Source organism: Rissa tridactyla, chromosome 9, assembly GCF_028500815.1.
Source record: "Rissa tridactyla isolate bRisTri1 chromosome 9, bRisTri1.patW.cur.20221130, whole genome shotgun sequence".
In the NCBI taxonomy this organism is placed as follows: Eukaryota; Metazoa; Chordata; class Aves; order Charadriiformes; family Laridae; genus Rissa; species Rissa tridactyla.
Window position 1 is genome coordinate 1,062,546 of NC_071474.1, and position 259,588 is coordinate 1,322,133.

The 259,588-nt window shown below is 47.4% G+C and overlaps 7 protein-coding genes, 1 long non-coding RNA gene and 1 other non-coding gene across 27 annotated transcripts; 6 read left to right on the top strand and 3 right to left on the bottom strand.

The window, feature by feature from the left end:
• Positions 1-4,430: 4,430 nt before the first annotated feature.
• GOLM2 (golgi membrane protein 2) lies at positions 4,431-28,641 on the top strand. 4 transcript variants are annotated; one of them, XM_054214952.1, is made up of 10 exons: positions 4,431-5,024; positions 11,510-11,564; positions 12,598-12,700; positions 13,807-13,897; positions 14,819-14,963; positions 15,829-15,909; positions 16,258-16,356; positions 17,754-17,927; positions 22,539-22,706; positions 26,920-28,641. In XM_054214952.1, exons 1-10 carry the CDS (start codon positions 4,698-4,700, stop codon positions 26,991-26,993), a joined length of 1,317 nt encoding a protein of 438 aa, XP_054070927.1. In that variant the 5' UTR covers positions 4,431-4,697; the 3' UTR covers positions 26,994-28,641. The 4 variants fall into 4 exon arrangements, with proteins under 4 accessions (XP_054070927.1, XP_054070929.1, XP_054070930.1 ...); XM_054214954.1 differs by lacking the exon at positions 22,539-22,706 and having other exon boundaries at positions 4,432-5,024; positions 26,880-28,641; XM_054214955.1 differs by lacking the exon at positions 22,539-22,706 and having other exon boundaries at positions 4,432-5,024; positions 26,883-28,641.
• Positions 28,642-35,964: 7,323 nt separating this feature from the next.
• On the bottom strand, positions 35,965-41,182 carry LOC128915100 (uncharacterized). 6 transcript variants are annotated; one of them, XR_008468527.1, is made up of 3 exons: positions 40,899-41,131; positions 39,995-40,105; positions 35,965-39,040 (listed from the first exon to the last, which is right to left on the bottom strand). It is a non-coding gene; the product is annotated as an uncharacterized LOC128915100 (long non-coding RNA). The 6 variants fall into 6 exon arrangements; XR_008468528.1 differs by having other exon boundaries at positions 35,965-38,324; positions 38,931-40,105; positions 40,899-41,128; XR_008468524.1 differs by having other exon boundaries at positions 35,965-39,016; positions 40,899-41,119.
• CTDSPL2 (CTD small phosphatase like 2) lies at positions 41,139-88,221 on the top strand. The gene is made up of 13 exons (XM_054214951.1): positions 41,139-41,428; positions 62,107-62,315; positions 66,242-66,380; positions 68,554-68,703; positions 69,178-69,393; positions 70,269-70,347; positions 70,618-70,729; positions 71,619-71,705; positions 78,432-78,494; positions 78,590-78,669; positions 80,855-80,981; positions 81,851-81,946; positions 82,482-88,221. The coding sequence occupies exons 2-13, from the start codon at positions 62,130-62,132 to the stop codon at positions 82,545-82,547; spliced, it is 1,401 nt and encodes a 466-aa protein (XP_054070926.1). The 5' UTR covers positions 41,139-41,428; positions 62,107-62,129; the 3' UTR covers positions 82,548-88,221.
• A 2,556-nt stretch (positions 88,222-90,777) lies between these two features.
• Positions 90,778-101,893, top strand: EIF3J (eukaryotic translation initiation factor 3 subunit J). Of its 2 annotated transcripts, none has more exons than XM_054215546.1 (8): positions 90,778-90,909; positions 90,993-91,093; positions 96,207-96,264; positions 96,516-96,607; positions 97,072-97,186; positions 98,207-98,365; positions 99,355-99,428; positions 100,817-101,893. In XM_054215546.1, the coding sequence occupies exons 1-8, from the start codon at positions 90,882-90,884 to the stop codon at positions 100,946-100,948; spliced, it is 759 nt and encodes a 252-aa protein (XP_054071521.1). In that variant the 5' UTR covers positions 90,778-90,881; the 3' UTR covers positions 100,949-101,893. The 2 variants fall into 2 exon arrangements, with proteins under 2 accessions (XP_054071521.1, XP_054071522.1); XM_054215547.1 differs by having other exon boundaries at positions 90,799-90,909; positions 100,820-101,893.
• A 1,610-nt stretch (positions 101,894-103,503) lies between these two features.
• On the bottom strand, positions 103,504-137,162 carry SPG11 (SPG11 vesicle trafficking associated, spatacsin). 5 transcript variants are annotated; one of them, XM_054215541.1, is made up of 40 exons: positions 136,872-137,160; positions 135,690-135,871; positions 134,709-134,936; positions 133,711-133,909; positions 132,981-133,118; positions 132,181-132,644; positions 131,778-131,923; positions 131,148-131,280; positions 130,619-130,774; positions 129,117-129,295; positions 128,773-128,949; positions 128,211-128,282; positions 127,664-127,791; positions 126,810-126,988; positions 126,120-126,327; positions 125,435-125,638; positions 124,427-124,533; positions 123,494-123,639; positions 122,483-122,644; positions 121,680-121,746; positions 121,057-121,222; positions 119,678-119,883; positions 118,769-118,877; positions 118,141-118,300; positions 116,975-117,232; positions 116,551-116,751; positions 116,127-116,234; positions 114,843-115,005; positions 114,224-114,438; positions 113,141-113,885; positions 112,138-112,280; positions 110,511-110,709; positions 109,286-109,423; positions 107,897-108,030; positions 107,164-107,271; positions 106,398-106,566; positions 105,556-105,644; positions 104,911-105,066; positions 104,215-104,366; positions 103,504-103,915 (listed from the first exon to the last, which is right to left on the bottom strand). In XM_054215541.1, the coding sequence occupies exons 1-40, from the start codon at positions 137,081-137,083 to the stop codon at positions 103,735-103,737; spliced, it is 7,287 nt and encodes a 2,428-aa protein (XP_054071516.1). In that variant the 5' UTR covers positions 137,084-137,160; the 3' UTR covers positions 103,504-103,734. The 5 variants fall into 5 exon arrangements, with proteins under 5 accessions (XP_054071516.1, XP_054071517.1, XP_054071520.1 ...); XM_054215542.1 differs by having other exon boundaries at positions 135,690-135,950; positions 136,872-136,957; XM_054215545.1 differs by lacking the exons at positions 132,981-133,118; positions 133,711-133,909; positions 134,709-134,936; positions 135,690-135,871; positions 136,872-137,160 and having other exon boundaries at positions 131,148-131,276; positions 132,181-132,332.
• Positions 137,163-137,265: 103 nt separating this feature from the next.
• Positions 137,266-145,395, top strand: CIAO2A (cytosolic iron-sulfur assembly component 2A). Of its 2 annotated transcripts, XM_054215548.1 has the most exons (5): positions 137,266-137,697; positions 140,936-141,100; positions 142,808-142,857; positions 144,060-144,105; positions 144,924-145,395. In XM_054215548.1, exons 1-5 carry the CDS (start codon positions 137,571-137,573, stop codon positions 145,019-145,021), a joined length of 486 nt encoding a protein of 161 aa, XP_054071523.1. In that variant the 5' UTR covers positions 137,266-137,570; the 3' UTR covers positions 145,022-145,395. The 2 variants fall into 2 exon arrangements, with proteins under 2 accessions (XP_054071523.1, XP_054071524.1); XM_054215549.1 differs by lacking the exon at positions 142,808-142,857.
• Positions 145,396-160,022: 14,627 nt separating this feature from the next.
• Positions 160,023-211,053, bottom strand: ADAMTS7 (ADAM metallopeptidase with thrombospondin type 1 motif 7). Of its 2 annotated transcripts, XM_054214795.1 has the most exons (24): positions 210,931-211,053; positions 209,826-210,178; positions 205,362-205,533; positions 202,486-202,682; positions 201,226-201,309; positions 200,460-200,584; positions 199,271-199,420; positions 198,403-198,546; positions 194,286-194,430; positions 193,737-193,829; positions 192,706-192,851; positions 190,110-190,279; positions 189,736-189,869; positions 187,626-187,746; positions 186,843-187,087; positions 183,317-183,458; positions 181,234-181,360; positions 180,458-180,671; positions 175,539-177,329; positions 173,795-173,947; positions 172,961-173,134; positions 172,236-172,382; positions 171,856-172,015; positions 160,023-161,878 (listed from the first exon to the last, which is right to left on the bottom strand). In XM_054214795.1, exons 1-24 carry the CDS (start codon positions 211,028-211,030, stop codon positions 161,706-161,708), a joined length of 5,460 nt encoding a protein of 1,819 aa, XP_054070770.1. In that variant the 5' UTR covers positions 211,031-211,053; the 3' UTR covers positions 160,023-161,705. The 2 variants fall into 2 exon arrangements, with proteins under 2 accessions (XP_054070770.1, XP_054070769.1); XM_054214794.1 differs by lacking the exon at positions 210,931-211,053 and having other exon boundaries at positions 209,826-210,503.
• Positions 211,054-211,837: 784 nt separating this feature from the next.
• Positions 211,838-211,910, top strand: TRNAK-CUU (transfer RNA lysine (anticodon CUU)). Its single transcript has one exon. It is a non-coding gene; the product is annotated as a tRNA-Lys (tRNA).
• Positions 211,911-212,146: 236 nt separating this feature from the next.
• On the top strand, positions 212,147-238,325 carry MORF4L1 (mortality factor 4 like 1). 4 transcript variants are annotated; one of them, XM_054214310.1, is made up of 13 exons: positions 212,147-212,273; positions 217,081-217,127; positions 220,296-220,363; positions 222,693-222,779; positions 223,177-223,257; positions 225,899-225,961; positions 231,309-231,334; positions 231,950-232,038; positions 232,352-232,453; positions 234,024-234,112; positions 235,397-235,569; positions 235,899-235,983; positions 237,604-238,325. In XM_054214310.1, the coding sequence occupies exons 1-13, from the start codon at positions 212,234-212,236 to the stop codon at positions 237,686-237,688; spliced, it is 1,035 nt and encodes a 344-aa protein (XP_054070285.1). In that variant the 5' UTR covers positions 212,147-212,233; the 3' UTR covers positions 237,689-238,325. The 4 variants fall into 4 exon arrangements, with proteins under 4 accessions (XP_054070285.1, XP_054070286.1, XP_054070283.1 ...); XM_054214311.1 differs by lacking the exon at positions 225,899-225,961; XM_054214308.1 differs by lacking the exons at positions 212,147-212,273; positions 217,081-217,127 and adding an exon at positions 219,915-219,937.
• The last annotated feature ends 21,263 nt before the right edge of the window (positions 238,326-259,588 follow it).

The following is a 259,588-nucleotide window of genomic DNA, read 5'->3' on the forward strand; positions in this document are numbered from 1 at the left end:
CACCTTCCAGAATGACTGTAATTTTATATTATCAAATCTCTCTGCACTTTTATAACACCCTAGTAATGCTAACAGAAAATTAATTCAATTAATTCATTTTTCTTCCCCGTGACTTACAAAAAAATCCATAAATACTGTCTGCATTACTTTTTCTTGATCATCTTAATGAATATGCTGTAAGAATTTGCTATTTTATTGCTATTCATTTGTTAATAACACTTGTGTGTATTAATATTATCAGTGGCAGACAAGAGGTCTACAGAAGCTCAGCAAATGGCAACCCCTCTCTGCAGAGACTCCGGGTAAGTTCTGAATCTTCAGTGAACACACCTTCCCTCTGCAGTTCCTCTCTGCCCTCCAGGCTTCACAGCCTGGCAAGGAAAAGCTGTTCCAAACTGGTATTTTTTGATTGCTGCAGCATTTACCAAGAGCCCCGCTTGCCACTGCAGGAGTACCATCAAGGACAGTGTGTTTCCGCACCTCGTTACACGATCTGTCGGTTATCGCCAATGTTCTTTATGCTTCACTGTTTTTTCCAGACTCTACACTCCCCAGAACACCTCATTTATCCCCAAGAGGACCATGTCCCAGGGGTGGTTTTGCATCGCTTTATGCTTTGGCTCTCAGTCCCCAGAAATACGTTCCTGTAGGAAAGGCCACATGGTGTCACAGGGAAGGTCCATCCCTGGAAACGCTTAGGAGCAAAGTACACAGTGACCCTTTGCCTCCTGTGCCCTCTACGTGGTTTAGGTTAGGAACACAGCTTGAATCTCCACCCTGTGTTTAGCAGTCCTTGAGGAACTGCTCCTCTGCTGATTTACGTAACAGCTTTTAAAATTCATTTGTATTTGTGACCTCCACAACTCAGCAGTGGTGATGCACAATTAAATTGTGCAGTGTGTGGAAAAAGTATGTCCTTCTCTTTAATCCTGCTGCCTAGTAATTCCAGCCAGCGCCTGTTAGTTGTACTGGCAAAAGAAACACTAAATAATCTTTGCTATTCATCTTCTCCGTACCATTCATCATTTTAAATATCATTATCACAGTCCTTCTCCCTGTCCTCCTTTCCAAACTCCCTTGCTATCTCCTTGAACAAAAGCCATTCAACACCTTTGATCACCTCTCATTTCGTAACCTTTTTATAACCTTGCGATTGGAACCATCATGTTCATGATGCAGAAGAGCAGTGAAAATTCGCACGCTGACAGTGTCTTCCATTTTATTCTTAATTTATATCTTGCCAGTTCCCGGCATTTACTTCACCTTCCCTGCCCGTTTTTTTAAACACCCATGAGGATAAAGGAGACGTTACCAGAGAGCGCCAAGAGCCCACCGCGTGTGTGGCGCTGCAATCATTTTCTTTCTCCTGTATGCATTATTTGACATTTATCAAAATTGAATTCCTCTGCTGTTCTATTTACTCAGTTACGTAGTGTCATGAAATTCATTAACCCTTTCTCGTCAGCTTCACTTTTGATTATCATGAAAAATGACATATAGCTCCCCAAATTACATTGCCTTGCTATCAATTATTTTCCTCAGCTCACTTATGAATATGTGGAAAAAGACGGGTCACAAACTGTCACTAGCAAACAAGTTACTTACTCCATTCTTCCTAGATTTTACCTAACTGCTAATCCATTATCAAGCTTCTCCTCTTGCTTTATAGCTTAATAGTTCGAGAACCTTTGGCAAGGGACCTCAAGAAAACTTCCTTAAAAATTCAAGTGCATTGTGACGATCATATCAACCACAAGCATTTGCTTTTTGACTCCTTCAGAAATCTCCAGGAAGATGTGGAGAACTGACCTTCCCCCAGAAGAGCTGCGCTGGCTCTCCCCAAACACACCATCTGGTGACTGACTCTTTCCCGTACCCGTAGCTTGGACCAACCTGCCTGGGCAGGCTTCTCTTCTGTAGTTCTTCGGGTCACTGCTGGAGAGCAGTTAAACCAGCGTCCCGGCCACCCAGACGGAACAACTGCTAGCAGCTAAGTAGTGTCGTGTCCGAGTTCCTTTAAAATCCTCTGTTCTGGTCCCGAATATCTCGTCAGTCACTTCAAAGCTTTAACTCCACTGACATTTCCTCTGACACACACCCACCCCAAGAAAAGGCTCTGCTCTGAGGAGAATCCTTGGCAGTGAATGGAAATGCAGTGTCTTTTCAGCTACAGCCTTGTTTCTCCTTGATCGCTTCTTTTTACAGTTTTGTCAAAGCTGGTAAAATGGCGAGTGGTCAGGTATCAATTTTACTGAAGGTGGATGTTTTTGTATGCCTTCAGCAAGCTTCTCTCTGAGGTCGTTCTGGTTGCCACACAGTAGTTCTACATTTAACTTGACAGATGATTGCCTTTTCTATTTTCTTTGTTCAGACACAACTTCTGTTTCTGAGGAAGATGGCTTTTAACGTTCAATAGCCTCTCCAGCTCTGTTAAACTGCACTGTTATTCCTGAGATCTTCCACAGTGTTTTGGTAAGTGACCTGCCCCTGGGCCAAGTTTCTAATACTCCGTCTTGAAGCCATCTCCGCATTACAACACCTTAAACACTTTTCTTTTGACAAACCTCCTTGTTTTGCATAGCTCCCCATTCCAAAGTTAAACATTACTATTGCATATTTTGATTTTTTTTTATTTCTACAAGGATGCTAGATCTGAATACCTTATCGCTACTCTTACAGAGCAGCTCTTCAATAGAAAGATCTGGAGCATGTAAGGTTTTGATACAATCCTGAACCAATTTTCTTTTTTGTGTCCTTCAGTTTGTCCAAGATAAGTAGAGCGTTTTGTGCTTGCACTGTGTTTCACGATGACAACTGTGCAGTGTGCACCACACAATGGCCCACAGCGATAAGGTCAAGAGCCAAAGAAGCCAAGACAAACTGTTCTGAAGGACTAGCCAAAATCCTGGTCAGAGGTTGAGCTGAAGATGCCAAGAGATAGGTTATTCCAACACACAATTTAAGATTACAGTCAGAAGCTCAGGAAGAGGGAGCAGGAACACAGCCTTTCCAACCAGGAAAAGAATAGACCAGGACTGGATCATGGGGCTTTGAACATGGCTGAAATTAAATGGCAAATTAATTGGAAAAAGAAAACTGCCTGGTATTGCCTCATCTTGCAGATATGCAAAGGCAACCACAAAAAATGCGCAGGGCCCAGTTCTTACCCTGGCTCATGCAGTCCCGGTTGGGACGGAGATTGTTTGCTGCCAGCTACGGAGCCGGGAGCTCGCACAAACCCCACCTGAACCACCTCCAACAGGAGAGGGGGAAATATCTCTGAGCACTACGTGAAGAGAGATTTCTGAGCAGAATTTTACAGGTTGGGAAGAAATCAACGTGTGTGAAATCCAGGTATAGTTCTGAGCTCAAATTTGTTATGTTTATATTGTATTTACATTATTTAGACAAACATTTCCTTTCTCAAGGTGTTCAGGTTTGCACCGTGTATCCAAACAGAACAAGCTTAACAGAGCGGACTCAAAACCCTGTAACTGTCTAGCTTCACAATGAAGTAAAATTTGCAAGACTAGATTTATAATGTGAATCTACACCGCCATCTGCAGAAAGCAGATTGGCAAATTAATTGGCTACCAGTATAGCGGCAATTGAAAGTGCCAAAATGCAAATATTGGGATGCAAGTACGGTATACAATCAGGTGGAAAAGGGATATATATGACACCATTATCACAGCTGGCAGATTGTGCACAATGTATGCTGTACATCAGGAAAGGAACACAGTTTATTCCTTAATTGTTGTTCTTTTCCCTCCTTTTATGAGGAAAACTGATCCCTGTTTCTCCCACATCCGCTCAGCACCGTTTTGCAACTTGAAGCTATGGTGATTGGATCATGGATGAGCATTAAAACCACATACAAAGTGCATGAGCACGGCCGGGGCCTGCTGCTGCGATGCGCCCCATGTCCCGAGCCCGGCCACCAGCTGTTTCAGAGCAGTTCTATCCCGCTCTCCCCCTGGGAGGCCGATGTGCCACAGCGGCAAGAGATTAATGGTTTGTGAGGCAACCTGATGAAGAATCAATGCTTTATCCGAGTACTTCTTATTAAACAAAGCACTGCTCTCCTCACACAATTTCGAAGGTATGCTGTGTTTCCTCAGGAAACACCTTTCAGGAGAAGCACCAAGTGTGCTACTCCACCTCTCCCCCCCAACCACCCGTTATTTCGGACCAGCCCGTCCCCTTGATGTCCCGGTGCCGCCGGGGGGGCGGGTGCGTGTGCCTGTGTGTGCTACCGGCGGTGCAAACCCGCCCTCCCCGGTCCCCGACCCGCCCGGGCCGCCCTTCTCCCCACCCCCGGCAGAAAATGGCGCCGCGCGGGCGGCGGGGGGCTGCGCTCTCGCGAGAGGCGGCGGCGGAAGGGGCGGGGCGCGGCGGCCGGGCTCGCTGCCGGCCGGCGAGGTGGGCGGCGCGGCCTGTCCCTCCCCGCGGGGCGGCCACGGCAGCGCGGCCAGAGCCCGGCCCCCGCCCGGCCTCCCCTCGCCCCGCTCCTGCCCGGGCAGCCCGCTCTCCATTGCTCTCCCTCAGGGTCCGCCGCTGCCGGGGATGCGCCCGGCCCCCCGGGGCAACCAGGCGCCCTGAGCAGTCTTCCTGGCCTCCCCCCCCCGCCACCTCCCCGTCCCTGCTTCTCCCCTCTCAGGCGCGGGCGGAGGCGGTGAGCGGGTGAAGCCTCCCCCATGGTGGGCTTCGGGGCCAACCGGAGGGGCGGCCGTCTGCCTTCCCTCGTCTTCGTGGCGCTGCTGGTGGTGATCGCCATCCTCGCCTTCAACTGCTGGAACGCCTCGTCCCGCCAGGCCCTGCTGCAGGAGGAGCTGGCCGAGCTGCAGAGCCAGGCCAAGCGCACCGAGGTGGCCCGGGGGCGCCTGGAGAAGAGGAACTCGGACCTGATGGGCAAGGTGGACTCCCACAAGAAGCAGCTGGAGCAGAAGGAGGCCGACTACAGCCAGCTGAGCAGCCAGCTGCAGGCCCGGGACGGCCAGGTGAAGAAGTGCGAGGACAGCAAGGTAAAGCGGAGGGGGCGGCCGGGCCCGGGCTCGGCGGGGGGATCCCCCGGCGCCCTGCGGGGTGCCTCTGCCCGGGGAACAGCGATTGCTCTGGCCCGGTGGTGGCCGGTGGCCCCGCAGCGTCCGCAGCCCGGCCTGGGGGTGAAATAAGCCCCGGAGGCACCGGTGCCTGGAGCTTTGGCCGCTGTGGAGACATTGCAGCGCGCCCGGGTTTCCGCACGCACCCCAGAAAAGAGCTGCAAGCGTCCAGCAAAGGCAGTGTCTGCGCTCACAAGGAAAACGCTGAGAGCTCGCTGTTTTGCAGATGTCTACTTTAAATTTTTATACTTTTTTTTTGAGCTTTTTTCCTCTGCTGAGCTTATTTGATCTTTTGTGATCAGTCAGAAAGCTATAGGCAGCCCTAAAACCACAGTTTGCTTGTCCTCAAGGGAAACGAACCAAGTATAGCATTGCAGTGTAGCACCCCTGAGCTTGTCTCTCAAAATGCCCTGCACGTCAGGGGCTGGTTCATATGCTGCCAGTATATACCTGAAAAAAAATTAAATTCTTGCTGCTGACGTAACGTGTCATTTTCATTAGCTACAATGCTAATCCAAAATTCAGCTTGCCCTTTCATGCGGAGGTGGCCTGGGGATTTCTTTTGTTGTGGAAGGGAAAATGAGTGAATGCATCAACTTTCACTGTTCCACTTTCATCATCATCACAGGCAACTCTTCACAAAGGAGTTAAGCAGACAAGTTCTTTTACTTAGTCATGTATGGAAGCGTGTACTCTATTTGCATGCAGTTCGTAATTCTGCTAATTGAACACTTTATCACAGTAGGATTTATGGAAATATCACAGTTAGGCTTATTACTGGCTGTGTTTGTTTTTCTGGCCCTTTCATATCACTTACTTGATGAGCAGAATAAGGAAATGCATTTAATTGTCACAGCAAAACTGAATACATGCATGTCTCATTACAGAATTACAGCTTTCTTCAAATTGACTTAGTGTTAAAGTTATGTTTTATTTCCTACCGAATCATTAAAATTAAGCCATTTGTGTGTTCAGCAAACTTGATTTTTTTCATTTCTTAGTTTTTTCTGAGATTGGGATAAAAAGCCTGATTAGATATGCAGTGGTGAGTACTGGTGCTCTCCGTTGGAAATAAATGCAACTAACACCGTTATACTATAAATCTCCTTTGATTTACAAATAAGTACTCTATTCTGATATCAGAATATCAAAAGTCTGATGAGTAAGAGAAGCTGAACTCAAACCAGTTAGGCTTTAACAAAGATGTAAAAGAAAAGTTGTAGTTTTCTAAACTGTTGGGATTTTTGGTTTGGCTTTTTTCTTGTTTTGTGTTTTGTTTTTTTTTTAATTGAAGAGGGCAGATAGGTTTACTTGTTCTTTGCCCTCCTCAATAATAGCAAGCATCCAAAGACGGTAGTAGCTTGAAAACACAGGAGGTGGTCAGTCATGGCACCGCATGTGAACGCCCTTTCACAGCCAGACTGGACAAATTAATGGAGGAAGTCTGCTGAAGGTAGATAAATACACTGAAACAGCCTCCGAGCTGCAGACTGCTGGAGAAGTGGTTAAGGATATTCAAGTGGAGTAATATAGGTGGGTATTTGTAGTATGGCTGTTCTTTAGGTAGGTGAAGTTGATTTTGTGTTCCTGTTATTTAGCCTGTGTTCATAGGGCAATGAACTTGTTTCATGCATGCCTGCAACTCACTGCCAGGTGTAAAACTCCACTGTTCAGGTAAGCTATCAGTTACTGGGTTGCATGGCAAGGCTTGCGTTTAATACAAGAAATTTGTATATATTTTTTTAAATCTGTGAGTCTTTACTGTAGGACACCAGGAGAGAAAATGCAAGTGCTAAGTCAGGGTGTCTCGCAGGGGTTACTGGAAGCCAGAGCCCGCTTTGGGGCACAGGATAGAAACCGAGGTCTGCCTGCTGACGGCTTCGCTGCTCTGCGTACTCTGGCTGGGCTCTGGACACGCTGGCAGCCTGACGTCTCACAGGGCAGAGCAGGGGGGGAGCAAGGGAAATGTGATGAGTAAACCTCACAAATTAATCTTATCGTTAATTGTATGCATACTGCAGTATATGCTCTGTGTCTTCGTTCTTTGTTCCAGAAGCTGCCATTTAAGGTCATGCAAGCTAGTAGCTTTTGGAATATCCTCCCTTCTCAACTTGTGCTGAAAATGTTCAGTGTGCCTTAACAGGCAAGAATAGCAGTATGCTTTATCAATAACCACTCACTGTCCCTTTCTCTTTTTCCTCCCGTGTGAGCTACTGTCATGTTCTCAGTGGCAACAATCCTATTTTTTTTCTTAAAAAAAAAAAAAAAAAACAAACCCTTTAAGCGACTATACTTTAGAGAGTAGAGAATAAAGCTCTGTTTTAAAGAATAAAGGTCTGTTAAAAAAAAAGTAGTAGGCATAAAGTGTCTGCTCAAAAAAGGCTTGACTGAATTTTTTTTCCTCTCAACAAACTGTTTTTTACCTATGATCTTACTCCATTTGTGAAATGTAGGAGCTATAATAAAACACCAACACAGGTAATTCCCAGGGTATCGAGTGATCACAACAGATCTAGACTTGTGTCATAGAAAACTTATTTGAAAGATGCTACTCTGGTGGTTATCATGGTGTCAGTTCTGCTTTATGCTCCTTTGTCTTCATAAGAGAGTCTTTGCCTTGTGGTTATGTAAATCAAGTGTGCGTTCCCCCAGTGTTGAGGTGACTTGAATTTCCACAGGCAACTTCCTCCTGGCTCAGCGATATCTGTAGTGGAGCCCAGACCCTTGTCTCTGCCCTCCCTCCCCTGCGTGCGTACGAGCCAGCCACACTGCACCACAATATTCTGTGCTCTGAGGAGCAAGTGGAGTCGTGTGACCTGGTGTCTTGCATTTAAAAAAAAAAAAAAAAAAAAAAAAAGGAAAACAACAAACCCCCCCCCCGCCCCGGTGAGTTCTTGGGAATTATTCTCTTCTCCTCTCAGCCTCTGCTCATCTTGATGAGCTCATGATGGTCTGCTGGGCCTTGGAACAAACCAGAGGAGTTCTCCTGGGGCTCCTTCTGGGAGGTTGACAGGGGTGGCGGTTGCCCCAGCATTTGGGGGGGGGTCATGTGTGCAGACTTAGCTTTAGTTTCCTGAGCATTTCATGCTGGTTTGCAGCATGCTGTGAGGATACTTTTTTTTTTTTCTATAACTTTACACATCCCTTTGCAATAAACACAATAAAATGATTGAATGGCAGGCATTTGTGGTGGAGAGCTTCCAAGTGGCAACCATCCAGCGTGTAGGGGCTGGTAGCTCTGTGTTTGCTGTTGCAGCTCTCGGAGCATGCCTTTCTCATTCCAGAGCCATTGCTGTCAGTGCCAGGTATGTAATACTGCCTTGCCCCTTAGCTGGTGCCTAGAAATGGTGCTTCACAGGATGACACTGTTTAGTAACCATCCCTGGGAGCAGCCAGTTATGTTCTTCATTGCCAAAACTCCTTGACAGCTCTCAGTTTGCAAAGCTAAGCTGTGACTTTACAGCAGTGATGTTGAGAGCATCTTCTGATCTTGCTGTATGTTCCTGATGATCACATTGTCATCTCCGATGCTGTGCTCACTGCTTGATGATAGCACTGCCTATTCTGAAAAAGGCAGTCGACAGCAGTATAAAGATCATGGAATCGTGGCATATAGACCCCTGTCCAAACAGACTTGGAAAGACTTCCCTGTGCTCTTCCAGCACATGCCCTGGCAATGTGCTGGGAGTGCCCGGGCTGGGGAAGCGGCACAGAGGAGTACGGACCCTCGTTTGAGCTGATTCCACAGGCAGTTCAGAGGGTGTTCTTGTGTGATAAATGAGTCACAGGGAAATACGGGTGGATGTTTACAGTTTACCACTTATTTCAATGGAAAGCAATACCACCTGTGTGCTGCCCTGCCACAGAGCCAGCTAAGCTCCAGCCTTTGTAACTTTTTTCCTTCAGTGCCTTTCAATATAAGACCTTTAACAATTCAGCCAGCGCTGCAAGGTTGCCTTGCATGTACATAGCTCCAGCATGCACAGGACTTTTGATGTTTTTTTCCTGTGCACAGCTCATTGGGTTACAGATGATTTGTTTTATACATCCCAACTGCTTTGGAAAGGATCTGAAAAGCCGCTGAGAAATATGAACAGTACAAATAAGTCTAGACTCAAGGAGGACACAGCTCAGAAAGAACTGGACTTGTGCCATGGTTTGTGGAGTGTGTTTTTTTGCATGTGTAGGTGGAACAGATACCATGAATCATAAAAAAGCTTCTTCCCTTTCTATCCTTCAGATAAGGGACATTTGCTGTCAGCTGAGCTGTTTTGGATGTAAATTCTGTCACTTTTCTCTGAAACTCAAAATTGCCAAAATGAAAGATTGTGTTATAAAACTGATGCTATCTTCAACTCAAACTCCTGTTGACAGGCAGCCCTCCCCCAGCCTGTTGCAAGTCAAATGTGTTCTAGGATGAGCAGAAGCAAGCCAGTAGGAAGGCTTCAGTCTGAATTCTGATAGCTGAAGGTTTGAAAACAAGCCGCTACTTCCCAGGATCTCCTTTGGTTGTAGACTTACTGGGTTCTGAGAAAGAACTGCGTTACAGTGGAGGATGGGGAAAATTTGGTGATTATTGCCAGTGGCTTTGTAAAATAGGGAGAGATACTTTTTCATTAACACTCAACAAATCACTCTATTTGTCTCTTCCCCTGTCCCGGTGTCTGTTGGACGCAGAGCTGGCGGGCTGGGTGCCTGGTGGAGTAGACAGTCTCAGTGGTGACTTTCCTGTTGCGCTTCTGTGCAGGGGTTGCTTGCGCTTTTGAAATAAAGCAGGGGAAGCCCAACCGGGGCTTTCCTTTGACTGAGTATTGTTCGTTGTGCACCCTGTAACCAGAGTGTCTCGGTGGGCAGAGCACGTGTACAAGGGCTTCACAAACGCGTGGCTCAACCACGCTCCTGAAGAGTCCCTGTTGGGTGTTTTCCCTTTGTATCCTATTCTAGAGCAGTATGGTCAGCGTTCTCAGGTTACCAAAAGATTGCATCATCTGCCACTCTGGCTTCTTTTTTGGGGGGGAGAGCCTTGTGAAGTGGCTGGGTGGGCCTCTCCAGGCTCCAGAAGCCCTCTTGGCCAGTGTCCCCGGCCGGGGCCAGGGTTTGCTGCCAGCGCTGCCCGTGTGCGTCGCTGCTCGGGGTGAGCCAGGATGCTGCAGTCTGGCACAGACCACGCTCTCCATGAGCACTCTCCTTCCGAAGGAGCGCCTGTTATGTGAGCGGAGCTGTTGGATGCGTGCCCCCGTGTACACGCTGTTCTGCAGAAAATCACGATTTCAGCAGTTCTTGCATGGCCGTACTTGCTAAAGTTAGAAATGCCTGTCTCAACCCATACGGGACACATTGAGTCAGACAGTCCAGAGGCTGAGTGCCTCTTAAAAACAAACATGATATGAAACATTTCTAAAGAAATTAACAATTTGATAAAAGGGAAGGTAGAGGTGGGTGGAGGAAGTCTTAAAATAAGGGCACATGTCTTTTTTGTTTGTTTTGACAGGAAATGTAGGTAAGTGACTCAGACAGGGAGGTTCAGAATGCGTGTGGGAATTGAAGCAGCCCGTGTGCCCCACGGCAGCGTCGCTGTGCTGGTACTTCAGCCTGGGATTCCCACAGGCAATGCTGACCTTGTAAGCCAGGAATGGCAACCCTCCCAGCACCCTTTCTAGAGTTTACATCGATCATGAACTTACAAGAAAAATAACTACAGCATCAGCGTTGCCTGGTGACAGTTGTGGATTTTTTCACCCTTTCTCAGTATCCTCTACATGTGCCTCTTTCTCTTCATTTCTGCTGGTTTTTGTCTTGGTGTATGTCTTTACGTAAGAACAAGACAAAGCCTCTTTCCTTAATGACTTTGTGTACATGCATTTCTTTTTGATTGTAACTGCTATTTTTTTCCTTACTAAAAATACCAAATTAAAAGCTGTTGTGGAAGCCTACTGGTGTCAGATTCTCTCTTAAAAATAAAATGTGTATTATGAATATTAGGTAATATCACATTAAAAAATTACTTTAAATATACGTTAGGTAAAAATTGTTTTAGCTGATGATGCTGTGTGATTATTTTAATGCACTTATGCTTCAGCATTGGAAATTCCCTGTCTCCTGCAGTATCAGAATGCAGAGCGTTTATTTTAGTCCTGACAGAATCTACTTTTTTTGATAGAAATATGTTCTGGAAATTAATTTAAGTCCTTGTTAGCAAAACCTAAAGATAGTGTTTAGATTGGTGATATCACACAGGTAACTAAATACACATTTCCTCTATTTACAGGAACTTTGTATGCGTCATTCTGATAATCCTTTACATACTTTGTCTTTACAATGAAAACAAACGCACCTGTGTCTTCACAGTCTGACCCCTCTCTCACCTGCTGATTGTCTGTATTTACGCAGCCATTTCTTCCTTTCAGATTAAGCTGCAGAACAATATATCCTATCAAATGGCAGACATACATCGTTTAAAGGGTAAGGAATTTATGGCCAAAAGGTGATCTGGCAGACTGTGAGTTGTGTGGTTTTTACCTGCCTAAGTACTGTGGAATACATTTTAAATGAAAGATCAAGTGATGCTGGAACGTGGCATAACGTGAAATTTCATTATATTTGTTTATTACCTAGTCTGGTTAAGAGTAGGGTTGGCTCTCGTCGGCTTTGCTCTGCTGACTGCAGAAAGAACACGTATTCTGGCACTGCTTACTTCCAAGATACTAGAAACGTTTGCATGACCAAATGCACAATTTCGTATAGTTTGGATCAGCAATGTTGTGATACTTAGGCTGGGTTAGAAGAGGTCCAGAAAACAGCTTTTAAGGCTGATATATACAGACACGATTGCAATCTTACTCTGTGGGTTTCAGAGTGACCTGGAACAGCTAATGCCGAAATTTGAACATGCCTGCAGACAACATATTTGGCATTTCTGCCTATATCTGTCTAGCTGCAATTTAAAATAGTAGAAGCTTAACAGTAATTTGTAGCCTGAGGAGCAGGGAGAACAACTTCTAGAAAAATTACTTGTGAAGATAGGAATATGTATTGGTTTTATAGGAATATGTATTGGTTTTATGGATAGTGTGAAGGTACCTTCTTTTGTACATTTATTACAGAACAAGAATATTTGACCATTGAGCCTACAGTCACCTAGTAGTACTTTTATGTTACTCAGAATAACAGAATCTTTCATGAAATTGAGGAGGTTTCCAACAGATAGGTGAAATAGCACTGTGTAAGTCTTCTGAATGAAAAGGTAAAGACAAATTTAGGGGGGTTGGCACAGTATCAGAAGAATTGTTCTAAAATTCGTAGTGACATCTGGCATACGTGAGTAAATTGGCATCTTTTTCAAGTTAGTTTAAGAATCTTTAAAGTATATCTAGAAGAAATAATGTAAAACTTGAGCAAATTTTTAACTTACGTAGCAATATTGCAAGTTGTATCTGCCGTGGGGCATTTTTTCTTGTATTTCTATATTCATGTTGATTTTTGCTTTTTGGTCTAGAGCAACTAGCAGAACTACGTCAGGAATTCATTCGCCAGGAAGATCAGCTTCACGAGTACAAGAAGAACAATACTTACCTTACACGGAGATTGGAATATGATAGGTATGTCTTCAGCAGTGTTAGTAACTGTAGGCTTCTGTGTGTGTGATGGAAGTCTGGATTTATTAAAAAGTGCAAACAAATCCTGTTCCTGCTAATCCTCAAACGGGAGTGTGCTCGCTTGGTGATGCAACTCTGGCTTAGCTAGTTGTTTGATTTTAAAATTCTGTTTTTTTGTGATGTTCTGCTCCTCTCCCAAAACAGAAATATGATCTAAGAAAAATCTGACTTACTGGAATTGTTCAGCATGGGACAATTTTAAGCCAATGCACTTTTTATAATGTGGAGATCTTGGTTAACAAATACTTGGAAGAGTTTAATCAACACAGTTCTGTAAGCCGCCAGGCTTGTTAATTGCTGTCTTTCTATAAATGTAATTTTATTTTTATCAACTGAGGTTGAAAGCATTGTCTATACTGAAATTTTAAGTTGACCTCAGCCTTTTCAGTTTATGATGGAGAAACAGAGAGAACAACTACTTCTGAAGCTATGAGGGAGGTTAACACTTTGAGAAAATGTTTCAAACTTTCACATACAAAACAATCTCCTTTGCTCTGTGTGCTATGTTGAGTACTTTCGGGTTTGTAGGAGGCTGGAATTTTGTGGAATTGGGTTGATCTCGCTGTGACTTGTCAGAGAAGTTGGGACACTGAGCGGTGTCATTCGCATCTTGTTATTTGAGTTGGTAGCAGTAACTGATAGTAGTAGTTGTGCATCTTCTGCGTTGACAGCCGTGGGAGATATATTGCTTCCCTAGTGGAATTAATATATGCTGTTAGGTTAACTGTTAACTGTGACAGGTTAACTGTGAAGCTTGATTTTTCGGTTGCTTTCCAGGTTTTGCAGGAAATATGTTCAAGGCCATTCTGTTTATGTTACTGTTTTTCTGCTCTGTCCCTATTTTTTCCAGTTCTGCTTTCTTTCTGTATTCAGTCCATTTCCACTCCATACACATTCCAGGACAAGGCTTTTTGGACAGACTATTCTAGTTATATCTCAGGTTTGGCTTTTTGTGCCACTTCATTTTTTATTTTTTTTTACCCTTATTTTATTTATGGGAGAGCGGATACAACAAATTAAATGTAACTAACAACGTGTTTCTAATCAAGTCTGCAGTGTGGGCAACAGATCAAGGAAATGAGACTGCAACATGAAGAAAACATGAAGAAATTAATGGACCAAATTATGCGGGAACAAAAGGTAACGCACAGCTAAGTTTCTTTGTTGAATTAGAAGAGCGTGAAGTCTGCTGTTTGTTTGACTCAGCATTTGAGATGTATGGAGGCCCTGGACATTTCTTCCCTAACTTTTTGTTAAATACCGTCCTGAGCAGCCCTAAGTGAGTATTAGTATAAGAACAGCTGGCTGTTTTGCTCCATCAGCGAGCTGAGCCTTGAAGAACAGGCTGAATTCTTTGCTCTGCTACAGCCTTCCTGCATGACATCACTGCGAGGGATTTCAGTTTCTTCTCTGTAAAATGGATATTACTTTATAGCTCTCCAGCGGACGATCTGTGTTCTTACAACCTTATATAGGTTATTGCAAAGGGGAACCTGATCTCTATTGAGGCCTCGAGGTGCTAATGTGATGCAAATAACAATGGCATTGGAATGGTATCAAGGGTGTAATTATGTGGCGCAAGCTGCCAGTAGAATATGGGCCTCTTTCCTACAAACAGATGAAATAACCCGCACTTCTTAAAATTTCATTTCCTTACTTCGTCTGTTTACAAACATTTCAAAAGGCAAACTTGAAGTAGATTTCAATCAGATCTTTCTTAAAATCTGGAATTGTTTCAAAGTCTGTGACCTGAGGTTTAAGGCCAATGATACCTTAACCTATTTGCGTTACACTTAAGAGTTAGATATGCCAATATAAATGTCATGCAGCCATGCTGTATTTTACATTTTCTGTTCAGTTTTGTGTCCATATTCTCATCTCCTACCCTCAGGATTCAGGTTTGTATATAGAGGACTTCTGCTGTTGTTTGCTTTGGTGATCATCTAATTCATAAATGCGATTTTGCTTACGCAAAGTAAGCAAATTTTAATTTGAGGGGGTTTGTTTTGTAATTTTCAGGGATGTGCTTAATATTGGTTCCTTATGAATTTGTTCTAACAGGCCACACAAAAAATTCAGTCCAGTAAAGACACCGAAGTAAGTCCCAATAATGATGACCAGGCAATATCTAAGACTGCTCCAGAGGCAGAAGATAAAAACACAGTAAAGAATGAGCAGCCTTCAGACCATGTTGTAAATGGGAAAGGTATTTCCTTTTTTTTTGTCATTCCTGATGGATAGTGGGCCACTTGTGTTGTATCCTTTGCCATCAACATAGAATTGTGCCTTTCTGTGAAGTAGAGCAATGAATTATTTGGCTCAGATAACTTGATTAACTGCATGTGATTGTAGTAAGTTAGAGTTTATAGGTATCCAGAGACTGGCACGTCAATTCTCTGGGTCCTGTTACGAACGTAGTTTCTTGCACGGTTTTGGGTTCATGTTGGTTCATTTGGCATCTCCTTCCTCATGTGGGCAGTTGTGAACTGGGGCTGCCTCTCCGCTCCCGCTAAGGAGCATTGGGATGAGCTGGGGAAGGGTGTGCTGTTGGAGAGCTGGGATCCGCGCAGAGGAGGTGGCTGGCGGTGAGGAGAAGTCTCCACTTGGGGAAGTTGGCAGGAACAGCAGGGACCTTCGGCTATCAGGAGCTGTACAGGAGGCTCTCAGCGAGTAACTACTGCAGTTGTTTCCTCCTTGTAGGCCTCTCCGAAAAGCACATGGGTTCCCTTCGTTGCTACTTCTTGAGCTGCTGAACCAGCACCTTCTTGTACGAGTTCAGTGTCTGTTCCGGCCGGCCCTTGCAGCAGGCTCCGCTTACGCGGCTACCAAGGGCAGCGTGTCTGTTTCCCCTCCTTTTCTGAAGATTGCACGGACCTTGGGAGCGCTGCTCCAAAGCAGTCTTCAGTGGCTTTGACAGAACAACATAGGAGTGCTGTAGTTGCGTTACCAATATGGGACGTGTTCTGTGGATAAAGGACTTTTCTTCTGGTCTTAGAGCCTTCCACAAGAGGGAAAGTCACTGTTCAAACTTCAAGGTTAATAAGGCAGAGTGTCCTATTCGTGTTTTACAGAGAAAATCAAACCAGGAGGAGATGCAGGCATGCCTGAAATAGAAGATAATGATCCTGCTAAAGCTGAAGATACTCCCACCGGTTAGGAGAAATATTTTAATACTTCCACATTTGGGTTCTTGGTGTATATATTCTGTTTGAATACCATGTGTTTCATAGTGAATGCAAAGTTTTAAAATCTCTCTATGATAATAAAATTCAAGTGGGGTGAAAATCTGATAATTTTTACTGTGCTTTAGAGGTTTATTTTCCAAACTGAATGCTTCTCATATTATCATTTATCCCAGAAATCTTGTATTTTATATTTTCATCTATGGTTTGAACACAAGAAAACAACAAGAAAAAGTTTACAGGATTGTTAGAGGAAGACCTGGTATATACTGTCTGTTCGTTTCATGTTAATGCTTTTATCCGTGTATTTTATTTTAGCTTTAAAGAAGCCACTTATTTCAGCTCCTAAAAGCGAAGTTCATCAGCCTGTTATAAATCTTCCAACTGAACAGCCCCACGCCCCAAATCTGGCACCAGGTAAATTCTTATTAGCATGTGACAAGTCAACATTTTGTAGGAAACTTACCATTCAGTATCTGCTGCCATATCAGGAATGATAGAGGTACGTGGCCAGCCCTTGTTCGGGTTTGATGTGGGCACAAAAGAAAAACAAGGATCAATTTCTGCAGGATCCAAAATTGAGTGTATTCTTAGTCCGGCCTCCTGAGGCACTGGGGTTGCTGGTTGTGCGAGCTCTTTTTGTGTCCATGTCCCGTCCTTCCTCCAGTAATTTCTGAGCCTTTTGACCAACTTCAGCCAAATTTGAGAGTTAGACGTTTCAAAGGTAAGTGCTTCAAGATTTCTCCACTGGCAGAGGAGAGTAATTGAAATTAATACTCTTACTTAGGGATACTAATTAGGTGGGGCTGCAACATACCATCAAGAGCTGGCTGTTGGTCTGTCGGTAGCCAGTTAGAGATTAAACGTCGGTACTATCACTTGCTCAGTGTCCTCCTGTTTCTGTGACCAGCTCACTGGAGGGTGATGTGAGGGAGGTTTAGGACATGTGAGAAGTAACAGTACTGCAGTGAAAGGGTTTAGAAGAATTGCAATTAGAAAGGACGGAAATCCATAGAAAATACACTTAATTTTAATCCTGGCAGATCAAGTCACTTTGCTTTAATGTGAAAGAGAATGTTAGGTTATAGCTGCACTGTGAATGTCATATTCAGATACTGACCGGCTAAAAATCATCAAATATAATGTACTTGATATATTTGTGACGTGACCAAACAGCTTGAAGCTTTTTGTTATGTCCATTATTGGTTCTTCTGAAAAAAGGCAACAGAAGTATTTCTTAATTTCTTTCCTTTTGCAGTGGTTCTGTAAGCAGATTAGAATACCAAAATTAGTGAGTTCAAAGTCTGTATACGCATTTCCAAATGTCAAGTCTTTTAAATAGTTTGGGTTGTTTTGTTCTTCTGAGGTAGTCCTTCATTTTGACTCTTATTAATGAGAAAACATGAAAAATAGTGAGTGAAATGCTTGCTTCATCAAATTTAGAGTTTATCAGCAGAAGTTGATGTGAATTTCAAGGGGACCAGGGTTTTCTCTATTCCTCAATTATGTAGTCCTGTGATTCTGCTTATTATTTTTAGCATAACTTCTGTGACCTACTGCAACCTTCTCCTCAGATCACAGCTCTTGAAACAATGCTGCTTAATAGATTTGAAAAGCAGAATCAGCAGGAGGAAAAAAAAATACATAAACGCATTATTGTTTTAGGCTTCATCAAGCACTTAAGTACATATACAAATGCAGCTGAGAAGGTAACAAGTTAGGATTAATTACGTATTAAAATGTGATGAATTAACTTTTGTGGTAGCCTTCTTCTGGAACTATGGAAAAACCAAACGCGCTTCCTCATTCTCTAGGTTTGCACAGTGACAATGATGGAAATGCCGACATTGCAAAGCAGATACCTCCAAATTCTCTCCAGCACTTAAATTTTGAAGAAAATATGGAAAATCAAAACGAACACAAAATTGAAACGGACCATATAAAAATTCCAAAGAGCAGAGTTAGTGACTTGCAGAAGATGAAGCAAAGTAAGTTGGCCAGTAGCGTGTACTTCGGTATATTAAGATAATCACTTTATTTTCTATCTGTAGTAGTGCCTCTTTGGAAAATAGGAACCATTTCAGCAGGTGGCCTTCTGCAGAGGGAGCCTGAAAAGAAATGTTCTATGTTACTGTGTAAAAGATATGCCTTAATGTCGCACCTTTCATATATATATTCAGCCATTTTAAAAAGTCATTTGCTTATAGGAATTTAAAATGTGTAGTAATTTCCAAAAGCGTTTAAATAGATTAAGTGAAGACTTCTGATACAAGCATGACACTGAGTGACTTATATTCACACTGTATTACTTGACTTAGATACGACGGTTTGGACAATACTGTAAGAATTCAGCCTGTACGTAGGGGGTCTTTGTGGTGGTATATGTGTTTTGGCCAGAAGTTTTTTCTTCTGCATGAGGAAGTTTTCCAGAACCCTTCTCTGCCATGTCTGCTGGAGGAAGAAGCCTTCAGATGGCAGCAAACCATGGATTTGTGTCGTCTGTGGGTAATACTGCTGAGGCTCAGTGGGCAGACAGCAGGAAAGAACTCCAAATCCACACACATCAGTCTGCGAACTGGGGGGTTGGAAGTGCCTCTACCTCATGGCTGATTCCGTAACGGTGGGAGAGTGTCATCCCTACAGCATTTCATTTAGCGTCTTCCTATAGGATCGTTATGTGCAAACAAGTTTGTTATGGTATCAGTGGAGATACCATAGGTATCTCCTAGGCATACCTTACGTATACCTTAACCCTGTTATTTTTAGAGAACTAATTCCAATTTTTTGGTATTTGGGTGGGGAATGGGCAGTAAAAACAGGAATGTGACTTTGTCGTAGGCAAATTAATAGAGACCTGTCAGGAATAACTTGCTATTTGGTGGGTGCACAACTTTAAGAAAAGAATATTCAGAGCATGGGTATCACTACAGTTTTATTTGAAAAGCCTCTGTGAGGTTTACAAAGATGCAGCCTTTGCCTGGCACCGATTGGCATTTTGAGTGCTGGATGATAAACACCGTCTGAGATGTGGCTTTGGCAAGACAAATGTTTGTAAATGTAAAAGTAGTCTGCAGTTAAGAATGGAGAATGACATGCCCAGAGTAAGTGGCAAATAGCAAGTGAGCAGTTCAGTCAAAACCGATGTGGTCAACAGTGGGTATCAGTCACTAATAAATGTTTGAAGTGAGGTTTTTCTTCTGGGATGTGTTAACAGGAATGTCAAATAAGGTAATAAGACGGAGTAACTAACTCTGTTTTACCTAGTGGTTGCGAGGCCGTCCTCTGGCTTCAAATGGCAAAGAAAGATGATGGGAAGCTGGAAGGAATTTAGAGGAGAGAAGGAAAAAAAAAAAAAGGTTTTTGCATAAGGGGGAAAAAAAGCTCTAAAAAGACCCGGGTTGAAGAGGTAGGGAGCAGAGATCGATTCACTGTTGTTTTTTAGAAACAGATCCTCAGGGAAGGCTTCAGTTATTTTAATATCACTCATGAATCTCTCTGATGAAGTGGGGATAGGTGTATCAGAATTGGCATGTGGCCTCTGCAAGCTTTTCTTCTACTCGGTGTATCCTGAGATGTGCAAGATGATTTAGTTTATCAAAGGAGCTTCTTGAAGATCCTGCCCTTGTCTGGCTGAGCAGCTACAGCTGAAGTGACAGAGCTTCGTGTTTCACTTGTTGGGGTTTTGCATGGATTGTCTGTCTTCCCTGGTGATGGATGAAATGATGAGGGGGCCCAGCGTTGTAGACACAAGCAGTGAATGAAACGTCTCCGTTGTAGGCTGTGAAGGGCTACCTGAGAGTCAGCAATCGTCGCTGACTAGTCTTTTCCTTTTCTCTTTGCACCTTCGTATCTGGAATAACTTACATTGTACACTGTAATGATGCAGTGAGGGAGAGACTGTATCACGTATGGAAATAGCTAATCCAGGTTTGTAGAAGATTTGTTTCCTGATGGATCGGCAGTGGGTGCTCTGAAAGGTCCATTGGTGATAAATTCATCCCTCTGGTGTAGGGGAGCCCAGCTGCGGTGCACAGCTCTCCCTGCAAGTGCCTGGCTGGGGTTTGGGTACCGAGCGCTTCAAAACGCGCTGTGCATCTGCCCATGGGACGAGCCCAGTAACCAGCGTTGGTCAGGGCATCCGGCATATCTGTCTGGTTCCAGAATCGGGGAACTTCTTCCCAGAAGATATTTTCCGTCTTTATTTTGAAAGCGCTGGTAGAGGTACAGAGCTGGGCACATCACAGCTGTTATGTTTCAGAAGCAGCAGAACCTGAAAGCGACTCCAGCAGCATCACTGTTCGTGCTCTCTCCTGGAACAGAGCCGGGTGCAGCCACCTCCAGCCCACGCTGCCGTGTCCAGCTGTGCTGTAAGCGGGTCCTTGGTGAGCAGCGCGTGGACAGCCGCTCTGAGGAACGTGTTTAAGGATCCAGCTCTGAGTAATACCCCGTGTGGCTATTCAGAATTCATCTCGGGAAATGTTACCTGCAGATTTTAGCATCGGCGATGTCCGTATGGGGCATCCCGTGCTGTCACTAACCCCTTGTGCTTCAGGACGACATACCCCCCTGTGCCTGAAATAGCGAGTTGGCGTAATGCTGGCGTTACGCACGCTGACTCGTGTCGTGGCTGGGGTGATCTGAGAGATCCACAACGTGTCAGGATTCCAGATCCTGTCTGGCTGTTTCAGAAAGCGATGGCTGTGTTGCTGGCTCCAGCTACCAGCGACTCTTGTTCCGGTGTAGCCTGAAGTCTCGCTATGCCAGACCATTATGTGTGCCTTTGCTAGAGTATGGGTGTTCTCCCGCTGTTGTGCGGGAAGTCATCTGCTGCCTGCATCCCTTGTACGCCTGGTGCTGGAGCCGCTGCCGACCCCCGGGCCCAAACCGACTGCTGGTGCGGTGTGTGCGCTCAGCCTTTCCTCCCGCGGTTCGAAGTAGCTTGAGCTAAAAGACCGAACGCTTAAAGCGGAGCGAAGCACCGTAGTGAAGGAGTAGCTGTGTCCCGAAGCTGTGCTGGGATCCTCGCCAGGGCCGGCCCGTGCGCCGGGCTGCGCGTGAGCTCGGCTGACAGGCAGGTAGGGCTCGCCGTGCTTCCTAGCGTCTCTTTTCTAATACTGTAACCTTTCCTTCTGTCAGTTTAAATTTATTCAGTACTTGTTTGTCACGCTATTTCTGGCATATATACAGGCTGGTTTTTTTGTAAGTTAGGTGCATTCAATTGTCTTTCCCTAGCTTGTTTTATATTTAACATGTGCGAATCGTACCGTTCTGTCTGCTTTTTATATATAATGCAGTGTGCAGAAATACAAACAGTAATAGCAGGGATTACTCAACTAGAGATGAATAGAGAATGAATAATATATTAGACTTCTGATTTCTAAACAGATCATAGTTTCTTCTTGCTTATTTTATGAAATTAACTGAAACTTCTGTTTCTGTACATTTGAGCTGCACGAGATGTGATTCTTCTGCTTTTCTTCCCCACCCAGATGGGCACTATGTTATTGTTTCTGTCCTCACTTTTATATACCGCCACATGTGACGAGTTTTCATTGTTTTAAGAAATAATTTCATTTTTACATCTGTCCTCTGTCAGCCCAACCTCCTTTTTAATCCTAATGTTGAAATCACATTCTTCAGTTTTATTTCTCTGTTTAATGGCTTCCACTGCGAATCCCTTACCATCTGCCTTGGCAGAGTTTTTTTCTGAGTCCGTTTCCAGTCTGTAAGGATTGTATCGCACTTTAATCCTATTTTTTCCGTTTATACATAATCCCTCCAGATCTGTATCCTCTGCAGACTCAGTGTGGTGTTCTTTAAGCGATGGGCGAGCAGACTGTGCTGTGTTGGACTTGAACACGTCTCCCTGTATCCCATTAAACACCAGCTCCCAACTTGACATCACACCATTAATCTTTCACTGTGTGCTTGGTTGACTGTCTGGTCATTTCCGAGTTCCAGCTAATTCTCCTTTTTTTTTGTGCATTGTTTCAGTATCAGTATCTGGAACTATTTTTAATTCTTTGCTGGGAGACAGAAATTCTGAGTTCAGAACATTTTGAAAACTGTTAAAGCTTAATAGGAAACCAGAGTGCAAAGCCAAATTAATTAGGTAGTTAAAAAAATCAGTTCAGAGATGCAAGGCAGATCTTTGCTGGATTTTTACCCTTGACAGAATGGTACGCGCTCTGCAGACATTACCGTCTATGAAGTCAGCAATATATTGCTCTGTCGTGCGTAGAAAAATGCCAGTCCTCAGAAAAAAGTCTAGATAGAAAAACTTCCTCTGTATGCTCTTCAGCATTTTAAAAAACTTTAATTAGTGTTTGTAGGTAACCAAAGTTGGAGCTTTTTGTTTGGGTGCTTACTCTAGCTCTTTTCTCCAAAGAGTGAAGCTTACAACGATCCGATTTCACAGGACCCAAGTGCTGAGCGGCCGCGTGCATCCCTTCGGCACGGAGGTGTTCCCCCCTCGCCCCTTCCTCCTCCCGCTGAGCCTGCCCCAGAACCCCCACTGTCCGACCTGCGCCTGCTTTCGGTTAGAATCTTCCTGTTTCTTTCCTCTCTGCTTCTGACTTAATCCTTTGCCTACTTCACAGGCCGATTCTTTGATGAGAATGAGTCCCCTGTTGATCCGCAGCAGGGTTCTAAACTGGCAGATTATAATGGGGATGATGGTAACGTGGGTGAGTATGAGGCAGACAAACAGGCCGAGCTGGCTTACAATGAGGAAGAGGATGGTGATGGTGGAGAAGAAGACGTCCAAGGTGAGCTTGGGCCTTATCTCCATCCCATTGTAATAAAATCCACGCTGAGTTTTCTTGTTGAATTTGTGTAAAGCCTTGCTATTTTTAGCTGATCAAAAATTTCCAATATAGACTAAATAAGCTTTAGGCAATCTTTAAAATTCGGCTTTCCCTCCCTGTGAAAGCAATGTTACAGCAGTTCGCAGGGAGAGGGTGTTGATACCTCCTTTCAGTCGTGTGTACGGTTTCTGCTAGGAAAATCGAGACACTTCAAATTTCGGAAATGGTTTTGTCTGAACCCCCCAACCTGGTATCTGGCGAGTTGGGATGCAGTCTTTGCCATCACGGAAGCAGTTTTCAAATACAGAACCGTCGGTTTTTGACTACTGCTTTTGTCCCAGCTTGACAAAACCGTGGTGGTACGCAGCGAGGTCTCAGCAATTCTAAGCGTGATTTTCGTGCGTTGTACACAGATTCAACAGGCTTCTGGTTTTCCTTGCTAACCAAACTCCAACGCTCACGACTCTGGCGCTGCCCTAATCCCCGTGTGTGCATGTTCCCTCCTCGTTCTGCATGTGCTCCGTGCGTCACCCTCCCAGCGCGTACCTGCCCTCTGTCTGCCCTGTGTTCTCCCATCCTCCATCTACTTGTTTGGGAATATTTTGTGGAAGGCTTGCATGTCTCTAGGGTGAAAATGTTTATGTAAACATATACGGTATTGCCAATTAAGGAAAGTGCAAAATAAAAAGGGGAAAAAAACCAAACCCCAAATACCATGATTTAAGTTCTACAGGCACCCAGATTTTGATTTTTAGCTGGTAGTTTTTCAGACCTGTCTCTAACTGGTATCCAAGCATAATTAATGGGAAAAGCTGATAAAAAATCAGCTGATTTCTGTGGGCATGCATCTAACTGTGCAATGTGAGCATTTTTTGGCTGGGCTGGTAGTTTGAAACTCATGAACAAGCAAAAGAAAAGTATGGATCGGAACCCCGGGCAATTAATTTACTGATAAAAATGAAAACGCCGTTGCTGCTCCTGAAGATGTGGCCTGTTTTGTTACACGCGCTCAAACTAGCGGCGGATTTCAGTCACCCCGGATCGCTAATGCCTGTTCTTCTGGATGGGTTGTTAGTGGGTTGTAATTACTTGTACAAGCCAACTTCCAAGGGCCGGTACAAGAGTGCGCACAGCTGCTGCTCTCCGTGCTGCGCGGGGGAGCCGCTGCTGATGACGGAGGTGTAATGCAAAGGAGAGCCGGGATGTCCCGTAGGTGTCTGTGTCCAGGCTCTGCTCTGCAAATCCAAGCAGTTTGTGGGTCGTGTTTTTCATGGTTTTTCAGGTTCAGTTCCTCATCGTTAAGTGGTGGGTGATGCCCAGCTCCTCACCCCTGCAGTTCCTTAACTGGGTGGACTTCAGAATACAGTTCTTGAGGTTTTAACCGAGGCCACGTAACTGTTACTGACTCTGTGCTGACTTCTGCCGATTGCCTCGCCGGCCTCTGGGCTCCTCTCTCCCCACAGACCCCCGGGAGGTGGAGGGGGTGGACGGGGCTGCCCAGGCCGTGCGGGACACGACGGTGTTCCCACTGCTGGCAGCCCTCGCTGTAGCTCCGGGCTCCGTGCCGCTTGGCTTACCGGCACAAATACGTTGCTGTGGTGGCCTTTACGGGGACACTAATGGCTTTAGGTAGCAAGAGTTAGTATCGCGTATGCTGTAAAGTGTTACCAGTAACATGAAGAGCATTCCTGTGTGTGCTTACGGAAGGGCAGGCACCATATGGGAGTAAGTGGTGGGAAAATTAAAAACCATAGTGTTGGTGCTTATGTAGCTACGCGAGGGGTGTTGGGCAAAACAGGAGCTGTAACTGAAAGTGGCCGCATAAAACTGTTCCCCATTTAGACGTGGTACCTTGTCCCTTCACCGCTTGGGTGGCTTCACAGTTGGACTTGGCAAAAATGTTTTTTCTGACCAACCCCTCCGTATATCTGTGTAGGCGTAATGGATTTAATACCTGGTACTAAATATTGAAGAGGGACTTCTGGAAGCCTTGTAAAGAAGAATAGCCGGAGCAGCATTGTGTTACTACCTCAAACTTAATTTTCGAAGCCCTTCGTTGTCTGCTAATAACCCGTTGACATGACTCGCAATACAAGTGCGAGCGCATGGCAAGGGGTACTGCCAGAGGCAGCATTTGAGAAAAAGCGTCTGCTTTAGTCTTTAGACGAATTTGTTTGCAGGGTAGGAGAGGGTAGGACTGTGGGGGTTTGGAGGGAGGGTGGTTGTAATTGTTTAGGCAGGGAAAAAAATGAATTTCTGTCTAAAAACTATTAGAAAAACATCACATGGTTTTGTGTCAGGCTAGAACAAAGCATGTGGCATGTGCAAACAAAGCAGTTTAATTAAACATGTTTTTCTGTTGCCACTAGAAATGTGTGGGCCTCAGATTGGAATTATCAGAGGCAAATACACAACGGTGGGAGATGGGCTGAGGCGAGCGGCAGGATCCAGCCTGGCCTTCCTTCTCGCAGGCCACCTGCTCGGAAGGCAAGGTGATACGTGAAACTTGTTGGCTTCTGCTGCAGCAAACCTGGTTTGTGATGGCTGGAGGATCACAGAGCGCAAGCGATAGCCACGTGCTGCATTAGTAGTTTCTTAGACCAAAGGCGCGTGTCATGCAGATGGCCGTCAGCCTCCCGCTGCTGGGAGCAGGGTGCCATCGGGCACCCCCTCGCTCCGGGGGGGACAACTCTTGTAACGGTGGGGCAGAGCTTCAGACCGCTTAGCATCTGCTCGCAGACTTAGTGAACTTCAGCTTTGCTTTCCATTCCTGTGAACAAGCGTCTTCCCTGAACATAAAACGACGTGGCTTTGAAATGCAGGAGAAGCTTTTTAACTGAAACAAAGTGAAGTTTTAGGGTTTTTCACTTATTGCGGGAAGGCGGCTGGGGGCCCACACAGGAGAGATCTGCATGATGGCAGGTAGAATGCACAATATTATAATGCATTTTAAAACATCACTTGAAAAAAATGTGCGTTTTCTTGATGGATTTCTTCTGTGTGTGCTACAGGAAATGGTTATACTGAGGATGCGCAAGTTTGGGGTGGCTTTTTTTTAATACCATGATTTTTCATGAGGCTCAGAAACCAAACGCCAGGGAGCAGCAGTCAAGCAGCAGGACAGAGTAGAGCGGTGGGGAGAGACAGTCATTCTGGGTCTGAAGGACGAGATGAGACATCTCCGCGCTTCCAGCCACGGCCCGAGCTGTGGATGTGTTGTAAGGATGAGCCCAGCGCAGCCGGGACGGCCGAGGCCCCTGGACGGCCGCTTACGGAGCATCGTCCCTGCCCGGCTCCGCTCCCGCCGCGCGTTCCGCAGCATGGCGACGGCTGGGCTGTTCGTCGCGTGGGAGCCTGGCTGGACGGGGCTGCTCCAGTTGTTTCAGAGCAGCGGTGACAAATATTGTGTTGATTCTCCGGCGGTGCTGAGAGAATGTTGATTTCCGTTGACAAGAGGCTGGAAAAGGCTGAGAGCTGCCTTTTACTTGTCTAAGTCTCTCTTCAAATTTTACCCTTGAGTCTGAGACACCAGATAGCAGTATGTGAAAATGCTGGCAGCAAAGTCAACTCCAGCCTTAGTAAAAATCCCCTCACTGAAAATGCGGGGTGCCAGCTGGGTGCGGAGGTACCGTCTGTCCGCTCGGAGCAGCGGGTGGTATCGCCTCCGTGCGGAGGGGCTCACGCCGACTTCTCTGCTCCACCCGGGAGGTGCCCACCTTCCCGTAAAACCTCACAATGTATCGGCTCTAGAACGGGTTAAGAAACGGCAATGTACCTTGCCAGAGTAGGTGACTCCGTAGTTGGGGTGTAGTGGGAGAGTTTGAAACCTTTGAAGGAACATTCTCCAATTACAGTAGTAAGTTTAACTAGTTCCGCAGTCTTTTAAATCAATAAACCTCTGGAACACGGTTGCGATAAAGCCACGGATATTGAATAGTGCGAAGCCCCAGTCCCTCAGGAGGGACGACTCCCCGAGCGCTGACAGCTGGGCTTGCGATTGCAGGCCCAGGGGGGTTCTCCCTCTTTTCCCGGTGCCTCCGTTCCCATCCCGGACGCGGCCGATCCGGTGGGGATGTCTGCGTGGGCTGAGAAAACATGTTGAAATATACATTTTTTTTTTTTTTTTTTTTTCAGCAGTATCACATCAGATTTGATCTGAATGTTTCAATTGCAGATGATGAAGAAAGAGACCTACAGAACGACCTGGTTGATTACGGCAAGCCACGCTTCAGCGACGGGGTCCTGTAAGGCTGGAGTCGGCAGGAGCTGGGGATGGGGAGAGATCGCAACTGAGGAACTTGAAGTGCTGCAAACCTGAACCATTTTTACTTGTTACTTTAAAGGAAGCCGATAATTAAAAGTGATGCGTAAGCTCAAAGTCAGCCAAGTACCAGAAGGAACCAGTTCTGTACATATGTACATAGTTGTACTATTGCAAATTGTATTAAAACTACATTTTTGTTGTTACATTGAGCCAACTACTTAGACTGTACCTTATCTGTAATAATCTTTACATTTAAAACCGATATATAAATACGGGCTGAATTGTTTCTGCAATTTAGAAAACTTTGTAAACTGGAGAACTTGTACAGTTTGTATCTCATGTAACAAATACACTGTGGAGACAATGTACAGCCAAAGGACTCCTTTTCTACAGCGACACCTGTGCGAGCAGCGATCCTCCCGCGTACCTCGCGAGCGCTGTGGGTTTGTGTCTTGCAGGTGAGCTTTCAGTGGGGAATGAGAACTGAATGTTTAAAAAAGTGCTCCTCCCTTAACGTAGGCGAGGGAAGGCTGCGAGAGTCTTCGGAAGCAAGTACCGTTTTAACTCTCCTATGCCGTGACCAAATCTCGTCGCTAGAGCTGGAAATCGGTGGAATTAGAATTTTAATAATTCGATACGTCCTGAAGTTGTGTAACTAATAGCTTATTTTAAAAGGTAATATAAATAGTTCAGCGCAGCTTGTAGGAAATCTCTGTGTATGTGCTAAAGAGAGCGAGTGTGTTAATGCGGAACAGACCAACCTCCATCAGCTCTGAGGGGACCGTGGCGCGAGGGTCGGCGCTGCCCCTCGGGGGACGCGGTGGGGGCACCCCTTACTGTCCCGAGACCATCCATCCCGTCTTGCAGACGCTCAAGTTAATTTACGGTTTAATTCTTTGATAGAGATCTCTAACCATCTGCCACGTTCCATGTTTTGATTTTCTATATGGAAGGTTTGTAAGTTAGATACTTTTTGTATTCTATGTTTAAGCACTTTCTGAATTTTATGGAAATGATTCTGTTGATCTGCAGTAGTGGAAATTAAGGTTATTAACCCAGCCTGCTTCTCCAAAAGGGCTACTGTGAAAAGAAATTATAGGGCCTATGACGTGGGTGATTGTACTTTATCTCTGCGCGCAGGTTCCCACTTGACGTAACGGTTAAGGTTTGCCTGATGCCAGTCCTGGGAAACCTCTTCAGTAATTTCAACGGTCATACAAATCGGGGGGGGTTGGCTACAGGGATCTTCTACCAATCAGTCTTAAATATAAAAGAAATAAAAATTTCAGATGCTGGCAACGTATCTCAAGTGTTCTTTTGTTGAAGGCTTGAGCTCTGCATTCTGTGCTCCGGGAGGCAGGTGGGGGAATAGCCCTTTGCGTGGTGGGATCTCCTTTCAGTTGAAAATAAAATGCTGAACCTGCCGAGAATTAGATGCCGTACTAATACCACGGCATAAGTATAAACTTGTACCAGGATTCTAAGGCTAGCAGTCTTCAGTAAATACTGTATTTAAGAACCACAATTTTTTGTTTGTCTTAAAATGTAATTTCACCCTGAATTAGGTGTTAACTTGATTCTTCTAATGAAAGCAACGTTTATGGGTTCTAATAAATTAAGTTGTTTAAAGTATGTGAAGCTTCTCATTGTTTTTTTTTTTCTTTTGACTTTTTAAAATTGATTAACGAGGGGCTTCCCAGGAGCGGAGGTATTTTGCCGTAGGAGCGACGGCCACAGCTGTTTGATGAAGGCCAGCCCTGGGCAGTGACAGAGACGAGGACCCTGCTCCGTGTCCTACAGCTCGGTGCTGTCACCAGCGCCTGCGCCCAAAAGTCTCCTCCAGCGCCCAGACCCGCGCGCTCGGGGGAACCAGCACAGCAGCGCAGGCACCGGCTGCGTGGGGGGCAGGGAGGGACACCCCGGCGGTGCTGCGAGTCTCCCCGCAGCCCGGCGCTGCCGGAGAAACCTCCGGTGCTTTGCCCAGTCCTCCCTGCGCGGCACCTGCTGGCCCCGCTGCTTCCCACCCCTCGGAGCCGGAGACGTTTGGCCACGCACGCGCGTCACCGAGAAGGGGCGCGAGGCGAAGCGTGTGACAAACGCGCTGCCCTTTGCTAAACGCCCGCGTCCCCGCTCTCGCGCACGAGGCCGTGACTTCTGTTAGGAAAGGAGGGAACCTGCCTCGGGGTGGGGAACCCACCAAGGCGCCGGTGCCCATCTTCACCCCAGCTCAGTTTTCCGTAGGTCCTGGGACCGTACCCTGCCTCAGCCTGGCCTTTCCCTGCTTCCCAGTAACGTGACGGGGAGATACATAAATTTGATTTTAGCTTCTTGTCTTCTGTAATATTAAACCATTTCATGTTATTTCTTTGAATCTACCAGTGTGGTGCTTTGGAAAACAACACACCAAAAAAACCCCCTTCTCTAGCAAAAGCAGAACGTCCCGTTAGTGCTCAGGGACCGTTTCAGTGTTCTCCGTGGAGAGGGTCAGTGACGGGAAGGATTCCTCAATGCGCTTCCGTTCATTCCGGTTTGTGTATGATACAGAATGGTGTTACCCGCCATTTCTAGACAAAATCATCGGATAACTGATGTTGGGCAGTAGGTGAATTTTATGATAGTCTTGCTATAACTATTTTATGCATAATCAGTTTCTTATTACGTCTAACTCTTCTTGCTTTCTTGTACGCCACAGGCTGTCTCTTACTTCATGTTTAGAAGGGTCCCGTGTTAAGATTCTTTAGGTCTAACGACAAGAAACATTAACACAACATTCATGCTGGCACCACCCTTTAACTGCGATAGTGGCCACCTCCCCTGGGCCGTGAATCGCTCTGGAAGTGGCCACTTTGCCGTCACCTGGCGGGGGTTTGAGCGAGGCCGAGTCGATGAGCCGGCACCAACCGCGCGTCTGCAACAAACATCCCGGCAGGCGGCTTCGGCCATCGCTGAAAGGTGACAAAGCCCTCTGCGTCTCCCGGTCCCAGGAAACATCCCCAGCTCTGCACCCACCTTCCGTACGGCTTCAAATTGGTCCGGCAAGATGAGAAAAATGACTGGTTTTCATCCTATTTGAAGGAGATGGTAAAATGGCAAGATAGCAGCCCAGATGGACGTTAGCTCTCAACCGGTACACTTACTTCTTGTGTTTTCTGTTTATTCCTTGAGAAATTGATACAGTTTTATGGCTTATTTCATACTCGGCCAAGGGGGAAATGCAGAGTCGTGAAGGAGAGACATGAGCAGGTGACTTGGAAGAAAATTCCCTCTCGGGTCTGGTTGTGTCTCCTCGGCAGAAGGAGCAGCGCTGCCGCCGCACCCGCAGACTCAGCGAAGCTTTGACACAAGGGAAACGCTCCCGGTGCCCGTTTGCTGGGTGAGAAGTGCCGGGAGACTCGGCAGACTGCCGGCATGAACCGCAGACTCGGTTTGCCGCTGTATTTTGGGAAAATATTTGGCTTAAGTATGGCCCATATAGAAACACAGTTTGATCTAAGTGGGTATCCTTTTAAGGAATCTAATTTAGGTCACTAAGCGCTTTACCCTTCGTTATTTAGTGACCCAATGTTTAAAGAATTTTATTTCTAAGGGGAACTATTCTGTCAAACAAATTCCACTTTAGTGAAGAAAAAGAAAAAAAAAAGCCTGCGTTCTTTTGGGAAACTGCCAATGTTTGTAAAGCAGCGTTCCTCGCTCGTTGGTAGGTGGCTTTGTCACCGCTCCTTCCTGAGCCATCTCCATCTCCCCGCTCGCACCCGTGCGGCTCCTGCTGCTCCCTCCCCCCAACAGTCAGTCCCGGGCCACCTTCTCCCCCCGGCCTGCGCTTCTGCCTCCCCACCCTCCTCCTCCTCGCACAACACCAGTCTCTTTGGGACCGCGCTCACGGTGGGTTCCCCCGGCGCAGCCCTGCCCACAGCACAACGCCGCGGCCCCGCTGGTGACGCCTTCTCCTGCCTCCTCCAGCGCTCCACGGCTCCACGGCTGTAGAACCTCCTCCGCTCCGGGTCGCATCCCAGCAGCCCTCCGCCAGCCGGGAACGTGGCTCCAGAGCACGCGGGAAACTTGATCGGCAGCGAAGAAAGGCCTCAGCTGGAAAATACACGTCTGAATAATCAAACTGAAGACGCAAGACAACAAATGGCATTTTTCAGGAATTCCTGGAGCTCCTTGTCCTCCACGTCACGCGAGGTTTGCTGTGTGTACAATATCCTGGGAAGCACCAAGCCCCGCTAGCCCCATCCTATGTTTTAATGCTGCAGCGATGCTGACCTGGGGCAACTCCTTCAGCTGGAAGTAGGCTACCCCTAAAGCAAACGTCCCCAAAGGCAAACTCGCCCAAAAAACGGGGCTTGCTTCATTTTCACACTCTGCTAAAGATTGCAACCTCACAAATTATCAGTTCAGTGTTTCATAAGCCTCTTCATGTATTTATTTCTCAGGTGCAGTTTGCCAACCAGCTGCGATCCGCAGCTCTCACCCAATACATAGTTCACCTCTTTCCAGGAAGGTGGAGGCCTAAAGACGGGATAAAGCCGCGCTCACCTTCAAGTACGTAGAAGAGCGTGTGCTGAGCAAAACGCCGTAAATGCACGTCTTTCTAATAAAGTTCCATCAAACACTAGCTCAGTTTTTAAAAGCATTAATTTAAAATATTAATCACTGACCTGCCGATTCGCGTGACCGTACCCAATCCGTCCCAAAGGCAGGCTGCGTTCAGCACCACTAGCAGTGTTTGTGAGTAAAACCAAGAATGACTAACCTATCTGGATTTTGGTTTTTAAAATGCAATTTTGAAATCCCTATGCCATTTCTGCTGAGCCAATACCCGTTTCCATGGAAATCGCAGCACACAGACCGTTGCCACATTTCAGAGCGAGCGAGCCACTTCAACATCTGCGTCCCCGAAACCCCCAGCTAGACTTTGAAACGAAACCGGCTCTCACGTTTGGTGGAACTGGTTTACAGGAAAAATCAAACAGAGCATCTTTACACGACAGCCCAGCCCAGCCCTTTCTAAACAGTCTGTCCCCATCGCTAAAGCGGCACGCGGCTCACGGGATTCTTGCTTTAAGGCTCGTGTTATAAATAATCTACATGGCAACGCACGCAAGGAGTAGCCTCTTAGTAAAAGCAGCCAACGGGGCCGACAAACCTTCTCATCAGTTCTCGTACAGGCTTTTAAGCGCTTCTCTTCACCTGCCAGTTCTGCATTGCCAAGTTGTCCCCGGTAAGAAAACTGGTAAGTGTGGTAAAGACGAGCACCTGCTTCTCCCCAGCGCCCAACTTGCACCACGGCGGTGTGAAAAAGCGGGTATTGAAAACAGAATTCAGGGCAGATTTACTTATCAGCAATTGCTTCAGGCAGCCACGCTGCCCTTCTAGAGCCCACGTTGGCTGAATTCTAATACAATTCTTTAAACTGGGAGAAAAAAAAAAAAGAGGGGGGGAAAAAAAAAGCATCAGCTGATAAAAGGGGTAGAGCATACTTTGACTGTGCCAGAAAGCTAATTTCTAGACTGATTTCTGGTTAGTTCAATCTTTTCCCTACCCTTCCTTTTTAAGCCCATACAGAACAGCAGCTCCACCCCACCGCCGCCCGGCGAACACACACCGAACAGGGTTAAACGCATTTATTGAAAAACGGGCTCCCTGCTGACTTGAGATTAGGGGGGAAAAGAAAAAGCACTGTTCACAAGCAACGTGAAAAATCCATTTACGCTCTCATGTTTCCCCCCAGTCTATACCTGAGCAACCTGCATCGACCCGTGAGACACCAGTGGGCAAGGGCTCTCTCCTTCTCAGAGACACCGCGTACTTCCAAAAGCGCACACGTTTACTTTTTACAAGGTCAAAGAAAATAGCACATTTGGAGTAAAAAGGACCTTTGCTGATAAACCTCAATTTCTCCTTCTGCCCCTGCCCCTTAAATGACCTTTTCCCCTGCTGGAGCGCGCCGTGGCTAACAGCGTGGCTAACAGCGTGGCTAACAGCGTGGCTAACGACGCCCAAGTCGCCCGGCGGCCGGGGCCAGAACTCCCAGCAGCGCAATGAAGGGCTCCCTCCCCCCCGGGCTCAGCCAGTACAAGTGGCTTCAACCACGCTGGGAACCTCCGGGAGAAAAATTAAAATAGCTTTTAAAAAAGTAAAGCGTGACACTCTGCTCTGGCAAAAGGTGCAGAAATCGGTGTTTTATGAACACACGAACCGCACACGATACAGCATTTCGGCGTTACGAACCGTGGCTGTTGACATTATTCGAAGAGAAAGGTGATCCACTCCTTGCTTTGTAAGCCGGGCACTCTTCCCTCTTCCCTTCCCGCACGTTGGCTGGGTACATAGCTCCGTAGGCAGGAAGAGAGGGACTATTCCCAAGCACACAGAATTCCATCTGCGCATCATCTTCACAGAAAACTTAGAAAATTGGACAGAGAATGAATGGTCTTGGGCTGTGCGTAACGGACGTCTTTTCAAATGTTAAAAATCCTCCCACTTAGAGTGTGATTAAGCGCACAGGAAGGACACTTGCATCAAGAGACTCACTTTTTGATAGTCTAAAAAAATACTTTTAAAACATAAGGAACACCCTAACGTGCTAAATTTTCCTGTTGTATTTATGCTTTGGAAGTAAGTGCCACAACGTCGGAACCACTGGCAGGGCCAGCAGTGACTACACGCAGCCCGAATTATCCAAGTCATTTTGCAATACATCATAATATTGCAAAAATTCTACTAGGGGGTCAAAGCCTTTACCCCCCATTTCATTCCCCACACTTAATTTTTCAATCTCCTAATCAAAATGACACCGAAAGTTGTAATAAACTGGAGACCTAGTTATGTGGAGAACAGAAGGCAGAGACACGCAGCGACTCCGGGAGCAGCACTAAGCTGATTTCTGGTACACAGGCTTCGGATCACGCTGCTCGCCTCTAGGCACTTAGCAAGGGTAAGCTGTGAAGCGTCTAATTGTTCTGGGCTTCTTATTAGGGTTCGTGGAAAGGACGAGGCTGCTCCAAACGGAGACCGAGCACTCTCCTGCTTCCCATGGAATACGTGAGCGAGGGCTCCCGATCCCGCCATCGAGGCAAAGTGCCTGCAGAGAGGGGGGATGACTCCCGAGAAGGGAGCGGTTGAACCCACTCGCATCTTGCTTTAGCGGGACCCTTCTGTTGGGACCAGTTACGATATCCTTAGCAAGGGCACCCGTCAAACCAATTTCCATCGAAGAACGGCGTATAGCCTTCACCAAGAGAGGCCCCGGTGAGCAGCGTAAGCACCGACTGCACCTCCACGCTGGCTGACGCTGCTCTGCTGCCAGCCGAGAACTTTTAGGGTGGGTGAAACGAGTGTTCAGAAACGCCCGCAGTGATTCCGTTATCTGCCTCCAAAACTCACTAGAACCGTGCAAGCTGCGTGGGTTCAATGAAGTAAACACCGGTACACATGGGACTGGGTGTGAGGGTACAACGACCCAACGGCAGGCATCGGGATGTCTTCACCCTTTAGGGACAAGAGGCAAACCCCAGATTTTGGCATCCAGTAGAATAACGGGGTAATTATAACACAGGCTGCGGCAGCAGGGCTACTGGTAGAATTGCTTTGAATGTATGGTGAATTATCTGCATCCATTTAGACACGGTGATCTCTACCAATTTTTTAATTAAAGAGTAACAACACTTTACAGCTTCATAGTACAGTACAGATATAAACTAATTAACATATAACAACTGTGTGAGGAACTTTAGGAAAATACCGAATGCCTCAAACACCGAGAGCTGATACCATATCAAAGACCAAGAAAATTCTTGAAACTGCCCCATTTCCTAAAGATTTCCGGGGCAAGATTACAAGAGAAAACCCCTATACACTTTGCATAAATAACCAAACTTTAAAAACCCTAATTATAAAAGGCCATACTTTAAAAGCACTCACAAGTCCACGTAAATGAATGCTGTGATGCCAAAAATATTTTGCCCAAGGTTAAACCGAGAAAATACATATTCCTAAGTCATTTCTGATCAGCAAGTGATTGCAGTACTTTGTTTTTATGCCCAGCCCTGCAGAGCAATCTCAATCCTACTCGAAGAGCCATTAGCATACAAATGGGGTACGAACTTTCAAAGCTTATGCAACAGTTACTCCATTACAGACAGCTCAAATCAATTTTAGGTTGTTAAAATCAGAGAATAAATCTTTGTTTCAGTTTAAAATACGAGTATTCCCTTATACCTCAGAGACATACATGAAATCTGAAGCTGGTAAAAATTCAGCTTGTTGTGTGTGTGGGGGGGAAACAACCAGAATTCACTTGATGTTCTCTCTGCCACTGCTATTTTCCTCCCTCCCCTCCTCCTTACTTCAGTGTCCCTTTCCCTCTCTCCCCCCCAAAAAAAGGATGGAGAAAAGGAGACAAAGTTTTCCTCTTAAGACAATTTGATTGAGTCTTCAAACCTACTAACTGTGAAATTAGAGAGGTGTTTATCCTGCTTACTGGGAAAAACCTCAGCACAGGCATGACTGCATAAATTCCAAGTACCTCTGTAACGAACCGAAGGAAAACAATTAAGAGCAAGCCGAAGACTTGCTGCCAAGACTGAAGGATGATTTCAACAAGCATGAGAAATTCAGGCACCTACAACTAACAGTCAAAGAAATAACTCGATCTATTTTAGTGAGTCCCAACTGTCCAATTTTGTAGGTTTTCAGTAAACAGGCTTTGCCAGAGCTTTCTCAAAGTTACATGGATCTCACAAAAGACTCACTGATGAACCTATTTTAGTTTAAACATTAGGAAAACCAAACAAACTGATGGGTACTATCTCACCGAAAGGTAAAAAATGGCTCTATATGAAACAAATTTGAAATAACAGCATTTTTCAGAATTGTAATGTCCGCAAAGAATATTCTGCTTAAAATACTTTGAAGACTAAAGTGACAAGATGAAAACAGATACTAAATATCTAATGGTGTATGTATTTTATTAAATGTTATCATTTTACATTTTCATACAAACAAAATCATGAACAGTGAAAAATCCAAAGCCTGCAGAACAAAAGATCTCTTGTAAGCAAGTATTTTGCAATAGAACATTAAACGTTTTCAGCGAATCCCAGCATGATTTGCCTGGGAAATACCCAAGGTTGACTAGACTTCACACACGTCGTCAGGCGCTTCTGCTTCAGTTTAACATTAATACACGCAGTAGACCCTCTGCATAAACGCTTTTCAAAAATGCAGTTGTAAAACACCACACCAAAATCTCTCCTCCCCCCAGCTCAATACATGACCTGCCAGAGGCCAAACCAATACCAAAAGAGGAAGAGGAGTCGGGTCTCTTATCTGTCACTTCACGATACATCCACTAACCGGGCACTTTTCTGCACACACAGCCCTTTACCGCTCACTTCGAGCTCTCCTGGATTTGCCTGAACAGATCTACGTATGGTGTGTACTTGTGGTATGTGGAGAACTCCCCTCCACAAGTTCACTCTTTCCCAAATATCTTACAGCAACTCAAGAAATTACGTACTCGCACATACCACAACAAAGCATCAAAAAAAAGTGATTTCTTCAGCTTCCGTATGCCGCAAGAGAAGCCCAAATCTTATTTGTACTCATGACATTTTAGTACCCTAAAACGGTGTTTCTCAGGTAGCAACAATAACATTGTTAGTACAAACAGTCCCTTATTACGCTTGCTTAAAACACGGTGAGCATTATCAACATTAGCTGCATATCCCCAAAACAGTCAATCAACAGCACCGATTAACAGCTGTCAGAATGTTCTTACATGTTCCCAAGGCAAAGAAATATATGTAATGGAGTGTATAAAAGGTTTTGTTCTCTATAAATATATTTAATACCACTATTTTGTTTGCATATTGGAGAAAAGCTGGATCGAAACATGCTATTTTACTTGAAGCAAGGTTTTTGAGGTCCTAAGTTCTTAGCAGAATCCATTTTACTGTTCAACACCAGCCTCTGAGGAAATTCTGTATCTGACAACTTTCTGTTTTATCGGTATTACGGAGAATTTCAGCACGCCATAAATCTAGCTGTCAATTGCAATCCTTACTCCAGGATACATACAGAACTTCAGGTAATCCAGGAGCCAAGTATGTTAACTTTAAGTTAAACTTTAAGTAACATGGGACCCTTTTTTGAGGAGAAAGACCAGAATATTCAGTAGGATCAAAACTCTTGCTGCAATACACTAGAAAATGTGAGATTGCGGGCTTTGTACCACTGTGGAGGAACAGCTCCGTGTTCTGCATTAGCTAGAGCTTTCTAGCTGACTCTAGGACCCAGATGACTGTATCTCTCCAATACAGCACTGGTCTAAATAAAACAGAAAACAAACAAAAAACCGGGGGCATACATACCTATTTACTAGAATGCAGTGGAATTTGCAAGCCAACCAGAAACAGGGTTATGATATTTATGCAAGAACTTCCTGCCAATATAGAAACCACAATACTCTAATTCCTCAGTTCCTCAGCCCATATCAAACTCTTCCCATGTAGCCACAACGGGACTGCCAGCACGGATACCCTACAGTTTAACTTCCTAAAACTGGGCTTGACTACTTGTGGATGTGTATTTCTGTCCCTAGAGGATTGTTTTATGACAAGCTTCAGTGATGCACTGTGCTAGATCAAACACACATAAAGGTTCATTTAACTTTGCGCTCGCCTTTGTTTCTGTAGGGGGATACGGTACCATATGAATTCTGGTTCCTGTCAGCTGAAGTGTCAGCAGCGAGAACAGCAAGTCTATAGCTGTTCCTGGACAGACAGATTGGATCACAGACGTCTAGGCACGACGGAGCAAGCACAGCCTGCTAGCCGCTTCTCATTTCAGTCAAGTGCATCGGTCTGTTTACCTATTAAACAAAACTTATTCCCTTCAGATAAGCAAAAGAAACAACAATTACTGGAAATAAACCCAAACAAGAATAGTTTTGCTTATACAACTGTCTCTCAGTCATGTCACAGTTGTTTTCACTTTGGCAAAATAAACCAGACCGAACTGCTGCGCTCAGAGTACCAACTGGTATCTGCAAGAAGGATGCTGAAATATTAGAGGGAAGTTAAAGGAAGACCCTCCCCCAAAAATTAGCCAGGGAATTAAACTCTTTCCCCCGAAAAAGCAAAGCCCGCAGGGCAACACTTAGGATTTTAGCGCTTATGAAACAGAATTCTGGGGGATGATCTGATCCCTACACGTGGGTCCTGACACATGAAAGAGGAACTCCAGCAGTGCATGACTGTTGAATCTTGCTGAGAGGCGTAAGATGCAATAGCAGGAAGTTAAAGTCAAACCTGAAATGAAATACAAAAAACCCTAACTGCAGATATCTGAAACAGCTTACCAAGAGAAACCGGTGGACTCACAATACTTAATCTCTACAACAAACAGGGAAGTCACTCCAAAGCCTGTCATTTTAAATGAGCATATAAATACAAAGCTAATGGATAGGCAAGACTTAGAAAGAAAAAAAATTGCGAAGAAATCATAAAATACGAAGAACGGCCTTTCTAATGAACATTCAGAGTACAACATTTCAAGAATGTGTAATATTCTGGCAACTATACATTTTTTGCTTCAGTTTCTCTGTAAAGTGAAGAAAACAGGCACCTTGAAAATCTCAGTCTGACAGAGTGCCTGAAATCCACTGTCAGGGGGAAAACCCACGGCTGCCAATACAGGAGCCTCTTCTTTGAACGGAATACACGTTCAAAGCTTCTAATGCTTATGTGTACACAGGCAGACATGGCATTATTTAGCGGTTTTACATTTTACACACAGAGCTAATGCTCTTTTCATGGTATACGTTATAATGTGGGGAACAGGTTACAGCAGGTGGACCTTTGAACTTTTGCCTTCACAGCAATGTCAATTAGCAATATGATTTCACATATTCCCACCTGACATGCGGCAAAGTTCACAATGCTGCTGCTCCAATACCCTGACACAGCTCAGGATCAGGTGACTCCAGGACACCACAAAACCACTGTGGAAGACACATTTTAATATTCTGTAACACAGAAAAGTACAATTCTCACTCCCATAAAGATTAGTTTGAACCCTGAGTCATATGCTTTAATCTCTCTTCTAAATGTTTTTTGGCTTTCATTACAAAGGCACTAGACCATTTTGGTATTCACATAAATATCTGCTTGCTTTGAATCTTGCTGAATGATTTCCGCTGGCAGCTAGTTTCATTCTAATTACATGGTTTGAAAAAGTATTTCCACCTACCATTTTTCAAAACTCCCACTTTCTGCATATCAGTGAATGTCCTTTTGGGCTTGCACTATGAGACATCACAAAGTTATCCTGCCATACGAGTTCCTCTTAATGGACTGACAAACAATCTTAATTAAGTTTTAACATGTCCAAGCTATCCCTTTTCACTGCTGATCATACGAAAAATATTCAAGTACTATGGTTAATGAGTGTGTTTAGAAATACTTTAATGTTCTAAAGTAATACGGCTCCCTGTTCTGAATGAGGACTGTCTTTTCACGACCACTTTCCTTAAGAAATTATGGCAAAATTAGCTTTATAATGTCTTCTGCTAAAGAATATGGGAGTCCTGCGATAGAATTCTAAAACAAATCTCGGCTTCACAGCAGCAGATGTGGTTCGGTTTAACAAGCTAATAAATATTTTAAGTGACTAGAGAGCTGGGACTTTTATAATATGATCCAGGTTTAAAAGCTAAGAAGGGAGTCAACAGGTACTAGAAAGAGAAAACACACAATACCTGTGTGGGTTTCTGGCTACTGCTAAATTAGAGAATGTGGATACAAGCCATTTTTGTAACAACATTCCATTTTCGGCAATTCCTTGGGAAGTTATCCTAATGTAACACATTAACCTGCCAACTGAAGACTTCCGTTTAAAAAGATCGGTGAATAAAAGTGATCACCAAGGGGAAAAATAAATAGATATACAAGTTCAGTAGGATGCAAATGACAAATCTAACCTTGCTACGTGCTCTTAGGCTTTACTGCGCGAGATGGTCAAGCTGCTTCATTAAGTCATTCAAACACTACAGCATGCAGCATCCTCAACATTTCACACCAAAAGAGACTGCCTAAAAAAAAAAAACCAAAATAAAAAAGAGAAAGTGGAAATAAAACTTCACACTATACTCCACAGGCGTCTTAAAACAGCAGCTCAAATCACAGAACTAGCGCTGCCCTACGCTCTGGAGCAGAAGGCAAGGCTACCCAAGCCGAGCAATCCGAAACCCAGCGGGCAGGGCCGGCGAGCGGGCACCGGGACGGCCGCCATGGCGCTCCCTCCTGTAAAAGGCCAGACCGGACAGCCGGGGGGACGCTCTGAGGCTGCCCGAGGGGCAGGAGAACCGCCGGGCAGGGGAGTGGGCGGCCGGAGCGGCGGGGACCGGGGGCGGCCTCCCCCGCCGGAGCACCCCCGAGGCGCAGCAACGGGGCCGAGCCCTACCGCCGCCCGGGGGCCCCGCCGGCTGCAGCGGCGGCCACGGCGAACCCTCCCCGGGGAGCGCAGAAAAGCGCTACTCCCGCCCCGCCCGCCCTCCGCCGGGAGACGCTCCCTCCCAGCGGCAGCGGCTTCGCCGAGCTGCGCCCGGCCCCGGCGGGCGAGGTCTTCCCCGGCGCGCCCGCCTCCTCCGGAGGGGGAAGAACGGAGCCGGACGGCGGGCGGGCGCCCGCTCACCCCCGCGCCGCTGCCGGCGGGGCCCCGGGGGCCGCCGCCACCCGGCCGGGCAGCGAGCGCTCCTCGATCGGGGCCGCCGGCGGCGGCTCCTCCCCCACCCGCTCGCCTCACGGTGCCTCACCTCAGAGCGCGGCGGGACCCCGCACCGCTCGCGCCCCGCACGTCTCCTCACAGCTCCCCCCCCGCCTCACCTCAGGGCGCGGCGGGCCGGCGGTAGGCTCGGCCCGGCGCCAAGAAAGCGAGGCGGCCGCTGCCTCCTCCGCCGGAGGCACCCTCGGCTCCGGCGCCTCAGGCGCAGCCCCCCGCCCCTGGCGGCGGCTCCCGGCACGAGGGAAGGGGCAGCCAGGCTCCCCCCCTTTCCCGCACCCGCTCTGCGCCGCCGCCGCTCTCCGCCGGGCTCGCCGCCTCGGGGCGCCGCTCCCCGCGCCAGGCCCCGGCTTCCCTCCTTCCCGGCCTGCCCCGGCGCCGCCGTCCCCGGGCCCCCCTCCCCCGGCCGGGCTGCGCCTGCGCGGCGGCCCCTCTCCCATCCGGGTCCCTCCGTGCGGTGTAGCAGGTCGGTAGGCGGGAAATGGCGACTGGCTGCTGAGCGGCTGCGGAGCGCGGAGCCCCCGGCGGCGGTGTAAACACAGCGGCGCCCGCCCGGCCCGGCCTGGCCCGGCCTGGCCGGCCGCCGGGGACCCGGACACCGGGGGCCCGCCTCCCCGGCACCCCGCACCCGCAGGTAACTGACGCGGCGGCTCCGCCAGCGCGGGGTCCCAGCCCGGGATCAGGTGGGAAGGCGCGGGGTGGCCGCTCCGGAGTGACCGGTGGGAGCCTCCCCTCAGGCCCTGCCCCGCGGCGGGCCCCTGCGCCCCCGCGTCCCCGCCCGCCCGCCGGGCTCCGCGCCCCTCTTGCCTTGCGGAGACACCCCGTCCCTCCCGCTCACCTCCCCTCGCCGGCCGCGGAGGCCAGCCAGCCCCGGCCGCGCTGGAGCGGGGGGCGCAGCCCTCCCGGGCCGGCCCCCTGCCCCCAGCGGAGCGGGCGGCGCGGCTGTCACCCCCGCGCTGACACCCCCCGCCTCCCCCTCTAGGCCGAGGCCTGCGGTGAGTCTCCTCCGCCCGCCGCCGCCCCCCGTCCCGTCCCGCGCCCCGGGAGGCGGTGGGCGCCGCGAGGGCTGCGCCGTGCGGCGGGGGCGCGTCCCGGGCCGGGCCGGCTCAGGGGGCGTAGCTCGGCGGGCGGCATCCCAGCCCCTGCCGCACACGGGCGGGCCATGCCCGCCGCTGGCTCCCGCGGGGCGAGCGCAGGACGCGCCTGTTGCTGGCTGCTGTTGTCGCCGCGCCGGGGAGCAGCGCTGGACGTGCCTGTCACCGGCTTCGGGGCGGGGGGTCGGGGGGGGTCTGCCGCCCCGCTGCCTCCCCGGTGGATGCCGGGCACCGGCGCCACGCCGTAGGCTGCCCGGGCAGGGATCCCGGGCGGCGAGAGGCTGCCGCGAAGGATGTCGGCGCGGCTGGGCAGGGGGGAATGACACCAACTTTGTCCGCTGTCACTTGTGGCGGCAGCAGCGGGGGGGGGGAAGGCGGCCGTGAGGCACCGGGCAGTGGCATGCGGGACCCCCGCCATCCCAACCCGTTATTGGCATTCCCTGTCCATATCGGGAACGCGGTGTAAGATATTAGCATGTTGCATACCACATTGATTATCTGCTTGCGTCTGTGTTACTAAAGAGTACTGTACAAGCCTGTTGCTCAATTTTATGGTACTTAGGAGCACAGGAGAGGACAGGTCTTACTGTTTCTTTGTGACTGTTTTGGTGAGCTCTAGCCAGGATATGCCTAAGATATTTCTTCCTCCGCGATGATTGTAGTACTTGTTCTGATCCCAAGCCTATTGTTTCTGGTAGGGGTTTTTCATAGTCTTCCAGTTGCTCGTGGTGGGCTTTTAAAAGTAATTTCGAGATTGTAGTTATTGACTTTGCCTTTCTTGATAAGTTTCCACTGTTACAATACAGTAGTCCATGAAGAGGATCTCTAGGTATAACTATTACTCTGTTGCCTTGGGCAAGTCACAACCTCTTTTGCCATTTCTCCCATCAGTAAAACGGGGATAATAATACCTCAGAGAGTTGTTACAAGAAGCAGTTAATGTTTGTAGAGGGCTTAAAAGACCTAAGTGTTATTAATTAAGCCCCATGACACATTAAGGTAAGAGTTAGCGAACCAGGTTTACACATGGATGAACTGAGGCAGGAAGAGATTATGATTTAGCTGGAGTAACATATTGGATCTGTGACAATAGCAGAAAACAAGTTGTAACTACTTCACGCTGTAGGCACAAGCGAACAGTTCTGTATAACAGATATGCTTCCAAGATTATTTGCCCCTCCCTCACCCCCCCCTTCTGATTTCAAGCTTTTCTACTTTAGGAGGTTTTGCCTGTGTGACTTCCAGTTGACTAGGTAGCTCCAAGGACACTTGTGGCTTGCCCACTTAAAAGTGTTTCGGCAGTTTTCATAACGAGATATATGTTCTAGGATGCAAGCCAAATCCCGACTTAAATTCCATAAAACATTCTCCACTTTTCCCCTGAAAACATTGTGTGGAACTTAGTTAAGACTTGATCCCATTCCAGTCAGTGGAATATGCACTAAAGCTGACATTCCTGTTTCATCTAAGAAAGTTCTTTCATTACAGAAAAAATTCTCTTGTCAGTCTGTCCCAGAGATTTAATGGTACAGTTAGATCATTTTTCTAAAGATGTAAACATTCCACATATGCTGGAGCTGTACATGCATTTTCATAATTTAAAGGTAATTTTCCATCTTCAGACTTCCACTGCAAGTGTGGATAACTTCCTTCTACCGTGTTGATTTCCCAGCACACTGACGTGACACTATTGCAGGCTGAATAGCATTAAGCAGTTAAAAAAAAAAAGTCTACTGAATTCAAAAGGAAGCTTAGTCTTCATCTTACAAAGTTTTTCCATACTGTATTGGTTTTTATTTTCTTTGATCACTTGTAATGCTGCTGAGGTTGACACCAACAAAAATAGTGTTTGCAGAAGACTTTAAGAATCACGTTTTTCTCTTCTGACAGTTTTCTACACAAATATTTCATTCCCACAGAAGAAACTTTTTCGTAGGTGTAAGTGGAGTAATAACTTGGAGTACGTGCACATTTTTCTAAGAACTGATACTGAAAGTCAAACTGAACTATTTTGGCAAGAGCTTGCAAGAAAAGCTCGAGCAGGGGGGGCTGGAGAAGATGACCTCCAGAGTTCCCTTCCAACCTCAACCATTCTGCGAGTCTGTAAAAGCAGGATGCGTCAAGTAGGACTGGAATTTGGCAGAAATTTAAAATTAATGTGCATTTCTAGACTTATGTGTACTCTGACAGGAGCTTGAGACTTCTTGCCCTTTTGAAGGAGTAACTGGAAGTTCCAGAACATCATCATGATAATTTCAAGATCACAGCTGAAGTCAGTGTGATTGTATAACTCTGAAATTGCCTTTTCCACTTTATGGATGTGCGGCTTTCCCCTGTTCAAACCCTGCGCAAGTTCTTCCCTATCCATGTGTTTTCAGCCTGGTCTCCCCAGGGGAACCAGTTGCTGTGGATCATGGTTTTTGGACTTTGATAATGTCAGCATAGGACTATTAGGATTATCGCAGATTTCAAAGTCTGTTGTCACCCCCCACCACACTCCCGTGTGCCTGCATCCTCGTTCCGTACTGTCTCAAGAGCATTGCTCTCAGACAGGTGCCTTTCTGATGCATTACTGTGAATAGATCAGGTACGATGGTTCTTACTAGCCCAGAAAGTAGAGGACTAAGTCTGAATGGAATTCTTTCATTTGCTGGCAGCTTATATTACCACTAAAGCGTTGGCACCAATCTCTTGTAAATTTTAAATGGGAGATTGTTTTTCATCTGTTGTATATGAAAAGTTCATTTGATGTTTATACATCCCATTTAAGTCTTCAAAAAATGCAAATATGCACCGTAAGTGCATAGTTGATTAATCAAATTCATAATGGATTACAATTTTTAGGGGGCAGACTATTTAAATTGAATTGCGCTGCTCTGATCCTGGAAGGGATCAGTAAGCCCCTTACAAGCTTGTTTAAAAAGAGGAGCTGTCTCCGGCGGGGATCCTGATGGTGTCAGGCCCTGTAGAGTGCGTTAAACACGGGCTCATTTGCTGAAGTGCGGGGTGAGTTGTGGTGCAGTGTCTCTCTTCTGATTGCTTGGAGGAGAAACTCACATACACAGAGATACTTGAAAGCCAGCATAACATGTTGTTTACATGTTGAGTTGCCTAGATGGCCATTATTTAGTGTTTTAGAAAAATAAATATTTTTGCATTCACAGGTGAAGACATTTTCAATAGCACTTGAAAAATTAAGTGTGAAATCATCCGCATTTAAAGCAATCAGTTTCAGCGGCTGGATAGTAGCTTCCCAGTTGGCAGTCTTAACTTTTTCTAAATAGATTACTTCCCAATCAGATCAGTTTCAGTAATTACTTTGATTAAGGTCCTCTTAACTACAGAAAATAAGAAGTTCCTTCATCGTACCCCATGATCCAAAGAAAACACTTGTCAGGACAGTCTGGTGTAATAAAATAATGAGTTGACTATCAGCCTGAAGTGTAGTTTCACCTTTGCCAACACTGTCAGATGTCTGGTCTGACATACGGGCTTTGCTGCCTCAGTTTCCCTATCTGATGGGTTAGTATTTATGGTAGTACCAAGATCTGGGGACAAGCCAATCGGAAAGAAACGTGCAGCCACTGGTGGACAGGATTAACTTACCAGCCACATTGATCTCTGCTGCATTGTGACATAAAAAATACTGCTCCCCGTGGGGAAAGTTTTATGAGAGTCCAGCCCCGTCCATCAGATTTCTATGCATCTAGCTAAAAATAACCCTAAAGCCAACATTTAGGAAGCTGCCTATCTGTTGCATTAGGTCTAACGAGGATCTGCTGGCCACTAAGTGATGTGGATGTCAGAGTTGCATATGAAAGAGATGATGGAAATTGAATTTACCCCTAACAGTCCTAACTCCTGTCTGAGTTCAGAATTTCTTTTTGTTGGGTGAGGAATCTAGTTAGAAGGCATAAAACACTTCTAGTTTTGAATTCATAATATTTATTGTAGCAGTGTAACTTTAAGTATAACATTATCATGGAAATAAGTTTAACTAAAAGGAGTTGTTAACTCCACAGCATCTGAAAAATAACCTATGCATACTTACTTAAGGTAGCACAAAGCTAAAAAAAAATATATCCTTCTACTCATTGCCAATATACCAAGTGTAAGTAGGAGAAAAAAGATTTGAGACTCTAAAACATTTGAATTAGAATTTACCTATAAATAAATTACTTTATTTTATATATATATATGTAAACACACACAGTGGCAAGACAGCAGGAGTGTCATTATCAGGAGAGCCAGGCTAGAAAGGTGATACTGTAGGGCATGTTAGCATCCTTGAAGCCTCATATGAAAGAAAAGGAACCCGTCCTTATTTAGGCTATGTTTAGGAATAGCTAATTTAAGTTAATAAATTAATAGGAACTCAGATCAAATCAGAGCAGTTGTTCTAAGCAATTTAGCTTTAGCTGCACTGATTCAGTCTAAATCATGACTTAGTTTACTTTAGGCCATTCTAAAACATGATTGCTTTGATTCACCCTATATTTTAGGAGGTGCTAATTAGAGGCAGGTAGGTAATTCAATCTAAGGATTAGACTATACCACAAGGACTTTATGGCACAGCAATACCAGCCTAGTTTAGTGGTAAAACCCCTACACAAAGGGGTTCCTTTTGCCAGCATGAGTTGCATTTGCGCTTACGAGGCTTGTTACCCTAGCTGTATTTAACTAGGGAAAAAGGGTATTTCCCCCTCCCTTTCACATTTCTAACTGGTAGTTAGAATACTGGTAGGTAACCAGTATCGTACTGGTAAAGCTTCTGGTTTGGGTATAGTCTAACATACATTTCTGTAGTCAAGATAGAGCTTCAAGTGCAGTCGGTATCTTCTACAGGGGTTGAAGGTGCTGGAGCAAAGAGTCTAATACAGGTATATTTATTTCTTACCCCCGTGGTGGGATTTTGCTTCATCCATTGTAGCTTCCTCTAGGCTCAGTCTTCTGTAGTTTACATCTCATAGCTGGTGGTTTTGAAGCGTTCACTATTTCAGGAAGGAGCAGGCTGACTTGAGGTAACAGCTGGGTGCTACGGTCTCCTTTGGCCCTGCTTCATTTTCCAGTGCCCTCTTCACATGAGATAGCACTGCCTGAGTTGCTTCTCTCTTCTCCCTTTCCTAGGAGCTTGTCTCATTTTGCCATCCTAGGAGAGCTCATTTAGGTGCAGCAGGCTTCTTTTTATATGAAATGATGCCTTTGGGCTGTCGTGTGATGCCTGGTCACCTGGTTCAGATCCACCACCTGGGAGGGAGATAAACCCTGTAGGTGAGGGCTGAGCTCGTTACCTTTGCAAACGTGGCTACCTGTGACACTGTCTGTTCCGCGGCTGTGGGGTGTACCCCTGTGCAGGGCTGGGAAATGACGAAGGATGACTGTCAGAAGTTAAGAAATAAATAAATAAAGAGGAGAAGAGAAAGCTAGTTATTAGTAGCAACGTGGGCAACAGTTGTGTTGTTTCTGTGTTTGCCAAAGCAAAGCATAGCATGAACTGAAGTTTTAAGGTTTGTTTTCAGAGAGGGGGAAAAAGTATGCAAGCAGTAAAGGAAGTAATTTATAAATAGCAGAAATATCTGTGAGAACGTTAAAGGTACTTATGGGCTTTGTGCTTACTAGACTTAAATATAGTATGTTTGATTGAATTACCTTGTTCAATTTATTTGACACCTTAAACTCTTGTCAAGACCAAGCACTTGTAATTAAATCATTTTAAATATGCTCGGAAAAGCTTGTTTATTTTGCTTATCAAGACAGAACTGATGAATATTAAAGAAAGAAAGTTAGTAGAATCTTGATACTTCTATTTTATGTTCTTAAACATAACATTTTCTTCTTCTGGGAGAAACTTTTGAAGACGTGAATGTAGCTAAAGGGATATTCTTAAACAATTGTAATTACTGGATTTAGAGTGCCTTAGTTTTGAGTTGCTTAGGGATGAGAAAGCTTACTACCACTCTTAAGAGAAAGTCTTTGAGAGCTCGGTTGGAAAAATGGACTGTACAGATACAGTTTTAGGTGCAGACGTCTTCTGCTTAATTACCCTGTTGAACTTATTTGAAGATAATTCTCTTTTGATAGTAGACTGGTTTATTATATACCTGGAAAATGTTTGATAATGTTCAGTCTCAAAGATTAATAGTTAATATAAAAATGTCCTGAGTCAATTAACATAATAGGGTTCCAAACCATAAAATAGTTTAAGATTAGAACATAAACGTTTGTCATCAGTGGTCCATGCCTTCAAAATTAAAAAGTTACTTCAAGAAGATTGCTCTTTCCTCTTTCTCCGCTTTGTGTATTTTCTGTTCCCTTTTAGTTTAGGTGCTGTAAGGTTAGAGCAGTATGTGTAGCTGTTAATGTGCCATTTACTTTGTTGCTGGGAATATGAAAGGCTCTGTGCCCGCATTTTCAGATAGCTGGTATTTTGTCAGAATTACAGTTTACGGGGTAAAGGCCTTTGTTGTTGTTGTCTGACGGTTTACTTTTATTTTTAAACTAAAGTAACTACGCCGATAAATCCACTACTGTTATATCAGCTTCCTGGCAGCGTTGTCAGCCTTGGTTGGTATGGTCAAATAGTGTGGTGCAGTAAGGGCAGAATGAGTCCGTCGGTGTTGAGGGCTTTCTGGAGGTTTTAGCTCAGTCTGGTCTCGTGTCCTTTGGTGGTTGGAGTGTATCTTCCAGTGTAGTTTCAGTCGGAGGGCTCCAGTGGGTGTCCTCTGAGGCTGCTTTATGTCAACTGAAGGACTATAAACGGGATGATGAGATGATCTGTTTCAAAAGCTCACGCTAGATACAAACTTAAAAACTGATGCAGATTTATGTTACACAACGTCTTGCCTTATGGGAAGGCAGAAGATGCCATGCCACTTCTGAAGTTTTTGTTTGTGTTAAGCTCCTTGTGAAAGGAGTGAGAAGCACACAGTAGTTGACAGAAGGAGGGACGAATCTGATGTGAAAAAGCTGTAAAAGAGGGTTAAGAGCTTTCAGTCAGCCATCAGAGGTTATCAGCAAATGAGGCGAAACCTGTGCAGAGCGTTCGAATGCCTGAAGGGATGCCTTTTCGCCTGTTAGGTGAGTTCCATGGCTTAGCTCTGCTCTTTTCCCTGTGGCTAGATGGACACTCCTCATCTGCTTCTGCACAACATCTACCGAATTAATTCGGTTTGCAATTGATGGGTGTTTAAACTAACTTGGCTGGACTTTGTTTATCCTCTGTGTTCAAAGAGAGTTTACAAAACTAATTTCTGTTTTATAACATATATGATACTGAAAGGATGAAGAGAGAATGATTTAATTTTTTTTCCCCCTTTAATGTGTGGATTTTAAAATATTACTCTGTAGGAGTTTTGATCCACTGTGATGCTCAGGGACAAAAGACATTAACCATGTACATGAATGGTGAGCTTAGCATTTTTCTTCAAACTCTGACTTATTTTATTGTCATGTTGTGAGTGTCATAAATGCAGATTCTTCTTAACAAGATAATCATGAGCACAAACTAAAATAATCCAGTTAATACGTCGTTTCTTGAACAGCAGAATTGATAAGGGGTGTTTTTTCAGACTTGTATTCTTTTGTGCCTTCCAGTCCTCGCATCTCCCGTAGCACCTCCAGACTCTCCATTCACAGTATTTCAAGTATCCCCACCTCCTCTTAGCTCTCCTCCTGTCGTGGGAAGAGCCAGCGCTGGGTTTGCTGGCTGAGCTGGCAGGGACACGCGTGGCTCTGCATTGACTACCCCAGCTCTGCTGCGGAGGTGGCCTTTTTTCTGGGGTGGACATGAGAGGAGACAAGGTGGAGCGTGTCTGTACCTAGTGAGGGTGGATGTGGGGTGAGGACTGGGCCGTCTTTAGCTTATTGGGAATACTAAAAGTGTATACTTTTGTGTGCTACTGTCTTACCTACCTAGCTTTTGATTTTCAGAAAACTCGTAGGAACTTTGTATGTTTGAAATTCCTCTCCCTCTGTGAAATTGGGTTGATATTGGTCAGTGGGTTCCACATTTACCAGAAATGCACTGACAAGACACACAGACAGTTATGGACAGTGCAATTGCATAAGCTTTATTTTCTCTAGAAACCAGGCTGTTAAAAAATCAACTGTAATAGAAAAAGCTTATCGATGTTTATGCTAAAGAATACAGCCCTTCAAAGAGTACAATAAGCAAATGAAGCCCATGACATAAAATACTGTTGCTTTAAAAATTTGTGACCGGATGGTCTTTGTTAACATAACAAAGGAAAATTTTAAACCCAAATAGTTTCACTGATCACATCAACAAAAAGAAGCCAGCCTCACAGCTGATACTGAACTCACAGCTGAGGCTGTGGTTCCACAGCAGCTCGGAAGAGTCTCCCCACTGCTCTGGTCCCACCCAGCCAGTAAATGAAAGGGGCCAGGGTGTGTTCCCTGGCCTCCAGCGCAAGTGGTGTGACCCTGGGTGCATCCTCCCAGCCACACGCTCTTGCTCCAGAGCAGGGTGACCTCTGCTGCCCTCCTGCACAGGAGCAGCCCTCTCCCGTGTACTGCTTTGGGCTCCGGAGCACCATCCAGGAGAACGCAGTGCCATGGCCAGCCTCACTGGCTGTGCCAGAGCGTGCTGCCAGCCGAGCAGTTGTGTTTGGTTAGGTAGTTATACCGGGACAATCGTGGAACAGTGCTTGTACCCCGTGCCCTGGGCTTGCTGCTTTACTCCTATGGCTGTCCTTTCCCCTGCCAGGAGTTGTATGTTTTTATTCCACCCCTTGTTCCTGTGATTCTGTGTTGAAACATTTCAGTTTACTAAGCTGGCCTAAAAATATGGCTAGCTGGAGGGTTAGCTGAGTGCCAGAGCCGCCTCGGGGAGCAGTTAGATGGGCTGAGGCTGTTACGGAGCAAACTCCTATCAGCGCGGTTGAGAGTGAGCTGTGCCCGAGAAGGGGAGTCTGGAACTCCCTGCGCCAGCTGCTCGGCAAAAACTAACGTCTTGCAACTACACGCTGAAAGGCAGAAATGACATAGTTGGTAGAGGAATGAAGAGCTCCTCAAATGCATTTTGCTGTTGGAGAAAACATCCCTGAACTATAGCCTGGCGTATGCGTGTAGCTGGTCATAATGCACGATGAAATAGTACCTGCCGAGCTGGAAGGGATGTAGAGGAAGGGGGTATGGAAATTAGAAAACATTCCTTCTATTTTCATTAAAACATTTATAAATACCAAGAATACTGTTCCATGGTTTTGCTAAATTGTTTCTTCAGTGCTTCAGTGTTGTGTGCATTGTCACGTATACACTATGGCACAAAGGTAACAACTTTCTTCCAAGTATTTGTTTGGTATTTAAGTTAAACTAGGTCTCTGCAGTATCTGGAAAATTCTCCCAAATTATGATGTGACCGCTTTGTAATGTAATAAATCAACCACTGTCAAGACGACTTGCATTGCTTTGGAACATGGCATGGACCTTTCTTATTCTGTGGGATTCCTGATGGAAGGGCTTTCCCCAGGTTTGCTTCTCATCCTGGGGAATGATTTGGAGAAAAATCCAACAACCATGTAAGGTCACAGGTGATATCAGCACTTTTTGTTTTTACAGTTTTCACTGTTTTGCAGTCTATAGATACAGACTTATGGGATGAGTGTGGAGATGAGTGGACTTTAGCCGGCTCTGTTCCAGTCGGATTTACTAGCGTAGCATAGGAATCCATACCCTGCGATACAGATGTGCAGCCTTCCTTTTTTCTGACTCAGAAAGTCTCTTGGGTTGCCAGGCATGCTAAAATGCTGGCTGATATTGTGTGTTTTTTCTTAAGAATGTCAACCTGTACCATACAGCATCAGTAATGCTGGCATTAATAGTTCTATAGCTCCTTCCTTTTTCTCAAATGTAAGTTTTCCAAAGTCAGGCGCTAGCCAAACACTGTCTTCTCACTCCACAGAGCAATTCCCTGCTTGTTTACAGAGCCATATCTGCTACTTTACGGCCATAAAGTAATTATTTCATTACATCTCACGCATTTTGAAGTGGCAGAGATATGTTGGATCAAACTGGAGGCAATTAGTTTGTGAAATAAAAAAGTGAAATTCAGAGTAGAATCAAGGAACGATGGAAATGTTATAGTGTGTGTAGTGTGTATGCAGATCGGTTTTGACTTACAAAATTTTTGCTGGCAACTTGTGCTTATTATACTTTATGTTGTTGGAATATTGACCAGGAACTTCCTATCACTTGCCACTGAATAGCCAGTGAGGTTTGTTTTTTCATGAGGATTTTTCACCCAAAATAAAGTGGGGTAAAAAAATTAATGAAAGAAAATAAAATGTGTAAGTTAGCCTTGTTGTGATGGGATCGGACAGGTCCCTGAAACTCATTTCAGTTGAGTTTTTGAAACTGAATGAGGTTCAAGTGCGTAGCGTCTTAATGTTATGTTCTAAGGTTATGTGTAAAAACATAATACCATTCAGAAATTAGTAAAGCTGCTAAAACTTTAGCACTTATTTCCATACCAGTTTTAATTTGGGTACATGCATGAGCCAGCAAATTAATCTCAGAGATGGCAGTTTATAACAATGAAGTTTTCTGTGGAAGAAATAGGCCAGAATGGGCTATGAAAAAGTCAGGTTTAAACCAGCATGTATATGTAATGGAAAATGTTTAGTTTAAAATTTGTATGGACAGTGACTGATAAAAATCTTGACTGTGATGGCATTTTCCCCATTTTTAACAATAGAGTTGGCTGTTTTTTTATTTTTAAATCAGGAGAGCCAGGTGGGAGAAGAGCGTAATAGCAGCCCCTTACAAGGTAGAGAGGGGACAGTTTGAACTATTTTAGAAGTTTTGAAGCTGTAGAGTGCACCAAGGAAAAATGTTTTCTGGGGCAATAAGAATCATATTATCATTTAAAGAGTTTTTGTACTACAATAAAAATAGTCTGCTATTTTTAAGGCCGAAGGAGCAGCCAAAAACCTTGTCTAGCCTTTTAAAAGATAGGAACCTGACAAAGTCCTGTGGAATATGCGATTGTGGTTCTGATCCCTCAGCAAGAGTAAGGTGAAGTAGAGCGAGATGAGGTGTTCTGGTGAAGTTAGGCAAAATGCAGCTCTCGGGTCTGTGTAGACCTTGCAAAAATGACTGGCTTCTCATAACAAACACAGGAGTTACTCCATGGCTTTTGTAGTCCAACAGAGACTTACTTGGGCTTATTAATCTTGATTTTTTTTTGGTTGTTTTTTTTGGGGGGGGGAGCGGGGGCGGGTAGGGGTGTTTGGGTTGTTGTGGGGTTTTTTGGTTTTTTTTGTTTTTTTTTAATTAAAAAGGTACCTAAAATGAATGGGATGAATGATTAAAAGAAGTAACTAATTAGGATTTTTTCGTGGTTGGACAACATCCTGGAAGGTCTGTTCAGGAAGTGTTTAGCAACCTGTCTATACCACGGGTTGTAACAAGAGGGAGATGACTTCCAAAAATAGGCTCGCTGTGTGCCCAGCAGCATGGATTAAATGTCCAGAGAGCCTAATATGTCTGAAGACAGCTGGGCTGTTCCAGAACCTCAACAGGAACTGCACTGGTTCTAGTGGAATTTGTTACCCGCTCCTCTAAAACTCCAGCATTGCAAACTTTTATTTCAAAACATCTCAGCTATTGGTGACCTCTGCAGTATCTGAAGATGACTAATGTAAATTCTTCTCTTGGCAGCATCACCGGTTGTAAATAGTATCTTTCTTCAGCAGCAGATTTTCAGGTTCTGTTCTGAGATTAAGTCTTCTACGGTTAACCCAGCCCTCCATTTTTCTTCGTTGGTTAGCAGTCTGACCCAAACTGAAAAGACTGCATTAATTACAAGCGTGTACCCTCAGTCGCAAAGAGAAAAATATCTTGGCCAGGAGGGAATAAACTTTCGGTTCCAAATGCACATAGTATAATCAAAACAAAGCCTTGCTAGCAAAGCAATGGCAAAACAATGGTGCCTGAAAATATGATTGCTAGAGCAGAAAAATAAAGTAACAGAAAATCTATTTTCTGTTAAGGCCAATTATAAAAAGCTGGTTTCATTCTTTGTCAAAATCTTTCTTAGAATATGTCTCTTTTAGGGGAGATGCTTAAGCTTTGGGAGCGTAGAACTACGTCTGTGAGCCCAAGGCAGTCATACGGAGGAATCTTTGTTAAAACAAGGGGACCGAAGCCCAGGGTTTTCAAGCATGATTTTATTTTAGATTGAAATGACTTGGTAACCTGAAAGATAGGGAGGAGAGTAAAAGGTGCTTTCAATGAAACAAGGAAAATTTAGAGGTGCCATTTGCATTGTGTCTTTGGTAGTTATAATTGCTAGCTATTGTTTTGATTAAACTTGTGGTTTCTTTATACATTTATCCAGATTTCATAACCAAGCACCAACATTTGAGTAGTACATATTGTGCGTTTTGCTATTTTTATAGAACATTGTCTTTTTATTTTGCTTTTACCTACACTATACAAGCACTACTTCCAAACTTCTTTGAATCATGGTTTCCTAGTTAATAGTTGTCTCTCTAGAAGCCGTGGCAGAAAAACACACTCGAAGATTTGAGAAGAGAGTATGTTGCAAAATATGAGCTACATCAGCTGGAATAACATGAAATTGCAGTAATTTTCTAGGGAAGGAGAGTAAGTTGGTTAAAGAAAGTCCAGGAGTCTTTGAGGGGGAAAAGTCTCAGCATCTTTGAACTAACAAAAAGCATTTCCTTGAAGTTTGTAAAGTGCTTTGGGGCCTGTCTGGATGGAAGACTTTATCTACATAAAGTCATTTTCCTCGACTTTGTTGTGAGTTCAGACATGTATATCATTTCACTGGGGCTATCGTTTGTCCCGTATTTCTCTCTCCCCATCAGGCGTTGGCTTGTCAGCTGTTTGCCCGTTCCCCATGGGGACTCAGGCTTCTCTGTACGCTAGAGTAAGATCTTACGTTTCTTGAGAGCATCACTAGTACCATGTGAGTGGACTTCAGCCAGCTCAGTGGACACGGCTTCTCCTTGGGATGTTTCTTCATACTTGAAATCTGGGTTACGTCACAGTAGTGAAATGTGCTGACAAAATATGACTGGTATTATTTGTTTAAAAGGAAATGGAAGAAAACATTTGTTCTTGGTTCCTCTTTCTGTGGATCTGCCCGCTGTGCTCCAGCTTGTATGTCCAGAAATATTTGAACGAAATGAAGAGGTTTTCTCAGCGGTGAGGTCTGCGTTGTCTGAGCTGGTTGATGGTGGCACCCTGACCCCACCACTGGTACCTCACAAGTTCAAACCCCTGCATCAGTTATCACAGCTGTTAAATTTGGTGACAGTTTACAGCTTTGCGTGCATTGATCACGTACCCGTCTGTATCTACAGCATAAACAGCATGCATTGACGCTTTTGCTCAAAATCTAAAAAAAAAAATTGCTGCCTTCTTGACTTGTGTAAAAAGTGTTTCAAGAAAAGCTGTGGAAGTAATGCAGGAAGGATATTGTGGTTGTTAAGATCAGATACATTCCACAAAATTTTTCAGTACACTTTGTTTTGCAGTGTGAATTTTTCATGCTCGCTGGTCATCGACTCCATGATAGCAAAAACTAACGGATGGGCACGGTTCCTCTGAGAGAAGGGAGTGCTTTTTGTCTGGCTTTGGCCCTTTGGAAGGGAGATGTACTGGGGCAGCAGAAAAAAATACTCTGTCAACATAGGCTGTGTGCACAATAGGAGGTTGAGATAATCTATAGTAGCAGAAGCTCTGTTGCGTAAAAGATGTTGGGGATCCCAACATAGCTGACACAAGTTTCATCCTTTCCTCTAATCTTTCTATCTCGCCTCTTAGGAGAAGCTGCCGGTCCCTCCCAGCGCCAGGGAGGGCAGCGGGGCGGGCTCGCACGCCCTCCAGCGCTGCGCATCCGTCCCCCTTCTGTGCTCCTGGGCAGAGCACCGTACCCTGTGGGATCCGTAGGATTTATAGCATCTCTCTGATCTGCCTGGCGTTAGGTTGGAATGCTGGAGAAATTGATCAGATAGAAAAACAAACAAACAAACAAAAATTAAAAAAAAATAAAACTCACCTATCGTGTTCCTGTCGCTCACGGAGTTACGCTCCTGAAGTGTGTTCACTTGTCTTAATCCTCTGGAGCTCTGCGGTGTTCAGGCTTGGAATATATAGATTTCAGTGGTGGCAATTCAGTGTTATTACAGAGTGCCAAATTAAATGTAGAAATCGTTCAACGCTATAATTTTAAATTTTCTTGTCAGTTATCTCTTCCTATTGTTCGTCACTCTTGTTCTTTTACCATCTTAAAACTTTTTCCTGAATCAAAAAGCCTTAAACCCTGCAATTATATGTGCCTCACCTAATTTTACTTTTAATAGTTTTGGGAAAAATAGATAAAACAGTGGTACCGTATGTGGTGGGAAAATAAATCACCCCTGACTGGAGATTTCATGGAGGTATGTTCTTATTTAGAAATATGAGTCACTCGCAGGAATTTCTTTCCTGTAGGTACACGGTACCTGCGCCATGGAATAACAACAGTATTTACAGGGTAGTGAGCATGACAACTTAGGGGGGTGGGTCTCGGGAAAACGGGGAATTTATTGCAGCTGTAGCTTTTTCAGCTGCTGCTTTTTAATAGCTCCTTTATTTCTTATCTTCCTGTCTCACAAATTGTTTAATGAGAATTCCATTTAGTCCCTCTTTGCCATGTATTTCTCTTTTGAAGAATGAGTGTTTTCTTTTTTTTTGCCTTTCCCCCTGCTTTCTGGGTTTATTGTTGATGCAGAAGGAATTCAAGAAAGAAGACTCTTTTGAGGGTTTGAAATGTGACATGTATATAGTGCAGAAACGTGGCTCGAGTCTTTAAACGTTCAGTATATTTGTTATGAATGTATTCAGTTGACTTTGGGTTCATGACGTTGCGGTGATGCTTCAGAATCAACCTTTCACGATGTGAAGGAATGCCGCTGTTGCACAGAGAGAGGATTTTGAGCAGCAAGCTCCTGACAGAATCTGCTGGAAGGAGAATCGAGGCGCAGAAGTTGCTCAGGGTTGTTCCGTGCGATCCCACGTGCAGCGACTGTCCGGCCGCTGGCTCCCAGGCAGCAGCATCAGTCCGTCCCCTCGGAACGGGGCTGACCGGGAGACTCGGTTACACAGTCGCTTAGTCGGGCTCCTCGCCCAACAGCACGTGTGGTGAAATCCCAGTTGTCCGCGTTTGAGGAAGGAAATTCACGTACATGTTTGGACTTGATTATTTTGACTGAGAGTGTGTGTTAAGTCTTGTAGTCTGGCTGATGCTTGTTTCGGAAAAGAAATACAAATATAATTCAAGTATAAGCTGTCCACTGCCAAATGTATCAAGCGTTAGGAAAGCAAACTTCTGTCATTGAGAGGATTGTAGGTAACCGTTGCTAAGTCCATTAAAGATATTTATAACCCGAGGCTTGATACCCAGGATGTGAAATGAGCCAAGGAACTCTCTGGCAATAGTGTACAGATGAGTTGAATGGTTCCTTGCTGGATAAATACGTACTCACCACTGACGAACATTAAATTGGTTCGTCTTTTGTCTGCCTGATATTTGTTTCAGTTCTAGAAAAATCAGGCAACTTGTAGTATAGCAAATTTTAAGTAATATTTTCATTCTCAAATTGGAGTTTCACTAGTGTCAGTCTTCTTTCAAATGTTTTACAGTTTTGTCTAATTCCTTTTTACACATGTTTGTTTTTAGTGTAGTCTTGTTTAATTCCTACCCAGGACATGACAGTCGTCTTAGATTTCTCACCAGAATACTTTAAAAGACTGCTGTTTTACAGAATCACATTGCAGGATGTTTCCCAGTTTTTCAAAATATATAAGTAACACTTTAATGAATGTGGTTTACATCTTTGAATATACCAAATGCCGTTATATTTTACTGTTCATTTGCTTAATTCCTAATTCCCTGTGGTAAATGGTTATCTATGGTCAACCAAAAGCTTGTATTAGTTCAGTGTAACTCTCTTCTTACCTTCCAGAGTTTTTTGAACTGGGTAAATGAGAATTAAGACTCTGATTTGTGTATATGTTTATATACTCAACACACATATTTTAGAGAGTCCTGACTATTTCAGTTCTGTGCAATACACCCTTTCCAGAGAGTTCATAGCACAGGTGACTGAAAATTAGTTTCTGTAGTTGGCTTAACTTGAGAGCACGGTTTTGAGGGGCACAAAAGCGTTACAGTACAGAAAAGGCTTAAGAGCAGCAGTGCTGGGGCCTGAGCTTTGGTGTTCAGGTTGGAGTATCCTCCTCTTGTGCTCTGCAGAGGGACCTGGACAGGCTGGATGGATGGGCCGAGGGCAATGGAGAGAGGTTCACCAAGGCCAAGTGCCCGGCTCCTGCACTTGGGTCACACCAACCCCATGAGCGCTCAGGGTGGGGGCAGAGCGGCTGGAGAGCTGCCTGGTGGAAGAGGGCCTGGGGGTGCTGGTCGACAGCCGGCTGAAGCAGTGTGCCCAGGTGGCCAAGAAGGCCAACAGCATCCTGGCCTGTGTCAGCAATAGTGTGGCCAGCAGGACCAGGGCAGTGACTGTCCCCCCATACTCGGCACTGGTGAGGCCCCACCTCGAGGGCTGTGTCCAGTTTTGGGCCCCTCACCACAAGGAAGACACTGAGGTGCTGGAGCGTGTCTGGAGAAGGGCGACGGAGCTGGTGAGGGTTCTGGAGCACAAGTCCTGTGAGGAGCGGCTGAGGGAGCTGGGGGTGTTCAGCCTGGAGAAAAGGGGGCTGAGGGGAGACCTTCTCGCTCTCTACAGCTCCCTGAAAGGAGGGGGTAGCCAGGGGGGGTCGGGCTCTTTTCCCAGGGAACAGGCGATGGGACAAGGGGAAACGGCCTCAAGTTGTGCCAGGGGAGGTTTAGGATGGATATTAGGAAAAATTTTTTCACCAAAAGGGTTGTCAAGTATTGGAACAGGCTGCCCGGGGAAGTGGTGGAGTCGCCATCCTGGAGGGGTTTAAAAGAAGCGTAGATGTGGTACCCACCTGTTTGCCCCAAGACATCAGGGCCACTTCGAAGCCTGCACTCTGTCGCAGTGAGTACTCTGGGAATGGAGCCACGAGTGACTCCCCGCTTCTCTCCATCCATCTCGGGACCTCTGTCCTGTTCAGCTCTCCAGAATACCCCGGCTCAGGAGGCTGTGGGATGTCTACCTGTGTCACTCGAGTGAGTGCTGTGTTCTCTCTCTGCAGCGCCTGCTCTGTTGCATTACTTGGATGCCCATTGATGCCGTTTATAAACTGAGTGAACTGGCACAAAACCGCTGGTTGGCTCGGTTTGCCAGCCTGGTCTCTGAGGAGGAGACAAACTCTGAAATGAGTGTGGGAAGGAAATGAGGAGGGAGCAGGAGCAAGCCGCTGGTTCCCTCATGCCATCGTACCACGTCTTAAAGTACCTTTGAGAAGTTTGCTCTGGTGATTGCATGTTCTCGTACCTTCTCTCCTATATCCTGATTTTATTCCCCTTCTCCCACTTCTCAACTTCTCAGCATAAATGTGGTTCCTGTCCCCGAGGGACCATGGTGGGAATAGGCTGCCTCATTGCTCAGCTCCTGTGCTGGGCTTCCCGGCAGGAAGGATTGGAAACAAAAATCCACTCAACCCGTGGAATTCGGAAAGGAATGGCCGGGCATCCCTGGTGGGACAGGGCTGGGGTGTGGGAGGTGTGGGGGAGCCTGGCATGCCCATTGGAAACCAGCTGACGCTGGGCTGGTTGAAGTGTTTATGACTCTGCCGTCTGCGCTCCGCTGCTCGCTTCTCTGCCCTAGAGATCGCTGGCTGCGAGCTAACGTGTGTCTCCGTGCAGTACACAGATTGAGGGATTTCAGAGAGTTATAATTCAACCAAATTAATTCCTAAACAGGTTGATAATATTGCTAATAGAATTCCCTTTTCAAAGCATGGAGGGACTAGAGCTCCTTGGAGAGTTTTAAGAATATTTTTAGCATGGCAAAACAGTGTTGTTTTCTCTAACTTCATTCCAACAAATTGCTAACTATTTAACTTGAAACATTGATATATTCAAAGTATTTGGTTTAAAAGTTTTATGGCCGTTTTCTGTCTCAGGCTGTATTTCCTCCTGGGGTTGTGAATGAGTTCATCTCCCACATGCAGGAACACTGAGGAACCTTAAATGTAATTGTTCTTTTTTCAGCCGCCTAGGATAATATGATTTTGGTAAGTCATACTAACTCAAAGTACAGGATTTAATCCACACAACGCTGATAAAAAAATAATGCGTTCCTCAATATTTCTGAAGTGAAAGTACATTATATGTTTTAAGGTATCTTGATAATTTCTTCGATTTTGTAATGAGGTCCTCCTGATTCGTACAGCAGTACAATAGGAGCGTACGTCTATTGTTGTGGATCCTTCTCACCATAAGTCATACCCAAAAAATTAATCTGGCAGCAGTTTGTAAGAAAGAAAAGTTGAGATGCAAGTTCCGATAAGAGGCATATTTATTTTACATCTTTGTAAAAGAATGTTATTTTTATCTTTTTATTTTTCTAGTGGCAAGGAGTAGGAACAGAAAATTGGATTAAAATCTTTGGGGATTCTTTTCATTATTTCTCTGCATTGCTTTTTTCCACATGCAGTGGATTCTTTTAAATGAAATGCAGATTTTATTGCAAATATTAATAACGAAGGGGTACTCATATGGACTTCAAGTTTTTATGCTTCTGTTACTAGAGGGCGCAAGATTATAAGGAACCAGTTTTTATAAATTTAGCCTATGGTTTCTGTTGATTTTCCTTAAACCTGAAATATCAGCCCACTTTTGCTGTAGTTGCTTCAGTCATGTAAGAATCTTGACTTGTCCTTTTCCTGTCTGTAAACAGTTGTATTAACTGCTGATGGAAAACGCTGGACGTGTTCGTATGAAAAATGAAAGTCCATCTTTGCTGGCAGTTAAAACAAGTATTATGTGTAACTAAAGTATTTCACTCTTCACAGTACCAGTTGTGTACTTTTTTGCTAAGTCTTCTAAAAATCATGTCCGTAGTTATGTTTTTCATTCTTCTTTCATTTGAGATAGAGATTTACCTGATGGCCAACAAATTCAGCGGTGTACAGTTTTTGGACTGTTTTTTAAAAATATGGTCACAGTATTTCTATGTTTGTGAATTATATCTGTGCCACTGTTGTCTTTTCCTAAACAAGATAGCTGTTGTGACATTACTTATATTTTAAACATTATAGATTATTTATTCTGTCTATTCAGCAATAAGATCGATGCCAGATGCACTTCAGAAAGGCAGATACTGGTTCCTATAGTGATAAGCCTATGCTTTTCTTTTTAAAAAAAATTGCTTTTTGTCATGACTTCAGCTAGGGGATGCGTATTTCTCTCTTACTAGTATTTCTGCGCGTTAAAACTCAGATGGATTTCTTGCTGCTTCTTTTCTCTGCTCCTGATCCGGTATGTGCGTGATTTTAGGCAGATGAGTAGTCCCGTTCAAATTAACCCAAGTATGAGCTTCAGTTAACTGAAGAAGGCACGTCCCTCAGAAAAGCGGTTATATCTATGCACAAATTCGACTATAGCAGCAGTCCAGTTGAGGGTTGGAGATAAATGGGACAGATTCTCTGGGATGGCCTTTCACTCTGCTGTAATAACTGTTGCCCTTGTATGAGTCTTCCTGTGTCTAATCTTATTCCCAGATAGAGTTGTGTTGAAGATCAGTCGTAGGTTCCTTTGTTGGACTGCTGCATCCTCACCCATATTGAATGCATAGTCCCGTTTGTGATTTCTTCTTCTGTGGACACTTGACACAAATTTAGATTTATGCCTTATCTCAAATTTAAGGTAGAGACTTAAAATGAAGTATTGTGAGGAACACAGAGCTGGGAAGGACTGCCTGGGTCACTGAGTCTAGTCATTTGATGCTGAAGACACCAGGCACCACACAACCCTTTTCATCTTGAAAGCAGGTAGATTTTTTTGTTCCTACTACTCCGATTGGAGGTTACGCAGAAACCGCATGGATCTAATGGTTAGATGTATCCGTGGCCAGGTTATATTCATTTGTTCTTCTGCCAATGTTATGCTTTAACTTAAATAGCTCTTCTCTTTGATTTAAATGAAGCCATACATATGGATGTAAAAGCTCAGTGCATCAGAACACTGTCAGTGTTACAGAAGTTTTTGAATTCGTGATTTCTTCAATGACTAAGCGTTCTTGCTTCTTTCCCGTTACAGCTTTACATGTGTAACACCTGAAAATGAGGCTGAGAACGCGGAAAGCTTCTCAGCAATCGAATCAAATCCACACACAACGTGCTTTGAGGGCGAAGAGGAAACACTCGGAGGTGGAGGAGAGCTTACCTGGTGGTGGAGGGAAACCCCAGAAAAATGAAACCGGCTTGTTGTCTTCAATCAAAAAGTTTATTAAAGGAAGCACACCCAAGGTACGCCAGCAGTGGGTTTCTTCTTTTGTTTTTTAGTTAGGTCATACTCAGTTAAATTTGATTTAAAACATTTCTGTTAAGAATAAATAAATGTGATGTGCTGGAAGCAAAACATTCTTGTAAAGAATGGGAAGGCGCAAAGTACTTGTGATAGATGTGTCAGGTAACAGAGATTTTAAAAAAGAAAAAAAAAAGAGAAAAAAAAAAAGAAGAAAGTCAACCTTCCAGCCCTACAGGAGTCAATTGTAGGTGTACTTAAGACAATCCAATAAATCACAAGATTTATTACCTAGGTATTTCTTTGTGAAAATATTGGCTAATAAATTCAGCGGATTTTAAATTTCTGGTTTAAGGATTCTCTGAATTTGGGAATTACCAGTACTGGCAACTAAGAAAAGCAAGGCTGTAAGCATAAACTTGCTTAATATTTTTAGCATTTTTAATGAAAATTATTTAGGAGTCCATCAGTCAATAAAGGTCTGACCCCATGAGTTCAACTATCGTGAAATTGCTAGGATTGCTGTGTGTTACTGCAGTGAAGGCTGCCCCCGCTCAGTGGATCCAGGTCAGATGTTGTCAGGGCAAAACCACTAAATCTTATCAGTCTTGATCCTGACAGAAATATGCATTTTACTAATCTTCACATGTTAAAACCTGTTGCATGTATGTTTTGAGGGTGCATTTTATATATTTTTTATATATATATTACTTTGATAGGCTCAATCTAAGCTTGCAATTGCTTCAAAAACCTGTGGGTTTTTTTCTGTAAAGAGAGGCCAGTTAAAAAAAACAACTTCATTCACTCCCAGCAGTCCAGATATTGACATTATGGAGCTGTAAATTTTAAAGAAGAGTAGCCAAGAAGTCAGAACTAAATTAAAACATATCCCAAATTAACTATATGACAAATAAAAATATGATATGAATTCAGAAGTATTTTCTGGTTTTTGAACTAAGTGTTGAAATGATAATTTTCTAACAAGATGAAGTTAAAATAATTTTAATTAAAGTAACAGTATATTCTTAAATTGTCAAAAATATAGTGAAATTTAGTATTTCGTGGCATGTGTTAATTACCTATCATAGAAGCATTGAGGTGCCAGCAAAGAAATACTTCAGTTAAAAATACGTGGTTAAATCTGCTTAGGTTTTGTTTTTCATTTAAGTGGGACAATGAATGTATTTTACATTCAGCATCTCTATCGTAGCACAGTAGTGCAACATTTTGGCTGCAAAACCACTGCAAGAATACGCTGAAATCCAAGCAAAACATTTTACATTGGAATTTTAAGATAAGGGAAATATGTCTGGTTTTCTTTGTCTCTGTAAGGTTTTGGTAACTTTCTCTCTTCCCCTCTTCTTTTCCTCTCCCAACTCTTTGAATTACACATCATTCTTTTTTTTTTCTTGACAGTTTTTTTTAATATAAAATGTCCACATTTTTCTCTGTTTTCCTTTCATGTCCCCTCCTGTGCCTGTAGCAGGACTTGGAGTGGTTCCAGTGGCATTAGCATGGCACGATACTGATACTGCTGGGCTACCTTCCAAAGCGCTAATGACTTAACAAAGTAGTCTTGTGGTTGCCACGGAAACGTTATAACTCTTTGAGATAGTGTATGTGTACAACTTGCATAGTAGTTCGTTCGTGGGTACGCTAAAATCTAAATCCCCACTGAGGTTATATGGATTTATGGCAGTAGATGTCTCCACAACAAGTATATCTTGACAATTTCGATTATAGTCATAGGTCATTTATCCGATACGGTCAAGATGCTGTGTTAGAAATGTTCCTTAAACAAACAAAACCTGCACAGTCGTGATAGCTCTTTCGTTAGAGAAACCAGAGACTAAAATGCGGCTGGTGGTAGGTCTGATCTCGAGGTCTTCTGCGAACTCAGGGTCCCCGTGCAAGTCAGCAGCAGTATGGAGTGTGCAACAGCATTTGTCACTTACAAACTGGCGAATCTGGTATACCAGAGCAGCTGATAGACGTATGCCTACAGGAAATACTGTCAAAATTGTTAAATGTTAACATCAGAAATATTGTAGAACTTGCTGTTGCAAGTTCCTCTAAACTTGTTCGATTTTGGGGGTTCTGGCACTGTCATAAATTGCGTTGTCTTCGAACGTGTTGTCATTACTTCCAGTCTCGGTTTAGGCCATTCCCGAATACAGATGTGGTTTCTGAAAACAACCTAAAAGCAAACAAAATGTTTATGTTGGTGTGGCATTGCCATGTTCCCTACGGCACATTTATTGGTTAGAATAGGTTATATTGGATTGAATAGAATCATAGAATTCAAATAGTTCATTATATAAATACATATAAAAGGTATATTTAATTCTATCTGTGCACTAAAATTTTCAGTGTATAAAACAAATAGCACAATAACTTTATATGTGATTTCACCTTTGAATTCTGTTAACTGGTACAATACAGGCACAGCAGCGTGAGCTTTCCCACCACATCATGGTAGCTCCTCTCCTGGAGGATGAAAGGGGCCTCCAGATCTAGTGAATTCTTTATGCCTCTGCTGATACCATCAGCCAGATTCCCTCTTGCCACTGTAATTTTTGTAATGTTTCTACACTTGTTTTCCGTAAAGCAGAATGAGAGCACAACTCATTTTACGAAGGCCAGTAGATAGCTTTTAGAAGTTAATGAATTTCTCCCATTTTCCCCCTGGTGTTGAACATTTGAACAAATGACCTAGAAGATGAGACACCTTCTGTTCTTTTATCAGCTCAGCGAGCCATCCGTTTTCTCTCGTTACATGGATTTATGGTATATACGGTGCTATTAATTCTAAGTGGCAGTAAGTTGATTGTTCTCACCGAGGTTGTTGGTCAAGGCTATTGCCAGTAGGAAGCTTTGGGGATCAGTGGTTCACTTGTCTTCTGATAAGGATGTCAGTACATTTCCATGTTTGTTAGTATTTTTTAGCTACTGTACTGTTAGTATGGGCTTCAGATGACTTTTTCTAGAACATCTATTTACTTTTTTTTTGGAGCACGCAAACTGTTTTTCTCCTTTCTTTTTAAAGATGTGAAACTGCTGCTCCAGAAAGGTAATATTGTAATTCTAAAATTGAAATTTTAATTAACTTTGATGTGGTCTGTAGCCTTGCTATTTATTTTGATATTAAATTCAATTTATTTTGCATTGTCTCACACCTTACGTTTTAGCGTACTTTATATGGTCATGCTTTAGATTTCAGATTGCCATTTTATTAAGTTGTAGTAGGTGCTTTGGGGAAAAAGGTGAAGAAACCTGTCTTAAATGTTTCCTACATATATACTCATGCACAGAAAATATGCAAAATGTTTGGTTCTATATCATTCGTCTAAGTGCCATAGGGGAGAGCAGGCATTTACCTAAAGGTAAGAAGACTGGGGTTGCAGTCCTTGCTTACAGCATTTTAACAGCCAAGTTTTGCCATGTGCTGCCTAATACGGACTGAATAGCAGCAAGTTCCATACAGTTTAGCAAACCACTTCACGTAGAGAGCGTGCTGGAGAATTTCACGTTGGATATTGTTGTGTAGTTTGCTTCCTGTATATTTAACAGGCAAAGAAATCCAGTTTCGCATCATTTTAGTTGCCTTGTCTCTACGTTTCACCAACTCCGTAGCAATTAAGTACTTATAAATTGGCTATCCAGTGAAATAGTACTTAAAGACTGTTTTTCTACTACAGAAGTTCCAAATACAGTTTTCTTTCCCAGTACTTTGCTATTTACCTTGAGTTGTGTCAGTTTAAATGAGTTTAAAATTCCAGCAGGGCAGATACATGTTGCCTGTTCTGCCTCTGGAACAATAGATGGATCTTTTGTGAAACTTTCCCTAAGAGCTAACGTTTTCTGGTGTATTCAGTGGGGAAAAGAGGCACTATTCAGTATGTTTCTTTTTCCCCTTTTCTGTTTTAAGGAAGAAAGAGAAAATCCTGCAAAAAGAAGTAGAATTGAACGGGATATTGATAACAACTTGATTACATCCACACCTCAAACAGGAGAAAAGCCTAATAAACAGATCTCTCGAGTACGACGGAAAAGTCAAATGAATGGAGGTTTGTAAACACTCTAATCTTACATTGCTGCGGTTGAATGGTGATTCCGTAGTCTTACAGCTGTTAACTAATATAGGACATCTCGTCAGTGGCGGAGGTTATTAAGGGTGTTGTGATTGACTTCAGTGAGGGCAAAGCTGAGCTCATAGTAGCAAAATAAGATTTCTAAGACTGTAAGCAACAGTTCCAGCATTACTTCTCGGACACATCCGTTGTATCTTTGTAAGAACAACTTGGATATGTAATCATGACCAGCTATTTTGGAACTAATTTAACTTTTTTTTTTAAGTATTATTCTAAAAAGCCAATGATAATTTTTTGATTTAGATCTTCTACTGTTTTCTCACAAAAAAAGTGAAATATGACTTCCCAACTCGTGACCTTTGTGGAAGTAACCAGGTGTCCTTAGACATCGAAAGCATTTGTCAAACACAGACAGGTTTCTGTCACAGAATCATAGGAAAATGTGGATTGTGAGGGACCTCTGAAGGTGATCTGGGCCAGTCCCCCTGCTGCCCTCACAGCGATGTGGATCCAGCTTGGAGGGAGATCTGGCTTTGGAGTCAGAGCCTCGTCCAGTCAAGTTTTGTGTGTCTCTAAGGATGGAGATTCCACAACCCTTTCCTGGTGTTTGACCACCTCCCCGTGGAAATTGTTTCTTTTTGAATAGCTCTAATACATTATAAAATGGTCAATGCCATTTAAAGTATCGGCTGTGGTTCCAAATCTGATTTTAAAAAAACATTTTTTAGACTTCTTTTCTAAGGAAACAAGACTTAATGTGATTGTACTGCCTGTCAGTGTTCCTTCGCTCTCCATTCCCCCAAGAACTTTGGAATCCACTGTCTGGTTTCTGCCAGGTTTGTCAGCAAGGCAGAGCTCTCAAAGATTTCAGAGTCCAACAAGGTTTGCAAAATCGGTAGCGAAGTAGAGGATAGAGCTCCAAATGGGTGACTTCAGCGATGGAAAGGTTACAGTGTGAGAGACTTACCTGTTTGGTTGTTGTCAGGTGTCTGTATAACAGCATGGTTTTAGAAGAAACCCCTTTTTCCAGTATTTGCTACTGTTAATTAGGGATTTTTGCATCCTGGAGAGAGAATGGAGATGCACCCACTTATAGTGTGATGCAGACAATGCTCAAAGATGAAACTATTGGCTTAGGTCAAGTGTTGTGAGCTGCGCACACAGAGCGCACTGAACCCATGTCGCTGTTACAGTGGCGGGAAGTTCTTGGGTAAGAGTCTCCGTATTGCGAAGGCAGGGAGCTGCAGCTGGCACGGCCCTCTTAGATGGAAGCGCTAGGAAGTGTGAAGTCCGTGTGCCGCTCCATCAGGCTCAGCTGACAAAAGGGTTCTCAGCTCGTGTGCACAAAATATATTTGCTACTTCCATATGGACAGGCGTCTCAAAGACTTGTTCCTGTGAAGTAAATAACTTCTCTTTCAGTTCAGTCTCCGAGCTGTGTCTTGGATCGCAGCCATGAGATGGCAATTTTTAGTTCTAGGATGTACTTTACTGTAAATGCACATTTATAGAGAACCTTAATTGTTATGTGTTATGTTTGCCATGTGAAGATTTATTTAATTCTGTGTCCTTGATTACCTGTGGTAACAAGTACAAATTATTTTACTTCATAATTGTATTTATGCATCTGTGTGTGCATGTGTATATATGTGGAGAATAAGAAACTGTGGGCTTGATGGTGTGAAGTTTGGACATTCAGCCAGTGGAGTTCCGCTGCCTCTTTCTCTTGTTTCCATCTAGTGGAGTCCCACTGATACTGACAGCTGCTTGTTGGGAAAGGTGCGCGGCGCCTTCCAGTCTGTCTTCCATCGTCAAGCCCATTCAAAGGATTTAAACTTCTACTATTTGTTAAACTATAGCATACTTTTAGAAAAAATGAGTGCTTCCTAATCTGAAGTGTTAAACTTAAGATGGTGTTGAAAATTGGCGTTTCGTTTTTATGTTGATAGAAAATTGCTAGCGCGTTCTTTTTTTCTTTTTTTTTCTTTTTTTTTTTTTTTTAATTAAGTACGTAGGCTAATTTTTTTGTTGACCCAATTGAACCGTGAGCAAGAGGGATCTTTCCTATAGTGAAAATGGTAACAATAAAAGAGAGGATGTAACTGGAAAACAGAGGCATGGCATCATACTTCATAACTTTTCTTTTACAGAAGCTGGAAGTTATGAAATGACAAACCAACATGTAAAGCAAAATGGAAAATTAGAAGATAATCCTACCACTGGCAGTCCCCCACGAACTACGTTACTGGGAACCATATTTTCTCCTGTTTTCAATTTTTTTTCACCAGCAAATAAAAATGGTGAGTATTATTTAAAAAGCCAGTAGTGTTAAAGCTCAGAATGATGGGTTTCTTTTAAGAAAAAGCTGTTTCAAGTGGCAGTCCGCTTTTCATTCTGATTTACAGACCAAGAGGTACTACTACCAGATAAAAGGCTTCCTTAATTCTTAGAAGGGTTGATCATTAATAAAAGAAGCAATAAGTTTATAGGCATTAGAGCTTTTATTTCGTAGGTGTAAGTATTTAGCGACGTACCTTTTATTTAAAAAAACAAACAAAAAAACCAAAACAAAACCTGATACTAATTTCCTTGTCCCAAACGTAAAGGCATTTGTCATGGTCTTCATTTTGGTTCTTATTTTTGTGACATGAATCAACTGCAGCCACCTTCAGTTATTCTGAAACTTCTGTGTGTGCGGATAATAACGATGAGTATTCTGATAGGTAACTCGGGTTAAAGATACTGACCATGAGTGTACCGACATCTTCATTCAGGAACATCAGGATCCGATTCTCCAGGACAAGCTGTTGAAGCTGAAGAAATAGTCAAACAGCTTGACATGGAGCAGGTGGATGAGATCACGACAAGTACTGCGACGTCAACCAATGGCGCAGCTTACACCAGCCAGGCCGGGCAGGTCCGATCTGCCATCAACAACGGGTTAGAAGAAGTGGAGGAAACAAATGACCGCGACCTGCCGCCACTCACAGGTAAGAAATGTATGTTTGCCTTGGGCTCAAGTATTGAAGCTGTATGTAATTTGCACTCTTAGGGAAATCCTAGCACCTGCGTTTTGTATAAATGAATATTCCACATTTGCTTAGGGCATGCAGACAGTATTAATATTGGGGTTTATATTTAATAGACAAACCTCTTTTATGCACTAAAGACACAGTTTTGGCAATCTCATCTATTCCCGGTATAACTCAGTTGACCTCGTAACATTTCTTCAATGAAAACAAAGATTCCAGAAGAAAGGCATTTTTATTAATATCGAACCTTTCCCGCCCCCACTACCCTCCATTAAAAATGCACACCCTAGACTTGCCTATCACCAAAGAGAAATTTGCAACATTTGGGTATCTTATATTAGAACAACATGGTGAGGTGAATGAGAAACATGTAGATCCTATATTAAATTTCCACGTTTTTTTTTTTTCAAAAGACTCACCATACATCTTCATTTTGACAAAAATTATATCCATAAAATTCAGCTTCTCCTCTCTGTGGATGGGCAGCATCACGCTGTTAGCAGTTACCCACATCCTCCCCGGACCCTCAGAGCGTTGGTGGATAGGTAGCGGTGTGGGCTCTGAGGCCTGCTGTGGAGGAGGCAGGTTTGACCTCTGGCGGAGGGGCTGGTGGTGCCCAGGTGCTTCCTGCGGGGCTGCGCGGGCGCTTTCAGGTGAACATGGAGATGGAGAGCATGGGGCTGAAGGCAGATTTTTTTTTTTTTTCCCCACTGTTGTTTGAAGCACTCGTGTATAAAGTGCAAATTTTCCCTTTTCAAAACTGCACTAATAAGACTAGCTCTTGTGGTTTTTTTGTTTTATTTTTTGTTTTGGTCATTTTCATTGAATTTTAGCACCAGTATCTCCAGACAGTGGCTACTCATCAGCTCACGCGGAAGCCACCTATGAAGAAGACTGGGAAGTCTTTGATCCGTAAGTGCTAATGTTTGTACTGAAAATATTAAATCGATCATTTTGGGTATTGGATGAAAACATTTTTTGAGTTGGAACATTTTTATATTATGATAATGAATTCCAAAAGCTCTTAAATTAAAAAATAAGTATATCGACGTGGGATTTTTTTCAATTTAAAATACTTATTTCTCGTGCAGCCTTAAATATTTGAAATGTTAACTAGGGCTACAACATTACCAGTTAAATAGTGTGTGTACGTTTCTACACCTCAATCTGTATTCTTTTCAGATATTATTTCATCAAGCATGTTCCGCCACTAACAGAAGAACAACTTAACAGGAAGCCAGCTCTTCCACTGAAAACAAGAAGCACACCAGAATTCTCATTAGTTCTAGACTTGGTAAATATCTTTATAAACACATACCAAAAGCAGGGGGTATGTAGTGTTTCATTTATTTTGTTTGTTGCTGAAATTAGCAATGCTTGCTTTAAACAAAAAGCCCTTGTTGAATGTTACACAGTTTTCATAGTATTTTTAGTTAAAGATAGTCTGCGTTTAAGAAGGAGCATTAATAGCGACAGGAATAGAATGCTTGCTGTATTTGTTGAATACTTAACATCCTGTTAAAAAAAAAAGCATTACAATTTCTGTCATCTCAAACAAAGAATTATCTGTTCCCATAAAGCTTCCCTGTATCCAGTGTGGAAAAAAATGAGATGTAACGAATAGGAAAATTCAGCTTTGTATGGCTTGTGTCAAGATTGATCAAGAATGAATCTTTTAATTCTTAGAACATTCTTATTCTTAGAGGGCACAAATCCACTTTCTTAAATATTCACAGAAAATAAATTTGTCTTTTATAATAACTTCTTTTAGTCTCTGTTTTAAAAGTTGTTTCAGACCCTGTTAATGATGTCAGGAACATGATTTTATCATGAACAGTATCAGTTGGCGTGTCCTCTAGCGGTCGTATGAATGGATAGATTATTCAAATGGCCAGATGCAGATTTGAACTGAATGACAGAATAGCCTACAAAATTAAAATATCTTCCTATAATTATGCCCCTAGCACACAATTCTAAGTGAAATTTTTCAAACACTGCAAGAATAATGAAATGTATAATTCATTCTTAGAATTCTTCAGTCTTGACAGCACTTACACAAAAATAAATTTTCAACACTAAATAAACCTACCTTAAAATGAGCATAAAAATCTAGAAAATTACTTCTATTTTTAGCATTCTTTTCACAATCTTTTCTTTCTCTTACACCATTTTTCTTTTGCTAGGATGAAACATTAGTGCACTGTAGTCTAAATGAATTAGAAGATGCTGCACTCACTTTTCCAGTTCTTTTTCAAGATGTCATTTACCAGGTAATTAGTGTGCATAGAAAAATATATAACTCTTTATTATGTTTAACAGACGAGTTCTTGCTGTGTGTATTTGTTATCATCGTGTTTAAAGAGAGATAAGTAACTGTCTGGCATTGAACAACTGTTTGGGTTATAAACTGCAGGTGTCGGGGTTTGCGGGGTGGCTTGTGCTGCATCAGAAATCCTGCGGAGCGCTGATTATTGCCGCCACGCGCTGGTAACGTCGGTCACTGGTTCCAGTCGTAAACGTTCATTGCCGAGAGAGCGCCACTGGTCTGCGCAGCGTTGGCCCAGCCGCAGCCTTTCTCCTTGCCGGCAGGCGGAGGCAGGAACACTGACTCTGCAGCCAGCGGCCTCTCCCGGGAGCAGCTTCCCAGGGGCTCTGAACTTCCTTCCCTGGCAGGGCAAGCCCGTCCACACTGCTCCATCCTTTCTTTCTGTAGAGAAGGCATCTTCGGAACCTGACACGAACTAGCTTCTGTCCGCTCGTTGGTCTCGCTGTAGGCTTTGCCAGTGCCAATTCCACCTCTTTTTCCCCAGAGGGAGTCTGCTGGGTCCTTGGAGTGATTTGTGGTTGCCTTGTGGAGACTGGTAGGGTTTTGTTCTGCTTTAGGAGGTGGTGTTAGTTGTGTGGTTTACATTGACGTACCATAGAGGAAGCACGGGAAGGAGGAACTCTCTTCCAGCAACTGCCAAAGATGCTGCACTGACCCAGGCTGTTGTTCTCAGGTCCTTTTGTGTGGTGTACCTGGGAGTAGCAACAGCTTCCCCACCATGTAGTTCGCACGATACGGGACCCCACTCTAGTATCTTTGGAGAATGAGCCAGTCATCAGACACCTTAAAAGGACGCTTGTCCAGGTATTTTTCCTGATTTTAAAAATGTTTTTCTTCGCAGTTTCATATTAAAACCCTTTGAATCTGAGAAGCTGAAATAATTTTTAGACATGGGTTTATCTTATCTCTTATTTGGTGATGGCCACGCACAGTTTCCTCCGGGCTGAACTTGGAACGAGCCTTAGAATTAGTTCTTTGGAGGTTCTTGACACTGCTAACAGAATCAGGAAGACTAAAGCTTCGCTTTTTTCCCTTCCTCCTCTTAAGAGATCTCAGTATGATTTGACTGTTTTCTGCCTGGAACTGTGGTCCTTCCAATCATTGTTTATGCTGATGAGATCTAACCGGGATTTTGCCTTTAGGAAATTGAAGTCAATGGAAGGAGTGACTTACAGTACTTCTAAAGCTTTATTTAAGGGCATTGTACACAGGGCTGTGTGGCCCTCGATACAGAACAGTTACTGTGAGGGTCCTGGAGACGTTTTCTCTTGGCGCTCTCTAGAGTCTGGCCTGTATTTGCCAAGGAGCAACAGCTTCTTGCAGCCTTCAGAAAGTCGGCCACTGTCTTTGAGCACGCTCTCTTGGTCACTATATTCTGTTTTGCTGATTTTTATATCGCACTAGACACTGACAAAACGGTCACCTCTTACTAAGTAACAGGCAATAAGCAAGACAGATATTTTAGGCATACAATTAAGTTCATGTTTAACTAGGGTATAATATACAAAAGGACAATCTTCTCCTATGATAAAAGTTGAAAAGAAGTTGGTTGGTATTTCATACCCTTCTTCGTGTTTTTAGTCAATGATTAACTATTTATGAGCATTTAAAATGTTTTTTTTTGCTTATCAATTTGACCATCGCCTCTGGAATAGTCCTGTATTAATTGCGCATCTCTGTATTTCCTGTTGAAAGTCATTTCAGCTGGCAGCAGAGAAGCTGTCTGAGCAAAGTAGAAGTCAGCAAGTTACTATATATAAAGTATTGTATAATATAACCCACTGAAAACAATGCTAGATGAGAAAGAGACATTTCTGAAGATGTTTTCCATTAGTATCTAAATATGTAGCACTTTCCTGTAGGTTTTCCAGAAATATGAGAAAATTACCTATTAATTATTTCTTAAAGAGTAGAACCTAGCTCAGTACTCATTTTCCTGCTGAACATCTTACCGTTCTCACATTAAGTCTGACTAATTCTGCAAATGTGAGCTGGGTTCGTAGCATTTCAGTTTTCTTGCCCATCCAAAGGCGTGAAGCCAGCGCTCGTGCAGGAACAGTGTGATGATAAACCAGGCACTTGGCGAAAAGATGCTCCAGAAGTGGCCGTTGTAGGACACTACAACAGGAAGAATCAGATTGACTTGGCTTCTAGAAGGTCTGTCGTAAAATACAGCTGAACTCCATTGGCCTGTGGGTCAAGCACAAGTTTCACGGCCAGGAACTCAGCTCTGTTGTTGCTTGTTTCGGTGAGAGTAAGCGATGGTCTGCTTTTAAAGAAAGGTTTCTAAGAATGGGGGCTTGTTTGCTAAGGAAGCAGGTTACTTGGAAGTTACTTCTCACAACTTACCCGGAGTTATGCAGAAGAGAAGAACTAACTAATGTCTCAGGATAGAGCAGTGTTCTGCAAACTTAAAAATTACCGTGCGATTCCAGCACTGACATACAGGTTTTTTTAAACCTTTGGATGACTCACTTACCGATTTCTGTTCAAAAAAAAATTAAAAAAAAATTAAAAAATCTGTGAAATGGGTACAGCTGGCTTACTTACGTCAGGCTTTTGAAACAGTGAATCTGTCTGTGTTTTCTTGGTTGAAAAAAATCTTTAAATTATGCCACTGTTTAAGTTTTGGGCTTAGTAAAAATACAGTCTTTGCAAAACTGAAGTTTTCTTAAATTCTGTATCTGTTAAGCGCTATCTTACATCTCACTGGAAAACAGAAATAAACGTTCAGCTCTTCAACGGTATACTTTAGACTTTGTACTCTTTGTGTTACTTTACGTAATAAGATAAGCAGCTTATTTTAGGAAGAAATTTATCTTTTTTTTTTTTTGGTAAAGAGATTTTGTTTCTGTTGCTGGCTTCAAGTCCCAGACATGAGATCACCTCACCCTCTCTTCCACTCAAAGGGCACCTTCTGTGCATTAGCCAAAAGGCAGATGTTTTCACTCAGTTCTTGAGATGAAATGCGTCTTTACGGATTTATCACAGAATAATTCCCTTTGATCTTTGTGATCCTTGAAAGATGTTCTGGAGCTCCGTAGGTCAGTTGTAGGTTATTGAATATAGTGTTACACGTATTCCATCTTGCTGTCGCCAGCAAGGACTTAGATGCTTTACTTTGTTACTGCGGTGGAACGTGGCAAACAATGCTTGTGAGTTCTGCGTCTCCCTTCTAATGAACTCCGCTCTGTCTCGGAAATAACAGAAGAGCCATCAAGCTTTGGATCTGAAAGCCAGGAAGCGTTAGTGGATCTTGGGCAACATCCACAAAGAAGTCTCCTTTTAGGTTGGGAGGGCTTAATTTTAATTGAGTAGAACCTCTAGAATTGCACTTCTGTCCCTTGAAGAGCCATGGCCGGCTATGCTTCCAGCAGTTCGGTCTTGGTAGGAGATGATCTTCGTCTTTGGTCACTTAAGGCACAGTACAGTCAGCAATGAGTCGGGCTTGTTCACCTGGCAAGTCCAGCCTGCTGCCAGGCCTGGAGCGAGACCCAGCTCCGGGCATCGCGTGTGTCTTGTCTCGGGGAGGGCTGGGAGCAGCCAGGTCAGCCGGGGCTGGTGCCTGTTGCGCCCTGGGTCGCGTCGGGTCCGTGGGTGCAGCCGGGCTGGACGGGGTCTGGCCATGCCGCAGAGCACCTACCATGGGTGTGTGGTGGGGACCTGCAGCTTCACGTGAGCAACTGAGCTAACCTTGCTCTGGTTTTCACCTTGTCAAATGATGGTAAAATCATCAGGCGCGGAGATATGTTACAGGTACACTGAAATCCACTGCTGTAATTTCAGGGCTTTTGACAAGTGGAACACATGTCTCTTGTTGGGGCTTTTCAGTGCATGAAAGGAATCATGCTTCCTTCCAATTCCACCTTTGAAGAACTAAAGTCCTGGATATCTTGAACAAGGAAGACGTTGAATGACAATTTTGATTTTGCACATTCAGATTTTTGTTGCCATTGAAATAACAGGATCTGATGATTGTTTTGGGGAGGGGCGAAAAACAACAAACAAAAAAAAAACCCACCAAAAAACTTTGAGTGGCCTTTTCATATACGTTACGCATTTATGAGTATAAGTCACTGTGAAGTAGATGATATCGTATGTCTCTGTTGACAAACTTTCAGTCATTAAATTGGTGAAAATTATTATTAGACTTCTATCTATATTTTCAAAAATTATCTTTCATGTTAGATGTACTCACTGGAGTGATGGATGCGTTTTGTTCTGATTTGGTTACTTAATTGCTCTCCTTTGGTTACCCGGAGTTGTGGGTCGGCTTGTCCTAGCTGGGCGTAACGATGTGGTTGCCTTATGTTGTGCCAGTGTCACAAACCAGCACAGACCAGTGAATCTGCCATCAGTGTCGTCGTTAAATTGTCTATCTGTGTGTGTAACCTGTGATTAGACATGCATATTCTACAAAGAAATTATTTTCCCTGGAGTTCTTGTTTGCATTCACGTGTGAACTCCCTAGAGAACGACGGATATTAGGGTAGATGCAGCCTTATAACTGCCTGGCAGCCATCTCTGAGAGAACACCTTGCAGAGATGCCGCAGTTGTCCACGGGCTAAACAAACTGAGCAATAAACCACAAGGAGTGTGCACACCTGAGGAACCCAAGCAGCCCTAATGGTTCTCTGATCTACTGGAATGGTTTTTAAAATTCTTTTAACTGGCCATTGTGACCAATATAATTCAATCCAGACTTAAGGGGAACAACGAATTACATAGAAGATGGTTTTATTTATATTATGCCGACAGATACCTTGGTTTACTGCTTGGGTTGCCAGGAGAGTTTGTAGAAGAGGCGTTGAAGAGACCGTTTCTGAAATGACATCTGTGTTTCTTCCGTAGCGCAGAATAGGCTCGTTAATTTGAAATCAAGCTCTTGAAGAAACCTTAGAGCCAAATACCATCCTCTGCCCACCGTTATTTGCAACTGTTCTCTCGTGTGCAGTGAAAACATTAGTATCTTTTCTGTGACTGACTTATTGGTTTTGAAAAGAAAGATTTAGGTTGCAATAAAGTAAATACTTAGGAAGAATGACATGAACAGAATAATCCTTTTGCAAAGAGAAACTTACCTGCCCTTAAACTCTGGGTTACAACCTGGGAGGCTGCTGGCTGCGTTCCGTGCGTGCTGGGTACAGAGCAGACCTTCCGAAGGAGCCTTTTGCACAGACGTTACAGTCACAGACAGTTTGAGTGTTAGTAGCGTCTGGTCAGCTGCAGGCTCCGAGTTCATTCATTGCGTTGGTTCCTGTGGTAAGGGAAACACCTCGTCTAGTCTTCAAGAAAAGCTTCACTGCCTTGTTACGGCAAGAAGAGGTGTCACATTCACAAAGGTTTGAGTGCCGTCGGGAGACGTGGTGTGAAGACACGCTTGTCGACTCTCTATTTAGAAAGTTGTCTTTGCAGTAGTTGTCTTGGCTCAATGCAGCCCAGAAGCCTGTCAGGCACAGGCCGGGGCTCTCCGAACCGCTCTGGGCAGCCGACTGGAGAGAGATGGTTTTACTGCCTCCAAAAGTGGTTTTCTTCCCCTCTGGTCACTTGGTTGTGCCCACACCTATATTTGATATAATTCAATTCAAGTAATACACATCCTTGGTAAAGATTTACTGTGATTAGAAGGTACGTTGAAGCCTTTTCCTAACTGTCTGTTAAAAAGTTGATAAAGCTGAAATTACCTTGGTTGAAATTTAAAGAAGTTCAGTACAATCCTGTCTCTCTCTGGATATTTTGGTAACTCTTTCCTCAAAACTGTAATTCTCTATGTGGACAATCTCTGAACCAAAAAGAGAGGTAAGCAGCACAAAAGGCTGGCGTTTCCACCCTTTGGCATCAGTGTCGGCGCTGTTGGTTTAGGTGAAGCCCACATCTGTGCCGGAGCTCACCCCAGGCCATCGAATAGCAATTTCAAATAGAAATGTGAATGTTGTGCCCCAGGAACAGCCCAGTGCTTGGTAGGCGCCCTCACGCCTGCCCTGCTGCTGGGCCATTGCCCCGAGCGTGATGTCTGTAGGTGCCGCCACATGAGCCCACGTCTGGTGCGTTGGGTTAAATCAGGGATGCAGAACTCTCCCAACGTGGTATCTCGTCTCCTGACTCTGCAGTGTTCTACAGGGAATAATTTATGTATGTGTGCAGTTCTGTGCTGGTGGAATTTGAATTTATGGAAATTTGGAAACAGCTGAAGCCTTTTTTTTTTTTTTTTTTTAATCACTTCTGACACCCCCATATTCAATGTGTAATTCTTAGTGGAAAAAGGTTATTAAGAAGATTATTCAGTTTATGTGCTGGCACACATTATCTAGTAATTGAACTAGTGCTGCCCAGCTGGTGAAAGCTGATTCAAAATGTTTAGTCAAAGCAACCAGACTTATTTTTTTCTTTAGCAATTGGCCAACTTTTATATTTTAATTGAAATTGTTTCTAACTCCATCAAATTTTCCAGGAAAACTGTTAAGCCTAATGTTACCATCTTTCGCTTCTAGCTGCTTAGGCTGCAAGCTAATTTAATATTGTTTTAATTGAGTTGTTATTCTGTAGGAAGTTAGTATTTGCTGTTTACTTTGTCCGTAATGCTCATTGTGACCTAATCTTTACAAACTGGTACTTAGTAGCGCAACCGAAGTATTTTGAATCTCTAACAAAAGTCCATCTCTGCCGCAGGTTTATGTCCGGTTAAGACCATTCTTCCGAGAATTCCTGGAACGTATGTCTCAGATTTATGAGGTAAAAACAATTAGACGCTACCTTTGCATTTCATTGTTAAATTGTATTCACATACTTATATCTAAAGTAATTACTTTTTCCCCTTTAATCCACAGATCATTCTTTTTACTGCTTCTAAGAAGGTGTATGCAGACAAGTTATTGAACATACTAGACCCTAAAAAGCAACTGGTCAGGTAAAAATAGAGAATTGTGACCACACCTGTTGCAACAAACTAACTGCTGTTTCTTGACAGATGTGATGAAGAGAGTGATTATGACGTGTTCGTTACTGCAGAGCGTCTCGCTGAACTGATTCTTTGTGGTTTTGTCTGGTCTGAGAGTGAGAGAAAAATGAACTGAAGTGGTTGAGTTGCTGCCTTGGTGATAAGATGAACCCAGGCAGCTTCACACTGCCTTCCGTGGCCAGAAACCGCACCCCGCCGGTCTCTGGGGCACGTCGGGCTTGTGCAGGGAAATGACCTCCTGGGCATCAAAAATGTGATGGAGCTGCTTTGGGATACATGTTACAAATAAAGAACACGAGCCAAGATGACTTCTAAACTATTCAGACTTGATTTATTACCTAAATACTGAGCTGTGCTTGGAAGTGAATGGCATTTCTCAAGAACAGTTCCTTAAGGCATAGAGAAATTCTGCCGGATGAGATGCTTTCTGTGACGCCCATGCAGAAAGTGGAGCGTTACATGAGAAAGTTGAAACCCAAGAGGGGTCTTCCCAGGGATTCACCCCGCACAGGGCGTCCCAAGTCAGGGAAGGAAACAACTGGGCTTGAGTAGAGCCTGGACTGTGTAAATTCTGTACCTGGGACATCATTGGCAAAGCAGTTCTCTGCATCACTTTATTGTAATATTCTTCAGTGAAAACTCGATTTTTCTTTACACGCGTAATAAAATTACCATTTGGCCTGAGACAGTGGTTGCATCCATTGTTTTCACTTGGAAGTTCAGGCACATCATAACTCATTTTCCTTAGGAGCGTGAAGATAAACTGCTCACGAGTTTTCATCCAGGAACAGTCATCTCATTGTTTGTTTTTGTGTGGCGCACACGAGAGAATCCTAGCTTGGTTTTGGCAAACTTGCTTGCCACTGCGTTTTGAACCGGCAAACAAAACCAGACCTTCAGATCCCTTCAGTCCCTGGAATCCCAGAGCCACACGGGAGGCAGGACGGAGGAAGGTGTTTGCACTTGCAGAAAATGAGCCCAAGTGTGCGTCCCTAGCGTTAAATACCTTTCTCCAAGAACCTAACACGTATGATTAAGAACTGCAATTTTAACTGTGTTAGGAACAGGAAAAAGATAATAAAATACAGAGCCAAACAGTACCCTAAGAATTTGCAGAAAGATTCATGTGATGCGTGAATTGGTTGTGATTCATGTGGCACCGAGGAGCTGACATCAAGGCATGATGAGTTTTGACATTAGCCTAAAGGTAGACTTGTCAGGCACTCCACACGTGTGACTCAGGGTCTATATATAAATGCATTTGCTGCCGAGGCATCGGCTTATTTTCCTCCATAGCAACATTAGGAACTCAACCCCTTTATGAAATTAAGCACACTATGTACGGCTTCTAAAAACTTCATTTAAAAGTATAAGTAGCCGTAAAGAAACTGCATTGTAATATGACACTGTCAAACTCAAAACCTGTCTAGTTTACAGGCTATTTTTAAATTATAATTACATTGATTTCCATGAAATTTCAGTTCTATTCCTGGTGTTTTTTTAATCTGAGTCCTTTTAGTCTATCCATCCATTTACTATGTATTTCTTCTGTAATAAATTAAAAGGCAGTAGGCTAATTGGAAAGGAAGAAGTTGGTGGAATGTTTTGGCCTCCAGGCTTTTTTCAAGCTCTAATAACTGAAATAGGTTAATTGCGAACAGAGGTAACGTAAAAAAGAAAACACAGTTTCTGTTGTAGCACGCAGTGGCGCAGGGAGGCCGTCTGCTGGAGCAGCTGGAACGAAATCAAGGGATAATAAACCCCTCTAAACTGGCTCCTGCGCAGAACTAAGCTCCGATCCTGGGGCCGCGCAAAATCACGGGAGCGTTCAGGGTCCCGTTGCCAACCCGGCTGCAGAAAGGTCGGAAAGCAGCAGCCTGTGGACAAATAGTTGTTATGTCTGAGCTGAGCTTTTCTGGTTAAATACAACCAACCTCCTGCAGAACTGGATTAACTGGTGATTTTACCAGTAAAAAGCTCACAAGAGAATAGAAAAAAGGGAACAATACTTTAAAAGCAGCTAAATAGATCAGAAAGGAAAAAACTGTGTAACATTTGGCAAAGTTAACTCTTCCTCTGTGCAATGTAGATGATGTCGTTTGTCTCATTAATTAGTATTTTATTTTAATCACAGGCATCGACTTTTCCGTGAGCATTGTGTTTGTGTACAAGGAAACTACATAAAGGATTTAAACATTCTTGGTAGAGATCTTTCAAAAACGATCATAATTGACAATTCACCGCAAGCCTTTGCTTATCAGGTAAGAATGCTGCCGTCAGCAAACGTCCCCGCTACAGCAACAAACTTTCTGAAGGAAGACAGTGAAACATGACTCTTTGATTTAACGTGCTAAGTTTTGCGCTTAAATTTGTATTTAAGTTTAGAAAGCAAACTCACTCGGGTTGGCTTGCTTTTCTCTTCTTTTTGCGAAGAGCTGATCAAGTGCGATCTGAGTGACTCCTGCTCTGAAGAGACTCTGGAACCAGCCGCTCCCCTTTCGCGTGCAGCTGTTCTAACGCGCCCTCCAGTCTCTGCCTCCGTTGCTCGGACTCTATTGTGGATTTTGGTTCTTAACACTAGTGAGATGCTTAAGAACGAATCGCTGGTTGACGTGCCACGCAGCTGTGAAAATCGCTTATGCTTAAACATCAGAAAGTCACATGCTGTGATTTAGCTTTTCCCAGAAGTACGGCCTGTAACTGCTCCGGTTAGGCCCATTACGCAGATAGGGAAGTGCCCAGTGTGATCTCGGCGTCTCACCTCCAGTAAAGAAGCAGAAAACCAAAATCCTGTTTGACTTGGGCTCATTCGCACAGGCTGCGACAGCCAGTACGCAGCCAGCATCCATGTGGGTTCCAACATAAAATTGTCTCAAAATACCAACGCTTTTCACTTCAGCGGAACTTCTAGAGCTCGTTCTGTTTCAGCTTTGATGTGGAAATTTTTGTTGTGATGTATGTAAAGGAAGGAGATATTTTGGAAATGAATTTTAATGCAAACTTTAGAGGGAAAATAATAAACTCTAGCTTGGAAACCTTTTTCCCCAAAATGCTATTTCACAAGTCATGTTTTTAGATAAACTGAGCATAAATCATGTGTTAATGATTTTATTTTTTTTTTTAACTTTAGCTTTCAAATGGAATCCCTATAGAAAGCTGGTTCATGGATAAAAATGACAACGAACTCCTAAAATTGATTCCATTTCTGGAGAAACTCGTAGAGCTGGTAAGTGTTTCCTTCGTTGGCTCTTCCCCGCCTCCTGCCTGAAAATGTTAGTTACCTCTTTTAAGTATTTTCACCTATTTTAAGATTTTTTTGAGTCACTGAGATTTAGACTGCTGAAAGTCATGTATGTCTCTTTTTGAAAAGGATACTCCGGGCAGTAATTCAAGTATGCATAAGGACTTACTTACATAGGAAAAGACGGGACCTCATTATTTCTAACTGTGCCTTTAGTCAAGAAATGGAGAATTGTAACATCAGTTACAATGAAATTGAGAATCTGTAGGCAATTAGGTTAAATAATGCCTATTGTTGGCTGTGATGTGTGCCTTTATTCTTAAAACGCAAATAAAGTACTCCTAAATTGTTGTGAACGTTACGTAGTTATTTCTGTAAGTCTTTTATAATTACATTCATTCATGGCTTGTACTCTGTTATATTAAAATAGCGCTGTTAGAGAATTGACCCTGTTAAAATCTGGTTTATAGAAGCGTTTGTTCTCCTAAAACCCGCACCTTTTTTTCTTTCCCCCCTGCAGAACGAAGATGTCCGACCTCACATCAGAGACAGATTTCGCTTGCATGACTTGCTACCCCCAGATTAAAGCCTTTTGCCTCATTACTGAAGGGGGAGAAAATGCAGGACCCTTTTGGACTAAAACAAAACATTGCCATTACTGTTGAAATTTTGCATTTTTGTACCCCGTCTTGCTTTTCTTATCTTTGGTGCCCAACAATAATCAAGGGTTACAGAAAGAGACTTTCTATATCTGAGCTTGACCACACTCAGTACAATACAGTACCGCGCAGTAGGTAGGCTAGAACAGAAAAGTCTTTAGAACTAGTGCAACTCCAATGAAATTTTTTTATGTACAGGACATCTGCAGTTTATAAAGAATTCTGTTTCTGCCACCAGCAGTTTGACCTGTAGAAACACAGGATTTTATGATATAACAGAGATCGAAAATGGACTCTGATTTTCTCTCTGTTCGGTGCTCTAAGTGGGTTTGTAGCCACTTTTCTGTTACTTTTAAGATTCTCATTTCAACAGGAATGGCCAGTAAAAGTTGTTTTATTTTTCCTGTTAAGGTTTATAACCTTTTTACATTTTTGACCTGTATTAGATTAGAATTTCATTATGCATTCCTTTTAGTTGAGGCGCTTCATAGTTTTTTCTGGAAATAGCCAAATTTTCTTAGTTTTTTATTAAACAGTTGAATGGCCGTTTTCCTGCTTCGTCTGCCTGCATACTGTATATTTGTTTAAAAATATTCTCTAGTTTTAGTCCACGTAAGTTTCATTTAGAAAGAAAACCCCTGCATTTATATTTTCTTTCTGTAATATTCTACTGTAGTTGAAATCTTTTCAAAAATCAAGAGACTGGCTAGATAAGAAGAATAGAAGAATTACTAATATTCAGAATATTTTAAACCATTGTGATGGCATGTGCTCTGGACAGACAGTATCTTGCAGTGGCACAAACGGATGGACAAGGAATACCTCAGACCATGCTGTGCGTGCAGATCTCGAAAGGAGAACTAGTTGGGTCACCCGGTAGGTTTGGCGCGATTCAGTTACTGCTGCCTTCTGTTTCCTGCACGATTGAAGGGTTCTGCACAGCGGCTCAGTATTTTAAGGTGTTTGGCATGGGCTGACGGTACCTCTGTGACACTCGGCGTTACAATCAGTTTCCCATCTGGGTGACAGCGCAGGTACCTGGCGGTAACTGTGCACCCTCCTGTGGTACGTACACTCCGCCGCCGCCGGCCTGCTATCATACTGGTTTTCTATGGAAATAGTCTCTCAGCCTGGGGTCTCTAATGCAGCTACTACAAGAGGCTGATATTTTTATAATGGGGTGTAATCTCCTTTTCAGGAGGCTTTTTATGGAAGGTATAATTTGTAAAAGTTAGGATGCTTTGCCTCTCGACTGCATTAACGCGCCATAGGCTCAGACTGTTTTTGTGTAAAAGATGTCACAGAACGGCACTTTTTCTAAAGAGAAGTTTGATATTTTGTATGCTTGTTAAGAAAGTACAGTATTGGAAATTAAAGGTGGACAACTGATAATTGAGAAGTATGTCAATTAATTTTTTATGTATATTACCTGTTTACTTGTACAATTTTATTGTACAAATTACATGCAGCTTCATTTTCAAATGAGTCCTTAAAATAAGGAAAATCTTTTTAGGAAAACATTTAATTTTTGTATTTTTGATTTTAAAAGGCATGAGTTATGTCAACTTTTTCCAGTGTATTAATGAAGATTTTAACTTTTCATCAGGTTGAGTGTTTTCTTACTATATTATCTGTTGTGTATGTAGTTAGCACATTGTGTCACTGAACTGTTTAAAAAACTTAGCATGTAGAGCAAGCCTGTTTTGTGGAAAATCCTTATTCATTAAAAAAAAAAATCATCATGGCAGATTTTCTGCAAAAAAGTGAAAACATTTGCAATTCAGAATACTGATTTTTTTTGTATTTAAAGAAAGGTATTTTGCTTGCAGGAAAGAAATACTACAGATTCATTTTAATGAGAATCTTTTAAATGTATTTATCTTTAGGGCATCTGGGCATCTTTACGCTGTTTGTCTTATGTCTTTATTGAAATAAAATGTACATAACATTACCTTTATATATGCTTTTGCGCAGACGTGTGAACCCTGTAACCATCCCCGTTCCTTCCTGTTTTTACGTCGATAAGATGGTTCTGGAAATATTTATAGATTTTGAAAATGGTCAGCTTGTATTTGAATTGCTACATGGTTTGCCAACTATTTTTCAGTTGTTCGTTAAGATGTAAATCTAAATCTGAGACTTTTAATTACTTTGACAGTGAATCCTTGGTTAACGTGGAATTCTTCCAAATTTCTCCAAGTAATTGACGTAACGGAACTGCTTTAAAATTCACCGGTCTACCCGAATGAAAGGATTTTTGTTAAGTAGTTCATCGCTTTTCTCCGACTGTAAAAAGAGATGATCATCTGTTCAAATAATGTCCTTAAACACGTGGGTCCTATCTTTGGCTAAAACCATTCTAAAAGTGCTTTCTTTAGTTAAGGAAACCAAAGCATACATTGCACTTTACAGCTGTATCTGTGTTGTGATGATCAGATCAGTGAGGGAAATCAAAATGTAAATTGAGGGATTTAGTTCTACATAGATGCACAGCAGAAATAACAGAGACTGCTTAGTAAACATATTAAATATTAATATTTTAATGTGCTGCAAGTCTGGTATTTATCATTCTGAACTTTCTTTGCAGAACGAGTCTACCTTCTTCAAAATGTAAGTTCCTAAAAATGTCAAACAGTTCTGGCATCAACAGTCTTTGCATGAAGCAAAGCTACAATCCATCAGGTTTTATTTTCGTCTTATTAGTCCCCAGGTGAGACTTAAGTGTTCCTCTGACATGAGTCCGGATCAAATTGTGCACACCAAAATTGACACCGATAACCGGGGGAGTCTCAACTATGTGCATTACTCGAGTCTTGAATGTAGAGTTGTGCAACTTAAGCAGTTAATCTTGTAGCTGTATCATTTATTCCAATTTTATGTATTTTTTTAGAAAACAACATCCTATTTCCACAGTTCTTAATGATTTCATTTGTGGTCCTTCGCTTGATTGTGGTAATCATGTGTTAATTTCACATGTCCATATGTATTCTGTTCTAGGTCTGAGCATTCTTGGTTCCGAGAGCAAGATAACGTCTTTCTTAATTATTTTGGCAATACGTGTTCAATCTTTTCTTTTTTTCTCCTTGAATTGCTATATAGCTAGAATAGCTTGGTATTATCGGCTTCCTTTCCACCTTTGATTCATTTCACTTTCCATTTTTTTCATTACTTTTGAAATGTATCAGAAAGCCTGAATGTTTCAAGACCTGATTAAAAATCTCCCAAACCAAGAGTGGTATCAACCAAAGGCACGCTGAGGAGACATATCTGCTTTAAACAACGCACGTAGCTGCGTTACCAGAGATCAGGAGGTATGTGAGAGCTGTGCGGAGGGGGAACAGGTCGCAGCGCTGGCGGCAGCAGGGCCGGGTCAGTTGTGGGGACAGTCTGCTCTCGCTCGCTGCGAGGAGCCCAGTGTCCGTTGGTAGCACAGCAGCCCCCCTCCCAGGCGCGGCGCTTCCCCACACCTGAGCTGGAGGGCAGTTGTACTGGTTGGGTTGGCGCAGCTGGAAAAGCATCGAGCCCCCGTGGGGAGAGGGACCAGGAGGGAGTGGATGAGGAGAAGGTGGAGTGGGCGGAAATCTCGTCAACCCCTCTGCCTCCAGCAGAGCAGTAATGTGGGCCCGCTCTGAAACCGCCATGAACGGCAGAGCTTGTTTGTTCAGGAGGGAAAGCTGTCCAGAAACACAAAAATATTGTGACTCTACTGAGCGAATACCCATATTCCTTTATTTTTCCTTCTGGCTCCGGCTTCCTTACAGCATCACATTGCAAAGCGTACCCTTTATTCTTTGTCTAAACCCACTTGAATCAACCACGTATCGTCAGTATATTAAAGTAGAAGATAAGATTCATAACTTCACAATTTATAGGAAAAGGAAGGCGAGCCCCTGCCCGTGATACGATGCCTGTATGGCAGGGAATTGTGGCTACTGAACCAGTCGAGTGACCCTTGCTGTCCTCTTGCTTCGGAGTGAGTAGCGCTGAGTACACCTAAGTGGGGAATTAGAAAAGTTAACTGTGCCTTTTTCCCTCCCCTCGGTGTGCTGTGCTCCCGTTAGCTTCCACTTGAAGGACGTGGAGAGCACACCTTTGCAAAGCTGAAGTTTCAATGTAAAACGAATGTTTGCATAGTTGAAATGAATCTAGTACAGATAGCTAAATTATAACTTAATAGAACTCAAGAAGTCAAGGCCAGAAAGTAAACATTCACAACCTAATGTCACTTTTAAAAATGGACAATACCTACTGGTATGATACAGCTCAGTTGGACAAGTTTGTTCTGGCAGGTGCCAAGAGAAACTAATCATTCTTCTATTAAAATAATGTCTTCCGCTGTAAGTAGAGTGTTAAGCTAAACAGGCAGTGGTTTTGTGGTGAAAGGACTTCTGTGGATGCATGTGGCAAAGACAACAGATGGTACCTCTGATCTGCAGTCATGCCACTTCCATGGTTCGTGCCATACACTTGTTTAAACTCATTGTCAAAGACCGATACAAAGAAGAAATAAAGCAATGGCAGTCCCCAGGCACCGCGGGGAGCGTGAGCCGCAGTGCACAGCCCGCTGTTACGGGCCTCGCCTCCCGAGAGCGAGGTAAATGTCTTTGGTTTTAGGCGGCCAGCGCCTCTGTCTGGCACCAGTAATCCACCCAAGGCGCGTCCTCACAGTCTTCAGGCAAAAAGATTGGCTTGAGGATTGGAGTTAAAAGGGAGTTTAAAATCCATTCTGTGAATAGTATGAAGTTGAAATGTGCCGACTGACAGGGAAACCTGGGACGGCAGCAGCGTTCCCAGCAGCCCGGGCTGATGGAATGCTGGCAGCCTCTCTCCTCCTTCTCCTTCCCTCCCAGGGTCACATTTGTCACCCGCTGCCTTCTGCTAGTGCTGGTGCTCGTGCAGCCGCCTGGTGAGGCTGCGCCGGGAGCTGATCAGCCAAAATCTAACCTGATAGAATACAGGGAGAGGTTGTGGCAACGAGGGCTCCAGGCCTTACAGCAGGTAGAGCTCCAGGGAGCGGCAGCTGAGTGAAGGTTCGCGCGAAGACAGTTTTTCTGGAAAAAATAACAGTTGCGTTAGACTGGTTCGGGTGGAGAACAGTGTCGCCGTGTGTCTTGACGACGCTAAAGGACTGCTCTCAAAGATTCGATTACACCAAACCCACGTCATTTCAGATTTGCGTCTTGGGTTCTTGATACTTAAATCAAATCCCAAACAAGTTAAATGGCTGAGGAGAAGTAGCATAGGGGCATCATTTTCTTAGCTAGTGGTCATAATTTTGTAAAAAAATAAAAAATAAATTAAAAAAAAAATCCAAAACATTGGCAGCAAGCGTTTTTGTTTGGAAGCAAGCAAGGATGGTCTGCTAAAGATTAACTTGTATAGATTTTGTGAAGCACATCACTATTTTGGTTGTCTTGACTGTGTAATGTAATATTGTTTTGCTTTATTTTTTTGATACTTGCAAAGATGTCATTGTACTGATAGGCTGAATCTTGTAAAATACAATTGGAAGAGAACTCACGTTCTACAAATTTGTGTTTCTTCTGCAATCATTTCTAGTATATAGAATCATAAAGATTTATATTAAATATTTATGCTCTGGCTACTGTTTTCATGATTTTTAGCTGCTGTCCTCCTCCATTGAAGCCTGTTTGCTGTAAAGCAGGACATTCCTCACATCACTTTTCAGCCTTTAAAATGGAAGGAAAAGAAGTGTTGGGTATGTGTTTTAAAAGCTAAGGATACTGGAGGCCAAACAAGAAAAAAAAAATAGATGTGGTTTATGTACTAAAATTGTCACGGCACATTCTTTTAAGATGGTCTTGCTTAGAGTCTGATTTTCAACGTGATACGTATTCCAGTGGATATCTTTTGTAAAATGACCACAAGGCCCGATCTGTCTCATTTTTATTTGTTTCTCCTCCTAAGCAGAAACCTTTAGATTTCTCCAAACCGAGAAGGGGGTGGTTTCTCAGAAGGCAGGAGTTCCTCTGACTCAGAGCTGTGCTGAGCAGCATTTTTTTTCTTTGTGCCTTAATTTCCGCATCTATACAATGGGAAAAATACTTTGCTGTTTTAATCCAAATGTTTAAATTACTCTAAATATGTTGTGTAAATACATAATATTTTTACAATTAACGTGTTCCCAGTCATTGCAGAATTCTTGGCAGTTCCATAATTATCCTCACTGCATACTGAGCTTACAAAACTCTATAGACTTGGTGAGGATATAACTTAGGACATGATCTACAGTTATGTCTCCATTGTTATTTATATTGCCTGGTAAATGGGTAACAACAAAAAAAGGATGGCAGATTTGGAAGTAATATTTTTTTTTTGTATCGTGTATCATTCCTCTTATTATATGGAAGACACGTGTTCTTCTAAAAGTATTATCTTCAGAGACAATAGATCCTCCTCTTCCACTTTAATTGCTCAGATTCTCACAGAAATCACAGAGTTGGGAGGTGGCAGTGAAGTACACTGGATGAAGTGAATGTTTCCAGCTTTTATGGGTTTGATGTTATTTGACAAGGTGGAAAGAAACATACCACCCACAAGCTGGGCTGGAGGAGGCTCAGGGGGCCTGGTCTGTAGCCCCCAGGCACATCATGGCTTTGGGGTTTAATCCTGAGATAAAGGTGTCCTCTGCTTCTAACCTGCTCCATCAGCAGCATCCAAACACTGCGGAGCATCAAACGTCACCAGGTCTGTGACAGAGGTCTGCTCCCTCTGACTACCCAGAGCTCTGGAGTCACCGCGGTCTCTCTCCCCAGGTCTGGGCAGAGCCATCTAAAGGGATGAGACAGGCCTGAGGGTTTCAAAGTAAAACGTTCCGTGGGCTCGGTGGGAGGAGGTTGGAAAAGAGTGAGGACTTGCAGTTGGGGTTGTGTCCTGGGTCTGCAGCCTTTCCGTCCCCAGAGTCTGTCTTCACTCTGATGATCCAGTGTTGTATTTGGGGACACTTCATTCTCGTGGGCGATCCTTACACTCCTGCTGCATTTGGTTAAAGTCCGCTACTGCGTTTGTAGTGAAGGACTCGCCCATGCTCCTCTGGTGGTCACAAGGCCGCGATCTCTCAGGGATCTGAGCTAAAAATCACACCCTAAACAGCCTCATGGGAGTAAACTGTGAAAGTGCATTCTGGCTGCCAGACTGTCGCAAGTAACGCTGAAACCATTTGCCCATGATTCCTCCTGGATTTCATTTCCTGAAAACTAGGAAATGACTAAGTCGTAACCTACCTTTACTATAATCTTATCCTATTATTTAGGGGACTAGGAGACACTTTATTGCAACATTCAGAAATCAGACTTCAACTATTTTCTTTTTTTCTTTTTCTTTCTTTCTTTCTTTTTCTTTTCTTTCTTTTCTTTCTTTCCTTTCTTTCTTTTTCTTTTCTTTCTTTTCTTTCTTTCCTTTCTTTCTTTTTCTTTTTCCTTCTCCCACTCAGGCATATAATCAATTCCATTACATTACCCGTGTAGCGCATTTCCAGCAGGACTGCCAGCTGACACCCCAGGCTCTTCATACAATAGCGGTGTGAGAAGTGTTTAAAAATCGCCGGCTTCCGTGTACAGAGCAGTTGCGCGGGTATGAAATGTGACTGCTTTAACCTTGCCTGTGAAGTAGTAGCATGGGCCCAGTATGGAAACGGTTATAGTCATGTAAAAATTCTCAGAGTAACACAGCTTTTTGCTTCCCTCTTCTTCAGAGGGCAATGTACCAGCACGCCGGCTCCAGTAACACCTGTCGTTCAAAACACGGCCTGCTTTATTGCCCTTGCGTGGACACACTCAACCGCAGGGCAGAAACCAACCTGGATCTCTGAGCGGGTGCCGTCAGACCCGTCCCCGCCGGTGGGAGCTCAGAACTCGGCCTATCTGTCCTGCCGGGCGGCGGGGCGGGGCGGCTCCCCTCAGGCCGCAGCTGCCGCTCCCCGATAGCGCCGCAGAGCCGGCGGGGAAGGGGCCCTTCCCTCGGGAGAGCACCGCGCCCGAGGGCCCCCGACCGGGCGTGGGGAGCGTGCGGGCGGCGAGGGGCGGCCGCGTCCCCCCATCCGCCCGCCATGGCGCCCTCACGGCCCGGCCCGCCCCGCGCTGGGCGGGGCTCGGGGGGGAGTGCGCGCGGGCGGGGCGCGGGGCGCGGCTCCGGCAGTCCGCCGCCGTCCCGGCGTGCCCCGCGCGCGGCGCTGGCTGGGGCCGCTCTGGCGCGGCCGCCTCACCGTGCCTGCTGCGAGCGCCGGCGGCTCGGCGGGGAAGATGGCGGCGGAGGCGGCGGATTCCTGGGGTAGGTGGCGGTCGCCGCGCCCCGCCGGCGCCCCCCGCCCGCCGTCGGCCGCTCTCCTTCACCCGCTCTCCTCTCCCCCACAGACGCCGACAGCTTCGAGGTGGTGGAGCCGGTGGCGAAGCGGCTGGTGCCGGGAGTGGCTGGGGACCGCTGGGCCGGCGAGGATGAGGAGGACGATGTGAAGGTGCGGCCGGGCGGGCCTTCGCCGGGCCCTCGCGGCGTGGGGTGGCCCCGCGGTCGGCCTCGCCGGCTGGCCGCGGCGCGGGGGCGGCGGGGAGCGGGCCGGGCCCGCCTCAGGCCGCTGCCATATGGTGCCGCGTGTGCGGGGGACGCGGGCCCGCGGCGGCGCGGCCCGGCCCGGGGCAGGGGCGGCCCGGGCGGCGGGTGAGGAAACCTCCCGCCGGGTGGGTCGGACTCGTCGGGCCGGCTGGATTCACGCGTCTCCGGCGGTGAGGCGCTGGCCCGGGGCGGGGTGGAGCGGCGGGGCGGCCCGGGCCTGTGCGGAGAGGACTCTCGGGTGTTGGTGCCCTGAAAGGGCAGCGGTGGGTTGCGGATGACAAGTCAAAATGCCAAGTGGAAAACGAGTCCCCGTGTCCCTCAGTCCCCGCTCGGAGCGGGCGTTTCTGCCTGCCCTTCGTTCCCTGCCTGGGTCTTCCAGGGGAGAAGAGGCGGACGCTTTTCAGGCCTCAGGAGGTGTCTCCTGTTCTCTGGGAGATCATCCACCTGCTGCTTCCCAGCTGTTTCTGGGCAGCTTTCTGTGACTGGCTAGTTTCTCCTTGCTTTTTGTAGCCCTTCAGATTCGTAGTTTTCAGTATGGTGTGCTGGGTGAGACACGTGTATGGCGTGAGGGTTGGATTTAATGAAAGCAGTGCTGTATTTTTGCTTCTGCTATCGACCAGAAACTTCTGTGTCGTGGCAGCGTGTCTTTTCCAGCCCTTTTTCCTACTTCTTCACACACACACCCTCCCCCCGCCCCGGCCCCACTGCCACAGTTGGAAAGTACAGCGGTCTTACTGCGCAGTTTCAGATTTGGTAGGGCCCATGTCACTTAAAATAAGTTTACTTAAGGCACTATTTGAAACAGATTTTTACTGTGTTTCAAAGAGTGATGGCTGCATAGAATCAGTATTAAAATGTGCAGGTGTTCATTTCTGATGCTTATGAAAGCAGACCTTCCCTTAAAAGCTTGTTTTCTCCTCCTTACTTCCAGCTGCCGCTTAGCAAGCCGGGGGGCTGGATGGTGGATGCTGCAGAACCCTCGGTTTGCTCCACATTCACACAGACAGTAGGCAAAACGATACTAGGGAACATCCAGGGAACGTGCTTGATGAAGCTTGTAAGGAATGGAAATAGGTCAGCCGAAAAAGACCTTTATGTTTCAAATCGAGGTGCTGAGGTACTGTAATAGACAATCTCCCGAGGTGACTTGGTCACTATAGCATGGTCACAAGTGCGAAGCTTTCTGAAGTGGAGTATTGCTGTTACTGGGAGAGGACTCTTGTTGGGTTTGTTATTTAGGCCCTTGGCTCTGTTACCAGAATCTCTGAAAACCCTCAACACAGTTGTCCTTGCAGCTTAGGGTGGGTATTCTTTTTATAAATAGTACAAAAAAAGTAGTTCATCTTCTCTTACAAAAATTTATTTACTTTTTTTTTGTAAGATATAGACTGTCCATTTTCTTTCTTTAATTTAATAACACCCGCACCCTATGGTTATCATAGGTGTCACATTACAGCAGGCAAAATAAGTAAAGGTATCTCTGTATACAGTAACTACAGTCATTTGTAAAGAGTGTGGTTAGAATGTAACACTATATATGTAGTTTATATACGTATATGCGTATATATACACATATCTTGGACTCAGTTGTCTCTGAGGCTTTGCTTTTCCTCCTTTCTTTGAAAGTGAGAAACTTTTCTTGCTATGATAGAATGTGTGCAGTAGAACCAGAGTCTAAAGTTTTTTCTCTTGAAGATGCCTGTGCTTTCTGTGGCTGTTTTAGTTAAGGAACACTTTTCCCACCTGTAGTGAGAATGCAACTGTTTAACTCTTTCTGAGGGATTATGGTTTTAATACTGGAGCTGCATCTAGAGAGAAGGACCGGTCCAGCAAAGAAAGCTGTTTTGCTTTACTTTGATTTGCTTTCCCTGTATAAACACCAAACAGATCACAGAACTGGGCTTGGGAGGTGGCTGAGTCGGCTCTAGGTACCTTGTTTGCAAGGGTCCACCTTGGGGAAGTACCCGCATAAGAAAAAATTTTAGACGTGGTCTAAAATAGAACAAAGTGTTTTCTGACCGTGAGTTTGTCTTCAGGCTGGTATTTCACACCTTGGAATGTGTTTTATGTATTCAGCTTCTGTATTTTATTTTGGAAGGCTTTTTTAATAATGAACTTAAAATAACTGTTCAGGAAACTTTGACTTCCCCAGATTTAAAATTAGCATCTTCATCAGTAACAAAACTACTCTCTGGGGTTACCCAGACCACACGTTTCCCAGAAGACAGGCGTCTTGCCAAGGAATTTTCATCTATTTACTCTTGGGCAATTCTGTGCTTAACAAAGCCAAAACTGGGAAATGTGTGTGTTATCATCCAGGCGACAGCCTTTGTCATGGTACAGTCGTTTCTCTTTGAAGGAGAGCATTCGGGTTTAGCTGGGAATCTGAATGCTGGAGTGCCTGTCACTTTCCAATCACGTCTTCTGGTTTTGGGGGGAATAATGTGTATTATCATATATTTAAGGTACTTCTGATGGGGCGTATGAAATTGTAAGAGAGCTGCTCTTATCAAGGGTTTATTTTTGTGAAATGGAAGATGTTTTCAATAGCCTTGTTCTAGATAAGTGTGGGTAAATGACTATTGTTGAAATACTTCAAAGTTTTAAGCTACTTTAGTGGATGTATTTTGGAGTAAAGATGTACTCCTTGAATTACTTAGTATCAGTGCAGATGCAACACCAAAGCGATTCTCTTTCCCTCCAAGAGAGTTCACTCGAATCTGTAAAACATGGGAACAGGTGTATATTTGGATGCTCCTTCAACCCCAGTAAAAAAACCAACCAAACAAACAAAAACCAACAAAAAAACCACACAAAAAACCCATATTAATCATGTTCTATTGCTGTTTAAAAAAAAAATCTTGGAGAAGAGTGAGGCAGCGTTCCGCGCAGCTGGGAGACCGGCATAGCTTGGCATGCCAGGTTGAGGAGTGACTCCTCAGGCGGTGATGTCTTGGGGGTCGCCCCACCAGGAGCGTTCCTCCGAGGACGCTGAGCTGGTGTCGCCTGTCCCCGGTTCCAGCAGCGCTGTTCTGCTGGTGGGGCTGTAGGCAGGATCCTGGCAGTCAACGATCCCTTTGGTTAAAGCCGAGATCTTAAATTCCACCTAACAGCTCAGGGGAGGTTGGGCCGGGCTGTCACACCGTGCTCCCAAGGGTCTGCTATTTCCACGTTGCTGCATCATCCCAGCTTTGCAAGCTGGAACTGTCACCGTGCCTGCCCCCGAGCGGGGACGTGGTCTGCTGCGGGGAAGGAGTGTGTCTGTCATGGCGTGAAAGTCCTTGCCCACGCACCCTCTGTGACGTCTCCCAAACACGCAGTGGTTTCCTTTAATCCCTTGAGTACCTTTACACCATGGACAGGCTGCCCTTCCTCTGGGGTTTTGCGCCATAAAATACTGATTTTAAAATCTGTCTGTGAAGGACAGGGCAAGGGATAAGGCAGAAAGCTGTAATGAAAAGAGCTATTTAAGAAGTGGGTGTAACAAACTCTTAATTAGATATGAGCTAAAATAACGCTGCTCCAAATTCAAGTCAGCTTCTTGGAACGTGGAAGAGAAGCTGAATCCCTTACAAGTGCCAATTAACTTGAGTGAGCTGGTAGATGAACTCGGGTGTCTTCCTTGCTTGGATCAGCACATTGCAGTGAAATACCGAGTTCTTCTGCCAGTGTCTTTTATTTTGCCATGCCAGTAGCAACTCTTAGAAATTAATGGATAGCTTGCATGACCGGCTGCGTTACTGCTGTGAGGTGGAAATCACAAAAATCAGGATTTATGGTTTTTAAGTTTACCTACATGATGTACTGACAGTACGTGTGATTTTTGTGTAAACTAGGTCTCATCTTAAAAAACGTAGTCTCTTAAGCTTGCAAGCTGCGTTGAATCAGGTAACTAAAATTAGATTCCTGTGAGATTTCTTGGCTTTAACTTCTGGTGTGTACATCATGTGGTACTCGGCATGTAACTTCAGATCAATTTTAGAGCATTGATTTCCACGCGGAGGCCATCCGCTTGAATTCAGAGTGGCATTAGGACAAGAATATATAGTCCTGTAACGGTTACCCAGGTAACTGTCAGGAAGAAACTGTGGAATCCCTGCTGGCATGGCAAGGTCTGCAGGTGACATCCGCAGGTCAGCGCTGTAGAAAATGATGCTTCCTCAGTACTTGGTTGAACCATACGTAGTATTTTGAACCACGGATCATCCGCCTGGGTACAGGACCACCAGGAATCTTGAACATGCTGAAGGTGAATGCTGGAGACAGAGTTACTGCAAACACTGCAGCTCAGACTGTTGAAAATACACTGGAGAACGTGACGGCTGTTGAAGAACATTCAAGTGATTTGTTTGTGGGAAGAGTCTTTTGATAGCTCCTTTGCTTATTTAAAAAGCAGTAGTCGTTGGTCAAAACCTGGTCCAAAACAGGATCTTGTGGCACTTAAAAGTTGCTATTCGTGCCTAAAGCTGGCCCCTCTGTGTTCTCTGTCTGCTTACTGCCACTTTCCCTGCTCCTGCAGCCAGCCTCGTCTGCTGCGCAGTGTCGGCAGCAGGTCCGGGTGGGTTCCCCCTGTGTGTTGCGGTTCCAGGGACAGCCCCTGGAATGCTTTTCCCGGCTCAGGGGAAAGGGGCACGCTGGTGTCGCTCAGCGGCGGGGAGAACGGGTCTTTCGGTGATGATGACAGCGTGTTCTGGTTTAAAATGGTTTCTGCCGATTCATTGATTTGACTGTTGATGATTTTGTTTTTGTAACTGTATTGACATGAGCTTTCTGATTCCTTGAATAAAAGCTGCCTCTTTCATGGCAAGGACCAGCTTGAAATGTCTTGGTCAACTCCCAAAAGCCGTGCCCTTGTACAGCTCCCACGACTTCCTCCCCACTTCCTCACGCCAACACGTCCGGTCAATGGATGTGTGAGCTTTTAAAGAGGTCGTATGTAAGCTCCTGGTCTGTGTATTTGTTACCTAAACAAGTTGAAAGTATCTGTAAAAGAATCCTAATGAAAACGTATTTTGTAGGATAACTGGGATGATGAGGAGGAAGAGGAGGAAGTAAAGGAGACAGAGGTAAAACAAGGTAAGTCTTAAAAGTAATATGGGACTCTGTGTGCAGCGTCAGAACAGACACTGGTTTTGTCTCCAGCGTATCTAAAGAATCAAACCCACTTTCCAAATAGGGTTTGTTTTTGACAAAGCATGTCCGGTAACTCTCCCGGTGTTCAGGTGCCAGTAATTGAGTCTGTGACTTGCTCTTTGATTGGTGTTTCTAGAGTTGCGGAAAAATAATCAGTAGACCTCTTGAGGGCTGTATTGTTCAATGTTTTACAGAACCAAAAGTTTCAGAAAAGAAGAAAATAGCAGAAAAAATAAAAGAAAAAGAAAAGCTACAGAAGAAAAAGCAAGAGGAGCTTAAAAAAAGGGTAATTCCTTTTTTTCTTCTGGGTCTCATAAAAGTCAGAGGGCAGGTTTGATTTTTTTCTTTTTTTTTTTTTTTTTTTTTTGAGGTCGAACAAGGCCTGTAAAGTTCTTGACTATTCTGAACATCTGGGGGATGTTAGCTTTAATTTCTCCGTAATTCAAGCAGGTCATTGAAGCAATGCTTATCGCTGTTTCTTTTGTACGCACCGCATGATAAAACATGCAGTTGTGAAACTTAGAACTGAGGTGTTTCTTCCTACTTCTTGTAAAATGAACGATTTATTAAACAAGGTGGCGTTGTTACACGGTATTGGGGTGGTTTTCAGGTTTGTACATGCTTGAGGTGTATTGACTTCGGGCAGAAGTAAGTTATTCAAGTGGCACTGGAAAAACCATGATTTCTTGAACTACCTCTGCTGGAGGGTAAGAAATGTAACGTTCTCCCTATATACGTTTTTCAATGCAGTTAGAGGCACCAGAGGAACATAGAGAACTTACACCAGAAGAACAGTTAGCAGACAAACTACGACTAAAGAAGTTACAAGAGGAGTCAGATCTTGAGTTAGCAAAAGAAACATTTGGTAAGTGTGCTGTGCCCGAGCCACGCCAGTCACCGCAGCTGTAGCATCGCAGAAGCGCTGCATCCTCTGAATGCAACGGTGGCGGGTGGGGATACCCTGCGGGAAGAGGCCGGCGGGATTTGACTGTCGGAGCACACGCAGGTTGTGTTCCTGAGAATAAAGAGGGGTTTAAATTCAAACCACTGGAGGCGTGTCCTGGTACTAAGGACTAATTGCAAGAACCACAAAAACCTCTTTAGAATAGAAGGTGTTTTTTCTTAATGTGTCTTGGTAGGATTTGTACAGAAAAGATGGATGACTAAATTTTCCAACATATTGGTACTTCTGGTGAAAAGATGACTGTGTGTAAGAAGAAAAAAAAAAAGTGCTGTCTCAGTGTTCTGAGGTGCTTTACAACCTGGGTTTAATGAGGCTTTGGACAAGTGTGGCAGAGCATAACTCGTGCCTGCTTTACTTCGGGCAGTTTAGTAATAAGCTGGATGTTGAGAAATCCAGTTCAGTGGCATGAGCCTGTTTCCTGGTGCAGACGAAGCAGACTTAAAGCACATCATTCTGGTTTTGTGCTTTGACAGAACTAGTGATGAAGATACTGATTCATAGCAGCATTCTTCAAACATGAAAGCCTGTTTCCGTGATTATAGTGAATTATACAGCTTATTACGCCGTGACAATTCTGCTCTGTGAGTCTTCCGAAAGAGTACAGTGCCTTGGGGGTGCAGGGAATACAGTCGCACAGAACCAGCTACATTTTGCACTTAGGAGTTCAAGACAGGAATTCCCCGTTGAAGGGGAAAGGGGCTTCGTGTAGCACACGTTGCTCCAGAGAATAGGAAAAGCTGGTTCAAATGACTAAGCTCCGCACAGGTCAGTAACTCAGGCTGTGGCTTTTGTGTGGCAGAAGCCAGCGGGGAGCGTGAATCTTGGCGTCGGTGGAGGTGAAGGACTGGACTTGTTTCTCTGGGGACATCTCTTCTGGATCACAGATGATTTTTTCTATAATACCTCTGTCTTCCCGTGCAGGTGTAAATAACACTTATGGAATAGATGCCATGAATCCCTCTTCAAAAGATGACTTTACGGAATTTGGCAAACTACTAAAAGAGAAAATTACACAGTATGAAAAATCATTACATTATGCCAGTTTTTTGGAAGCACTAGTTCGAGACGTATGTATTTCATGTAAGTGAAGTGAAAGACATCCTAAAATACACTGCTACCGCAATTGCAATGGAGTTGAAGTTGAAAACACGCTGTTACAGTAAATGTTACATCAAGATTGATCTATGTAGTTTCTATTCAGTGAAGTACTAATCTGTTTTACTGACTAGCATCCGATTCCATTTCCACAAGCTTTATTACACCTTGTGTGCTTGTACAAGAGCTACTCTTTCTGCACGTCAAAGCAGTCATTTTTAAAAGTATGAATTTTTATGCCGATCTAAATCTTGCTTGTTTTTCTTGAAGCTATTTCCAAAATAATAGGAATCTCTGAGCCAGGTAACTTGTAGCTCATTTGGAAAGATACTGTTATAAAATTGAGTTCATGTAATTTGGGGACTGCAAAAGAAATTGTTCTGGAATTCAACGTGTAACTACACAGGAGAAAACTATCTTGAACTCCTTTTTTCCACTGCCCTGGTTGGCTGAAGTACTTGGTGAATTCGTTGCTCGAGATCTTTTCCTGTACCGTACACCTTGTCCTGCAGTGAAGGGGTAACTTGACACTAGTGCTGTATAAATACAGCCTTCACTGGCGGAGCGGAGCTGGGAACTTCCATTCCAAAAGGATTCCAGATCTTCTGAAGCGAAGGACTCGCAACTTCTTGCACCATTTAATGTTAACAATAATTTCTTGTTAATCCACTGCTCCTTTTGATATGTTTTACTGTATCCGTGTTTTACTGTTCAAATGCCTCCTCGTTAAGACTTTGTGTTCACTAACTCTTAATTTACAAGTTTTACCTTCTACGCCATCCAAGCTGCTTACTAGAGACCATCGGAAATTGTAATTGTGATTATAAGGACCAGAATTACCCACTCTGTATTTTGCCCGTACTTATTACTAATGCTTATTTCTAGTTTTTAGAGAATTTGATGTTAGATTATTTAACTGCCTTCTAAGAACAATATTGCTGAGGAATCTTTTTTTTTTTCTTCCCCTGGTGCAGTGGAAATTGACGATTTGAAAAAGATCACAAATACTTTGACAGTACTATGCAGTGAAAAACAAAAACAAGAAAAGGTAAGATTTCTGCGTGTTTCTGTGGCTAAAGGTGCTCATCTGGAAAACGGGGACAGGCCTGGCACGGAGGTAGCAGCAGGAGATGAAGCGGTAACCTTGGGTGCTGGTTTAGAGTTCACTCCTCGCTGCGGGAGGTAATGGGGAGCTGATCGACTAGAGATCCCAGGGAGACCCTGTTCCCTGCGCGCTCGCCGTGCTCGCCTTCCCCTGGATGCTGTCCTGGAGGCAAAACGGCTTTCGCCGCTATCCCGAAGGCAGAAGCAGCCTCCTGTAGAGCTAAATGTCAGTGAAACCCATCTATGGAGTAACTCAGATCCGTGCCAAAGTTTGGGCTTTTGAATAGCAGATAACTAGGATTTTTATGCTGTTGTGCAAATTCAAGGAGAAATAACTGCATAGACAAGGAAAAGTTAAGTTTTAAAAAGCGATGTAATAGCTTAACTGATGCTTATGTGATGCAAAACATTACATTTTATAGCATACAGCTGTGCTGAAACTCGGGGGGGTGGAGTTCAGTGATTCACTGAATTCTTAGATCAAAATTAAGCAGAAAATACGACTAGCAGTGCAACTTTTGCTATGTTTTAAATCAAATTGGAGGCTTGGTAGGAAACAAACAGCCGAGCATCGTCCGTGTGGGATGGGAAACCTCCGGGACACAGACGGTTCCCGTGGCAGGGGTGGCTCTGTGATGCCAGCCCCGACTCGCCAGCGTGGGCGACGCACTTGATTGCAACCCAAAGTTTATGTCCAGCCTTAGCGCGTTAAGTCTGGAGCTGGCAAACGTGCTAAACTTTAATATGAACTGCACTTTGGAGAGAAGCCTGTGACTTACTGAACCAAACAAGTTTGAAAAGAAAAAAATACGTATACTTCCTATTTTTATACTCTTCCCTCCCGGCTTTTCATGTACATTAGTTTGGTCAGCCCCAGGAAGCTGCAGCTACACCAGTCCAGTAAGGAAGAGCTTTACCGTGAAATGGTCTGTAACGTTTGTTTAGGATGGCCATTTTTTTGCAAGGAAGATATTCAGCTTCTGTGGTGCTAAAAGCCACACTGAATTCCTCAATTAAATTGGGAATTCCACAAACTAAACACCAGACTCTGCGTTTACTTAGTTCTACTTGTTTGGAGTCAAGGTAGAACAGGATGACGGACAAACCCGGGTATACGTGATGCAGGGAGCTGTGGGACACCTGGGACCGTCCCGGCTCCCCCCGCAGGAGATGGTGTGGGATGAAACGCAGGGGAGAAATGTCGGGCGACTGAGCACTCGCCGCACGGGCACGCGAATGCTCACACCTCAGGACTTGTGGCATTACTCTAATTACAATAATGACAAATTACTGTGGATTTTAAAGTAAACAAACATGCTCTTCCTATTTAAGCAGAATAAAGCCAAAAAGAAGAAAAAAGGTGTTGTGCCTGGAGGTGGTTTAAAGGCTACTATGAAAGATGACCTGGCTGATTACGGAGGATATGACGGCGAATACGTACAAGACTTTGAAGACTTCATGTGACATTTATCTCCCCTTCTCTTGTCTTTCTGTTGCCCATAATCCCTTAAACATGTAGCACAACTTTTCTTCCTTTAAATTCTGCCAAATGCTACAATCAAAATTGCAGTATCTCTGTGCTGGTGGTTTAGCTCTTGACGGGTCCGTGCCGAAGCTCTGAGCTTCCCGTTCCGTGGTCAGGGGTTAGAGTGAAGACATTTAAAAGCTATGTAAATTGCAGTTAAAAACCCCCAAATTCTGATAATGGTAACTGTTGCTATTTAATTTTACAGTAACAGCCACGAAATTGGAGATGAATTCCAACAAGGCAAAGTATTATTACCAGCACAGTCGGGTGACATGGCCTTAAGTGTACCCCCGGGAATGACTCGTTTGAACACAAGCAGTTTGCAGCAAGGGCATGGTGTGCACTTAGTATTACAATTGCTTTGTCTTAAGTTAGAGCTTGAGGTTTTCAGCATATTGTGAAGGGGAACTGCGGACTTCAGAGGGAGGGTCCTGCGCCTGGGAACGCAGCGCTTCAGGGACCCCCGGCTTCAGGGCTTGACATGGAACAGAACAAGCGTGGGTCAGAACAAGCAGAGTTGCTTATTTGAAAAAAAAACAAACCGACCAACACCAACAAACAAACGACTTGTTCTTGAGTATGAAGTTTAGTTTCCATTCATCTAAATTTCTACTAATGCAGCTGTATGGGTTGGGTATTCTTTAGCAGTTAATTGCCTGGTTTAAGTGTAAAAAAACAAGACTTCCTTTTGGTCTCTCCTGGGTTGTGGTAGATCTTTCACAACTCAGCCATTTTCTTTCATTTAAAAAAAAAAAAAAAACAACTTGCTTAGCAAACTGCAACAGTTACTACAGTTGGGCAAATTGTTATGTTAACAATTATGACATCTGCAATGTTTTATAAAGCAACTAATTTAATAAAAATCACTATTGAGGACTTCACGACAGCTGTCTTTGGACCGGTTCTTTCAGCTCTTAGAACAGCGGTACCCGAGCGGTAGAGCTGCACAGCAGGCGCGTGCCGGGCGCGTGGCGCTGGGGCCAGTCTTCGCTGCGGCTTCCAGTTTAACCGGTGTTAGAGGGGCAAGTTTTCATTCTTGTAAAATGGCTGTTTCTTATGGTAACACTCTTAGAGATGCTGACGGTGAACAAAGTATTTCCAGGACTGCCATAATCCAAGCATTTCCGTGATGAACTTAATCTCTTCTGCTGCTGGAGCTGCTGAGCTCAGGGGCTCGTCCTCCCCTCGGGACTGTTTTAGGGTGGGCTGTACCGGGGCAGCTCTTTCATTCCACGGGGCAGCTGCACTTACCACTTCTGCTTTAGTCAGGTGTTTGTTCCCAAAAGGCATGGAATAAGTGTGCGCTTCCACAAGGCAGGATCTTCCACATGTGGTCCCAAATTTTTGAAGGAGGAGGGCCGGTAATTCTCAGGAGGACAGCGCGAGGGGCTCCTTCCATGCTAGGAATGGTAAAGTTCAAGCTAAAAGCTCGCTAGCCGTTATCGAACTTAAGGTCAGCTCAGCCTAATTTGGTCTTCTGGGACTCATTAGAACTGGAATATTAAATCGGGTTCTGCTCAGGCATAATCCTCCCTACATAAAATGTTTTATTTAGCAAAGGAGCTGCTGTGTGTGGTGTGTATACCTGTGTACGCCTGTTAGCGCTGCCAGTGCAGACTCGAGCTAAAGCCTGTGCAAGTAAATATTTGTTACGCGCAGCAGTTGTTAGCGTGAGAAACGGTCAGCAACCAGATAGCTACAAATCCAAGTCAGCATCTCCTTGCTAATTAACTGGGTTGCTATGGCAATTGTATTTTTGCTAGGATAACGTTTAGAGATAGTACGATATCATTGCTTAATTTTACTTCAATGCTGTCTCTATGCTGCTGTCAGCCCGCCCTGCCCAGCCCCCCGCCCCTTGGGTAATGTCTCTGGATTAGCTGGGAGCTCCCCCGGCTGCATTTCTTTTGGGGAGCGAACAGAGTCCAAGCTGAACCGGGGTTTCTGCCTGAAGCAGTGTCCAAGTCTCCTCCCCCTCCCCGGTTAAGTCACACCTGATCTCGTGAGCTTGCCAAACCAGCCAAGCGGCAGAACACCTTGCTCGCTCGCTCCTGACAGGGTGTCGATACCGACTGTCTGCCCTGTAAGCCTGTCCAAGCGTGGAAAGGAGTTAAAATGTAATGACTGTTAAGAATATATTTGTGCTTGATTACTCCTTTTACTCCACGACAGTCGCAAATTAAAGATCGGCTGTTTGGAGTTGCACAAGACTAGTTCACTTTATCCGCGAGCTAGAAAACCCAACCAGGCTGCTCAGGCTGGAGTCAAACGCTGCCTTATCCTCGTGTGCATCTAAAACGTTCAAAGGCGCTCCCTAGTTCTGCTGATTTCGTTGGCAATGTACTGGACATTCTCCACCTTCTGTTTCAGCCTTTTGTGGGTTTAGACACAATTCCTGTGGCGATCCATCATCCACCCCCTCCTTTAAAGGACAGCCGGGTCCCCGTGGTTCATCATCAGCCGTGCCGGTCTATTTCTGCTTAGTCACGTATTTTGTAAACAGTAAGATTTATTATACAAAACACAATTTTAGGTTAACACAATCGCAGCATTTTAAATATTTACAACCACCACCAGTTTTCTGGAGTAACTTTCACATAGCAGCGTATCATCGTAAGCAGGTAATTGATAAAAGCTCTGTTAACGAATGAGTACGAACCATGCAGGGGGCTGCGGCACTGGTACTTGTCAGAGCCAGTTTCTGCTTCGCGGAGGCTGGAGTCTAGCTTGATAACATATCATTAAGGCAACAGCCAGTCTGTGCATCCTTCAGAAGCGTGTTTACCACGTCGTAGAACTTGTTGTCGTAAGCCAGTCTGTAGTACGTGTAGATATCTTCACAGTAAGCAAGCAATTTCTTCAGATTTTTCAGCGCGGCATCAGTGGGTGGGTGTTGTTTGACTCTGAAAAGAATTGTACGTTCAATTGGAACAGAAAGGTTCACAGACAACAACTACAAGACTGTCTTGCTGTAGAACTGCATTTCTTAAAAAGGTTGTGTTCAAAATGTACATTTGATTCTCTTGGTTGTATATTTTGCCCTGATTCTTTTTAAAAAAGATTTGATCTGAGCAGTCCCTGATACACTTTATCACATAAAAGGTTTTAACAGTACTAAGACTCGCATGCCATTAAACACGCAGCTGCTCCTCTAAGTAGTCCGTGGAAAAGAAAGTTCCAGTTTGACCACAGAACTACTTACTTCTTGGCAATCTCCTCAAATATGCTGGGCTTCAGTGGCCTTTGTTGTTTAAATTCTTCTAAGTAAGTGAAGTCTCCCTTAGTGATCACTTGTTGGTACAGAACTTCAGCCCAGTCTGGAACAAACTCGTACGCCTCGGCCACGATGGCCGCCTGCAGGGGAAGAGATGCTGGAATTACGGAGCAGGAAGAGCTTATTCTTGCACAGAAACATCCCTGTACTTAGAATACTTAAAGCATCGTAGGTCTTCCGTTTGGCCCATCTCTTGATGCTGCTCTTGAGAGCAGCTGTACTACAGAGAAATACGAGGGTGACAAACCAGTTCTCCTCAGCCCCTAAACAAGATGTCAGAGAGGGGTTGGATGGTTCTCGTTAAAAAAGCCCTTTTCTGTCTCATTTCCGAATGTATAAAATGACGGATGCCAACGTAGATTAGATTTCAGGGCTCTCACGAATAGTCACAGCAGCACGGGAGGCGCTGGACAGCCAAGGTCCGGGCTGCAGGATGGAAGCAAGGGCCGCTGACAGCGCCCACCCACAGCAGGAGCTGCGGCAGTATGATGGGCTAATGGTCACGGGACTCGGCGGCCACCTTGAAGAGCTGAGCATTACGCTCCCAGGAGCAGAGGGCTTCGGAACCTGCTGATTCAAACAATAATTTTCAGAAAACGGAGCGGCTGAGGAAGCCAAGCTCACCTGATAGAATCGAGGCAAGGACAGGACGGAGTCCATGAGGTTCTGTCTGCTCAGGTTGATCAGCCTCGTGCTCTGCCCAGTGTTGAGAAAATGCAGCTGGAGGGTTATCAGCTTCGTTAGCCGGCTGCAGCGCAAGGACTGCCGGACACAGGCGTCCTGTTTGATAAATCAGAGACAAATGCAAACCTCTGAAGCGTGTTTCTGGAGGAAAGTGAGAAACATTCCTGAGAGCAACAATGAGTTCAGAGCCGTCTAGCACTTCATCTCTCAGGTCCCTGCAGTTTTATCACTGATCGCATTCCATTAGTTTTAACTGAAGCTTCACTCACCACAAACACTTTCACCATAATCACACCAGTTTCAAAACACTTTATATCATTCTGTTCTTGCTAGTTAAGCCCATGGGCTCTCCTCTACAACTGGGGAACCTAATTGTGACCCTCGGTGTTAAAGCCTGAGCAGGGAACCGCGTGTGGCTCCTGGCACAGCCGCGTTACTGGGACTGCTGGGATGCTGCTGAGCTGACAGAGCAAGAGATTCCTTTGCGCCTGGGACGGGATTCTGCGCATCCTCCCTAGAGCAGCTTGCTTCGTCCTCAGTGCTCCCAGTGCTGTACACAACTCAGACGATTCCCTCTCATTTTACCTTAGAATAGCTTTCTGCTGCATCAATGAAGAGAGTCAGAGCTTTCATCAGCAGTTTCTTTAAATTTGCAACATCCTGAAGAGACTCCTCTGAAATGGGGAAAAAAATGAATAACCAACTATTCTAAAGGTGACAAAGTAAGTTACAAAAACTCCTCCTGGTACCAAGTCTGTCCCTAGTGTTGTTTCAGAAAGCAATAAAAGCCTAAAAAAATATTTCATATTAAGAAAGCAGGAGGGAATGGCGACGTCTGTTCAGTGAAGGGACCAAAGCGATTGCTGAACCTAGTCAAGTGGCTGAAGAACCGAAAAGAGACCCAAACCCTACATTTGGGGTAGACAGAAGCACTGACTATTACCAGACAAATTCAGAAACCCCCTTGGCATCGCTTCCGCTGTAGCTGTCGGTATGGCGCTGGCTGACTGCTCTGCAGTGAGGTCTCTGCTCCACAGCGTTCCCCCAGCGCTACAGACCTCGCGAAGCTGAGGTGGTAACAACTCACCTCGCACAAAGATAAAAACCCCAACGCTTTATAGATACACTTTATACAAAAAAACAGTGTCACATCCTATAAAATGAGGAAAACGTGCAAGTGTCCTTTCCTCCTCCCAGGCATGGTACCGCAGGAGCATTACGTTACGGTAACAGCCAAAAATCCCAACCCTTGAGAAGGCCAGAGCAGCCAGATGAACTGCGAAGGACGAGACTCCCCCAGGCTGGCAAACGGGCCCCTCCCTCCAGACAGCGAAGTCTGATGGACGTCACCAGCACAGGCAACCAGAGCCCCAGTTCCCATCACGCCTCCCTTCTTAAACAACCCTGGTTTTGCCCTTTCCACTCACCCCAGGGCCGAGATTCGATGAGTTTAAGCTGTATGCAAGCAGCAGCCTCGTGATTCTCTCCGATCTCCCGGCACATGCTGAAGCACAGGGCTATCATGTTGTGCTTTTCGCTGTCCCCGGGGCGACAGCGCTTGATGTAATCCAGCAGAGCTGTCTTCAGTGTCCCGCTCTGGCCAGGTGAAGCAATATCAGATTAAGATTTGAAGACCTTTCGTTTTTATTCACGTTTTAGTACCCACAAGCAAATCTGTTCTGGTACAATTTTCCAAAAAGTGATCGTTACGCTCTCTGAGGTTCCTCCATAGTGTTTTAAAACGTAATGGCAACGGCTTAACTACGTTATGTCAGGTAAGAAAATCCAGCACCTATGCATTCATTTCTTTACAGGCAAATGGCAAAACTGACACTTGTTTATGACTTTATTTATGTTCCAAGAAAGCTATAAAGATTGATGATTTTTAAAAACCCATGAAACTTTAACTGGAAGTAAAACCAAAGCAGGACATGAAAACTCTTAAGTGACATTTCCAAGCTTGACATTTCAACGCTGCTCTTGTTGCAGCACTGAACTCATTAGAAAAAAACCTATTAAACTAAACCAAAATAAAACACAGAATTAATTGATTACTATGAAAATCGACTAACCCTTCCTAGGCCCCAGTAATTAAAATCCCCAGATCATTCCACCTCGTTGGGTAACTATCGGTTTCTGACATAGCCACAAAGTTCTCTGAAAGTTTTCTCCCCTTTATCCCCTTCCACCTACTGGGTCTAATTTCTTTCTCATGAGCACTTCAAAGTAGTGTTTCTCGTGCAGCAGTTCAAATATGTAGGTCATTTCATTGTATCTGCCAATTCCAGTGAGGAGACGAACCTGTGGAAATAACAGCGTAAGTGAGAAGCTCAAAGTGGCGCCGGAAAAGCCTCTCTGGAGCCGTCAGCGCGTGGGGGAGACGGCGGTGCGCGGGCAGAGCGCTGGGCCAGCAGGTGCAGTTCCACGGATCCTCCCTTACAGCCACCAAGGTTTTATTTTTAAAGCAACCTACTGCATCTTTTTTACTGTGAGGTGAAAGGAATTTGACCAAATAAAAATATGCAGTGAACCTTTTGACAATGGCACCATTATACTGGGCACGTCTCAGACCCCAGGAGTCCTTTCAAGGCAGGACTCAGAGCTGCAGGACAGCCCCCAGTACAAACCGTCGCATCCCACCAACACCTCAAGGGCCTTGATATTCCCGTTCTGATTTACCACCCTGCTGCCACCTCACCATTCCACTGTCTCCACCTCCTCCTTCCACTGTCTCCGCGCACTTCAGACCAAACGCTCCCTTTTAGCTTCTGGGGACAGGCAGGACGAGCCCAGCCGAGCAGAGGTGACAGACCGTATCCCGTTCCACCACCCGCCTTCCCCCGCGCACTGCTCACGAGCAAAGCTGCTTGCTAAGGTGTACACGGAAACCGTCCCATAGCACCTGCCAGACACCCGAGACACGTACCACCAGTCCGTACTCCTCGTGCGGCGCCAAGTGCTCGTCTGTGAGAAGTCGCGCTGCTTGGAGGACTCGAGTGATTCCCTCCATGTGGCAAGTCAAACTAAAGCAATTATGGGCCAAAATCAGCAATTCTGTAACTGAAGAGGAGCAGAACTGAGGTATTTCAGTTAATAAGCTGAGGAAGTTCATCATTACGCTTCTCTCTGCAGAGGATCCACAGCCTTCCCAGTTACAAACAGCAGAACTGGATTAGAAAGTCGAGCTATTACGGTTCTGTCCTGTGCAATTTTAAGAAGTAACAGTTTCTGTAACAGTACGCATTCAGTGTGGCGTCTCACTCTGTGGCAAAGTCTGGGCGTTTTGGATCATTTCCTGAAACGTTATTTTATTCCACACACAAAACTTCCAACCTCCTCCACCAAAAGCTGACCGACAAACATCCAATAATAAATACACCAGCTGCCCGCTGTCACCAACCGGCGCTGCACTGGCAAAAGGAAGGCCACAAGTTTTGCATCTGGGTTTGAAAAATCATTCCTAAATTGCACACACTAAATAAATGAGCTAAACCAGCACACCCTGGCACGTTCCGCTTCCTGTGCAAGGCCTGGTCTAAGAGTGCAAAGCAACCACGGCGCCGCGCGGTCCCAGACCTTACTCTCGGCACCACGCCGGTCACTTCAGGAGAGCAGCAGTGTTAGACGAACCGCTGCACAGCACATTGAAAAACGCAGACTTTGAAAACAACACAGTTAACGTCATAAACCTATACGATGTATTTTGAAACAAACCAATTATACCTCTACCTGTAGAAAGGTACTCAAGCGGAGACTCCATTCAGAGACATCCTCCAGCACAATTTGGTAATTCCCAACATTGTTTCCTCAGAGTCTTTTCCTTAACTCGTCAGCCATGCAGGAAAATACTAATACTCACACCCATATACTACTTAACCAGAAAAAATAAGGGGTAAGTTAAGATCTGACAACAGGACAGAGATATTAACTATTTTCAATTAGTTATTTTCTCACAAAGGTTTTCCAGATTTCCAGTATTACAGCTGGGTTCTAACGGAACAGTTTCAACATTAACTTCAGCCACGCTTTCGCTTCCACGGAACGCGTTCTAGAAGATGCTGACTCACTGACTGCATTGCCCAGCTGTTAGCACAAAAAATCTGTATTTTGCTTGGAAAGTAAACTGATGCAACCCTTCAGCAGCACGCTTAGGCACTGTGCGTATGCTCCGATCTATTAAGTTAGTACCGAATTTGAGATCCGTAACAGATGCTTCCATCAGCATTGCTTTTACTCTGTGATGTGATTTTAAACCACAGAACGCCACGTTTAGTAATGCATCGGTTACATCAAGTATTATTTGCCATTTACTTACTGCACGACAGTTCCCCGCGTGGTACAGAGGAAATCTTGTCCAGTAACTTCATGCCAACCAGCGTATGATCCTGGCACAGCTTAGCGAGCTGCAGGAATGCCTGACTCTCGGCTGCAGGATTCAAAACCTGTTTCTGTCCTGTATCCAAAGAGAGAGAGCGTTATAAGTGCTAACCGTTCAGGAGAGATTAGCTACGTTAATGGAAAAAAAACCCAAAGCAACCAATATAACTTCATCCAGACTGACCTGGGACTTGGAACTGCAGCTCCAAACACACTTTTGATCTTACTGCTTGAATTTAAGACTCAGATACTACTTCTTTGCCAGATCAATCCAATGAAATCCTACTGAACAACCGCATTGCTACTGCAACACCACCTGTAATTTCACAAATCCAGCAGGCTGCTGCTGCTGCTGAAAAAAAGAGCCTTTTCCTCTTCCTCACACAACACAATTCTAACCCGTCCCTTGCAGTGGCTCAGATTCATACTCTTCCGTGGACCAGTTCAACTCATGCACTCGACAGAAAACTCTTCTTTTCTGGATGTGGTTTCTGCTAAGTTAGTAAGTTGACTCTTCTGAAGGAACCAAATCCTCGGAGCCAACCAAGGGAAGGGGAACACGGGGAGCAGCAGGCGCGAGGGGTTGCAGAGTGGAAGACAGCAGGAGCAGAGGAGAGCACACCTGGACTCAGGAATCTCCATCTGATGGCTCATGGTTTCTCATGGAACTTTGTTGTTAATGTTGTGGCAAAGCAGAAGCTACTTAAATAGAAAAGTCCCCCAGATAAAATTCCTGCTGTTTTGAGGAACATCCCTCATCTCACAAAGTCAAAAAAAAAGGGAAAATTTTTTGGCCACGCTTTTTTCACAAAGAAAACAAGCATGAATCTTTCCAAGTCAGATGATGTGGGGCTGCAAAGGTCATGAGTAAAAAACCCAAACAACCCCATTTTTTAAAACCATTAAATTTACATCTATAAAAAATAAAATCTTAAATGCTGCAACACCACACTGGACTCAAAAATAACTAAAAATAAACGTTTGTATAAAACCTGTTTAAAGAAGGTGTACCAGGTTTACAAACATTACACAAGAGCTGCCCAAACGTTACTGACCATAACGAGCACTCAAGTATCTGGAGAGCAAGGACAGTTTTTCAGATACACAAATATCACACTTAGAAACCAAAAATGCTAAGATACAAGATCAAGCCTCCTCACTACCTTTCCCTTCCGAAGACGCCAACAGTTCCTGCATGATTTCTTCAGCCACCAGCTCTGCCACGGTTTCAGGCCGGAGCCCCTGCGTGGTGATGAAAGCCTGCGCCTTCCTGCCTCTGTCCGGCTGGCGGGAGGACAGGATTGCCCGAAGCACTTTCTCAGGGTCCTGGGCTGACATTTCACTGTAGGAGCAGTTCAGTTCCTAAGAAACACACACGTACACTTAGAAGATTCTACACAGCAAAAATTCCAGAACGTACACTGACCTGCGGTACTGCTTCCTAACGACGAGCTGATGTCAGAGGGGAGTGCTGGAGAAGCAGACAGAGCTCCGTTTCAAAAAACGCAAACATAGTCTGTCCTTGTATCAGTTAACGGTGCCTTATCCGTTTACCTTCAGTATGAACGTCCTCCCAATCAGGCTGGCATTTGAGTACTTTGTATTTGAAGTTGAATACTCACAGAGCTGTTGCCATGGACAGAGATACTTTCCTGAACCAAATATAAACCTTAACACTTAAAATAACTGGAAGAAAGACCTCCCAAAACAAAGAACTGTGTTTTACTGCGTAAGTTTTACTTAGGGGTTTCCTTTTCCTCTTCTCTATATACCACAAACTCTCTGTGACAAACATATCCTGGTTTTTACATATGCTACAGTTGGAAGAGGAGTTGGTGAGGCTCTGTAAATGCTCTGCTGCAACCTATTCCCAATTTATAACTTTACAAATTAATTGAAAAATATACCTCATAAACACAATGATCAAAAGTATGGACACGCGGCTTCAGGCAAGTAGTATATGGATGGTCTAAAAGGGAACAAGCCGGTCATACGACTACTTCTCAGTAGCTCAAACCTAAAGCACTCACTCCGAATATTCAAAGCATGAAAGATTCTGTAGGAAAATCTAAGAGCCTCTGTGATAAAGCCGGTACTAATATTTTCAGCACACAAGCTGTTGTTTTTATTCAGGAAAAAAAAGAATGCTACATTCCAAAAATAAGGACCAAATACCATGGGAAGGGTTCTGTACCCTGAAAGGAGCGTTCAGCCGCACCCTCTGGAGAAGAAGCAGAGGTGGGCTGTCAGGAAGGTCAGGGAGCAGAGAGGCAGCAGTCGCCTACGTCTCCTGTCACCGTCTGGGTCAAACCACTTGGAACTTATTGGCCACCCCCCTGAGCAGCCCCGGGGTAAAGAGCTGCCTCTGTGCGAGCCTGCAGAGCACTTCTGTGCGAAAACTTCTGAGGCAGCTGCTATCTCTTTGTCTGCTTCTGCGTCGGTGTTGATTATGAAGGCATCCCACAACAAAGGCCTAAAGCAAAGTGCTAGATGAACAACATATGCTCGAAAGATTATAAAAAAAGCACATCAAAGAGACACAGGCTGAAATCTGGCCTAGTGGAGTCAGAGGTAGGGGCCCGGGGAGTCTGGGAGTTGAGTTCATCTCAACACTTCATGCCTAGGAAGCATCTGGCCGTTTTTCCACACAAAGGCTCGGTAATTTCACCCTCCGAAGCTTGTTTCAGGCACCTGATGAGGACTTTCACCACTCGTATCCTTCTGTCCATAAACTTCTACAGCACCACTTGATACAAACCACTTGTTTCTTTAATGTTACCAGGCACATACCTTCGAAAGTTCGTATAAGCAGAGAACCTGTCTGCAGTAGTTCCTCCCATGGACACACTCGTCTATGAGAACCTTCAGACTGGTAACAACCTGATCATCTGGAGATGGAGCCCCAATGTGTGTCCAGTCTTCTAAGCTTGATGCTGGAAACAAAAATACTATAAATCTCTTTCTCATAAAGACAAATAACACCAATAGATCTTATACTTGGAGCAAGACTCCAGAAATCTGTAGCAAATACATAATACTTTCTCAGTCTTTGAAAACGGAACTCTTGGTACCTGTGAGTTTTTTGTTTGGTTTTTTTTTTTTAAGTTTTAGGATACAAATTATATGACATAATACAAATGAGCCAAAATATCCACGATAACACCTCAGATGTAAAATTCCTAAGCATAAGAGAGCATAAAGGTTTCTTTCAGTCTTTCTGGTGGCTTAGGCTTCATTTCCTCTTTTCTATTCCTATTAAGCTTTATAAATATTAGTATTAGAAAGTAATGTTCCAGCTGACAGCTTTCTCATTCAGGGTCCATAAATATGCACAGAGTACTTTATATATAAACATTACCAGCCTTAGCCTTGCTATCAATAAGAAACACTAACCCCTTTATAATGCACGAAGAATTCAGAGAAATATATTAATTAAAGCATTTCCATGTTTCAGCTCTATAAACTCACTCAAGATTTACTACAGTGTCTACTTCAAGAGCAGGAACACAGATGAAATTCAGTGCTACTTTACTGGAACAGAACCGTGAACTATAAAAAACGAACAGTTAAGAGACTATAGAAACTGTACACAGAAACACCCCGCCTGAAGCACATAAGCAACGTATATTACAAGGCCTCAAATTCCTTTCACTAGAGGATTTATGAACGCAGGAGATAACCCACTGTCATGAAGCCCTTATTTCCTCCAGAAATACTGGGGGCAATTAAGACTGTAAAGAGGAAGAACCCAGCAGAAGCCCAGCACTGGTACTAACTGGTTGGCGTTACTTACCGCTCGGGACTCTGCCTTGCTGAGATGCACTGCTTTCAGATGGCTTCTCTCTTCCTACAAGAAGAGTCTGAATATCTGTGTGTAATTTCTCTAGATCAGTCTCCCCCGAAGCCAGAGCTCTGCAATGTAATACCAGTGAAACGTCTCTGTTGTAGAACTGGAAATACTGACAAACACGGCTGGCTTCGTGCACGCTTCCTTCATCGAGAAGGCATCCGATCAGAAACTTGAGTGATCCCTCCTCCTCGTTAGTCAAGGTCTGTTGAGGCTCTCTGAATGCAAGACCCTCTAGTTTTAAGTACTTTGGTGTGTTCAGAGCAGGCAGCTTCGAAAAAGAAAACTCCTTAGCTAAGTTATCAAAGGTAAAATCCCTGTTCCCTACAACATGGGAGGAAAATCTCGATTTGCCTGACCCCTCGTCTGTGGATAGCGCTTGTTGTGCGATGCGACAAATCCAGATCTGCTTCTCTATTTCTTCTAATCTGTGCAGTGACGAGGAGTCATTCTTGGCCAGCCAATGGCCAGCTAGGGTAAGCAACAGGTGTCTCTCCATAATGCTAGTTATCTTCTCCTGAGCTGAAGACTCAAATACTGCGTTTGCCTGATTGAAAAAAAAATCAGATGCAGCTTTGCTGGAGATTGAATTTTTCATGAAGTTGTCATTACATTTTTTCCAGAATTCAACTCTTGTCTGGTTTTGATGCCACTGTCCGATGTCTCTTAAATGATGTAGATCTCTTAGAACCTGCAAAATTCACAGAGGTCTTAAACAACTTTCTTTCCAAAAAAAGAAAAATCACGCTGAACGGCCAGAATACTGAAAAACTGAATTAGATTAAATGTCCCATCAATTTTTCTCACCGAATAAAACTGATTGTACAGCAAGTAAAAATAGTAAGAGAATAATGAAAGCTACACTGTCCTTTTCAGCATAGCACTTATAGTCAACCTGTTTGGTGTACTTGCATTAAAATAAAAAGTGATTTGAAGAAAAAATTGTGTTTCAGGAAGACTAAGAAGTAACACTCTCAATACTGACAGTAAGAGGAGTATTAAGAGGTGGGTATCATTATTTAACTGTACCTCTTGGATTACAACGTTGTCCACGGGCAATTCAGCCAGCGCTGCTACCTCCCGAGCCAGCGAGAACATCCCTTTCTCTTGTAGCTGCTCCAGAACTGACCTGCACTCACTCTGCAACGTCTCCATACTGTAACTGGTTAGGACGGAGCGATTAATCGATATGGAGGAATCCTTCAGGCTCTCACTGAGCGCACAGAGCTTCTTCACGTAAGGACCTGTTTTACAAAAATATAAACAATTAAAGGCAGCTGGTTTTTAAACCTGAGGAAATTCTGCTGCTTCTTTCAGCATGCAACCCTGCCAGAGGAGCACAGATTTTACACTCTAAAACTTTCATGGGACTGAAAATAAGCTCTAAATCCGTAACTAAAATACTTCCGTAGATAATCTGTGCACTCCTCAACAACACTTGCACGTAATCATTCCCCCAGACAACTTACACACACAATTACATTTTCACGACTGCAATTCACCGTAAGGACCAACTCTGCTTATATAAATTCTTATACAAAAATAAAACAGGATGACTACACTTAAACATTTTCAGTCACTCCAACAACATCATATGTGGTCTTTAGATTAAAGCAGTAAATCATCTGAGAGAAGAAGCTGTATTTACCATCGAGCAGAAGATTATCTGCTGCAGCAAACAGCTGTAAGAGCTTTCCTAATTCATACTCCGTTCTACATTGCTGCATCATCAACTCAAGGAGAAACAACGCTTGTGATTCCAACCACTGCACAGGTAATTCTGAAGCTGCTGGTTCATCTTCAGTTTTAAGCTGTGTAGAGAAAGATTTTTAAATGTTGGGTTCTGGGGTTTTTTTTGCAAATATATTCTGCATTTTGGTGGGAATCACACTGGAAATGGAAGGTGTACCAGGTGTACCTCCTTCTTTCAGAAACAATTAACTGCCCTTCCCAAGGGGCACTGAGCCATCTCTGATGGACGTTTGACTTCAGCCTCAAAGTAGTAGATTTTATAACAGGGTGACCTTTCTCTTGCTAATCATGGAAGATATAAGAGATGCAAGAATGATCAGAAATGGATAGATAAAATAAATTGCTAGATTGATAGCTCTTGTTATAGCGCCGTATACTTTATAAGCATATCCACTATGTGAGTGGCACGTAGGAAAGGAAACTGATCTAGCCTGGGCTTCAGTTGCAGGAAGGAAAACCGCTAATGACATGGAATGTTAGCCACCAAGATATTCAGGGAACTAGAAAACTGGGATGGAAAGGAAAGAACTGAAATAATTTGTGAAAATATCTGTATGTGACAAAGAAAGAACAATGCGTGAAAACACTTTGGTCCTCTTAAAATCACCCGCTGAATTAGTTTTTTACTGTGAGGGTGTAATGCAGTTCACCGAGTCATTTTCAAAGAAAAGTCTGCACAATTTCTAACAACTACCAAAACTAAAGTGATATCACAAACTGCTTCAGAAACTTTGAAACATATTCAGAAAGTTTGTCTTTCTTAAATAGATATTCCGTGTAAGTTTATCATCTCAGTATTGACTTTCCCTGGTCAATACAGAATAGAAAACATCCCACACTTACTCACCACAAATAATTCAATTTACCAACAGTGGTCCTACCCGAGTCAACGCCAACCTTCAAACAGTAAACTGCTCACACAAGGAGGGTGACATCGCATTTCAATCTGCCCATATCAACTTAAAACAATGCATTGTGAGTTTTGAATTGTCAAAAACATTTTCCCATCAACTGGCAGCATTAAAAAGAATCTGCTGAAACCTAGTGCTTCAGAAACCAGCTCCTAGCTCATTCTAAGCATACCCTTTTCATTATTTTCATATATGACATTAGATGCCCATCACATTCTAATGAGGCAAGGCCTAGGCAAGGACATTTAGAGAAAATTAAATTTGCTTACTTTTGTGAGACTTTCCTGAAACTTGTCCAGTTTGATTTTAGCTTCAGTGTATTTTTTACAGTTCATACATAGTTCGTACATCTCCAGCATATACAGTAAAGGGGAATCCTTTAAGACACAAAAATAGGTTATAATTCTTTCCTAAAAGTACCTCAATAAATGTAGAATTTGTCTTCCTCAGTACTAGAGCAATAAAGTTCTCACTTCTTAAAACTGCACGCAAGGCTGAGATACGATCTGCAAATTTGCAATAGTTGGAAGAACTTCATTCAAAGATTTTCTCACCTGATTGGGATTTTCAGTGGATTACACCCAAGCTATCTGGGCCACAAATCGCACGACAGAAGGGGAATCTATAGGCCATCTCCTCTCCAAGACGATTTGAGAAACACTCAAGTATACCACTGAAGAGACATTATCTTACCTTTAAAAAGAGCTGGAAGCCATTTAGAAGCGTTTTACTTTTTTGCTCTCTTAAAAAGACTTTCCAGATAACTGATAGGTCATGAAGATCCCATTCGTGATTTTCTGCTGAGCTTTGAATGTGGTTTGTTGCTTCAGCTCTGGTGGCATCATCCACAGTAGTAATTATCCAAACGCAGAGACAATGAATAACGTTTGCATCCTGTCAAATGACAAAAAGGATGGCTTTTTCATAACTGGAGATAAACATCACCTCATGATACATCACTCGGTCAAACGCGTCGTACTATTCACAATCACTCAAACACTGTGAAAAAAACTTGACGAATGCAAGTTACATATCTAGCATTTAACATAATTGCGCACAACCATCATTTTTTTATTACTTCTTCCTCTAAAAGATAACTAACTTCATCAGTACTCACTTGGAAACACGCTGCTAAAACGCTCAGAATGGGAGCGTGCTCTCTCAGTCCTTCAGTCAAAAGGTAACGTGAAGGGTCGGGGCTCCCCTGGCACTGCAAAAGGATTTGAAAGAGACTGTCGGCGTATCTGCTCTTGGAGGCCCCGGCAGCACTGCTTCCAGCACTCCCTGTCTCAGGACACAATAACGGCAACTTCTCCAACGCCAATAGCAAGTGATCTTGTAAAACGGGAGTGAAATCTTGAAGGACAGAAATGACCTAAGAAAACAGAACCAAAAGCAACTGTACAGAGAGAGATCCAAAGAGAACAAGGGGGAAGGAGGACTGAAGCATTACATACACAGAAAAGACAAATAAAACATTCTTCAAATTTGATTTTTTAGAACAGTTCTTGAGACTTAGAGAGGAAAAAGTGTTCTGTAGGTGTGACTTATTCTAAGAAAATACTGAAGCTCACCTTCTTCCCGAAAGCTAAAGTGCCTCTGAGAGACACTCATTTTTGGCGTATCTCTCATACTGCTAACAGCACATCATGAAAAGCGCCTGGTTAGTTGCTATTGTGTAATTACATCCATTTCTTTTCAAGACAACAACAAAGAGATCCAAGTTAAAATCCTAGGCCTGCTAAGTATCATCTTACCTGGAATTTTCTTGGCAAATACTTTTGTGTCCAATTCACTTCAAAGAGACACTCAAATCACTCCTCTCTGAAAATCGTGTTCTCCACTACTGATTAATAACATCACATAAGATCTTTCAAACAGGAAATTTTCTTCCTAATCTTCTCCTTTAATAGCTAGCTTTCATGCTTTTAGAAGCATATTATTATATTTGCTGAACAGTCAGCTCCCTCTGGAGTCAATTTCCTTTGTCTTGTGTTAGCTTTTCACATCCCAAGAGGGAGAGAAAAGTTGAGAAGTTGGGCAACCCGGCTGTAAGAGAAGGGCTATCATCATCACAGGATGTCGCGCATCCTGGGACAACTTCTAACTTCTTTGAAACTGATGGGGCTTCAATTTTACATTGTCTCCACAATGTGATATTCTCTTTATTTGCTTGTTGGAAGAATCTACTTTTTATTCCTTCATTTTTTTTTTTAACATCACAGACAAAGAACATTCTTGATAAACTCTATCTTCATTTAAAATCATACAAGGATATCTCACCTCATGCGGCTGGTAGCTGTACAGCTGGGTTTGGATGATGAACTGCAGCCAGTCGTTGGATTTGGCGCATTCCTTTAGGTAAGACGTACTCAGACCGATGTTATGCAGTTTACAGAACTGCATTACCAAAGACCACTGCCTTCTAGAGTCACTAGACGTCCTGCACGGAATTTAAACAGCTTCAGCTGTCATAAACTGATAATTATACCGCATGTTAACAATGTATAAACTCATCGTGTAGCTGAGAGCGCATGGCAAAGCCGGCACTTCCATTGACTTCACTGCAGATGAGGTCACGTTCCATGGTGGGAGCTGCCACACTACACCCCGTGGACATTCCCACCCATTGTCCTGGTCTTGACAATGCAGGCTTTGAGAGGAGGTCAACAACCTTCACTCCTGAGCGTGCTGCAAGAGCTCTGAGAACAGCGAGTCTAACGTGCTGACTGCACTTCCTTATCCTTGCCAACAGACATCCGTTATCTCTACCATCTGAAATACCAAGACTATCTTCTAAATTCAAATATTGTTGTTCAGTTTACCACAATAAGACACACACATCTCTTTTATAAATTCAGTGCTCGATCTCAATTTGCCAGCGTAATCCTTTAAACCCCATTTTACTCACTTCTTTATTCCTTGATACTCAACTGCATCCCAAAAGGCTTCTTCTAAGGAGATAAGAACTGCTGCTGCTGCTGCTTTTTCACCATCAGCCAATTTCGTTAACTTTTCAACTGTTCAAAAGAACGTAATACTATTTCTGAGATGCTATTTGGGATTAGAGTAATGGTAATATTTTCAAAAGTACCAGAATCAATAAGCGGAACAAATCTTATTAATGCAAATGTTTCAATAACTATGCCAAGTCTGGCACCAACGTGGTTACACGATTTTTGAAAAAAGAATTTCAACTTTTAAATCACATAACTTTTTTTTTTTTTTTAAATAAGTGCTACCTATAGTTTTAAATAACATATATGTTTTTAGAACGATCAGGAAAATATAAATGCATGCCAGCAGTTTCCCAGTTGGGACAGACAGACACCTGTGGACCTATAGTTTGAAATTCAACTTTATTATTCCTAGGATAAGTTTAATTTCCTTACAGCTTTAAACATCTGGTTTCACTGCAGCTGTAAGACAGTTTTCAAGTATGAAAGACAAAAGAGATTTATTTGGTAATGTCCCTTTGTTTAATCCTCTAGTTATATTAATACAACATTAGGCTGAACTTTACTAAATATTACACAGAGCCTTAAGCAGCTGTTCGACAGTGTCTGTCTGACAGTCCCGCAATCCTGGCTGCATGTCATATCACAGGCTTCCTGCCGTATTTGGTATGCCAGGTTCAAAGTGCACCTTCAAATTAGTAAGAAGCAGGAAAAAAAGAAGAGCAAAATTCTTAGCTCTTCAAAGGACAGGATGCTCTTACTGCACTCCTGAGAAGTCGGGCGCCATCTTTCAATCCATCTCTGCTTCTCTTCCCGATAAACACATAGTACCCTATTTTAAAACAAACAAAGCACGCCCTTACCCAAAGATTCTTTGATTTGATTGTGCTGAGATTCTTCATTTCTAGTTCTGTAACTGAAAATTATGTTTGCAACTTTAATATCGACTCTGAGTTTGAGGCTGTCGAGACCAAGCAATTCCAGAAAACACACACAGGCTGCTCCTACTGAAGGCGCGCTGAAGGAGGAAAGAGCTAAAACATAGGCTTCCTTCCCTGCTTGCTGAATCCTGAAACAAAAAGGACACCAGTTAGCACATATGATTTTTAACTAATTTTCAAACATAAATATTCGCCACGTAAACAAGTACCTACAAGGTTTACTACACTCACAGACTTCAACATGGAGGATGTTTACAAAACAGAAGTTTCGTATTTATAAAAAACCCTAGGTATGAGAATAAAGCCTTACACATCATAAGCACAGAGTCTGCAATTTAATAAACTTTAACAAAAACTAAAGCCAATGCACTTGGTATTACAATTAATAAAAACCAGCTGTCAGCACTTTCAGTGCGAGAAGTCCCATGGCAGAGCTCACAATCGCAGCTCTGCAGCGTCAAGAACCTGAAATGGATTTACAGCTTGCGCTAAGCAAAAAAGCTCCCCTGAAGGGTTCTACAGGGGCTGGGGCACTGCTTAGCTGAAATTTTTCCAGAGCAGTAACTAAAAGAATTGTGCATGTCTGATTGTCTTTTAAACTATTAAGTATCTCAGTCTAGATTAAGGTATGTTTTCCTTTTTGCCCAAATCTTAGCTGTTTACACAAGAGAAACTTATTTGTATCGAAATGAGGAAAAGAAACATACAGTGACTAATAAACAAACAGGACATTCAGGAAACAAACAGTGATTCGTTCTGATGTAACTCCTACTAGTTTAGAATATACTTAATAGTAAGTTTAATATATTCAAGGAAGATGTGTAATTTGACTGTATCCCTTTGAACACATGATTCTGAAGCTTCAGCCAGAAAATTTAATTCCTTCCATCTCCAGTATGTTATTTGTCTTATTAATTTAACTAAAGAAGTCTCATTCTTAGGAAATGTCAAAGAAAAGGGGCATCTTTTGTCTAAAAAGTGATCTGGAGGCTCAGGTCCCTGGAAGAAAAGCCTACCTATGTTTGATATGACTGGAGTATTTTCCATTCCTTGCTTTTATACTGTAGATTTTATTTAGGTAATTCAAAATAAAACTCACCTTCTTTTAGGTGACATTTGATTTCTATCCTACTCCATGCTAGACTATTGAACAGACTCCTAGGACAGCTAAAACGTCAAGCGATGCAACAACGCACACCACTTGTTTGCTGTTGGGGAGGATTAATGTTACTCCATGTGCTAGATTATAAAGATTGTAACTTCAAAAGAACTATTTGACCGTCATTTTTGAGAAGACTTACAACTGTCTGGGGGATTTGCTCTTTACTAACTGCTGGACCAAAAATGTACCAAAAGCAAATGACGGACGTCCATGGTGCAAATAGTACAAAAAATCCAGTCGTTCCATTATAGCGTATTTGTTCACCAGTTCAGGGGATGAAAAATGAGGAAAATCAGTTGATGCATCTAGAAGGAATATCATCGTTATTATGAGCTGATAAACAGTTGAATTAAACATAGAAAATGGCTTTTGGCCTCCAAACATGAGATGACAACCAAATACCTCTCCTCTTGTTCTAATTCAAATCTCAGCATACCCAAACCCCGCTGCAATCGCAATTCTCATTTTAAAACTCTACAACTCTAGATCACTTCTTAGGCTCTCAACTTCTTTTTAAAAGAAAATACTGCTTTTCTATCTCATAATACATTCAGAAAAAATTCTGTCTGTGAAGAACCTAGTGGAAAAAGGTAACCTATCTACGATTTTAATTTCCAAACAAAATTTTAGTAAATTACACTGGATTTTTTTGTAAAAGAAATGCCCTTTGGAATAAGTTTATCTGCCAAATCATTCCACTGGAAGGTATTTTATCCTAGGTGCTCAGGCTAACAAAGCATATAAAACTTGAAAGTAACATACCTGATACAGCAAGAGTATTTGTTGACTGCCAGCCAAATAATTTAGTGGGATCAAAGGGCACTAATGACTGAAAGATTAGAAACAAAATATATTGAGAAGTCTTAAGCTTTTGACATCAGACCAAACTGGAGAATGTTTTAGGGAGCTGCAGTGGCAGAGAACCAGGCCTGGCCTGTGCTGCTATCGAGCAGTGACGTATCTTGTGCAGCTCTCGCAAAGATGCAAACGGATCCACTCCGTAGGACCAGAACACAAACAAGTGCAAGGAAAGAAAGGCTTAGACTTTGGTCTAAGGAAATAGGGAAAGAACATAATTAAGTATTTTGCTAAACTGTGATCCTAGTAAAGTGAACACTTCCCTAATAATGAATAATTCATAGCCATTTCTTCCAACTTTCAGTTTATTTCACACCACAGATCTGAAGTAAAAGGCATTTGCCCAGAAATGGGTCATGACATTCCATGAGACGCTATCCTTTAATTCTCAATTTCAATTTCCCTTAGACAATTCTAAACAACCTGCCCACTGAACGCTACACGAATGTCACTTCTCTGACATCCCAGGACTGCTGAAGTTAAACACTGCAGATGCCTTTACGGGTCTGGGGGAGCTGGGGGGAAGCCAGACTCACAGACACCATTTCAAAAAACTGTTCAGAATGAAGCTATAAACTGTAGCTCCAAATTAAAGATTCCAAGGAAACAACATATGGTCCCCACCCTCCAGGCTTTAGCTGCTAACAAGCTTCTCTCAGTTTACTTTTGTTCTGCCAAAAAGCACCACCGAGAAGCATTCTGTGTACCTGAACAAGATGGTAGAGAGAGATGTCAGGTGGCAAGATTCCATGAGAGGTACACGGGGGAAAGAGAGCGGCTCTGAGTTTGGGGTAAGGAGTCAATGCCATTTTTAAGAGCTGTGGATCGACTTTCTTTAGAGGTTTTTCAGTATCTTCATTCCGAAAAACCTACATTGCAAGGAAGCAAAAATATTTCATTAGGAAGAAGAAACCGCATTAAGGTAATAACAGAACAATCTTTGAATCCATTAAACAAACATATGCTGACATATGGCGACAACACAGGAAGTATCATTTTTTTCCTGGAAAATCCTTTTAAGTTATAATAGACAGTACCTGGTATTTTAGATTACTGTGCTATGTCTCAAAAAGTTATCTGTATTAATCAATTCTGTTCCGACATGTGGTTCACCGAGCATTTTCTTTTAAAAGTATAAACGTTTACAATGTGCTTTTTGATCTCTAGAGCACAATGCAACCGATTAACAATGTAACCACTAAGCTGAAGTTTTTGATCTGTGCCTAGATTTTCAGCCTTTAAAAATAAAAATATGGAAGCCGAATAACCCCAATTCAGCTCCAAGCAGAAGAGCAGTCAGTTACCCGTTGCTTCATTTATTTATAAACTACAAATGACCACAAAAGGGGACAGTCGTCTAACAAATACAGCAACACCATTTCAAAGGTTTATTGAAAATATTTTTGCAAACTAAAACTATTCGAGGAACACAAGTGCCTATAAACTCTCTCAGCTGTAACTTGTTACGAAGGAATTAAATACTCCAACTCACAGCCACTGTGCCTTGCTATTTGTAAACCATGTAACCTCAAACCACTCCACTCGCTTCATCTGGGCAACTAACATTGAAACACGCAACGCCAAAGACAGATTTTTATATGAAAATAAATTATATGATGGCGTTAATGTATTTATTTTAATTAGTGTACTCCTTTGAGTTTTCAACACCATGCGAGAACTTCTGCAAAAGCTTATCGACCCTTTGCTGCCCACCGTACCTGATCAATACCTCCAGGGGCGTACATCGTAGTAGCAAGTGCTAACAGCGTACGTCCTTCCAGGAGCATGCTGCTCACGCTGGCTTGGTTACTGGGAATCAAGATCTGAGCATTTGCTAGGCTAGCTTGAAAAATCGCCTTTGGATCTGAAAAGAAAAAAGTAAGACTTAATTTCATGCAAACACTATTAAATTGTTACATCGTGTATTAAAACAGTCCCATGACTATGAAAAAAGCTGGAGTTTCTAGTTTTTGTTGTTAATAGTGATTTTTCTCAATTTACTTATAAATACAGATAAGCTGTTCTAAATTTTACTGAGCTTTCCCAATTTCAAATCAGTTTTACCTACACAGATGGATTTGGATTGAGTCCCACAGTTTAGCATTGTATTGATTCAATTCTTTATCCTATACTGATCACGTTTTCTGAAAATCCTCCACTTGGGCTTACTTTTATCATTTGTTAACATGTAACTCTACAGAAGATGAAATGTTTTTTCAAAAAAGTGAAATGAGTTCAGGGCACAAATTCTACTCATTTTGAATGACAATAACAAAAAAAAAAGCAAAATACATGATCTAAGGGGCAGAAAAGTCAAATGCACCACGAGAACTAGACGAAGCTTTAACAGTATACGCATTTTCTTACGAATTCTCCTTCTGCTCAACCTGTGGGGAATATAATCAAATTGGAGGCAATGTTGATCATACACAAAATAATTCTCACGTATCTACAGCCTCCAAATCTTTATGTACAGTTTAAGTAGGAGTTATAATTTGCATTTTAGAGATGAGGAACTGATACACACGTAAACGATTTGCCATGGTCAAAGACGAGTTTGCAGCAGAGCAGACAATTAAACCCCACTGTGCCAAACACTCAGCCGGCAGCGCAAACATCAGGCCCCCGCTGGAGTGCGGCCGGACTCCTACCTCGTGGATTACTGGCAACCCCTCGACACTGCACAAGGAATTCAAACCAGGGATGCGCTTCATGCAGTTCCTTGTTATCCAAAATAGGGCAATTCGCAGGAGTTAAACTGGAAATAAGAGGAGTAGCAGCACAGTGGAAGTACAGTATTTATAACCATCCTCTGCCCCAGCATAGCACTGCACTATTAAGAGCATCTGACTTGGTGTTACAGTGACTTATTTCATCCATCCTTATGAAAGTGTCCAATCACATCCCCCTCCTCTCCAAGACGTACAGTGTCAGCTGATGCGGCATCTCTGACAGTTCCCTTCTTTGAGATCCTCTTTCCGTGCTTGCTTCCGTAAATCAAAGTAACGGTTTCCAGACCTGACAACCCCAAACACTTTCCAAAGAAGGGATTTGATTCACAAATACCACTCTGTATAGTCTAAATATTTTATGCAAACTAAAATTGATTATGCAAACAAAACAAAACGTCTTGTTGGCTTTTCTCTGGTCCACTTTTACCTTCTTAATAATTACACTACGAAACTGGAGTTACAGCTAAAAAATTTCAATTGCAAAGTATTCATTAAGTGGGAAGTATTCATACAGTTCCAATACCTAATATTTCTTTCTCCTTCAAATCCCAACTAATCCTAATTTAGACGGAAACTAGCAATTTCTTTACTTGTGAATGCATCAAGAATGAACTCGTGTTCAAGTGAGAGTTTCTGAACAATGAGTTGGTTTGACTCATTTAAGATTGTATTGGTTATAGCATTATGCTATTACGACGATAATAATCTCCTTTAATGACACACAAATTAACCTCGACAAGACAACCTGAATAAAGCTTCAAAATACAGCATGAAACCTAACACACCGCCCAAGGGTTTTTCATTAAATGACACTGTTGTAACCCAAGTAGTCTCTCTCACCAAACAGCAAGGGCCGAGGAAAACTCTATTAAAATTGTTTCATTATTTAAATCTGCATGAGATTTGAGGGATGAAAAGCGCTCATACCTGTAATAGTCTAAGTAAGTGTATAACAGATACTGTAAATTGTGTTCCAAACAGTGAAGGACGAAACGAGCGTGGAAGTCCAGACCACTTGTAGCGTTGTATTTTGGAACAGGGTGAGGATTTTGCAGTACTCCCCCAAGGTAAGACAGTCTTTGGAGCAGAAGTTCAAAATCTTCCAACTCAGAACAGACAAAAATTCCATTTCTATCAGAAAAGAGAAAAAGCATATGCACCAATTCAGTTCAAAATTATAAAGCAGACCTTTCCTTCTAGGGGATTACTTCACTACCGAGGCAAAACACAACATGCCAAAATATCTTTGATAGTGCCCAAACAATATCGTAGTTACTACAATTCACTGCAGAGAAGTGAAATGCTCTGTTTTTAGAGTTTTCTCCCTTGCCTTAAAATGGGCATCAGGAATAGAATCACTGTGAAAGGTTGAAGAGCTGATAGAGGATTTCTGTTGCTCTCATGTTTCTTACTGTTTTCAGGTAACGCAAAGTGCAAGTACAAGACTAAAATTAAATTTATTAATGGATTTGTGCTGTTTCGAAAAAGGACACTAAATACGATATAAAAATTCATATGTATCAAATATTTTATTAACTTGTACCTCTACAGCTATCTGATTTTGGCTTCCCGTAAGATAGAAAAGTTAGCATAATGCATTAAGGGCACATACCTAGCCAGCTTGGTCAAGATATCACTTCTCATGTAGCTACTGCATAACATGTGCCGGTCAATAATGTCTGGGGTAAGAGGGGGCCAGTGAGCTTCTCCGCACAAGGGCTGGTTGGGCTCCGACTCTTCAATCCATGAACAAATATTAGGCCAATCATGCTGGGCTGTCAAGTGCATCCAAAGCACCTCAGGATTACACGTCTTGAGTTCTGTGTTTCAGAAAGGCAAAGAGATGAAACCGCCACAAACAAACACTACATAAGAAATACTGACATTTCTTTATACATGTACGTATTTTTAAGGAACAGTTGCAAATACGATGCTGAGATGAAGTATACTGCGACAAGCTTGTCACAGCTTTATGCTGGAAAAGCTAAATGTAACACTACGGTGTAATAAGCTTTACAGAACGTAGCAGAGCATGACATCTACAAGTGGCCGTGCATTAGACAAGTCCCTTTCAGCAAGTTCCAAATTTTTCTCTACAGGAGGAACACAGATCCCTGCCAGAACGCAACAGGATGAAAACACACGGTTTACCCATTTTCACTGACAAAAAATAAGTGACCTACTGTGGTAGCACACAACTTTAGTGATACCAATGCCACTCCTACACGCTTGCAATACACTATGTCAAAGACGGATTTTTAATTCCCAATTTCTTTTAAGTCCTTAGTACCAGAATACTTGCCTTGGTGTGGTTTTCTGGGGAGAAGAATCATTTCCTGAATAAGCTCATCCCACCACTGAGCCCAGTTAAACATCACTCTGACTCTCCTGTTGTGAACCCGATGTCTGTCACAATTCAACAACGAGTCCAGAACAGCTGTACGTCTGGAAAAATCTTGTTCCTTTCTCCAGTTCTTGAAACTGCAATGAAATATGGCATTAGGACGTTTTCTAGTCCTGTTTTAGAAAACAGTCTACAACCTAACAAATGGGAGATGATGCAAGGGTCAACAAATTTTGCGAGGCCATTTTGAAGAGAGTTCTGGAAGTGGTGGCGGGACTTACTTCAGCTAAAAGCTCGAGAGCGCATATGAGAACAATGAGCAAAGAATTACTTCATTTTCCCAAAACTGGCATACCAAACGATAAGTATCGTAACATTTTAAAAATTATTTAACTGTAAAATGATTCTTCTAGGTTATTTTAGTTTGCTATATTATGGATATCATATATCAAAAATAGAGCAAACATTCCATCTGAACATGTTTCATTTGATTAATAATTCTTATAATATCATTTGTTATTAAAAATACTTCATTTATGGTGATGATGACATGAACAGAAGACCTCTGTTACACTGATGATATACGTCGTGACTTAGTCTGGAAGACCACGACAGCAACTGTTACATTAATGAGAAAAGCAATCGTTCCCACACTGACCTTTATTTCTGCAAATGAAGACCAGTGAGAAATTAATGAAATTACAGAAGACCGTATTTGTTAGTGCAGTAAATCATACAGAATGTAGAAGCCAGCATATTTTAAATCCTATTAATGTTATTAATTAATAATTAAAACTGATAACCCACATTACCTGGAAAGAGATTGAATCTCTTTATTTTCTTGGAAGGATTCCGAGTAAAAGCTTTCAACCTGATGCACAAAGTCTATCATTTTCTTCTCTTTTTCAGAAAAATAATTTTCTTCTCGTAAAACTTTCACCTTTAATTCAAATTAAAGTATTACCTCCAATTACAATTTTTATCTACTTATAATATATTCAAGTTGTAAACGATCCTGCAAGTGTAAAGAGTTAACTAACTGTAGGAAAAAGTGCTGGAAGCGTTGAGGTCAATACATCCAAATTACAAGAAGTTCATACTGCGTGCAAGCAGATGAGAACTAGATCAGAGCCAGGACAAAGAAATGACATTTTAACCATTTTTTACTGCAAATACAAAAGAACACGGGAACGTCAATGGCATGTCTCAGCGACTACACTGCAAGGATGCAGGGACAAAACCTGTTTGTTCCCATCCTGAAAGTGTGTTCAATACAAGGCTTTCTCTCAGCATAAATACGCATCAGACTTCGGACCTGAGAACATCAGCTAGAACAAAAAAAGCCTTTTCTACACTTACCAACAAATCTCGTACATGTTTATCAACTGTGTAGAAACATATCTTATGCAATTCCTCCTTCACATCAAAGCCCTAACAAAAAAGAAGACACTCGTTGTATGCAAACTGTACAAATGCGTTGTATGCAAACTGTACACTGACAGAATAAATGCGCCTGCTTTCTTTCCAAAGCACACAACCTTTTACAAATGTGCTTCTGATAGCCGTTTCACCAGTTACTAAAGATGTCACAATAACCCAGTGACCTGCGTGATGTCTCCAGCATGGCTGGATACAAAATGTGTACCCTTTAATACCTGACTTGCCAGAATCACCTTTACACTTTGCTGATCGTGACATCAGCCAACACGCACTCAGAAATAGGCTCCCTCAGCGTTCTGAAGGCGTTAGTGATCAAAGCAGTTCCTTAAAACAAGTTCATTTGCACTGTAACACATGTATGTGGTAGAATCAAAACATCCATAACACACCTAAACGCTCTCCGTACTCTTAGCGTTCATTTATTTCATTAGTCACAAAGAAGTGTTAAGAACTATCAGCATGCTTATTGAACCCCTCTCACCATATTTCTTAAAAGTTCGGAGGCCTCTTTGGTATTATCCTTCAGAAGACGGTCATAGACCAGATTCAAACCTATCTGAATAAATACTTGAAGACTCTGAGCAGGATGCTGATGCATTCGGAAGAAGGTCTGGGCCTCTGGCATTTTGTTGCTTAAGATGGCCTCAGCGATGACTTCCTAAAAGGGGGACAAATGGAACAAATCGATCTCACTAATGCTCAGTGTTATTATCTTTATAATCCCTATACTGATTTTTTCCCCAACAGTTTAAGGACATTTCCATATTAATAATTTCCTTAAATGTATTTAATAAGAACAGTAAAAAATGGATGACTCATTTTTACCTCTGGTGTCAGTTTTTCCCACATGTGGCTTTCTTCTAATGCAGGCAGATCTTCATCAAGATCACTTTCTGTGTGTTCCGTACTTATTTGCGGTTGAGGATATTTTCTCAGAAATTTTCTAAGTTTAATAATGTAATCAGTTAAAATATCTGCACCCTTCTGCAGGAATTCATCAGGTTCTGCCAAGAGCACGCAAGAGATCAGTTAAACAGAACTGAACAATACAGCCTTTTTAATGCTTAGCAATGCTGAATGCGTTCTCCTGGCTAACGAACAGAACACAGCTCAGAGGAAAGCGCACATCAGCTCTGCACTGCAATTTGACCTGCACAGGTGTGATGCTGGCCATCGCTATCAGCACACTCTCAGGATAGAGTCACAATCCCACCAGTGCTCCAGAGAGGTCCCCCTGTCCCCACTGACGTGTCTTCCCCTTCGGGGACAAGCAAATGAGAACTGACGTTCTTTATTAATCCAACCAATTATTAGTCAGACAAAGTCCCGTTCAAAATGCAGGGACTTTTAAACATAACATTCATGTAGTAAGAAAAAGGACTCCTAAAAATCACGTAGGAAAAAAAAAATGATTAAGAATAACAGGTAATGGTCTGCATCTTTTACTATGGGAAGAAATCGGTTCTGCTTTAACGTGTATGACCTGTTGGTCCACAAACTCAAAAGCACCACCCAGACAGCAATTCCGACCCAAGCAGCATGACAGCACACTGTGTGTTGGGACGTGTCACTCCACTGCCCATAGCTTTCTCTAGCAGAACAACTGTCCTCTGGAATTCTGTCATTTTAACACTTCACGATTATACCAGCTGTTACTCTGGTTTTGAACCTTTTAGGCTGTAGTTCAAAGAGCAACAGAGCAACAGTGCCAGCGTAAGCAGTCGTGCACTGCCACATCCAATCTGTAATCCCCATCAGACGCTGCTTCTTGCTTCCGTGACACCCCACGGGTTATACCGGGATGTGTGACTGCGTTGCCACATGGTAAATCAGACTGGGAAGTGCTCCAGAGAAAAAATAACCTGGTACGCTATTTTTTCAGCTGTATCAGTTTCTTAAACTAGTCTATTCCATTCCATTCCACAGCCACATAAATATTTGTGCCAGAATATTTCAAGTGGCAGCACTGAGAAAAGAACGAGCAGCTGAGGGCTAAACCCAAGCCATTTAACTGCACTACCACCAGGTATCCAGCAACAGCCTGGAAGTCCCGTTCTGCCACTCTTACGCGTCCCCCAGTGATCCTGTTCACAGTATCCTGTCTGATTGGAGAGCCTGATTTTATCTGCTTGGGCTAACACAGATACTGTATTCAGATGAATTTCTCATGTTTCCCCTTAACATCTTTCATTCACTTCGCTCGAGCACTTATTTTTTTGTTCATTCTAGACAAATTTAGGCTTTTCATTAAAAAAATTACTTTTTCTTACCTATCTAAACAATGACACACTACATTACTACATATGATTCAAAATGAGCGATCTTACCCTCTGTGTGCACAAAGATTTCTTCAAGTTGCCTGCTGAGGAAAGTCAACGTGAGGTTTAGCAGCTGCTCAGAAAAGTGTTTACTCTGAGGCTCCATATCATTTTCTCTGATTGCTGAGCAAAGCAAGTTTAGAGCTGGCCTCAGCTCTTCCAAATCTGCAATATTTACACGAAAAGTTAAAACATCTGCACGCTACCATATGACTGATCACATAAATTTAAAATTTAAGTTAAAAGTCACAGAGGTATGCTACAAATATCTTCTAAAATGTGTCTAACAATATATGCAACATGATTTGCCTTCACATCAAAATGCTTATAATACATATTCCAATATCAGAACATGACAAAAACCCCCACACATTATGCACCATTTCTCTCTTATTTTCCAGAAGTAGGGAAGCTGTAATATAGCATCATCCAAACGTACAAGAGAACAGGCGATTCAATCTGCTTTTACAAACACACGGCCATGAACAGAAAGGCAATTAAATTTAAACCTCTGTGTAGCTGAAAGTATATTACTTACTTTTCAGGTAAGACTGGGATGCACTATCAGTAGACTGTTCAGGTCCAGAGCAGGGTGCAGACAGATTGAAAAGACCTTCTTTGCTTTTTAAAAATAAGTCTACTGTGTCTAGCTGACGATTTTCCAAACCTGCCTAGACAAACATGCAGTAGAACAATTAATTATGCATGTACTCTAAAAATATATATTCCACATTTGCTGCTAGTATTTTTACTTCATACTCAGTGACAAAACATACATGCAGAAAAAAAGAAGAAATTTAAACTTAGCGTGCAAGCCCTGTGGCCTGAAATAATAAGGTGACTTGTTCGGTTCCTGCCATGCTCCTTTAACAGGCAAAAATGCTTTTGGGTCCAATTAAGAGGGAGTTTTCAGCACTGCTTAGTTTAAATTTTTTATTTTTTTTAATGTGAGTTAACTTAGTTGCTTTATTTCTTCTTTTGGGTTACTCATCTGGGTTAGTCAGGTTTTTTATTGTTTATTTAATAACTAAACCATTACTTTTTGCCCCTAGGTTACTGAGGCATACTCTTAATTGTGTCTAAAAACACCATTAACATTGCTGAACTGTATTCATTACTTTAAAGAACTGTTTTTGTTACCTGTAAGACATGAAACAGATTTCTTTACCTCTAGCGCGTGTATCGGAATTGAACACCGTTCCCATCTGTTCAGATGACAAACAGAATCTACAACTCCAGCGCTGCCATAGATCATCAATCGATTCAAAAACTCTTCTTGAGTTAAACCAAATAGAACTAAGGAGAGACCATGCTCTAAATAAAAGAATTAAACCATAATTAAAAATATATAATCAAGCTGTGACACAGCAACATTTCTATCTATTGCCTCTCTTCCAAAATAATGACGCAAAGCTGTAGTGGCTCCATTTGGATTTCACCTCGGCAAGAACGCATTAGAAATTAGCCATCAGCAGCCAGGCAGCCAGGAAAGAAGAGCACTACCGGAAAAAAAATATAATGCTTTTATCAGAAGCCTACATCAGCACCATTATACAAATAAGCCCCCTCACCTGTCAGAAGAAGACATAATGGCACCCCTTCACTGCAATCCACATAAGCACTATTTTTGCCAAAGTGGTAATACGTCACATCTTGCGACTCAAAATCCCAGAGAGCAAGCGTCAATCCTTTGTCATTTGTCAGTACTACAAACAGGGCTTTAACTCCGGTTACCAATTTACATTCCAGTTTCAGCACGTCTTGTGGTGCTTCTACAGGAATTTGTTTCCATTTCTGTCTTGCATCACTGAGGTTTGTACCATTGCTTCGTACTGGTTTGGAAGGGGCCCACGTAACAGCCCGTGGAAGAAAAGCCACCATCTTCTCAGAATTTTCATAGATTTCGGGATCGTGATCTTCAAGATGGGTAAAAAACTGATACCAAGGCAAATTCAAGTCATTCACCGAATCTGGAGAACCTGGTCGTCTTCTCCTCACTGCATCACACAGTGAGGACAGGTGTGCCTTCCAGGACCTGGGGTGAAGAATGAAGCTGCCTGTAATACCAGGAATTATGCCAAGAACAACGCAGATGAATCAATTTTTAAAGTTTCCTCAGTCAAATATATGCATTTTGCATTTTAAAATTACTAAACAATAATTACGCTTTGGAAGCTGTTTGATGACATACGTAAAGTTGTCTCGGCCCATTTCCTAACATCATCCCAACATTCAAAAGATTTAAAGCAGAATGAGCTGATTTTACTTGCCATAACTAAAATTTAAAAAAAATAAAAATCAGTAGTTTATTAATCAATGATGTAAAGGAGGCAAAACCCAGCCTGTTTTAGAAAGTAATTTCACTATGTACCTGTCTGTGCGGAAAGGCAAAGACAAAAGCTCCATGCTGTAGTCAGAACAAGCAAGGTCGTCCTCATCCACTCCTTCGGGAGGCTTCACTGGAAGGTTTTCAGAATCTCTCTTACAGAGCAAATGCCCAGGGAACTGTCTGTAAAGAAATAAATATTAAATGTCACCTCCCTCATAAATGATTTAAGATTTTTTTTCCTTTCATGTTTAACTCCTCCAGGAATGAAGTTTGAGAAAATGGGAGCTACCAGAGAAGCATTTTTCTCTCAGATAAGTAACATCCAGAAAAATGTATCCAGGTAAGCCATCGACACCTGGTGCTATTTCCTTTGAGGTGGACAACACCTCTAAATTACAACATAGTCCTAATTTAGCAAGCAAAATCAGTTAAACTGTATCACAATAGTTTAACACTCCCATACTCTACAGTATTTCCAAAAGGTGCTACCGACCACCGCTGGCACTAATTGACAGCACGTACCTTAATCTTCCTAGAGAAAAACAGAAAGTCCAATACAAAGTTTTTCTATTTGTTAAACTGACAGAGCATAAATTGGAGGAAATAATAATGGGCAATCTTTAAACAAATATGAAATTTCCGCTCTACCACAGAGCCAGAACACAAATTAAAAAGCTGACGGCATCTCAACTATTATAGGACCAAGATTAGGCACTTTTAAATGTTAATTGTACACAAAGACTTTCATTTTGGAGTTCTGCTGCAAACATACCTGAAGTACTTGTTGAGATCCACAGAGATAGCATCGTTGGAAGAACTGACGATCACAGCAACACTGAGGTCATGCGACACTTTCAACGCAGTGAGCGGCGATGCGATGGCTGGGCTCCTGTCCTCATCCTGCACGTCTCCCTGGCAGAGCGCTACGTTGACCTTTGCTAGATTTGCACCATCAAAAGAGTCAAATACATCTTTAAACAGTGTCAAAGAAAACACCAGGCCTCAGATTGTCCAACAAACAAGGAAACACGTAGAAGGGGAAGGTGGTGAATTTCTGTTAACTTTGTGGTCCAAGCCAACCTCTGCACAACAAAACATTTAGAATTGTTTGTTTTACAATAGCATTTTAAGTTCAGCTAGGATCTAGCAGTGCATTGTGCTAGGTGCTGTACAAACACACAACTTGTGCCATCTCAAAAGAGTTAACTTGTACTTAGAAGTGAACTGGGACAAATATATATTGACAGCTATATAATTAGGAGGAAAATGTAACCTGATCTTATTGCATTTTTTTACATATGTGTCAGAAAAAATTGACGAAGACTAGGTTTACGTTGAGCACCTTGTGGGACAGCCTGCCAGGTTTGAGCTCCTGTTCTTTAGAACACAGAAGATGGCGATCTGGTTTCCAAGCTGTGATTCCCTGCAGATCTGTAGACAATTTCTAAAGGACCTAATTAAGAAAGGCTAGTGACAGCAGACGTAAGCCTGTACAGAGATCCACATATCAAAAACACTGAAAAGCACCACTCCAGTGTGAGACAGATTTCCAGTGGCATGTTCAGAAACTGCATTTGATACACGACTACAGCATTTTTACTACATTAACTAGCACTTTGCTACACAACCCCCTTTATTGAAAGTGTCTTCAAAACAGACACCTGAATTTCTTTCAAGACATTTCTGCTTAAAACCCTGACTGAAAAGTAAACCAACTTTCTTTTTAACGGACCATCTCCACTGCCAGCTAGTCTCTACTGCAAAGGATACAAATCCAGCCAGAACTATCCAGCAGAAACAGGACGCCCCTGCAGAAGTGTGTATCTGTTATTCTTTCCAGAACTTGTGGAGACAGATCAAGGGTAAAGCAGTCACACGTCTCCAAGGGGGAGTCTTTTCCAGGAAAGGTAAGTCGCACCACAATAAACTTATTGAGCAGAAGTATACATTTGCTGTTTTCAAAAGACAGTATCCTCAAAGAGAAAACTGAAGATGGACCTGTAAATTTAAAGAAATTTTAGGATTATAGCAATCTGGATCTTTTGATTTGTAAAAATATCTCCAGAAAAATCACAGCTCAAATTCATTGCCTACCATCTTAATAAAAGTTGGGATTGGTTTTAAATCTCACTTTCTGCGTCAGAAGCACTAGTTTTAGAACAGTTTCCTAAAACAATGCAGGCCTTTCAAGTGGACAATGCTATGAAGAACACAAAAACTCATCACAAAATAATATTTCAGTCAGCACTGAAAACTACAATCTTTGGAAATAAAGATACTTTAGCAAGGGAGACTGTTTAAAAACATGTAAAACATCAAAGGTCTAGGTCCTGCAAAGACTCTGCATTCTAACTGCATGCTGTGTTTGCTAATCATGGAACTCAAACACACAATTAGTCCTCGTAGGATTAGTGAGAAGCCCTATCTCTGTTTTCTCCCCATCAGCTCCAATTAAAGGGAAATTTTGAGATAGCAGGGTTGCATTAATATGTTTTATTAGAGTTTATTTTTAACTTTGTGTCATCCAAACACCTTACTCTACAACAGTTTAACTCCCTCTAACAATGTCATCTTTGAATACAGAAATGTCTCTTTTATTTTGCAAGTTCATTAATACTGCTGCTGATCACCTTAAATCACCGTGAAAGTATCTGACGCTTCCCTAGCGTTCAGTCAATTTGTTTCACCAGCTGAAGCAGAATTAGACCTATAATAATTTCAAATATGGAATACACATTGAAATTTACTCACTAATGTTTTTAGCTTCAAGGAGCTTTTTAAGTGTATCTTCCTTACAACTGTGCAGGGAAATTGGGTTGTATTTTCCATCTTCTACAGTGAATTCATAGACAAAGAGTTCATGACTTTTACTAAGAGCCAGTATTTTTGTCTTGTCTGCTTGTAGATCATCTTCTGTATTCTCCCACATGAAGCTGAAGATACAACATTCAGTATGTTTATTGACCTTAGTCTCTTTCCACATGGCATACGCTGAACAGTTCTGGAAGTGTGCTAATGATGGACAGTATAATTTTCATCTTTTGCTGTAAAGATGCTGCCACCGCCCCCTCCCTCCCAATACCAGAACATATTTCATCCCTAGCAGAGGCTGCAACGCAAGACAGCGCTTGAGGAATCCCTGCGTCTCTTCCTCTCAAGAACACAGTGTTTTTCTATTCTTGGGTGTTTCCTTTAATCATCTGTAACACATGCCATGAGTGCTGCTCTGCTTCAAGACTTCTAGGAGGAGGAACACCAGCACTGCCAGCTAGGGAGAAGCAGAGCATATTGCCCATTTCCATATGTTTTGCCTCTCTGTTGCTCGGGCTGAGAAACTCTTCAGGTGTCTGCCCCCACACCCGCTCTCTATGGAGGGGAGCAGGCAGAGACGAAACAGCGAGAAGGCAACTTAGGATGGTGCAGAGTGAAACACGAGACTAGAGCACCGTAACAGTGCTGGTACTGCTTGACACTGCAGATGTTGGGAACTGCAATGTGACACTGGTTTTGACTCAGCATTAAAAGCTACTAAAGTGAAGTAAAATCATCTTGTGATCGCTGAATGTCACAAGAGCTTGCCCCTGACCAGCAGACAAGGAAGTCAAGCAGTCAGGGCACTATGAAATTTTAAGCCAGCAACTCAACAAAACCAGATGAATTTTCTTCTTCTTGTTTTTTGATCTACTGCAATGAATGCACCCACAACTAAACAAATGAGTAGATATAAATCAACATCCCCTCCAGCAACGGGATTTTAAGTGAAGAGCATCCCATTTCGAGGCAGAGTTGAGTTTTAAAGTCCCCCCTGTCTCCTGCAGCTTTCAGGGCCCTCAGCCCCCGGGGCCCGCCCGGCGCCTCTCACCAGAGCACAACGACGCCGGGGGGGGGCCCCCTCCCGGCCCCCCGTTCCCCTGCTCGCCCCCTGCCACTTACTCAGCCCAGTCTCCCGGGAGGACGCTGCCCCGGGCCCGGCCGCCTCCGCCCGGCACAAGAGACTCCAGGTAGATCCCACCAGGGACCAGGAGGCTGCCCAGAGCGTCTTGGCCCCTGCTCAGCCGGACCCGGGCCGCGTCCCGCAGGGAGCCCTGCGTCTGCCCCCAGAGGGGCGCCAGCAGTACGCGCAGCTCCCGCTTCGCCCCCTCCATCCTCCTCAGGGAGAGCCGCCACCCGCACCCCGGCCCGCCGCCATCTTGGACGGGGGGCCAGCCCTTCCTTCCGGTCAGCTGACAGCGCTGACCAGTCCCGCGACGCGACTACAACTCCCAGCAGGCACCGCGGGCCGGCAAGGCGAGCTGTGAGTTGTAGTCTCCGTCAGACCAAGGTAGGCCTCCGGGGGGCCTTTATGCCGACAGCGCTGCTCGGGGTGGCTGAGCCCCCGTGGGCTACCGGGCTACATGCGGTGGCTCATCCACCCCGAGCAGCGCGGTGAAACTCCTGCGAATCCGCGCGGCCGCACGGGTTAAACACGTCCCGCGGGACTCAACGGCCCGTCCCCGCCTCTGGGCGCGACTTCGACAGCTTTGACCCCGCCCCCTCCCCGCCCTGGCCGCGCCCCCGAGGAAGTTCCCCCTGGCGGCGGCGGACGGTGGCCGGGAGGGTCCGTTTCGCGCTCTCCCATGGCGGAGCGGGAGGATGTCGCTTGTGTTGGGGCTGCTGTCGCACACGCTGAGCAGGGTGCTGTGGTACTCCGGGCTGCGTAGGGGCTGCCATGCTCCCCGGAGCCAGGCCATGGAGCAGGACAAGGCGCTCGAGGTTTACGGTGACTGTCGTGGGGCTGGTGGAGGGTTCAAGGGTCGCCTCTCTCGGGGAGGCCTGGCGTGAGGGGCTGTGGGGCGTGAGGGGACTGCGAGGGGCGGTGGGGCGAGGTTGTGAGGGGACGGGGGTCTGTGAGAGGCCGGGGGTCCTTGACGGGCCGTGGGGCGGGAGTCTGTGAGGGGCCGTAGGTCTGTGAGGGTCCCAGGGGTCGTTGATGCTGTGCCCTTGGTGGGGGTGAGGTGGGGGAGGCCAAGGCCTGCCCAGCCCTTGTGGGGGGCCGAGAGCCGTGTCCTGGGGTTGAGCGTGTGGGGAGTGCTCCTGCGGGGCCCCGGGGGGGACTGGAGTGAAGGTGGTTGCTCTTGGTGTGGGGCAGGAAGGGGGTATATTTGGTATATTTGATTTACTTGAGAATTGGAATCGCTGTTAGGGAGGCGGGGCGTGGACGGGTCACCCTCGGGGTGCCGGAGAAGTGTCCAGGTAAGGGTGAGGCCTTGGGGGCTCTCTGGCTTTCCCCAGCCACACCGCTGGCCTCAGGCGGTGTCTGGATGCTTCGACCTTGGGATGGAGCATGTGCCTTGGTCACTGTTAGGATCCTGAGTGAGGAGTGCGCGGAGACAACTGTCTTAATGCACCGCATGACTGGTGGGTGATGCTGTGGCTTCCCAGCTCCCAGGCGTGTGGGAACGGGCTGCGCTGCTGCTGGGCTCGCTCAGCCCCTGCGCTGGGGGCAGTTACCTTAATGTTTCATCACCTTAGACAGAAGAGGAGCCACACACACCTGGAAAGGCAAGTCATTCCAGAAAGGTCAGCCAGATAGTCCAGCAGAATGGAGATTTCTGTTACTGAATGACTGGGGTTTTTGTAAAATATGGAGAGATTTCACCTCTGGAAATGCTGCATGTAGGATATTAGAGGATTCCAAAAACTTTGTCAGGCCTCAAGGCACTGTTATTTTGTAGGTAGTTCAGAGTAGGGTGAAGATTTTGTGTAGCACCGTACACAGTTTTATCTAAGAAGATGTCCTGGTTTGAGGTAAAAGAAGAAACAATGTCAAACAAACTAAATTTTAAAACTTGAGTGATTTTTAAATATAGGTACTTTAAAACATCAGTGGTTCTAAGTAATAACGAAGTGGTCCTGTTGATTTCAGTTCATCCATAGGGTTATGCTTGTGCATGATCTTTGCAGAACTAAAGCATCTGTCTATGTAAACCTTAGATTTAAAAGACCAGAGACATCCATGAAGTACTACTGAACTAAATCAACTTTAGTGTTCCTGCTTGGTGAACTAATCGATTTCTTCTTTATGTGGGCCTTTTCACATAGAAAGAGGATAAAGTTTAAAAATAGAGGAAGAAATATATCAGAAATTACAAGGAAATGTGTATGTGAAGGTACTTCTGTTGTATGTATATATGAAGTAATTTCAGTTGGACTAGGTGGTTGTTGCAGGTCCCTTCAGCTGAACTATTCTGTTCTTATGGATGAAACGCCAAAGTCATTTCAGTGAGAATACTCCTGCTTAAAATCAAGTGGAATTAGATGTTGCAGGATCAAAACCTTTTTATTTAAGTAGTCTTCCTGTTTTGATCTCAATGAAAACAGAAAGTTTGTTTGGCTAGACTTCTGTAGTTGTCTAAGGCTGTAAGAAAAAAGTGATACTAGAGACAGAACAATGGAAAAAAGGTGAAACTACTTTTTAGCAGTCTGACAAATGAGACTTTTAGTCTGTTCGCTGGAAGACATTCTAATAAAGCTAGACATTTTGTTTGCTTGTTACCATCATGGTCCTTAAGGTAATTGAGCAGACAGTTATCAGTTCTTTGGGAACACAGAACAAAGCCTTGTGGCATCTACTGTGTCTTCTAGGCTTGTAATTCAGCAGCATCACATCCTTATGATGTAGTTAGAGAAAGAGAGGCTAGGAGCTTCAGGATGATTCAAGCAACTGCCTGCTTCCCTGGAAATTAGGGAACAGGGCTCAGTTCTCTCATTCATTCCAAATTTTCTTTTCTGGTATGAGTGATGACAACTTACTTTGGACAGCAAGTGTTTCCCAGCCCTGCTGAAAGGATTACCAAGGTTTTGAGAGCAATATGAGTAGCCCTTGCAGGAAGATAAGAGGCTCTGAGAAGGTGAGGTGAGCACCAGGAGTGAAAGCTTGTACAACTGTACAGATATAAGTCTTTTCCTCCCTCCCAGGTCAGAGACTTTAGGGTATGCCTGCACGGATGGAGTCCAGACAGACATGAACTACCGTTCCTGCCTGCTGGCTGCCTGCTTCCTTCCTGCCTGGAAATAATATAGCAATATTAGTGCCATGTTGTGCTGCGCCTGCGATCCCTGCTGAGAGGCTGAGCCTGGCAGCTTCATGGCAGGAATGTGCTGAGAGCAGCTTTGCAGCTCCCAAGTGAAGAGCTGGGAGGGTCTGTCTGTACCTGAAGATAGACTGAAGTAATTTGCAGTCCTGGAGGCCGGTGTCACATTGGCTTTTGCAATACAGTTAGCGATTGTAGCAGAGCTGTTGGTAGGGCTATGCTAAAAAGAAAATCACTAGTTAGCTAAAGATATCTTCCCTTTCTTTTTTGTCACCTGTTTTTTAAACTGATCTTAACCTGTATCCCTGTAGTTAACTTTTTTTATACCAGAAATGTTCGTACCTGAACTTCCAAGGGGGAAACAACGCCGTACAAGGCAGAAGTGAGCGCGAGGTGACAGCTGGGAACTTCCTCAGTTTGGATTTCACTGTCAAAATCGGTGTCTCTTCGAGTTATGCCATGTACATGGCACAGATATGAATAGCCTAGAGATCTCATTGCCTTCTGTGCTACGTTGCTCAGCAAACACATGGAAATACAGAGACTTCTTTTTTCAGGCCTTTAGGAAATTTACTGAATTCATATACTCTCTTGTGCGTTATTTTTCAGTGTCCTATAATCAAAAATCGTAGCTTTTGAATATTACTTTAAAACCTTTTCTCTATGGAAAAGCAACAATAAATGTAATTCTATTTCATTGTATGATGAAACCTCCTTAAGCTATTCCAGAACACATTGCTTCTACAAAGGTAATACTGCTTTTCATTTTCTGTATGGGTATATTAAACTTAGTTGATCTTTACAGCTCTGTCTTTTCTGAAGAGAAGCAAAACAAACAATGCTGGGAAGATGGTTTCTAATAAAAGTACCTTTTATTAAATTCAGGAAAGCTACTTTATTGATAGCACTTGTCTTCTACTTTAGATATAATCCGTACTATCCGGGACCCGGAGAAACCTAATACTTTAGAAGAACTGGAAGTGGTAACGGAAAGCTGTGTTGAAGTGCAAGAGATAGGTGAAGATGAATATCTGGTTATCATCAGGTTTACACCAACAGTACCTCATTGCTCTTTGGCTACTCTCATTGGTAAGATTTCTGTTTCATTAAATCCGTAACAATGAACGTAAAGTTAATTAGGTTGTCTGAATAAGCTCAGTCTTTGTTAAAATTCAGTATTGCTTTGCTGGTAGTTTGACCAGGAATTTCATCTTGAGAACCCTACTAGCAATGCAAACAAACAAAAACATCCAACTGTTTTTATCAAGTTAGGGAAACTCTTCAAAGAGAAGCTCTCAAAAATCTGCTGGGAAGTGGTACAAAATTCCTTCTTTATGTTCTCCAAATTATTTTAGTAATGTTAAATTGAAAATTTGTCAGCTCTTAAATTTAAAAAAGTGTTAAAACTTTATGATTATTTCCCATATCTTTCCCTTACCTTATGGGCTGTTCTCCATTCCCGCACATGTACAAAAAACCCCACGTGCAATCCAAGAATACAAAAAAAAAGTTCCAGACTGTTAGGAGTTTGAAAGCAACTAAGTTGAATTAGAATCTACACTGGCTTATTTTGCTTTTCTTCTGCTTTATTATTTATGGCGAGATCACATATGAAAAATCATGTCTGAGATTTCTGAAATGTTTTGTGTAAGCGTACCAAGGTTAGCAACTCTTTTCATTATATATCGATACTAAGATTTCTCAGTCTGTTTCAAAGATGTAAGGGAAAATAGGTATTTAGTGAAGAAGTACGTGTATTTATGCCCAAATAAATCTCTGCAGCTTTATGTAGAAAGTGAAGTATAGATAGTAAAACATTAGCATGCCAAACAGTAATAATTTATTTATAGTTTGACCCTGTTAGGAATGTCAGTGGGTTAAGGCTCAGACCTGAGGATCAATGATATACATGTCAAATCTTGAACTTCGTGCTAATCGTGTTTTCAGAACTTAAATGTCAGACAGGTCTTTGATGTCTGTTTGATTGTGCAGTCCTTATCGGTATTATGTGACCTCTGAAGCACAGTTCCTCGTGCTGTTACAGGAAGGGGTTATGGTAACTGGTTTAAATAGTTGGGTAGTATATGTAAGAATGTAGGCAGTAAACAGGGTTTTTTTTCCCAAACTTCCTTATCTGTACAGAGTTCTCTAAGCTGGTAGTTCTTTTGGGGAATATTTTCTATTGCTGTTGCCCCTGGCTCAGCCTGAGGACAAACTGGGGCTGCGGGATGGCTTTGTGTAGCTCATGGCAAAGGTGGGCCTTGTGGGGAAGCTGTAATGGATGAGTGGTGGGGGTGTCCCCAAACTTGGGTCTGGTTCCCAAAGGCGAACCACAGCACTCCTGCTCAGTCCGTACCTTAGACAGTAAAAAGTGAAGTTAAGAGCTTCAGTTGCCCCCAAGTCATTGCAGGCTTGTGGTCTTCAAGCAATTTATGTTGAATTTTTTTTAACAAATGTACGGATGCAGCCACAATGACAGCCGGGAAGCTGTATCAGAATTATAGAGGAAAGCTGGAAATGGAGGAATTAGGCTGTATTTAGTGTTTCTAGGAGGTGTTTAGAGACCAGAGACCTCCTAAACTTGTAAGGCAGGTATGAGCTTAACTGAGAAGCTACATCCAAAGAGTCAAACCACAAGTTATTTAGTCTCCTCTGTGGCGTGTGCTGCTCAGAATACAAAAGGAGAAGGTTTTCCATTATACTGGTGTTTGTTGATTGTTAAATATGGATTTTCTGAAAATGTACCCCAAACCTTGAATTTTACAAGAAAATCTCTTATCTTTTTTGTTTGAACAGGCCTTTGTTTAAGAATAAAACTTCAGAGATGTTTGCCTTTTAGACATAAGGTAAAGTGTCTGCTCTGGAACTTGCTTTAAACTGCATGAATATATGCCAGGGTCTCTTTATAAGAGCGTATGCTGCAGGATCAAGTAATGTGCAAGCTGTGATTAAGGATGGGGTCTTTTTAAAGCTTGTCACTTGCCTGTGGAGGGAGTGAATGTTGCAGTACAGTGTAGCACCTGAAGGGATCTGTGAATAACTGGAGTGTAAGAAACTAAATAGGAAACGGGGGGTTAATATATCCTTAAAGGAAGCCGTTTGGGTCTTAGCAGGAACTAAGAGTGGACCCTTAATGACAAACATAGTCTTTATAGACCTTTAGAAACCTGCCTGAAATAATTTAAAGTATATATTCATTAGCTTAGGATTTCTGGTATTGATTTTTTGTTGTGTTGTTTTTACAGTTGTTAGCTTCATCTTTCCAATTAAACAGTGTAAAGTGAGACTTGCATTTCTAGAAAATTAGGTAGACAGAGATTTGTTATGCTGGACACGTGGTAACGAATGGGTTCAGCTTCAGGGAGAGAAGATGAAAGGCGTAGGATTTGTTTACTTGGTTTTCCTTCGGTACATCAGTTTTATGAGATCTCCTTGCAGTTTAGCGTGTGAGTGGGTTTTGTTGTTTTCCAGGCCTGTTAAATGCAGCAAGGTCATTTAGGCCTGATTCTAGTCTTTTAATCTGTTCCTATGCAGGAAATAGATACTGCATTACACTACCATTTTCAAACAGAATATTTGTGTTTCTCATCATTGAGCAAAACTGATTAGGAATCTCTTCCCAAGGATGTGTTTTTTCAAGAGTGCTCAGCTTGTGAAAGTGACACGTGCAATTCTGGTGGCTTTTAAACAAATTGTTCCTCATTTGTGGCCTGCAGAGAACTTGTTGGGAAAGTAGTGCCAGTTCTCCACTCTTTTTCCAGTAGCCTAACTGCAATGACTTTTTCACCAGAGCAGTTGATCTGACTGAGGAATGAGTGCCTCCACAATTTTGAAGACCGATTATTGGAGCCTCTCTGAATTGGGGGAGGAGATGGTCTTGCGGTTGTGTTGCAGTGACGTCTAAGATCAGCTCTTTTCATTGTCTGTGAACATTTTTAAAAGTATGAATTACATGCATTGTATGTGTATTGTACAATTTTTGTTCTTCCGGTAATGTGTACATTTAAGTGTTAAGGTATGCATCTAACATTATCCATCTCTCCTCTAGCTGGAAATCTACATATCTGAAGGTACACATTCCACTGAAGAAGACAGTAAGTAGAGCTTATGAACGAGTGAGTGCGGCTTTAGCCTGTGTGTTTGTGTTCTTTTGAGATGTCCTTTTCGGAAATGAATACACTGTTAAAGCTTTAAAATGAACCTCGTAGTTGGGGCTGTTTGAAGAGCTGTATTGGTACTGTGAACGTGTGCTGCTTCTTGTTGGGTTGGTCTTTTTTTAAACAAACCAACCCCACAGCTCTTGTGGGTGTTGAGTTGGGTTTATAACAAAAGACGTTGCTACTGTGTTGCTGGATAACTTAACACGAAGAACTTCCCGACTGGCTGATCTCGCTATCTTAACATCATCATTACAAAAACATAAGTTTCTCAGTCAATGTTTAAAATAAAAGTTTCAGGACATCGAAGTTCTTTCAAAGGTATAGCCAATCACTGTCTTAAACAGCTGTTAAAGCCTTTGTCCTCGGCTTTTTTGTCCTTAAGCATTAGATATCTTTGTATGGGGAAAATCATTTTTTTTGATGAAATGACTAGAAATTGAACCTGGAGAACTAGGACTACTAATTTGTCACGAATTTCACATTTGATTTTGAGACACGTGATTAGAGCACCTTACATTCTTTTCCTAAGCTAGAAAAGTAACAAAAATGCTTGATTTCTGATTAAAAAAAGCTGGCATGATGTCCTGTTACTCTACAGCAGCATTTTCTCAGTCTTTGAGCTGGCCGTTCACTAGCTTTGGAAAATCATCACCGCAGTATGATAGCGAGCATTTGTCACGTTGCTGATGCAGTAGGTGTAACGTACCACTGGAAACTGCTGCTGACGTTACCTTTCGTGTCATGTTTTGCAGTCAACAAACAAATCAATGACAAAGAGAGAGTAGCAGCTGCGATGGAGAATCCAAACTTGCGGGAAATCGTGGAGCAGTGCGTTACAGAGCCTGACTAGTAGCTATAATACCCACAGAGTATTTGATACATTTCTTAAACTATTTTTGTTTAAAAGAAAAAAGAAAATAATAATAATCAAGGCCTTGAGTTTAATACTTGAGTTCTTTTTATCTTCCACATGTTTTTTAAGAGAAATTGTTTATAAGATAGATTTAAATTATGATGAATTAGTCTCTAAAATAACGTGAAGTGTATAGTGTTAAGAGTTTGTAATTTCTGGTGTCCAGAGAAATATTTTATGATTAAAACCAAAACAACCCATATGTATTGCCTTCTGATAGACATTGTGATATAAATTCAGTTTTGCAAGTTAAATTTCTACATTCTTTCAATCACTGCACTGTAAAAATAAAACAGATTCTTATACTGAAATGCTGCTTTCTGAGTTCAGAAATTTTCATTGTTTTTTCTTCCTTTTAAGCTTAGGTTTAGATTTCTGTTAGAGAAGGACACATTTAATTCAACTTCGTTGTTGATAAACACATTAAAGCTGAAATAAATTCAGAAAAAGAATTAGGAGCAAAGAGACTGGACTAGAACAAGGTATATTCTTACTGGGACACTATTCCTGCTAAATGTTTGCTTTTTTTCTCTGTAAGTATGTGTTTCTGATTCTGCAGGTTTTCCTTTATAATTATCCTGGGGTGAAATTTTCCTATGGACAAGACCTTGCCAGTTTGATGCTGCGTTTTGTTGGGGCTCACCTGCAGCGTGGAGGGTGAGAGGCTCCCGCAGCCCTTCATCACTGTGGTTCCCGCTGTCCTGTCTCTGTTGCTGCTCCCTCACCCAGAGAATCCTGTCTGGGGTGTCCGTGACGTTGCCAGCTCCACACGTGTGCTCGCTGGAGAGGTTCCCTAGGCTTCCTTTCCATTGCAGCTGGGGATTTGACTGTGGATTTACCTTTCCCTGAAGAACTAGGCAGATATTTCTGTCTCAGCTGGCCTTCTCCCAGGGAGGGCCCCAGTGGTTAATGTACGTGGGGGGGAGAGGCTGCTGCCACCCCTCATGTCCCATGGCACCTGACACACCGTTTGTGTTATCTGGTCAATGCCTAGTTATCCCCTGCAGTGGCTCAGGAGAGACTGAGGGAGCCGTTCCTCTGTGAAATAGTGATTGCTCTAGTGGGCTTGTGTTTGGTTAAACGGGGAGAAATCCTTGGAGTTCAGTGCAAACATCTGTTGAGATTTCAGGGATTTGTAACCATTTTAATAATAAGCCACGTAAAGCTTTCCTGAAGGCATGCAACGGTTGAGCGGACTGCGGCTAGGCCTTGTGTTATAAACAGCGGGGGAAATCTTTCCCTTTGTAAAACAGTGTACTGACACTTGTCACAGCTGTGCCAACAAGAGCTCGTCATCTCCCTGCTTCCAATGCCAAAGTTATCTTTAAAAAAAAAAAAAAAGGGGGGGGGGAAAGAACAATCCCCTTTTCCCATAAGTTACTGCACATCTGCAGAACTGTCAGTTCTAGTGCCTGTGTGGAAAACTACTTTCTTAACTCCAGTTACTCAGCTTCAATTAAATTTTACTTAAATTTCCAAAGGCTTTCTGCCCTCCAAGCTCACCCTGAATTTAGCTTGAAGGAAGAACGTATGTCCTTAAGCAGCACTTTCTACAGATGCTTCTAAAGTGTAATTAGATGTGAGCTTGCATGTGGGACACTGCTGTGTCACTACCTCAGGTGTTCAGCAGAACGTGAAGGGAATTAGCTGTTTGATGTTTGCATGGGAAACTAAAAACTTGGTACCGTTTCCAAAATAAGTAAAGAACCCATGGACCAGGTTTATTTTTAAATCCTCCTTTGGGCAAAACCTAAATTCTCTGTGTTTAGACTCCTGCTGGAACGGTCTATCATGGAGTATCCTGAAAGATGCATTTTGCAAGGTTTTCGGTTGGGTTTCTGTTGGTTGGTTGGGAGGTTTTTTTCAGCTGGGAAAAATCATTAATTGGTAACTACTTCTGTAAAATATTTTATTTTCTATGAAAAGCAGGTGGAGATATTTTCCCGTGGTAAGGTTCCCAGTTTTGCTGTGCTGTGCCATTAAAACAGAAGTATGGAACAAGAGCAATGTTTTTATTCCCCACTGATTACTCTTTAATAAGCTGCTTAGATGGTAGCCACTGCAAATTGTAGCTCAGTCAATGCGATTAGCAGTTCAGTTCAATAGAAAGGATTTGTTCGGTGTAGTTACTTGTCGTCATCAGCCTAGCACTTCAAGCACAACTCTTCCTCTGAAAATTTTTGAATTGCTAAACCACGACGTGGCGCTGGTGCTGTTCCTTGCAACTTCTGCTTTTCTTTCTTGCCCTGTCAGCCTTGCTGTCGATCCAAAACGGCTTCAAGGCAATGTCTGCAAGTCTGCACAGACTCAGTTTAAGAGAGAATAATACTTCATATAGAAGAGTCTCTATTCCCGTTTTAAAATGAAATCTAAACTGACTTTGCTTCTGTTAAGTAGAAGCAATCTGTCATATTATTTTTTTCCTTTTCAAAAGGAGAGAAACAAGCAAAGGATTCTTTAACTGTTCATGTTTTCTGGGGAGAAGGAAATGGGCAGAGCTAGAAATGGTTTGGAAGTGTTCTCCCACGAGGGGGAGCGTTTAGAAAAGATCGCGGAAGGCTTAGGTTGGAAGCGACCTTCGAAGATCCAGCCCCCTGCCATGGGCAGGGACGTGCCATGGCCTTGAGCCCCTCCAGGGATGGGGCAGCCACAGCTTCTCTGGGCAACCTGGGCCAGGGGCTCACCACCCTCACAGCCAAGAATTTCTTCCTTGTAGCTAACCTAAATCTCCCCTCTTTTAGTTTAAAACTGTTACCCTGGTCCTGAAGAGATTCTGGTAAAAAAATCTCTCTCTGTCTTTCTTATAAGCCCCCTTTACGTATGGAAAGGTCTCCCTGGAGCATTCTCCTCTTCAGGCTGAGCAACTCCAACTCCCAGCCTTTCTCCAGAGGTGTTCAGCCCTCAGATCCTGTTTATGGCCTCCTGTACTCGTGTTCCTCCTTCTTTTAATTTTCCTTTTTCTGTTCCTTAAAATCAAATCTTTTTGCCTGGAAGGGGAGCCAGGCACAGGCAGCCCCAGGGCTGTCTCCCAGCTCCTGCCCCGCTGCCGGCGCGGGGGACGGCTGAGAGTACGCGGGCTCCTGCAAGGGTGAGGGTGACCACAGCTCAAGGTTGGTATTATTTGCTGTTCGTCTTTGCTTTTTGTGGGTTGTTTAATAATGGTCCAAGATGTAAATATGTGGGGGCAAAGATAACTTTCTGTATCAGAATTCCAGGTTATACTGGTTTAAAGCTGCCGTTGGAGACTGGGGAGTTGTCCCTCAGAGCTGTCCCTCTCTGTCTGCCAATTCCACGTTTTACTTTTATTTTGCCTTTAAGCAGAAACTTTCTCAGAAAACTTTCATCCCTTGAGAAAGCGTGTTTGTTACCACCAGACGTCCCAAAATAGCACTTACATGCCTTTTTTCCCCGTGTCTCCTGCCATACCAAAACTCCCAGGTTTGACCTTTCACGCCGGTATCTGGGGTGGAGATGGGAGAGGTCGGGTCTCACGTGCCAGACTCGAGCAGAGAAGGAAAACCCTAAGCCCTCTTCTGCGGTTGTAGCAAGAGATGTATTCAAGGGTACTAAGTTTGAAGACAGATCTGGACCTGTATCACCCAAATTTTGGGGCGATTCTGCCTGGTTCAGCGTGCTGCAGGTGTCAGTTGCACTCAGAAATACATTTTAAGTATAAAAGCGAAACGCCTCTGATGTTAGGAGCTGTTTGGATGTGAGAGTCTCCTCTTTGGGTGGCTTTGAGGAAATCTCTGGCAAAGCCACTTGCGTCAAAGTGCTGGTGGTTGATGACAAATTTTGAGTAGTTACTCTAAGCAAGCCTTTTTTTATCTTTCTGATATTTTAAAGCATTATTTAAAAATGTTACTGGGCCAAGGAATGTAAATGTAACTGTTTGCTTCGGTTGGTATTTATTAGATGAGAACGTTTCTTGTCCTGGGTGGATTTTCATGAAAATACTTCCCTAAGCATCGTATGAAGATGGCATTTAAAATTAACTGAGAAATCAAATGATGTCCTGCTGTAGCAGGCCTGTAAACCGAATGGATTTTATTTTCCACCTGATAATTTTTTTTTTTTTTAAAGCAAGAAAGTTAATATTTTTGTAGCGCAATACAGCGTTTTCATGACATTTCCATGAGCTGTGGCAGTTTCTGACGGCTCTACTCCCACACAGAAAGCACGAAGAGAAAAATAAAGAGAAATCTTGTTTTGATTCAATGTTCCTTATGTCAGGCAAGGGTGTGCTCACGCCTTTGCTGTGTAAGGAGAGACGCTGCTGGGTGGGATTCGCAGAAGGAAGGGAACAGGCAACACTTTTCAGCTGCTTTACACCGGAATGAACGTAGAATCTGGGGCTGTCCGCTTCCCCTGAGCCCCTGGAAAATAGTTGCAGGAGGGAAATAGCTCTAATGTAATGGTTTTACCCAGTCCCGTAAGCACCTAAATGATCCAGGCAAGGGAAATGGAGTCTCGGAGTCGGATGGAGAGCCAGGAAGGCATCGCTTGGCGTCGGAGGCCGTCATGGTTAGGTTCTGGGAAGGGATTGATGGCAGCCCTGAAAGCTGCAACTGCTTTTCCTGCTCCCTACTCAATTTTGCCATGGTCCAGAGGCAGCTGTGTGCCAGATCAGTTTCCATTTGAACAGTACGTCCCACAGGACGCCGCTGCGGAGCCAGGGTTCAAGGGGAGAAGGCCCGTGTGCGGGAGGGAGGGCTCTGCCCGTGCCCGTGCCGTTTGCTCGTGGAACGGCTGGTGCCCGTTGTGTGCTTAACGCCCACCGACCTCGAGCAAAGGCCCCCGCGGAATTCAGCAGGCTCCGGGAGGTAATTTCTGCTCAAATTACACTAGCTCTCTTCCAATTCAAATGTAAGTGTATCCTTCAAAACACCATGGGAAAGACCCGAAATACCCTGGGAAAAGGAAAAGGCTTTTCTGGGGAAGGAAAATGGCGATGGTTCGGTTTATTTCTCTAGAAATTTAATCCCAAGAGGGTTATCTTATTCCATTTCCTGATCCAGTATGAAAATGCTCCAAGTCGTGCTTTCTCAACCCGTTTCAAATCACCTTTAATCGAAATAAACAGCTTCTGGATTGGAATAAGAGAAGCGGAGTGAGATCTGCGCACAAAAGGCCGAGGGCAGCAGGTGACTTTGCTGTTCTCCGTCTCTCTGAAGGCACTTGGAACCCCTCGGTAGCCCCCAGCCCCCACGCTGCTGGGGCCAGAGGTGGCTGAAATAGTTTTAAACGCCAATATGGGACTTCAAAGCGTTATTTCTCCAGCAGCAGTGCTGGTTTCAGCTGCTTCGGACATCCTCGAAGTCTTAGAGCTTCCTGGAGGGATGGATTTGGTTTCCAAGAGTTTCGCATAAAAGCGGGAACCAGCTTGTGCTTCAGTCCCAGTCGCTAACTTCTGCTTGGGCGCGGCCACGGACGGAGCTTGTGAGCCCTTTTTTTTTAAAAACAGCTTTACTTCTGCGGGAGGACAGGACTCCGGCCCGGAGGAGTCGTCAGCTCCGAGCGCCAGTGGGTTTTGAAGCGTTATACCCGGGAGTTTGTTGGTGTTAGTGACACCCAGCTGAAGTGCAAAGCGGGACCCCTGCACCTTGTTTCGCTTCCTGAGAGGCCTGGGTCTATTTCGAATTACTAAAATGGGTTTTTCCGGGTTATGTTTTGCTCGATAGATGATCAAAAGATGCAGTTTTCTCGAAATACCCTATAGCTGAGGTCTAACCAGGCCAGCAAATGGAGCTGTGGCAAAACATCGTTTCAATGATAGAATGTAATTTTTGGGAACAGCTTTGCTGTGTGCCCACGGGGTCTCACCGCTCGCCAGCACAGACTGGTGTCACTGAGAGTGCTCGTGTCGCCGTCAGGGAGGTACCGGGGACAGGCCGAATGAAGGGACGTGGGCAAGAGCTTCTGGTGCTGCAGAAGGTGGAGCAGTGAGTTGTTCTAACCAAGGCTTTAGCGAACATTTGATTAAGTCATGAATTTGCAGTGGCCCAAAATGAGAAACCCCCGTACAGAGAGAATGGGAGAGGATGCGGGCAGGGGTTGCCCCTGTGCCTATCAGACCTGGAAGGACTCTATCCGTGTCAGAAAAAAGCAATTCAGGAAAAGCAAACTTGGTTTTTTAACTTAGAACTAGATTTAAGGCACCTCCTTCCACTTCTGTCTCTCACGGGATTAAAACCCCATCCCTGCATGGGGTGTATGCGACTGCCCAGGCAGCGCGTCGGGGTTCCTGCGGTGTGTGGGGAGGGTAAGCGTGCATCGCGGCGGCGGCACGGCGGGGCACGCGTCCTGCTTTGGGACTTTACCGTTTTGAAGAGGTTACTGCAGGCAGATAAATCCCCCGCGGGGATGTGTTCAATGAACCTGCGAGGGCGAGCTCACATTATCTGTCAGCTGTGCTCCTGGAACTTGTGGTTTCTTGCTTTCCAGCGAGGGGGCTGATGTTTTCTTTTCAGAATGAAGATATCTGCTGGGAGCAATGAGGTTTTGTGAAATACTGTGACCGTGAGATACGCAGCTCCTCGCCTGGGACGGGCTGCCCGGTGACGCGCTGGGTGCCTGCTGCCTGTGCGCCGCCGCGGGGTCGGCAGGATTTGGGGGTTCAGCTCTTCCTCTGAGATGCCTGCTTAAAACCCCCAGACCATAAAGACAGCTTCTATTCTAGATTAGATTTAAAAAAAAAAACAATATGGAAAGCAAACTCCTTTGCAAAATAAAACAAAGTTCATCGTTCTTTGCTGAAATAGCCCGTTTCTGCCTTTTACATCTTGCAGCAGCTCCAGAGCTGCTGCACTTTTCAGCAATTCCCTGTTAAATTGGGGTTGGGAGCTTGTTCGTCCCCATTGCTGCTGCCCTGCAGACCGGGGCGGGCAGAGGCTTTGCTGTGCTCCCACCACAGGGTCTCGGGGTCACCGCCGCGGTGAAGCCATTACTGTGTGGTGGCAGAGAAACAGGCAGCGAGCAGGGCCCGGCGGCTGCGGCTGAGTGGAGGAACGGGAGAAGGAGGGTTGTATCGGGCGGGATTTTAGGTGCCTGAGGACCATACGATGTTTCTCCAAACCTGGGAAGACAGGCACGTGTCACCTGCCCTCACTTGCTATCACCAACTAATAAAATTGTCCCTTCATATTATTAATATTTCACATTTACAATAAGGAGAAAGAACTGCAGAGGGCACCAGCAAGCCACAGGGCGATGTTACAACCCGTAACTGTCTGCTGGGTGAGGAGCATCCCTGCCCTGGGCTCCCGCTGCTCCTCTCGCTCTGATGCTCTCCCCAGTCCCCAGCCGGGCTGTCCTGCTCCCGGGCAGCGCTCGGGCACCAGCCTGGTGCCTCGTGTCCTTGGAGAGCCATCTGCCACCGGGCTGGTGCCTTGTGTCCTTGGAAAGCTGCCCGGGTGTTTGCTGGAGGAGCCATGGACGAGCTGGGAAGCGGAGGAGCCAAGGGTGGCCGAGGTCTGGTCTGAGCTGCCATGGTTTCCGTAGGGTTTTGGCCCTCCCCACCGGCGCCGTGACAGAGAAGCCATGCGTCCTGGCAGGAGTGCAGGCACCCGGGGTAAAACCTCTGCCAGAGGCTCAGAGGGAATCCAGGGGATGTCTGCAGGGGTGTGAAAGGAAGGAGGGAGCGCAGCAGCCCCCACACCAGGCGAGGAGCCGTGGGGGTCTCAGCCGGGACAGATGCTCACACGGCCCCTTTGTCCCCGTCAGCTCACCCTGCCCGGCAGCGCGGGAGCATCCCCAGCCCAGGGATGGCTCCTGCCCCGTGGGAGCCTCAAACCACCACGTAGGCACAGATGCCGGCCATTCCGCATCTCCAGTTCCTCTAGAAAGAGCCAAAAGTCATCCCTTCGCCCCTCTGATAGGCTCCCGTTGCATGCAAAGGGATTTACAGCAGCTTCTGTTGTTCCAGGCAGGACATAACGGATCTGAAATCGTGTTCCCCATGCCGGATCACCGGGCTGGAAGCCCTTGCAAGCGAGGTGTGAGCTGAGGCGAAGGGAGCGTTTGCCTCCCCTCTCGCTGCTCGCACCCGGGAGGTCTCGCCCCTGCCCTGATGGCAGCAGGGCTGCAGAAACGCATCGTGGGGCTCGCCTGCAAACGTTAAATGGGGGTGTAAGGGTTAGTCACTACAGAGCAGTTGCATATAGAGATAGATCTGGTTTTAGCATATAGATATTTCTAAATATTTACATCCAGATCAGCAACTGAGGGTCCCAGGGAGGCGAGTGGAGGCTGCCTTAGCTCTGACTTGGGCCGTGCAGGTCCTCCCTATCTCTCTTCACCCTTCGACACATGCGTGAGACAGCTTTCCCTAATTTCTTCACAAAAGTGATCACTCTGGGTGAGCAGAGCATGCCATGCCAGGCCTTGGTACCGGCTGTGTGGACGAGGAATGAGCTCGTTTCTCTCCCTTTGCCTTCCTCCCCCCGTTCTCTGCTGCTTTGCTTTCCGCTGGGGATGTCCCCCTGCCCACGGGCAGCCCCGCGGTGGCCATCACCTGCTGGAGCACTTGGTGGTGCTACCGGGGCTCGGCACCCCATGGCGGTCGGCCGACGGCTGTTCTCCTGGCTGAGCTCAGCACCCTGAGCAGCTGACAGCCATCGGCCGCCATATAAAAGCCAAAAAAAAAGATAAAACAGCTAAATTCTTCAAATCCTTCTCTTGCCATCTTGCCTTAGCTTTTCTGACCCTTGAGGCTGTGCTTGTGAAACCTCGCTCTGTAGCACAAGGCCTAGTGGTTTTAAGAATTTAAGGACAAGAGAAACTAAAAACATCTCTTATTCGTAGCTGAAGAGGCATGGATGGGTGTTGTGAGCTATTCCTGGTCTGTCCGGACTTCGCTGGCTCCTGACGAAGGGCTGATGACCCCTCTGGCTCTTTGGGGATTAAAATACTCCAGCTGAGGTCATCTGGTCAGGACAGAAGCACTTGGGTAAGATTTGAGAGCTGCAAAACACAGGTGCTCTGACAGGGTGACCCAAATGCTTCTTGAGATGCGGAAGCGTTTTAAGTGTTATTGTTAATAAGAGACACAAACAACCTCCTCCATAAGATGCCTGCTGCTTCCCAATTAACGAGCGCTCAGTTCCTTCCTGTCTCCAGCTCTGGAAATGTCTGGAGGTGACCAGGGGAGGCACAAGGTCCGATTTCTAATCTGAAGCAAAAAGCCTCTGGCTCCTCTGAGAGAGGCATTCAGGAGATTCCCCATGAATAAATAGAAGCAACAGCAGAACATGAGCTACAGGTTGCTGCCCTAACACCTTCCTTGCGCGGGTTGTCCGTCAATGCTGCAATCAGGAGGGGTCTCAAAGTGTTTGTGAGCACCATCCTGCTGCTGATTGCCAGGACGCTGCTGCCGGTCACCCATCTCCAGATCACCCATCTCCAGATCACCCATCTCCCGGTCGCCCAGCCAAGGTGGCTCTTTAAAATACTCCCATTCCTTACTTTTCCCTGGAAAAAGGAACCCTGCAGGACAGCCCTGCCCAGCCCCTGGGCAATCCCAGCCGGGCGGTGGCTGTGGGGCTGGGGAGTGCCCAGCGCTTCTTCCCATCATCAGCAACGCCGATGCCACCGTTGGGCGCCTGCCGTGTCCCTGCAGCCTCTCCCCGCCACCCAGGCTGAAGCCACCAGGCTTGTTGGTGTGTCCCCAGAGCTTTGGTTTCAGCAGGTCCACGTCTTTGGTTTTCCAGGTCTTCCCTGGCTTGGGGAAGCCTCCCGGCGGAGCTGGCTGAGCTCCGCACGAGTTTCCGCCGATGAACAACTGCGAGCTGCAGTTCAGTTCAACCAAGCTGTGCTGACGGACAAGACCTCGGGCTCGGCTTCCTTCAGAAGGCCTCATTATTTCATTTGCATCTGATAGCTCTGCTTGGCGCTTGCCTTTCCAAATCTCCCCTGTCCCACACGGGGACAAGCCTTGCCCAAAGAGCCCAAAACACAGGGGCAGGTAACGAGGCAGACTTCGCAGCTGCAGGGCAGGGTCTCGGCTCTGAGCACCCTCCTTTCGCCTTCCCCTGGTTTAACACCACCGGCCCCGGTCTCCTTTTATAGTCACAAGCCTTCTTCACAAATTTCCCGCTGGAGCCTAGCCCAGTTCTTTCCCACATTCTTCGTTGCCCACTAAAAGGGAGCTCTCACGTCTTGCAAAACTTTTTCCTAAATCACGCCTGACGTCTGTCTCCAGAAACTGGGCTGGATCCAGCTCCCCTGACGGACACGGTGCGGAGATGGCCAATTTAATCCTACCACCGACAAGGTGGGGGTGAGAAAAGGCTACTCAGAAGCCACTGGGTGGAGGTGGGAGAAGAGGTGGGGACCCTGAGCACGGCCAGCCTCGACGGTGTCTTCTTGTCAAGGGTTTGCATGGCTGACCTGCAGCACAATCGGAGGTTTATAAATAAAAGCACAAACTGAAAGTCTGCAGAGAAACAGAAAATATTTCGGGGAGGTTTCATATTTACAATTGGTCCTGAAAAAAACTAGGCAAAGTCCTTTGGAAGTTCAGTTTCAGGGCCGTCAGGAGGGAGCCGCAGCTGCAGGCCGGAATCCAGCAAAATCTGGGAGGAAAGGTCCTCCATTGAAGTCAGTGTTTCTGCAATGAAAACAGACAACTGACCAGGTTTAAATATTACTCTGAAGGAGCAAGCGGCCTGGCCAAGGGGGTTCGTTCACCCTTCATTTGCACCAAACTTAAATTGTCTTCTGGTTTGGCCCGAGCCACCCGTATCGTCCCCGTGCATCCCTGGGCTCAAACAGCCGCCGGCGACCAAACCACACCTGAGCAGAGCATCTGGAACCCGCACTTGAGGGTCGATTGGCTCCAGAATCAGACTATTTTTTAAATTAACTTCATCATCAGTTTCTCGAGAATGAAGCCTGTGCAACGCGAGGGCTTTCCCTTGTTCCAAATCCGCCTTCTGTGGATTTATCATCTGTTCGTCCGAAAAACGGCAAGTGAAGCCTGTGAGCAATTCTTTCCCTGTTCGGTAATTACCAGCTGGCGATCACAATAGATTTCAGGAAACTTAGCTGAAATCCTTTTTTAAAAACATATTGTTTGTTCTGTTTCCTCTGTGGAAAATAAAGGAAAAAACTCCTCAGGAGCATCTGTCAGAGCTTGGTGCTGGGCGTACAGGGTCAGGGTCACGAGGAGCCCTGGGGGCGCGGGAAAAGCCGCGGGCGAAGGGGGCTGGGATGGCCCACCTCTGCGTTTACTTACTAAACAACTCAGCCCGGCTTCCGAGGCAGCCTGGGCATTGGATCGCTTTGGGAGCAGGTGGAAAGGATAAATCTGCAATCCAGAAGCTGAGTGCAACCTCCTAGGAAACTTTGGAAACGGGGTTTCTAGTGATTGTGAAGCTTTATTTGCCTAAATTTCCGGTTTTAACTTTCTATATTTGGGTTGTGTTGGGTTTTATCTTTTTAGACTTTTCCCGTTATTCAGAATTTTGTCTTCCCTTTCCCCTCAGCTCTTCCCTCCTTCATGAGCTGCTGAAACGCCTGGGGTTGGGGATCTAAAGTGGCAGAGAAGTGGCTGCCCCGGGACCAAGAGCAGCCTGGAGAGCCCTGCCAGGGATGCTCTCAGTTTTCCTCGGGCACTGCCAGGGCCCCTGAGTTCAGGACCCCCTGCAGCACCTGCACCCGGGATTTGCTCATCCCACGGGAACCATTTTAAGACAGAACTTCCCAACTTTTGTCCAAAGAGCCATGGCTGCTGGGGGGGGAGCAGGATCCCTCCCGGTTCCTCCTACCTCTCCTTTCCGAAGTCCCTGGGGATGAAGCCATTTGAATGGGAGGGACAGGTTTTTTCCAACTCCAGCGCAGCGGAACCAAAGATTTGGCTCCCGGGAAAAGGGCATTTAGAGTCTTTTCCCAGCTCAGCGGTACGGAGGGGAGCGAAGGCAGAGGCCAGAGGCGTTCGCGTGCAAAGGCCAAGCAGGGAGGTGCAGGACAGCAGTAAATTATCCGCCTGCTGCTGCTGGTTGAGCCACTTATTGGCCTTGAAAATGCTCTTAAACATAAAAATAGATTCTACGTCTGCCTTTTATCAAATAAAAGGAACTATTCCTACTGACAAATCAGCTCGTTGCAGCCTGGGGCTAGAAAGCAGGGGACAAAGGGCAGCTCTGTGCTGCAGATCGTATCGCGTGGTGTTGCCCAAAGCAGTTAGTTTCCTCCTCCATCCTCAACATCCCGGTGATTTCCGCTCTTTTTCGGCTGCAGCCCCTGGTCCCCCCGCTCCAGCGCTGCGGCAAGTGGAGCCCAGGGACCCTTCGGCTGCTCAAGCCGACTCCCTACACCACACAGGTGCTTTCCCAATTCCCCGTCCTAGCAGCAGGGTCTTGCTGAATATATACCTGTATATGTGTGTATCTGTGGATCCGTACAGGTGTACGTGCAGGGACAGGGGCCAGCAGGTCTCAGTCAGCCTGAGCCGCCTGCAGAGGAAGGCACAGCGTATGCCACGCACGCAAAAAAGCCTTCCATGACAAAAGAATTTAAGAACAGCTCATTTGAAAGAGGAGACGCAGCCCCAGTATCGGTTGCTGTTGTAATTAAGCTTGCCTAGATTTGTATAAATGTGTGTTCCTGCCTTAAAAACCAGCCCACAGCTCCCATTAGCCCAGTGCAGGTGTCCAGCCGCTGCTGGGAGGCGACCAGGCTGCAAGGACGAAATTCCCTGTAGCCTCCGACGGCTTAGCGGGGAAACCAAATGTTTTTCAAACAGGCCAAGTAAAACCGAGCGGCCAAAGGTCAGAGGGACTTCGACCCCCCCATTGCTACGGCTCACAATGAGCGGGAATCCCCCCCTTTACTGTGCGCCAAATGAAGCATGTGAGTTCTGCAGCGTCAGTCTCCAACGGGGTCTTTCTGAAGTAATGAACCAAAAGTACCTTAGAATGACAAAGTGAACGCGTCCTGGTCACCAGCATCCTGTACCTCCAATGAAACGCATGACGGAGGGCTTTTCTCCCGTCGGCGCTGGGCACAGCCAGGGCTCTTCGGGAGGCTCCGCCGGGGTCTCCGGTCAAACACACGCGTGTTCTTGGTGCGTCACCGGAGGGACCCAGCGGCGGTGGTGGGATTCCTTCCGTTCTGCCGGGGCCTGGCTGAAGGACAGTGGCCGTGGAGCTCGGGGACCTCTGCGGTGGGGGGCTGACGTATTCCTGCGTTTCTCTTTCATACTCTTAATTGACCTAGCAAAAAGGAAAAATTTGATTTCCTGGCACAACATCCTTGGATACCCCAGGGAAAAGCATCTATTTCAAACATCTTTTGATTTGTAATTACTTTCCTGCTTTCCTCTGCACACTGCTGCAGCAGTTATTTCTCAAGTAACATCCTTCTTGTGTTGACACATTAATAAAAGCCTCTTTAAAAGAAGAAAAAAAAGGCTTTTCTGGTTAGTTCCTTGGTTACAAGGAGCAAGTAGAACCCAGGGACGCTACCAAAGCTGAGCTCTGCTCCCGGGAAGGGTCCGGTGCTGCTGCTGGGGGAGCTCTGCCCGCGTGTGCTCCTGCGGCCCCGTGGCTTACAGCCCACCCTGCCGCTAGCCATGGCAGAGCCAGCAACGGCAGGAGCAGAGTCAGAACCGCCCCAGTTCCCCAGAGGTTTTCATTTACCGTTGCAGTCCATGTTCCACGCTGCAGGTGTCTCATTGAAAGAAAATATTGCAGGTATTTACGCAAGGTGTGTGTGATTTTTACTCATAACGCTCTTGACGTGCTTGTAGGAGGCTCGGCTTGTTACGTGGCTAAAAATTAGATGGAATGCCCACACTGCGAGGCAAACTTCTCCAGCCTCAGTGCCCGCCAGGAATCTCCGCCGTTCGGGAGCCGTCAGGCTCAGGGGCTGGCCAGGCTCTTGGTTTACATTAATTCCTGCTGCTCCCGGTCCGAGCGCTTGGGAACCGGCTCTGCTCAGCCCTTCCCAAAGGACACGCCGTCCCCATCGCTGTGTTGTGACAGCTGAGAGTCGTCGCAGGGCCGGGGCGCCCGCCTCTGCTCTGCAAACGCCGAGGCCTCAGACACGTCGGCGTTGGCCCTTCTTGAAACAGCAAGGATTTGGGGTTGAAACAGAAAGGTTTTCCCTGGCTGCTGTGGGGGCCTGGCTTTTCCCTGGCTGCCACGGGGGCCCAGCCTGGCCGGGGCTGTGGGGACACAGAGGCGCTGGTGGGCACCGTGCTCTGGCCGTGGATCCCCTCCCGCGCCGCGGCCGTGCAGGCTGGGGATGCTCGGGGACCGCCTCCACTCGCGGGTGCACGAAACACTGCCGGGCTAACAAGAAAACCCACTTGCCAAGCGGCACACGGCGCACAGAGCTCTCGCAGAAGCTCAGTGCCTTTGATTTAGGGCCGGTTTCATCAGCATATTCCCAAAGGGTTAGGTCTGGCCAGGCTGACGCATTTACGAAACGGCAGCTGCCGTTACGGTCTTCCCCTCGGCTGCAATCGCCTCCCTGGCATTCCCAACACCATCGCTCCGACGGTGCGATGGGTTTGGCTGGGTCTCCCGTAGGAGGGACTATCCTGTGCCCTCGTCCCAGCCGTGGATGTGACCCTGCACACGGACGGTGCCGCAGGAGAGGCTCGCCGGGCCGGCTCAGCACTGAAATGGATTGATTTGCCAGCCCGGAGTAGGCATCACCACCACGCAGGGGCTGAAGCCTTTCGACATGTGAGGCCGCAGCGGGCTGCCAGCACTTACCCATCCACCCAACTCACCTTCCAGTCACGCAGATCCCAGTTGCAAACGGCAGCCTTAAATGATTTTCAGATGCAACCTGATTGCCCCTTCCTGCTGCGGCTCTGAGAGCAATCACAGCCCGCTGCTGCCAGTACCTAAATCGGCTCCACTTAACTGCATTTTCAGTGAAAAATCCCTCAAAATTCCCCAGGGGGAAGAGAAAATATGAAACCCTACCATTTCCTTCAGTAACTGTTTAATTTAACATACTCGTGAGCTATAGCCACTAAACCCCAACACATTTAGTTGCTATCCCTTAGCAAAACCTGGGAGCGTGACGGAAGCATGGGACAGATGGTGCCGGTGGGAAGGAAAACAGGACTGAACACGGGCTCTTGGAACAGAAAAAATTTACACCACGTTGGAAAGGAATAAAACACAAATGGTGAAGTCATGGCTTGTGTTTTACATACAGATTACAGACAGGAATTTCCCCTGTTGTGGGACTGAACGCTGTTCCCGACAGCCCGGGTGCGGAGGGGACCCACCCTGGGCTGTGCGACCCCGCCGCACGCATGGCGCGGGGCTCGCGCCCTTCTCCGCCCGGTGCCGGGAGGATTGCCTTCATGGTCTCCCAGATTTGGGGCGTCCTCCATAGCCTGAAGAGTACTACGGAAAGGAGTTCCTACCTAAATGCTCCCGACCGTCCTCCGGGGACCAGGCTAACAGAAATCCTCCCTCAGCCAGGGAGGGATTAACACCCAGCACCGCCGGGCCGGGCGGTGAGGGCTGTGCTGGCCCAGTGCCGCTCCTCGTACAATATTGGATATTCTACTTAAAAGAATCAGCTAACTTTAACAGAGGTGAATCTAGATAAGCAGGAAAAAAGGTTTTTAGCTTGTAAGAACCCAGAAAAACACCTTAACCAACCATTAAACTGCTACGCCGTAACTGCACGCAGAAAGGCAGGCGTGTAAGTACTCTGCTGCTCGGGAGGAAGGACGGAGGGACGGGGACGCACTGCCCGCCACGGGGCCAGAGCTGTCCCTCTCCTTCACAAATACACGCAAGGGAATGCCCTCTTGGACTCCAACGCGTCACTTCGCTCCTGCCTTGGTGTCCCTGAGCATCCCCTCGGCTCCAGAGCGATACGGGCAACGGCTTCGGCAGAGAGAGCCAGCAGCGGGGAGACGGGGGTACGGAGCCTTCGCACCCCCTGCGAGCCCTGGAGTCGGGGGGGTACCTGAAGCTGATACTGTGTTCCTCTGCCCTGTCTCCATTTTTAAATTACGGCTATTTAGGTTCAGTGTGTAAACATTTTAATGAAAATTACAGAAATGGGTTGCCAGCTTCAAGTCCCTTAAGGAAAAAAAAAAACCCACCTAACCCAAATGGTCGGCTGGACTGGTGAAATGCTAGATGCTCACTTCATACATATAAAAATAATAATAAAAGTCAAGAGTTTCGTGCTGGCCTGCCAACACCATCAAGAGGCTGAAAATGTCAAATGATAGCACCATAAGCATTTCTGAGGGGTATCCCCCAAATTATTGCTGCTTTTGGTTTCCCTTCCCCAAAATGTTTCCCCGCCGGTCGCCCAGTGGCAGCATGACCCCGACAGAGGGTCCCAGCTGCCCCGGCATCTCCCGCGGGACCAGCGGGACCTGCACCCCCAGCCCACGCCAGACCTTATTTTACAGACCGATGGTTTGAGCACCGTTATAGTGTAGCACAAATAAAAGAAATCAAGCTTTCCCCGTGTTTTGAAAGAGCACCACGTGGCTCACGGGCACCGTCCGGCACCACCATGGGATGAGGCAGAGCCGCAAGTCCTGGCTGTGACCCAGCTGCCGCCGCTGCCGCCACGCTGCTCCGGGAGCTGCCGGGAGTCCTGGCGCTTCTCGCCCTCGGGGACGGTCCTGTCACCTCCTGGAGGCCCGCTCGTCCCCGCGGTCCCGGTCGGGCGCCGTGCGGTGTCCGTGCTGGCGGCAGCTTCGGCAGCACTGGAGGAGGACCGTTGGGAGGTGGCACCTTCCCAGGACCCGCAGGGTCTGGCAGAAGCCGAAGGTCAAGCGGTCGCGCTCGCAGACGAAGCCTGGAGGGAGGCGAGAGGGCAGGGACGGCGTTAGTGCCGGCGCCGTTATCAGGCGCTTGATGCAAAAATTGGCATGTGGTTGGCAGAGACAAAGACAGACCTCAGCAAACGCAGAGCCCTCCCTCACCTGGCTACCGAGCACCCTCGTTATTTCTAATTGCCAGCAGAAATAAAGCTCTGTGCTTGTTTACAGTTCTGCAGCATCTTCCCAGGGCAGGGAAACCACATGGGGGAGCGGGGCTGAGCCCGGGGTCACTCCCCGGCGAGGAGGGTCCGGGCTGGAGGCCTGGGAGAGGCGACAAACCTTCCCGCAATGACGTCTCCTCCCCGTCCCCAGACCTTCCCGCAACGCCAGCAGCCGGCGGCAGAAAGGCCATAACTCATTTTTCTTCGCATTGTGTTTAGATTATTTTGAGAACCCGCATCATCTGGTTTGCTTCCTGCAGGTGTCTCGCAAACCTCAAAACAACACTGACGCTGCTTCGAGGATGGGCTTTGTTTTGGGAACCGCTGCTCCAGCGCCAGCACCTGGCCCCGCTGGGGGGGGCAGTGCCCGGGCCGGTGCGGCAGTGGCCGTGGTGGCCATGGATCACAGCCTGGCCACCCTGGCTGAGTCCCTCTCAAGCTGAGCAAACTGTTTGCAGAAACTGTTTCCTCTCTGCAAACAGTCTGGAAATCACAAATCCCTCTCCAGGGCCGGGAGCGCCACGTCGGGGCGTTCAGTCCAGCGCTTGGGTTCACGGCGCGGGGAGATGCGAGCACCGCCCCATGGAGACCTTGCCCTTGGGGTGCCATAGGCTGGTAATGTCCCACCACCCCGAAACGCCCTCACACCTGCCACCCCACGCAAACCATGGTGCAGCGCATCCCGCGGGACGGCGCGGGCCATGGGCAGGAGGGGACAGCCCTCCCCTGCGCGTCGGCAGCGCCTGCAGAACCAGCCCCCGCAGCTCCCAGCTCTGTCGCCAGCCAGACCAGACTCAAACAGGCTGCAGCTCGGCTTGCTTACAGCGGCAGAGACCCATCACCAAATATGCAGTGTTTATAAGCATATATAGTTGGTTTGCTTACATTTTTGATTTCCTCCTTTTCTACTTTATGTCAAAACACATGTGTGCCTCACTGAGCCTCCAGCATCTCCCCCAGCTGTGTAAGACTCATTTAAATTACATCAGCTGTGTCTAATTTTGCCTCCTATACAAGTGATTAAAATAAATGACAGCTCTTCTCTGAAAAAGGGTAGTCAATGCTCCCTGGGGCGGATGCACAGGGCTGGCAGCCCCTGGTCTCCGGCACTGACCGTGCCTGGGCACCCTCCGCCCGGACCACACCAAGCAGGCACAGGAACGGAGCAAGAAAATGGGGCTTTTCTCTTTCTCAGGACACGTTTCTGCTGGGGAAACACCGGGACCGAGCCCCGGCTGCTTGCTGACCATTGCCCCTCGCCATCTCCCCTCTGCGAACAAAAGGCTTTGCTGAGGGAAAGGCTGCTGCCCCCATTCCCACGGGGATGAGCCGACCCGCAGCGGTTACTGCGAAGACGCAGCAGATGCAGAGCAGGGACTTTTCCCCCCGTTTGGGATTTCAATCACAGCCCTCACCCCCCGCCAGCCCATCAGTGAGGAGGTCACAATACTGGTCTAAAATTAATTTTCTATTTCAGTAGAGGTATTTCCTCTCTTCCTCTTGAGCAACAGCTATTTCTGCCTGGCAATAGTGTCTCTGTGCCCTGAAGAAAGCGTTTAACACAGAAGCTGCTGGTGCTGACGGCTCCAGCGGCTGCCGATGGACCGGGATCAAGCGCCAGATCCCAGCCCCACATCGCACTCCCAGGCTGGGGGTTTGGTCCAGCCCCCCGGGTGCTGGGGGGAAACGTGGGTTTTTCCTGCTGGTTGAGCAGAGCGGATGAGGAATTGGTGTGAAGCCCAGAGAGGGACGGGACGGGAGCAGTGCCCGTCCCAAACCTGCCGTGAGAGCAGCCACGCCACACGACAGCATCAGAGCCGGTCCGGAAAAGGGAACAGCTTACTCGTGTGATGCTCCATCAGGGTCTCAGGGACGGTATTCCCTGGGAGCATCCCTGCGGCTCTGCACGGCATCCCCCGAGCCCCCAGAACCCTTTCACATCGGGACATTCGAGCACATGAATACACGTATTCCCGCTTGCACGTGCTCCAGGACAGGGGTGTCTCAAGCAGGGATCCCAAAACACCTCTGGGGTGTCTGATGAGAGAGAAAAGTCTGAGGGCACGTCAGCCTGGAGAACCCCCCGTCCTGCCCCCAACGGCTGGCGTCGGTGACGGCAATACTGGGATGCACTGGCCGAGCTGGGCCTTAAACCGCAGCGGTGCCAGCGCCGGCTGAGCGCACCGACCCCAGCCATCGCTCCCCCCCAGCAGGACTCCGCAATCATTTACTCCTCACCGGGGCATGGCCGCTGGGTAACCCCCACCTGCCTGACCCGTGCTTCCCGCGGGATTTATAAACTTGTGGTAGTTCGGGTTGCTGGTTTTGGAAGCGACACTGAGTAGGAGATGGGGAACGCAGCGACGGCTCCCAACAGGCAGGGAGAGGGGCTGGTGTGCTCCGGGGGGTTAATTATTCACTGTGTTGCATGGAGGAAGTGTAACTGCAGTAAAAACTCCACGGTGTTTAGGAGAACTCAGTTAAAAATACTGCAGGGATGGATGGGAATGTCACTGGCGCTTCGGAGGGTCAGTCCCGGGCGATGCTCCTGCGGGATGCCGTGCTGGGGCAGAACCCCACCGAGCGCTCAGTATTTTTAGCCCACTGCGGCTGTGCCTTGCTGGGCTCGTCTCCGTTCACGAGCCCTCTGCTTATCGCAGCCGTCTTCCTAGAAAGCTATTTATGGATCGCAACCAAGCTGCCTCCTGCCTTCCCTTGAAAGAGCTGTAAAGGCCACGGGGCCGGAGCCTCTCCCTGGCCGGTCGCTTTCCAGGAGCAGAGGTGATGGTTTAGCTCTTCTCTGATCCCTTTCCAACGGGTCGGCACCCTGGGAGCTCGCACGGAAATCCCTGTACCTGCAGGACGCAGAGCTGCACACAGGCATAAATAAGCCCGTGGGTCTCCTGCCAGGAGTTATTTCTCTTTGTGCGCCAGGTTATCTGCAAAGGTATGAGCCGACCGCGGAATGGCAGCCGGGACGGGCTCAGCGGAGGGCGGAGAAGAGGCACCACCCTTGGCTGGAGGCATCGCTGCAGCCACGCTGCTGACCTTCCGCCAGACCCCGCCGCAGGACTCCGGGTTTCCAAAGCATTTTAATAACATGAAGTCAATGGGAGTTGGTGAGCGCTCATCATTTTTCCAGATCGGGCCACGCTTCGGTCTGATGTATCCTCTCAGCGTGGATGCGTGCGGGGTCACGCTCAGGTCTGAAAATCTTGGCGGAGCTCGTGATTCCTCCCTGGAATTTGGTCTTGGGCAAGGGAAACTGTAATAAGCACTTAATTTTTCAGCTCTTCAGAGAGGGTCCCTACAGAATTGACCCAATTTTCATTTAATGCTTTTACTGTTATTTTTTTCTATTAACAATTTTTTTTTATATAATCCTAACACTTCATTTGAACACACGCTCCAGTGTCCAAGATTATGCCAAATTTTAGACTAAAGAAATAGCTCAAAGCAGGGCTTTTAAAATCCAGGCTAAGTCAGCACATTAAAAACTGAACACCCCCACTTTTTTGTTTGTTTTTTTTTTAAGTTGGCATGGAAGTCGCTTTAAATTTCATTTAAGCTTCTGCCATACAGACCTAAGCGTTTACTTTTATGCTTGGGAAAAATAAACTTCCTGGAACAGGTTTTGTAAAAACAAGGAAAGGTTGAGCTTAGAGCTGAGCTAGCAAAAGCAGAGAATGAAGCGGCTGACCTCTGGCCTTCGGGATGCTCTCAGAGCCGGTGCCGAATTTAGCAAGTATTATCCCAGGCTCCTGCTCCGGGCCCCGCGGTGCGCTCCCCTGGGAATGAGCACTGCCGAAAGCGGCACGTTTCACGGCAGGCGGCACCAGAGCCGCGGTCGCTGGTCAGCACGTGTGCCATGTGCCGCGCTGCCAGGCACCGACATGGCCGCAGCCTGGAAAACTGGGAGAAAAGCACAAAAACCCCACCAGTTTTCAGGGGTCAGCCCTGCTGCTCCCGGCACGTCTCGCTCAGCTCCCATCGACACCCCCGGAGCATCCAGCCTGGGAATTACAGAGCAGAGGGAGGAAAATGCCGGTGCCTTCTAAGGGGTTCAGAGGGATTATCCATTTTTTAGAGTCTCTGGATCCCACAGAGAGAAATTCTAATTTCCGAAGAGCTGTGGCAGAGCCAGGACTTTCCCTGCGCTCTGCGTTGTCTTCCCCTTCCTTCTCATGAGTGCAGGGAGGGGGGGAAAAATGCTTTGCCGAAATGAGTCGCTGAACGTGACCCCTGGCTTCCTCTCCAAAATGCAAAACCGCTTTAAACACGCCATGTCCAGAGCTTCCCACAGCCAGCCCTGCAAGGAGCAGGGGGCTTGAGCAGACAAGCCGTGTCACATCTACACAGCCTTTGCTGCTTCTGCCTTTTTTTTATCACACAGACCAGGCCGGGAAACGGGGCTTGGCAGCAGCGCTGAGCCCTCCTCTATTCCAAGACCGAGCGAAACCGAATCCAGGCAGGACCCCCGGCGCGTGACTGCCAGTGTTCCCGCGTGGCTAAGCGCGGTCATTCCTTCGGCCATGGGTAAAGCACCCTGTCTTCATTTCTGTCCTTGTTTTCCCCGTTTTTAGCACTTCAAGGCCAATATCCTCTCTGCTGAAGGTCTTTCTTCTGCACGGAAAAATATGCCTTTGATGTATTCCAGAGAGTTTTCAGAAAAGTTAAGTGAGGGTTAATGTCTTGTTGTTGGGATTAGGCTTTGCCTCCTCCCTGCCAGGCTGTTACCGCAGGGGTTGGTAGGAGGCTCCTGGCAGAGGAGCCCGGGCTGCGGCCGCCGGGTCCCTCGGGTGCCTGCCCCCAGGGCAGACGAGAAGCAGATTCTTGTACCCTCCTAATTGTTGCGCTGGACACTCAGGTCCATTGAGATTTACACTTTCTAAAACTTAAATCTACTCAGCAGTTGCCAAGAAGGAGGGAGGAGAAGCATCTCCCACCGCCGGAGGAGCAGCATCTCCCACCGCTGCTGGTCAAACCAAGGTCATTTACATAAAAAGCACTTGTGCAGCACTGCAATACGGAAACCCTACCGTTCCTGCTGGGGTGAGGAAACCTGCCTTTCCTGCTCCATCTGCCCGAGGTTTGTTATGTTTTTCCCTCCCATTGGCCAGGTTTTCCCCGGAGCCATGCCGTGCCGTGCCAACCCACCGTGCAGACACGGCATGGGTGGGCCGGGTTGTGTCGGCGTCGGGGCGCGTCGCAGGGACCTGCACAGCACCGTTACTGCTCGGACCCGGCATCGGCATCGACCCGCTCGGTAGGAAGGGTTGATATGGGGACGCCTGAACAGCCTCTGCCAGCCCATGTCACTGAGAGCCTGTTTCTCCGTAAGGCTAAAATGTGTAACGTTCATTTCTCCTACATTTAATAAAAACGGAGAACCCTTTCCCAAGCACCCATTTTTCATTGACGGCTGTTGTTAATTAGCAGTAAACAAAGGGCAATTAATGACTCGCTCAGCGCCACCTCCCTGTCTTGCTACTTGGATACGGACTTATATGCTCAAATGACAGAGAAAATTGGAATCTGCTGCAATCATTTCTAGCACATATCCCTTGCGGACAAATTCAGCTACATGCAGAACCGTGAATAATTTCATTTCCCTACTCAAAGCAAGGAGGAATATAACATTTAATTGCCAATTAATCTTGCGGCAACTAGAAATACAATCAGGCCCTGGGTAACGAGCCCGGAGCAGCGCAAACGGAGGGCGCCGGGCGTCTGGGATTCGCCCCAGCACGTCCCTGGAGCAGGGGGGGACTTGGCCCCTCGGTCCCCCCAGAGGCATCGCCCTCTCCCAGCCCCACCAAACACGCTCCCCCGTGCTGGCTGCCCCCGGGACACGAGGCTGAACTCCATCCTGCTCCATCCCTTCCCGCTGGCTGGAAACCTTTGTCTCGTTCCCAAAGAAACCGTATCCAGGGCCAGCTTATACATATTTGTTCTTGGGCCAGCTGAACGCTTTACCTTAATTCCTTTCCCTCGCCGGTATTTAAAGCCTGAGATGCTTGTGGGGAAGAGTCGTGTTTGCTGAAGTGCCCTGGCTGGAGCGAAGGAGCAGACCCCTCACCTGCTCGACACCTGCTTGGTGTCAATGTGGGGAACTTGCAGGCTCGCCCAGTATCGGATCCAGAGAAACAGGCGTGAGGCAAATTATTAATTTTGTGACATTTACCACGACGAGGACCCTGTGGGCTGCAAGCGCTCGGTCCTGAGCAGGGTTGTTCCACCCGTCACTGATGAGGTCTGGCCAAAAGCCACTGTGCAGGCACAGCCGCGGCATTCGCAGCAGCGGGGCGGCCTTCGCTCAGTTCACCCCTTAGCATCCTCCTCCGGTACAAAGCAATCGCTGCTGTTGTGTTTTAAAACGGTTGGACAGACCGGCGCCGGTCTCTCTGAGCCCTCACGTGGGACCTGCTGCTCCGCTCTTTTCCAAGGTGGCCATTAAACACAGAAATAAACACGCTGTGAGGCGTTTTTTCCAGCTTTCTGAGTTACAAGAAATGATCCGGTAACAGGAGTGGCTGATGTGGGTGTGAGCGCTCGCGCTCGGAGCTAGGCACAGGTGGGAATCAGAGGACAACAGGCTTTCCCGAGCCAGAGGCTGCTCTTATCTCGCCGGCAGCTCTGCCCGAGGTCCAGAAACCTGTTGCTGCTCCTGTTGCCCAGGCTGTGCTGCCAGGAGGAGACCGATGTCCTCCTCGTCCCCTGGGAGCTAGCAAGGACCTGCAGGGCTTTCCCGGCTGCCTCTAGGGTGGGCGAGAGCAGTGGCTCTCAGCCCCCATCCACATTTTCCTGCACCGGAGCCACATTTGAGTTCCTTGTTTTAGCGTGGAATAAGATGAATGTCCCCAGCCTTGCTGGGGCATCACACGGAGGCATCTGGGTACCCGATGGGCTCCGATGCTCCCCGAGAGCCATCTAAGGACACGGCCAGCCTTATCTTCTCTGCTCACAGCTGGATGCAGCTGGAAAACGACAGGCACATTTAAAAAGAACCTCTGTGTAATCATCAATTAATTTATAACTTGGCAACAGAACAGGATTCTGGTTCTAATTAATTCCGACCTCCTTTAATTGAAGAGAGCTGATTGCCGGTGAGATGTTTGTTTATGTTTGATCTGTTCCATCTCTGTTAAAAATTCATCTGATAATGGTTTTAACATTTAAACTCTACTGGGGTTATTCGTGTTTTTGTGTCCAGCGAGAACAGGATTGCTCCCAAAGACAAATACACAATTTTGCTGGTATCCGAGCACTTCACGTTAGAGGAGATAGAGGCTCCTTGTGCCTCTAACATAAACACATGAATCACTCCAGCCTGCATTAATCTTGTGGAGTAACGATCCTTTAAAACACAGGAAAGGGCTGGAGTTTACGTTCATGCCTTTTCTGGGAGCCTCTGCCTGTGGATTTACACATCTGTGATTTCCTGCCATGTGAAAGTTTTGTTCCTCCTCGTGGTTTGGCAGGAAATGTTTGTATTTCCAAGAGGCGTTTCCTGCTCTGGGCTACAGCCAGAGCATTTATGTCATTTTTAATCCAGGATTTTAACAATTCTTTGTGCGCTTCCTACACATCTAAGTGGTTATTCTGGTACAACCTTGGCCACGCCGTGCGGCTCCATGGCTCCCATCACCAAGCCCGGCACAGAAATTTTCCCTTGACAAAAAATAGCCGGAACCGCACATCAGCTCTTGAACAAGCCTGACTAATTATTTCCTAAATGTTGAACTGCCCAGCAGACTTACAAATGCAGGAGTGTCGTGCAGCTGCCGAAAAGGAGGGATTTAATGGCTAAAAGCATCCCAACGGCCAGCGGTCTCAGCCTCCAAATCCCAGTTAATCAAAGCCAACGCTTCTGTCCTCTCCGGAATAGGTTTTAGGAGGAATATGGCTGGATATAGGACAAACACAAATAGCTGAAAGGATGAGAACGGCTGCAGAGGGGGACCTGGCGTGGAGGTGTGGGGCAGCCCACGGGGCCGGTTCCTGCGCCCTGCGCACCGGCCGCCCGCTGCCCTCCCGGCCCTGCTCCGGCTCCCAGCCCGCTCCTTCCCCAGTAAACCTCCTGAGGCTCTAACGTTTCTTTCTGGGCAGACAAGCAGACAAAAAGCTTTTTTTTTTTTTTCCCCAGACACATTAAAAAGATAAGGTCGATCAATGATTAACATGCTAATGTCAAGGACATCTAATCCCCTCATTATAATTGCTTTTCCTTTTAAGTGCTGTTAGCCCTCGCAGCCCACAGGTTTCTGGCTTACAGGGAACGGCCCGGCGCCGTGGGGCGTATTTCTCCAAGTGACGATGAGAGGAGAAGCCAGGCGAGCACCCGCGGCACGGCAGAGCACCGCGGCTGCAGCCGGAGCGGGGAAACGCAGCTGGCAGACAGTCTGCAGGGGTTGGCTTGAAATGGGACTGACTCACTGGAGCATTTGCTCGGACATACCCAAAGACGCTGGAGAACCGGTCTTTTATCTGACTTTCTCATGGTGCGCCCTGGCTTGTTTCAGAAGGTTTGTGTTCCAGGACTTTATCGCTAAACAGCTTTCTGGCAGTCAGAGAGTTTAATCGCTTGATATTTCCTTCTGGCTTCCTTTTTCTGAGCGACACGTTGGTTCTGACCCAGGTCCCCGTGCCCCACGGCACCCCCAGCACTCAGGCAGGTGCCGGTGGTCCCTTTGCTGGGCGACGCTGCCGCCTCTGACAAGCGCATGCCAGCTCATATTCGTGCCAGTAAAAACCCACCCTCCACCCCTCGAGAGCTGAATGCTCCGGATATTTATAGATGGTTATAACATTCCCACTTAATTATCGATTAGCCAAGCTAGCCTTACACAACTCTTGTATAAAACACTTCCAACCCCATCGCTCCCCTTACTGCAGCCAGCACCAGCTCCCAGTTCGGCAGCACCACCAGCACCACGCGCCCATCGCCCTTCCCCGCGCCCGGACCCCCGGCTGCCCCCGGCACCAGCCCATCTGACCCTGGGCACTGCTGCGCCGGTGCCGGCTGCGCGGCTCTCCCTGGGGTCCCTTCCCGGGAGCAGGACGGCGTCACGCCGCCAGGCAGCGGGGACAGCACAGGGCACCCCCTGCCCCGGGAAGATTAATCGAGTGTAGCTTGTCTTTCAGCACGGGCAGTTATTGCTGGCGCCCTCCTCCAGACTGTCCGGGGGGACCGAGAAGTGAAAGGTGGGGAGAAGAAAAATAAAGAATGAGTCTGAACTTGGCTAGAAAAAACATCTCCAGTTACCAGACCCAGAAATGGGTCGTTTCCTTACACGGCCTTTACTTTGTTTCACGGTGCGGCTTCCAAGAGACCGAGCAGAGCACCCAGCCGGCGCACAGCCCACCCAGTGCCCACCATTGAAACCTCCCTAGCACACAGCACGCCAAGTGACACTGTGCTGTCCCTCGTCACGTTGCTGCACGACCCACAGTGACCATAAAACTGTGCACACCTGAGTTTCTAACCTGGTGTCGCTGTATCAGCCCTCACTGGTGCTGTATGGTGGAAAAGTGTCTCCAACCATGGCAGAGGATGGTGACGGAGGACGATGCATCGCTCCTCCATGTAACTGATGATGGAGGAGCCGCTCGCTCCCCAGGTAATATTCCTTAACTGAGCGCCTGGGTGATTTTCACACCAATTTCCACAATTATTGCCATGTCTTCAAAACGCAGCATTTATCCCAAACACTGCACACAGGCTCTCGGGGAGCAAAACCACACTAAAGAGAAAACGTTCAGCTTCCAGGACGGGCAGGACGGTCACTTACCTGGCTCGGAGCTCTCACAGTCCTGCGGGTTGCACTTCTGGGTGCTCTCGGGCCAGGGCTCGTGGTCGCAGAGGCTGCTGTCCTCCTCGGCCAGCCCCGTCTTGGTGTTGATGCACTTGACCTGGCGCCGCTGGATGCCCCCGCCGCAGGGAGCCGTGCACTGGGGGAGCGGGGCAGCCCCGTCAGCCCGGGGGGGATGGGGGACCCGTCCCCACGCCCCACACTGCCGCCCCCCAGCCCCGTGCTACACCGGCAGCACCAGCACCCGGGAGGTTTTTACCGCAGTAGCCCCCAGTCTGGTTTTGAGGGTTGGGTTTTCCCCCCATTCCTTGCATTTCGTGCACAAGCCCCGTCGGGAGGAGCGGCGCGCCCCCGCTCACCTCTCCCCAGGAGCCCACCACCCAGGTGGTGCAGGGGTGGGTGTTGCAGGGCCGGGTGGTGTTGGGCCGTAACGTCTCCTCGCAGCGGCCCAGCTCCGGGCATGTCACCAACCGCTCCTGCTCCCCGCCGCCGCACGACTCCGAGCACTGTCGGGACACGAGCCATGGAGAGGGGAAGCCAGCAGTGCAAGGGAAAGGCAGACATACTCCATACATTGGTGTCTTAAGGAAATATGCTGCAACCCCACCCTGCCCAAGCAAAACCTGCTTCCCAGGTGGAGCGCTTGCTTCTACCCCTGCTATTAGCGGGTGGTTTCCTTCTTGGTGCCCGGAACTGGCTGGAAGGCTCCCAGAGGCAGGAGGATCCAGCAGACCTGCTGCAAGCATCCGCTTAAATTCTGCAGGCATGCAGAAATCCGCTTAAATTCTGCCAGCAAAGCCCGCTGCCTCCCTGCCGGCTGTGAGCTGGGGGGTTCCAGTGAAGCACATCGCTGCGGGCAGCTCAGCATCCCCGGCCACGCGCTTGCCCAGCTACTGAGCATTTGCTCTGGGCAAGCGAACGCCCAGCGTTGGCCGAACGTGCTCCCAGGGAGACAGAGGAAAGGGAGCTGCGGGTGCGAGACACCCCGACGCAGGCATGCCTGCTGCGCGTGCCCCAGCAGGAGCGAAGCGCCGCTGCGATGCTCGGGGGTCCAGCGCTGCCCCCCCGCCCCGGCAGCCCCTACCTCTCTCCAGGAGGACGTGTACCAGTGCAGGCACGGCGTGCTCTGGCAGGGCAGCTGCGCTGGCGGTTTGTAGAGGACAGCCTGGCAGTGGAAGGGCCGTAGGAGCCTCTGGTCTCTGGTGTCGATACAATGCACGTCCCGAACCTTCATCCCCCCGCCGCAGCTCCTGGAGCACTGGAAAGGACAGGAGCATCACGCCAGGGAAGGGCGGCAGGGGCTGGGGAAGGGCGAATCGCCCTGGCCGAGGGAGCTGACACCAGATTCATGCTCTGCCTTGGGTTGGACTGAGTGGATACTCAACCTCTTTCCACCTCTTTCTCTAGTCCAAGCTAGAGAAAAGTCCGTGCAGCTCTGAATCTCTCACTACCGTCCCGCTGAAAGCAATCGACTTCCAGTTGTAACCACAACAAAGTCTTTCCTTACGACTGAAGACCCTCCACCTGCACAGCCAAGGAACGGCGCCCACCCAGAGCAAGGAGGGCTGTTCCCCGCCACTGAACCCACTGGATTGACCCAACGCAGCTGCAAACACCGCCTGCTGGCGCAGGTGGGCAAAAATGCTTTCCAGAGACTTTCAAACTGCTCTTCATTCAGCTTTCGCAAATCCCTGGCTTTTTAACTAGCCCAAGAGCAGGAAAAATGGAAAGATTGTTGTGGGAGGGAGCAGTTTAAACCCGGTGGCAAATACAAGTCTTTACCCTCTGCCTCCACGATCCATGGGGCAACAGCACGCCCCGAGAGCAGGTACCGCTCCAGCCGCAGGGCAGGCACCACCCGCCTTCAGTTTTCTGTGGATTTTTCAGGACCCTCCGTACCTGCTGCACGCCTGTTTACCTTACTCCAGTTCCCCACGCGCCACGACGAACACGGTCTCAGGGAACACCTCCGAGCAGGGACGGGTTTGTTGGCTGCGGCGCAGCTGTCGTCGCTGCCGGTGCTGCAGCGCACGGTCCTCCAGATCGCGCCCACGCCGCAGGTGGCCGAGCACTGCAACACAGGAGGCAGCCGCTGCTCCTCTCTGCTCCCCCCGGCCCCAGCGGGGCTCTGCCACCATGCCCCGACGCCCCGTGGCTGGCTCTGGCCAAGGACGGAGCCCAGTGGCCCAGCAGAAAGGTCTCCGTGAACTCGGCTCATCGCCCCCTCCATGGGCATCGGGAGAGGCACCAGTAAAAGTGGGGCGTGCGGAAGAGCTGCGGGACAATGCGGAGAGAGGAGCCTTCCCGGAGGCTGTGCCCGGCACTGCCTGGCAGGGGACCCGGCCCCGGGGAGAACCCTCATAGCCAGAGGCTCCTCTCTAACCAGCCCCACACCACGCAGCCCTTGGTTTGGGGGAAAACCCTCCTCCGTAACCCACTTCGGTCGTTTCTGGTCTGTCTGGGACTGTCCTTTCTCTCCCTGTGCAGCTTTTGGCTTCCAGGAGGACAATAGCCATCACCCCACACCAGCATCCCAGCCACGGCTTTAGCTTTTTTGTTGCTAGGTCTCTATTAATTAGCACTAACGGCTTCAGCCATTTGACTGCTGTCTCATAAAGCTCTGTTTCATGCTCTTCTTTCACAAGCGCTGCCTGTCCCTTGCTCCCTCAGCGTTAAGAGCTCCCATAAAGATTTCTCTCCACCTGGAAGGCAGCGCCTCCACCTCTCGCTGTCCAGACTGATCTGATTTATTTTGGAGCAGCCTTTCCATCTTAAAAGCCTTTGCAGGGCTTTCAAAACACACCCATGTACCTCCCTGTGTGGCAAAGCTCCCTCCAACGCCCCGGCTCAAGCAATGTTCAATGCCCGTTTATAAAACCCACATCTGGGACTGTATTTTTGCTGATATTAAGTGTTGTCCTGACCGTCACCAGGTCCTTTGTGCAGCCTTCTTAAAAAACTCCCCCAGCGCTCCGTCTCTGGTGCTCCACGACACCAAAAGGCTTGTTATTTTTGTGCTTTCTGATAAAAGCCCATTACCGTGAATTGCTGCAGCCATTTGTCTGTCACTGCAAATGCTGAGCAGGGAGCAGCCCGGGGCGAGCGAGGCAGTTAAGACGATAGCTGATAACTGCTGATAATGCCCCCCGCACTGCGCTCGGCACAGCCCCTTTCCTTTTGGTAACGCGCAGCCTTGGTGCGCCTCACACTCGACATTTAAATTTGTGTCTTTTCATGGCATATTTTAAGATACTCTCTTCTATATGATGGGAGCTTGCTCTGGTGGCAGGGGCTCTCCCTGGGCGCTCAGCCCCAGGGCGGGGGCTCTGTGCTTGCCCGCCGTGTACTGCCACCACTGCCCCGGGTCCCTCCCTGCCGAGCCGGGGACGTTGTGTGCGGGGAGCCAGCCCCCGGCGCAAGGAGGTGAGCCAGGGCAGCGCGCGGGGTGATTGCAAACGGGCCGGACTGGGCTGAGACGGGCACCGCAGAGCACGAGGAGCTGCCACCATGGAGCGGGACAGGACGGAGCAGCAGCCGGAGTGTGTGTGAGCCATGCACGTTTTTTGCACGCAAAGAGCAATGCTCCACAGACCAGCCAGGAGAGGGACAGGTCTCACCTCCGTACTGGCCACGTCATGCTTTTAATGGGAGTCAACACATACCTCGCTCCAGTTCCCGACCTCCCAGCTGGGCATCGCAGTGGCTGCCGTGGTGGTTGATGGTGGAGGCAAAGCCTCCTCTTCCTCCCTCTCCTCCTTCTCCCAGAGCAGCGGCGGGGCGGGGGTGGGCTGGGATAACTCGTGCTCCCCATCGCTGAAAGCAAACGTCCCTGGGGCTGCCCATGGCCAGCTCTCCCCTGGCTTGGCGCTGCTGACCGGGGCCCGGTGGGAGGTCTGTTGGGCACGGGACGATGCCGGCTCCGGGTGGTGGGACACCCCCACAGTCCACCATGCCGGGGGGAACTCGGATGGCGATGCTCCCACTGGATGCACAGGAGGGCTGTGAGCCGGGGCTGTGGGCATGGCTGGTGCCAGGGCATCTTGCTGGGTGAGGCCACTGGAGGTGAGCTGGGTGGCTGGCCCAGGCATGGCGGGGGACAAGGACGGTGCTGCTGGAAAGGCTGTAGTGGCCACCAAGGGGGCCGAGGTCAGGGCTGTGGGGGTGTGGAGCTCTGGCTGGTGCCCTGCCTGCCCCCCGGGGCCCTCGACAGCACCCGTGGGATACGGACTCACAGCGGCATGTGTGCTGCCAGGACTCCATCCCATCTCCCACCACGCTCCCTGCGGCGTGGGGAAGGAAAGATCTGCCCTCTCTGTCCCACGGGCTTGCTCGTCGGCCACCGGCGCTGCATGTGTGCCCGCTGTCCCCTCTGGCATTTCTGCCCACCCTTCCTGCTCCTTGGCCTTGGGGGCAGCGCCGTTAGCATCGCCGGTGATGACAAGACCCATTTCCCTTGAATCTTCACGGCCTCTCCCTGCAGAGCCCGTCACGTCGTGCTCCTCACTGCTGGCATTGTCCAGCCCCTCTGCGCTCGCTCGCCCCTCGCCGCTGCTCCCCGGCTCTCCTGGACTGTTGGATGGCTGCGGTGGGAAGGGATCGGCTGGGTAAGGAGCCCGGGGAGCGAGGCCATGGGCTGGAGCATCCTGCGCAGGACCGGTCCTCGTCGGCATGGCTCCCCAGGGTTCGTCTGGGGGCGGGTGGTTGTGGCTGTTTTCAGAGTCCTGACTCGTGGTGCTCTGGGTGGGCGGGTGGTTCTCGGAGCGGGGCACAAGCATTGCATCCTCCTCCTCACCCATGAAGTCAAGGATGGCATATTTGGGAGCTGCTGTCCCCAAATCCTCAGGGACCACGCTCAGGAGGTCATTCATGGCTAAACCTCCAGGCTCCATCTCTCCTTCGCCGTGCACAGGAGCAGAAGTGTTTGCTTCACTGGTCACCAGATGGTCCTCACCTGCTGCTCCTGCTGGCTTGACAGTGTGCAGGACCTCAGCGGGCATCTCATGGGTCCCCTCCACATCGTTGGTGCTCAGCTCTGGCTTAGGCTCCTCGCCTTTCGTCTCCTTCTCTGTGAAGGGATAGTAAGACAGATCCTCATGGAAGTTGATAAAATTATAATCGTAGTAAAAATCATCAACAAAGACATTTCCCTTCCTGGCTGAGAAGTCCTCCTCAGTGATGATATTGACATCATTGGACTCCGGAATATTTGGAATTAAGGGGTTAAATTTAGCAATGTGGTTGCTGGGAATGTAATGGATTTCATTAAATATCTCTCTGCTGGAAGACCCACTGCCAGACCAGTCCATGTTGGCGTTGTCTAATTTCTTCTGGCACTGTGGCAAGGAGCAAATAGTTTCCGAGCTGGGTCTTTCTGCAGGGTCACAGGCGGCTCCAGTGCTGTTGCTGCAGTAAACAGGGCGCCTCTGTGTCCCGTTGCCACACGTCGTGGAGCACTGGGAAAGGAGGAGAGACACAAACATGAGGGACAGGAGCGTGGGCGATGCAGGGTGCAGCAGGAGGAACGGGAAAGAGGCCGGCAACGGTGCCACAACTCATTCCTCTCACCGGTGGTCCCCACTGAGATACCGAAGCGGGTGCTCGACTGTCCCACACGCCGCGATGCTTTGGGCACAGGGAGAAGAGGCTCCACATTGCTCTGACACGCTCCCACCACCCACCTGGGGGTCTGCTGTGCCAGGCCCAGCTGGGCCGTGGGGTCCCCTGTACCAGGAGCCAGGAGCAGCGGGTACCGCTCACGCTAGTGAGCAGTGTTATTACCGGCCAAACCTACCCCCGGGGCTGTCTCCCCGTTAGAGACCGTCCCAGCCCAGGGCTGGTATTGCAGCGTACTCTGCTCAGGGTGATCCTTGACCTGCACTCCAGCCAGAAACAATATTCCCAGGAGATGGACATTGCGAAGCCCATTGGGTAAGATGATCTAATAGGTCTTTTCTATGACCTATCGCCATGAATTGCATCTCTTCTTCTAGAAGAGAATTTTTTGAAGCAGGGGATAATAACATGGGTGTTGTCTAGTAGTGAAAAAGCCAGGGTCAATAAGCAGCTTTGTTGAGGACACCCCCTCCTCCACCATAATGGTCTCTTTGAGATTGTTCACTCTAAAGGAAACCCACAAGCTGGAAAGAAGGACAGCAACATTTTCTGCTGTGTAAGTAAATCATAGTGCTACCAACACCACATGTGGGCTGCACAAGCCACAGGCCGCTGCGGTTTGCAGTGACAGATGCACAGAGCATTAGTCACATACATCAAAGTGCTTTATACAACCCAGCCAACAGGAACAAACGGTCAACGAGGCAAACAAACCCAGCGGAGGGGACTTCTGCTGAAATCACTGTTATCTGGATGAAAACGGATGGGCTGAGGGGAGGGTTTGATGCACAGCCACCAGCACGTGGAAATAAGAGGTTAATGTGGAGAGGCAGAGCTGCTGGGCTGGGCTGGCCGGGAGGTGTGCTCCTCACACAATATTTACTCCTCTGTTTTGAGCCTTTCTTGTCTTTGCTCAGTCCTCGCGAGGGCCAGGTGCCCGGTCGGGACTTGCCCCGCTTCCTGCGCTGGCTCTGGTGGGCTCCTGGGTGGGTGCCCACCCGTGGGACATCCCCTCCCATCCGGAGGAGATGCTGACCTAGCAGCCGGGGTCCCCTGTGCCATGCCGTGCCGTGCCGGCTGGGGCCTCCCCAGCTCCGTATCTCCTGGGCAATGCCAGGCAGGAGCAGAAGCTCCTGAGGACCGTGCCCAGCCCGGGGGACAGTCCACAACATCGCATGGCCACCTACAGGCACTTCCACCAGCTACGCAATGCAGCTGAAATAAAACAACATAAAACTGCACATTAACATCGGTGGGAGGGGTGCAAGCAAGCTGCTTCTCCCTCCTGGGATGGCACCGCCAAATCAGGGGAAACAGAGGTCAACTCCCACAGCGTGTGCTTTAAGCCAAAATTTCTCAGTAAATGCCTCCAGCTCCATCCAGGAGATAAATTCCAGGTATCGCAGCTCTTGCAGGGGGAAGGAGGGGGCTCGTTTGCCAAGGCTGGGTTATCAGGAAAGCCTCTGGGACACAGACAAGAACTGACGGCTGTCGGGAGCCTGGCGGAGGAACAGCCAGAGCTCGCAGGAGGGGTCAGCAGCAAGCGCTGGGCTGCAGGAGGCACCGCGCAGGCTGCACGGCGGGACGGGCTCCTGCCAGGAGGCAAACAGCCCCACATGCAGACCCTCACCTATTAACGGACAACAAATAATACTTCCGAACACACCGATAACTTCTTTGGAAAGCCCACAGAGCTGGACATTGTTTTAGCGTCTTTCTGAAGGCACTAAGTCCCAGTGTTTAAGCACTTTGTTGGGCTGCCCACACTGCAAATAACCCCTTCGGCTTCGCGGGCTTTGCGTAGGAGCTGCCCTGCCCGAGGGTCTGCAAGCGCAGAAAAAGCAACAACCCCCTATTATCATCAAGGACCATGTTTGTGGGGAGCTTCCGAGCCCTTCAAATTTCTGTACTTACTGGTGGCGGTGGAAGTGGAGAAGAGGGACTCTCATTTAAGTGAAAGGAGGACAGAGAAATTACAGACAACACAATCTCGAGCACGTTTTTCCTGGGCTCGCAGATGCCTCACTGTCACCACCACAGAGAAGCCCTGTGCACAGCACCGGCCCACGGGCAATGCGGGATTTTTCCTTTAAACTGTGGCAGTCTCCCTTCTCAGCCCGGCAATTGTGGCTTCCGCGGGCCCCTAGAAAAATATTTCTAAATAGCTCTCATTTAGCCTTCAAATTTTCTGTTCGCATTTTTATTCCATTTGTTTCTTAGCAACAATCTCGGTTCCCAGGCCCTCTCATTTCTCTCTCGATACTTGTCTTCTCACCGAACACTTTTTGAAACCGCTGCTTAAATTAGGAGATATAATTTTCTGGTTAAAACCCTCAGCCTGCAGTTAAGCTGATCCACAGAAATACAAAAATACATAAAGGCTACACAGGGCGGCCACAGACCATGGCATTTTATACATGGGTTTTTTTTTTTTAATCTCTCCTTCTCTTTAACAAAATTGTTGAACAATTTGTGATGGCTCCTCCACTCCCTGGGAGCGTCGCTGAGGGGGTCTCTGTCTCTGCCCACCCGGGGAGCAGATGCCCACCGGCCAGCACACACGTGCCGGGGGCACCCAGCCCCCAGCTTGCCCCTAACACCTTGCCTCAACAGGCCAAGAATTATCTTTCAGGCTTCTGCCAGAGCAAAGGGGAAGGCTTGTGGTGCTGGAAAATACACCATGGGGTTGAAACCCTCTTTTTTCTGCCCTCCTCGCAATCAAGCACGGAGGACCCTTCAGAGAGGATGGGGCAGAGTCAACCAGCTCGGTGTCCCCTCCTCACTCCCCGTGCCACACAGTTCCCATCCCCGCGAGCTGGTGTTCCCACGTGAGCCCACAGAGGAACATCCAGGACTTTTCCCCGTAAGCAGGAGCACGCCCATCGCTCTCGGGCAGGCTGAGGAGCTCCTGAGGACACTTTGTCCCCAGCACCCGCCAGCTTTGAGGGACCTCCCCAATGCTCCTCACCTCAGACCAGTTCCCCACGGCCCACGGGGAGGGACAGGGGACCTCCCGGTGACAGGGCGCCGTGGCGTCTGGCTTGGAGAGGTGCTGGCAGTCTGCGTGCTGCAAGGCCCTCTGCTCGTCCAGCCCCACGCTCTGGATGCAGAGGACCGTCCTCTTCATCAGCCCCGACGGGCCGCAGGTGGCCGAGCACTTCTGCCATTCGCCGACCCACCACCTGGGGAAACATGGCAGGGGAAACACCTCAGCTACGAGCCGCGCTCTGTCCCGTGCCCCACACGCCCCACACTGTGGGGTGGTGGGGTTTAGCCACCACCAGCCGAGCGGCTTTTGGGGCCAGGAGACGGAGAGAAGACGCGTGTGGGCTCCATCAGCCTGTAACGATCAGCGGGGACCAGGGTCACGGGGCTGTTCGGATCCCAACTGCGGATTGTGTTTCAGGCCAAGGTGAGGGTCAGGGATGGCTCTGTCCCCGTGTTGTGTGGGGATGGTTACACAGAGGCAGAGAGGGGCTCCTGGCCCTGCCAGGATGGTGCCTCCCTTTGTGGCTCGTGGCCAGTGGACAAGTAATGCACTGCAGCCATCGGGCAACCATAGGGATTTGCTCCCATGGACCAACGCTGGGTCTGGGACCGCTGCACAGGAGAGGTGCAAAACCAGGGGTGCAAATAGCTGCACCCACCCCAGTGCAGTTCGGGCATGGCAGTGACCGAGGTCCCCCCAACCCCGGCCATCCCTTAGGGCAGTCTGGAGACGAAAGCTTTGCAAAGCCGGCGGACCTGGCCGGGCAGGGCTCCTCGCTGCACGTCCTCTGCTGGTCGTCGGGGCGGGTGAGCGCGTCGCAGTACCGCTCCTCCACGATGCCAGCCAGCTTCTCCACGCAGTGCACGATCTGCCGCTGCACCCCTGCGGACACACGCGAGGGATCAGCTCGAGACGAAAATCAAACCGAACCACCGAGCATCCTCTGCCAGCAGGCGAGAGAAGGCCCTGAGGTAAGCTTGCGCCACCAAAAACTGGGGAAAGAAAATGGAACCAGGACTTTGGTCACAGGCAACGCAAGGGGCATTGCTGGGTGAGCTGCTGAGCAGAAATCTCTGGAGTAAAACCTTCACTATCGTACAGCTTTTACAGTCAACAGTGAGATGAAAGAGATGCAGAAAAATCCCCTTCCACAAGCTGCCTGATGAGATTTAACAGTGATGCAGCCGGTGGAGGCTCTGCAGAAAACACCCCGCTGCCGGAGGGACCTCTCGGCCAGGGGAAAAGCCTTTCCCCACCCCTCCCCTTGTGAAAAGCCCCTGCAGCCCTGGCGCAGGATGCACCGAGTGTTTGGGGCTACCAAAGCCGCGCGGAGGAGCTCACGCGGGGCAGGACGGCGAATGGTGGAGACGCTGCAGCCCACGGGGAAAGCACCATCCTGGCACCACCGTCCAGAGCCACATCCAGCCATCGGAGCACGCGTGTGCATGTATGTACACACACACTGAGGCTTTCGGGGGGCCTGTGTCTGAAGGGGACGCAACTGACAGCGGCACAGCTTTTTTTTGGCAGCTACAGCTGACGGATAAATCACCCGCCGAAGCCTCCTGCCCCGGGTCTGCAGCGCTCAGGGGACAACATTTTTCTGGATGACCTCATCCTCCACACGCTCCCTCGCTGCCTGCTTTTGTCCTCCTTTTTGCAACACGTACTTGACCCGTGACTTGGGAGAGCTGTAAATAATAACCGCTGCCATCGGCTGAGATTGATAGGAGCCTGCTGAAGCTGCCGAGTTGTGCTCTGGCTCAGGAGCTCGCGGGGCCGGCGGGGCCGCGGCCCTGGGTCAGCCCCCACAGAAGAGGCTCAGCTTGAGCTCTCCCAAACCCACGGCTCAGCTCACACCGTCGTCCAGCCCATGGAGAGGGGTTCAGCCCTCCTCCGGCGGCTCGCCTGCGGCTGGACCGGGTGAGCATCCTCACCCAACTCCTGCCCCGTTTCCTCCTGCATCTCCCTTCTGTTCGGGCAGCCACGCGCTCAAGCCTTGCAAAGCCGAGCTGGTTTTAAACAAAAGCAAGTGCCCTCAGCTCCCGTCCTCCTCGACTCCCCACACTGCAGGGCGCATGCAAACCCACAGCGAAGAGCTCCCAGCTTAAATGGATGCAAAACACCCCGCCAGCTCCTGCCGCAGCACAGCCCTCCTGCTCCCGGCAGGGATCCACACCCATCGCCCAGGAAGAGCCAGGAAACATCTCCCAGCACTCTGTGCTACCTAGAAAGTACAAGCGTCCTCGAATTCCCTTCCTCTCGGTGGCAGCTGCTCTCAAGGAAGTGCTCGCTGGTCCCAGCCTCCCCCCTTGCAGCGTGCCCGGACTGTCCCCCTCCACTGCCTGCCCCAAAAGCTGCCCCGGGATGCCCAGACGGTGGCACAGTGGGGCGGGAGAGGGGAAAAAGTGTCTGACACCACAGGGCAGTGTGGGACCCCGGAGCTCTGCCCGCACCGGGCACCCTCCCATGTGCCCTCCATAAAACCTGGGAAACGACGCCCCTGGAGAGGCCCAGCCGGGCGGGAGACCGGCCCTTCCACACTCCCTGCGTTTCTCTAAAGCTCTTTAGTCTCCATCACCCTGATGCCCTGCACAGTAACAAGACACCAAGCAAGGAGCAAAGCGCTGATAAAGCGCAGGGTCCGGCGGGCGAGCACGGGGGGGACACCGGAGAGTGGTGACCTCAGCAGATGTCTCTTTTTTTCCCCCCCAAGACCTTCTGAAACCAAAGACCCAGGAATTTCTAAGGCATCCCCACAGTACGGGGATGCTCTGCCTGCTCCGCTCCTCCGCCGCGTGCAGCCGAGCCCCGGGGTCCCGCGGGAGCCGGACTCACCGGTCCCACACGTGGCGGTGCATGTGGTCCAGGAGCCGAAGCGCCAGAGGAACTCCGCCTGCTCGATCTCATTCTCGCTGTCGGCCGGGCGCTGGATGGTGTATTGGTACCGCACGCCGGGGTTGGTCTCCTGAAACAGCAGCTGTGGGGACACAAGGGTGGTCAGGGGGGTGGCCAGTGCGGAGCAGATGGGGCTGGCTATTGCACCCCAAGGGCTTTTCAGGAGATAACAACCTGCCTAGCACGGCCATAGAGATGGCATTCTCTCCAGGTCTGCGTTACCTGTACCCCAGCAGCAGAAAACCATTTTGGAAACAGGGTTAGCAAATGGGCAAAGTAGGTAGGAGCAGAGGAGCTGCCCCTGCTGCTTCTGCTCAGAGTGCTGGGCTTGTGGAAACGTCGGGTAATAATAAAAAATAACAGTAGAGAGCACTGAGAACCACCAGGACTTTGGCTTTGTGTCTCCCCTGATGAAGAGCCTGGAAGGATTCCCCTGTTAATCCTGTCCAGTCCCACTGCCAAACGCAGCCCCATCCAAGGACCTTCTCAAGGTCCAGCACGGTGAAGGGCCCAGGATGGCCAGATGTCCCCATCCTCGTCCCCTTCCCTGCAGTGGGAGCTGGGAGGAGGTTTTAAATGTGCCACCACCGGCCCCAGCCCAGCCCGGGGTCTGCAGCCCACAGGGCAGGAGCGACCCTGCCACCAGTCGGGAGGATGCTGAGCCACCTCTGCCTCTCTCCATCACTGCCCCCGAACTCTCAGCGAGGGGTGTTACAGTGGAGGGAGGCTCCGACTGTCCTTTGGGATGGCGGCAGAAGGAAGGGAAGGGGACAGCAGCAAGAGCCCAGCCCTCCAAAGGAGAAATCCAATCTCCTTGCCTCCACGTGTCCCAGAGAGCTGCGACCGCTCCAGCAACCGCCCTGGGGAAGCACCGCAGCACATCTCGGCTCAAAATGCCGGCTACCCGTGTCAGTCCCTGTTCACACCTCCAGCCTGCCACCAACGTGCCCTGGGCAGCACCAGGCGAGTGGCTCGGCCATGCCGGAGCTGCACCCTGCCGTGCCCCCAGCATCGCGCCTGGGGGTGCGCCCACCCCGGCGCGACACCCGTCTCCTGCAGTGGGCAAAGGGGCTGCGGCAAACAGGAGGGAGCTGCTGGCAGCAAACGCCAGTGATGGCTGATGGCGACGTGCGCCCGAAGGGAGTTCATTAGTTGCTCCCCACTTGAAACAGGTTCCCGCTGCTCTCAACACGCACGAAGCGGCTCCCGCAGTTGACACAAATCCTGCCCAAAGCACCTCCCGCACCAGCGCTCGGCAAAGGCTGGGAGTTTAACCTTGTTTTTCTTAGCCTAAGTGTTCCCATTATTGCCGGAGCTTTGTTGTTCTTGGAGCTTTGGCTGGAGCCAGGGCATCTTTCCAAAACCTCTTCATGAATATTGAAACATTTTTGTCAAAAGGTTTTAATTAGGTTCCAAATCCCAGAAAGTGATTTGCGGGTGCCGAGCACGCCAGCGCTCCCATTAACAGCAGCACTTGGCGGCAGGCGAGCCCAGGATCCCGCTCACATTTCATCCTGAGCCTCTGCTGAAAGAAACGCAGAAGGCGAAGGCTTTGGCTGCTCGGCGTGGCCGGGCTCCAGCGCGAGAGCCTCTGCAGAGGGGCTGATGCTCAGGAAGGGTGTACTGGGCTGAGCCACGACGGCCGGGGCTGGGGGCCCCTGGGGGTCTGTGGGACGTACCGCCGCGGCGCTCACTGCCTCTACGACACACTTCGCACCACAAGGAGCCGGCTGTGCTGTCGCCCATGGGATGATTCCCACTGGCTTCTCCGGGGGAAAGCTTGGCCTCATGGGCACGAGGCTGTTGTCTCCCAACAGCTTTGCACAAACCGGCAGATCCCTTACTCCTGCCCGTCCTGGTGGCCATTCCCGGGGGAAGGAATTGCAGCGCCGGGCATGGCAGCAGCAGGGAACAGCTCGCAGGGTCGGCCCGGAGTCCCCCACACCACGCTGCCTTCCCACCGCCCTCCCCACCGACAGCTATAACCCCCGCAACGCTGTGCAGAGCTCAATGAAATACAAAGCCGTGCTGAAAAGTATTCCCCCGGGCAACTCTTTTCCATGGATCTAAGGTGAAAATTAATGAGTGGGATTGGTTTGCAAATGAAGGCAATTTCCAGATAAACCCCAGCGCTGCTGCTGCTGCAGCGGAGGAGGGGATTAGCGATGGCTGATTGGGCTCGGATTAAAAGTGCTTGTGGGATGCAGGAACTCGAGAAGGGGCTTCCCAGGGGGCCAGGGCAGCGGCCGGGGGCTCAGAGCAGGGCCAGCCATGGGGCAGCCGCGCAAGCTTGGGGAGGCAACTCTGGGGCAAAGACAGAGACTCTCCTGCTGACCTGGAGCTAAAAGGACCATTAGAGGTTGAACAGGTCACGCAGAAATAAATAAACCTGAAGTTCATTATCTGCTCCCCCAGAGGCTGCTCTGCACAAAGGCCATCTGCCAGAGCTGGAGATGGGCAGATGCTCTCCTCCTGTCTGCAACTCTGCCTCCTGCAAACTTACCGCTGCAATGCATATTTGTTTTTTTAATTTTTTCTTTTTTTTTTTTTTTTTTTTACTACATGGTTAACTGTAACCTCTTCTGCCCATACCCAGGCAGGCAGAGCAACAGGTCCCGGGTGCCCTCCCCTGCCCTGGGAGCCTCGGCTGAGCCAGCCAGCATCGCGCCCCGACGGGGGGCTGAGCTCCTCAAAGCCGCGGGGGTCTGATGGACAATAACGATGTATTCTGGGGAGGGGAGTACCTTTACAGAAATTCCCAGGTGCAAAAAAGAGCAAACCGTGAAATTTCTAGTTGTTTTGGAGGATTTCGAATGTTCCCTTTGGATTTTTACCTTCTGCCTCAAGGGCTTTTGCGAGGAAGCAGAGACGGACCTGCAGCTCCCTGGGCAGCATCGCCCGGATTTGGACCACAGGGCAGGACCCAGTGGTCCAAGCTCCTCGCCACAGCGTCAGGCAGTGCAGAGGGGGACACGGTGCTGGCGGGAGCGCGGCACTGCCGAGGGTGCCAGTGGGTCACCCTCTGCCACCACGCATGGCACCGCGACAGCTCCCAGCTCCTACCGCCTCCGCCAGCTGCTCCAGCCCTCCCAGAAGCACTGCGGGCTCTTCCCTGCTCTCGATAAGATATGGGAAAGGCCTCAGGAAATTGTCTCTTTCTCCTCACGCCCTCTCTGCTGTGTAAATACTGTGAGGAATGCTGCAAAGGGGACGAGGCTCAGCTGGAAGCGGCGTGGGCTGGAAACGCTCCCTGTCCCGGCAGCATGTGGTCGGCTGCTCCCGACACTGGTTCCTGGAGAAACGCTCTCAGCGAGGAGATGCACAGCCCCAGCCCTCGGATGGCAGGGAAGTGCTGGGACGGACCACGGCAGCTCAGCCCCGCACGGGAAGGCAGGAGATCCAGCAGCTCTGTCCCCCCCATCCTCCCCGCCACACACCCCAACCACCAGGAGATCCCGGACTGTACCTGGATCCACACGGGCTCCACGGTGGGCCCCGGGGAGGTGAGGTTCTCCCAGTTCCCCGTCCTCTTGTAGGTGAAGGTGGTCCCCGCCACCCTGTAGTCTCCATTCCACTGGATGGTCCAGCCACCATTCAGGAAATATTTCTCCGGGTCCTCGCTCCGCAGCGCCAGAAAATTCCCGGCTTCTGCGACTTCTTCAATCCGGATCTCCCGCGCTCCCACAGGGATAATCCCAATATCAACGTAACCTGGGAATGGAACTGAGCATGGGTCTTGGGGGAGTCAAAGATGGGGCAGAGACGATCCATGCCCTCGGACGGGTGCCAGTGTCCCTCAGGTGCAGGCATCGTGCGCCCCCTTACACCTCTGCAAGGCACCAGCGGGCACCAAACCCCACCTTGCTCTGAGCCCAGCTGCGTTCCCTGCTGGGGGAGCCCATCGCCGAGCAACGCATTTCCCACGTGGGTGCTGGCAAAGCATTTACCGCACTTCCAACACGTCCTTGTCAACCCACAAAATCCCCTCAAACCTCTCCAGACCAGCTCCAGCATGCACAGATTTGTTTTCAGGCCTTGGACACAAAGAGCAGTACGGGGATATTTTTCTTCCAAGGAGTAAGAAGGGGAATGGCAACGCCACGACTCCCCACGCTGCCGCTCGGGTCTTACCCCACCCAAATCGACAAGTCGGGATTAAAACCCCCACTGCGAGTGAGCGGCAGCAGCGAGCCTGGCTCCGAGTGGAACAGGCAGCTGGTGTTTCGGGGATGGAGCCGAGCGCCCTTACCCAGCCCCTCGCTGTCCTCGAAGGTCTTCTTGACGGTGTGGCAGGTGGAGCCGTCCCCGTGGCAGACGCCGCACCGGTCCTCCACCGCGTTGGAGTCGATCTCGTAGTCGCAGCCCACGTTCTGCAAGGCAGCCCCGTCAGCCGCCTGCGCCTGCACCCCTGCCCGCCCCAGCCTCGCACCACGCCATCGGCTGCCGGCACGGCAGGAACGAGGGAGAGACGCAATGGTCCTAAATGGTGGGAAATAAGGAACAGGGATGGGAGAATGGGGCCAGCTGGAGTCTTTTTGCAGGATGGGCGGTGATACAGACACCTCGGCTGCCATACGGGTTTCCCTAACAAGTCCTTGTGGTCCTGCCATCCTGTTCACACGCAGTGAGCAGCACAACCCGCATCTCATTTTTCCCTTTTCCAACCCGAATCCCTGGCAGCACAGCCTGTTGGCACACGTTACGGGCTGAGCCGAGCTGGGAAAGACCCTCGGCCCTTGGCCCTGCTCGTCCTATTTCAAAACACTTCCCGAAAACTTTTTTTACATTCTGCTGAAGAATTCGGCACACCTCGTGCCAAATCGCTCGACCTGTGCAGAGCCAGAGACTCCCTGTGATTTTTGCACCATAAAAGCTGCAGCCAAGACCCCGAAGGGTCCTGCCGGGTCCTGTGCCAGCGAGGAGCCTTCAGCCTTCGCTGCCCGAGGAGGTGCCCGGCGGCCGCTGGCACACACGTCCCGCAGGAGCAGCACCGGTTTAGCTTCTGTGACAGCGAGCCAGGTTTAACTCCGGCGTCGCAGCCAGCAGCAGGCTCAGCGGCAGTGAGGATTTTGAGCGCAGCGAGCTCTGGGTAAAGGTGCCGTCATCTGCTGGATCGCACCACTGTACGCGCCAAGTAAAAAGCATGACCCCTGCGCTCTCCCTCCAGCCTGCGCACTGGCACGCCGCAGCTTTTGAAGTAACTTACAGCCTATTCCAGGAGGAAACGGGACCTTCTCAAAGGCTCCAGTTGCCGCTGGGCCCCAGCCCGCTGCTGCCGGCAGCACGGCCAGCGAGAGGGGGAAGTTTCCACCGATGGTTTTGATATACGAGGCCGCAAGGAAACTTGTTGACTGATTATTTTCCGTATTTCCTGCTGCTCTTTGTGCCGTCCAAAAAGTCTTTTTTTTCCAAAAAGCGTGTTTTTCGGAAAAGCCTTGCAGAGAGTACCTTTATCTCACACTACGGCAGACCCAAGCGTGTCCCTGCCTGCTTGTGCCAGTCCCTGGTGACACAGGGCCGTCGGCTTTGCAGCAGCGTGGCTTTGGTACATCCTGTGATGGGAATCTGCCCCACAGGCCAGGGTACCACAGCAGCTCAGATTGCCACCCATCGCCTAATTTAACAGAAATCCAATGTCATGTGTGCATTTACTCCTGAATATCGGGATTGCTTCCCTAGGGAAAGGGAAGGTGTGAATGAAGGGACTGTCTCGCTGCCAGCGAGAGCCCCTGCAGGACCCGGGGCACAGCTCAGCCAAGCCTCCCCGGTCACACCAGCATCTCCCAGGTGATTCACAGCACCGACCGCGCCATCTCCACCGGATTCCTGTGCCTCCCGTGCTGGGAGATGCCCTCCCCGGCCAGCAGCCAGAGCAACACTGCAACACGTCACAGCTCATTTGTAGGGAGCTTCCAAGAAATTAAAAGAGCAACCCCGAAGGAAGAACAAATCCCAGCGCTGGGAGAGGCTGCCAAGCCGGGGGAGGCATCTCCATCGCTGCAGGTCAGACCCTCGGCTGCCAGCAGCAGGGTCAGGGCTGGGCTGGGCGTCCTCTCTACGCTCCCTTCCATATCCTTGACCTTATTTTCAAGTGAAACTGTTCTTCCTTTTTTTCCTTGGCTTTGTGCTCTGTTTTCTTGAAGCCAGCAGAAGCTGAAATACGGCCGTACCGTGTACCTCAGGAAAATAAGGAAAGCTTTCCGAGTGGTGAATGACACCATGAGCAAGCTCAGCCCGTTGGTGGGTGCGGGAGTGGGGACAGGGCTCCCCTAAGGGATGGGTCACGGCGCCCACCTGCATTTCCCGAGCACGGGGGGTCCTGGGGCTCCCTCCCCGCAGGGCCCCAGCGCGGGACCCACCTTGCAGATGCCGTTGATGCACATGTCACGGCTGGTGTTCATCTCGTAGCACGGCGTCCCGTCGATGACGGCGTCCCGCAGCTTTTCTGCAAAGTATTCATCCTCTGGCCGGCAGTGCAGCTCGCAGGGGTTAACTGGGGAACCCAACAGGCAGAAACTAAACCCGAGCAGCTGGGGGCCACGTAACCATCTCCAAAAACATAAATTAACCCTGCAAGCCCAGCCATAATTTAAAATACGGCACAAACACGCTGCAAGGCAAACCTTACAGACACGAACAGGAAAATCAAGCTGTTTGTTAGCAAGACTGTGTTACGGGGGTTCTATTGGGGCTGGAGGCAGAAACCCGGCAGCGGGCTTTGCCCTTGACTCACTGTTGTTGGGCACCGGCGTCCACTTGTAGAGTTTCCCTTTGTAGAGCATGGGGTTGAACTGGCTGCACTGGACCTGGCGGAAGGAGGGCTTGTCGGGGGGACACGGCCTGACGTTGCAAATCCGGAACCGCTTCCGCTCCCCCAGGCAGTACCTGCCACCGTACTTCGGCCTGTTCACGGGAGGAAAAGGCAAAATCAGAGAATGCCAGAAGGGTTTGGGTTGGAAGGAATCTTAAAGATCACCTAGACCAACCCCCCTGCCAGGGACACCTTCCTGGTCCTGGTCAGGTTGCTCCAAGCCCCATCCAAGCTGGCCTTGAACACTTCCAGGGATGGAGCATCCACAACTTCTCTGGGCAACCTGGGCCAGGGGCTCACCACTCTCATCATAAAAAAAATCTTCCTTATATCTAATCTAAATCTACCTTCTTTCAGTCTAAACCTGTTATCCTCTGTCCTATCAAATAAAGAAAGACCTACCACACACAAGAGGAAACTCCCTTCTCATTCCCAGCTAAGGGAGGGTGGGTTTGTACCTGCTGCTAAGGTTTGATCTCGTGAAGTTGGATCAATCCTGAGTCCACCTGGAGTCAATGGGGAGCTCTCCCAGTTATAACCCACACATCGCTCTGTGCAGTGCTCATGGAAGAAAGCTGGCTATGAACCCAACATCCACTCCAAGAGCATCCCCACTCCACAGAGCAAGCTTTTGGAACGCGTGGAAATCATGGCCCAAGTCCTCCTTCTCCAAGTCCCTCCTGCAGCAGCTCCCTGCTGCTGCCGAGGCTGCGGGGGTGTGCTACGGGACCGCGCAGGGTGAGACCATGGACCAAAGGCGGCTTTTGCTGAGTGATGGCTCTCACGCCGGATTAGCTACATCTCGGGTCTTGTTCCTCTTGACAATCTCTCCTTAATCTTGGAAATACGGCCAATTGTATAGGTCTGGTGCACAATACTATAAAAGCAGTTATTAAAGTTGGGTGTCACTGGCAGCTTTCATGTCTGAAGCCATCCCACCTCCTGCAGCTGGACACCCTTCCCCAGGGGTAAAACATCTCCTTCACCATCCCGGTACCGTGGCTGAGGAGATGCCAGTGCTGCCACTGAGCCAGGACAGCCAGGTGCCCGTTCTGCAGCTGCTCCGGAGGAGCTGCCCTCCATCCCTGGGATGAGCTGCCAGGGGGCTCACCTGGGATGAGCTGCCAACCCTGCTCCTCTACTACCCAAGGGAATGGCAAAGCTGCTGCTGGACTTTTTAAAGTAAGGGGGACTTTAAAAGTAACAATAGTTTTTTCTCAGATGCCAACAGACTCTCAAAATATTGCCACCGTCTCCTGACACTTGCTTTTCCCTCGGTCACAGCACCCTCCATGGCCCATGGCCCCACAGCCTCAGGAAAATTACTTTTCCTCTGATCGGTTAAGTCTGGGCACACTTTGCTGAAGAGAATAAAGTTAATTATTATTTTAGGGTTGTGTTTACATACCCTGCCCTGAGGAAATGCCTGTGGGAGGAGGACTGCCCAGTGCTCACATTTGTTCACTCCATCCAAAAGGCAAAGCTGAAGATTTACCTACAGCGGCCAAAGCAAACAACTGCCCGGGGAAATTCTCCTGCTTTTCCAGTGCTTGCTCTCCTGCCTGCCCGCAGCTGTGTTTAAAACACTCCATAAACTACAACTGCACTTCTGCCGCAAAACCCATGTCAAACACAAACCCTGCTCTTGACCCGGGACCGAGATTACACAGCGCTTCTTTAAACAGCTCAACAGCATGTGCTAAAAACAACGCGTCCGAGGAAGAAGCTGGGCAGAAAGCGCATCTGGGCTCATTAGAGACCCCGCTCCCGGAGCTTTCAGAGCTCCTCAAGCCACTGAAAAGTGACTGCCACTGGCAAATCACTCACAAAGCCCTTTTCTCTCCTGGTCCCAGGGCACTCTGACACTTGGGCGAGCCGGGGGCTCTGGCTGAATCCAATACAACAGCAACAGTGATTTGGTGATGAAGGGGACATCAGGGGAGCCCGGAAACCATGGGATGGACAAGGCTGCTCCTCCATCAGTGCCCGGAGGCCTCCAGGGGAGAGCCAGCGCCGGCTGCGGCACTGTTAGGCTGGGGGGAGGCAGCCTCCGGCCGGGCACAGATCAGAAATCGCTCATGGAAAGCAATGGGGTGATAAACAGCAGCAAGATTTTTCAAAACAACTCTGAATCAGGCTCAAAGAACACCTGTTTTTCTTTTCTGCCATTAAAGGACACTGGGTATGTTTCACATCTACACGCACGGAGCCTTTGCTCTTCGTTTGAGTCCTGATGCACCCGCTCTCTGCCTGCACGGAGCAGGAGCGACTAACGTGTGGAAGGAGACAGAGCAAACTGCCCCCCCGTTTGCTGCCCAGGGAAATGAGTAACAACCCCGTGAAACGAATGCCCTGAGTGTTTCAAAAGCACATTTCTCAGACTGATAACTGCGTAACGGCACAGTTTGGCCGTGCAATGCAGACAAGGGCAGGACCACAGTGGCCGGATGATGGTCCCCGGCTTTACAGGGAAGCGTTGGGTTCTGGGGGAGGTCTGGGGGGGCGAGGGCTCGCTTACGTGGGGGTGTTACACTGCCTCTCGGCGCTCTGCACGCCGGCGCCGCAGCTGCGCGAGCAGGCTGCCCACGAGCTCCAGGAGCCCCAGCCGCCGGCGATCGCCTCGGGACGGTAACCCACGGGCACGCACTCGCCGTTGAAGCACCACTGCAAAGGGACAGGCCAGAAGAAGAAAAAACAAGGTTTAAGGATGCAATAATTGGTGTTAAGAGCCCAGCATCCGTACTGCCCCATGAAAATCCACACTTCGCCTGCACGGAGGTGCCTGGGGGTCAGCTGGGCTCTGCCAGAGCCTGGCGCACCTCTAAGCGATGTGAAACTCAGAGATGTTGAGCTGTTTGAGGATTTGTCTGGGGCAACATACCCAAACCTCCACCGGGACCCTTCAAAAAGGGGATGCATAGCCCGATCTCAGCCCAGAGGGAAGGGTCAGCGAGGCATGGCCACAGACAAAGGCACGGTGGGGGGTTCCACAGGGAGCGTTGGCTAAGCCCGAGGTCAGCCCCGGTGCTCCGGGGCCAAGGCTTTGGGAGAGGACACAACCTAATGAGGAGAGGCGTCTACAGACATGTTTATAACTCTATAGTTCTCTGCTACCTTGAGCAGGAAAACCCTGTTCTGGTACGTCATCTATGCAAGGGTGACCGGAGCTGGCTGCTGGCAGATGGTCCCCCCTGTGCCCAGTGCAGCACCCACCGACCTGCCGCGGGCGCTGCTGGACCCTCTGTGCCCCGGAGCCGGGGGAGGAGCCTTCCCCATGGGGAGGCCGGTCCTGGACACAGCATCCTCCACGGCAGCAGTGGGAGAGCAGAACGCGCCTTGTGCTCTCCTGCCACGGGAATTAACTGCGGGTTTCACCTTCTCAAGGCGTTTTCAGCTTCCCTGAAGGCAGCCCGGCCCCGGCAGCGGTGGGTGTTTGGGCAGGGTGAGGGCAGTGAGGTGAGCCTGTCCCCAGGTGCCAGAGCCCGCAGAACTCCCCTGTGTGCGCGACAAGGAGCCTGCGCAGCCGCGGCGGGGGCTGCTCCCCGTTACCTTGTTCTCCCCGCAGGCCGTGCCGTCGACGGCAGCGTCCAGCTTGGAGTGGCACGTGTTCCCCACCGTGCACCACAGCGTGTTGCAGACGCTCTGTGGGAAGCACAGGACACGGTTACTGCACTGGCCAACCCATCGGCACAGATTTAACTTGCAGGGAGAGGGTCGCCCCGTGCAAAGCCCCCTGCCCCCCGAGAGCCCCTGGGAGCCACACAAGCTCGTGTTAGAATCATAGAACTGCCTGGGTTGGAAGGGACCTTTCCGATCATCGAGTCCAACCATCACCCCAACACTGCCAGGCCCATCACTACCCCACGTCCCTCAGCACCACGTCTGCCCGGCTTTTAAATCCCTCCAGGGATGGTGATTCCACCACTGCCCTGGGCAGCCTCTTCCAATGCTTGGTAACCCTTTCAGTGTAAAAATTTTTCCTGATATCCATCCTAAATCTCCCCTGGCGCAACTTGAGGCCATTTCCTCTCATCCCATCACCTGCTCCTTGGGAAAAGAGCCCGACCCCCAGCTATGTTGGGGAGGACGCTGGCTTACGTCCATGTCGTCACAGAAGGTGGAGTAGGGGCCGTACTGCAGCCGGCACTGGTGGCCCACGTCGTAGAGGACGCCCGGGGGCACCAAGGGGTAGTCCAGCACCTCCCGGGCAGGGGGGTCGTCCAGGCACAGCCCCCAGCCCCGGCTGAAAGAGACAGGAGAGAGCGGCATCACCACCGGCCCGGCACACCCGCACCACGCTCCGGCAGCTCCTGATGGAGGAACCGAACAGCTCACTGGCGTCCCACCAACACGAGAAGCAATTACCATTTCCACCTGATACGACCCTGGCTCTCCAACCGACTCTGGAGCCACTCCACGTGCGGGTGGGCATGTGCAGGTACCTACTTTTCGGGGTGGGTGCCCGCTCCCACAGCAATGGCCCCGCTCCCCTGGGCACGGCGGGTTACGGGGAAGGCAAAGGGACAAAGGCAGCAGCGGCTTCTCTGTGCAGCTGCCGGGCCAGTCCCTTGCTCACTCCGCCTTTCCCCCCTGAGATGCCCCTGTCCCCCTGACGGAAAGCCAGAAATGTCATGTTCCCTGGGAATAATCCCCTGGATTTTAGCTTTGTGACCAGGTCACCAGCTCAGTCCTCAGCCGGGACCCCGCTTTGCCATTCAAGGTGAAGGGTTTCATTGAACAAACATTTCATCGCTCAGAAACAGATGCTGTTCCTGCGTTCCTACATCACGCTGACCCCAGAACTGCCTCCGCAGAGAGCGCGACCCTCGTGTCAATGCCCTGCTAATAGAAATAAAGTAGGTTGTCAGCAACAAAACACGCTCACCCTCGTATTTGCCACTTACAAACAGTGCTCAAACTGTGCTGGACAGGACGTCTTTAGAAAAAAAGATATTAAAACTGAGCCATCACGGCTGGCCGCGGCAGGCAGCCAGGCTGCAGGAGCCGCCAGGGACGCTGCTGGCCGCCTCTCGCTGCTCGGAGTGCTTTTGCTACGATACTTCACAAACACACCAGAAATTGTCGCTAGTTTAGCTTTCAGTGTTGATTTAAACAAACTTGTTTCCAGCAAGGCAAAGTGTCCGGTGAGGGTTTCTCAGCAGATTAGATTTCTTCAGCTTGTTGTGATTGGGAACAGGTCTAAATGAACTTGAAACAAGATTCCTTTTCAACACAAAGCAGCAGCACAGAAACAAGGGCCAGCAGCGGGAGAGCTCCTGCTCTGGGGCGCCGGCAGGGCCATGGGGCGATGCCCGGCAGAACCAGCGCCCCCTCCTCCCTTTCCCATCCCACCCCAGCGAGATCCACCCCAGACGCCTGCAAACAGCTTGGCTGGAGACAGCCCCTTAAAATACCACCTATGTGTAGTTTTTATAAGCGGCTTCCCTACTGGAAAAATCAGTGAAGAGGTTGGTTTCGGCAGCCCAGGGGCTGGGAAGTCCCTGTTCCCAGGTGCCCAGCAGTGGGAGCATCCTGCCTGCCCCAGCCCGGCGGGAAGGAGGGAGGGAGGGAGGGATCGCTGCGGGCGATGGAGGGCTCAGCGGGATGAATGGAACGTGGCTTCGGCGGCTGGGCGCAGGACCGTGCTGCAGCCTGTTTCAGGCACACGGAGAAGTCCCTGCATTGCGCCTCCAGAGGTATTTTCTTTACCTGCTGGTGGAAAACACTTTAAAAGAGCATTTTCTTTAAAAATTGAACGAATGACATCTTTACTGGGGAAAGTCCAGGCTTAAGTACTGGGCTCCTCCATGAGCTACGTGCATGATGCTGGTGCTCCTCTCGACAAGATCACCAACTGCCTATTCAGGCACCAGCACATGGGGCCCTGCATGTCACACCAAAACCGCCCCCAACCCTCCTTTGCCCTCTGATCTGCTCGAGGCACTTTCTGCCTTACCCCAGCTTATGGGAGAGCTCTCTGTCCCAGGACGGAGGGTGATTTAGATTTGCTGTCAGCTCTCCAGTGCTGTGTTCAGAATCTAATTCTTCATTAAATATTTTACAATCGTCCTACTGGTCTCTTCAACTGGCCAAAACACGTTACCAAGTCAGCAAAAATTGGCATGAGTTTCCCTCTGGCTTTGCAGGGATATGCAATAAACCACACTCTGCAGTAAAAATGCAGAGGGGTCTGCGCTGCGTCTGCCTCCTCCAGTCTGTTCGTTAATGAGCTGCATGATGGAGTAGATGGGCCGATGATTAAATCCCCATATGCGAGCAGGCTGGGAGGATCTGCAGATACATTTGAGAGCAGGATTAAAATTCCAAAAGCTCTCGGGGAACTGGAGGAAGGGTCCAAAAAGCCAGGAAGGAATTTAATAAAAACAAAGGCAAGGACTGGAGTTCAGGAAGAATCAGCCGCTCAAAGGGGATCCGGCAGACCAGCGATGCATCAGGGCTGGAGAAGACCAGCCATCCCCAGGTTCCGGGAAGGGGGAGGTGGGCTGGAAGGAGCCCATGGGAGGATGACAGACAAGATCCCCAGCACTGTGCAAAGAGGCCGAAAAACTGGTCGTCTGATCCAGAGGGAAGACTGAAGGGAGATGAGGCAACCTGCAGCTGCCCCAAGGCTGCTGCTGAGACGGAGGGAGGCTGCTCCACACCATCGTGGTGCAGGCAGGGCATCTATGGGACAACCGACCCTGTTTTACAAGGGTATTCCCCCCGCTGGGCTGGGAAAGAGCTTGTGTCACAGTGGAGAGCAAAGAGCTTTACTGGATCTTCCAGCTCCTCTGAGAGTTAGAGGGAAAAAATCACGGAACACCATAAAGGCCTCATCCGGGTCTGGAGCGGGGAGCAGCAGAGCAGTCCATCCGCTGCAGGAGCATCACCTCCCGCCCTGTGCCGCCTCCCTTGTTAACCTGAACAAGGGACGCCCATTCCCTTGGGGGGCACCACCGCCACAGCGGGGAGGTGACCTCTTCCATCGCCCTGGGTGTCCGAGTGGACCCCGACCCACAGCCTCGCCAAGAGGGTCCCCCAGCCCCGGCTGCACCCCAGGCCTGACCTGCACCGGGGCTGAGCCACTGTCGAAGATGGGAACCGTTTTCAAATGCTTAAATGTTCGACAGCATTTGTAAAATAATAATCTTTTAAAAAATAATAATCATCATCTAAGAGTGCGCGATTTTTTTTTTTTTTTAAACATGGGCCCTGTTCCAAGCACATCTAGCAACCCCAGGTCAGCAGGGGCTCATTTTCTGGCTCCGTCCTTCCCCTTCTCCTGCCAACATCGTATTACGCTGCTCTCATGGCTGTGCTGGCAACCGCCTCTCCCTCGCCCGGGGGATGTCGCAGCCCCTGAAAGTCGCCTGCTGGCCTCTGCTCCGCTCTGAAGGAAGAGCTGCCCCTTCTGGGGGGCGCACAGAGACCAAAACCCAACTGGAGAAGCATCCAGCTGCTCTGGCTCTTCCCCGTCACAGCTCGTAGCAGCCCGAGGTCACTGTAAGCAGGAAATTCTTAATCCAAAAGTGAAGGTTAAAAGCAGAGAGCCAAGAACGTTGGGGATACGAGAAAGCTCCATTCCACCAAAACCAATAAATCAACAATAATTCGCCGGGCGTGGGGGCCAAGCCCACATGTTCCGGGGTGGGATTTGGAGATGGGAGCTCAGCCCCAGGCAGTCCCCCCGCCACGTAACCGCCAGCCCCTCGCCCAGCTCTCCCCGACCCCGGTTCTTGCTGCTGCTCTCATTGTTTTCCTGTAGCAAGGAAGGAAAATGTTTCTCCAGTGCAAGACACTGGCTGACAAATGTAAGTCTCTGGGCTGCGTTCCTAGGAACTTAATAACAACAGGCTGAAAAATCAGCCACAGGGTGCTAAAAATAAACAAATTACATGGAAGAATTTGGCTCGGTCTCATTTCCTCACGTGATGCCTCCTGCCTACAGGCAAACATCATCTGCCCCTTGCGCAGCACCGAAGAAAACTGCACAGAGCCTCGAAGAAAACGCCTCTGGCTTTATTTGTTCAAGCCACAGCCCCTGTGGCACCACCCAGACGCTCGCGCTGCCTTTGTGTTTGAACCCCCACCCTTCGCAGCAAGGACGGAGGCAGCCGCGCGAGGTAAAAGCATCCCTGGGGCTGACCGCCGGCTGCCCAGCCCCGAGCCACCCCAGCACCCCGCCAGCGAGGAAGAAGAGGAAGGGAGGACTTACTCGAGGAATCGTGTGATGTACTCCCGGCTGCAGCGGGACCAGGTGAGTGGGGACGTGTCATACAGGAGCTGTGGAGACATGATGAAAGGTCTTTTCCCAACTGGCTCACAGTCATTGCTGCTTCCATCATGCTGAATCCCAAAACTGTGTAAGAGCACAGTCCCACAAAGGAGAGGTGAGCCGCACGCCGCCACAACCGCGCAGCCTCTCTGCTTTCCAGCACAACGACACGCGACGCCGGCCATGGCAAACCGTCCCAGCTCCACGGGAACAAGGTCATTAACCCCCCACCGGGGAATCTGGCCACGGGGGACATTCTGGTGATGCCAGGGACACTGCCCCAAACTTTGTCCCATGCTTTTATTTCGGCTTTTTTACTGAAAACTCAGCCAAGAAAAAAGTAATGAGACTATCGAGCAAGATCAAGTTAATTAAACTTACTGGGTACGTGGTTTTATCGTATAAAGATACCTATTATGAACTGTGATGTTCAAGTGATCTTGTCAAAATTTAATTGAAATTCGGGCAAGCAGAATTCTGTCACTGACTCTATACGCAGACCCCATTTTAAAACTTCTTAACGAGCAACCCTCTTCTCCAAAACCTTCGGCATCAGCAACACAGGATAATGTACAAATGCCATTTGTCCAGGTTGCCTTGGATTACGTGATTTTCATTGGACCTGGGGCAACCAAAAACTTAACTCTGAAATGAAACTCCCTGGGTAAGTTCCCCCAGGAGCAGAGGAAGGTTTGCACCAGCGAGGAACCGCTCAGCAATCTTCTCCCAAGTTCCACCCGTGCCTTCTCAAGCCCTGACTGAGCAGCACAGAGGCCAGAGGAGAGGAGGAGAAGGAAGGCGCTGGTACCTGTGTCCGAGCTCGTGGGCCACGGTGAAGGCCAGGGGCAGTCCCGTGTCCTCGTTGATGTTGCAGCTCCTGTGGGGCTGGCACATCCCCGCCACGTGGGACAGGCCCAGGGTCTCGCAGGGCCTGTTCATGGCCGCGCAGATGTCCTTCCTTGGGCGGCGGAGACAACGGACACACAGACACAGAGCAAAGAGGGGGTTTGAAAGCGGCAGGACCCAACGCGAGGCGCGGGAAGGAGCATGGGACGCGTCCCAGCCCATGGAGAAAGACACACGGACACTGGCCAAACAGAAGCGAGAACGGAGACATCCAACGTCTTTCCACAATGGAAAGATTTACGATCTTTCCTTTCCCCTTTACTCTCCCAATATCCCCGGCTTATTACTAAGCCTGATTAATGGGAACTGCTAGCCAGCCTGGCTACATTCATTCCATTGTATAAATAAAGCTGATGTTGGGGATAATTAAGCAATTACTACGCTGCTCGGGGAAGCACACCCCAGGGGTGCTGTGGTCCAGGGCAGAGGAGCTCCAGCCACCCAAGAAGAACAACTCCATTGAAGTGCATGGCCTTAAGTGCCTTAGCTCTGCTACAAAGCAAACTTCCTAGAGCAGATAAAACTGTTGTGGGCTGTGAATCATCACACAAGCCACCACGCTACTGCCAAGAGCCAAGCTGCTGCAGCCTGAAACCATCAAACTCCGTTTTGACTGCAAGGTATATAGACTTGGCCAGAGGCATGAATTCCTGAGAGCTTCATGGGAGGTCACAGGCCTTCTCAGAGGCTCCTCTGCCAATCCCAACATTAGCCTCCAAGGGAAAAAGGAGAGTTAATCCCTGTGTACATCTCCTGGGAGGATCCAGCCCTTCTGGGGCTTGGCAACAGGGCCACGGTGAAAACCCGGTTTGGAAACCTCAACTGCCAGTCAACTGGGAGCTGTCTCCGGCTTTAAACCTGAGGTTTGAGACCAGTTCCAGCCATTAGGACCTGGTTATCTTCAGATTTCATGTTACGTATCTTATGTGCAGGTGTCCAGCCAGGGCTCAGGCATGGAGACTGAGATTTCAACAGCTCCCACGGATCTGTTCCTCTGGCTGCCTCTCTGCCCCGCTGCCCGCAGCCGGCAGACGTGTTTCGAGCTACCAGCGTAGCATCTACGGCACAAAATTAGCACATGGGCACAATACCTTGTGAGCAGGACTGCGACGTCGTGGTGCAGGGGATGGGAATCTCCTTTAACATTGATGCTCTTCTGCCATTTGCAAAAGCTTTTCAAGGTGTTGTCTGCATGGTGGGAGATTTTCAGATCCTCCTGCCAACATAATGAAAAGTCTGCTGTTATATTGCTGCCAGATCTGTTTGGTTTTTAGGATGGAGTAGGGAGGGGTCCGATCTCAGACAGATCAGAGTGAAATCAGGAGTAACTGCTATCCAGATGGAATTGCTCCATATTTATAGGTTGTAGGCCGGGTGGGAATACAATCCTTTTCTGCTTTCTTTTCATCTGTGATTCAGCCCAAATGTTAAATCATCTGATACCAGGGGTTAAAAAACACTGCTGGAAAATATCCCGTCCTGGCTGATGGAGAAGGACGCAGCTGGGGAGCCCATCTGAGCGGCGTCAAGCTCCCTGAGAGCCACCGCTGCGGCTGGGAGCACAAACAACCAGCGATTCGCTCCCTCCGCTACCAGCGGCGATGCTGAGTTATCCTAAATTATTGTAAGAATGAGACTCTGTGGCTCCTTGGCCATGCTGTCCCCTTGACTTCACCAGGGCTGCAGCCCACGCAGAAGACAAGGAAGCAAAGTACAGGCATCTGCATTTATCTTACGCAAATTCACCCAGGCCATGAAAACAGCGCAAGTGGGAGCTTACGGGCTGTCAAGGCCAGCTCCCCCCGGCCCAGCCTGGCTGCCAGGAGGGGAGGGTGAGTCACCGTGTTTTCTTTTTACCTCTTCGTTCTCCAGCAGGATGAGTCGCACTATGGCAATGTTGATGGGGTTCCCGATGCTGGCGTGGTGGAACAGACCCGCCACCTGCAACACACAAAAGCCAAAGAAATAAAGCCGGAAAGAAAGACCTTGCCCCGTGACACTGCTGCTGGCCACACATCTGCAGGGGAACATGAGCTCGAGGGGAAGCTACTGAAGGTTGTTGACAACATCTCGGGGAATTCCCCACAATGAAAGACAAGACCAGATGCAGACCTGGACTGAAGCGTTCGGAGTGTGATGATATCCATTTAAAATTGATATAATCTGTGCAGCACATTGAAACTCAACCAGAAACGCCCAGGGGAACACCTCTGCTTTCACTCCCCAATAGATGTGTTTAACATCCCAAAGGCAGCCTGGGCTCTCCGGGTGCCTTCACCAGCCCCCAGAAACCCAGCGGTGTTACCCTGACGTCCTCTGCCCATCCCACCCTCTCCGGCCAGCAACCAAGCCCTCTTCCAAAATGCAAATAGGTGCCACTACGGCAGCAGAAGAGTGAAAAGACTAAACCAACTCACGCCGACTCACCTGCTTGTTTTATGGCACAAGCAACCCACCGCCACCACCCCCGGATTCCCAGTGGAGACCACGACAATGTGGTGCTCCTTCCCTTTACTGTCCTCAGTGGCACATTCCCAGGAAAACCATTCACATCTTTCCTGCTAACCAGGCCAGTGCCGGCATTGGCTCCGACAGCAGCTGCCCCGGGCCGCTCCCTCTGCGGGCACAGCCAGCCCCGAGTTTGAGAGGGCCTGAGCCAAAGCTCCCAGGTCCCTGCAGGTCTCTCCTCCTGCCAGGAGGTTTCCTTACCGCGCAGAAGGCAGTGGGTGGTCCTCATGCAGGCTTCGGGGTGGTTTCAGCTTCAGCTGTGTCCCCGTGCCCAAGCTGCCCGCACACCTGCCTGGGGAGACCCACAGGCAGCACCCACCACCTGCCTCCCTGGAGCATCCCTGCCCTCGGGGTATCTCCCTGGGAGGCCACGTTATCCCTCCCCACAGTGGGAAGGAGAAGGGAACTGCCCTCGATCACGGACCCATTCTGCCAAGGCAGACAGAGCGCTGAGCAACACAGAAAAGCCAACGCGCGGCTGGGAACAGCCTATCTGGAGAGAGGTTTGCTGAGGTCCCACCAGGGAAGAGTCCTGGCAAGCCCAGTGGTCTTTACATCTCATAACCCCAGGGACCTGGCGGCTCCGCCGTTGAGAGGACCAGGACTCACCATGTTCATCACGGTCAGCACGTACTTCTCTATGTTCTCGCTCCCGTGGTATTCTATCATCTTGGTGTCTGCCACCACCAGCGTTTCCACCCACTTCTCCTTGCTGATGGAGCGCTGCTTTATTCTTCTCTTCCTGTGCTGCTTCTGCTCCCATCTTTCCCTCCGCTTCTCCGACCTCTCCAGGCTTTCCTGAGACTCTGAGGGATCAAAGGGGGAAAAAAGACTTGGTTTTTTTTGGCAAAAATGTCTGCAACATCGGAAAAATGTCATCAAGGCCTCTTTAATTCAAAGAAATAATCTTTTGCTGTTGAGAAGGCCCACACTGAGACCCATAACCTACGTGTATTTTGCTATGCTTTACGTTCCAAAAAATTACGGGGGGGTGAAGCCTCTGACCTCAGTTTGTTGCACAGCAACGTTAGCATGATAGAAAGAAATTAATAAAATAAAGCATTTGAAGTGATTTCTTTCACTAGAACGGGGTTTGCAATATTCCACAAGGAACGTGGAGCCTCTCAGAGCAGAGCACTTAGGGTTTGGATCGACATGTGAAGTCACAGGCAACCCTGCAGAGATGCTTGAGCATGTACTGAGAAATTTCGGTGGCTCAACATTTCTGTATTTTGCAGAGAGAGACAGTTCCCCAACACAACAAACTCCGCACCCCGAAGCTGGACTGATGTCTTCAGCCAAATCCCAAAGTTCATCAGTGTCCTGGGCAAGACCGAGATGTCGCAGGACCGCACCGAGATTTCCTCAGCCACATGGAGACCGAACTCTGCTCCTTCCCAAGGAGAAACAACGGGAACATTGACTGGGCTGCAAGGAGCCAGGAGGCGGAGGAGAGCTCGGATGCTCCTCACGCACACCAGCAACTGGGAATTCTCATGTGGAGACTTTTCCTGTGACGCTGCTCCAAGATCAAGGTCAGGGTCAGCCCCAAGCTGGGTAAAGGCTTTACAAACCACATCCCACACAGTGGGAATTGCTTTTATGACCAGTTTCTAAGGGCTCAGCCTTACTTTGCTAACAATGGACTTTTACATTTTATGGACTATACTGTACTTTAGCTGTGAAAGAGTGTTTTATCCCCTAGCCTGAAAAATCCCAAGTATCTGGATAATTTGATGAATTGCTAATACCACTGTGACAGTTTAATCGCAATGGCTTCCTTGGAGCTTGTTTCCATTGTGTCCTTTGCTGCTAAGCTTCCAGCCGGGACGTGAAGGTACTGCAGAGAAGATGGGCGCAGAGGGCTCCCGGGATGCCAGGGGAGGTTCACAAGGCATTTTCCCTTTGAGACCCCTCTTAAACCATCCCCCAGCTGTCCACACAGCCTGCACCGAGTATTGACAGAAGCCAAATAGCACTAACAGCCCAACACCACCTGCCTGTGTGGCATTTTGCAAAGAAAACTGGCAACACATGAGTACAAAATGAAAGGTTTGCTCTGATTAAAATCCTACAGACTTTTGGTTTCCCTTCCAGGGCACACACATCACATCCACTTTGCTATCCCAGATTGCGGTAGAGATCCACATGCACTACACACAGGCCATATTACATCCAGCAAAATCAGAATCATAGAATCTCAGAATGGTTTGGGTGGGAAGGGACCTTAAAGGCCCCCCAGTGGCACCCCCTGCCCTGGGCAGGGACACCTCCCACCAGCCCAGGTTGCTCCAAGCCCCGTCCAACCTGGCCTTGAACCCCTCCAGGGATGGGGCAAATGCATTTACAGTGAACAGACTTCAAAGTCTAGGAGGAGCCATTATGATTATTACCTTAGATTAAATAATTAATTTAGATTAACAGAAGAATGCCTGAAGATAACCTGATTATAGGAAAAAACCCCACCACTTTCTGGAAGCAGAGAGCTCTAGGAAATACGCAAAACAAGATGCACTGCCTGGAAGATGCAGCTTCACCAATGCAGACGGGGAGTAAAGAGCCCTTGATCTGTTGGGGATGCACTGAATTCCTCGTTACTTGAAATCTTGGGTTTGGAAGTTTATCCAACCCCTCTGCTCCGGCCAGAGGTGAAGGCAGTGGCATTCCCTCTCTGCCCCGCAGCAGACTCCCGGGGCAGCGACTGGGTTTCACTCCCAAAGTCCAATGCCCCGACAGGGCAGAAACCGATGTTTGCAAGGAAATGAAAGCAAACCCTCAGCCTCCACATCACGGGACGCTTACATCGGGGCCAGGAGGAAAAGATGAGAGCGAGCAGCCTGTGGTTCAGCATGCATTGAGTCATGTATGTGAGAAACAGAAGCAAATACAGAAAAATCGGCAGGAGAAAAAAAAAAAAACCACCAAGCCTGTGCTCTGCAGTGATTCCCATGATTTGTGGGCTCCAGTCATTAATGCCACAAACCCACCGCCTGGCGCTCAGCGAGCGAGCTCTCCTGAGGAGCCATTTAATTGAGCCTTTCCGTAATAAACCCGCCTGTGGGAACGGTTGCGTGGGCAGCCCTGGGGCCACTGGGCTGTGCAGAGAGCAGCTCCAGCCCCTCGGACACCCACCCACCACACACCTCCCACCCCAGAAGTCACCCCGCAGAAGGACGCCCACAGCCCGCCCTGTGTCCCCTCACCTCTGATGGTTGAGTTTTTCGGTCCGAGGGTTTTCTTTCTTGCCAGCCTAGGTGGCAGGGGGGACCGCCAGCCCAACTTGCAGAACTCCAACCGAGACCAATCGGTGTCACTGACGGGTGCTGGGAGCTCAACACAGGAGCCAAACACCAGGGTTTAAAACTAATGGAGGGGGCTTAGGCTTGGACCTGCTCCCTTTATCTTCCTACCGTGTGCTTCATATGAATCACAAGACCCAGCTCCTACCAGCTCATTGCAAAAATGCGAGAGGAAGGGGACTGTACCTTGGACGCCACAGGTTTCCCGTGGAGCTGGTGGCCTCCTGCCTCGCTCTGCCCCGTGCTCGGGCGCCTGGCGCTTGTAAATCCTGTGGGGCTGCGCCGCTCCATCCTCCCGAAAGCTGGTGGACACTGGTTCGATGAAATAGTCCTCGTTCATGAGCCGGAACACACCTTTCTGGTAGGGAGAGACAAAGCTGTCACCATGAAGCCATCAGGCTCACACTGAAGAACCTGGCAATGGGAGAGGGCTTGCGAAATTTTCCAGGAAGAAACAGGTGTTCTCTAAAGAAACTGGTTTTATGGGTGTTTTAGAGCTCTAAACTCTCAGACAAAAGACAACAAGCCAGCATGGGGTGATCACTAAGAAAGTAAAAAGCTGAAGAGATCCCATCAGAAAGTGCAGATGGGTGGTGAGCCCAATGGGTGTCTGATAGTGAGGAGCTGAGGGACGGCAGGGATGCTGAGACAGAGAAACGCCGTCTCCAGAGAAGCAGAGCACACCAGGAAGAAGCACCCATAGGCTCTCAGGCTGTGCTCATGCCACCCATCTCCCACCTCCCTGGAGCCGCTCTGGGGAGCCCAGGGAGACAGCCCAAAGGACGGCTTTGACCCTACTGCAGCACCAGCGTTTTGAGTAAGTGTTGCACAAACGGAGATGTTTTCCTGAGGATATCCTCGTCAGACGCAGCCAGCTGCTTCTGGCCCCCTGCACTGCTGAGGCACCACCACCGTGAACATTGGGCTGCGGGCTTCCCGCGGTCAGGGACCAGAAAACCTCCGGGGAAGAGGAACCTGCAGCGGCAGTTGATCAGGGCAGGAACTCCAATCAAGGAGAGTCAGCCCCAGGGCAAGGAGCATGGCCCCTCCATGCAACAACGGGAGGATGTGTCGTTGGCATCTCTCCTTTCGCAGGAAATGACACCCTGAAACTCGCCTTGGCTAATTACGACCCCCCTGGCCTGGCCCAGCTGCAACACGTCGTTACGGACTCACCCAGGACTGTCCACGCTGCATCCCACGGACATACAGCTGCATGCGCTGCTCAGGAAGCTCTTTGGACGGGCAGCTTCAGCCCAAGGAACGGCAGCTCCCGCGGGAGCCTGCAGCGTCATTCGGTCAGTCAGGGTGCTGCCACGAGGAGCGTTTTGTAAATGTATTTTATGCCAGAAGACAAATCCCTCTGCTCTGTTCCTTCAGAGCAGCCTTACGGTGTCTGGAGCAGAGGGAGGCGTCCTGCGCTTACTTGGAGCCTGTTTGTGCTCAGCGTTGCCCACCGTGCTTTTGCTCTGACTTGTTTGTTACTTTGACACCTCAGGACAGGGCACGGACAAAGAGAGAGGAACAAAACATGCCTCTACAACTGTTCCCACGTTGCCAAGATACAATGGGACTGAGCCTACCAGTGATGCTTTCTCACTGCTCATGCAGTGCTGGGGAAGAGAAAACGGCTTCCTCCCTAATTAACTTCTTGCAAATGTGAAATAGCAAGGAGGAAATGCTGTGGGGACGGGGAAGGAAGGGAAGGAGGCCACAAATACCATTCCTTCTCCATTTCCAGATGCAGGTTATTCCGAGCCAGGAAGGGAACAGAGATTGCTGCCCCGGCTGAGATCTGCCCAGGGACCATGTTTGTCACCAGCTGGTTCTGCAGAAGCACCAAGTTGCATTTGCTGCCCACGGAAAGGTCCAGTTTTCTCTGTTTAAAACACACCTGGTTAACCTTCACCTTTCCGCACCTTGCATGTCCCAGTCCGCCCCAGTAAGCAGTGCCAGCATCCCTAACCCCTGTCTCCTGCTCCCTCACCATGGGCCGCAGCGAGAGTAAGAAATAGCCTTGGAGAAGATGGAATTGCACTGGCAAAACTACACAGGAGAGAGAGCAGAACCCAGCTCTTACAAGTCTATTTTATTTCAAAATCACTGTCTGGAGGAGTTCAAAATCTTACAGTAGTGTTGTAAGAGAGGTGAAGCCTGGTCATGGGAACAGGGATGTTGGAGGTGGCCAAGCGTGTCAAACGAGGTACAACCACCGTGTGCTACACCGGTAACAGATGCTGGAGCAGGGGCTGCTCCAACGACGGTATCGGGGAACTCGGCCCTTCGAGGTGCTGATGCGATTCGGTTCAACGCGTGAGAACGCTGCAAGCAGGCGTGTGCTTTACAGCTGGGAAAGGCGGAGCGCTTTCAGTGCAGCAACGCTGGGCATGAAACACAAGGTAGCACCACCACATCACACGTCTAAATGCCATATTCTGCCCCAGCCGACAGCTCCCGGCTTTCCCACACCAGTAGCATGTGCCTCGATTATACCCTGGAATACCAGAATACGTGGAATACCACGCTTACAAGTGGCGTTTGAGTAATGTAATATAATGCAATGAGGCAGCAGCTCAGAACATACTTTCCTTCCCGTAGCAATTCTGAGGCACACTGCTAAGCGCAGTTTCCCGTGGGTTAGTATCTGCCTGACAAAAACACACGGCTGTTTTAAGACTGAGTAGAGAAGGTTTAAAGCAACTTAAGGCTGAGTTTTCCTCACCACTCGCAGTTTCTGGGCTGCAGACCCTCTCGCATCGTTGTGCTAGTGCCTTTTGTGAGATAACAATTTTTTCTGCTTCTTAAAAAATAATACTAATCCATTGCACTTGCACGATACTGTTCATTTTTCGACACACTTTACAGACCGTAATGATGGGGTTCACCAAACACCACTATGAAATGGATGCTTTCAGGTGACACGTTACGTGGATGACAAATTATTTAATGAGTAACTTCTATTTTTGCTCTCCCGTCTGTGGTTAATTCACAAAGAGAAGTCCAATTCCCTTAACCAGAATATATTTCAAATGTCCTGGGTGAACATCCTTCGGCCCATTCACTATTAGCAGCTCAGTTTTGCTTGGTTCACGCTGCAAGACCAGATTTCTATGTCTGATGGCAGATTTCAGCTCGCTGGCTCAGGCCACGCAAACATTCCCAGACCCATCATATATTACCGGAGGTGCCCATGTGTAAACTGACATTCAGGGGAGTGTTCACAACACTTTCTGCTTCTGTGTGCACTGCAGCCATCAGTCTTTCTCTCACACAAACATTCACAGAAAAAACAATCAAAAGGTTGTGTGTTCCTCCCAGGTCCGTCGGGCCATTTTTTCTCCGAATGATGAGCCCTGGCTATTTTCCGCAGCCTCATCCCCCTGGAGACAGGGGTGCTGCATGAACCGCAGGGTGACAAACATCCCCAAACGCTGTTCAATTTAGTAGGAAAAGAGCAACCGACACCTTCCAGGACGTGCCCAGCTCCTGCCCCGCCATCAGCCACGGCGGGGAAGGTCTGAGCTCTCTTCTTGCAGCTTGGGGTGCGGGAGCGGCAGCAGCGATGCTCCCCACCGCGCTCCCTCTGCCCCCCCCCGACACACAGCAGCACGCCCTGGCGCCTCCAGACCCGCCGCAGTGACTCGGGTGGCCTCTGCAGACCTTCCATTAAGAAGCCGCACCGCTCCAGCAGGCTCACTCAGCGCACGGACACACGCCTGCCGTTAGTTAAACACAGGAAGCTTAAAACGCAAACACAGCCCCCGGCCGAACGAAGCCACCTGCGGCAGGCAGCAGAGCGACGGTGCCATGGAGTTACCGTCCCTCCAAGCCCACAGGCGCCGGGTGCGAGCACTGACGGGGATCCCTCCCTCCACCCTGTGCTGAGGATGCCGGGGGGTTTTCCCAGGGTCACCCCCTGTGAAGGAGAAACCCCCCCCCCATACACCCACCGCCTGCAGGCAACCCCAGCACCTCTGTCATCCCACCGCCCCTGCTCGGGAATGGGGCTCTGCGCATCGTGGGAGCTACCAAGTGCTATGGTACAACTTCTGCAACCCCCCAAGGCGTTTTAAGCCCCCCCGGGGACCCGGTACCTGCGCTAGCGGGATGCCAGCGAATGCAGACACGCACAGTTACGCTGCAGTCCTGAATTTGCCCTGCTGAGTGCCGACGCAAGAGTCTTATTTGTGAAAGTCACTTCTCCTTTCAGCAAAACTTACACTCCTACAAGTCACTATTGCCCTCGAAAATATTTGCAGCAGAATAAGGCAGGGGAGGTGTTCACAAAACATAAGGAATTTTCACGGTACATGAGCTGCGTTACCATAAATACCTCCCGGCTTCCAACACCTTCTTTTCAGATGCGTTTCTCATAATCCTACGTTTATGTACTAGAAGGCGGAGGCGATTATGAGAATTGCTCTCTTTGGGAATTTGGACACAAACAAGTAAACACAGTCCCCGAGAGTTCCCAAACCGCTGGAATCCATGGGAAATTTACAGTCAGCTCATCCACGGCCGCATCAAACCTACGCAAAGAGATCCTGACTCTGCTGCTGTCAGAGGGAATTTTGCTATTGCTTTCAGGAGAAAAAAGGATTTCATGCAGCTTTGGCTATTTCCTTATTGTCTAAAACTCTCTGTACTTACCAGGCCATCACAGGTGCTGAGCACGGCCAGCCCCCCCGTCACCGCCCGGCTCTGCACCTCCCCAATCATATGGCAGGAGTTGGATGCGTGAGACTGGATCTTGGCGTTCGCGATGCCCCCGTATCGCCGCTCGCTGACGAACCCAGGCGCCAGGAGGTTGTGGTTGAGGCTCAGGTTGAATTTCAGGGGTTGCCCTTTGTAATGCAGTTCATAGAAGGCGAGAAACTTGCTCCTGGAGGAAGGCGACCTGCGGTGAAGTGCTCGGTGGGACAAATCGTAGGACAGGAATGATCCGCTCTCGTCAACCTTGATGGGGTGAACGATGTCGCTGCTGGCGTACGGCAGGGCAGGCTCTGGGAAGACAGGGGTTCTGTGGTTAGCTTTGGGATTCGTCACCTTTCTGAAGGTGATGAACTTGCTGAACTCCGAGGCAGCCCAGCAGGACCAGGTACCCAAATACCCGTTGCATCTGGTGACTGGTCTCCGCTGCCGCTGCCAAAGGCACAGCGGGGAGCGGGGAAAGGCTGGAACCCCACGGCCCATGGGGTCCCACGCAGCCCCCATGCCCTGGGGGTGGCAGGGGCTGGGATTTTCCCCAGGAGAGGGTTAAGGTGGGGAAGGATGGAGGTAGGCAAGGCAGAGGCCACTCAGCTCCACGGCTCTGCTCCGGCCGGGGCGCTCCCGGTACCCACGCACACCTTCCCGCTGTTTAATTAAAAAAAAACAAAAACAAAAAACCACCAAAAAACCAACCAAACAAAAACCCCAAATAACCCAGCAAACAAAACAAAACCCCAAACCCTCAAATCCCAGTTTTGAAGCGGTGTTCGGAAGCCGTCTCTGGGGGCAAAGCACTCCCGGGCACTGAGCGCCCCGGAGCTTGCCCAGCCGGGTGCGCAGCGCTGCGGCCGGGGGGAGCCGGGGGGAGCCCAAGGGGAGCCCGGGGAGAGCCGGGCTCCCGGCCCTGTGCATCCCACCGGAGCCGCGGGACGAGCCCTGCAGCGGCGGGGGGGCACCGGGCTGCCCGGCCCCGGGAGCCGCCGCGCTGCCCCGCGGAGCGCCCCGCGCACATCCCCGCGCCCCCCTCGCGCTTCCCTCCGCGGACCTGTCCGCCCCGTCCCTCCGCCCGCCTGCGCGCCCGCGGCCAGCGCGGCGGCCAGGAGCAGGAGGCCGGCCGGGGCCGGGGCCGGCGGCGGGGCCGGCATGGGTGCGGGCAGCGGGCGGCTGAGCGCGGGCGGCGGCGGGACGCGCCGGCGAGGCGGCCGCGGCGGGCGGGGCTCCGCGGCTGCGGAGGGCGCGGGCAGGGCCGGGCAGCGCGCGCCTCCCGCCGCCGGTGCGGGCCGAGGGCGCCCCCCCGCGGCCGCGGTGAGCGCCTCCGCCGGTGCCCCCGCCGCGGGGCTGCGCGAATTTCAGTGGAAAAAACGAAAATACGGTGCTTTCCCGAGGCTGCCGTTTCCCGGGCGCAGAGCACGGCTGAGGCTGTCCCGTGCGGCGTCTTTTTTTTTAATTTTCTTTTCAGGATGAAAGGAGCGGGAAATACAAAACTTGGAGGAGAGAATCACAGAGTGGTTTGGGTTGGAAGGGACCTTAAAGGCCACCCAGTGGCACCCCCTGCCCTGGGCAGGGACACCTCCCACCAGCCCAGGTGGCTCCAAGCCCCGTCCAACCTGGCCTTGAACCCCTCCAGGGATGGGGCAGCCACAGCTTCTCTGGGCAACCTGGGCCAGGGGCTCAGCGCCCTCCCAGCCAAGAATTTCTTCCCAATATCTCATCTCAGTCTCCCCTCTTTCAGTTTAAACCCGTTCCCCCTCGTCCCATGGCTCCCCTCCCTGCTCCAGAGTCCCTCCCCAGCTTTCCTGGAGCCCCTTTAGCGACTGGAAGGGTCTCCGAGGTCTTCCCGGAGCCTTCTCTTCTCCAGGCTGAACGACTCCTGGCGGCGGCTACAGGGAACAGGCAGCGCGCGACCGGGGGGGCGCTGCCGAGTACCGTAGAATGAAGCCCTTAACTGTAGCGCCCGGCTAGCTCAGTCGGTAGAGCATGGGACTCTTAATCCCAGGGTCGTGGGTTCGAGCCCCACGTTGGGCGTATTAGTTTTTCTCCCCCGGTCTTTTGCCTTATTTTTTTCCCCGCCCTCCTCCTACGACTCCTCACGGCCCCCGCAGCCAACAACTGACAACCAAACTGACACTTTATCGTTCCGGCGTGGGAGGGGTCTGGACGCGGGGTGGTCCCGCCCCGCCGCAGACTACAAGTCCCAGCATACTCTGGGGGCCCGGTCCGGGGGGGGGGGGGTGGGGCGCGCCTGCGCGGAGCGGCGCGGGGGGGGGCTGGGGCCGGCCGCGCAGAATGCGGCGGAGGTGGTGAGGCCCCCGCGGGGAGGGGGCGGGAGGAGGGAGAGTCACTTATAAATGGCGCCCAAGCAGGACCCCAAGCCCAAATTCCAGGAGGGTGAGTGCGGGCTGGGGGGGGGACTGGTCCGGGTGTGTGGGGGGCCGGGGGTGGCGGCGTGGGGCAGGGGGCCTGAGGCGGGGAGGTGAGGCCTGAGGGGAGGTGGGGGGCAGAGGCCTGGTCGGGAGCGGGCGGTGGGGCTGAGGGGGGGAGGCCAGGCCCTGGCGGGGGCTTCCCGCTGCCGCATCTCTCAGCGCTCGCCGGGAAGCGCCTGGCTTTAAACCCTTTCGTTTCCCTGACTTTGCGGCGGTGGGTGGGCCGAAAAGAAACAAAGGAGACGGTTTGATGGGGGGGGGGAAATGAAATCCCGCTGCCGTTTCTTTCTGCAGAGTGGCAGCGCGGTGCGCTGGGGCTGCGAGGAGGCAGAGGTCCCTGCGGCGGGGACATCTGCAGCGCAAGGGGGCCGGGGTGGCCGTGGGGGGGACTCCTGGCGGGTCAACAGCTGTCCCTCCTCCATCGGGGCTGCAGTGGGCCAGCCCTTGGTGGAGGCAGCCGCTGCCCTCGGGCAGGTCTCTGCTCTATAATAAAGCAGAGCCTAATTAATTACAGGGTGCCATCCTACAGTGGTCGTGGCTCTGAGGCAAGCTTTCGGTAAGGCCTTCAGCTCGACCAGGTTCCAGTGTTGGTGACCCCTCAGCATAGGGGTTATTTGGATTTTAGCTTTCGCTGCTCAGCCCTAACAGTGTGAGAATATGCGGAAAACATGAATTCCTGTTGTCTTTGTCTCTCTTCCTGTTCCTCATCTTTCCTACCCACAAGGCGTGGGGCTTTCCTATCCCCTGTTATTCTAAATATGCTTCATTTTCTTGCAGGCATGGACATTCATTGGCATTAAAGCCGTTGAAGTCTCCTAAATCTGTCAGGATTTTTATTTTCTTGGGTTTGAAACGTGGTTATTATTTACTCTTTCTTGAAAAGGAGCTCAGTTAGGGATCCTCATGCAGGAGGAGTCATGGGGCAGTATTTGGGCTGGTGGTTGTGGTGGAACCCGTATTTACAACAAAGCACCAGATTATTTTTTTAGGTGAATAAGTGTTAGTATGATGCTTTTTCTGAGACTTATTTTGCATACATTTTGATTTTTAGATAATGGTTGTGATTGATACAGCTAAATGAAAATGCTAGACAACGGTAAATGAAAACTTCATCCTTTCCTCTCTACCAGACCCTCACATTGGCTTCTGAGCAAGACTTTCAACACAACTGGGATTTATCTTTAAAAGTGCGGTTTGCAGAAGAATTGCTGGAAGCTGGCCATTCTGGGTAGCTTAAACAGCACTGTAATTGTACGTGCTCCATGGCTGCCTATGTCAGAGCGTGTTCAATCGTGCATCGGCATTCCATGCCATGCGTTAATACCAGTGGTATTATTAACCTGCAGAAATAATCAAGATTTTAATGTGTGATTCACATTGTAATTATTAATATGAAATCAAGTGGACTGCAGAAACTAAAACAAGTAAATTCCAGCCTGAAATTATGTTCACAGCTGTAGGAATATGAGCAACCTAAATTTAGTACAGAAGTTAAAATTTTTAGGCTTTTTTCCACAAATGTAAATGTGTTGGTGTTCTCAACTGTAACATTAAAAGGAAGAAAAGTGCTGTGAATAAAGCTTCCTGCAGGCCTAAACCTTAAATGCTTTATTGCGGCCCTTTCCAGCAGACAAATGAAAATTATTTTAATTATAGATTTTCAAGCTAAATGTACATCAAAGAATGGTAGGTAGACTTAGAGGTTACCCATATTGGCATTTTTCACAAAGCAAAGGATGAGGAGCAGACTGAATTCATTGCAAAAACCTGTAAGAGCTAGGAAATCCTAAATGTCAAGCTAGAAGTACGAGTACCCCATAAAATGAAGGGGCTGATGTTTTTATGGAGGCATGAGAAATGAGACCAGCGTTTGGATAACCGTGAGTTAAGGGTTGTAGGTGCTTCAGGTGTTCTGCGTCTTGGCACTGACTTTTTTTTTTTTTTTGAAAGCAAATATAAAATATGTGAAGGGCCTCAGATGTGAAGTTCAACTTTTGAGTAGCTTGTGGCAGTCTTTTTGTCTGCTGATGAGACTTCTGTGTTTTCTGGTGTGTTCTGAAGATGCTAGTAAGCCTCCCGCTCTGGTGTGGATGGGAAGACTTCGTTGGTAGTTGTATCGGGTCCTTGGTCCACAGACTGAGAACCTCTTATTTCTATATGTACTCTGCATGTGAAATGCTCAAAGGAGTAGGCGGTTGAATTCTGACTTCCATGAGCTTTTCCTTACGTGAAGCTTTTTGACAACGCCACGAAGCCAGAAGACGTGCCCGTTCCCAGCCTCACTGATGTTTGAGCAGTACGCGCTGGCCAGCGTGGCAGCCGTTTGCATGCAACAGAAATGCTCCTTGTAGGCTGGCATTTAGGGGTGCTAACAGAGCATGTTCTGATATTTTCTACTCGCTATTTCGGCTAAAGAGCTGTTCTCCTACAAATGCTGTCTTTGGGATAAGGAATAGGTGCGGGTGTTTCGCTGCAGCGGTGGCAATGTGTAGGGGAGAATGGGCTGTAGATTCAGAAGAGAGGCTTTGTGTGTGTCTGCAGTCAGCTGGGAAGGAGCAAGAGCCCGTTAGGTTATCATCAAAACAGAAGAACCTTGTCTGCAAAACTGAGGTTCATGTTATGTTTCTTAAACATAAAAAAAATAGTTCTTGGTAACTCTGGACATCTTGCCTAGAAAGCCCTTGCATAATAATTGAAATAGAGGTGTGTTTTCCAGTAGCACTTCTAAGGACTATGATGCATGAGGATAATAATGTCAATTCTAATGTTAGACTTGATTATAAAGACACTTTTTTTTTTAATAAAAGTACTGAATGTATCAAAATGGGCACTTCTGTGAGAACCTTTCTAAACCTTTTTCTTTCTCGGTATGTAGAAGAATTCTACCGGTTGAAATACATTTCTGACATAGTTTTGTGTTCTTAGACTTTACTGCGAATACTTGTTCCAGTTCGATGGAGAGCATGGGATCCTACCGATTGGATAATAATGACATCTTAAAAGATGCGCAGTTCTTTCCGGTCAGCATAGGAACGAAGTAGTACATTTATAGTTGCATCTTGTTCAATCAGAGTCTGGATGTGTTAGATGAAATGTGAGAAGAGGCCGTTGCTGTATCTGCTTGTCTCCCAGTCTTGGTGGTGAAATGGTGTGTCTGAATCCTCCCTCATCTGCTTCAGGCAAAATCAGGTGATTTCGTCATCAGCCACCTGATAAACGTGTAACTGCACTGACCCTGCCAGAACTGTGTTTTGGGAATGAGTGCGAGAGCTGCTCCCTCACAAAAAAAAAAACAAACCCTGCGATACGGGGGCATTTAATTTCTGTTTGCAGAGAGCATGCCTGTTCAGAGCACATCTGGTTAAAAGTTTCATCAGCGTCTTGTCATGTGTCTGTAGGCTAAAGAGGCAAATAAAGCCAGAATTGTACAGGATTCAAGAAAGTCAGTCAGTGGTATGATGTGCCACTGACTGTATTTATCACTTGAATATGCAGAAAGCTGTTTTGAAGAGCAGTAAAATTTACAGTGGAGGGTATTTTTAAACCTATAGCCCCTGAACTGGTTTGTCCCCACCCTAGTCATTCCTGAGCTGCTCACAAGGAAGAAGGAATCCAGAGCTGTGCAACTGGCCTGTTTCTGTGTGCCGCCTTCCCAGCCCAGTCTGGGACTGAATAAGTACCTGCACATGGGTGCTGCACAGCACGCACGCGCTGCCTGGGACAGATCTCTTCTGTCCCGTATGTCCTGGAAACAGTGGCAAGAACTGGATGTGTGCTACACCCTGGAGTGCATTATGCAGCTTGTCTCTGAAAATGGGAGGTACTGCAGCTTTCAAGAAGGAAACATCTGTACTCAGATATCCTGTGTTAAGTACGTTCAAATTCCCACAAGGTAACCGCACAATTAGACCTTGCCGTTGAGGGGGAAAAAAAATAGACTGAAGAACAATTTCTTCCTACTTAAAAGCCACAAGGTGAACATTTTTTCTTGCTGCTGCACAAACCTGGCGTTTTTCTGCCCCACAAGTCGGATGGGAGAAACAATGTCAGGGTCTCTCTCTTCCGGACTTCATTGAACTAGGAATAGCAGGTGGTGTGCTTCCTGCAGGAAAAGGAGCACTAACAACACTTGCTTTCATTTCTGTCAGAAGCTTAACATGCAGAGGTGACATCTCTTACGAGAGCTAATTTCCTGCTCTGAATCAAAATGCAATGTCATGGAGACTAAAGAATCCCTTACAGTAATAGGGTTTTACCTACTTACTGCTTGAGTACTTAGGCTGAAGTAGTCCATTTCTATCGAGTCAGTGTGTTTTGGTGTCTGCATCTGAAATTCAAGGCTTTGAAGGAGTTCTCTGTGCCAGCCTTTCAACAGGATATAAGGTACCTATAACTTGAATTGGCAGGGGCTAGAGGTACGGGCAGGAATGAAAGTTTTGGTGCCAATTGTTTGCTGAAGTAACCAGCCATTCTGCAAAACTCGGGGCAGCCCTGGACGTGGTTTGCATGCAGCTGTCCTTGTGTGAGCGCCCTTCAGGGAGGTCCTCAGGAATCTTTGCTTCGTGGCCTGGATAATCAGAGCTATGATCCTCTTTTGTATGAGAGTGAATTTGCTTCTCAAACACCAGCCTGCTTCTTAAATTTGAGTCTGCCTTTGAACTTCTTTCTAGGTTGGAGACTGGATTCATTCTGTGTTTTACTGGATGACATATATTTCACAGAAATGGCACATCGATGGTTTTTTAAGATGTTTATCTGCAATTTTCTTTCAGGTGAACGAGTGCTTTGTTTTCATGGACCTCTCCTTTATGAAGCAAAGGTATGTGTGGTTGCTTATTGCTGCAAACGGTTCTGACTGTTACCCAAGAAAATAAGGAATTGTATTAGTTTACCTGCTGTGCCTCACTAGATAGGGTTAACTAAAATGAAGGAAAATCTGATAATGTATGAAATTGGTTTTAAATCCTGGAGCTCTACATTATAGAAAAATTTCAGAAAACCTGGTGGTACTATGCAGCTATTCTGGTAAACTACTAAAGGCCGGGTGGTTTTATGTGTTGAACATCTGGTACACCTGTGTTCCCAGAACCCTGGAGAGCATTTGTGCCCGTAGGACTTGGTGCTGGGGCTAATGCATGAGCTAGTAAGTTTAGCTGCAGTTTGAGCTTCCTCAGAGGTGTAGGTGGCTGAGTACAATCAGTGGTCTTCAAATGGGAAAACACCACAGAAGATAATGCGGGATTAAAGTGACAAAGGAATTGGCATTCTCAGTTCTGGCTTTTTAACTGCAGAAACCATGCATTGCAAATTTGTGACTTGTAGGAGTATCCCTCCTGCTTCAGGCAGGCCTCTGCTGAACGCTTTCCACCAAGTGCTTTTCTTCCGGGGCTTTAAGCAGGTGTCACTGCTACGCCATCTGTTTTACTGAAGGTATAGCTCCTAATCTGACTGCCTTTTTCCACTGAAATTGAAAAAAAGGGCTTTTGTAGCTCTATGGATTAGAAGACTTGCAGAAATTCCTAGGACACCTTAAACTGAGATTTAAATCCTTTAGGTTCTGGTGTCAGTAAATGTTAACTGATGGGATGACTTCTGAGAGGCAGTAGTAGAGAGGCAGTTAGAAATACTTGACATCTCTTTCCCTGCTAATAGGAAATAGTCATTCTAACGTTAAAATAACATCCAGAGCATTGACAGGGGACGTGCTTGTCTAAAAAATTTTCACTTTAGTGATTCTACTCTGTTCTCTCCCTTGCTCTAGAACTGGAGGACAAGTTCGTTGTGAATGTATGCTCAGAGTGTTGTCTTCTGCCAGTGCCTGCCCAGGTGCTAGTACAGAGAGGAGAGTAATCAAGGCTTCTGCTTTTGTGGAGACAAACTTTTGTTAGCAGCAATCTTAACTCTTCAGTCACTTAAACAGCCCAGAGCTGCTACAATGGTGTGCTTCTCCGTGCTGTGCTGTGCTCCTCTTCTCCTTTATGCAAAGGTGGAATGAGGGTTGCAGGAACTGGCTCTGCCAGCTTGGTGCTAGAAGGGATTTCCCAGGTGGCAAGATAGCTTTTGGCTGGCTGCTTATGTTGAGAGTCTGGATACTTACGGGCTCCTGAAATGGTGGAAGGAACTGGGTTTAATTTTACAAAGGTACTTTGTAGGCAGTAATGAATAATAACCTTAGCTTTCTTCCTGTTCCTTTGATCTATTTTTCTTCTGGATTCTCAATACATAAGTTATTTTGTTCCTGATGGCCATATCCTTGACTTCCCATAGGGAGATGATCAGAGAAGCACTTGTTTGTGTTAGAGTAGTATGAAAAATTATGGCAAACAGTAGCTGTTTGTACACCTCTGTACAATGCCCAGGTAAATGAGATTCACTTAAGACACTTCTCCAGCAGGAAGGAGAATGTTTTGGTATAGAAATATATTTGAATCTTTTTTTAATTCATGCTCAGTTCTCATATTCTTCAAAACAAGTAGACAGTTCTTAAGCACACAGGCTGTATTTGGCTGGCTTTAACTTCAGGACTGTCAAAATGAGCCACTGGTGCAGTAATATATCAAACAGGATTCAGATATCCTTACTCCTAGTTGCAAGTCTAGGTGAGACTGAGTTTAAGTTCTATATGTGGCATTTTAGAGATTAGTACTGAAATACGATGTTCCTCTCTGACCGCTTTAACTGCAGAGGTTACACCACGTTGAGGTCACCACGATGGTCTTGAGAAAATGTTGTACAGCAGAAGAGACTGCCCTCAAATACTTAGAGGTGACTCAATTAGCATGGCAAAAAAATAGCAATTAGGACTTGTAAGTAATTTTTTACTTCAATGGAAAAAAATCCTTAAAAAGGGACTAAAAGCTAGAGCCAAAGAGAGCTTCTTCATGTGAGCAACATCCTTGTTATTTCGCTGTTAAAGTGGTACAGTGGCATCTGTATCTCAGCATCTGCAGAACAAGACTTGGTAACTTTCTGGATGAAATGCCGAAGTTGGTGGATTTAATTTGTTATCGCCAAGAAGTTCAGGGACATATGGTGGGCACGTAATTAAACTAGCTAGGCTTATGTAGTTTCTGTTCTGGGCTGTTTTGCTGTTTCCTTTTTTTTCCAGGAAGAGGCATGTATCTGTCTGTGGTTTTTCTTCTTTTATATGGATGCGGTAGCCTGAGCTCTTGCGTGCCAGGCCGCAGGGGGAGGAGGAAGCTGTGTTGCTGTCAGGTAGCGTGCACAGCTGTTCGAGCTCACCTGAACATACTCCTCTGAGCTGAGGCAGGGTCTTGCAGGCTGGGAGTAGGGCTCTGCTAAGCTGTAAGTTAGAAAACTTTGTGAGGGATGCTTCGGAATCGGAGTGATGCTGTGGAGTGGTTGGAGCAACCTTGCTATGTGTGTGTTCCCTCTTTTAACGGTCTCACCTTAATATCAGTATGTGAGGAAGTTACTGTATTCATAGGCCAGTCTTTTGATGGAAATAACTGTTTTTATTTACCTCATATATACATTCTTAACCTAGAGAAAGCCCTTACTGCAACTCTTTCTACTGAATATAATGCTGTCTCTGTGGCTGTAGAGATCCATATTATTTATTTTACTTTTGAAGACTCCTCTACTTCAGCCAGCCTACCTGTCTGTGAGGTAGGGGCCTGCATGTGAACAAGCTCTCTAGTGAATGGCTTTTGGCTAACCTGGGGGTAGCGAAGGGACTGCTTGTTTACTCCTCTGGTCATCCTCAGGGGTTTCTGATCCTTCTCGAGAACGAAGGCGTCCCTTTGGATGGCTGAGCAGAGTCGCTTGTTTGCCTAGCCCTTCCAAATCCATAAATAGGCAGTGACTTGTGTTAGAGAACTGACTTTCTGCTGTGAAATAGCTGCCAGTATTTCAGTCGCTTGCATGGAAATCTCTGCATGCTTAAACTCTGAAAGCTAAAAAAGCAAAACTCACTCAGATGTCGTTGTTCTCAGTGGTACTGACTGAACTTTCTTCTCTGTTCCAGTGTGTAAAGGTTGCCATAAAGGACAAGCAAGTGAAATACTTTATCCATTACAGTGGTTGGAATAAAAAGTAAGTATTGCATAAAATGAAAGCAGTATTTAATTTTCCTTTATGGGAAAATGCAAGCTTTGACAGTTTGAATGTGAGCTTGATGGACTAGCACTACCATGGCCGTGTGGTTAGGAGATTGTTTCTGAAATTGACCTAAATGATTTTTATACATAAGCCAATGATTTATAGTAACACAAAGAAAACATTGCCTAACTATTTCCTTCAGAGCTCTGGTTGTATAGACAAACTAGCTTAGGGTGTCAGTAGACTAACGGGAATGCATTATAGCATTCTGCTTGTTCAGGTTTGAAAATAGTTACTGTAATTTCTCCCTGGCAGAAATAACTATTACAAAAAACTTCCTTATTGTGTGTTGGTAGGAGAGGCAACCTGTACTGAGGTGGAACAAAACTCTACTCAAATACACGGTGTACTTTACTTTTATTCCACTTTTGGCAGCAAAGTTTGGTAGCAAAGACTTGGAGAAGCATGCCTTAGTGAAGTCTGCATTCAGAATAGGAAAGGGTGTCTGGTTTAGTCGTTCACAGGAGCACGTTCAGTCATTTAGCCTGTATTTCAGTTCTTGCCTCTCGTGCTAAGGTAAAGTTAGAGATGCTTTTCCCTTCTGCCAACATGGTAGGATTCTAGGTGAGAGACTTCTGAGGAATACAAGTGCCTCTATGAAATAAATGTTCAGCTCATTAAAGGTGAATACTTTCATGTGACTATTGCATTTATGTACTTGTCTCTTTCATTCATTTGAATTTTGTTCTGCCACTAGGATTTGAATTTAGGAGAAGTGGAGTTTTTTTTAGTGATTAAAAGCTTCAGCTCTTCAGACTGCAGAAGTCTTTCAGAGAGCACTTTTTCCTGTTTTGTTTGGTTTTGTTTCATTTCAGTGCTACAGACTCTCAAGTGAAGACTCTTAGTCACTAGTGTCTTGATCTCACTGATGTGACTGAAAGCTGAACTTCATGTTTTAATATGTAACTTTTTAAAATGCATCCGCACACCCTTCCTGCTAAGTGGACAGATAAACGTTTTATTGTAAACACCAACAGTTATGGGGAGTGTAATTGGTTCTTATGGTGACTGCTGTATATTAATGAGGCAGCATAAATTTCATACTTGCTCTCCTTGTTTATCTCTGATGAAGGGTGCTGTAAGTGATGTCGTGACTCCTGCTTTTCTTGCTTGCGCTGTTTGAGGGTTTTTTGCCTTCAAGCTTCCCATTAACTACATTAAAAGTGGCATTGCTGCAAGATCTAGACAACTGGGGCAATATGACTCCTTAATTTTGGTTTCTATAATTATGGTCCTTTGCTACTTGTTAATTGCTTGAGTTCTTAATATTTTTTTTTTGCAAATATCAACAGTTAGGATACCAAAAAAGCTTCTTCATCCTACAGTATAATGCGCTGTACAGTTATATAGCACTTCTTTTGAAGGTCTCTTGCAGCTGTACAGCCAGGATAAAGATAAGTGGCTTAAATATCTGACCAAAGCACTATCCTAAAAACATAGTCTTTGAATATATGTGTACAGCTGGACACGTGTTTCTCTAACTTCTGGGTGCTGAGCTTGCCTTGTCTTAACACTCTTGAAGACCTTGTACTCCTTTAGTAGTATTGGTTTTGCCACCGTCATGTTCCAAGACTGGCAGCTATTGCCATGAAATGAAAATGACACAGAACTCTATATTTGCAGAGCTTTAACTTGCGTACTTTAGAATAACTTGGCCACTTTTAATGTGTTTTATTTGAAATTAATTGTCACATTGCTCAGATTATCCACTCTTTGTCAAAGCGGAATTCTTGCTCGTAATGGCAATTTCCCCAACATCTGTTCTCTTAAATCGTTCGCTTCAGATTCTTCAAATATTCATACCATCTTGGTTTCCTTCACAGACAGAAATCAGAGCTCTTCTTCTTACAGTAAGATCTTATTGCTGAATTTGTTAACCTATAAAATGTTGGAATAGATAAAGGAAGCTTGCTTCATAATATGGCTACAGGTGTCCCATAATTTAGTAAGTGTAGAATATTTTTTTTTTCTCCTGAGATGATGCTTTTAAATTAAAGACAGTCCCCTCCCTCCTAAGTTGCCCATCCTTCAAGTTTGGGAAACTCTTTGGAAATGACTGAGGGTTACACTTCCCTAGAAAAATCATTACAGCTTCAGTCAGTGGGGAATGTGTTTGGTAATTTACACTTTCAGTTGTGCCAGTCCATGACTTGACACAAAAGCAGAGTTCAGTCTCAAATTCTGTCAAGCTTTTAATTGACTATTGCGTGTAGAGTGCAATTATGTAATGGTTTTGAATGATCATTTGATTTTTTTCTTTCAGCTGGGATGAATGGGTTCCAGAAAGCAGAGTGCTCAAATACGTGGATACCAATTTGCAGAAACAAAAAGAGCTTCAAAAGGCCAATCAGTAAGTATTTTTGTTAGAAGTTCTTGTCAGTAAATAACTTTTTCACAGAGCTTCAATCCAACAAGTACATATCAAGAGAAGTTAGTGAGCTTAAAAAAAGAGGTGTTCATATGCTCATTTATTCTTGAGATGCGTTGGCTTACAGAGGTGCTCTGATTTTTGTCCTCTAGCAGTTTAGAAAGAGAAGGCTGCTACTTGGTTTTAAAATGGTAAGTATTGTATGAAGAAGCCTAAATTTTAATGCTGAGTTGAATTTGTTCTTGCTCATGACGCATACTGATTTGCAAAGCCATTTAATAGACATTCTCTAGATGTTTTACATAACCTGTTACCCTTTGAGAGAAAACAAGCTTCTTTTTCCATTAAAGTCTTACTTATGAATTGCCTTTTTTTAAAGGGAACAATATGCAGAGGGGAAGATGAGAGGTGCTGCTCCAGGCAAGAAGACTTCTGGTCTGCAGCAGAAAAATGTTGAAGTGTAAGAAGCTTTTTATTTAAAAAAAAAAACAAACCCTCACAACACAACAAACAAAACAACCTACCCCCAAAACCCCACCCAAAAAACTTCCCAAACTTTTGCTTGTCAGTTTTACTATTATTGATCTTTAAATAGTATCTTTTAGAATGGTTCTGCAGGCTAAACTACGTTACTTCTGATACAACCCATACAGAAGTTGTCTCACTTTTGTGATATCAAAAAAGCCTTTGTTGAAGTATTTTATTAAAACTGCCTTCTTAGATCATGCAGTGTTTAATACTGAATCGAGGTACTGAGTAGACACTAACACTCTGTACTTTTTTTGCACTCTATTCCTCTTAAGTTAGTGAACTGACACTCAAAAAGTGGTGAGTCCTCTTAAGACTCGTTTATCTCCGTGAAATCGGTTTCTATATAGAATTTTACAGTTCTTCCAAGCTGTGCAAGCACTCTTGAATAAAATCCTTAAAATGCCTTGCCTTCTTTCTGTACAATTGTTAAAACTGTATTTAAAGAGCCTTTGTTTTGCTGTTTTTGACAAAACTAAACCCATATGGTATTAAAAATGGTTTTGCATCTTAAGAGACCAGAAGCAAGCTCAGATGTCTATTAGAAAAAATAATTTCAGGATGTAACTGTCAGACTTCTTTCATTCCATCCTTTTTGTTTTTCAGAACAGGCTTGTATGGTGTTATGTTTAGATTCTCATACAATCAGTGCAGCTCTACTGCTTTGCTCATGTGCCATGAAACTCTTCCGTTTGGGGTAGCGCTTCACTTAACTATGAGGATGGTCATTACTAATGGGATGTTTTGAACTCCTGACTTCATTTATGATTCTAGTCTTCACGAGGAAGCTGCTGAAATGACATCAATTCCTAAGAAGAGCATTTGGCAGCAGCCTCAGATCTCATGTCTCATTTATGGGCAACCTTCTTATGAAAGATGTATCATTGATTTGAGAAGTGCAGTGGTAGTGGCTATAGTTGGGTTTTTTTCTTTAGATCCTGAATACAGATTTCACTGTAGAATTGGTCAAAGCCTAGCCAAGGCTGTAAATTGTCTCTTGCTCTCTGGGAGTCTGATGGATCTGGCCATAATGCTGCGTGCATGCTCCCTTGTGGTCTGTTGTGGTAGATTCTGAGGTACTTTAACACCAGGGTGTTGGTGTGCTCTGTCAGCTCAGGATGGACCTCTGACAGGGACCTAGTCACCTGTTTGTCTTCATTTGGGGGTGAAAAAAAACCCAAACCAAATGTCTGTTTAGACAGTGTGTAATGTTTGTCATTAAAATCTAATTAAAGTACATCTAAATTATGACCATTACTAATTTGGCTGCTTAAGGGGTTGTTGCACCTGAGTTGTCTTGCATTTTAGTCAGTGGGAGTAAAATCAATTTCATGTGTAACTTTGACACAGGTAGTGATGACTCAATTGTAAATGTCTATAATTTGCATTATAGAGAACATCCCAATAGTAACTTCAGGATTAGGTTCCCCATACTGTCAGCTTTAGTCATCTTGGTAGTTCAGGCTGATTGCAGCGGGATGGGTTGTTCTCTCTGGTTGGTAACATACTGCTAAATGTTAACCTGGGCTTGAAATCAAAGTTGGCTTAAGTCTCTCAACCACGCCTAATAATGTGCCATCCAAGGGAGACCCACACAGCAAAAATGACTTCATCTTAAGCCTCTGTGTAACTCCAAAGCTTGAAAGCATGTTACCAGGTCTGTCTTTACTCTCTGTTTGAAACCAGTTGGGGAAAGGGAGTGGCTTTGCTCTTTGCTGTCATGACTATCCTAAGCATGGGTGGTTGTTTCCAGCGTAGCAAAACAGACAGTAACCTAATTCTCTGAAACTTGTGTTTCATGTTGGTTGGAAAAAATTAATTCCTTGATGGTGGCTTTTCAGAGTTGCAAAGGGGAAGAAGGAAAACTATTGTCATTGGAACAGCAGTCTTGCATTGTGAAAGTTATTTATAACAGGGTCCCATATGCTTGTTGCACTGATCTTGCTCCTAGTCTCTAGCCATTACCAGCATCCAATGCATCCTTCTAAATTATACCTGCGTTTCTTTCAACAAAGTCTCCCTATTTTTCTTCCCTATTTGGATGTTGAGGGAGAGGAGATACTCTGGCTTACCCTAGCAGTGGTGCAGGGTTGTGATACTGATTGACCAAACTGCTGCTTCTCAGACCCTGCTTACAGCTAAAGGCAAGATGGCTTCTGAAAAATCTCAAAATACAGTTGCAAAGTAAAACTTCTGGATTGTTCCCTTGTAAATATAAGGTCACTGCAGATAACATACAGTACTGCTGGTGGGGAGGGGGAGAAACTGATCACGCAACTGTTCTAAAAGGGTAACACTGTCAACCTATTTGGGCCTCAAAATTTACCTTTTGTAGCATTCTTGGAGGACTGAACAAAGGGAAAGGTAACACATACTTTGAAACTTATTCTTCAGATAACCAAACAATACTGGGCAGGAAATAACAATCTAAGCAGAACTTATCCTCCAGGAATGTTCAGTAAGACTATAACAAGCTGCTAAAAAGGTAAATTTTTGAATCTTAAATAGATTCTCTTTAAGGCTAAACACTAGGTCTGACATTCTTTCCTTAACTCAACCCCCATTGTGCCTAGATTTTTCAGACGAGATGGAGCGCATACTGTTTGCTGTTTGGAGACCCCTACAATATCGACGCGGTGAGTTAAGGATGGATTGTCAAACCAGGATTTTCATCCTGAAATCCAAATCTCCTTGCTTTCATAGATTTCTTTTAGAGACTCTTAAAGTCCTCAGTTGTAATGATGTAAGCTTTGGTAGCACTTCAGTTAACCATTGATAAGTACTGCAGTATATCGTTTGGTGGTGGTTTTTTTTTTAAGCCAGTATGGACCATCAGTTTTTAGTTTCTCTGAAATGTCTACCTTTTCAGTTGGGGTAGGGTACAGTATGAGTAGTCAAATGCATTCAGTGTGTCCACTGTTTAAAAAGAAGTGAGAGGACAACTGACTTCAGGTTTTTGAAGGTGGCTAGTTCTAGAAGGTTACAGTTGGTCTGCATGCTTACTGGAGTTCTGCTTCTATGGAAATCGTTAACAACCTGCCCTCCCTTCTGTAAGGCTTGGGAGCGAGGCAGCTACGATAGACGGTGTTAAAAATGTGAGATTTGAACCTGCTTCTTAATATGCTGTATTTTTATTGTTGGCTCAAGTCTATTCAGAATAACTGTTACTGTAAACTGCGAGTGGTTCAAAAAGCTTTTGAGACTATTTGTAAGCAATATTTGATCAAATAGAAGTATGCTTGAAATGCAGGTTGTATACATTTACTTTTAAAATAATTATTCATCTTGTGATAACTAGAAGCTACCATAGTTAAAAAAAAAAAAAAATAAAAAATTGTATGGTTATAGCAGGTTGCCAAAAATGAAATACAAGGCTACAGATACTGGCTTCCCCAGACAGTTTTATATGTAGCTCTGCTGAATTCCAGCTTCTGAGTTTATGCTACCCTTCATGGGCCTGATTAACTTGAAAAAAACAGTAAACAATCAGAGTTAAGAGGTGCTTGGAAAGTAAGAAGGGTAACTGAGAGTGTTCTGGAGGGGAGATATGGCACTGAATAACAAACTTGAGAATAGGATCTGTTTTTAAATGATCTATATCCAAGCAGTCTCATCAGAGATGCTCTCAAAACAGTATCTCAACTTGTGAGTTACTGGTTTTTTTTCTTCTAATAGAAATCTTCATCAGAACATATTACTCAAAAGCATATGCTCCTGCTGCATGTCTCTTGTGGCATCCTCTGCTATCTTTGGCACAGCTAGTAGCTCTCTCGCAAGCTACTTCAAGTCCCGTAAATGTCAAGCCGCACGTGAATGCTGCCTACGTGCCAGTTGTCTAGGGTTGTAACAATGCTGGAATGGCTAGCCGGACACTTTCCTAACCTCAATGCTGTCTGATGGTCACCAGTCATATGTACTTAGGGATAATCAAGTCTAGAAAAAAATATGCTTTTTGCTTCTAGTGGTCTGTAATTAAGGGACTTTAGAGCTGTAGGCTGCATGCATATGATGGGTTTGATAACCCTTTGTAGGACTGCCTTATATTTATGTAATAGCTTCTGAACCATTTGGACTTCAGGCATCCCCATCATCTTATGGCAGCGTGTTCTCGTTTTAATTGAGTACTGTGAAGAGGGGAGGAAAGAGGATGACTCCTGGCTGTTTAATGTCTGCTGCTTTGGTTTTTTGGTCTCTTTCATCTATCTTGAGGAAAGATTGATTAGTTCTTTGAGCTTCACCTTTTATTGCTAGTGATACCTCTACCACATTTCTCCTCTTATTCCTGCCCAGTTGTCGGCTTGAGAAAGCCCTCGTCTGCCTGGTTACTCCCAGTATAGAAGCTGTTGCGCACTACCAACTATTCTTTGTTCTCTTTACCTCTTCTAGTTTTATTGTGCACCTTCTAAAGTCAGGTTGCACAGGAGACGTGTACATAATCCTGACTTCATTTTTTTCCCTTTGCTAATAATGTTCGATGGTTTCACTGAATCTTCACAGGAATGCCGCTTCTCACAGCTAAGTTAGGGACCAAGCTGCTTAAGCCATTTCATACGTTCTTCCAACATGCTTATTTTCACACTTGAATCTTCATTTACTCTTTTGTTCCTAGTCACCTTGTATCAGGAGAGACTTTATGATCTCTTACAGCTTAGTTACAATGGTTGTTTTAGCAGTAAACTGGCACCTAATATCCTTTTTCTGGCACTTACAGATGTCTTTAACTCAAATGCCTGAGACCAAGTGGTAGCTACCTTCATTCTCTACTGCTCATTTCTTAACTAACTATTGTGGGGAGGTTCTAATAGGCCTCTAAGTCCCTTTAAAAGGCACATGGATTTTTTGGAAAGTAAAAGACTCGTTATCGTCCACAACACTTTTTATCTACCTGGTCATGGACTTCTTACTGTTGTGGAGTAAGTCAGTCTTCCAAAGCCTTGGGGTTTTTTCCTGATGTCTTTTGTCTGTGTTGAATTTTATTTTCTATGCTATTTTTATTTTTTACTGATGGTTCTCTAGACATGTCCCAGAAGACACTCCAGTTTAGGGCTCAGAGCATTAACACCAACTCTTTTGTGCCAAGATTGCTGGCTTCTTAGGTGGTACCCAAGGTTCTGTGACAGATGCTTGGTTATCTTTCTTCTGGTGAGTGCCTGTAGAAAGGTGAAGTGCTGTCTTTCAGTATGTTGTCTTCTGTGGCACCCCCTTTAGTCTCACCATTTGATCACGAATGTAGTCCTGTTTGGAATACTGAGATTGAAAGTGCAGTGTTATGCTGTGGTGGCATGGGCTGCTTATTTTCCTTCAGAGTCTGTCACGTTTGATATATAGCATTTCATTCTTGTGAGCTGTTCCTGTAAGCTGTAATACTGTTTGTTTGCTATTGGTTATCTTGTTTCTACACAATTTCAGATAGTTATGTCAGTAATTAATTTATTTTTGACTTTCTAATTCAGTCTCATGTTTTGATCCCTAATACTTGAATATTCTTGTTATAGCTGTGTGTTCTGGTTCTGCTAAAATGAAACCCTGCAGTGAGGGCTGGGTTAGCTTCCTACCAGAACTGCTGGCTGACCCGGCTTCTTTGAGGAGGTAATGTCTGACTTAAAGGGTGCATCCTTTAAGTTTGAACTGTGGGATCTTTAGTACCTTGCACCACTGTTCAGGTTTTTTTAAAACTCTTTCCACAGGAGCTTCCTTGAAACTTCTCTGCTGCTTTCTAGTTTTGTCAGTTTTCAGTGAAGGCCAGTCAATAGAGAAATATGTGAATGAAAAATAGCAGCTGGGCTGTACTTGCTGTATGAAAAGAAGTCTGCAAAAGCTTTTATACTGCTTCTGTACAGCAGTATAGGGCTTGCTGTTCATAATGCAGTTGTGAAGTGGCACAAAAGGATGTGTTTTAACCTATCTGAGATAGATTTCATCTTTTTGTGTCGCCTCAGGACCTGCATTCCATATGTACTTGCAGAAAGGCATTATCTGCCATCATGAGGAACACGCATGGTGTTCTTCAGCTGTGTGTCTCAAAAGGAGTCTGCTTGGTCTGATTAATGGAATCTAGTTATCTAAGATGTGCCGCTCATCTTGGGCTACAACTTCTATCAGTAGGGCTCTCTGTAGCCTCTCTGGTAGAGACGCTGCGTCTTTCTCCTGGGTACGGAGTGCACTGTGCGCTTCAGGTCCTCTGCACAAGAGCAGCACTTCACCTTGCACAGCTGCCTTCACCTCGTGAATGCAGAGTATTATTCCAGACCGTCTGCTGTACAGGCTGTCAAAAATCTGCCAATTGCTAATGTTCTGTCTCTAACCTTAGCTCTTCTGTTTGTTCCCGAACTCGGATCTGTCTTTTAGACTTTGCAAACAGATGGCTGCTTTGACTTGAAGCAGAGGCATATGACTTGAAATATAAGGAATCAGGAAATAGAAGGAATGAGGTGGGAGAGCAAAAGCAACTGCCTAGAATGGTTTATGCTAGACTTTGTGCTTCAGTGACATAGATGTGCTTACTGTCTTCATTGCAGTAGTTAAGCACTGTATATTGCCTGTCTGGTCCAGTTTTTTAAGACTCTGCTTCTGGATTAATGCTTAACATTATTTTGATCTTGTGATTTTAATTCTGGAAAGAACTCCTTGTTCCTCCTTGTTTACTCTAGGTTTGGAAGAAGAGACTTTCTCTTCAATACACAAATCCATTATCAGTGACTTAACTTGGCAATTTTTCCCTCTTCCTGGAGAGAGATGATCTTTATTCTGCCCACAGTTTAAGTCTAATGCTTGTTTGTGACTTGAAGCTTAAAAAAAGCCTTACTCTTCCTGCCTTCAGACCTTCCTAGAAACTCTGCCTACTTCCTGACCCAGATAAACCCAGTTCAAAGCCTGTGACAAGAATCACTTGAGGTAGTGGTGAATTTCCAAGGAAATAATCTCATACTGGTAAAGACTTTTATCCACACAATCTGCAATTTTTTGAGAGGTTTAACTGGAGTCCTATAAATAGTGAGCAAATTGAAACATGACTAGTAGTACTCAAAATTTTCTGAAAACGGTTAGTAAATATACAAAGTTCAGAAAACAAAAATACCTGTTAGGACAGTTTAATTTTGTCATTGGTACACTTGACCTGTCTGAATATTTACATGTCATGTGCATTGTATTTCAGGTGTGTTTGAAATTTTTAGAAGTACAGTTCTTAAACTTGAATAAAAATAAGGGCTAAGGATAGAGACTTTAGAGAAGTGTGAAGTGTGTAAATTAGGAACAGTAAGTGTCGAAAGAAGCCTTTGGAAGAAGATAAATAGAAGGGACAATGCTATTTAGTACTGTTCCAAATGTTTCTAATAAGTGGCAAGTGTAATTGTGATCTCACTTAAAAGTTGATGATGGAATTGTAGGCAGTTCATGCAGCTTCATGCATTTAGTTCTGATAGTGATGTTTAAACTTCCCTCTACTTCTGTAGTGGTAAAATGGTGTGGGGTTATTTTTTTCGTTACTTTATTGGAAGTCAGTTCAGTTCACTGAGACTTATCTGATAATTCCCAGCACTTCTGTTTCCTTGTCCCATGTTCTGTCTCTGTGATCCCTGAAATACAGAAATAAAACACAAATCTAGTGTAGTTTTCCAAGAGCACTTGGAAAGTATAAAACATCTGGAGATGTTACTTGCTTAAGTGTCAGTCAGTACCATTTTTAAATACTCGTGTTCTTGGCATGCCTTCTGGGGTTTTGTAGGTTTAAGTTTAGTGATTTTCCCCCCCCCGCCCAAAATGGTGAATTGCAACCTGTTATATGAAAAATCCTGTAGTATCATAACTGTGATGCTAAGTCCTATCTGACATTTCTTTCATGTGCTTTTATCTAAATACTCCATAGGCTACTGAGTATTCCCTCATCGGTCTGAACTAGTGGACGGGTTTTCTGCCTTTCTACTTTCAGTTCTTTAAGTACTGCTGTCTTTATATTTGCAATAATCTGTGTTCTTCTTGCAGGAAAACAAAAAAGAACAAACAGAAAAGTAAGTATGTCTTTATTTTGTATATAAGTGGATATCCTTAGTGAAGGATTCTTAGCTGGAATAAGACCTTAAATCCACCTCAACTAAGTTTACTTACTATCACGTTGTGTTGTTCCTCTTGGACTTCAGATGTCCCTTCCCCTTCGGTCAGGAGGAATTCATACTTTTCTGGTTTGTACACAAACTACTTATTTCGGTCTGTTGAGAACCTGACGTCTTGAAAATTAAAAGCAAAGTGACATTGCCATAGAGCTGTTGAAATAATTTCATAAGTCAAACTTAGTTTTCTTACTGAGATGTGACATATCTGCAAAGCTGAGCTGCTGGTTCCAAAAATTCTTCTGAAGAATGTTACAGATACTGACTTACTGGTTTGGTTTTAATGCAGAAACTGCCATCTTCAGATAAGTGTAAATATAGCAGTTTAAAGTGTCACAAAGATGTGGAACTTCCACAATACAAGTGATACTTAAAACAAAAACAAAAAAACAAGTGAAAAGGGGGCCTGAGAGAAATCTTGAGTCTTACTTTCCTTATAAATTTTTTTTTTACTGATATTTCTTACTGACATGCCAGACTTCTTAAGCAGCATAATGTCTCTCTTTTTCTGTACAGCTCCAGGAATTGGAGAAGGGAGCAGTACCAGTGAGACTCCTCAGCCTCCGAGGAAGAAGAGGGCTCGAGTAGATCCAACGGTTGAAAGTGTATGTATTTATGATTCTCTCACGGGATTTTTTTGATAGAAAACAGGAAGGTTGCTTTGCTCACAAATACAGACAGCAATACTTTGTCCTGCAGTATGGCAGTGTGAAATGTTACAACCTGCAAAACTAAGGTTCCCAAGTGGCCTTGAAAAAAACAGCTATTTCCTTGTTCCCTGTGGAGCCTATAGAAATTACCGTAGTAATTCCTCAGTTCAGTGGTGTATTTCAGTTGTGAAAACAGGGAATACGGGTGACTCTTGGACAGCTATGTGAAAGTAATTGGTCTGGCTTCACTCCTTTTTTTTTTTTTTAGGAAGAAACATTTATGAACAGAGTTGAAGTAAAGGTGAAAATCCCTGAAGAGCTGAAACCATGGCTGGTAGATGACTGGGACTTGATCACCAGGCAGAAGCAGGTAATTTGTCAAAAGAGCAATCTGGCCATGTATAGGCAAGGACACAAAAACTAGGATTTCATATCCTTTTCAAGTGCAGCGTAGTGAAGTCTCTTGTAGAGTTTGACAGCAGCCTGATGGCTTACTTGACAGTTCTCGTTCTGGTTGGATTTTAACCAAAGGTCACCTGTGAGTAGGACCATGGCTCAGCAGAGTTGCATGTAAAATTGTAGAATAGACTTGGTCTAATCAAGTGTAAGCTGAAAAGGCAAATAATTTAAAGAACTTATTTAAGCTTTAAGTGTGGTGTTAACTCTGTGCGAGCTTGACTGGCTGGTATGTTTTGAACTGTTTACTTAGTTGGTAGAGAACTGGTCTGTAGGACCATCATGTGATGCCTGCGTTAGTTTCTTCCTGCCTTGTTTATGTGTTGCACACTGTCGAGTTCTGCAAGTATCTTAAGTTGTTCTACAGCTCTGACAGAAAGCTGTTGCTTAGGATAGTGATTCTTAACTTCTGCCAGGCTGGATCCATATAAAGCTTCCTGATACAGTAAATTAACCTTTGCTTTCCATTTTAAAAGTATAAAACACTTTAACTTGTTAATGAATCATGACTTGTTTCTTGTATGAAACCACTACTGAAATTGGCGAGAAGAAAACAATAGTGTTGAAAGCTGTTTGTTATTGTTTGATAGGCTGCAATTGCATGCTCTGACTTACTGCTGTGCCGAGGTACTGTCTCTGTTCTTGCAATCCCAAACACGTAAAAGTCTTGTTCAAGTCCTGCATGGATAAGGCTGACTTCTCTTGGTGAACACGAATCTTAAACTTGCATCAGCAGTAAAGGTGCTTAAGCGCTGCTATCTGTACACTGACCCTGATTCTGGAGAACTAGGTTGGGGTTTTTTTTCCCCAAATGTCTTCAGACTGTAGCACATTTGTGAAAGGAAGTAGGTAAGTGAATGGCGTCCCATGCCTCAAAAAAACCCCAAGGATGTGAATTCAGTGTACTACTGAGCCTTGCCTTATACAAGTGAACTAGTGTCTGGGTACAGATGACCTGTGTATGGTATTAAAGTTGGAAGTTAATCCTTGGTGAATCATGGCTGGGAATATTTGTCGTCAATTCTGCAAGCTCTGATGTGGCTCTAATATTCTTCAAACCGTGCAGGCAGTGAAACTTCAGGGCAGGTGCTTGCCAGGCTTATTTGCTTCGCAGCAATACTAGTGCCAGGTGCTGAACTGCGGGTGCAAGAAGAGCAGAGAGAAGAATAGGCAAAATGGTCACTGTTGCTTTTGTAACAGCTGGTCCGTAGGGGAGTGTGTGTGCTTTGCTGCGTGCCTTTGACTTTTGGTGTGACTTTAGCAGTTCATCATCAGGTTGCTGTCGAGCAGCACAAATGTTAAAAGGAAACATGGATATAGTTGCTGTTACAGTTTGGGTTTTCTGGTATGCACAACTATAACATCTTAACCTGCTAATTTTATTCTGGAAATGTTATGTATGTTGATTTAAATTTAGCATGCAGATATAAGTGTTTGCATAAATTAGGTAACTTGTATTTTTTCGATTTTTGCTTCTTGTGTAGCTCTTCTATCTTCCTGCCAAGAAGAATGTTGACTCCATTTTAGAGGATTATGCAAACTACAAAAAGTCACGAGGAAATACTGATAACAAGTAAGTAGTGGTCATATCAAACCTTAAATACTTCTTTTGCTGTTGTTGTTGGACTTGTATTTCATGGAAAACTTAGTAAGGTTGTTAAACACATCCCAGCCTTATGTCCAGCTTCATGTTCCAAGACCAACGTGACCGGGGAGTTTAGAAATCTTTGAAGGGGTAATTCAAGAATGCAGTTCTGCTTTCTGGATGTTATTTCTGCTTCCCCCACTTCCCTTAAGCCTTTTCTTAATGGAAGCTGATACAAACCAAGTGAATAGTTCTCCGCCTCTTCATTCTAGCTCAAGCTTCCTATGTTGGGTGAATAAATTCAGTGGCACTTGCTGTGTACGGGCTGAACAAACTTCTCAAACAAGCCACCTAGCTGATGAGCAAAGTATTACTGTATGGGTGGACTCTCATGGAGGTAGAGGGGTGGGGGGACCGGGAGGTAGATGATGACTTTTAAAAGAATCAGATGGGCAAAGCTAATTACTTTGAGGTGATAACTTTGAAGATTCTTATTTGTAATTACCCCAGCAGTCCAGCCCTGACAACAAACAAGGTGTGTTTTACTCTTGAACGAAGCTTTCCTGTTTAAAAGGGAGAGGAACTAGAAATGTGAAGTTATTTTCTTCCATTCAAGAGGAAGCATATTATTGACTTGTCAGGGTGTTTCAGCATTCTTTTATGTAATTGTCCTAATGTCTGTTCTAAACTTGTTTGCAGGGTGGAGTGAGGGTTATACGTCTCAGCTGTGCAGTGTCACTGCTAATTCCTATACAGTTGTTCTCCAATTAGTTGTGAAGTTGGAGGCCTGCAGGAATATGGCATTGAGAGCCCTGGTTAGAAAGGGTCAGTTGCCTGAAATACTGTGTGGCTGTCCCTTTCCGTTAGCAGCAGTTCAGTCTGATTACTTGTAGTATTGTACTCTTAAACTGGTGTGAGTTGGGATTAGCTTTTGGTTGAAAACAGAAGAGCTGTTACGTGTCCTTATAAATGCTTACGTTGCTTTGAGACCGCAGCTCTAAGAGGTAGTTTCTTTACGTGAGTAGATGACTAAAAGCAGGGCTTTTCTTGGTTTGCCTACATTCTTACTGAGTTCAGGACGGTCCATTTTTAAAGGAAGTCTTGAAATGCATTGCTCCCTGTGGCTGTACATTTGAAGGTCTCCAGACAGATTTCCTTGAAAAATCGTAAAGATCTTTTACAAGCCTTCAGATTTTGGTGGACTTGCCGAGACTCATCTCGTGTCCATCCAGTCACTAGAACAAGACTTGCAGTGTCTTCTCTGTTTACCAGGGAGTATGCAGTCAATGAGGTCGTGGCTGGAATTAAAGAATACTTCAATGTCATGCTGGGAACTCAACTACTCTACAAGTTTGAGAGGCCCCAATATGCTGAAATTCTAGCAGATCACCCAGATGCTCCAATGTCTCAAGTCTATGGTGCCCCACACCTGCTGAGGTTGTTTGGTGAGTATGACATCTAGAGATTGAAGAGCGGTTTAGAAGTATTCAAATGCTTCTTTTTCCTGTCTTGAGTCTCAGTGGGTGTGAACCGCAGAAATTTGACAGGCAGCTGTGGAACATGTGGTTTCATTCTTCCCTTACTCCACGTACCTAAAAATCTCAGAGCCATTCAGGGATTTGGAATGGAAATGGATTTTGAACAGTCTAGTTATTTTAGGTGAGCTTGTATATATTGGAATAGATTCCTGGGCTGCTGTAAGGTTTTAGACTGTTCTTAAATACTTGAAGTTGTTGTTCATTATAATTAACAAGTGCTACCTCTTTTGAAACAGTACGGATTGGAGCTATGCTGGCTTACACTCCTCTTGATGAGAAGAGTCTGGCTTTGCTGTTAAACTATTTGCATGACTTCTTAAAGTAAGTACTTTTTAAGTCTTTCAAGCAAGCAAGAAAGAGTTAAGTAAGCACAGGCCATTGTAATGTGAACAATTGTTAATCAACGTATATATAAATAAAATGTTGGGCCTGCGTGCGGCATCTTCACTGAAGGTTGCAGTGAAGCTTTCTCAGACTCTGCTGTACAGTAACACGAGCAAGACTGGTTTTAACTTCTCTCCAGTTATACTGAGGTTATTGCTAGTTAGAGGAGTGTTTACGTATCTATTAGTCTGCACTTTTAAACTGCCCAAGTCTGCTACTTGTTTCAAAATAAACACGTCAATGTTTATTTGTATTTGTTATAAAAAACAGGTGACAATTACAGCAAACTATTAAAGTAGACAACAGTTACTCAACAACAATTGTTGCTGAGTGATCAGGAACTATGGGATCACTTGCTGCTTAGTTCATCTGTAAATATTTCCTGATTGTGAGATTGTAAAGTGGAATTAAAGTTCAGCTCGGCGTCGTACCTGTGTTCCCCAAACGTATGTACGAGCGTCACTTCAGCAGCTTCTCTGTGTCTGGACCGCGCTGGAGGAACTTGGTATTGTGGTTCTTCAGTGCACAGATAGATTCAGTGCACACACGTGTGGGGCCAGGTGTGCGCTATGAAAGGGTGCGGGCTCACGGCATTGGCACAGCTCTGCGTTTGCTGGACTGGCAGACTTTCTTGGTCAAATTTACTAAAGCTGTAAACTTCCATTTGTGATTATGTCGCGGAGAGGAGAAATGTTCTGTGTGTTTTCACACAAGGCTTTGGTGGCCTACCGATAGTGTTTGGAAATACGGATTTGTAAATAGCTAGGGTAACAAAGTATTGAGCTGTTCTGCCAGCAAATACCAGCTTTTCCCTTTGTGCGGTTGGATAAGCTATTGGAAGCTGAAAGAAAACCCTCCGCAAATCCAAGACAGCTCTGCAGCAGAGCTAGAAATGGCTCAGCCTGATTTCCAGGGCAAACTTGTCTGGGATAGTCCTGGTGTCTTCAGTTGATCGTAGTCTTTTGGGTAAGTCTGAAGAAAACGCAAGTGCTAAAGAGCTTTCGGCTGTAAAGACAGAAATGTGAAGCCCGTGCCTTGCCCGGAAATCCCCGAATCCATTCCATGCGCAGTAATGGCATATAATGCCTGTCTTCTGCCCCTGCACTCAGTTGGCCCTTGCTCGTTTTGCTCCGGCCATCATTCGTTCAGCCTTTTAGGTTCCGTATTTGTGCAGACAGAACCTCATGGTGTCCTGCTCCTTGTCTCTGCCCCTCTGCGTGCGATCAGCAGTAAATCGGTTCTTGGTACAGCTGCTGACTGAACCTCAAATGTGAACTGCCTCATACTGTTAATCTTAACCTGCCTGTGCTCGCCTGGAGCCAGAGTTCTTGCCAACTTGTTTGGAATTGGTTGTTTGGGTTTTTTTTTTTTTTGAATGAGCTGTCAAATCTTCAATTGCTTTACACAGCTGACTTTTTAGTAGATACATGTTGGTTTTCTCCTCTCGAAATCATGTATTACAGCCTCGGCAAACACCGAACAGTTCACTCGGGTGATGCTAAACAATGGAGACTTTGGGCAAGAAGGTAATTTAATCTTTTTATTATTTTTCCGTAGGTATTTAGCAAAGAATTCCTCTGCGTTGTTTAGTGCCAGTGACTATGAAGTAGCCCCTCCTGAGTATCATCGGAAAGCAGTATAATACTGTGCCGCTTTGCGGTGCAGTGAGAATTGGGTCCTTGTAACGCTGTCTACTTCTGCATCTTGTTCTTCACCTTTCTATTGCACATGTCTCTATTGCACAAATTATGTAAACATAAAGTGAATAAAATTGTGTGTTTAAAGTGGAACTGGCATTTGCAAGTTCTGAAGACTTCTTGTCCCGAAATGGAAGCTTGGAGTTTAACGGGAACTCTTTGGTGTTTCTGGCTTGCTACTGTCGTTTGCATCAGTGGAATGTAAAAAGAATGCGTTATGCTGTTTCATTGTATGAACTCGTCAGTGCTTGTGGGTCCGTTTTGACGTTAAGATTTGCTTCGCTAATCCGCTTTATTGCGTAGTAATGACAAAGGCAGGCGCTCAGACCCCGGAGGGTTGTGCTCACCTGGTGTCAGTGCTATTGATTAGTCTGACTCTCAAACGCGTTTACTTTTTCTTGGTGTTGGAAGTGAAATGTTTGGTCCATAAATGTATGCTTTTACCTAGATAGTTCAAGGACTGTGACTTTTTTTATATTCTAACAATAGGAAAATGCATTATCATATCGTAGTGTCTTGGAAATGTTGGTCTTTCACAGAGCTGTTTTACAAATCTTCAAATAAACTTTTTTTAATTTCAAATGTTGTTTCTAATGTTTGTATTTGCGTCAGTTGCTACTGTATGACAGTGTCGTGTCAAGTATGATCTAAGTGTAGCATAAGTTCTGCGATGTCAATTCGGAGATGCTCTGTTTCTCTTTAATTCTAAGCCCGTGCATCCCGTTCCGGTGGGTGAAGCAGATCCTTTTTCTCCAGGATCGTTACGTAGTCGGTAAGTAGTGATAGTGCAGTTTCACTCCATTTGTTGCGGAATTCTTTAAAGGCTTTTTCTTAAAAGCTAGAACCCCGAGAGCCCGCTTTGCCTGGCTTCTGTCAGTCCCTCTCCTGTTCTAATTCGATCTTCTATGTGTAGCAGCATCTGAAGTGGTGAGCCGGAGGGAAGCGAGGTGTGCCGTGAGCGGCACCGCTCGGGCTGCTGGCTCTGGTGTGCTGCTGGAAGCTGTGACAATCCCCCGTGCTCCAGATTCTTGTCTCAGTCCCATTGCAAAAAGAGCTGTGGCGAAAGCTGAAATAGGTGGTAAAGAAATGGTTGTCAGAGAACGTGACCTGATGCTGACAGAAGGGGGGTCTGACGCTGCCAGGTGCCTCGTGTGTATTATTTTCACGGGCAGATTTGTGTTGTACTTGGCTTTGGCCTCTCAGTATCAGGCATGGAAAGCTTATCTCTCTTCTGGATGTTGCAAGTTCCCTGCAAGCTTACGCATGTTTTCTGGGAAGGTGGCTAATGGAGTTAACTGAGCCGCACAACGCGTGGCTTACACCACGGTGTCAGTCTGTCCTGTCTCGCTTTTGTTTCTTTTTCCTTCATTCCCGTGCGTTTCCCAAGGCAGCATCTCCGTGCTCAGGCATCATGAAATTAGGAACTCGCTATTCCAGCCCTCACTAAATTCTGTCTGGGAGCCATCTCCTGTAAGTCTTTTGTCTACGTCTCCTTCCGCCTTTAGGCGTATTGAGAAACTCTTCTGTAACGGCTCATTTAGGTTAATCTTATAGTAATTTCTTTCTGTTTGTAAACTGCGTGCCTACCCGCTTCATTGGGTGGATGCTAATTCCCCAGCCCGCTCAGAGGGGCGGTCGGCGAGACCCAACTCTGCGCATCAGCTTGGTTTTGGGGGGCGAATGCCTTCTTACCCTGATCCTGTGTCCGTGGGATGGGATCCAGAGTTCCCCTGGAAGCGGCTTCGTTGGTGGCTAGCAAAGCCCGGAGCTCCATCTCCCGTGCATTCGGCACCCCTTTTGCCAGCGGAGTGAAGCTGTTTGGGGCGGGTATGGGAGGAAAAATGAGGGTTTTGGTCACATCTATTGCAAGCATTGCATGACTTGGCTGTGCTCTACGTAGCTGCTATTTCTAGGCAAAATACCAGGTTTTAATCACAGATGTTATTGCAGGAGACCGCGGTATGTTGGGATCTGGGACCTGCTCTGCCAAAGGGCTGCTCCGGTGCTGGGGGCGTGAGTGTGGCCCTTCCCCCCGGGAGGCTGAGGGACCCTCCTGTGCGTGGCCGCACGCCTGGGCCTGGAGGGAGACCGCAGAGGGGGTCCTGCACCCACAGGGTGCCCTGAACACGGGGTGCAGCCTTCGCAGAGCAGCCACGTGTGTGTGTGTGTGTGTGTCAAGATGGGACTGGGCCGGCCCAGGGCGTTTAAGCAGTCACCAGCTCCTGGTGGCTCCTGAGGTCGGTGCCTGGACAAGAATCCAGCGGGGTCACGTCCTCCCTCTGCCCTTCTGTGCCGAAGCGCAAGCGCTTACTAAATTGATTGTGTTGTGTGTAGGGCGAGGGAGGGTCTGCTGGAGCACAGACAACAATGCGCTATTTAAAGGAGCAGCAGGGATCTCGCCTTTAATGGAAAAGAACAATATTGAGCAATGGTGTGAGCGGGGGTTGCCATGGAAACCGAGGCAGCGCTGGGGAGCAGCTGCAGGGCCGGGAAGGTGGATTCCAGCGTAGGAATCCCGAGGAGCGTTGGGGCAGACCCCGGGAGCGGCGGAGCTCAGCGCAGTGTAGGGGGCTGCGGGTCCCTCGCCCGGCGCCGCGCTGGGGCAGGAGAAGCCCTGGAGCTGTGTGGGAAGATGGTGCCCTGCTCACTGCCTGCCATTGCAGTCCCTGCATGCTCCTCTCAGTGTTTAATGAACAGCTTCATGAGGCTAATTAGCTACTGCTTTTTATTTATCATGGCCATTACCCAGACAAAGAGCCAAGACTGTGTTCTGAGTCCGAACAATGCGTTCATCCTTTGCCAAACTGCCCCAAGAGTGAAACTTTTGCTGTCGGCACCCTCGTGTTTGCAGAACAGCATTTGTACCCGGGCCCCGTACGGATCTGCTGGTGCCCCCTTGGCTGTTGCCTGGGCAGCTCCCTGGTAGCCCGCTGGAAAGCCGAGCGTGGGACAGCCAGGATGGGGGGGGGCGAGGGAGCTGGAGGTGCTGGCAGCCCCCTGGGGCAAGGGGCGACCCAGCGAGGGCCACAGAAGTGTCCCTCTTGCACGGAGGGAGCCTGCTCCGCTTTCCTCCTTCACTGCTCCCGTGCTGAATTCATGAGACATAAGGTTTTTTTTCCTGGCTGTGTTCGTGTGCGGGGCAGCAAGGCCAGCAGGCAGTCGGGGGCTCGGCCGCCATGGGGGTTTCACGAGTGCGGGGCAGCCCTGTCCCCGTGTCCCTGGCCCGGGACGTCTCAGGTGAGGGACTTTTTGGCTGCAGGAGTGGCAGGTCCCCAGGGTCTTGCTCCCATGGCACTCGGCCTCCCCAGGGAGAGGATGGCGGGGTGCGGTGGTGCCTCTCCGAGCTGGGAAGCCTCTGCTCCCTGCAGCTCCTCCTGGGAAGGGCGAACTCTTCCTGGCCTGAGGCGTTAATTACCTGCTTCCAACCAGCAATTTCACGGGGAGCTGGGAGTTAAGGCCCTGCTGAAGCCCAGGCTGTGTCTCTCTCAAGGTGAAGGGTTGCAACGTGTGCCTTGTGCCCACTCAAGGAAAAGCACCCTCTGCTGCGGATGCCGTGGGCACGCGTGGCCTGTCCCAAGGCACAGTGACCTCGCGCGTCCGAGGCCAGACCACCAGCGGGGACTCTCCTCCCTCGCTACCTGAGTCTCCTTTGAGCTAGACACGGGATGGAGTGAGTGACTGGAGCCGTGCCAATATCCGTCCCTCTGTCTGGTCCACCTCTGGAGAGGTGGATGGGGAGCTCGGAGCCCTTGGGTGCCCTCCGGCTGATGCAGGCCCCGGGGAGGCTGTGTGCGCTCAGGGGGCCAGAGCTTGGTGTGCCTTGGCCAGGGCTACCCCCGGCTGGAGAAGCTGCAGCAGCATTTGTAGAGAAGGACACAGAGTGTGTTCAAAGGCCGAGTCCTGGAGCCCGCAGCGGGTGGCCTGGGAGGAGGCTGTTGGAAGTGGGGCACCACAAGCCCCCGCTGGGTGGACTGGGAAGAGCCCCTGCCTCCCTCCGGCACACAGCAGCGAGCGACCGAGCCGGGGGGAGCTCAGCTGGCCCAGTTCCCTCCTGCAGAAGGAAAATTATTTTATTTAGGAGGTTGTGGATGAGCAGTGATTGTTAACTGTGCCTCCCAGGGCGACCCTGGGGCTGCGGCTGGCAGGCGGAGCTGCGCAGCGGCCGCCACTTCAGCCCTGTGTCCTGCCCCACGCATTGTTTCGCCTTTTTCCTTCCTTTGCTCCAAGCCGAGGGTGATTTCCTGCGCCGTGGGGTGCGGAGGGCTGGGTGCATCCTCGCCTTCTTTTCCTGCTGCCATTCAGAGCCTGCTCGGCGCAGCAGCGCTTGCATCAAATGGGATCCTGATGCTCCTCCATCCTCCGGCACTGAGTCCTCGGGGCGGACGGCAGAGCAGAGGCGGCAGCCGGGTGCTTCCTGCGGCTTTGCCCGAGCTAAGCCATGGCGTCCTTACAGGTGAGTGCTTCCCTCCAGAAACGCTTTCCTGACATCCTCTCCGGTGCGTGGTGTCCGTGCTGCTTTGGGATGTGCCGGGGCCATCGCGTCCTTTCCTCGGGGTGCGGGAGCTGCCCGCGTGGCTGATAAGGCGCTTACACCAGGGAGTAAAGCGCTACCCGTCCCCCCCGCGGGGCTCCAGCCAAAGTCCCTTAAGTCTGCGTGTGGCTCCCCATTAACCGCAACAGGCTTTTGCGTGCAGGCGCTCACCGGCTTTACACGTGCTCTGATGCCACGCGGGGATTACGCCAAAGCCTTGCCCTGCTCGCTCCTGGTAATTAGTAACACGAAGTGGAATTAGCAAGTTGAATGGTGAAGTGCGGAGAGCACCGGCGGAGCCCACTCCCCAAGTGCCGCCAGCCCATCGCCATGAAGGACCCAGCGGTGCCCCCCCGGGTGAAACGGCCCCGAAGGCTCCCGGCCCCACAGCGGGGCTGCCGCCTGCGCCGCCGTCCTGGGTGTCAGGAAACTCTAATCGGCTTCTCTGCGAGTAAATCCGATTTCTGCAGCTGCGGTGGGGCTGGCAAGGAGCAGGGGGTGCCCGGGTCTGCCAGAAACCGGGTCTCCCCTCGAGGATCCTCCAGTGGCTGCAGGGTGGCACTGTTAGGTTCTGATCATCATCATTGGGAACATCACGTCCCTGTGGGAAGCCTGGTTTTCCTCCCTGCTCAGGATATCTGGAGCACACTAAGCCGAAAGCCGTGGCAGCAGGCTGCGGCTCCGCTCCACGCCAGTTTGCAAAGCATCGCCCCAACCTCCCTGTTGAAATCCCTGTGTAAGAGGGAGGCTGGTCTGTAGCACAGGAGGGAGAGGAAGGAAAAGGCTGGAGTTGCTGCCCAGGGGGTCAGGGCAGGGGCTCACACGGCGCTGGGGAAGGGAGGGAGCCCTGGGGGCGCCCCCAGAAGCCACAGAGGAAACCCCATTAGCCGAAGTCGGCATCGTTAAAGAAAGATTTACAGTGAGCAAAGGAGGAAGCTGAGGCACGGCAGGTAAACGGTCCGGGTGGGTTTCCCTGACGCCGCCTCGGGCTGATGCTGAAGGAAAGCCCCCAGCAGGGCCGAGGGATGAGGAAGGGCGAGGGGCTCTGCCGCCTCCTGCCTGCGGGACGTCCCCTGCCTCTGGGGCCAAGGGCATCCTTCCCGCTGAGAAATCGCAGCCCGCGCTGGCACCTCCCGCGGGACGTGGGACGCGACACCCGGCTGCTCCCCTGTCCGGAGCGGGCACGGCTGAGGGCGGCTCCCCTGCGACTCTGCCTGGTCCCCTGCTTTCTTCTGTGCAAAAATCTCTGTGTTTCTTCTCTGTTTTCCCACCGTGAGCCTGGGAAGGCAGCGGTGGTGATGCATGGACGCATCCGTCCCTGGCAGGAGGGCAGGAGCGGCGAGGCTGGCGTGCAGCTCTCGGCTCAGACGCTGCTCCTCACCTTTAATTTGCACTGAAGGGTTGCTAAATCCAGAAACAAAGGCTGAGTGCTAATTAGTTTATTCTTTAAAGCAGCCTTTCAGGAGCAACTAAATCATCCTGGAAACGCTTCCTTCTCCCGGGGCTGCAGAGGGATGCCATTACTGCGTTAGGTCAGCTAATGGAGCTGGAAAAAACAAGCGCGCGTGCACTCTCCCTCCTTCGCATCTCCCAGGGGCTGCGGAGATCAAAGCCCGGGTGACAGCGCGGTGTCACCAGCTGAAAGCGGTGGCCGAGACCAGCCCTCCTTCCCCCTTGGTTCTTTCCTTTAGGAATAAGCAGCAAAGGCTCCTGCGGGGTGGTCCCTGAGCAGCCGGGGCCCCGCGCGCTGCAGCCCGGCGTCCCCCCGGGACGCGACACGTTGCTCCTCCCGGGAGCGGTTTCAGGAGCAGATTTGCTGAGAACCCACGTCAGTCGGCAGCGCTGCCCGGGACTCTGCGGAGAAGCGCGAGGAGGTTTTGAAAGGCTGTGGGCAAATTGTGCATTTGAACAAATTCCGCAAAAGAAATCCAGGGCTGCGCAATTTTTAGTTGTTTATTGGTTTTCTTCTCACTTTCTCTTTTTTCTCCCCGCTTCTCACTCCGTCACCTCACGTCCCCCAGGGGCATGCCAGGCGGCTGCAGGAAAGCGTGTCCTCATGGAGCAGGGACACACCAACGTTTTAGGAAGTTTTGGGTTTTTTTTTTTTTTTTAGTTTTGCTTTTTAAATTTGGAGAATGTTGTGCAAAAAGAATGTTTTACCCAAAAATTCTTCCTTTTCAAAATGGCAGCATGGGGCTCCCTGCCATGTCAGAAAGGGGTTTCTAACTGCTCCCAGACCTCCGGATTTCATCCCTGGAGGGGCTCAAGGCCAGGTTGGACGGGGCTTGGAGCAACCTGGGCTGGTGGGAGGTGTCCCTGCCCAGGGCAGGGGGTGCCACTGGGGGGGCTTTAAGGTCCCTTCCAGCTCAAACCATTCCACGATCTCTGCTGACTCCCACAGCCACTACAAAACAGTCTCGCAGGAAACTCCTCATCCTCCCAGCGAAGGCCGGGGGCGGCAGAGTAACTGCAGGTCTCGGCCCTTCTGACTTCGCCGGGCGCCTTTTCACAGCGTGAGGCGACGATGCTGCAGTCGCACAGAGGGACGGGGCTCCAAGAGCATCGCAGTGCTGGGATGCGCTCGGCCCCTCGTCCATCCCCAGGTGGGAATCCTGGCGGTGCTGGACCGGCAGAGAAGCCGAGATGTTTTGTCTCCAGTCGTCCTCTGGGAACTAAAAGCTGGTCCTCGTTTTATCTCCAGCGCGCAGGAGCTCTCGGGTGCACCCCGGAGCTCTGCACCAGCTCCCCAAAGGCGTTCAGCTGACGAGGACGGCTTGCGAAAGCGCCCGGTGCCCAGACATGCCTGCGCATACCTCTTCATTGCAGTCTGTTTGCCTTGTGACGCTGCCTAAAGCGTCTGTGTGGGCAGGGAGACGTTGTGTGCCAGGCACGCTGCTGTTTGGGCCTTGGGCCGTGTCCTGGCAGCTGCCCTCCGTGCTCTGACACGGACCATTTTCCACCTGGATTTCAGGTGCTGGATTCAGTCACCGGCCCCGGGAAGGAGGGAGCCGGTGCAGGGCGCAGGCAGGAGAGCCGAGCCGCCTGCCAGGGCGCGCTGGAGCTGGGGAGCGGGGCAGGGGCACCCAAACCCCCGGGGGGTCGGGAATGTTTCCCTGTAGGAAGCCAGAGCGTGGGGAAGGGGCTGCCTTCCCTCTGCCCCAGAGCTTCGAGAGCTGTAGTTGGTGAACACGGACACGGCTGAGGAAGTCCCGGGTCCCTCAGTAGCAAAACAAGATCATAGAATCTCAGAACCATAGAATTGCCTACTGCGGAAGGGACCTTTCAGATCATCGAGTCCAACCATCAACCCAACTCTGACAAAACCCAACACTAAGCCATATCTCTAAGCAAAGATGATGATACTTAAAAGAACAGAAAAAACCTCAAGTTGTTGTTGTGCCCTCAAAAAAGCATCAGTTTCACCCTTTGGTCCCCGTGCCATTTTGTGTAGACCCGTTTTTTTGGCTCCGCAGCGCTGCCCCTCGCCCAGGTGGGCTCAGCTGGGGACGATGGCACTGTGCGCCCAGCCTGCCTGCGCCGAGCCTCCTGCGGTGTCACCAGAGGGAGAAGGTGCTCAGCCGGCACCTCATGTGTCCCTGTGGGGCTGCGTTTGGGCCCTGGGAGGGCTGGGAGAGGTGCTGGTTGCGGGGCTACGGGGTGCTGGAGCGTCCCTGCCCAGACGCCATGCGGGACAGCCCTCCTTCCAGCCAGCGTGGGCTTAGCCGGGAGCGACGCCTTGGGCAACCGCCGCTTTGGGTCCCTGCCCGCCCCATCTTGTTCTGCTCCTGCCTGGAATCATGTCTGTGAGGACTGGGGGCAGCAGGCAGGGGAGAGGCAGGCGCCTTACGGGCCTGCCTGGGGCTGGCGGAGTTGCTGACATAAAATCAGGGGCTGATGTTACCCCGAGAGCCTGCAGCTGCCCGTCCCTGGCGTCAGAGCCCTCGGCGGATGGGGGCGGTGGAGGTGAGGCTGGAGAAGCTCGGTGGGAAGGCGGCTCCGTGGCATCCCACACGGTTTGTGCCGCCGGCTGAATGGTGCCCAGAAGGGCATCGGACGGGAGCTCCGTCAGGACGGGGCAGAGGCTGGTGGCGACGTGGCCCCGGGGAAGGGCAGCTGGCGGCCGGGGCGCAGGGAGGCGAGGATCACCCGAGCCGCACAGGGCAGCGGGGCACGGCGGGGACAGATGTGCTGCCAGTGTGCGCTCTGGGAGCAAAATTCACCAGCTGGCCCCTAACTGGGGGTGGTTCCTGGCAAAGCTGCTGGCTGCTGTTCTGAGGTGACTTCTCCTGTTGGTGCGTTTGTTACTGCGGGATGTTGTTACCGTCGCTGTTGAGCCCGTGGCCTCTCACAGGCTGCAGCACGTTGACGATCGGGACTCCTGCTCGTCTGGAGCCCTGAGATGGTGTCTGGGATGAAACGCAGCCCCGCTCCCACCTGCTGTCCTCTCGCTGACGTTTCCTCGTGCGTTGGCCCCATGGTGGCTTTACCAGGTCCCCAGCACAGCAGACGAGGGTCTGCAAGTCTCCGGCGAGGTACGAGCACACCAGAACTCGGGAGCCCATGCAGGGGGGATGGTGTGGTGTATCCGCCTTGGCTCCCTGCCCCGCGACAGCCCTCGTGCGCACCCCGAGGGAAAAGGAAAGCGGCTTCGGCGTGGTGGAGAGCAGCCCCGAGGCATCCCGCTGTGCGCTGGCTCCATGGCCGGGGCGGCTGCCCTGCCGAGCTGCGGGCGCGTTATCAGCCGGACGCTCCTGCTGCTGCAATCACTGCTTTTGTTTTTTAATTGGGTGGAGGGTGGAAACCCGGCGTCCCTTTTCTGTACAAACAAGAGGGATTTATTATCCAGGCGCCCAGCTCTCTGAACTGGACTAATGAAGCTCCCACCCCCTCTCATCTCTTCTTATCCTCATCGCTGAGCTCTCCATGGAAACGGGCTGAGCATCGGCAGGAAACGGGCAGGTTTCCACAGGCGGGGACCTGGGGGCCCTGCGGTCTCTCCCAGCTCTGCTCCCGGTCACCTCCCTGCGCACCGGCTTCCTCAGCTGCCGAGCCCGGTCCCCTCCCCAGGCTGCGAAGATGCTCAGGGCTTAAGGGACGGGTCGGCCCTTTGCTCGCGGGTCCTGTAAAACTGCAGGGCAGGTTCCTGGCGCTCTCGGCTGCCCAGCATTGCTGCTCCGATGCCTGCTGACATCTGAGGGACACCGGGACAGAACGGGAGAGCCGCACGGCAGGGACTGGGCTCTGCTGATTTTCAAGGGATTTTTCCCTGTTTACTCCCTGGATTGCCTTAAGTACATCAGCGATGGTGTGGGACCGCGGGAGTGAGGAATGCCAGGGCTGCCTGAGCTCCTGCCAGTCCTGATGCCCTGGTCCTGCCGCCAGCCCAGCCCAGGGCTGGTATCTCCACCGCGCCCAAACCAGCGCGACGGGGCTGCCGGTCAGGATCCCTGACCCGCACGAACCCCCAGGCCTCCGCTTGAACCCGGCTGCAGATGAAGGTGCTGATCCTCCTCTCGAGGCAGGATAATTACTTGCTTGGGCCTTCCTTGCGTGCTTCTTGGTCCGGCGCTCTCAGCAATTAGCCCTTGGGAGCGGCTGGGGAGTAGTTTCTCCTGTTTGTTCTTTCTCATGGGAGTTTCACGTCAGAAGCTCTTCCCCGTAATTTGTTCTGAGGTGTCTCTTTGCCCCCGCTGAACCTGTGTGGCAGCCGTAACCTCACCTGCCCACGTGTCAAGATGAATAAAATGCCGGTGCTGCCGTAAAGGCGACATCCGCAGTGGGTGTGAGGGGCCGCAGAGCTCAGGCTGCATCTCCTCCCTGCTGCTTGTGACAGTCCCTCTGCCTTCCAGAACTCGCCCTTCTCACCTCCATACAGCAGAGGTACCTCCAGTGCCCAAATAATATCTTGCAAACAGACGCAGCTACACATGCCAGTGGTTTGGGGGTTTTCACCCTGGGAGAGTTAGGTCTATATAAACATTCATTTTGATTGAGAAATGGTGTGTCACAAAGTGGTTTGGCCTTTCTTTTTTTTTTTTTTCAAAAAAAAAAGAGAGGGAAAACTCAGACACCCCAGAATTATCCCAAGCTGGTGCCTGAGCCAGTCCTCTGAGGCATGCAAGGAGATGCAATCAACCACCGGAGCAGGGGAAACTGAGGCAGGAGGCGGTAAGAGGAGTCGGAGCAGGCTGGTGCTGGCAGGAGAACGTGCCGTAGGACAGAGACTTGGCAGCTGCGGTCTGCAGCCCCGGGGAGCTGCCAGCGCTGGGCCTGGGGACCCTCTCGCCTCTGCTCAGCCACGCTCAGCTCCCGTGTCGCTCACCGCCCCGAGCGGCTGCGATGCCGGCGGGCAGCGGTGGGGGCTGCAGGAGGGACGGGGCCAGGCAGAGCTGAGGCGGGGAGCGTGGCAGGTTTGCTCGGCAGAGATGACGTTTGACAGAGGTGACTGAAAGTTTTGGCGGTCGACCTTCAGAGCCCCTCCTCTGGCCGCCTTCCTTTGCCCCCCCAACACCCCCTTTCCCTCGGGAGCAGCGGCTGGGGGCTGCTCCGGTCAGAGCCCCGAGGCAGGCGGCACGCAGCACCCTGCCAGGGTACGCAGTCCCGCCGGGGGCCACGTTTGTGCCGCGCTGCCCAAGCCATGAAACCGAACACCGCGGGTGCCCCCGAGCAGCGTCTGGGATGTTCCTGCCAACCCCGAGTGGAAATGGGCTGGAGCGATGGGGTGAGAACATCGCACCCACTGGCGTGTTTCTACTTTTAACATGTTAAAGATCATGTCTGTAACATGCTCTAATTTTAGGCTGCAATGTATCTGCACTGAATTCCCAGCGCGGAAGAATGAGCGCAGGTGTAAAATTAGATGTATTATTTATGGGCTGGCGGTTACCAGTGCTCCATCACTAAAAAGCGCAGAGCTCAGTCGTGCCCGTGCTTCTGCCTCCCCGGCTTCATACCAACCGCCTACCGCCGTTTTCCCACCCCAGGATTAGCCTGCAATCAAAATCTTGTTATCCAGGCGGAGGTTTACAGGGAAAGGACACCATTCCTGCGTTTAGGAATTGATCCATATTAGGATCAGTTAAACATAGTAGCTTTTCATTCTCGGTGGCTTTGCCTGGTGAGAGCCAGGAAAGCACGCTTAATCAGAGACCGAACAAGTATAAATGGCGTGTTCCTAGTCTCCGCCGCAGCCGGAGAAAAGAGTATGTGAAATAACTAACATGGAAATGTTAATCAGCATTAGCTGTAGTCCAAATTCCATTATCAGGAATGCTAAATACAGAGGAGGAAAGTGCTCGGATTAGGGTGGCTTGGCAACAGGCTCTCTGCCCTGACGTCTGGGTCTCGTGCTTCAGGATTTCAGCTTTTATTTAAAATACAAGTAATTTTCTTTCCCTCGCCTGTACAAATGACAAAAATGTCAAAATATACAGCAGCTGTAACTCAGTGCAGTGATGTGTGCAGGCAGCCTGGAACACTCTTCCGAGGACACGTTAGAGCGGCAGCTTGTTAGTGTTGGCATAAACACGCCTGGGACGGGCTGCCCAGCGGCACCCGGCGCGCCAGGGCTGCTGTCACCGAGAGGCGGGCGACCGAACGGGTCTGCCTGGGCCGCCGTCAGCCTGGGTGGCCAGTGGGACTCTGGAAGTACACTGGGCTCTTCTCCAGCCCTCAATGTGCAAACCAGGAGACAAATCTCGGCCACAAATCTTCCGCGTCCATGCAGGTCGAGCACATGTGTACGGACCTGCCCGTTCACGGAACGGCACATCGTGCCGGAGGGGCTTGCCTGGCTGTGCAGGGGTTTGCAGAAGGAAAGGCTTTGCGCCTGAACAGGATCTCCTGAGCTTTTGATTTTTTAACATGTTATTATTTCGTATTAGACTGCTCAGTCCTCCGTTTCAATGCTTTTCACTGCCTGCTTTATCCTGACCCATGTTTTCCAAGTCTTTGTGGTTAATATTTCTGCAGTAACTCAGGCTCCTCCCGTTTTCATTCGAGCTGGAAACGCAGGGAGGATGCGGCCGTGGAGACGTCTGCTGTGGAGTGGAATATGACATGGGGGAAATCCTTACGGCAGAGTTCACCCCAGCCCAGCAAACTGGAACTGCAATGGATTCTTGGGGAATGGATTCTGATTCTTGGGGAAACAAGGAAAGGGGTTAGTAAAAGTGCCACCTTAGACTTCTGGAGGGCAAATTTTGACCTGTTCAGAAGACTGCTGGACAAAGTCCCTTGTGAGGCTGCCCTGAAGGATATAGGAGCCCAGGAAGGCTGGACATACTTCAAGAGAGAAGTCTTAAAGGCACAGGAGGAGGCTGTCCCTGTGTGCCGAAAAACAAGTAGGCGGGGAAGGAGACCGGCCTGGCTAAACAGGGACCTTTGGCTGGACCTCAAGAACAAAAGGAGAGTCTCTGACCTCTGGAAGAGGGGGCAGGGCTCTCATGAAGACTATAAAGATGTAGCGAAGCTATGCAGGGAGAAAATTAGGAGAGCCGAAGCGCAGCTGGAGCCCAACCTAGCTACAGCTGTTAAGGATAACAAAAAATGTTTCTATAAATTCATTAACAACAAAAGGAGGATTAGGGAAAATCTCCCTCCCTTACTGGATGCAGAGGGAAATATCGTCACAAAGGCTGAGGAAAAGGCTGAGGTGCTCAATGCCTACTTTGCCTCAGTCTTTAGCAGTGGAACAAGCTGTTCCCTGGGCACCCGGCCTCGTGAGCTGGGAGACAGGGACCTCATCACTCTCTACAATGACTTGAAAGGCCATTGCAGAGAGGTTGGTGCTGGTCTCTTCTCATTGGTAATTAGCGATAGAACAAGAGGGAATGGGTTCAAGCTGCAGCAGGGTAGGTTTAGGCTGGACATTAGGAAAAAATTCTTCACAGAAAGAGTGGTCAGACACTGGAATAGGCTGCCCAGGGGCGTGGTGGAGTCACCATCCCTGGGTGTGTTTAAGACTCGTTTAGATGTGGTGTTAAGGGATGTGGTGTTAAGGGATATGGTGTAAGGGAGAACTTTGTAGAGTGGAGTTGATGGTTGGACTCGATGATCCCAAGGGTCTTTTCCAACCTAAATGATTCTATGATTCTATGATTTACCCGTGCGCCTACCCATGGAAGGCTGCCTGGGCCCTGCAGGGACGGTGCAGAGGGAGAGGAGCCGTGCAGTCGCACGCACGCGGGTGGTTGTTGCTGCTGGCACTCTTGAATGCCACCCAGGTCGTACGCGAGCAGGAGTTTGAAAGTGGAAGCTGCCCTATTAGCAGGACAGGGGTTATTTTATCAATGGAGTTACAATGCAGGCCACTCACCCAACCTGAATAACTGAGCATACAAGTACGTTCAAATAACGAAATCCAAGCGAGCTGAAGACTGACACCATTTAGCAGGGCTGGAGTCTCCCCAGCTAAAATAAGCCCTGAATTTAGGCACCAAGTCTCAGAGCAGGAGTTGCCCGTGTAGGCAGGGAAGGGTGCTCTTCGAGAGGCAGAGGGCAGCCCGTGTGGGATGCTCAGAGGAAGATGTGCCTTCCTGGGGGAGACGTGCCGTCCCGGCGGTGCTGGAGGAGCTCTGGACTGTGGAGACAGTGTCTGGTGTCTGCTTTGAGTGCACCCTGGCACTTGGCACAAGCAAGAGTACGTGAAAGGGGCCGAGGAAAGGACTTTTTTCAGAGTAGTTCTCAGGCTCTTTGGATGCTTTGACCCATGGGGTTTCTTTTTTGCCTCTCTCTTGAAATGACAAGACTTTGAGAAAATCCATCCTTGAATAGCTCTCGCAGCAGTGCGGCGCAGAGAGCAGGTTCATGTTATGCGGCTGCTGAACCGAACGGGCAGGTATTTCAGGCAGCCTCTTGCTGCCCGGTGGCTTTGTCCAGCATGCTGCGGGGAGGCATGGGAATTAGGGCACAGTGTGCCGCCTTCTTCCAGGACCGCTCCAAGGGCTGAGGCCTCTGCTCTACAGCTAGATCAGCTCCCAGGTCTGTGTACAGATTGCTGCCTAGCATGAGCCAAAGCTCCTTTCCAGAACCGAATCCCATTCACAGGAAATTCACACCCCGTTTACCATCGGCCAGCATCCAAGAGGGAGCAGTAAACGCAGGCGGAAGGTTTATTTTGCAGTATCATGAAATCGGCGGGTGCAGGAACAGGGCAGCACGGGCGCCAGTTGACAGCCGTGTGCCAGCCTGGCAGGTCACCCCAGGCACCCCTCTTCTCCCTGCATTAGCCCGGGGGTCGTGCATCCCTCAGCCCCCCTCCCCTTTCTCCTCTGCTGCAGCTCCGTTCTCGTGCCTCCTGTGGACCCCGGGCTGCCCCTGGTTTTGCTGCTGCGGGTTCAGCTGCTCTCTCAGCAGAAGGCAGGATTTCAAACCCTGCAGGTTTCCCGCTGATCAGACCAGATGGAGAGCAGACAAAGTACGGCAGAGATAATGAAGCTCTTTTGCAAGGCTTGGAGAGCTGTGTGGTGTTCTCTGGCTTCAGGAGACACTGCTGCTTAGGATTACTGTGGGAGTTGCTGTGGTTGCTACTATTACATTGCAAATCCATGCCTGGATGGTTGCTAACCTGAGACCCTGCTTGCTTTGCTCCTCATCAACCTAAAAAAGAATCAAGGATCTCTCCTGTGCTGACAGGAGTTCCCAAGAGGAGACATGGTGTGAGGGAGCTACTGAAGGTCAAGGGCTCTGGTTTCACTGTTGATCCATCTGAGTTTAAACAAGGCTTTGAGCTGTTGATGGTCCAACCCCAGACATCATACGTACAAGGATAAGAAGCTCAGGAAGAGACTTCCCTTTGCTACTGACTCCACCGCTAAAGCTTTGGAAACTGCGACCGGTGTTGCCTAGGAGCTCTGGTTTCCAGTGCAGCCAGCCAGCAAAACCCATCCAGTGAGGACAGAGAAAGACGTGCTAATGATGAACAGCCATTTGAGATGTTTTCCGCTGAACTGGGCTGGTTCCCCATAGACAGAACATCACCTCTCTGAAGACCTGTCTGCAGCTCTGCTAGTGTTCAGATGGATTTGCACACTACATGTTCCCACAGAGACACATTTTTTCTCTCTCTTTCACTGCAAATGTCGTTAAACTGGAGCAGGGTTACTCCCTGGCTAGTCTCTTCTATTAGGCATAGGAAGGCATTCAGGTCTGGTTAAGCTCCTTTTGATCTTTACATTCCTTTGGTCTTCTTATCACCTCTCTTTATCCCTTCTAATTGTCTGTCCTCCCTGTTGCTGTATTTATGGTAAGGCTTTATCTCTGTGACCAAACCAGTCCATGGGTGATGGGGCTTTGTCCTGCCATTGCCGCATTTCACTCGGTTCAGCCCCAGCAGCACTGGTCCAGGCACGGGGGTTGCTGGTGTTCCCTTTGCCTCTGCTCAGAGCGGGGCAGACGTGGCTGCTGGGCAGAGCCTGCCGGAGTGAAGCAGCCCTTGCGGTTGCCCTTGGGCTCTCCGCTGTAAGCCCGCCCACGGATGGGTTGCTTGTCAGGGAGCGCTTACAGGATGAGTTCAGGATCTGCACGTTTCCAGATGCTCGTTTCATGTTTTCTGCCTCCACGGCCATTCCTGAACTGCTCTGCTAATCCACTGGGCCTTGTGGGGCTACGCTGGGCTCTCCCTTTGCACAGTGTTTGCTGTTTCCCTCTCTGCAGGTTTGCCCAGGGTACCGTGGCATCCCGGGAGGCCCCCGGACAGAAGCTCCTAGGTTACAGGAGCTGCATTATTGCACTGAAGCTCCTGGCTACTTCTGCTGATAAACAGAAGCAGCAGAAACCCCCGCTTTTCTTTGCAGTGTGGGGAACCAGAATCTAATGGTGACGATTTCCTGATGCATGTGTGAATGTGAGGTTTTGGTATGTCTCTTGCACCCACTTCTGCTTCTAATTCTGGCTACAAGGCATTCACGTCCTCGGGTACGGCCGCAGTGCATGTTACACAGAGTTCCACCGCAGCTTTCTGGGGTGAACACTGCAGTCTGTGTGTGACACACTGCCTTTAGTTTCACTTGGAAATTCAGCTCCCTTACACTTGTTGGAATGTGCTGCTTAATTAATAAAATTTATCACACAGATGCTGCGGACCACAGTACTAAAAACCATCACAGGTTTACTGGCTGGCTCTCAGTGCTGTTGCCTCATCACAGCAATTTCACTTCTCTGAAAATGTATTTGCTTTCTCTGAGCAGCAGAGGTGCTTGGCAAGGCTTGGAGACCCAAGATAAGATGCCTTTACATGTACATCTTCCCTAGCGATATTTCAAAATCTTCCCCTTACAACTAGAACTAGAGTCCCATGTGGTCATGAAAATTAAATTAGCCACTTTCCTGCAAATGCGTGTGTGTGTGAAAAAACTGAGGAGCTGTTTTGCCTTGGTCTTCATCCACAAACTGAGCTTTGCCCGCACCCACTGCCAAAACAGATTCCCTTCCTTTGGGGTGTTATCTTCTCTCGGGGTGTGTTTTAATCAGTAACAAATACACAGGACAGCCTGTCCTGGCGGTAGGCAGCAGCCCTAGTTTCTACACCCACTTCTGACCTGCTGTACAGCTTTGGAAAGTCGTATCCCACCTGTTTCCATTCCCATTGCTGCCCTGTTGGTTACGCACAGGCAGCTCTCCGCGACGGGCATGGTCTCGCGCTCGGTCTGTGCTCTGTGCGCAGGGCTGAGTGTTTCTGTGACTACCAGGCACTGTTCTGAAATAGCCGCTAGGAATAAGTGAGAGCAGCCAAGTTGGCAGCCGAGCTTTTGTCAAATTCAGCTCCCAAGAGGCTGGCACACGCTTTGTTTTTTCCTAAGCTCGGCATCATGCCAGACTGGTTCAGGAGCACAGTGTGTAAACACTGGCTGCATGGAGGTTTCCGTCTAAACATGTTTCCTCCCTTCTCCCTTTCCTGGAACCCAGAACAAAATGGGGGTAAAAGGAGTAAAATGAAAGCTCGGACACTGGACTGCTTTGGCTGTGTGTTGTAAAAGACTTCTCACCACTTCCTTGTTGGTACCTGCGGCCGTGTCTCCTCCCCATCCCCAGCACGGTGGCAGCGAGACGTGCGGGCAGGTTTGTGCACACATGGCTGGCGCTTCTGGGGATGGGGAGAAGCGGCCGTGGGGGAAGGTGGGAGTCAGCAGCAGGCAGAGCGGCCAGGCTCTGGGGCCCACCGGGCACACCAGTGGCTGCCTGCGTGCTCTGGTTCTGTGTGGCCATCGCTGCAGGCTGCTCCTGGGAGGCACCTGGTGTGGGCATGAGACCCAGCCGAGAAAGGTGGCGGACGGAGAAGTGTGCCTCTGCCAGGCGCACTGCATCCAGCCGGACGCCTGGGCATGGGCCGGCTGTAAGACATCCCAGGAGAACAAGGCCTCGCTGTACCCTTGCAGGGAAGACTGACTCTTCATGGGTTCAAGAGCAAAGGGAGATAAATTATACCCTCCTCCATGAGTGTGTCTGGCATGGCGATTAATTTATCCAGATGATTAAGGCCGCAAGTGATGCAGGAAGTGGCTGGGTAATTTAATGACCCACGTAGAAATAGAAAGTGAGGAGCGCGTTCCCCTTTCAGTCATGTTGGGGTTTGATTTTGATATCCTGTTACAAACCGATTGATAAGCCAAGTGCCTAGAGAACTGGAATATATTCAGACTGAACTGCTTTTCTGTCTTATAAAATAGCTGAGAACCAAAGCGTGTTGAGACTCTTTTTGGAGACAGATGTTTGTTCAGAGGGTCCTCCACAGCCAGCTCCCCAGGTGGCCGCAGGCAGATGCCACCGAGCGTAGGTGGTGGTCCCGGAGTCACAGTCCGTATGGAACCCACTCCTCGGTTGTCTCTGCTGCTCACAAGCTCAGGAAGGTGGTATCACCCCGCGTGGTGGAGTGCGCGACCACCTAGCTTTGTGCAAGTTTCTTCTCCTTGAACTCCGACTGCGGGTAAGGGAACTGCACAAACGGTGCTCTTCTAACAGAGCAGAAACGCAGACTTTGGCACTGCAACTCTGACCAAACCTCCGCCATGGTGGAGCTATTACTTCCTCCTATCTCGCTGCACAGCTTGGCTCCGCTTACTTTGTCTCGACTGCTAGATGTGCAGGCCAACACTGCTTCTATTTCAGGGGAACTTGCCAGAGATTAATTAGATCCCAGGCCTGTTAGAGGAGCGGCCAGCGAATTTTGTGTGCCATTAACTCGGTACTTATCACACAAACATTGCTGGAATAAATATACCCTTTGTTGTGCTGCTGCAAGCGAAGGTTGTCACAAAAATGAAAGATTTGAACAGATACAGAGTGTGATAGTTTCTGAGCTACATGAGCTGCTTGTTTAGATCAGATTCTAGCCATGGGTACTGACACGGCACTAAGTGTGTATTAGTGTGTGCGGCCCTGCGGTGCTCGGCAGTGCTCTGGCAGTCCCCATGGCTGGCCACCCATGGCAGCGGGGCGTGAGGACAGTGTTGCTGATGGATGAGCACCTAATGGGCATCCACCAAACCCGACGTCAGTGTGCAAGGAGACGTACAGCCCGTGTCAGCCATTGCTCCAAAGAAACCTGTGGTTTGAAGGATAAAGACCCAGAGAAATAAACACGTGGAGTTGGTGAGACAGCGGAACAAATCTCCAGCAAGAGCTGCAAATTTCCATTTGGCCTCTCTGTTTGTCAGCAGTGAAGTGACCTTATCTAACCACCCTCAGGTTGTGCTTTACTGTTTGTGCCCACGCGAAGCAAATACAAGCCAAGCAGATTGGCTTCTATTGCTCGTCTCACTTACAAGAGAGCTGGGAAAAAGTCTAGCCAGACAAGCAGGGAATGAGGCGATGGAAGCCAAGAACCAGTAATAGAGTGATGGTGAGAGAGTACTGCGGAACAAACGAGGATGTATCCAGCTAACAGGCAGAGAGGGGAGGGGATGTGGAGAGGGGTGATGTAGTGGGAACTACACACCAAGAATCTTAGCAGCAGCAGCTTGAATTAATTTGGAGAGCAAAGTGAGAAGTCCGGAGAAAAAGACTGTAGTAGATGTGTCCAAAATCAGGGAATAGTTCTGGCGCCGTGGTCAGGGGAAGGGCCAGAGCATGGACATCTCTCCAGACTGCACTGCTATGGCCCAGCTTGGGCTGGTGAGTTAAAGGTGAGAGCTGCAATATGTGCTGTCGAGGCAGTAAGATTAGCTGGGTTCCCTCCTGAGTCTGTACGGCCTGGATGCCAGTCAAACATATGAGTCAGTCCCTAGTAATTTAACGTGAAACATCTTGTTCTTGTGCTGACACATGCATCGCGAGGGATGAGAGATGCTGTTCAGATAGGGAGCTTCCTGCTTTGACAGGGGTGAAAAAAGGGGAAGGCTCTGCTCCGGCTGATCGCTTTACCCTGCAGAGAACTGTCTAGTGAGAACTGTGGTGTGACTGGGACAAGCTTCACCCAGGATCGACTCCAGCAGGAGGAAGCTGGTTCACGAGGCAGATGCTGTCCTCTTACCACAGCGGCGGCTGAGCCTTCAGGAGAGCAGAGACCCAGCTGGTCGGTGCAAACGCATGTCGCGTGTGACTATCTGGGGACAGGGAATGGCTCTGGAGTTGGTTGAGCACTTGGAACTGCTATGTGCAGCTTCTCAGCACTGACATGATAGCAAGGAGTTATTTTTAAAATTCTGCTTTCCCTTGTACTGGGGTGGCTCAGAAGGAGCTTCCTTTCAACAGCATAAACTTGGTGGAAGGAGGAGAAAGCTACTTCTGTTGGCTTGGTCCTGAAAGTCAGATAATAGCTTGTAAAGCTGAAACTTTTGGTAGTAAAACCTTATTTTTAATGAACCAACTATTTTCTGCGACAATTCGGCAGACAATGGTTCTGATTTGAACACCTCAAACCAGTTCGCCCGCCCCAGGTTAGACTTGTGCTGGGGCTCAGCTTTGCGCTTGGATTCGTGAGTGGACATGAACAGTGCTGGCTCATGTTCGTGCAGATCCTTACGCAAACGCCCTTTTGAGGCGCTGTGGCTTGGGTGCGCTCTAGGAATTTGCTTTTTCAATTCTGTACCTTCGGCTAACGAAAGGAAACCACCGCTTGTATTGCCACGGGTAGGAAATAACCAGGGAACCCTGATTTCACCAGCTTCCAGCTGCTGCTGTCATTTTACCTACCACGTCACTCTGATTTGTGCCAGGCAGGGTCAGGTTACCCGCGCCAGCGGTGACAGCATGGCAATACCAGGCTGACGTGGTGGGAACCAGGGTTCAAGGGGGACTCACAGGCGTGTGAGAGCCGGAGAGGTGCTGGCTGAATGACAGAGGTGTCGAGAGGTGTTTTATTTCTGCTCTGAGGAGAAGCCGGTCTCGGAGTTTCTGTCAGTGCCTTAAAAGCATGGAGACATCCAGAGGGAAAGGAGGTGGCTCCTGAAAGGAGAGAGAGTGCCTGAAAGCGAGAGAGGAGAACCCTGAAACCATTAAATGGCATTCAAAGCACGAACGTCGTTTCTGCAAAGGGTTCAGATCTGACTTAATCCCTTTTAGATGAGGTTAGGCTGGGGGTTAGACTCCTCTGGGGAAGGTTTTCATTTTGGAGCACGCTGGTACTTCTCAGCGACACTGAAGTGCACAAAATGACAGTATATATTCAAAGACACCAGGTATCTTTGCCTCTAAACAGGCCACCCATAGAGAAACCTAAGTGTTTGAATACATGGTTTGCCTGAATTGATTAAAAAGCAGTGACATTTACCTTGAGCTCTGCTTACATTAGAGAGATACATTGATTAACTCCAACCCAGCTGTAATAAGCAAGGTTTTAAGAGTTTAAACACAACCCACGGGTTGTAATTAAACAGTCTCAAAACCGTGCATGACCTTAAAGTTCCCAGTGCTGTGCCATTGTGTGTGACAGGGCTGTGAGTAATGTGATGAAAAGGAGATGTTAAATAGACTTTGGGCTGAACAAAGCTGGGACCAAAACAAGCAAACTGCTACCCTCAGACATTCCTTACGCAGAAGCAGGGAGTTAATTACATTGTTTTAAATGCTGCCTCTGCTCGGCTTGTAAGATCTCTTGTGAATAAACGTCTCCTTTATTAAGAGGAAGGCTGTTTGCAAGGCCAGCAATCGGTTTGCTTTTTCCACTCCTGGCAAGCACACGCCGGGCTCCTACCCTCTCCCTCCCACCACCAGGCCCGGGAGCTCTGTCCTCTTTCCCCAGCCCGGCAAGCCTGGAGGGATGGCGGCGGCGTCTTCCCGGGGGACAGGCCCGCACAGCGGGGCGGCCCTGCCCGGGTCCCCGGACCCTCAGCAGCGCAAGGCCCGGCCGCCCTCTCCGTGGTGCCCCTGAGGGGCT

What these genes read in the sequence shown, in the direction of transcription:
- GOLM2 (XM_054214952.1), top strand. Translation starts at nt 4,698, where the DNA reads ATGGTGGGCTTCGGGGCCAACCGGAGGGGCGGCCGTCTGCCTTCCCTC. An exon ending in AGAAGTGCGAGGACAGCAAG is followed by an intron (nt 5,025 to 11,509) that starts GTAAAGCGGAGG and finishes TCTTCCTTTCAG; the next exon opens with ATTAAGCTGCAGAACAATAT. An exon ending in TGGAGAAGAAGACGTCCAAG is followed by an intron (nt 22,707 to 26,919) that starts GTGAGCTTGGGC and finishes TTTCAATTGCAG; the next exon opens with ATGATGAAGAAAGAGACCTA.
- CTDSPL2 (XM_054214951.1), top strand. Translation starts at nt 62,130, where the DNA reads ATGAGGCTGAGAACGCGGAAAGCTTCTCAGCAATCGAATCAAATCCAC. An exon ending in GACTGGGAAGTCTTTGATCC is followed by an intron (nt 70,348 to 70,617) that starts GTAAGTGCTAAT and finishes TATTCTTTTCAG; the next exon opens with ATATTATTTCATCAAGCATG. An exon ending in GTATGTCTCAGATTTATGAG is followed by an intron (nt 78,495 to 78,589) that starts GTAAAAACAATT and finishes TTTAATCCACAG; the next exon opens with ATCATTCTTTTTACTGCTTC.
- EIF3J (XM_054215546.1), top strand. Translation starts at nt 90,882, where the DNA reads ATGGCGGCGGAGGCGGCGGATTCCTGGG. An exon ending in GGAGGCGGCGGATTCCTGGG is followed by an intron (nt 90,910 to 90,992) that starts GTAGGTGGCGGT and finishes TCTCCCCCACAG; the next exon opens with ACGCCGACAGCTTCGAGGTG. An exon ending in TCGAGACGTATGTATTTCAT is followed by an intron (nt 98,366 to 99,354) that starts GTAAGTGAAGTG and finishes CCCCTGGTGCAG; the next exon opens with TGGAAATTGACGATTTGAAA.
- SPG11 (XM_054215541.1), bottom strand. Translation starts at nt 137,083, where the DNA reads ATGGAGGGGGCGAAGCGGGAGCTGCGCGTACTGCTGGCGCCCCTCTGG. An exon ending in CCCCTGGAGGTATTGATCAG is followed by an intron (nt 122,645 to 123,493) that starts GTACGGTGGGCA and finishes CTTGCAATGTAG; the next exon opens with GTTTTTCGGAATGAAGATAC. An exon ending in ACAGCTACCAGCCGCATGAG is followed by an intron (nt 117,233 to 118,140) that starts GTGAGATATCCT and finishes CTGTTTTCTTAG; the next exon opens with GTCATTTCTGTCCTTCAAGA.
- CIAO2A (XM_054215548.1), top strand. Translation starts at nt 137,571, where the DNA reads ATGTCGCTTGTGTTGGGGCTGCTGTCGCACACGCTGAGCAGGGTGCTG. An exon ending in CTCTTTGGCTACTCTCATTG is followed by an intron (nt 141,101 to 142,807) that starts GTAAGATTTCTG and finishes TTGTTTGAACAG; the next exon opens with GCCTTTGTTTAAGAATAAAA. An exon ending in ACATTCCACTGAAGAAGACA is followed by an intron (nt 144,106 to 144,923) that starts GTAAGTAGAGCT and finishes CATGTTTTGCAG; the next exon opens with TCAACAAACAAATCAATGAC.
- ADAMTS7 (XM_054214794.1), bottom strand. Translation starts at nt 210,389, where the DNA reads ATGGGGGCTGCGTGGGACCCCATGGGCCGTGGGGTTCCAGCCTTTCCC. An exon ending in TACATCACACGATTCCTCGA is followed by an intron (nt 194,431 to 198,402) that starts GTAAGTCCTCCC and finishes TGTCTCTTTCAG; the next exon opens with CCGGGGCTGGGGGCTGTGCC. An exon ending in ACACGTCCTCCTGGAGAGAG is followed by an intron (nt 172,383 to 172,960) that starts GTAGGGGCTGCC and finishes GTGTCCCGACAG; the next exon opens with TGCTCGGAGTCGTGCGGCGG.
- MORF4L1 (XM_054214310.1), top strand. Translation starts at nt 212,234, where the DNA reads ATGGCGCCCAAGCAGGACCCCAAGCCCAAATTCCAGGAGG. An exon ending in CTCTCCTTTATGAAGCAAAG is followed by an intron (nt 217,128 to 220,295) that starts GTATGTGTGGTT and finishes TCTCTGTTCCAG; the next exon opens with TGTGTAAAGGTTGCCATAAA. An exon ending in GAGCTTCAAAAGGCCAATCA is followed by an intron (nt 222,780 to 223,176) that starts GTAAGTATTTTT and finishes CTTTTTTTAAAG; the next exon opens with GGAACAATATGCAGAGGGGA.